Source organism: Dreissena polymorpha, chromosome 4 (assembly GCF_020536995.1).
Source record: "Dreissena polymorpha isolate Duluth1 chromosome 4, UMN_Dpol_1.0, whole genome shotgun sequence".
Taxonomy (NCBI): domain Eukaryota; kingdom Metazoa; phylum Mollusca; class Bivalvia; order Myida; family Dreissenidae; genus Dreissena; species Dreissena polymorpha.
The window spans coordinates 125,550,448-125,778,692 of record NC_068358.1 but is presented as its reverse complement, the minus strand read 5'-3'; the positions used below and the strand labels follow the sequence as shown (position 1 = coordinate 125,778,692).

Sequence of the window (228,245 nt, the reverse complement as noted above, 5' to 3'; positions counted from 1 at the left end):
ACCTCAGCCGACAACGACCAACTGAAACATAGTAAACATAAGGGTTCATTGTGTCACACCGGTATTTACTGACAATAACGTAGTGACGTCACCATCTATGTATAGAATGCATAAGGATTAGCATCATGCAGACTTGTAACGAATGTACTTCCTTACGTAGTTACATTTCAATATATTTATAGTTTGCTGCCATCGTATTGAATGCAGAATGATAGGGTCAAATTGTGTATTACGTCATGAACATTGCTATGTGCTTACTTTGCGGCTCAATTTCGATTGAGTTGTGGATGTTATGAAGCCCTATTAGTCTATGTTAAGATTTTTTCCATAAGTTTTTTTGTTGCTGCTGTTGTATTACAAAAGTAATCAACACTTTTTATTCTTCATAGTGACTTAAACGTTAATATTTTCAGTGTATATGTAATTGATCTATACTCATCTGAGTACCGAAAATCTCTACATTGGTGTAAGTGAACTTATGGAAACCTATCAATCTGCGCCGAGTCAACACATTGATGTTATTTATGCTCTCTTGTTGCATCAAATAACAAGTAAACCTCGCTTCATATGCGTTCAGACAACGTCAGCATCTTTCTTACCGGTATACGGTTAGATTTGGTTTTTATAAATGATGTACTTCTATTTATCTTATACTGTCTTAATTTATTTGCAGAATAAAATGATATTTGCCTGTGTCCGCACAATCTCCTCGGATTCTTATACGGGTTTAAAAAACGTTGAAGAGTTATGGGGCCCATACACATTTATGTCCGGAAATAGGTCACATATCGCACATTCGGATAAATTCGAAATTTTTTAGTAATGGACATGTATTTATCTGCGCCTAATTAACAGTCTTATGTGCTTGTTCGATCTTAATTGCATTCTATACGTAAATGAACCTTTTCACTCTGCGTCCAGTCAACACATAGAAGGTGCTTACATGGTCTATATTGACTTATTCGTAAGCGTGCGTACACTTTTCGAAGGTTCTTATACTGCTTTAATTGCGAAGGAGAACTAATGAATATTAATTACCTATTAATATGTGTCAAAACAACCATCGAATGTAGCTTTATGGTTAGATTGAGGTCTTATAGGTTCAGCTTTTTACATTGATTTCGTCGTATATGTTCTTGTCATTAACCATAGAGACCAAGCAACCAGGAGCCAATCCTATCAAAGTGTGGGTGTCAAAAGAATTGGCTTATAACAAGCAACATCACCAGACCCCGTAGAAAGTAAGGTGGCGATGGCATTTTGTTTTTAATTGAAACATGGATATCGAATTGCGTGGATTTATGAGCTATGGTTTTCTTATAAAACTTCTCTTAGAGAACGGATTACTTTTGTTCTTGAGCATATAAAATGAATATACGTTTTCTGACGATAACGATGTTTATATATTTCATGCCTATAAGCCACCGAAAGCGAGAAAGTCTTTTAAACCCGAGTCTGATGATTTTATTTTTTAAACGTCTACAATCAAAGATTATACAATTTTATAATTTAGCCTACGAATTCATTACAAGTGACATAAACAGTCATTCTTACAATGAATACGATCTTGTTTTGTATGTTATTTACCTTTATGAACACCAGCCACATGTATATACTATTTAAAAGAGATCACGTTGCATAAGTAAGGATCAAGGATTATTGTAGTAAATATCTACTACAAATTTGTCAGGTAACACATCTTTATGAAAAGGGAGATTAGGAAATGATAAATTGTGAGAATGTAATTTGTGTAGAAATATAGATTAAGCTTTATATCCAGGCATCAATTATTAAACTGTTATATAAATAAAAATGTTTATATTTTTGCTTGTTAAAAATAATCGTGTATCTACAATTGTTTAAGCAAATAATTCTGGGCCAAGTGTGATGCATTGAACTCCTAAAAACCGGTTTACTTCCCCATACTTTGCATTGACCATTCATATATGCGGTGATCCCATTATCCCATTCCATTCATTATTTATTAGTGTCTCGTCTGGAACATTTTTTAGTCTCACTGTTTGGTAATGTTGTTCTCTGCCGCGTGATGTAATGACGCTTATTTCCTGCTGGTACCGCTGAAGTTAAACTGTGTCCTTATTTGAAATACGCTTAATATGTTTCAGCTGTATATAGTAATTTAGTATTTACGAGAAATACAACACGCACAAGAAAATAATCGACGCAATCAATTTTATCAACACATAATTTATAACTTAAATCGTTCAAAGGGTTCATATGAATACTGTAATGGAGCAGATTAATAGGTTAGCATTACTTCGCTACAAAATACAACTCTATCCTCACTCAGTACGGTTGAATGTTGGAAGGTATATATGGACTAACTGCTGCCATTACAAACTAAAAGGACCAAATGTAATTGTCTGGGCACAGACTGGTAGGGGTACATTAGATCTTCATCGCAAGTACCTTATTTCACGTTCACTTGACGCAAACAGATAGCGATCAATTATTTCTTATTTTCTTAAATGCAGTGAAGACCAGATAAGCAGATGTTTATGTTAACCGAGCGCGATGGGAAGATTGTCGGGACATACTAGTACATCTGCTAGTATGCAGACGAATAATTCTTCATTAGTTTTCTGTCGCAATTTAACCCAAAAGAACATTAGAAATGCTCTATCAGAGACGTAGATAACATGTTAACATCTCGGATAGCTGCCCATAAACCATCCTCGAAATCAACGACGAATTAAGTCATCAACAACTACTTCACCGCCAACCATACGACCGACAGCCTGAATGACACGGACGTAATCCTGCGGACATGCAGACAAACGCCAGGAGTAGCTGCTTTGCATGGTCAGCACGTCGTACAATCGCATGGATGGATAGAAGACTTGTGAAGGGCGCTTTCACAACCTGTAAACAAATACATGGATAAATACTACGATCAGAAGTGTTAAAGATGTGTTGCTTATAATTTCGAAATTATCAATCAACAACCAGTTTTAATGTGGTAAACTAATGTTGTATTTAGCAAATTACCACATCACGCTCTTTTGGTTGACTATACAGGTTGTGTATTCCTTTATCTGCCGATACCGGTATTTAATATTGTTTAATATTTAATATTATATTATATTACAGTTTACATGTTGTACCTTTAAAGTACTGTATAAATACCATCGTCTCGACCTCTTCAGGAAATTTATTTGCTCGTCAGTGGCGAAGATGAGATGGCGCCTACCACCGACCTTGACTTCTTTTCGGTACAACCCCTCGGGTAGATTGTCTGTCTTCAGCCCAAACTCCATGTCCGCAGATCTTTTGGCATAGTCTTCTCCCGGTTCCGGTTGACGACACGGGCCATGTAGTCTGGTCATATATACCCACTGTTCTTAATATCGTTATATCGCGATGTATAAATTAGTGACACAATTTAACTATTGGCTATCTTGCTTGATGCTCGGCACAAAGTGATGGCCTCGAGGTGGTAGGATAATAAAGATAAATTAGCAGGGTACGTTTGTTGCATAACAGGTGTAGTTATAATGTTATTTTTTTATTACAATGTGACCTTAAATGAGGCTGTTTTCATACACTGAATGGTTGAAATTATTTCAATTTGCCAAAAGACTTACTGTTCAAGATCGTCTTTTGGCTCCTCGAACTGAGCTTCTGCACGGAAATAGGGCACCTCGGTCACGTGCACAGAAGTGTTCATAGGAACAGCGGACACAGGCACCTCGGTCACGAGCACATACGTGTCGCTCATTAGGGTCATTGCCGACCTGAAATGGATTCAAGTCACCTGGGGATGACTAGAAGCCGATTCTTGTCACTCTAGGGTGACTTCAAACCGATTCATGTCACCCTGGGGTGACTTCAAGCCGACCGGGTGACTAGAATCGGCTTGAAGTCACCCCAGGGTGAAATGAATCGGCTTCTAGTCACCCCATTGTGACTTCAAGCCATTTCAGGTCGACAATGACCCAATTAGCATAAGTGTCCATATCAGACTCGGGCTCGGACTCTTGACCACATTTGGGCTCGGACTCTTGGCCAGACTCGGGCTCGGACTCTTGGTCGGACTCGGGCTTGGACTCTTGGTAGGACTCAGACTCGGTCTCTTGGCCAGGCTCGGGCTTGGACTCATGATCGGACTCGGGCACGGACTCATTATCGGACTCGGGATCCGTGATACTGTCGTCAGGGAAAGACACTTCCATGACCTCAATCGGTGGCCGTTCTCGACATGGCACACAAACAAACGGGAGTTCGATTACGCCGTTCACCATTCTGTTGTACTGAGCAAGTGTTACAGCTAAAAAGTAAACAAATAGTCTTTGATTTTTTTTTAAAGATTCAAACGTGTCTTTTTTTATATTTTATGCATGTCTTTAATGCGCCTTATTTATATAAGACTACATGCTATACTGCCAGTATGATGCGAAAATGGATCTTGTTTTATTTATATCCACCTTCACTCTGTATTACCACCGTCTTTAATTAGGCTATCTCTATTTAAAGAACAGATAACTGTAAACTTAATAAAAATGTGCAACGGTTATGTTGATCCATTCTCGTTGTCTATTATAAATGTAAACAACAATTAAGCAATAATCAGTTATTTTGGCAGTAAATCCATTTTTTTCAGTACAGTAGCCAGTTGCCTGTGTATTGAACTGATAAGATAGGGATCACCACAGCAGGTTGCTGATACACAGTGTAGACTTCCCCTGTTTTATTATTAGATGGGCGCTTTAGCGCCCGTCTAAAGTGCTTAGTGTGAAATTCAGATCGATACGGCCTAGGTATGATTAACCCAATACCAACTTGCGTATCCGCGCAAGAAAGAGTTGTATAATTTATGCAAGAGGTTTGAGTTCTCCAATTATGTGTATTCACAAATGGAAACATTATATTAATATTGTGTTACATTCAATATTTTCGAACGGTGTTTTATAGAAAAGAATCAATAAACAATGATCGTATTGTACGTGTCGCGGAGGAGATTGTTTATGAATGATTAAAATAGTTCACTGTCTGCTGCGTGTGCGTGACGTAGTATTTTCGCTCAGCTCATTCATAAATCTGAGGCTGGCGATAAACAAAGGGGAGTCCGTGTGAGAATAACGCAGTAGTATAAGGTTACGCTTGATTATATTCACAGGTCTCAATTAATAATACGATGACCACGAGTTCAACAATTATTACAGGGATACGATAGACAACATACAAAAATGTTTCATTATCGATGAAACTGTTAAAAAACATTTAAATATAACAATAATATTCTCTAAAAAATGTAGTCTTGCTGTTTTGAAATAAGGTTTGGAATTTTGTTTTCTAAATAACTTAATTCAAAACAAAAGTTTAATTATAGTGTTTTTTACTTGTTAGTCGCATATTTACTTATTATAATGTGTGTTATAATAGGCAAACCATACATTAGAAAAATTCAATCTCCTTCGCACATAGAAGGAATGGGTCAATTAGGTGCTGCGTTTCCTTTGCTTACTTCAGTTAGAGGTCAATTATTTACGTAATAGCAATCACAAGGCTCCGACTTCAAAGGATTTGCGGAGCGTTCTTACATAATAAAAGTCGTAGTCGCATGGTATTTGCGTTTTGCGTCCTATTTGGTCACGTGGTTCTTTTTCCCGGTTGTTTTGGCATTCATGATATGAGGCTATTAATAGATGCGCCTGTCGATAAACAAAGGAAAGTTTACGGGTTATAACAACGCAATAGGTTACGCTCTCGCATACAACTCAATGACGTAGTACAGGTAGTAAATTGAGAGATTCGGGAAAAAGTTGACGCTTATTTATATTCTCAATTTATATACGATAGACAAAAAAAAGTTTCATAATTGCTAAACCCGAATATAACAAACAATTTATAATAATAATACGAATGCAATAGTAGAAGGTTAGTAGAAGGTTAAGATTGTTTATATTCACAGTTTTCAATACATAGACAGTTGGATATGAGTTCATCAATTACTACAGGCATACTATAGGCAACCTCGAAAATGCTTTTTAATCGCTAAAACCGAAAACAACTTAATATATTATATTAAATATATTTATAACAATAAATGTCTTTTAAAAATGTAGTCGGCGTATACGCTGACTTTGAAATAAAGTTAGCAATTTACTTTTCTAAATAATTAAATACAATTAAACAAAAGTTAAACTATTGTGTTGTGTTTTTCACTTGTAAGCTGCATATTCACCGCATGAAATGTGTGTTAGCATTGTCAAACCACACATTAGTGTGAGTAAATAAAAATATACTACGGGAGAGCACTTCATATGTGTCCTGATATGCCTTTTTATGAGTATCTTTCTTCACTATCGAAATATACCGTATGTTTATATTTTATTTAAACGCAGTTTTCTTTCGACACATTTAAATCACACGTCAATAGCGCCGTCATGCGAAAATGGGTCTAATGCGTTTCGGCAAGCGTTTGTTAAACCCAACATGTGCTTTTGCGCAGTCAGGCCATAGGGGATGCTGTTCGCTTTAAAATTACTCAATATGTTATGTTTCTCCTTACCAGAAGGAGGGATAGCTGAGTGGGCTATTTATATGATGGGCGCATATGGAATAAGACCCATTTTCGCATGACGAGGGTCATTACAAATCTCATTGCGAATTGAAAATGCCACATTTAAGAACAATGCTTTTTGATACAAAATTGAATTGAAAATAGCAAACTTGTTAATAATGGCAGCCTATCCACACATTAAGGAATGATTTCCAGACGTGCTGACCAAGTACGGCAAACATTGTGGTATGATAATTAAACGATTTTCTCTTATCGTGACACTATACTATTTCGCTAATGATTGTTTACTCATCTTGGAGGCGAAAGTGAAATTCTGCGAGATGGATTGTAACGCGTAATTGTAACAGGGCCACAATTTGTGTCGTTTGAGCATACAGAGAGTAGTCCGGAATTCCTTACACTGAACAGTGCTACATCCTTTGAATTGAGCACATACGCAGTGATGTAGCAAAAATTCAGAGGTTGTATCTCGAATCAGCTTATTAAATATTCGAAAAATTCATGCGTGTCTGTTGGCGTTATGTAAAAGTCACTAAGATGAAAACTGAAACAGCTACGCCTAAAAGCGCATTAGTGCTCTATACCTATGTTTATGTTAGCGTTGTTGACACCGTGTGAACTGCTCGGGTAATAAGTTAAGCATAAACAGCAATGTTTATATACTTTTATTCCTCCATATACAAGATACGAAGATTGTTGTATATTTTGAATTTGTATATGGTGTCAAAAATCAAAAGTTTTGTACACGGAACTTTCATTATGAATTTATATTCTGGGTGGGATAGTCATTTGATATTAGAAAAAAATATTCATTTAATATGATGGTGACTGCACATTTTCTTTATATTAAGTTATCATTACCATTTTCATCATACTTTCTATGCTTTCAGAACTTCCAAAAAGCATGTTGTTTTTATTTTGTCTTCGTTATTTCTATGAAATAATAAGGATGATAAAAAGTGCACACAAAACTCGGCCCGTGCGCTACGACACACACTTTATAAAGTTGAATGGCGTGTGTTCATTTCAAACTTGCGATTGATTTTCAAAAATGAATTGCGTGCTAAATTATGCAATAGCGAACATCTTCAGTGCCTTCAGCGCTTTGATTGTATTTGTTATTTACCTGATTGGAATAAATAAAGAGTATTCATTCGGGTCTGCTGGCGTTATGTTTAAGGTCATTTAAAGTGAAAAGCTGGGTTTCTGACATAATTTTAATAGTTTTGCTTGTATACACAATTTCATGAAACAATGAACATATTGGCGCGATGGAACATGATTTATAAATCAAGCTGACAGAATATTATCAGTTTTTAATGATGTGGAAATAAATTCGCAAACCTCTGGCCCTATGTACTAGTATGCTGTCGGAACGCATGTATATTGATCTGGCTTTATTAGTTTTCTGTTGATATTAAACGCACATAAGAACCTGATAATAGTGATTACGCAGATGAGAAGAGGTTCATTGAAACTTCACAACTATTCCGGTGAGTACACCTGCCAATAATACCCAATACCTGATGATGTAGTCCTCATAAAATTATAGTCTGCGCTTAACTATTAATAGTTAAGTCTGCACCTATTGCTAACGAAACACATGGTCCTACGGAAACAACACACTTTGACAATAAACGCGCGAATGATAACTCTTATAAAGGGGTGACCCTTATAAAGTATTAGATAGACTTAGAGATTTCTATAACGTAAGTATGTTGTTGATTTTCATATTAAATTGGACTAATTTCTATTTGTTTAGTTAAAGATCAATATTAAAATTAATATTTATTTACTATACCCGTTGATATTGTAAACCAATGTCCAACAAGTTTTATTTCACAAGTTCAGGTTTGTTTAATATCACAATGAAAATATGCCTTATGTTTATTATGTGATACCCCATCACATCAGACTGTCATCCTAACTACAACAAAACAGTCAGTTTTTGGAAACGGCTGATACACTAAGATAGAGTGGCATTGTTGTTTTTTTCTTACCAAGAAATTCAAATGCAGTTAAGTATTGCGCCTGGGTCCTGCCAGTAGTTTTTTCAGCCTTTACGCTGCGTTACGGTTACCACGAGCTCATGACCTCTTGTGGATTTGCCTTGAACCCACAATGGGGTAGTGGTCCTTTTTAAATTTTATTTTCAGTTACCAGTACAATAAATGTCTCTCACTAAGCCTGAGCTTTTAACTAGGCATCATTAAGGCTTGGTATTAAAAGAAATAGTTTTAACTTGTGTTCGTACAATATTTTGTCACTGTGTTTATTCTGGGCAATTCATGTAAAATCAATCATTTCAAGTGACCTTTGCATAAAGCCCAAGTCTCGCTATTGCCAGTAGAGTCCCGGTCAATTCCGGTTTGCTACTGCTGGTCGACCAGCGATAACCGGGATGATTCGTAAATTGTTTTAAACGTGGTCACACTATTACCCGGTGCCGCCCCGGTTGAAGCCGTTCAAAAACCCGGCAGAGTCCCAATCAACCCCAGACTAGCTACTGTTTATCCCAGTGAAGCCCCGGCAGAGCCCCGGTTTTCGCCGGTAATGCCCAGGTTGAGCCCCGGTGAAAGCTGGTACAGCCCCGGTATATCATAACTCCACCAGTACTCAAAAGGGCTATACCAGCATCAGACGCCGGCAGAGCTACGGCAACGCCCCGGTTTAACCTGGGTCGTACCAGTAACACCCAGGCTTCACTGGGGCAACACCGGTGACAACCGGGGCGTTGGCTTAGCTCTGCTGGGGTCTGTATGGGCCCCGGTGGAGCTACGGTGCCATCCCGGTTGTTCCCGGTGCAGTAGTGGTTGTTGCCGGTGCTGCACGGGTCGTTGCCGGTACTTCCTGTGACTCCGGGTTCATCCTGGAGGTATTAAACCAGGGCCATAACACCATCTTTGGGGAAAGGGCTACAGCCTTTTTTTCGGGGAAAAAAATACACAATTTTCTGGCGTATGGGGAATGAAAAATACTCCGGTAGATTGGAAATTAAGAGAAAAATGCATGGTTTTAAAGAAATTTCTGTAGGAGAAAGGGCCTTTTTGGTTAAGGGAAAGAAAAAGAGGCCCCTTGCGAAGAAGGGTTTTTTGGCCCTGTAAACATTTTAATACTTTCCCAATGGAGCCCAGGTTGTTCCCGGTCATTCCCAGTTATTCTCTGTGGAGCCCAGGTAGAGATCACGAACCGGGACTCCACCGACATCAAAGTAAGACTGGGCCTTAAGACAGTTAAGAAAGTTCATACTTTATACATTGCACTCCAAATATTATGTTTAGATTATGAATGAAACCAATACTAGTGCCATTTGATGTACAATTACATTTTTAAGCATGGTCTAAAAGTTAGTAAGCGCCTGTTTTGTAAGCAAATGTTTTTAAATATATGATTCTTCAAAAAGGTGGATTGTACTAATATTTTATTATTAGTGTCATATTTGTTTCATTAAGTAGACCTACGTTGCAAACTGCATGTCATTCATTAAAATCTGTTTCAGGGTGCAAGATCAACAGGGTTCTCTGGGATTATTGGAATATGTTTGCAAAAATCTTAAGTGCATAAAAGACAGTTATTCTACACAGTTTTTCTTGCAGTTTGTGTCCATATCTTAAGATTTAAGAATACATTATTTAATACGTCTGAAATCTGTGCCAAAATTTCATGTTGCATGCAGCATAAACATGTAGATAAATGTTCTACACGCTGAATGTTTTAACAAGAACACGGGCTTATTAAATAAAGTAATTCTGATGTTTTTTTATTACCATAAGCCACATAAGAGACTGTCTCATGCACTAGTTGAAATTCTTCAGAAAAAATAGTTTTAAAAAGTTATTTGAAAAAAAAAGCACCACTTACAGACTGGTGTGAATACATCGATTAATATCCATTTGTACACCCCATAAAGTCATGTGATCCTGCACCCTGGTTTAAGTTTTCTGGTCTGTAAACTTTGCAAAAATTGCTCAACAGTTTTTTCCTTCAATGAGATGGTGTTCATTGTTTAGATTACTTAGCTCTCTGTTTCATAAAATTCATTAAATGTCAGTGCTTTGCAGAAAGTTAAGTAGATAAATTGTATATAAAACATAGTTTCTCATGAGTTATTGGACTGAAACTTTGTGTGAGGTTTTGGCTGAAACTTTGTGTGAGGTATTGGGCTGAAACTTTGTGTGAGTTATTGGGCTGAAACTTTGTGTGAGTATCCTACAGAAAAACTTTGTGTGAGGTATTTGGCTGAACCTTTGTGTGAGTTATTGGGCTGAAACTTTGTGTGAGTATCCTTCAGAAAAAAACTTAGTGTGATTTATTGGGCTGAAACTTAGTGTGAGGTATTGGGCCGAAACTTTGTGTGAGGTATTGGGCTGAAACTTTGTGTGAGGTATTGGACTGAAACTTTGTGTGAGGTATTGGGCTGAAAATGTGTGTGAGGAATTGGGCTGAAACTTTGTGTGAGGTATTGGGCTGAAATTTTGTGTGGCGTATTGGGCTGAAATTTTGTGTGAGTATCCTACAGAAATTCTTTGTGTCATTGCTGTTAATTGGTTATGAATTTGATTGTCCTAAGTGAACATATACTTTATTTCAGAGTGCTCAACAATGGGATTGTGTAAGAGAAAAGACAGCCAGCCAGAAATCAAAGATCCTGCAGCAATGGGGGATGGCAAAGTTGTTCTGAAAAAGCAGATTAACCTATTCCAGGGTGTCGCAATTATTGTAGGTATCATAGTGGGCTCAGGAATCTTTGTCTCACCTGTGGGAATTCTCCAAAATGTTCGTTCCGTCGGTATGTCGTTTGTGCTATGGGTCATCTGCGGTATATACAACGCACTGGGAGCCGTGTGCTATGCGGAACTAGGTACGATGATTCCACAAGGGGGAGGTGAATACATATACATCAGGAGAGCGTTCGGGGATATCGCCTCGTTTGTCTGCCTGTGGATAGACTTCGTGCTGATATGCCCAGTAGGCATTGCTGCGATGGGTCTCATGTTCTCCGTGTATCTGTTAAAGCCAATATATCCAGACTGTGATGTACCAGAACTGCCACAGAGATTACTTGGAGGTCTTATAACATGTAAGTACTTTTTCGTATTGGGGTATTTTGAACTGCACACTTTATGAAGCTGCTGAGAGGAAATTAAAAGCTTATGAACCATAGCTGTTCAGGCTATAGATTTGTAGTTACTTCCTTTTACAAAAATACTTTTATATAAATATCAATTATTCATTATTTATGCCTCCTTGAAGTTGGAGACATTCAGCAATTTCTTTCCTTCTGTGTAAAGTACAGGAAGAAGGCACTTTCCCAATAAGCAATTGAGTAAGAAAATACTACAAATTGTCCAACTGCTGTCGATAAATTCCCAATTCAAGGTTGTTGTTGTTAGCTCACCTGTCACGAAGTGACATGGTGAGCTTATGTGACCGTGTAATGTCCGGCGTCCGTATGTGTGTGCGTGCGTCCGTCCGTCAACAATTTGTTTGTGTAGACAGTAGAGGTCACAGTTTTCATCCAATCTTTATGAAATTTGGTTAGAATGTTCATTTTGATTAAATCTGGGTTGGAATTATATTTGGGTCATCTGGGTTCAAAAACTAGGTCACTAGGTCAAAAACTAGGTCACATAATAGGTCAAATACTAGAAAAACCTTGTGTATACAATAGAGGTCGCAGTTTTCATCCAATCTTTATGAAATTTGGTCAGAATGCTTATCTTGATAAAATCTGGGTTGGGATTGTATTTGGATCATCTGGGATAAAAAAATAGGTAAAAAAATAGGTCAAAATAATAGAAAACCTTGTGTATACAGTAGAGGTCACAGTTTTCATCCAATCTTTATGAAATTTGGTCAGAATGTTTATCTTGATGAAATCTGGGTTGGCATTGTATTTGGTTCATCTGGGGTCAAAAACCAGGTCACTAGGTCAAAAACTAGGTCAAGTAGTAGAAAAACCTTGTGTAGACAGTAGAGGTCACAGTTTTCATCCAATATTTATGAAATTTGCTCAGAATGTTTATCTTGATAAAATCTGGGTTGGGATTATATTTTGGTCAACTGGGGTCAAAAACTAGGTCACTAGGTCAAAAACTATGTCAAATAATAGAAAAACCTTGTGTAGACAGGGTTCGACACTAAGGCACGTCCGACAGACATTGTCTAGTAAGATCGGTGGTCGGGCTAGTAAAACTGCGAGCTAGCTTGTCCGACCGGTCGTACATAACAAATCTATACTGATTCATATAACTATACCTAACCGAAAACCTTTTTCTCTTAATGTGTAAAATAACTCTCGTATCCGTTATTTACATCAGAACAAAACTAGCGTATATAAATAAACGCGGAGAATTCACATGATTCATAGCTATTTTTAGACGCGAAGGAGAGCTTCCCGCAGAAATTGCTTGTTTCCATTGGTCAAGTTGTCATGAATATTAATGATTTTCTGAAGTGTCTTAGAACTTTACATCATGTTTTTACGACTTCTATTGACAATCGGTATCATCAATGTAAACATTTTGGCGTAGCAGACGAGAGAATGTTATTTAAAGAATGGCTTTGTTCAAGATTGGATTTTCATCCGACAAATAAGTTAATAAAGAAGAATCCGACGGTAAAACTGACACAGATTATGCTGCCTGGAAAAAGGGCCTTGGAGCTGTGGTTGCATGGAGCACAGCGGTCAAGGAGGCCAGAATTTGATGACCTTGAATAAATGTCACCTGCTGTACAGACATCATTTATTTAACTGGTGATAAACAGTGAAATTATAACAAACAATTTATGTTGTTAAATAGTTTTATTTTATTTTTTACTCTTTGCATCAAAATGACTTTCTTGTGTTCACTAATTATTTACTGATAAATAATTGATTAAACAGTTACACGACACAATTGTGTTTATTTGTTATGTCATTTATGGTCTAGTAGACATCATATTCGGGCTAGTACATTTTAAGAGGAGCTGGTCCGATGGTCTGGCTGTAAAAAAAGTTAATGTCGAACCCTGGTAGACAATAGAGGTTGCAGTTTTCATACAATCTTTATGAAATTTGGTCAGAATGTTTATCTTGATGAAATCTGGGTTGGGATTGTATTTGGGTCATCTGAGGTCAAAAACTAGGTCACTAGGTCAAATTATAGTAAAACCATCAACAATTTGTTTGAGTCACAGTTTTCATCCAATCTTTATGAAATTTTGTCAGAATGTTTATCTTGATGAAATCTGGGTTGGGATTGTATTTGGGTCATCTGGGGTCAAAAACTAGGTCACTAGGTCAAATAATAGAAAAACCTTGTATAGACAATAGAGGTCGCAGTTTTCATCCAATCTTTATTAAATTTGGTCAGAATGTTTATCTTGATGAAATCTGGGTTGGGAATGTACTTTGGTCACCTGGGGTCAAAAACTAGGTCACTAGGTCAAATAATAGAAACACCTTGTGCAGACAATAGAGGTCACAGTTTTCATCTAATCTTTATGAAATTTGGTCAGAATGTTTATCTTGATGAAATCTGGGTTGGGATTGTATTTGGGTCATCTGGGGTCAAAAACTAGGTCACTAGGTCAAATAATAGAAAAACCTTGTATAGACAATAGAGGTCGCAGTTTTCATCCAATCTTTATTAAATTTGGTCAGAATGTTTATCTTGATGAAATCTGGGTTGGGATTGAACTTTGGTCACCTGGGGTCAAAAACTAGGTCACTAGGTCAAATAATAGAAAAACCTTGTGCAGACAATAGAGGTCACAGTTTTCATCTAATCTTTATGAAATTTGGTCAGAATGTTTATCTTGATGAAATCTGGGTTGGGATTGTATTTGGTTAGTCAGGTGAGCGATTCAGGGCCATCTTGGCCCTCTTGTTTATGCTCCCCATTTATATATATATATATATATATATATATATATATATATATATATATATATATATATATAATCAGTGTCCGACAAATCTCTTATTTTTCAGGTAGCCCACTGATAAAAAAAATATTTGGTAGCCTATAAAATTTTCCTACAAAATGATAAGAGGCAGGTTTTCATTTTTATTTTATTTCTTCATTTACATATACATAATATGTATAAATACATATACATAAAACAGCAAGTAGTCTGATGTACACAGTCAATATCGTAAATTAATGTTACAGTACAGGCACCGTGTACTTAAATGTAAATGTACCAAAGAAAATCATATATTACATGTAGATATTACATGTATGTGCACATGTATGTTTACTTAAATTCGGACAGCACGTTAAGTTGTAAACGTAAATAAAGCGTTTAGATGATCAATACGATTGACTCGTATGGTGTTAATTAATGCAATTGCCCGTTTTAACAACAAATACTGAGTTTCAAGAAATCAAGAGTATTAAATCATTTATTTACTTGTGTCCGACTTTAAGTACTGTCCGAATTTACGTATTGCATCCGTATGTTATGACACTTGTGTGCAGTCAGTATACAATACAATAATTGATTCAATAATGAAGGAACTGATACAGCGTAACGGTAAGGATACAGCGTGTTTACATGATATTTTATTAAGAGAAAATGACAATGCCAAATAATTCCCGAGATACCCCGGTACTTCAGTTGAAATTCACAACGAAACTTTTAATGGAAATTAAATGATCTCAATGTTGTACCCGCTACAAAATTTTTATTTATAAATAAATACACCCACGCCAATTTTCGCGCGCTTTTTATCAGGACAAAGAAATTCATTTCTTAAATGTAGAATTTTGTAACCTAAAATAGCTGTACACAACGCGTGCAAACCGTGGCAGGTTATTTACGCATGTTGCAATACAAAGGTCCTGATTGGGAGCTTATTTCATCATATCTTTAAATAGAACCATATGTCGAAATTCATTTGACACTTTAGAAAATTTCAAACGTTTGTGTTTATGACTCTTATCGTCTATATTACCCACCCATAATTTGGTTTAAAAAATATAAATCGGGCATATATAATATGGGATTACTGATTAACAGTCTATTAATCCAACTATTAATTGACAATGCAAACTAATTAGCAGGTGTTAACCGCGTTCACAAAGTTGTCATTAATATTCATTTTCGGTTTCGTTACCGTTTTGAAGAATCCGCTATTGTTTTGATTTATTTAATGTTTGGCGTCCTTGGATATTTAGCGACATCAAAAACGTTGTCGCTATTACTCATTGTTGCGGTTAACAAAGAATTCCAAACTGCGAAATGATGTTGCATCATGTGCGCCAACTTTCCAACCGGCTCTCATTATATTATTAGCAGACGAAAAATGTTGATTCTGATTGGATGATTAAAATACACTGTTACTGTTTAAGACATTACCGCAAGTGATCGGTAACTGATTAGATAATTGATTGCACTTTGTTATCGGATTATAAGCAATACACAGTGTACAAACACATGGTCAGCGTGTTTATTCTACGTATGTCTGTCAATAAACCAGGCTACCGCTCTTATAGATTTATAGTAGCCCGGCGGGTGTCAGCTGGAAAATTTTAGTAGCCCGATGAAAAATTTCAGTAGCCCCCGGGCAATGGATTTGTCGGACACTGAATATATATATATATATATATATATATATATATATATATATATATGTATGTATATATATATATATATGGGGAGCATATAGTTGCCAGTTTGTCCTTCCGCACTTCCGTACTTCCGTACGGTCACACTTTTGTTACAGTTTCTCATAGCACCTTCAATACTTTACCGATCTCTTTCACATTTGGCATGTAGATACCTTGCATGGACCTCTACCTTTTGATGACGTTTGAGGTCACTGGGGTCAAGGTCACCAAGGCTTATAATAGACTTGTTACAGTTTCTCATAGCACCATCAATACTTTACCAATCTCTTTCATATTTGGCATGTAGATACCTTGCATGGACCTCTACCTTTTGATGACGTTTGAGGTCACTGGGGTCAAGGTCACCAAGGCTAATAATAGACTTTTGTTACAGTTTCTCATAGCACCTTCAATACTTTACCGATCTCTTTCATATTTGGCATGTAGATACCTTGCATGGACCTCTACCTTTTAATGACGTTTGTCGTTTAAGGTCAAGGTCACAGAGGCTAATAAAAGATTTTTCCGTCATACTTTTGTTACAGTTTCTCATAGCACCTTCAATTATTTACCGATCTCTTTCATATTTGGCATGTAGGTACCTTGCATGGACCTCTACCTTTTGATGAGGTTTGATGTCACTGTGGTCAAGGTCACTGAGGCTAATAATAAATTTTTCCTTCACACTTTTGTTACAGTTTCTCATAGCACCTTCAATTCTTTACTGATCTCTTTCATATTTGGCATGTAGGCATCTTGCATGGACCTCTACCTTTTGATGAGGTTTGAGGTCACTGGGGTCAAGGTCACCGAGGCTAATAATATAGGTGGTTATTAACACATTCATGTAGATTGACAAAGCGCATCATCGGGGAGCATCCATCAGTTTCACTGATATTCTTGTTTGTTAATCAAAACCTGCTTTATAATAAAATCGTCAGATACATTTAGACAAAATAATGCCACTTTATAATGCAACTTAAGATAACAGACTCTTCAGGGATTATATTTATTTCTGTCTGAAGTAAAATTTTATATGATGATGCAATCCATTTTGAAAATGACTGTACAGTTTGTGTACTCTTGAATCTATTGTTCATGTATTTTTTTTTGTAAATGCTTCTAAATAGCCTTGAGACAAAAGTTTTATTCAAGGGTTTAAAAGCCTTTTTGAATGCAGCCAAAGAACATAGTGTTTTATAAGTCCATAATATGTAAGATCTTCTGATTATCAATGATTGACTTAAAATGATATATACACATTTTGATATTGTGCTTGGGGAGGGGTACACAAGCAGCTGTTTTGTGCTCCAATTATGGGTCAGATAATGTATTATTGTATTGGAAGTCATTTACAATGACTGCTGTTTAAGACTTGAAAGCTAGATCTTATGGCGTAATTCCAGTTGGCATGCAACCAAGATATATTTGGTTTGATCTGTCAGTTGTATTTTGTTTACAATCTTTATTTTCAAGGTTGAACACTAAGGTTGAATAAAAATACATGTTTGATTGTTGAAAATAAACCTTGACATTAATATATTGAATTACCAAAGTTTGTAGGTTTTTTAATTGTAATTATTTTTTTGTTAACTAAATACTGTAACTTTTAGTATTGAATATAAAGTGTACTAACAGTCATAGTTCAGTAGCAAACATTATGAAATTATGAAAAAAACACTTATTTCATTTATTTGTAATAGTGACATTGTTCAGTCTATACATTTCCATTGCAGTTACATGTATGGGAAAAATGCATGTGAGAAACTGCACATCTACTTCCAGTTCTTGTTGCATGTTTAAAATATCATTCCATGTTGACATATATAGCATAATGTTATCTGCCCTGTTCCCACACTTTCCATTGTAAGTCTGCAAATTCAGGACAGCTGTGACAAGCAAAGGCCAGGCGCTGTGCATGATGCCTTTAAAGGGCTTCATGTTGTGCACCACTGTGATCTGTGTGTTGCCTTGTGATTTCAGTTTAAGAAGATCCCTTTTTATATCAGCAAAATAACATGATAAATAGCAGATTGCAGTTCACACACATGTTGACTCATGCAATCCATTTTATCTCTGACATGATGACATCTAAAGTAAAAAACATGTGAATCATTTCATCATAAACATAATTTTTTTATTTCAAGATTTTAAAAATATGTTTAATAGTAATAATTTGACATCACAACATAATTGTACCTGTTTGCAGAAACTTAATTCCCTTAACAGTTAACTTAAGCTTTTTGACCACTCATATTTTTCGTATTGAAGTTTAAGAATAATGATCTACTATCTAGTTGCGGTTGTACTCCTGGTTTAAAAAAATGGACTTAAATCTTAGAATTCGATACGTTCGAGTATTTTCCCAAAAGTAATTACGAGTGATGTCCCAAGTACACTTAAGGCGACTTTAATTAATTGTTAGGCATATACATGTATATTTACTGACAATCTGACATGCCAATTATGTACAAAAATATATTTTAGCAAGCACACAATCCATATGATAACAATAATTGGTAAATGTTAAACGAAAAAAACACTGGTTTGTAACTAAAAGATACATTGAAAGTTCTGTTTTATCAATAAAATGCAACATTGAGCAGTGCTCCAGCTAGGATTTAAAAAGGGCAGGGTGGCTTTTTTGCCAAAAGGGCACTTTTGAGGCGCAAAATTTTGTCAAAAGGGCACTTTCGAGTGCGCGTGCTTTTCTGGAATGTTTCCGCATGCATGTTAATTTATATGTTATTAATAATTGTTAGAATATATTATTCCCATTATTATTAAAGTTTAAACCATTTAAATATATAATGTCTACTATGAGAAATAAATTAGTTACTTGTAATGTAATAAGAGATTTATCTATTATCATATGTATTTTTTTTAAATATATTTTTTAATTTATTTTATTTTTTGGGGGGAGGGGGCAGGGCGGAGGTTCAGGAGGGAAGGGCGGAGGTTCGGTAGGGCAGGGCTGGGCGCCCTCAAATTTAGGCCTAGCTGGAGCACTGATTTAGTTAGTAAGTTTCCCTATGCAGCTCTATGGTACATGTAGATAGAATATTGACAACTTGACAACACTAAGTTATGAATTTTAAAGTATTTGGGATGAAAAATCAAATACACTAATGTCCAAACATGAAGACTTCACAATGCGAATTTTCCCAATTTCAGGGTTTTTCGAGCTAATTTTTCCCAATTGGGCCGGTACCGGTAAGTTCCCCAATTGGGCTAAAAAAATCGCTGGTGTAAAGTCACCAGATTTTGGTTGTGGACAGTTTGTAGTGACATATTCACAACAAAGAGAGGTAAAACTAATTTGTGCAAGAGTGGCCCACAAGGTAGAAAATGATAGCTCACACACGCTGTAATGGCTATATCTCTTGAATCTTCCCCCCCCCCCCTCCCCCCCCCCCCCCCCCCAAACAAAAAAATAGGTTGCCAATGATAGCAACAGATGCTTTTAATGGAGATGGTAATCTTACATCATGAGGTGACTGAGGTTAGCTCATGGTCGAAGGCCTACTGAACAGTAATCGATATATCACAGCTGAATAAATTTCCATTATCTTTGCAAGAGATTTACTTGTTGAACAAAGGCAAATAATTCTCTGGTACATCATGAGTACATGGCTGACATGAGAAATGGCACACTGTAAAGTGGATAAATCTTCTCTATCTGATGACCTTCTTAAGTCATGTAACCCAGACCTGTTGTTTTCTTTCATAAATGATTGTAAAATTTAGAGTACTAGTATCTTTCATATTCTCTTCACAATAAAAATCAAGGTAAGACCATGTTATATGTAACTTCTCTTTTTCTTGACAAACTTGTTGCCCCATGTTTAAGCATCAAGATCGGTATATGATCATCTAGTAGTCTAGTACACCATTGAGAACTTGGTATACAGGTCCTTTACATTTGATCATTGTTTTGCAGGAAATAATTCATTGTGCAACAGCGCACTAGGGCATTTAATCTGGCTTAGTCTGCAATTACTTGATCCGTTAAATCATGATGGCTATTTGAACTTTTAGAACACATCAAGCAAATCATCATAAATATGCTCTTTGAACTTACACTTTAATGTCATTAAGCAAATCACCATAGATACAGTGTTGAAAATAGCAGTGAAGAACTTGTTGGATATGTCAGTATTTACTTGAAAATTGACGAATGAAAAGGGACACAAAAGAGTGGGACATCAAAATGGCAGGGGGCCTCACGTTTTTAAAGATGAGGCATATAAATGGAAGGGGGGCCCCACTGCCACTCTTCTTTAGCTAAGTTGCTAAAATGGGTATTGTTGTTATAAGGCCCGATTAAGGGATTAACTATTCTTACTACCTCTGTATCCACTTTAAAGTCATGGAAGGTTTTCAAGGTTTTATTAGCGGAAAACAATGACTCCTCATCAGAGTATGCAGTTGCAGAGGCCTGTCTGGAGCAACATTGTAAGGATGTGTTCTAAATTCTATTTACGCCTTGACTTGTCTAATATTGCATTTGGTTTGGTTTCAGGTCTCCTGATAGCTGTAAACTGTGTGAATGTGAAGTGGGCAACCAAGGTCCAGGTTGTGATCACCATCAGTAAACTAGTGGCATTGGCAACCATCATCATTATAGGCTTCTACTTCATTGCCAAAGGTATGCTCATAGAACCAGTTTCACAACAGCAGGGATTTTTTTTTTTACCTGTATACACTATGCAATTTTGTGCAGTTGATTCATTAATAAAAAGGCAGTGAATCCTCAGTAGGCATAAGATGAACATACAATTTGTTTTTCATGAGCCCCAAATAATCTGAGATGAAAACATGTTTAAAAATATTCTTTTTAAAACATTGTTTTCTTTCTAAAATTCACACGGTGTCTCTTGTAAACATATGTTTTTTTCACACACACCAGTCTAACAATTGCTCTGGTAATTGGCAGCAGATTGTGCATCAAAGCATAATTTTTAGCTCAACTTTTATATATGAAATATATATAGTGGAGCTATCCTACTCACCCCGGCGTCGGCGTCTGTCTCTGCGTTAGCGTGCAAATGTTAAAGTTTTCGTTCTACCCCAATTATTTTCATTGTCCCTTGACATATTGCTTTCATATTTTGCATACTTGTTTACCAACATGACCCCAACCTATAAACAAGAGCAGACAACTCTATCAAGCATTTTTTTATAATTATGGCCCCTTTTCCACTTAGAATATGCAGCAAATGTTAAAGTTTGCGTACTACCCCGAATATTTTCAATGTCCCTTGACATATTGCTTTCATATTTTGCATACTTGTTTACCATCATGACCCCAACCTACAAACAAGAGCAGACAACTGTATCAAGCATTTTGACAAATTTATTGCCCCTTTTATACTTAGAATATGCATATTATTGATATATCTATGTTATAGTTTGTGTACTACCCCAAATATCTCCTATATCCTTTGACATATTGCTTTTATATTTTGCATACTTGTTTACCAACATGACCCCAACCTATAAACAAGAGCAGACAACTGTATCAAGCATTTTGACAGAATTATGGCCCCTTTTCAACTTATATAATTTAACATTTTGCTTAAATTGACATAACTTCTTTATTTGTGATCACATTTTATTAGTACTTTCACAAAACAACACTTACCAGAATACCACAATGGATTCCACCCAAACAAAACTCTACGCCCCAACCCAGAATCCCTGCCCCCCCCCCACCCCCCCCCCCAAAAAATATATTTTTTTCCTTTTTTTTTTATTTTTGAAAGATCATCTTATAAATGACCACACCCCACATTATCTCTCACCCCCCCCCCCCCTACCCCCCCCCCCATTATTATTATTTTTTTTAGCTCACCTGAGCGATAGCTCGAGGTGAGCTATTGTGATCACTCAGCGTCCGTCCGTCCGTCTGTCTGTAAACAATTTATAAACATCTTCTTCTACTAAACCATTGAGCCAATTTCAACTAAATTTCATGTGGAGCATCCCTAGGTCATGGGACAAAAGAATTGTTAAAAAAAATTTGATCGCATAACCAAGATGGCCGCCATGACCATATATGGTAAAAACCTTAAAAAAAAACCTTGTTAGAAACCGCTCATCAGATTTAAAAAAAATTTCACAGGGATGACCTTTGAAGGCTCCCCTGAAAAAGTTGTTCAAAGAAATTTGATTCGTCAAAAAACATGGCCGCAGGAGCTCGTTGAACTTTGCATGTTTATTCGTTTTTGCCTATTTTGTGAAAACTTTAAAAAATCTTCCATATTTTTTGTCCGATCCTTTCCAAATTTGCACAGTGTCTTTATATCAATGAGGACACAAACCCTACAAAAAATGAGCATTATTGGTCCATGAAGTACAGAATTACCTCCCCTTGAATTGAGAAAATGGTGTTTATGCAATAAAGTCCAAATTTTTCATCCAATTCTTTCCAAACTTGTTAGGATTTAGCATGGTTCAAACAAGGGAAACAACTACGGTTTATGCATGTTCTTTTTATTACAGAATTGCCTCCCTTTAATTCATTCAAAATCTCATTTTACAGCAGAGATTCCAAATCTGACCTGTTAATGAGCCCCATATTTACTGCCAGTGCTAGGTTACCTTTTCCCATTTGATCATTCTTAAGTATTGGTCTTGTAATGCTGCTACTGCTTCTGCTACTGCTACTGCTACTATTACTACTATTACTACTACTACTACTACTACTACTACTACTACTACTACTACTACTTCTTCTACTACTACTACTACTACTACTACTTCTACTTCTACTACTACTACCACTACTACTACTACTACTACTACTACTACTACTACTACTACTACTACTACTACTACTACTACTACTACTACTACTAGTACTACTACTACTACTGCCACCACCACCACCACCACCATTACCACCACCACCACAACCACCACCACCACCACCACCACCACCACCTTCTACTACTACTGCCACTACTACTACTACTTTTACCACTGCTACTACTACTACTACTACTACTACTACCACTACTACTACTACTACTACTACTACTACTACTACTACTACTACTACTTCTACTACTACTACTACTACTACTACTACTTCTACTACTACTACTACTACTACTACTAACTACTACTACTACTACTACTACTTCTACTACAACTACTATTACTACTACTACTACTACTACTACTACTACTACTACTACTACTACTACTATTACTACTACTACTACGCCACCACCACCACCACAACCACCACCACCAAACACAGTGACAACAAACGTATTCACACAATGGCTGCTACTACAACTTAAAGCCCATATAGGGGGGCATGCATGTTTACAAACAGCCCTTGTTTCTATGGGATTTTAAACCACAACTGTTCATGTTTATCTCCGACACATATTTTTAGGTCACCTGTCATGAAGTGACACGGTGAGCTTATGTGATCGTGTGATGTCCGGCGTCCGTTGTGCGTGCCTGCGTGTGTACGTGCGTCCGTCCGTCAACAATTTGTTTGTGTAGACAGTAGAGGTCACAGTTTGCATCCAATCTTGATGAAATTTGGTCAGAATGTTTATCTTGATGAAATCCGGTTTGGGATTGTATTTGGGTCATCTGGGGTCAAAAACAAGGTCACTAGGTCAAATAATAGAACAACCTTCTGTAGACAATAGAGGTCACAGTTTTCATCCAATCTTTATGAAATTTGGTCAGAATGTTTATCTTGATGAAATCTGGGTTGGGATTTTATTTGGGTCATCTGGGGTCAAAAACTAGGTCACTAGGTCAAATAATAGAAAAACCTTGTGTAGACATTAGAGATCACAGTTTTCATCCAACCTTTATGAAATTTGGTCAGAATTCTTGATGAAATCTGGGTGGGATTGTATTTGGGTCATCTGGGGTAAAAATCTAGGTCAAATAAATAGAAAAACCTTGTGTTGACAATAGAGGTCACAGTTTTCATCCAATATTTATGAACTGTTGTCAAAATGTTTATCTTGATGAAATCTGGATTGGGATTGAATTTGGGTCATCTAGAGTCAGGAACTAGGTCACTAGGTCAAATCATAGAAAAACATTGTGTAGACAATAGAGGTCATAGTTTTCATCTGATCTTAATGAGTCAGGTGAGCGATTCAGGGCCATCATGGCCCTCTTGTTTTTTCCTTTTTTTATTTTTGAAAGATTGTCTAATAAATTATTGAATATGAACAATTTCCCCATGATGGCTTACGGTATACTGTCAAGCACTCGAATAGTCGAGCGCGCTGTCCTCAGACAGCTCTTGTTTTTATCTACATTCACTTTCTCATGCAAAATAGAACAATACCTGTAGATAATTATAACAAAAATTCCGTAAAAAAACCCACTATTCCACACATAATTTATGACCTTGGTCTTGACCTTATGTATCAGTTCTCATGAAGATATCTTGCTGTTGCAGGTGAGACGGAGAGCTTCCAAGACAGCTTTGCAGACAGTGACACCAGTGCGGGGGCCATCGCTCTGTCCTTCTACTCTGGGTTCTGGGCTTACAGTGGATGGTGGGTCGTCTCAAACACTTCACGTTATATACCCTTTACACCTCTTGCCTTTATTTCGTCTTTTTTTTAAGTTTAATGTTTCAATGTTCTAACATGATGACACAAAATCTTACATACATTTCTTTCTTGCAAATGGAGTTAAATCAAGTAAAAGAAGCCTGTGCACAATTTCTTTCCATTCCGCTCTTTTTGTGGAACTGTGCACTATTTCCTTGTTAACATATGTGAGAATCAAAATTTGATGAGAGCAAACATTTTGATCTTTTAGTTGGCTTTCTTTGAGGTTATTGCTCATCAAACGAATTGTGTTATTGGAAACAGATAATGTTCAATTGTTTATTTGTTAACTGATACGGCAACCATACAAATTCTGTCACATAGGTAGGATATTGGGAAAATATTTATTCGTAAATACAGACCATTGAACTCAAATTTATCTAAGAGAGCTGATCATATTATATGATTGTTTTTAACCTGGTTTTTCCGAAGGAAAAAACTGGTTTTTAGATTGGCGAATGCGGGCGGGCTGGCGGGCGGGCGGAACAAGCTTGTCCGGGCCATAACTTTGTCGTTCATTGTGAGATTTTAATATCATTTGGCACATTTGTTAACCATCATTAGACGGTGTGTCGCGCGAAAAAATTACGTCAATATCTCCAAGGTCAAGGTCACACTTTGAGTTCAAAGGTAAAAAATAGCCATAAATGAGCTTGTCTGGGCTATAACTATGTCATTCATTATGAGATTTTAAAATCATTTGGCACATTTGTTCACCATCATGGTACGGTGTGTCGCACGAAAGAATCACGTCAATATCTCCAATGTCAAGGTCGCCACGACTAAAAATAGATTTATTTTAAAACAAACTTACAAAGGGGGTTAATTTTGTTTGTTCCTTTCAAAAGTTCAGTTTGAGTTGTCTCCCTTTATCAGATTTTTTTTCACAATGAAAACCTGGTTTTGTGACAATTTTGTCCCTTGTTTATAACTTGTGCAAGTGTTTTTATCCCATGTACCTGCATACTGTTACATGTATCTATTGAGTAACTTTGGTGTTGCCAGTTGCCTATATATCATAGTTTATAGGAAATGGTCTGATACACTTATAAATTGCTTTTTTGCACAGACACATTGTTTTTCTCGTCAGACACCATGTATTTCAATGTGAAGCCAGCAGGGTTGATACCTTTTACTATAAAATGATGTGTTAGGTGAAAACAAATTATTATATTGACTATCATACTGGTGGTATTTCCATGCACTTTATTCAACATTTGATGCTTGGTTAACACTGATAATGTATTCCCATGATTCACTCCTGAAGTATCACCAGCAATGATATGGACAGAAGATGCTTTATGGTTGATACTAACAAAATAGTAATACTTTGCCAATTTCAAAGAGATTGTTTATATTTTATTTTTTATATTTGTTTATATTTTTGTTGGTAATATGTAAATTAAAATTGTGTTATGAATTAAAAAAATTGGATAGTGGCCAAAGTCATTTATATAAAAAGATTCTTTTAGATCTCATATAAGTCTGTCATGTTACACAGGTCTTGCATGTAAAATTGGGTTGTATTATTTATCCCAAGCCATAAACATGCATTCTGTAATTAAATCAATAGCATTAATTTATCAGTTGATTGTTATCGAAAATAATGGATTGCTTTTCCAGATATCATTCAAATCTATCTTTTAAAGCAGGTCTTGCATGTAATTGTTATCTTTCATTCAAGGCCAAAACATTCACCGGTATTGTGTCATTCTATCAGTAGCATGCATTCAACATGTGATTTACATGCATTTCTCAATACTATTATCAGGCTTCTTGCTGCCTATCGCAATAACCGCCAAATGAGACGATGTTTTAAAAGTGGTGTTTAAATATTGAATTCGGCAAAGTAAATTGTGAAAACTATTTAGATTCTTCGTTACAAAATCCCCAATGTTTAAAACCTTTATGGGGATTTTCCAAGTGTGAAGATATATAATTATGAAAACACTGTCAACAAGTATGGCTTGAATAGTTGTGTCAGCATCTGTCCTCATACATGGTGTGATGCTGTAAGAATTAAATTTGCTTTAAATAACTGGCTGCAGTGGCTCATTGTCATTAAAAAAGGTGTTGGTTTATAAAAATGGGCAAGAATGATTCCAAAAGCCACATATTTTTCAGTGAGAGCCCTGATAATGCATTTATTATGCCCCCCTTCGAAGAAGAGGGGGTATATTGTTTTGCTCATGTTGGTTCGTCCACCAGATGGTTTCCGGATGATAACTCAAGAACGCTCAGGCCTAGGATCATGACACTTCATAGGAACATTGATCATGACTGGCAGATGACCCCTATTGATTTTCAGGTCACTAGGTCAAAGGTTAAGGTCACAGTGACTCGAAATGGTAAAATGGTTTCCGGATGATAACTCAAAAATGCTTACACCTAGGATCATGAAACTTCATAGGTTCATTGATCATGACTGGCAGATGACCCCTATTAATTTTCAGGTCACTAGGTCAAAGGTCAAGATCACAATGACTCGAAACAGTAAAATGGTTTCCTGATTATGACTCAAGAATAATAAGGCCTAGGATCATGAAACTTCATAGGTACATTGATCATGACTGGCAGATGACCCCTATTGATTTTCAGGTCACTAGGTCAATGGTCAATGTCACAGTGACAAAAAACATATTCACACAATGGCTGCCACTACAACTGACAGCCTATATGGGGGGCATGCATGTTTTACAAACAGCCCTTGTTTGTATTCAAAACCAATTGTATCATATTGGTTAATTATTACAGATTTACAACATGTTCATGTAGCGTACATGATTTACAAATTAGCAGATTCCAGCTAGTTACTTTGTCTCTGCAACTAGTTCAAGATGTACATTCAAATAATTATAACATTTAAAAAATGTATTAACAATTTCCCTAATTTGATTCAAACAGGAGACTTTTTACATTTAAACAATATTTGAAAACCATTTGACCATTCAAGCTTATGTGTTTGGTTGTGTATTTGAAACACATTGTAAGTGACAAAAGTTTTTGCTGAAAATCTGTTATTAATTTTTTTCTAAATTAAAGTAATTTGCTTATCTTTGTGAACAGGACATATAACTTTTATTAATGTTAATGTCTCCTCCAGATGTCTGATATTAAGTACATTTCAGGAGTTACCTGAATTTCCTTGTGGATGAAATGGTCAACCCTGTAAGGTGAGACAAACTGTACTTCAGTGCTTTATTCTTTGAAGAATCATATGATGCTGATGTGTTCAGGGCTTTTTTGCCTGTTTTTGTGAAGTGGCCTTGGCCCCCCATTTTGTGAAAAAATGAGTCAAGAACTGTTCATAATTGTGATAAAATTAGTTGCGAACTTTCTAAAATTGTGAACAAAATCCTTAAACAAATTGTATGTGGCGGGGATATCAATTTAACATATTTACTTGTTTATTAATGCTTTGGAATTTCTTTAGCATTACAAAATTCATCCAACAAATTGAGTTGTATGTATTTTGCTAACAATGAAAGTGATTTCCTTTTAGATGATTTCTTCCTTTGATATTTCTACACAAATAATTCTTAACATAAAGGATCTGTTCAATAACGAAGAGTTTTGGTGAACCCAGTAAATGGGGATGGGGGATATCCTGCCCTAAGGTGATAGCAAAATCAAGCCTACTATCTGACTGATAATTATTTTATAAACTCCATTTCAGTACTAAGACTACAATTTCTTTATAGACTACATTTCAGTAATAATACTAACATAAATCATTCTGATCGTCTAGATTTATAGACTATATTTTAGTACTAAGAATAACATAAATCTGGTGTTGATTATGCAGAAACCTGCCGCTGGCCATCTTCATCTCCATGACACTGGTGATCTGCGTGTACCTGCTGGCCAACGTCGCCTACCTCGGAGTGCTTTCCCCTCTCCAGATGCTTTCCTCACCTGCTGTCGCTGTGGTAACACATCACTCAGTTTGGACATTAAAAGATTGAGTCTCCCTCTGTGAAAAAGGGGTTAAATGAATGTTTTATGGTATAGCGAAATTCCATCTAGGACTGCACAGGCTAATCTGGGACGACACTTTTCGCACATGCATTAAGACTTTCTTTCTCAGAACGAGGCTCAAATATTGACAGTTTATATATAAAGCTGGGCAAGGCTGTAAACTTTGATGTTGTTGTTTGTCGCACAACTCAAGTTTTGTCATAGGACTCTTTCGCCACTCATTTGATGTTGAATGCTGGCGCGATTATCTCTGTGAAACTGGATTTGTTTATGAAAGTTGTAAAAAAGGGGGAAAAAGTATTGATTTACATGAACAAAAGTAGGGTTTGTTATATTTGATATATTGGATATCACAAAATACCAGATAAAAAAAATATTGTAGTCAAAATTGGTATTTTAGAGAGGTAAAAGGATCCAGTAAATGAACTTTTGGCCCATGGAGGATGTGATATGTCCTTAGTGGAATTAATACCTGTTTAATTCGTACACTACTGTGGTTGTTGCTAGATGTATTATATTTACAGCCAATATTGTGATATTATCGTGTTGAATTGTTTGTTACATGTCTAATAGCAAGAATACTAAATTTTTTGCTAGCCTACTAACCCAAGTTTAGCAGATAAGCAGTAAAATTCTTTACCAGATGTTTTATCACTAGAAGCATTTAAAAATTTCAAAGTGTTGATCCCTATCAACAAAACTTGCCAAACAACACAAGTGTATGTACTTACCTGAATAAAGTTGGTGAATGTATGTGCAAATGTACGTGATCCTTTCTGCAGACATTTGCTGATCAGACACTTGGACCCCTGAAGTGGGTCATGCCAATCCTGATTGCCATATCTGTAAGCGGCACAATGAATGGAACAGCCCTTTCCATGTCAAGGTACTAGCAGTGGTGTGAATACTGTCACCATTCAGGCATTGAAGAATTTTTCCAGAGCCACTCGCCCTGCAGGGCGAGTAGGCCTGACAATCCACTCGCCCTTCACTTTAATCTACTCGCCCTGCATTAAAAAAAAAAAATATCTATATTTATAGTTATGATCAACCAGAACCTTTTTAACCGACGAAACATAGTGACACTAAACAAATACATTCTAGGTCTTTGTTAATAATTATTGTTTCTGTTTATTTTTACTTAAATATAAGAAGACTTAAAATTAACCAGTCATGTATTCTTTTTTATTGATATTTACATTAAAATGAAATTTTATTCTTCACGGAATGACCAATATATTTAACTGTTTTTTTTAAATACTTTTTATCGATTAGCTCAGAGCACTGACATCTACGAAAAGAGCGCAGCAGATTTCGAGAATTATTTTTACTGTGCCTGAGACGTCATTTTTCATTGTCAAAACGAAAGTGCAGTTTCTTTGTGTACTAAACCTATTTTTTGTTCATTCGAAAAATTGTTCGCAATTTGTATCGATGTGGCAGGAGTTCTTGAACTGAATTTATATTTCTCAACTTCAAAAAAACAGCACTCCCCCGGTTGGTCGAGTATTTAACAAACTTAGCTCGCCCGACTGTCAACTTCACTCGCATATGCAAGCGGTCTAGTGGATTCTTCAATGTCTGCCATTTGCCACTCAGAAGTAAAGTGACTATTGCTATGTGAAAACCAGCCTAAAACTAGAATAGCTTGCAAATAACTCGCACTCTTTTCAGGTTTTATGCTGTCTGCTGCTTATCAGTATCTAAGGGTTGGAAATTAAGTCTTTAAAAAAATCAAAGAAGAAAGGTCCCAAATTTAATTTGATTTCCTATGGGACTACAAACATGTCAAAGTGGGTATCAGAATGTAAAGGGTTTACTGGGAGAGTTTTAGGCTTGCTAATAAACAGTGTGGTTATTTAGTAATGGCAAAGTTTGGCCCAAAAGTTTACATAAAAAAGGCCTGTAAACTAGTATTGATGAAAGGAGCAACTTACTATAGGAATATGACTTATGAGATTTGTCTGTGCTGGTCCCATGATGTAAGATATTTTTGTCCCCTACTGGTTTCACCAGAGGGGACTTATGGTTTGCGCTCTGTAAGTCTGTCTGTCACACTTTTCTGGATCCTGCGATAACTTAAAAAGTTCTTTATATTTTTTCATGAAACTTAACTTGAAACATGGATAGATGGCAATATGGACATTTTGCATGTCATATCATTTTGTTCCTTCACGCGAAATTCTGGTTGCTATGGCAACAAATTAAAAAACAAAAATTCTGTCAATGGTGGAGCTGGTAGGGGACATATATTGCTTGGCAGTAGTCTTGTTATACATGAAATTAGCCTTTCAGTAATCTTCAGTATATGCCTATTGAATAGGAATAAGTCGTAATCTTCAATACCAGCAAATTGAATGAAAAATGAGTACAAATAGGTTAGAATGTTGATTCTGTCATTGAACAATCTGTTTATCTTGGCAATTTTGGAAGTGTTGACGAAGAACAACTGTATTGTTCTTTTGGTGTTTTAAAGAATACCAAGAATCATTGAACAAAGAGTCAAACAATAAAACATATGTTTAGGCACTAAAATACTTTCTTACTTTTCAGACTTTTCTTCATTGGTGCTGGCAACGGACATCTGCCTCAGTTTGTCTCCATGATCAACTACAAGCGACTCACACCCATGCCCTCTCTCCTTACAATTGTACGTAGTCCTTCCTGTCTAGAGATAGCAGATATCAAACCCATGTCCTCTCTCCTTACAAGTGTATGTAGTCCTTCCTGTCTTGAGAAAGCTGATATCAAACCCATGTCCTCTCTCCTTACAATTGTATGTAGTCCTTCCTGTCTAGAGATAGCTAAGATTAAACCCATGTCCTCTCTCCTTACAATTGTTAGTTCTTCCTGTCTAGAGATAGCTGAGATCAAACCCATGCCCTCTCTCCTTACAATTGTATGTAGTCTATCCTGTCTAGAGATAGCTGAGATCAAACCCATGTCCTCTCTCCTTACAATTGTATGTAGTCCTTCCTGTCTAGAGATAGCTGAGATCAAACCCATGTCCTCTCCCCTTACAAGTGTATGTAGTCCTTCCTGTCTTGAGAAAGCTGAGATCAAACCCATGTCCTCTCTCCTTACAATTGTATGTAGTTCTTCCTGTCTAGAGATAGCTGATATCAAACCCATGTCCTCTCTCCTTACAAGTGTATGTAGTCCTTCCTGTCTAGAGATAGCTGAGATCAAACTCATGCCCTCTCTCCTTACAATTGTATGTAGGCCTTCCTGTCTAGAGATAGCTGAGATCAAACCCATGCCCTCTCCTTACAATTGTATGTAGTCCTTCCTGTCTAGAGATAGCTGAGATCAAACCCATGCCCTCTCTCCTTACAATTGTATGTAGTCCTTCCTGTCTAGAGATAGCTGAGATCAAACCCATGCCCTCTCCTTACATATGTATGTAGTCCTTCCTGTCTAGAGATAGCTGAGATCAAACCCATGTCCTCTCCTTACAAGTGTATGTAGGCCTTCCTGTCTAGAGATAGCTGAGATCCCACCCATGCCTTCTCTCCTTACACTGTATGTAGTCCTTCCTGTCTAGAGATAGCCAAGATCGAACCCATGCCCTCTCTCCTTACAATTGTATGTAGTCCTTTCTGTCTAGAGATAGCTGAGATCTCACCCATGACCTCTCTCCTTACAATTCTATGTAGTCCTTCCTGTCTAGAGATAGCTGAGATCAAAACCATGCCCTCTCTCCTTACAATTGTATGTAGTCCTTCCTGTCTAGAGATAGCTGAGATCAAACCCATGCCCTCTCTCCTTACAATTGTATGTAGTCCTTCCTGTCTCGAGATAGCTGAGATCAAACCCATGCCCTCTCCTTACAAATGTATGTAGTCCTTCCTGTCTAGAGATAGCTGAGATCAAACCAATGTCCTCTCTCCTTACAAGTGTATGTAGTCCTTCCTTTCTTGAGAAAGCTGAGATCAAACCCATGTCCTCTCTCCTTACAATTGTATGTAGTCCATCCTGTCTAGAGATAGCTGAGATCAAACCCATGTCCTCTCTCCTTACAAGTGTATGTAGTCCTTCCTGGTTTGAAAAAGCTGAGATCAAATCCATGTCCTCTCTCCTTGCAATTGTATGTAGTCCTTCCTGTCTAGAGATAGCTGAAATCAAGCCCATATCCTCTCTCCTTACAATTGTATGTAGTCCTTCCTGTCTAGAGATAGCTGAGATCAAACCCATGCCCTCTCCTTACAAATGTATGTAGTCCTTCCTGTCTAGAGATAGCTGAGATCAAACCCATGCCCTCTCTCCATACACTTGTATGTAGTCCTACCTGTCTAGAGATAGCTGAGATCCCACCCATGCCTTCTCTCCTTACAATTGTATGTAGTCCTTCCTGTCTCGAGATAGCTGAGATCAAACCCATGCCCTCTCTTCTTACAATTGTATGTAGTCCATCCTGTCTAGAGATAGCTTAGATCGAACCCATGCCCTCTCTCCTTACAATTGTATGTAGTCCTTTCTGTCTAGAGATAGCTTAGATCAAACCCATGCCCTCTCTCCTTACAATTATATGTAGTCCTTCCTGTATAGAGATAGCTGAGATCAAACCCATGCCCTCTCTCCTTACAATTGTTTGTAGTAGTTCTGTCTAGAGATAGCTGATATCAAACCCATACCCTCTCTCCTTTCAATTGTATGTAGTCCTTCCTGTCTAGAGATTGCTGAGATCAAACCCATGCCCTCATTCCTTACAATTGTATGTTGTCCTTCCTGTCTAGAGATAGCTAAGATTAAACCCATGCCCTCTCTCCTTACAATTGTATGTAGTCCTTCCTGTCTAGAGATTGCTGAGATCAAACCCATGCCCTCATTCCTTACAATTGTATGTAGTCCTTCCTGTCTAGAGATAGCTGAGATCATACCCATGCCCTCTCATGTCAGAGGGGTGGGAGTTCATTCCCTTCATTTTTGATGCTAGAATTATGTAAGAAATGCTGGTATTTGTTTATTTTGGATGATCTTTTTACCAGTAAAGAGTTTTTATCACCCAGAGAGAGACTATGGTATTTTGAAAAATCTCACCCTTTAGAAATATATCAACAAGGAACTTGTTTATGTACAACAATTTATATCATTTGCAGCTGGTGTTGACATTGATATTCCAAAACAGCGGTGATATCTTTTACCTGATTGAGATGGAAGGCTTCGGGTTTGCGTCCATCCTAGTAATGACATTTGCCAGTCATGTCTATCTGCGTTACAAGGAACCTGATCTTCCAAGGCCCATCAAGGTGATTAACAGGGCTTTAATGTACCCTTATTACTCTTAGGAAATTAGAAACACAAAATATTCCTAAAAAAATGTCAGAAAAAAGTAGAATTTACATTGAGAATCAATTAACCAGCTTACCCACCAAAGTATGAGAAGGTTGAGTGACCACTTTGATATGAATGAAATACTGTTAAACTAATCGTGCCTCTACTTTTTTAGGTTCCAGTGGCCTTACCGGCAGTGCTGTGTGTAGTTAGTGTAGCCATAGTAGTACTCACATTCTACCAGAAGCCCAAAGAGAGCTTTCTGGCTCTTGGCCTGGTTGCCCTGGGTATTGTGCTCTACCTGGTCTGTGGCAAGTGGAAGACCAAGCCAAAGTCTATACAGGAGAAAATAGGTAAGTGTCCTTTTGGTAGGTTGGCATATAACTGTTGAACTGTCCGTCAGTGCGACAAACGTCCGTCCGTCCGAAACTTTAACATTGGCCATTATTTTTGCAATATTGAAGATAGCAATTTGATGTTTGGCATGCATGTGTATCACATAAAGCTGCACATTTTGATTGGTGAAAGGTCAAGGTCATCCTTCAGGGTCAAAAGTAAAAATATGCAATCCAAGGGAAGTAGTAAGCTTTAAAAGGGAAATAATTTCTAAACCTGCCAAATGATATATTGAAATTTTAATTTAAAAGCGGGCTATAGGGGGCATTGTGTTTCTGACAAACCCATCTCTTGTTTGGTTATTTGTATAGAGGTATTTATTGTCCTCTACCGGTGAAACCAGAGGGGACTTATGGTTTGCGCTCTGTCAGTCTGTCCGTCAGTCTGTCTGTCACACTTTTTTGGATCCTGCGATAACTTTAAAAGTTCTTCATATTTTTTCATGAAACTTAAAATTTGGATAGATGGCAATATGGGGATTATGCATGTAATTTCAATTTGTTCCTACGTCAATAATTATGGTTCCTTTGGCAACAAATAATTAAAAAAATAATTCCAACAATGGTGGAGTTTCACCGGTGGCAATCTCTTGTTTTATTTCTTTTGCATCTTCAGACTAGATTTAATCAAAACACTCATTTATTTGGGACCACCAGAACTTTCGGGGAGTTCTAAAGAATGCTCCCACAGTAGGGATCAAACCCATGACCTTCCTGTTGTGAGACGGACCCCATAACCACTATATTACAGTGATCTATAATAAACTATGATTATTATTAATGATGCAGCTTAGATAAATACAGCAGATATTTTGGAGAGGACGGGAATAAAAAGTTTTACTGTTCTTCTGTACAAGTGTCTTGGTGTCAGTCTGAAAATTCCTTTCTCAGCCATTACTTTGTCATGCATTCAGAGCTTAAGATAAGGATTCAGTCTAAATGGTATTTTACCGTCTGATATTATTGTACCCTACCAGTTTCACCGGAGGGGACTTATGATTTTCGCTCTGTGTGTCTGTCTGTCTGTGAGTCTGTCCATCACACTTTTCTGGATCCTGCGATAACTTTAAATGTTCTTCATATTTTTTAATGAAACTTGAAACATGGATAGATGGCAAAATGGACATTTTGCACGTCATTTAATTTTGTTCGTACGTCAAAAATTCTGGTTGCTGTGGCAAGAAATGTATAGTGGGTATATAAGCCATAATGGGTATTTAAGAATATTGAGGGGTATTTTCCATTTCCACAGAAAACTGACATAGAACATGGCATTTTAATGTAGAAATATTATTATTTGGTATTAATAAATGCAAAAGGAAGAAATGATGATACAAAATGCAAACACTAATATATGCATCTGCTGTTCTTAAAGGAAACCCAACAAAAATCTTAAGCTGCTCAACTTGCAGAATTTGACAAAATATTTGGCAAATAACAAATAATAACAAAAAGAAAAGAAAACAAAAAATACCTACTTGATTGTATTTAAACATAATGGGCTTCAATGGAATGTTAGGTTGGTACTTAGTGTAAATATTGGTTTATCGTTAAATATACTATTTTCTGTTTCAGATCATGTGACCATGTTTATACAACGTCTGCTGCTAGTTATACCGCCATCTAAACCAGAAGATTTGCAGTTTGAATGAACAGTCACCTAGTTATACCGCCAGCTAAACCAGAAGATTTACAGTTTGAATGAACAGTCACCTAGTTATAACACCAGTTAACCCAGAAGACTTGCAGTTTGAATGAACCATCACCTAGTTATACCGCCAGCTAAACTAGAAGATTTGCAGTTTGAATTAACAGTCATCTAGTTATACCGCCAGCTAAAGAAGATTTACAGTTTAAATGAACAGTCTACTAGTTATACCACCAGTTAACCCAGAAGACTTGCAGTTTGAATGAACCGTCACCTAGTTATACCGCCAGCTAAACTAGAAGATTTGCAGTTTGAATTAACAGTCACCTAGTTATGCCGCCAGCTAAACCAGAAGATTTACAGTTTGAATGAACAGTCACCTAGTTATAACACCAGTTAACCCAGAAGACTTGCAGTTTGAGTGAACAGTTACCTAGTTATACTGCCAGCTAAACACCAGATGATTTACTGTTTGAATGAACAGTCTACTTTTTATACCACCAGTTAACCCAGAAGACTTGCAGTTTGAATGAACTGTAACCTAGTTATACCGCCAGCTAAACTAGAAGATTTGCAGTTTGAATGAACAGTCACCTAGTTATACCGCCAGCTTAACCAGAAGATTTACAGTTTGAATGAACAGTCACCTAGTTATTACACCAGTTAACCCAGAAGACTTGCAGTTTGAATGAACAGTTACCTAGGTATACTGCCAGCTAAACCAGAAGATTTACAGTTTATATGAACAGTCTACTTTTATACCACCAGTTAACCCAGAAGACTTGCAGTTTGAATGAACAGTCACCTAGTTTTACCGCCAGCTCAACCAGAAGATTTGCAGTTTAAATGAACACTAGTTTTAACGCCAGTTAAACCAGAAGATTTACAGTTTGAATGAACAGTCACCTAGTTATACAACCAGCTAAACCAGAAGATTTGCAGTTTGAATGAACAGTCACCTAGTTATACCGCCAGCTAAACCAGAAGATTTTCAGGTTGAATGAACAGTCACCTAGTTATACCACCAGTTAACCCAGAAGACTTGCAGTTTGAATGAACAGTCACCTAGTTATACAACCAGCTAAACCAGAAGATTTGCAGTTTGAATGAACAGTCACCTAGTTATACCGCCAGCTAAACCAGAAGATTTTCAGGTTGAATGAACAGACACCTAGTTATACCGCCAGCTAAACCAGAAGATTTACAGGTTGAATGACCAGTCACCTAGTTATACAGCCAGCTAAACCAGAAGATTTGCAGTTTGAATGAACTGTCACCTAGTTATACCACCAGCTAAACCAGAAGACTTGCAGTTTGAATGAACAGTCAACACCCAACCGTGTAGACTTACTTCTGCCTACTGTTGGCAGCATAGGTTGAACATGTGACACATTTAGGTTTTCAAAAGCATACATGTATTAATAACCATAATTTAAGTTGGTTTACAAGATGTCACTGTTAGACATATCAAACCTACTGTGTAATTATTCGATATAATTAACCAGGTTTTTAACCAGGTTTTCCGAAGGAAAAACTGGTTATTAGATTGGCGAATGCGGGCGGGCTGGCTGGCTGGCTGGCGGGCTGGCGGGCAGGCGGAACAAGCTTGTCCGGGCCATAACTATGTCGTTCATTGTCAGATTTTAAAATCATTTGGCACATTTGTTCACCATCATTGGACGGTGTGTCGCGCGAAATAATTACGTCGATATCTCCAAGGTCAAGGTCACACTTTGAGTTCAAAGGTAAAAAATGGCCATAAATGAGCTTGTCCTAGCCATAACTATGTCATTCATTGTGAGATTTTAAAATCATTTGGCACATTTGTTCACCATCATGGGACGGTGTGTCGCACGAAAGAATCACGTCAATATCTCCAATGTCAAGGTCGCCACAACTAAAAATAGATTTTTTTTTAAAACAAACTTACAAAGGGGGTTAATTTTGTTTGTTCATTTCAAAAGTTCAGTTTGAGTTTTCTCCCTTTTTTTCACAATGAAAACCTGGTTTTGTGACAATTTTGTCCCTTGTTAAGAAGTGTTTTGAATGTAAACAAGGTTTACCCTGAAATCACTTTATTTGAGCGCTTGTGTAGGAATTAGGAACATCAAATTCGTCTCGTGAACATGTGACTTGTTTGGTTTTCAAAAGAATATTAATAGCAATAAGTGTTTAATTACAAAAGACATTATTGTGATAGTGCTTTTAAGGCTGACAATTAGAGTTTAATCAATTGAAACAGGGTATGCATATTCTTTTTTAAAAACTCGTATTCAAAATATGTTTTTCTTTTTTGTCTCAAAGGCTAGAATTCCTTTTATTTTTATGTTATTTGCAAATTCATTTCTATTTAATCTCATGGATTGATGTTATGCTTAATACTTATATCAATAGTATTAACATTTGAATAAAGATTTTCGTTTTTGTTTGGCCTGCATAAAGTCCTGCATAAAGTTTTGTATTGTCACATTTGTTGATAGTAATTATTTCACATATCATTTGCTGCAAACGTGGTTTGCTCCTTTGCAACATTTGGGCCTAGTTTTGAAGGAGTGAAAGCTTGTATTGGAAAGTTTTTGTTTTTTTCTGGTTCATTCAGTGTATAAAAAGTCATTTTATAGCAATACTAATGAAACTTTTCTGTGCTGAAAAGTAGTACTGCTCGTATTTTAATCAAATTTACCAATTGCATGTGGAAATTTGAGAATAAACAGAGGTAAAACAATTTCAACCAACAACAAAATACACGTATTGTGGTCCAGTTAATTTCATTCACATGAACCTTTGTGGATTTGTAACATCCTACATATTCATTGGATCTTATAAGTGTTTTTTTTAGATGTTAATTTTTGTTGAACATTTGATTGCGGTGTCCTGCATTATAATGGTTTTCACAGTATTATTTTGTTAAATGCGCTGTAAATATCATTTTATGTTTCTTACATGTTGTATCAAATTTCATCATCTTGCATCAATTCATACAACCATGGTCCTAAATGTATTATAGTGGCATCTATGATATGCATCAAATCACATTATTTTGGATGAAGTCATTATGGTGATTGAAATGATATTTGAGGTGGTATGTGATGCTTTGCATTGTTTGTTTAATCAGCTGTTCTGTTGTTTTAAAGTGTTTATATTGTTACATCAAATGCATTACTAGTTTATCAACTATAACTATTGGTTTTATTTAATGCTACTTTTAAACTAGTTACAGTTTGGATTTTGCTGTTACAAGTACAATCATGACTTATTAATTTTATTATGTAAGACTATTGTTGTATTGAAAGAACAGCCCATTTAATAAGGATACATTATTTTCTTTAACTATATATGTAATTAAGGAAATGTGTTTAGTGTATGGAACATACTGTACATATATTCTGTCAAATCTGGAAAATTATATTTTTAAGTAGTTAATAATGCACTCTGCCAATCACTTTCTGTGAATGTGCTTTTAAAGGTCCTGTTTTAAAATTCTTATTTCTATTTCGCTTGCCTGTTCTTAAGTTGAGAAAATACTGTATGTACATGTTTATTTCTTTGAACTAAAATTTTAGCTGTTATTATGCCCCCACAAACAAAGTTTTGGGGGGTATATAGGAGTGAGCTTGTCTGTTAGTTGGTCGGTCGGTTGGTCGGTCTGTTGGTCCATATTAAGTGTCCACTCTCTTATTCAAGTTGTTTTCATCCGATCTTCACCAAACTTGGTCAGATGTTGTTTCTAGATGATGTGTAGGTCAAGTTCGAACATGGGCCATGCCAGGTCAAAAACTAGGTCACGAGGTCACTTTATGCGTTTTAAACATTGAGCATGGTGTCCGCAGTTTTTTGTGAAGAAAACATGCAAAATATTCTGTGTCAATGCGGCATGTGGGGGGTGTTCGTCACGTCTGTGACAAAGCTCTTGTTTTTATTTGTGGTAATATCTTTGATAAGTCAGTGAAAGACATTTTTAATAGCAAATACATAAAATTTCTGTGAACAGACTCTGAGAAACCTCCGAAGGCCCTCTTACTAGGTTTTAATATTGCCAGCATTTCTGTAGATCTGTCAGACACGTTTGACTTATTACCAGTGAACCATTTTTTTCAAATATACATCAGACATCATGATTTTTTTGGTTCTACTGGCTTCATGAAGCTGTATAAATTGTGCATAATATAAGCAACGTCATGCAAAAATGGGCCTTAGTAATATGTGACCATCATATCTTCAGACCAGCCTGCTCAGTCATGTAGTCGGTTAAGTAGCTACCCTGTCCGCTAATTAGACCAAGAAATTTAATATGTCATTATTTTGAATTGTGTATGACGCAGCTCAAATTGTATTTTACCAGTATGTTTTTAGACATAGATGTTTTCTAGTTACTTAGTTTAACAATAAGAATGTTCAAATGGCAGCTGTTGTTTGTGTTTTTAACTCACCTGAGCAATAAGTAAGAATGTATGTGATCACTTATAGCATTCATTTGTCTTTAATTGAAAGTCAACAATTTCTTTAATTAATATCTTTCCATTCACCACCTAGCCAATTTTGATGAAAAAGACGTAAGGGCATATAACCTGCGCAATATCGCTGTTTCCTTCAATTTCAATTTGGCCTTTCACAATCACACAGTATTTGCCAAATATTTATATTCATATAAAACTTAAATATTATTTACATTTGCATTGTAATAGAACTTGTTAAACAAGATGCATATACTATGAAATACTTGTATAAAGAGAAGGCCAATCTGAGGAAAGCGAAGATTTAATGGATACCTTTTTTAAGTCTGTAATTTTCAATAGCCTGAATTTTCAGTGCTTGTGTCATCATATAGACCTTGACAATCAGGATATATATCTCTGAACTGAATATAGACCTTGACAATCAGGATATATATCTCTGAACTGAATTTATGACAAATTGTCGAAGTGTTTTTAATCAAAGTGTTTATAATCAAAATGAAAATATTTGAGTAGTGTAAATTTTTTGAAAGTGTATTTATTTCTTCAAACGTGCCCTAGAGTTGTGTTGCATATCTTGTCAAGATTCTATTTGATTACCAGGCATTAATAATAAACAGTACAGCAGCTTTATCAAGTTGAATCAAGTGAGCAATTTAGGGACTTCATGGCCCTCAAGTTTGTCAAGGCATCATGTTTAAGGTGTGTGTGTACCCTTCAGCATTGACCCATAGTAAGCATCGACCTTAACGGCAATACGCTTGTAAAGTCTTTTACGTCTGTGCCTTTTGTGTTGTTGTTGTTGTTGTTAGTGTGATGTTTTAACTTAGATTTCATATTTTTAAGAGTTCTGTGTCATGAAGCTTCATTATTCCACATCAATTGTGCCAACACTGTACTTGATGCTTCCTTGATTTTGTTATTGTGTGTGCGTGTGGTTTTTTGAACATCCTGATTTTTGTGAATGTGTGTATAGTTCTTCATTGATCTAATTAGATTTTCAATGAATTGCCATTTAGATGAGATTGATATTATCAAGCTTGTTTTCATGAAGCTGTTTGGAAATGTTTGTCGGATTTTGATCTCCATCAGGCTTGATACCCAGCTAAAACGTATTAACTGGTTTATAAATCGTTTATTATTTTACACATTGATTTCCATGAATGACTTACAGGAGTTCATGCACTAATGACCTTTTATCAATGTATTGCTTTCATTTGGGCCATGCTTTGTGAAAAGAGGTTTTAATGCATTAGCTTGTCCCAGTCTGCACAGGCTAATCAGGGACAACACTTTCTTCTTTAATGATATTTTTCGTTTCAAGAAAGTCTCTTCTTAGCAAAAATTCAGTTTAGGTGGAAAGTGTTGTCCCTTATTAGCCTGTGCGGACTGCACAGGCTAACTTTACACACATGCATTGAACCCTCTTTTCATGGAGCACTGCTCATTTAATGTAAGCAGCTCTAAAACAAGGGCCTACTTATTGTTATTTTGGAGGTTACTTAAATCTGAACTTCAAATTGTTAATCAAATGTCTTTATTATTTTTTTATATTTCTTTATTTTGTGCCATTTAAGACTCACTGTTTATGTTTATTGTCGTACCTTGTTGTGGATTTTAAGGTTAATATCAGAAAACAGAGAACCTCTTGGAAAATTAGGTTTAATTTATGTGCATTCCGCTTATTTTGCATTTCTTCTTTCAAGGAAGTCTCTTCATAGCGAAAATTTAGTTTTTCCAGAGAGAGGCTAAAATGTTACAAAGTTTAGTTTAGTCGCGTTCCGAGATAAATGGGCATAATGCATGTGCGTAAAGTGTCGTTCCAGATTAGCCTGTGCAGTACGCACATGCCAATCAGAAACGAGACTTTCCTCTTTTATGATATTTTCATCTCTTTTTAGCTCATCTATTTTTTGAAGAAAAAAAATGAGCTATTGTCATCACCTTGGCGTCGGCGTTGGCGTCCGGTTAAGTTTTGCGTTTAGGTCCACTTTTCTCAGAAAGTATCAATGCTATTGCATTCAAACTTGGTACACTCACTAACTATCATAAAGGGACTGTGCAGGCAAAGTAATGTAACTCTGATGGGCATTTTGACAGAATTATGTGCCGTTTTTATACTTAGAAAATTGAAAATTTGGTTAAGTTTTATGTTTAGGTCCACTTTATTCCTACCGTATCAAAGCTATTGCTTTCATACTTGCAACACTTATTAACTATCATAAAGGGACTGTGCAGGCAAAGTTATGTAATTCTGACTGGCATTTGGTTGGAATTATGGGCCCTTTATACTTAAGTTTTGTGTTTTGGTCCACTTTACCCCTAAAGTATCATAGATATTGCTTTCATACTTGGAACACTCGCAAACTATCATGAGGGTACAGTAAAAGGACAAGTTGCATAACTCTGGTTGTCATTTTTACGGAATTATGGCCCTTTTTTTACTTAGTAACTTTGAATATATGGTTAAATTTTGTGTTTCGATCCACTTTACTTCTAAAGTATCAAGGCTATTGCTTTCAAACTTCAAATACTTTCATGCTATCATGAGGTTACTGTACCTGGCAAGTTGAATTTTACCTTGACCTTTGAATGACCTTGACTCTCAAGGTAAAATTATTAAATTTTGCTAAAATTGCCATAACTTCTTTATTTATGATTAGATTTGAATGATACTTTGACAAAACTACTCTTACCTGACATACCACAATAGACTCAACCCAAACAATCCCCCGTGCCCTCCCCCCCGAATCCCCCCCCTATTTTTTTTTTTTTGTTGTTTTATTTTTAAGATCATCTCACCAATGACCACCACAACCTCACACTATACCCCCCCACCCCCCACCCAATTTTTTTTTTTAAACGGTTAAAATAATAAAAATATTTTTATTATTTTATTTTTGAAATACCATCCAACCATCGCACCCAAGAATCCCCCTCCTGCACCCGCAAGGCGGTGCTCTTGTTATGATAAGTCTCTTCTTAACAAAAAATCCAATTTAGGCAGAAAGTGTCGTCCCTGATAAGCCTGTGCGGACTGCACAGGCTTATCTGGGACGACACTTTACGCACATGCATTATGCCCAGTTTTCTCAGAATGCAACTCAGGTTTATTTGGTGTTAGTCCTCAGCTGAGGTTCAGTCTAGATTACACACTAGCCTCTTTATAGCTGGAACATCTTTTTAGCTCTGCTGTTTTCGGAGAAAACCCAAGGTATTGTCATAGCCAGCTTGTCGTCTGGTGTCTGCCGTCCGCGTCGTGCTAAAACCATGACATTTGTCTCTAAAATCAAAGTGCTTCCACCTACAACTTTGAAACTTCATATGTAGATGCACCTGAATGAGTTCTACATGCCATACCCATTTTTGGGTCACTAGGTCAAAGGTCAAGGTCACTGTGACCTCTTAAAAAAAATAATTCTGACAAGCTTTCATTTATTCAAAACTGCACCTGCAGCCGAGTGTTGGCACCCTTTATGCGGTGCTCTTGTTTAAGTATCATTATGCAGTGACTTTTGTTCTTTGACATGCAATTATTTGTTTACATTTGTTAAGGTGTTAGACAATGAAATACTTGTACATATTTTGTGTTATGGATTTACATCCCCTGTGCTAATTGTTGATTTGAACATTTGTGTGTTTTCTAACAATGTTATTCGTTGTGTGAATGTTTTTGTTTTGTGTTTTGTTAAAATTCATCTCGTTTTATCCTTTTAAAAAGCAAATTCCTTATTATTCCTTCATCAAAATGCAATGTAGAAAATTTGTGCATATTGTGTGCCGGTTTTTATCAATCTGGTCTGTAACACCTTGGATGCTAGTAACGTTAGATTATTTTTGTAAAACGTTGTTTCGAGGGATTAGTGTGAAACCATTGTGTCGGCTGCAAGAGGAATATGACACCAAATGTAATGAACATTTCATCTCTTGTAGGTCTCCATGACGTGCTCATGCAATGCAAAATAGCGTTTGTTGTAAAAAAGCTCCAAACTTCCACACCACATACTTTTTGCTCAAAACATGACTGATATGTGAAGCTTGTTAATTTTTAGCACACCTGAGCACAATGTGCTCATGGTGAGCTTTTGTGACCGCCTTATGTCCGTCGTGTGTCGTCGGTTGTGCTTCGTGCAGCGTCAACATTTGCCTTGTTAACATTATGGAGGCCACATTTATTGTCTGATCTTCATAAAATGTGGTCAGAAGATTTATGCCAATTATATCTAGGACTAGTTTGAAAATGGTTACGGTTGATTGAAAAACATGGCAACCAGGGGGTTGGGCATTTTTCCTTAAATGGCTATAGTAAAACCTTGTTAACACTCTAGAGGCCACATTTTATGTCTGATCATCATGTAACTTTGTCAGAAGATTTGTCTTAATGATATCTTGGACAAGTTTGAAAATATTTCCGGTTGCTTGAAAAACAGGGCCGCCAGGGGCTGGGACATTTTTCCTTATATGGCTATAGTAAAACCTTGTTAAAACTATAGAGGCCACATTTATTTCTGATCTTCATGAAACTAGGTCAGAAAAGGATATCTTTCAAGAGTTTGAAAATGGTTCTGGTCTGTTGAAAAACATCAGCCAGTGGCCGGGAATTTATCCTTATACCATTATGGCTTTAGTAAAACCTTGTTAACACTCTAGAAGCCATATTTATTGTCCGATCATCATGAAACTTGGTCAGAAGATTTGTCCCAATGATATCTTAGACGAGTTTGAACATGGTTCTGGTTTGTTGAAAAGCATGGCCACCAGGGGGCTGGGCATTTTTCCTTATATGGCATTAGTAAAAACTTGTTAATTATCTAAAAGTCACATTAATTGTCCAATCTTAATGAAACTTGGTCAGAACATTTGTTTTAATGATACCTTGGATGAGTTTGAAAATGGCCACCAAGGAGTGGGGAATTTATCTGTATATGGCTATAATATCAGGGTTCCCAGCCAACCTAGAAATCAGGGAAAGCCTGGAAAAAGACTTTCACTTTTTCCAGTCAGGGAAAAGTCAGGGAATTTTGGGGAAAGTTCCTGAAATCATAAAAAATCAGGGAATTTTGTTTGGTCAGACTTTCCAGACTTATGTCGAGAAGTCCATATAATTAAAACAGCAAATCAATTCCTCTGCATGGCTATGGTGGCTTTGTAGTATACATGTAGCTTAGTTATGTCTGCAACTGCTATTTATTGAGGGTGTCTAAAACAAGAAATAGGTCGAAACTATGATCCTGGAATTGTTATTTTTCATGAGGGAAAAATTAGGGATTCTTGTTCATACAAAAAGCAGGGAACCCTGAATATAGTAAAACCTTGTTAGCACTCTAAAAGTTACATTTATACTTCAGTCTTCATGAAACTTGGTCAGGGTCAGAGCATTTGTTCTAATGATACCAGTATCTCGGGCTGCACAGAACTGGTCAGGTCCTTTGTATTTGAGGTGAGCGACTGTGGACCTTTCAGGCCCTCTTGTTTAGAGATTGAGCTTTGACAATACATGTTTAGAGGTTGATCAGTTACCTTTATATTTTGTTGTTTTAGCAAATGTTCCAATATGTTTAGTTTTTTAATTACATTAAAAGATTCGGACGCTAAGCAATGTTGTGTTTGTTTTTAGCTCACCTGAGCACAACGTGCTCATGGTGAGCTTTTATGATCGCCTTTTGTCCATCGTGCGTTGTCCGTTGTGCGACGTCAACATTTGCCTTGTTCACTCTGTAGAGGCCACATTTATTGACCAATCTTCATAAAATTTGGTCAGAGTATTGGTTTCAATGATATCTTGGATGAGTTTGAAAATGGTTACGTTTGCTTGAAAAACATGGCTGCCAAGGGGCGGGTCATTTTTCCTTATATGGCTTTAGTAAAATCTTGTTAACACTCTAAAGGCCACATTTATTGTCTGATCTTCATGAAACTTGGTCAGAAGATTCATCCCAATAATATCTTGGAAGAGTTCGAAAATGATGCCCGTTGATTGAAAAACATGGCCGCCAGGGGACGGGGCATTTTTCCTTATATGGCTATAGTAAAACCTTGTTAACACTCTAGAGGCCACATTTATTGTCCAATCTTGATGAAAAATGGTCAGAAGATTTGTCTTAATGATATCTTGGATGAGTTCGAAAATGGTTACGTTTGCTTAAATAACATGGCCCCCAAGTGGCGGGGCATTTTTCCTTATATGGCTATACAAGGCTATAGTAAAATCTTGTTAACACTCTAGAGGCCACATTTATAGTCCGATCTTCATGAAACTTGGTCAGAAGATTCATCCCAACAATATCTTGGACGAGTTCAAAAATGATGCCGGTTGGTTGAAAAACATGGCCACCACAGGGGATTTTTTCCTTATATGCCTATTGTAAAACCTTGTTAACATTCTAGAGGTCACATTTATTTTCCGATCATCATGAAACTTGGTCAGATTTGTCCCAATGATATCTTGGATGAGTTCGAAAATGGTTTTGGTTGCTTTAAAAACATGGTCACCAGGGGCGGGGCATTTTTCCTTATATGGCTATAGTAAAACCTTGTTAAACTCTAGAGGCCACATTTATTGTCCAATCTTCATGAAATTTGGTCAGAAGATTGGTCTCAATGATATCTTGGATGAGTTCGAAAATAATTATGTTTGCTTGAAAAAAATGGCTTCCAAGGGGCGGGGCATTTTTCCTTATATGCCTATAGTAAAATCTTGTTAACACTCTAGAGGCCACATTTACTGTCCGATCTTCATGAAACTTGGTCAGAAGATTCATCCCGATAATATCTTGGATGAGTTCAAAAATGATGCCGGTTGGTTGAAAAACATGGCTGCCAGGGGGCGGGGCATTTTTCCTTATATGGCTATAGCAAAACCTTGTTAACACTCTAGAGGCCACATTTATTTTTCGATCTTCGTGAAACTTGGTCAGAAAATTTGTCCCAATAATATCTTGTTATCTCAGGTGAGCGACTTTGGGACTTTTAGGCCCTCTTGTTTGAAACTATTGTTTACTAGTTTTATATGGCATAAGACCCATTTTCGTGTGAGCAAATCGTACGCTTAAATCATCCACATCTTTCAATTAAGGCCACCACTTTCAAATTGTGACGGAGACAACGGAATATTTCTGGAACAACAAAAAACAGTCGGATAAAGCCAATTTAATTTCTTTGATGTCTTTCACAAAGAGACCGGACAAAATCACCAATTACCATACAGAATGTGTCTCCGCCTTAGCGAGAGATTGAGTTGAATTGCTGAAGCTGCAATCGATGTAACATTTTCATTCCGAATATGTGGTCTTCTATTTCTGCTGGAAGACTTGGAAAATTACACCGCGGTGGAGTCGGTGGAGTTTAAACTTTTCGTGTCGTTTGATGTTATTAAGGAATCAGGTGGGTCCGAAATAAAATGGAAGTACACATATTTTACTTGAATGGTGTGATTTTTGTATGAAACAAACGCCATATCTTCGGTAGATGACAATCAATGTCGATACAGCATATACGTTAGTTGTGGCGAATACGTGCTATTATAAGTGTTTAAGGTTTAATTAGGATCTCAAATTGATATCAAATTAATTTGAATTGACATTGGCGCAGTGTATTCAGAAAATCATTCTTTAATTGTAACTGTTTGTGTTCCGGCATTGCACAAGGATTTGGTGTAAATTAAGCAACAATGGAGTGTACAATTATTTGAAAAAGAAATTAGCTAATACACACGCATTCACCAGTAAAATGGATCTGAATTTGTGAAATATATATACCCATGCGGAAATTCGGTATTGTTACTGCCGAACAAGTACATTTAAAAAATGATAAATTGCTGTTATGAAAATTAATATATATTTTAAACTACGTAACACCCATATAAACTGAAATAACGTATTTGGTTTAATTCAAAATGTAATGGTAAATATATAGGGATTACCAAAAATTTACAATCATAACCTTTGGACAAACGATTATTTGTTGTATCCACAAAAGACTTGTAAGGTACTCTTCTAATTACAAATACGAAATAAATATGATAATTTTGAAACTTATATAACACTTAAATATTTATATGGCGATGACAAACTTACATTTTATGAACTTGTATACATTTCAATGTGCCTTTCGATTGTTTGTCATATAAATATGTCAGTATGATACCGATGTTATCATGATCATGTTTACTATTTCTTTAAAATGAGGAGACGATGTGAATGAACAAACGGACTTTGATTCGGCAGCATTAATCTCGTTGAAGGATGTCGTCTGAGGAAGGTTACTAGGCCCTGTCACGTCACTATCAAATCACGACATACACCAACACGTCTGGGTTACGTTGAGGTTCACACTGTGTACACTAGTTGACCTCGTGCAGGGGGGCGGTCTCTCTGTGGACTCCGTGAGATTCAAATTCATGGATTATTAACATCAGTTCAATATCAATCGACGCGTTGTCATAATCTGTCGTAGGTTGTCGCGGTAGTTGTCGCGTAAAGTAACATAAATACTCAACATTAACGATTATTTCGCAAAACTGTAAAAGTCGTTTATATTTTTGTGGCACAATATTTCCCATTTTAATTTCGTGCAACGATATCTATTCATACGACGCACGAACACGTACTAACATTGTGCATGAACATGTGTTAAAATATTGTCCCACACAAAAAAGCATTTGTATCGTGTTACTTTTATGTTACCAGACTAAATCAAGCGTTGAAATTTTGGTTATTGCGATAAGGAACATTGATTTGTATGTTAATGTATTAAAGTGATATTATGCGCATCTAACAATATATGCTATGTTTATAGGTGCATATCGCAACAGTTGTTAGTTTGTGGCGTTTTCACTTCATATACACTTATATTTGTTAATGCAGCATCAAAATACTTAGACAATATCCCGGAGAAAAAGAGAAAAATAATGCATTTGAATATCAACCGTACTTTCGTTTTGACAACTGACGACAGAAATGATTCGATTTACGATGTGAATATTAATTTAGTTTTAGTGCAGATTCGTTCATACGACACGCGAACACTTACTCCGATCCTAAAAAAAGACAGTTCCGCTCGGCTTAGAGGACTGTACAGTCATGTAAAATATCGAATATAATATATATTTTTTATAAACAACTGGTAGCAAGATAAGTTGCAGAAAATTGGTCAGTTACCATATGATTTTAACTAACTCTTTTGATATGTTAATTCTTTTCAGCTCAATTCAACCGTGAAAAATGCGCATAATATCACTTTCACTTTAATTTTCGAAAAATTGTTCGAAATAATCGTTGATTTCGAGTTTTTACGGGCTGTTAATTCCCACTGGAATCGTAACTGAACCGTTGGACAAGCAGAGTAATTTGCACATTGTACGTAGCAAAACGTACACTAAAAATAATATTATATCGCGAAATATCTTTCATAACATCAGTCCCGATTTATTACGATTAAATAGACAGGTCATGATTGCCGCATAGCTTGTTGCAATAATAATCCAGAAAGAAAAGATTGCCCTTTTATTTTTCGACGATTTCGAAAAAATCACGAATGCTGGGAACATGTGGCTTTTGACGGTCGATAGGGGTAAGAACCAGTACTATTATTGAGCCAGAAATACAGATGCTAGCACAGACATTTTAACGCTTTACCAAAGACTTCATAAATCGTTGACGATCGTAGACAAAGTCTTAAATGCGAACAAGGCTTATCATGCTGATACATAAAGATGATCAGATGCTTTTTCTCTGACTTACACTTTTAAATTAAATAGTAACACAGTTAGTGCAACAATCTCCAGCACCTGATTCAAGTCTCTTTTATCTCACAAATAATCGTTATTGGTTATCTTGAATATTGTTTCATTGACGCAAATCGTGAATCTCTAGTTATGATCTACTTGAATGACGTAAAGAACGCTGAACATCGAACCTGGTTGATGGTAGAAAACGGGAGCAAAAATTATGCCATAAAGAAACATCGAACTACTTGAGGTATAACGGGGGCCATTGGGACTTCGATAGATATTTTCTCTCCCCAATGTTGCTTTATAACTTGCAACTAATAAGTAATTTTGTTTACAGGAAGGACAATTTTGATATTATCTATTTTAAGATTGATTGTTCTATTTTTTATTATAAGGGAAAATGTATACTTACTTTTTACTCTAAATAAAAGTTTTCTTGTCTGTGATCATCCATACGTTAGTTGAATCTGCCGTTACCATTTTACAATATTTTACATGAACTAATCCTTTTTTCCGTCATTACAAGATCATTTGTAATAGAAGCACGCCGGAATAGCCCGTTTATGATTGTTACATTATTTTTCATGCATTTTACTCTGTTACCAGCGCCTTTATATATATTAATGCATATTTTAAAAACATTTTTAACTATCATTGTATTACTATATGAAATGTATTATTTAGCCATGTTCCTGTATAGAACAACGCTTTTAACTGGAATGCCTTTTGAAGTTGTTCTACAATACATAGTCGTTGGGTATTGGAATGAACACCCTTGTAACACGTGTCTTCACAAACCTGACTTCTTATCTGATGCAACGTACTGCAAATTTATTTCGGTTGTAAAATAGTTTATCGGTTATCTTGTTTGATCAATACCATACGATATCGGCGGTTTAAAAATATTTCGTCATTTATAGCGCAACCGTCCAGAGGCAGCTTAAGCAACATTTTCAAGCTGATTAAATCACATACTAAAGCCCGGTACACAGCTGTTTTCTGCAAAGTTCCTGCTCGAGCTGAAGTTTAAGTTTCGACCCCTTTGGTGCGCCATAGTTTTCTGTGTGTGACAATATTAGATTATATCATTATCAATACATAATGACTTCAACATTCGATAGTGCTACCCACGAATAAGATGACACATGGGATAAAATAAGTTATACTGGATTTGGCTTACTTTATGTCAGTTTGCAATGCATCAAGAAGTAGGACAACCGACGTGCCGACGGAACGGGACGACGTCGTCAGACAGCGGGTGCGTAAACACTAACAATACAAATGGCTGTCGCGCGGTCACAAATGACTTGAAGGCGCTAAAATCAAATGGAGAAGACAAAGTGGAAACTGTTGTGAAATTGAAGAAACAGATTAGCCTGTTGCAATCTGTGGCAATTATAGTCGGAATAATAATTGGATCTGGGATTTTTGTGTCTCCCGTCGGTATACTGACTAATGTAAAATCCGTCGGCATGTCGTGTGTAATGTGGGCTGTGTGCGGACTGTTTTCCGGCCTGTGCGCGCTCTGTTACGCCGAGCTGGGAGCTAGCATACCGCAATCAGGCGGCGAATACATTTACATAAAACGCGCCTTCGGGGACTTCCCAGGGTTTTTGTGTCTATGGATAAATTTCATTATTATCTGCCCCGTCGGCATCGCCGCGTCTTCGTTGATTTTTGCGACATATGTCCTCAAGCCGCTGTTTCCGGACTGCGAGCCGCCGGCGTCGGCACTTAGACTTCTTGCGGCTTTGATAGTCAGTGAGTATTCTCCTTTGTTTTAATTCTGTTTATTGATATTTAGATTGTCGTTGATCCTATTTGAATTACAAATGCGTCAAGAGACGTCAGTAGCGCTTAATTGGTCGTTGTCGGCCCAGGTACTACCGGTACTCAAAAGTACCTCGGGTACCATAAGTATATTACATGATACACCGGGTACGGGAAACAGGCTTAAAGGAAAATACGCATAAAGACACCCGGCTTTACTACGAGGTTCTGTGTAGTATATTTTCCGTACCCGGGTACTTAATAGTTTACCGGTACTTAAGAGTTCCCCAGATACTGATATTTTTTGTGATATTCAACCAAATGTGTTCTTAAGTCTATAACATGAGCTTAGCCTTACTATAAAGTTGTATGTTCACAAGTTTATCGTCTTATCAAAGTGGCTGAAATATACAAGTTCACCGTGAAAATTTGCTAAAATATTTTTTTTAACCAGAAAAACTTCTAATCTATCAAAACAATCGTATGTTGTGCCTTTCGCGTATTTAGATTTCTTTTGTAAAAATACTCAATTATGATAAGGTTATGTCAAGTACTAAGTTAGAATTTTTTCTCGAATATAACAGATATCCACCGATGTGTCAGACGCGATTCCTTGACTTCCTTGATTTCATTTTGACTCCTTTACTTGCCAACCAAAGACGGTTTTATAGTTATTATTCTGTGTAATTGTGTATTGCCCAGCTTTATTTATTAATTTTTGAATTGCGTCGCGTTTTTATCAATCAGAGACATTCTCTTTTCTAATGACGTGCTGCGCCGTGTTTCAGCCCTCCTGGTCAGTTTAAACTGTGTCAACGTGAACTGGTCAGCCAAGTTCCAAGTGGTGATCACCTCCTGTAAACTGTGCGCGCTCTTCATGATCATTATCATCGGCTTTATATGGATCGGTAAAGGTAAGACAGCAGGGATCTCAGTGTGTCCGTACATTGTTTTGCAACTAAACCAACCCACTTAGTTCAATTTAAAATTTAATTTGAAAACAGCGAAATTTGGAAGTTAACTAACATTTATTGCGCAATTTAAAAAAAACAAGTAATGTGTATAACGGAAGTATGGTCTGGCAAAACTGATATTGCAGAGAATGCGTACAAATGGTAATGCATAGATAAAGTGTAAACGAGCCCTATACACATAGCTCTCGTTAAAATGTAATAAATATATGGTCATATAGTAGGGAATGCATGAATATGGTAAATGATAACATAGTTGGACCCTAAGTAGATAATGCAAACACTTGGTCGATGATAACTTACTAGTACAATAGTAACACATAAAATACATATTTCAAAGGTATGCATACATACGGTTAATGATCGCATACTAGTACTATAGGCAGATAATGCAAATAAATGGTCAATGATAATAATCATAAATACACTATGAAGAGACTTGCACACATATGGTTGGGTGTACATACATGCTGGTCAGTGATACCATAGTAGTATACTAAGATGAGAATGCATAAATATGGTCAGTGATACCATAGTAGTATACTAAGATGAGAATGCATAAATATGGTCAGTGATAACATAGTAGTATACTAAGATGAGAATGCATAAATATGGTCAGTGATAACATAGTAGTATACTAAGATGAGAATGCATAAATATTGTCAGTGATAACATAGTAGTATACTAAGATGAGAATGCATAAATATGGTCAGTGATAACATAGTAGTATACTAAGATGAGAATGCATAAATTTTGTAAGTGATAACATAGAAGTATACAAAGACGAGAATGCATAAATGTTGTCAGTGATAACATAGTATACTACGACGAGAATGCATAAATATTGTCAGTGATAACATAGTAGTATACAAAGACGAGAATGCATAAATATTGTCAGTGATAACATAGTAGTAAACTAAGACGAGAATGCATAAATATTGTCAGTGATAACATAGTAGTAAACTAAGACGAGAATGCATACATATTGTCAGTGATAACATAGTAGTATACAAATTAGAGATACGATAAAGTGATACAAACATTATATTATGGTCAATGATGACTTATACGTGCACTACGTAGAGAATGAATACACATGGTCACGGCATGTACCCATATTACCGTGGAATGGATAACTATTGCCATGTCCAAATAAATTTGGCCATTTACTACATAGGACATACATTCAGTAAGGTAACAGACAAAAGTTTCAAACTTATGTATTCATTACCTTGCAATAAATGAGCAATATACGGAGAGCTGTATAGTCTTCGTATCTATTTGTGTCGCGGAATTTCAGTGAAATTTTTATCGCCTTTGAACGCCAGAGCCATTAATGGAAATCCGCTCCGCTATTGATTTGGCATTAAAAGAAATTAGAAACTGTCACAAAAGAAAGCACACATCGTGATTTATGCATATCTTATAGGCACGATGTCGCATGGCAAACTATTAATTCTTGCAGCAACTCACTGTTGCAGAAACTGGAAGTCTCCATTAGTTTGGTGTGTTGGTTTGCTATCTGCATATTTATTAAAGACGACTACTTCGAAATATTTCGTCGTTGCTGTCCAACGCACTCTGTAACCTTTGTAAATGTTCAGTGAAATATCAAACATGGAATTTCTTGTGCGTGAACTGTCTAATAAATGCGTAAACTGAGGAAAATAGAAGTTCCGTATTGTCTCCATTTTGTGCAGATGTATTCCTATGACACATATGCATAGACATAAGGGTCTGTAACAAATAAGAGTAAACGCATCTGTATTTTATAATTGTGTACAAAATGTATTGTAAGTACTGGTCGATTTTTGCGCCAGTAAGAAAATAACATATTCTTAAAATATTGCCAGAAAAAGTCGAACAAATACGTACGAATCAATCAGCTTACAAAAATCTAAAAGCCGATTGTCGTTTTACAAGACATTTCTGTTTTATGTTGATAAACGTGTACCATTAGGCATTCGATCGAACTACTGCTGTATAAATTATTTACCAGTTCGTATTCGAAACTCACCAGTCTTGTTAGCGCATTAGTTTTAAGACAAAACTTACATTGATGAGAATTTTTTTATATATAAAAGTGATAATCAGCGTATTTGTGAAAACAAAAAAGTGAAGCTGTAACTGTTGAGGTAAATAAATATGAATCTTACAAATCTCTTCTGGGATTTGAACCTGTTCTGTTCACCAAAGCGTAAATTAAATTTGTTCATTCTGTCATTCACCCCAAACAAGAGAGGAAGCGTCTGTTAAGGTTGATTTCTCTTAAATAAACCTATGGAACGTATGGATTTGCTTTAAGGGTGATGTTAGTTTTTGATTTCGAAAACAATATTGCCACCGGATGCTGAAAAAATGTCACGGCCTGGGTAAAACATCATCTCCGAAATAATATTAACAGTGTTTAAAAAACAATTATTGTAATACCGACGCGCAATTTTTGTGAAGTAATTCTGTTTGGTCTTCTGCAGGTGACGTGGACAATTTCAAAGACTCGTTCACGGACAGCGACTTCAGCGCCGGCTCCATCGCCATAGCGTTCTATTCTGGCTTCTGGGCGTTCGGAGGATGGTAGGCTTCATCATCATCATCATCATCATCATCATCATCATCATCATCATCATCATCATCATCATCATCATCATCATCGTCGTCATCGTCATCATCGTCGTCATCATCGTCATCATCGTCATCATCGTCACCAACGTCACCATCGTCACCATCGTCATCATCGTCATCATCGTCATCGTCATCATCATCGTCATCATCATTATCATCATCATAGCACACTGATTTCGATGATTTTGTTACAGGAGCTACCTGAATTTCCTGACGGAGGAGCTTATAGAGCCACACAAGTAAGTGTCACATTGGCATTGACATCCAACGTGCTTACTTGACTGTCAAAGAGCTCACCACTATGTTAGATCTATGTAGGACCTTTGTTTTAATTGCCCTTGTTTTAGCACTAGCAAAGTTTTGAATTAGCACTTTATACACGAATTCACCAATGGACTATACTAAATCACATATTGATCGTGTGTTATATATACGATAACATATACGTCATTGGACATGCCTTTTCAGGAATCTCCCACGTGCTATAGTGATTTCGATCACCATAGTGACGGTCGTGTATCTGGTTGCCAATATCGCTTACTTCGCCGTCCTCACGCCGTCGGAAATGCTGGCGTCGTCGGCGGTCGCGGTGGTGCGTGCACTTGTACTTGTAGACGTATACTAGTTTAACTGTGAAGAATTGTTGTCGGCGTCTGAACATGCACGTGTTACATTAGAGATTATGAAAAAAAACTGTATGCGATATATTGTAGTCGGGAAATGTAGCACTTCTTTTGATAAAAATAATCTTTTTATATAATCAACTTTTATGAAATAAAGACTGATATTGGATTCATCAGGAAATGGAAACCAACCAATACTTATCACAGATGGAAGTGTATTGCATGTATGACGCTTCGAAATTTATATCGTTATGGTGATATTTATTACGAATTAATCGATATTTATTACGACGGACCCATGGTTGGTTTCAGACGTTCTCGGACCAGACTTTCCCGCTTTTGTCCTCGGTAACACCCGTCCTGATAGCGGTGTCGGTGATGGGGTCGATCAACGGCAACTCCCTCTCCATGTCCAGGTTCGAGCATTCGGTGTGCACTGGCTGTGCCGGTGGTTTATTTTTGACGATTTTACGTTTGAATTTTATTTAGCGTTGTTTATCGGTCAATAAACGACGTGATTTTAATTTTAGTTTAGATTGTCTTATGAAATAAACCACGAGGATATTAACACGATAGGTTCACTAGTGATAGCCTGGCATCTCAACAATACAGTGTTGTTGGTAATTTGCCGATGAAAAAAATATATTCGGGCAGTTTTTCGATTCGTATTAGATTTGGTGACTGTTTTTTTTTTCTTGGCAATATAAAAGAGAATACTAATTTTCTAGTTCGATGATTAATTCGTTGCTGTAAGTCAGAATGCACAGGTACGTCCACCTAAAGGCTATAGACGATACTATGAGTCTATGACGTCACGAAACATAATCGGGTGATTTCTATAACTGAAATTTTTAATACAAACTCGAATAAGCTGCATTTTAATCCCGTCCCATAAAATTTAAGGGTGGGGTGTAGGGGGGTGGGGTAGCTTTCAAAGCGCATTTTAAAACGAACAATTTATTCCTACTTTCAGACTGTTCATGACCGGAGCTGAACAGAATCATCTTCCCGGAATCATCTCCATGATCCACGTCAAGCAACTCACACCAGCACCATCGCTCGTAGTCATTGTAAGAAACAGACTTTTAAAGGGACCTGTTCAGATATAATAGTCTTATGTTATAATATGTTGCTCATAATACATACGTACTGGTATATGACAATTTTTATCGACATACCTATTATAATAGCTGTATTCTATTGAATATGTCAGCTGCTCCCTAAAGAACGCAGTTTTCGTTTGGTAAAATACGAATCTGCCAACATCATCTCCTGGTCAGAGATCTGTATTTTAAATGATGCGTGATATTTTCAAACAGGTACACCTGGGTACAATTGAAACATTGTCGCCGTTATACTATTCGAAAAATTTCTACCGCTTATCACATTCAACATTTCTATACGTAAACAATAAAATATGTTCATCAGCTTAAAATTCGAATATTTCTGCCTGTTAATGGTGAAATTGCTGTCTGATAAAATTCAAACTTTTCCGCCTGGGTTTTATTCTCACACACCTCTTTCGTCTCAGATGGCGCTGACCCTACTGATGCAGAGTTTCGAGGAGATCTTCTACCTGATAGAGCTCATGGGCTTCGGCTTCTCCGTCGTGCTCACGTGCGTGTTCGCGGGTCAGATCTACCTGAGGTACCGGGAACCAGAGCTTGCCAGGCCGATAAAGGTGAGACTGAGACATGCTATAAAAATTGTTTATACAAAATATTTTATTGTCTTTTGTCCCCCGTACGTCGTCAAATTGACACTATTACCGCTGTCCCGCATTTAGAGCAAAATCTTCATGAAACTTAATTTGAACATTTGTCAAACACATTAGAGACTAGTCACCAGGCTTAATTAATTACGAGCGCTTGTAAAAGTCCATTTTGCGTATTTGTTGTGAAACTTAAATGTTTATTTTTTTAGTACCTCAGATAATCTACAAGGATTATTCGAATTTTTATATCTTGATCATGACATTACAAATACGACAATAATCTTCATGTTTGAGCATAACGTATAGTCTTTTTATGTGAAAAAAAACAGATTTGTGGAAAATACCTTTATACAATTGCTTGATGGCAGTTTTATTTATTATGACGTAAATGATGCTGATTTAAGCTACCGATCGCCTTACCCGTGTGTCTACTCGGCGCCAGTCTAGTTATCCTCACACTCACCGTGTATCAGAAGCCAAACGAGAGTCTGCTGGGAATTCTCTTCATTGCCACCGGGGCTCCAGTCTATGTGGTGTTCGTTTACTGGGAGAACAAACCACAGCTCGTGCAGCGAAAAATCAGTAAGAACTCTTCTTTTATAAGCGACAATTTAATTTAATAAAAATGCGACGTTCGATCGGCTATTTACAATGTAGCGATTGGAAGCACTTTATTTATTTATTATTATCGTTTCATTGGTCTAGTGGTAAGGGCATTCGCCTATGGAGAGAGAGATCGTAGGTTCCTACCCCACACGGGTTTACATGGTGGGTTGCCTACCAAGAAACTTGTTTAATAGAATGGTACCGATTGTTTACTTGCCAAGCGCCCTAACTAAAAGGATGAAAATCGGAGTAAAAATGTTCTCAGTAAAAGTGTGCCAGAAGTTAAAACTGGCTGGCCTTCAATCGAGAGGGGTAACACTGTAATGAATAAGTACTACACTTCTACTTTACTTAACTTTTGGAGAAGTGCTTTCATTTTCCCCTTTTTTCCAATGCTCAATGACGACTGTTATTCATATTCTGTTTCAACCTGTCTGTTTTTGATGTTTTTGTGTTCTATGCCATCATTTGGAAATACAGACTCATTTGAAAAATGCAGACATGTTCAATTTTTGAAAATCACTGCAAGTGTTTTGTCTTCTTTCAGGAAGCTTCATGGTGCTGTTGCAGAAGATGCTGTTCGTCTGTCCGTCCGATGCGAAATCTGTTCAACTATAGACTAAGAATTCCTGTAGTTTCTTGCTGTGCTGATATGTTATCTTTTAATTAAATTATTTGAAGATTATGCAGAAAGTATGTGTTACCATTGTACATTGTTATTGCTTCGCCCCATGTCTTAAACATTGCTAAGAATTTTAATCAAAATTCAAAAAAGTTTGTTTCAAAATCGTATTTTTAGTACAATTACTGAAGGAATCACTTTCAATTTTAAGTTTATCCCTTCCCACTCAGAAGCAAAGTGAATATGGCTATCTGAAAAAAACGCATAAAACCTGAACAGCCTGCGAGTAACTCGCAGTCTGTTAATGTTTTATGCTGTTTGCTGCTTATCATAATGTAGGGGTTGGAAATGAGGCCTTTAAAATTTGAAGTAAGAAAAGTCTTTCATTTTATTTAACTTTCTAAAGGACCATACATGCGTCAAAATACGTATTTAAGGGGTAGAGGGTTAACCACCTTTGCAGTACAAAGTTACACGTAACCAAGCATCTAACAATAAATAAAATGTGCAGAGCTGTTTGACAAGTTTTAACAGGTGCTTGACGACAAAACATAATGTTTTAAACGAAATACTTGTGAATTGCTATTTTTTGTGTATACCAATAGCCCCACAGACAAATATGGACAAGTTAAGGGTTCATCTTGCAAGTCAATCATAGTACATGATCGACTTTAAAAAGGACATAGTATATGTTCACATTAAAATAACCTAATTTCAATAAAAAGGTATACTGGAGAAACAGGAAAATGTATAACAATACACTAATTCGCCATGACAATTAATCAATGCATCAAAGCATATGTAATTATCATTGCGATGAGCACCAAAATAACCCAAAAGTGCTGATAATCTAAAATAATCTAAAAACATGGACATCGTGGATGTTTCTAGGCAATTTGACATTTATGCTGGTGAAAACACCTGACATATGATGACATAAAATATCTTGTAATATTACTCAAGACGTACCGGTATACAAATCATTACAATTAAATTATAAATCACATTATTTCAATGAAGCAGGAAATAATACTTGTTAGTGATAACTCTCGATTTCGTGTTTTTTTCACTCAATCATACTATGTTTAAACCATGAAACAGACTTTATTTAGAATCGTCACGTCATCCGAAATGAATACATGTGTGCTTTGGAGCGCAACATATGCAAAACACATTGTAAGTTTTGACTAGAAAGACGTGTTGTGCTAGACAAATCGTAGAATTAATGAATCGTACAGCATCATTAGAAAGTGTTACGGAATATTTGATCTGGTGTGGAAAACAGTAGGACATAGATGTAAATAAATGGTTTGATAGAGTGAAGGTATACTCAACCTGGCTGAAGGTAAGATTATGTTTTTGTGAAAAAATCACACGTGGCCTGTACATTTACACTGTTGCAGTGTTCCCGATATACCTATTACTTATCTTGTTCATGTTGAGCAAGGATGCAAACATTGGTCCCATCGTTTACGCAATTATTGATGGATTTTAAAGAAATGCTGTTTGATGATTGATTTCTGTCTGTCGGTCGTCGGGAATTTAATTATTCTGCCTTTTTGGTTCAAACCGTTTTTCAGTTCTTTTGGTCACGACCCTTGCCACCGTAACAATGTTAACTCCAAAACGTAAATCCTATTGATCCCCCAAAATTACAGGAATAAAAAAATCTCAATCAGAGTTATTAATTTTTGTTGCGTCGGTGTTAACGGTTGATTCCGTCAAGTCTCTCAAGTCTATGTCCGATCAGTCTTTCTATACGGTCGATAGCGGTCAATATTGTCCAGTGTAAATCTATCGTCGGCGTATTTCTTCAGGTTCGTCCGTGCCCGTAAATAAGTTAATTTGTCGAAATTATATTGTCGTCAAGCGTTCGGTGTAATCGAGTGAGTTATTTTTTCGGAGAAAAAATAAATGCCAAATACATTACCTACATTTGATCCAAACTTATACAAAACTTGCAACTGTTCGGATACTGTATATATTTTCATACTATCGCTAACCAAAAAGGTATCCTTAAAAGAAGATAGCCTAACAATTTCCGCTGGATAAGAAGTGTCCAGATTTATACAAATAGCTACGGATGTCTGAGGCTAAGCAATAAAGTAATTGTAAGTGTGCAGTTCTTTAAAAATAATAAAAAATATAGTTTGAATCCGCAGTTTAAGTGAGATTTAACAGTTCGACTGGTCATAGATTAGCCCCTCTCAGTCTCTAGTTGAATTAAATTTTACCGTTGTTCCCCAAACTCCTACATAAGTTGTTCCTCTTGGCAACGGGATATATTCGTCTTAGCAGGCCAAAGTCGACATTCACCTTCCAGAAGAGCTCGATACACTTAACCTGTATTGCTTCCAAAGTTTGGCAAGCCCTGTCGGTGTTTGAACGAATCAAAAAAATAAGTGTATCCTAAAAAAATAAGTTGTATAAATTGTAAATGAAGGTGTTCTTTTACTGAATAAGGCTTTTATTTCCAACGTTTTAAATGCTGTATAATGACAAAACAATCTCTTTGAAATATATTTTTTTCAAAATGTAAAAGTTCAATTTGCTTAGATGACCCTATTAACGAATTTCAGGGTGGGCACCACAACAGGGTCGGTCGAATGAGTAGAAACAAACAAGGTTTATGCCTTACACAAACTTGTAATTCGACTTGAACGTTTCAGTGTTCCCATTTTTAACATTCAAAGCGCATATTCAAAGGTAACTCAAATGGCTTTTAGATTGCGCAGTGATACTATACTCACTTCTTACCTAAGCGGTATTGTTTCATTGAGGCTAATCGAAATATTCACCTTTTATTTAAAAGTAAGAGTTTTGGTCAAAAGGAAATGCAATGCCAATTACTTTATCATTTAAGAAGACCTTGATTAAATAAATGCAATACCTGATCATAGCATTAAACAATCGATTTGTGGTTCGCTTCATAGTTATTGTCCCCTACCGGTTTCACCGGAGGGGACTTATGGTTTGCGCTCTGTGCGTCTGTGAGTCTGTCTGTGAGTCTGTCTGTCACACTTTTCTGGATCCTGCGATAACTTTAAAAGTTCTACATATTTTTCATGAAACTTGAAACATGGTCAGATGACAATATGGAGATTATGCATGTCTTTTCATTTTGTTCCTACGTCAAGAATTCTGGTTGCTATGGCAACAACTATTTAAAAAAAATCTGACAATGGTGGAGCCGGTGGAGGACATATATTGCTTGGCAATAGTCTTGTTCATGGTTACTCACATATTGGTTGTTTTTTAAACGCAGTTTTCGGAAGACCAAGTCTTCAACAGATCGTGTCAATAGTTTGTTCTTCAAACAATGTTGAAGTAAACTAATTCGCACAATAGACGGGATTAAAAAAAATATCAGGCAATTGTTATTGTTTATCTCATTAAAAAAATGAATTTAAATCCAAATTAGAAACTTAAAAATCAACGAATCTAATAAACATATTCTATGCTCGGGCCATTTAGGACGGAGCGAGTATCACGGGGCTACACAGCAGTTGGCAATGAAGGGGGCAATTTCATTTTTTTTCCTTTGAAGATGAGATGGTTAAAACAAAAGGCTTCTGCTTGCCAGATAACTGCATTTGTCAAAATTTATCAGAAATATTCGATATAACTAAGTTGTTAGGCGGATGGGTTAAATGTGCCACCATAGTGACACGATTTCTTTTTCGAAAACATATTTTGTTACGGTAAATTTTAATCGCATAGTAATTGACCTCCCCCCCGAAGAACAAAATACAAACAAAACAACCAACAGTGGTAGTCCAAACAGTGTATTGGCAACTTGCTGTAATGATCCATATCTTATCAGCTCAATGTGCACGGGCTACTGGTTACTGTGCTGGGAACATAAGATTTCTGCCAACATGACTGATTGCAGGTATTAAAAATTGTTCAGTAAGAATTCACAACATCGTTTATCACACAAATATTTTATAATAATACATAGAATAATAATAAAAATAATTTGTAATTTTTGTATAATCTTATGAAATAAAAGACTAATCACAAAACAATGAATGTATGCATTAAAAAACTATCAGCAATATTATTAACATAAACATGTGTATACAGACTCGTAGAACCTCTTGAAATATGCTGATTTATTAGCGATCTTTGAAATGGTCATATCTTCAATAGGTCGTATTTCATTTTACCGGTACTCGTATTTATAAAGCTTGCTAAATTTTGGCGAAAGAAAATGTCTTAGTTCGGAAAACTCAGGCGTGGTTTTCATACGACTTTGTCTGTTCGACATCAGCGGCCTCATGCTCATCTGTTTTCGAATCAGAGCCCCTGACACCTTCAGCGGTGACGTCAAAAGAAGATTTCGTGACGTCATCGACAGGTTTCACGTTTACGTTTCTTCTGATGGTGGGATTGCACGTCTGTGTGCATTGGCGACTGTAATCAGACGTGCTACAAAACGTGGCGTCGCACATCACGTGGATTCCCTGATGGTCGCTCGTGTATTCGAAGTCTTTGAACAAAAATCTCGTCTCGTGCGTAGACTGCGAGATCAGGTGAGTGTTGGTGTCAACTTCACAACTAAACATACAAACACGTCAAATGAAGATCAATTTTTTGAAACAAAGTTATTTTCAAAATTAAAATCACACACAGGCAAAGTCCTGACAAACCGTGTTTTTTTCACCAAGCAAAATAATATTAAAGTAGAAAAAATACTCATATAGTTGTACCAAATTGCCTTACCCGTTCTGGATGAGGTTGTATCGCAGATGGTCCGGTGACGTAGGCGAGGGCTTTGTGTAGCACGTGTGCACGCGCATCTTCACCGTCCAGTCAGTGGCCTGGGTAAACACCTTCACATACACGTCCGTGCCCACTGGCACGCGCAGAGGATTGCTGGGGACCGGCTGCTGGAAGTTCGGGTCCAGGTAGAACGTCAAGTTCACCGTATAGTGGCTCGCGCCAGATACCAGCGGGCCACCTTGATGGTTGTTGTTTTCGTGCTCTATGTGACCTGAATTACATATCGATTTATTGATGATGATTTTACATGTGTCAGTACCAAAACCGGGCAAGCAAGGTCAAATAGCTGGAAGATATTTGCTTGAATATGTACCATTTGTCTACTTTAAAAGCATACTACGTTTGGCTGGAACTGTGCACTGGTTCTTGTACCAAACCGATTCATAGAAGCATTAAGTTGTGTGTCCCCATTTAATTATTATGATGATGCGTTCCATTGAAGCAAACTTATTCTAGACTAATACAGTATTGCCAGATTGTATTTTAACAGTACTCTGATATTGATACTTCGCATCCCAAGTAACTTCTACGCTAAGCGCACTCATACCGGAAGAGCTCTCGTTTCTCTGTACGTCACACTCTACACCGACCGTCCAGTTGTAATGGCGAATGATAAACGAGTGAACGGGGTCTCTCTCCGCGTACACGAGTTGGTTCGAGTAGACGAGAACGTCGTGCCTCACCTGAGCATCGAAATCCAATCTCGTTTGTAGCGTAACAAGTAGTCCAAGTAGACTATATATTTTTGACATAAAGTGATCTCATTGCAGAAGCTTAACGCAGCTGTTTGTTATACACACTGTCTTATTAAGTTATAAAGATCAAATAGAAAAATATTATTTCAATTTACAGTATAAAGGGATCACAATTATTGGTCACTACGAAATCGTAATTTGATTAAATTGTCTTTTTTATAAGCGCCAAGACAGAAAGTAATATTCAATGAAACAAACTATAGATTATAAGAGGTTTTCGATGAATTATGCCACGTCAAGAAACAACGCAGAAGAACATGTAATTCTTTTTTATTAATGTAGACCATACCATGGCTAACAACAAAAGAAATATAAGCTGCAAATATTGATCACAAGCATAGATAATTAAATATATAACGTGTTTAATCTAAACGGATAGTTGACAAGTCATACTGCTTGTTACCGTTTCACTCGTGAGGCATTCTCTGAGACCCTGCTGAAACATCACGTAATACCATGTATCCACGCCCAGGCACGTGTTCTCCCCTAGGTAGATGTCGGATGCACGTGCGCTCGGGTACACGCGGCGCAGCATGCCCATGTCCACTTGGATATTCCAGCCCCTCTCACTGCATCCAACCCGAATGGCGTCTTGCACGGTGTAACCTGTTCAAATATTAAATAGAAACAACACCCATCTAGCTATATCCCATCACAAAGAAGCTTTGCACTGTGCAATCCACTCAATTATAATACTAGTTATACTAGATCATCTCCTTGGTTTCGTGTCACATTCTGAAAGACATCACAACCCATGTTTAAATAAATGGAATTCTATGGAGTTCAACCTCGCTTGAGCTTGATTTAAAAATGCACTATACCTTTATACGTAAAAAAATGCATTATAGATTAAACAAGGCTATTGTCAAGCAATATGGTCCCCTACCGGCTCCACCATTGTAAGAAATTTCACAATTTTTAGAATTTACTTTTTTGGTTGCCATAGCAACCACAATTTTTGACGTAGGAACACAATGGAATGACGTGCATAATGTCCATATTGCCATCTATCCATGTTGCAAGTTTCATGAATAATATTATGAACTTTTAAAGTTATCGCAGGATCCAGAAAACCAACATTTTCAGCAGTATTTGTAGTCTATTTGTTGCCATAGCAACCATAATTTTTGACGTAGGAACATAATGAAATGACGTGCATAATATCCATATTGCAATCTATGCATGTTTGAAGTTTCATGAAAAAATATGAAGAACTTTTAAAGTTATTGCAGGATCAAGACAAGTGTGACCGACCGACCGACCGACCGACCGACCGACAGAAAGACAGACAGACAGACAGACAGACAGACAGACAGACAGACAGACAGACAGACAGACAGACAGACAGACAGACAGACAGACAGACAGACAGACAGACAGACTGACAGACAGACTGACAGACTGACAGACTGACAGACTGACAGACAGACAGACAGACAGACAGACAGACAGACAGACAGACAGGCAGGCAGGCAGGCAGGCAGGCAGGCAGGGGACAATCGGTAGGGGACAATAACAATAATGAAATACTGGTCAAACAGACCGAATGTTTTATTGTGAATTTAGAGCACATGGTCAATATCTACTCGAAAGTACCCGACGGAAACCTATCACGTGATTAACGACGTGGGGCTAATTGTACATTGACAAGAGACACCTGAAAAAAATCTATACCGAAGTAATCTTATATAAGCTTTGAATTCTTAAATAAAATTGGTGATTTATTACATACTTTGTAATGTCAATCAAACATGACTCTGGACTTTCGAGAGGGGATTTGTTTTCAGCAAACAGGACTAATAACAACTATAAAACATGCTATCTTAATTAAGTTTCATTTTCGTGTGTAATTACTAGTATTCATAGCACCCGTCTCGAAAATAGTTGCAATGGGTTAAATTCAAACATATTTTAGTCTCCAAGGATAACGAATTATTTTAGGTTGTAAGCATGGCCTAAACTGAAAAGAATATACCAGCAGTTGATAAAGATGTGCACTCGTCTGAGAACTGGTATGAAGTATAACATTTTAGCATATTGTTTGTTTTTTTATCAAGAAAAAGTTATCTACATGTGCACGTATTCTTCAAAATAATAGAATTGTATTGATCGGTTCTGCACTGTTATACTCATGAACCATGTTTGATAAAAGTTGTCTTTTAAATATTCAACGTTATCTAAACCATATTGACCTGCCGTAGTCTGCCACCAAGGGTTGTATGTCGTCTGCCACCACGGAAAGCCAGTGGTGTGGTACACCATCGTCGTCTCAGACATGTATGCTTCAATTAAAACTCAAATATAAACGACAAAGTATACGTTTATGCTTTAATTACAGTGTATGTAAACGAAATGGTGTACACAAAAGTAGTTCAATTATAGCAAAAAAACCTCAAATGGATAACATTTGTTTTTAAATTAAAACAAATATCACACTATAAAAATCGTAATCATGTTAAGTTCAATGATAGTAATCCAAGACCAAATGGTAAACATGTATGCTTCAAATTATAACACTAACAACAACCAAATGGTAAGAATGTGTGATTTAATTATAGGTTACGAAAACTAAATTAATGCGTGCCTTAATTTTAGTTATATATAATAAACGTTAAATGTGTATTCCTAAATTCACGTTTTGGAGACCCAAATGGGGAACATGTATGCCTCAATTCTAGTAAATCAAAACAAGACGGTTCACATGTAAGCGTGAATTATATGGAAAAAATAAACCAATTGGTACACATGTATCTCTTATTGTAAACGAAAACAAAATGTTAAAAACGTATTATTATATGTTTTAATCAAACTATACGAAAACGAATACCTTAGTATTGAGAACACGAGCACAAAAGCAAACATGTTTGACTCCAAATACATCAACTAATCTCTAGCTGCAAACCATGATTATTGCTAGATTGTATGCGAACTTCTGTCTCGTTAATTTTCACATACACATGCAAAATGTTAAGTCAATTTAGTTTTAAGCACATTACATTTCCACACGGACGTAGGTAATGTATACTTGTATATATTGTTAATAAGCGGACACAGTCCGTCTCAACTGAGTAACGAATAAAAAATATTTCGTGAAACAACTTCCGAGCAATAAACACAACGAGAAAGTCAACACAATTTTGGAACCTGACGAATACAATCGATATAATCTTCAAATTATTTAATCTAAGCGTGATAGCAGATGTTTGTTCAAAAGTAAGTTTAACAAACTTGCCAATAATGGGAAACTTACAAAGTTATAATGGCTTTGAAAAATCGTTGACATATTTTACACAAAAAAAACGTTCAACTAAGAATGACCGTTTGTACCGTAACAGTCGAGCCCTGCATCCTCCGAATGTCCACAATCGTGAGAGCCCCATGACTGATGACTGCACTGGCTGAGGCTTGATTCATACCCATTACATTCGAGGCTGTCCAACCAGATCTGACTGGAGCCTTGACCAAAATACGCGCTGCTGTAGGCCTGTCCGTAACTAGGGCACAGAAAAGCATCCGTAAATTGTTGTGGACGAATCTCTGACACAAAACACAGTATGATAGACAGTGTATTAATAGATACAAAACGTGTGTGTCAAGTGAAAAACAGGTCTAGGTCGTCGTGTGGCGCGGACGAACATTTTCTCTGATCCGAAAAAAAGTATTTATTTCAGCTCGAAAATCAATACCTACGATATCAAATTTATAATATTGTTGGTTTGTTTTGGTATCCTTTTGTGTCCATACCATGCTTTTTGACTTTTGACAGTTGTCGCTAATAGAGACAGAAAATATACCATATGTAATTGACAGATGTCAACAATGTAAACTTCCGGTTGAAGTGCAACAGTACCTGGACATCTTAAATTCGTATACCAAGGCACTTGGAACATAAAAATATTCGAAATGAATTCTACTAAGATCTCTCTATATTATGTCTCTCTGACATTATCATTGCTACACCTACAATCCATCATTGCCTCCAAATCAAACGTATATGCACAAACTCTTAAACTCGCCAGATCTGGTGATTGTCATCCCCACCGAGGCCCGACCTAAATTTTCCCGTGCGGCGTATTTGAAAAGCCATCGACTCCATCGCTACTTCAATAACCACAGAAAACTTGTGCAACGCATTTTCCCAAAGCAACGGTCACCCATAAAGCCCAGACATCACACAAATAAGCTCTTATGTTTTAACCACCCTATTAACTCTTCTATAGAAACATTCTCTCACGAAAAACACTATAACAATTACTATACACTTCAAAGCCGGGTTAAGTGCAAAATGATCCGTGTAGGACAGAACACCTTAGACACCCTTCTTTCCAGGCAGCAACAAGAATGTGGAATAAACTTCCAAACTACCTTGTGACTACGGTGGCAAAGAAGGACAATCACTCCTTCTTTTAAATTGTACTCCTCTTTTTTCTATCTCGTGGCCTCGACTTAGCAGCTCGAGGCCACGACTTACTAACTCGTGGCTACGAGTTAACTATGTCGTGGCCACGAGATAGAAAAAAATGGAGTGCAAAACTAAATAAAAGAGGAGTGCGAGTAAAAAAAGAGCGGTGCAGTAAATAAAGGAAGGTTGCATAAAACAAAAGAGGAGAGAATTTTAGCTATCTCAAGATAACGACCAATCAAATTGTTCCATAAAGTCGTTTATGGTGATCTTTATACAAAGGGAAGTAATCATCACAGTAAAAGCCCGCTTTGGCCATATATAAATATGCATAAAGAATATTTGCACATGTTACGCAAAATTTGATTGGCTGACTTTCTCGTGGCCACGAGATAGCTAAAATTCTCTCCTCTTTTGTTTAATGCACCCTTCTTTTATTTAATGCACCGCTCTTTTTTTAATTGAACTCCTCTTTTATTTAGTTGTGCACTACTCTTTTTTGTATTTCGTGGCCTCGACTTAGTAATTCGAGGCCACGACATAGCTAACACGTGGCCATGAGATAGAAAAAAGATGAGGGCAATTTTAAAAAAGAGGAGTGAATGTCAACTCTATGCCAACGTATGTGACGGCTCTAAGCCTTGACGCTTTCAAGGAAGAGATGGTACCAAAGTAATCAATCAATCGTTTTAAAACCTTAAAAATGCGCCACATCATTACTCTTGACATGTTTTTCTTGTATGGCGATTCCCCAGATAGGGATCTTGTACAATAAATTAAAAAGAAAAAGAAGACGTTTTTCCTAGCTATGAAATTGATAATACAATATATATAACTGTTTCACTGAACTTATTATCAAACACTCATCAATATATTGAATCATGAATACAAAAATACGTGTTTCTACTAACTTAATATGAATGACGTACACAGTCATACATATTATATGAATACTTTTCGAGTACCCGTTAAATTTAACATTAAACAAGGCGTAGTTTCGTTTGCCTTACCTAGATCCCTGGTACAGACCAAGCATTCTGCAGATCACCATTACATCCAGGTGGTCAAAGTTGTCATCGCAAATTGTACCCCATTGACCGTTATGGTAGACTTCCACCCGGCCGCTGTGATAGTTGGAACCATTTACCAGCCGTACTTGCTCTGTGATAATGTATGTCAACACGCATGCGCTTGTTTGATGCATATCACATATAACATATAATGAAAACTATATTATGTGAATCAGTAATACATTATTTATTGGACCATCTCATAAGAGCGAAATCCCATATTTGGTCACGCGTTGTTTTATTATTTTATTGCAACGAACATATTACAACTCAAGTATAAGTATTAAGATACCATGATAAAAACTTCCGACCTTATTGCGACTCGTGTCCCATATATGACGTTTAAACGTTCTAGTTTAAACTATTTTATACGATCTAACATGAACAGTTAACTAAGTAGTGAAAAACAAAAACAAACACATTTGTGTATTTATACTAATGTAAGTATGAGCCAATGCAAAGTACAATAACGACATTTTAAGTTATACTACCATTTGTGTCAGTCGTCATGCTGTGTTGGTAACTGGCTGTTTCTATTCGGTTATATTGGGTTGTGTATTCAGAAACGTAGTTACCAGAATAATCTACAAGGTAATAACACGTGTACGTTTGTTGCGATCTGATAACCGATTAAGTATATTAACCAATTTTAATATACGAGTTCCCTCTTCATAAATCCGTAATACCGGTAATACATTTTGATTATGATTTTCGTAAAAGTATCCAGGTTGATTACACATCTGCGCTCCTTATCTACAGTACTTAAACATGCAAACAACTACATGATTCTTTGAGGTTCATCGGCCTTATGTGCAAGTACTTCTAAATTAAACCTCTTATTTGCTCTGAAGATGATTAAAGTGCTGCACATATTAATCGATGCGAAGAAATAACATTAATGTTATAAATACACTAAGAAAAAGGTCTTAATATATCCATAAATAAATGCTCCCAATTTCCATGTAATAATCACATGAGGAAAAAGGTCTTAATATCTTCGCTGCTACTTTAATAGTGTTTAATACTGTATTCCAAAAATTGAACACTCGTCGATGAAGCAAGCAGCCACAATGGCATGTGAATTATGAGACATCGTGAAAACCCCATCTATGATGATACTGATTAATGAGGATTGTATAGTCGTTTATACGTATCGTTTGGGCATATCAGTGCAAAATGAATTCCTTTGATATTCAATGCACAAACATGAACACTCACAATTTATCGGAAGATAAACTTTCGAACATAATGTCCAAACATAAATGCCCATTATAATATAATTAATGTTAGGCTCTGAATCATCTTGATGCTTATTTCCTATAAATGATAACACTTATTAAAAGGGACTTCTTTATAAATCGGCAAAATAATAACTGTCCAAAACTATTATTTAAAAAAGAATGATCTTTGTAGTCATAATAAATATAAAATATTTAACATTCCAAAAATATATGGATCCATGTTATTATATGTCCGTATTACAATCATCACAAAGCTTTTAACGATATGCCATTGACGTTTCTACATATGCACATTAATATTTTTGTACATATTGCAAATATTATGTTATAATGCTTACCGATGCAATTAACTCCAACATCTTCCTCGTGGTTACAATTGTGGGAACCCCATCCTCTTGAACTACACTGGTCGAGAGAATACTCATGTCCGTGGCATCCTAGGTCATCCAGCCATATTGGACCTGTTCCTTTTACACTTGGTGTATAAACACGCCCGTATCTTGAAAAGAAATAAAACCCATAAACTCAGAAACTATATAAATGTACATGCATTTTAATAACTAATCATGTTATAGCATATACACTGGGCATTACACTTACTATTAGTTGATTATTGACCTAAAATTAAACTATACATATTTCAATACAAATATCCCAACTGCGGGTATTTAAAGGGATCTTTTCACGTTTTGGTAAATTGACAAAATTGAAAAAAGTTGTTTCAGATTCGCAAATTTTCGTTTTAGTTATGGTATTTGTGAGAAAACAGTAATACTGAACATTACCATGATATAATAAAGCCATTATATGCATCTTTTGACGATTTAAAAACCTAAAAATTATAAAGCGTTGCAACGCGAAACGAATGAATAATTTGGAGAGTTCTGTGGTTGTGGTTTAATTTTTTGAAACTACGAAGATTGCTTATGTATAAAATACGTTTTTCATACATACTTGGCTGGATGGCCGAGCGGTCTAATTGGTTTTACTCCAGGACCCTGGGGGTCACTGGTTCGAGCCCTGATGCGGTCTACTTTTTTTCCTTTTTTTAATTTTATTCTTGATTTTTTACTGGAGCTTTTTAGATCCAATGTTTACATTTATCAATATAAAGCATTTAATGACAAACTTCAAAACATACCAAAATCTGTGAAAAGGCCCCTTTAAAACGCTGATTCCAAGTATTCTGTTTGTAATTGTGTAATATTCTTGCTGGGCGAGACTGCAAACGCAACTCAGATACTTATACTAGGTAAATACTCAGTTACCTTACCTAAAATGTTCATTGAAAAATATGCCGATCCTCGTTTGATTCTGTTTTATTATTGTGAAATCATAATCGTTGTTAAAATTAAATAAGTTCTGAGGCGTAATATATGTTTTATTGGTTGGAATAGTGCATGGTAGATGGAGTTTTGATGCCCTAATGTTTAAACCACAATTTTTTATGAACATAAAATAAATTGGGTATAGGGATGCCTACACAGAACCTTTTACCGATAACCACGATGTTATTGGATAATTTCATATTTTTGGTAATTTGTCATGTATTGTAAGCGATGATACGTTCATAGACTTAAGAATGTCAACAAAGACACAATTGGCCATATATATTATTTAATTTAGTAATGTGCACAACAAATAAAGTTTTCGTACAAAAAACCCCCGTTAAATCCATCTATATCTTTTGTACAAAAAAACCCATTTTCAACACATACAACGGTCCTCTGCGATGTAAGTGATAAGTACTCAATACAGTATCATGCAATACCCCGTACAAGAGCTTATGATGATAAGTAATTGCAAGTGTACCCGTTACATTAAGATATACGTCCATAGCACACCTGTCATAAACTTAATTCACTAGAACGTGGAATATTTGCTTTGTATGCAATTAGCAACCGATACTTTATTCATTTTTGTCCGATACTGATTTAAACTGTACCGGCAAAATGTCCGCAAGCTACTTCTTTGAAAGGTGATTTTTACATTATTCGCTTATAAATAATATATTGCGAGGAGAATAAAAAACACTAATTACATATATTGTAATATTACATACTCAATAACTGTACAAGAAACAATTTGAAGAATGTTCATTTTTGTAGTTTCTCTTTTACTGTTCATAAAGCAACACAAAATCAAACAAGTGCAAATGTTTTAAAGTGAACTTTGTATTGTGTACCCCTGTCCTTGGAACACTCCTAGCATTCGACACACCACCACGACTTCCTCGTAACCAAACTCGTCATTACACACTGTGCCCCAATGACCGTTGTGAAAAATCTCAACACGTCCAGTGTACTTGTTTTGACCGTCAACAAGTCTGATGTCGTCTCCTGTTTTACAATAAATATACCATCATATAAAAAATGATCTTCATGCATTCATCTCTTCGCAAGCACTTATGAAAATATTTATTTTCGCTCATTAAATAATTCACAGTATTACACCGGGAGCAAAAAACAACCTCTATATGTAAGAAATACAGCAGCGAAAAGGAGAAAACATTTTCGTTATATATCAAGACGTGGTCATGATCTTACTAGCATTCAGTCGCACGGCTGTGTAGTTAGCCTCGAATCCCATTCTTATTCCAGAACCATCTGTACGGAAATGGGCAGTAAGATAATTTCCTGACGAACACTGATTTCCAGTGTATTGCTGAATACTTCCGGATAAACTGCAAAAAAGTAAGATGTCTTTATTTGCCTTCAAGAATATGGGATTTAAAAAAAATTAAAATTCATTATTTTTCAACTTTGTAATAAGAACAGCAATACCTTTCAAGTTCCTGATTTCCCGTAGAAGGTCCATCATAGATATGTAAAACATCATAATTTTGTTCTGTCACAAAAGTACCGAACTGCAAGCATATCGAAAAACCGCTTGGGACATTTATATAGTATGTGCAATCCTCGTAGTTTCCATAATTATTTGGGTAGTTTGGTGATTTGATAAGTCCACTTGTTCCGTAGAAATGTCCTCCACATTGGCTGTATTGTGCTTAATTAAACAAAATAAGGTTGACACATTAACACTAAAAAATAATAATAAGGAATATTCATAAATCCGGTGGATGAGCATTACGAAATTCACTGAAATGATGGACATAATGAACGAAGTTACTCTCTACCGACGTAACGGTAACTTTTGCTTATATTTAATGGAAGAGTCTCGTGCACATATTTGAGGAAAATACAGATAGTACAAGGCTTATGAGAATATAGGTAAGTAAAGAAGTTAGACATGTTATATCGCTACACCTATTGTGAAAGCTCGGCCTTTTCAAAGCCAATTCAAAAAATATCATCGAAATTGTGTACAACTCTGATAGTAAGTGCACTATTTTATCTGCAATACTAGTAACAAATTTGAGCAGAAATACGAATTTTGAAATAGCTGTTCTTTCGGACATAGACATTTATTATTACTAGTTTATAGTGCAAATAATAAAGTAGCACGCAACTAACAACACATACAATATCTTAATGGTGTGTTACATAACTAAACAAAAGCGCATAGCACTAAGGCGCATATAGACACGTCTTGAACGTTTTATACGAAGGCACTCGAGAGTCAACAAAAGGCAAAATTGCGACGTCATTGAGTTCTGATCTTGTTAAAGTAACATATACCCAACTGTAAAAGACTAAAACAAACACAAACATATTCACTGATACCTAGGACATTTAGCTACTGGAATAGACAATCCACAGACGTACTGACAGACGATCGAAAGTAATACTCCGGAGAACAACAATGAACAATTAATGTCGTTGTTAGCATTGACTCATATCGGCAATTGCTCAGTATGCGATTGCTGTCGGTATGGACAAAGCGATAATACTACTCATCTTTGATATCTATATTCTATGGTAAGTAAAGTACTAATAATCGGTGTTAATCCATCAGACATGAATTCATTTAACATGCTGATACTTTGAACATAATGTGTTGTTTCTTACGTTCCTGGTGTAGAATGACGTTGACGTGTGCCGGTTCACTACTGTTTCTTACTTTGCACTGGTATTATTGAAAATATTGTGTTGGCAGTTTGCGCACAATCTTAATAATAGCCCACCATTAAATCATCAAAAATTTAAGACAAAATATCAAAATACATAATCTGTAGCTTTTGTCTACTGTATTCTGTGTTCATTCGTTTTCTTGTATCTTTCTACTTTTCGGCTGTGGAACTAAATGAAGCATGTGTTAAATATGAGTGTAATGCAAAGTTTAAGTGTAACATTTGTTCGTCAACATGCACGTTGACTAACGAGATGTGTACTTACCGTCTCCGTATACCATACATGGCTCTCTTAGCCGGCGATAAATCTTGTTTCTTTGAAATAAATCATATTTAAGTCATTTCGTTTTCAAATAAATAGAAACAGTACACAATCTTATTTAAATGTATAAAATCTGTATTTGCGTTTCGTAAGCGAAATTGTACTTACAACTCATGGCTGATCCTGACGTAGATGTCGCGTAATAGTTTCCTGAAATGCAGGTCTTAAATTAGCACAATAAATCAGAATAATCATAGGTACATTTGGAAACAAGACTAAACCAAATCTTGTTACAGGACATTGCCCGAAGCAGGTGTTTGTCAGAGGGAGGCACTGTCAGATACGGAATGCACTAAAGTATATGTCATAGACAAACATATAGGTGTCTTAGTGTAAAATTGAACCTTTAAGGTAAGCGTGGACACCTTACGAAAATCATAATTATACATATTAGGAAATCGATCCATGAACACCCGTAAAACTTATGGATTATATTTAAATATTTTACAATTGCAATTGATCCGTTTACTTATTTGTTTTCCGGCGATAAGAGGTATATGTGAATGTCTCTGACACAATGTCTTTTAGAAACCCCCTCCCTCATTAAATAGACGTTGCACTACTGCCTCAAATTCTATTAAAAATTAACTTATAAAACAATCTCTTTAAGCGATAATTGAAACATCAAATATATACAAGCCATAACGAATACATTGGCTTATCAACCGCTTTCAGTGTTTACAAAACATATATTCCCTAAACTTAGTTTCAACTAAATAATAAAATTAATAAACTTAATCGTGTTGTAAAACAATTCATCAAGCACGATTTTATGTATTAAAACACGCACGCACGTTCGCACGCCAACATAATTAAACCAATAACACATTTACCTCGACAACTCACACCAACATCTGAGTAATGATCACACGTGGTGTTTGTCCACGGCCTTCCCGAGTCACACTGTGCCAGGCTCCACTCGTCTCCTTGGCAACGGAGGTCCTCCACCAGAATATTTGTATACGCAAAACCATAAGCGTTAATGGCATTGTAGAACGACAGGTAGCTGTTGTAAATTATAAAGCTATATTTTGTAAAAAATATTGATATACATGCACTGACCAATCGCAAAAATCTTGATATTGGTCGATGATATTTTCAATACAAACACGGGTTGTAATAAGTAATGTTGTATCCCAACTGATATTCATGGAACTCAAAAGTGACGAACAATTTAAAAAAGGTTTAAACCAAATAAAAGGTATTTTTTATTTCTGTAAGTAAAATCTGATAAATCATGTTGTGTACCTGTCACCTTGGTAGAGCCCTAATATTCTGCAAACGGTTCTTGCATCGTTATAGTCGAAGCCGCGCATACACACAGTACCCCATTGCTTATTGTAGTAGACCTCCAGTCTACCATGGTCGTTGCCGCCATTCGCAAGTCGGATATCACCATCTAAAATGTCCATATGCATCAACTGTTATTTGAAATATTTGATTTGAGGTATACATTTTACAAAACCATCTTGTAATGTGAAATATATCTGAAACACGTTTTACTAAATGATGTGTCGTGCGAGTCTTATTTATCAGGATATTTTGGATTTCATGACAAAACAATAATCTTTATTGAAAACATTTTTTTGCCCGTTGCATATATTATTAATATCAAGAACATGTTTTAATATAAGTTTTCATAGAACACACACAAAGACCGTTTGAACATCAGGAAGACTACTACAAAAATGCCAATCTATTTATGAATAGTATTTCGTATTTTCTAACTTTTTCTTAATGTTTTATCATTCTAGCATACGCAGGGCAAGTAAGTTTTAGGCCCATCTTTCAAATGTATTGTGCGATATTTGAATAAACGTGAATGCATAATACATATAACATTTGTACGGAATAAAATACCATGGAGCATTTTCTTGTATCTTATAAAAGAAATTTGCATAAAATCTAAAATCATGATCCTTTGTTTCAAATTATTTATGTCTTTCTACGTGTGTGCTTTAATGCCTTCGCTCAAACTCGAAATTCAAGCACGTCACACAATAATATACGAATCTTCAGCATAAAATGATACATGTTGGATCACCACTAATACGATATAATATATATTGAAGTATGTTTACCAGTCGCCTGTCCATTGTTAGATTGTGGCATGTGCTGAGTGGATGTGTAATCGTAATCTGAATAATAAATGTTGACAGGAAAGGTTTTATTTTAAATAAAAATATGCTAAGATGTTATTGGAACGTTTGCAATATCGGTCCTGTTTGTATAATGGCTTTTTCATGAAAAAAATAAAATTAATCCAAAAAAATGCAAATATTTTTTATTGAATAAAATAGTGTTTTAGTTTGCTATTTTTTGTTAAAAATGATTTAACAGCAACACGCTGATTTATAAGTGTTAACTGCTAATTGCATAAACAAAAGATGACGCAGCGAATAAAAGTTTGTTTGACATTTTTTTTTAAGCGACAGGAGTCTTGACAGGACACGTACTGCCAACGGAAATATATATTGTTCAATTATGCATCCTTCAAAACATAACTGAAAGTAATATTGCTTTTGTGGATTGTTTGACCTTACATCCACAATCGACGCTGATGTCTTCGCTGTGATCACACGTGTTTGAGAGCCACGTCTTGGAAGGGCATTGGTCCAAGTGGGATTCATTGCCATGACAATCAAGGTGTTCTATCATCACGTTGCCTCCAATGCCAGCGTTTCCTGTGTAATATCTACCACCCCTACAATTTTGTGAATATATTTATCATTGATTGAATGCAATGTGAAGTAAAGTCAACAAATCTACCAAATGTCTATATAGTTTGGAATACATTGCAACATCTGCAATTCACACAAGGTAGTTTAATTTCCGGTTAAATATCTAACATTCCTAAAAGCAAGCTTAGTAATTATTGTAATATATACCATTCCTAAACAAAAAGATGGATTTACATCGTTGTAAGATGCACAAAAGGGATTACGAGTGATGCGAAAACAATGTTACATTCCGTGTATTTGTCACTCCTTAACTTTTCCGTAGAAATTATACCTTACTAGTGTATGATCTTTGCAGATAACAGGACGATTTGGATATTAAAGGGGCCTTTTCACAGATTTTGGCATTTTTTAACTTATTCATTAAATGCTTTATATTGATAAATGTAAATATTGGATCGTAAAAGCTCCAGGAAAAAAATCAAGAATAAAATTTTAAAAAAGGAAAAGAACATTGCCCGGAGCAGGTTTCGAACCAGTGACCCCTGGAGTCCTGCCAGAGTCCTGAAGTAAAAACGCTTTAGCCTACTGAGCCATTACTACACATACTTGACGTATTTTATACCCTATATAAGCAATCTTCGTAGTTTCACAAAATTTAACGACAAAAACAGAACTCTCCAAATTATTCAATCGTTTCGCGTTGCAACGCTTTATAATTTTTAGGTTTTATAATCGTCAAAAGATGCATATAATGGCTATATTAGAACATGGTAAATGTTCAGTATTACTGTTTCCTCACAAATATCATAACTAAAACGAAAATTTGCGAATCTGAAACAACTTTTTTTTCAATTTTGTCAATTTACCAAAGCGTGAAAAGATCCCTTTAACAAACTTTTAAACTTTAATTATGTTTTGTCGTATTGACATGATGTGTTAAAAAACTGTCGAAACATGTATGTGTCAATATATTGAGAATCACCATTTTAAATATGTTGTCATGGAATAAAATATTGATGTGAAGGACAAAGCAAAATACAAATTAGAGACGCCAGCTGTAGTCAAGAGATCATCAATAGACTTAAAATATTGGATATTTCATGAGAACATCGATTGATTTTCTATTTAGCCATATCTGTGTTAAAATAAAAGTAGTTATAAATGGAGCACGCGCAACAGCCTTAACAATAACGACGTTATATTTCGACACCATCGCAGTTGAAGTTTTCAAGATTCAATTATCATTGATAATATATTCAGACAATAACATGTTTCGGTATTTGAATGTACTTTTGTCAAGATATAACATTACCATGCCAACAACGTGAAACATTTGAGGTAAAACGTAATTATGATAACAACGTGTAACAGATCCATACCCTGAGTAGTAACCTAGCGTCCTACAGATGACCTCCATGTCTCGGTAGTCAAAGTTTCTGGCACACACTGTGCCCCACTGGCCCTCATAATATACCTCCACTCTCCCAGAATTGTACCCGCCACCAACAAGACGAACCTGCGTAGCTAAATACAAATACAGCACTGAGGAATATGTTGCCTTCATACATACAATCTTAAAATTAGAGAGGCAAATATGATAATAATAACATAATTATAAAACCCATTCAATCATTTTTAATCAACATGAGTTCCTGTTCGATCATGTGATCGTGCATATGTTGAACAATATATAGTATTAAGGCAAATAAATGCTTCGGTGAATTATAAAAATGAGATGATCTGCCTTATGTGAACATTATAGTATCACAAATAATGTAATGTTATGGCAATATAATATAATACCTTAAATTCACGCTTGCGCTTGCTTGAATGATTACAAACTTTAAGGATAAAACATTAAAGACACATACGTGAAGCGGTCGCAGTCTGTGTGGTGTAATGGTCTGAAACAAAAGGTGAACAGAAAACAATTCACATCTCATTGTTTTTTTTTTAGGGAACTTGATAAACATTTTAATGATTACTCTCTTATTTCGTGTCTGGTCAGCTATCATCTTATTGTTTTTGGTTTGTACTTATGACCTCAATTTAAAATCGCATTTTAATTAATGTCGATGTCTATGACATGTAATTGCATGTCCATGTATTTCAATTGTCAGTAGTTCTATTAAACATTAATTATATTCGATTCATTGAATACAAATAGAAGTTTCAGAATCGTAATAAGATTGTCTCTATTCCGAAAGTTTGATTTTTCAAACTCAAGAATAGAGTCTTGCTTAGTAAACATGCATTCTTTTTTCACTTTTGTCACAAAACAATGCATATGTCGACAAAAATGCATAAAATGCCCAAGTGCATTTTCTTATGCTTATCAGGATGTATATTTAACATAAGCACTCTAGAAGAGAAATTTACCCGCGAAACTAATAAAAATAAAGAGTAAGGACCAAAACTCATCTAATATCGGAAGAAACTGCATCGCAATAACAATCTGAACAAGTTCACATGGTGATAAATTTGTGAAAATGTTTGATAACTTTCAGATGAAACGCCTACAATCGACACATTGTCATAATGTGCGTTGTTGTTTTTTGTTATGCGGGTTTGGTGAGAACTCTTATCAAGTTGCATGAAGCTAGCCTAAGAATCGGAAGGTCTCTGGTTCGGAAACCGTTTGGACCACAGGATTTTTTTAGCAAACCATAATCATACGCATACTCGTTTCCATGAAATTGTATAAATTGGTACCTCGAGGAATACAAGCCCATGTGATGTGGGTGCATACTGCACAGAGTGTAAACCGTCGGCCTATATCCCAGTCGAGTGTGTGCGGGGGGGGGGGGGCGGTTAAATGTGAAAACGGTTACAGATTTACCATCAATATAAGACTTTAAACCTTAACCTTTAACCTTACGTTTGCTATTAGGACCACTTTAGCGGCATTACTCTTCAAAATATGATTGATCAATGTTAAAATGGCTAATTTCGCTCCAATAAAATCGATGTAGAAAATAATATGCACGTAACTAATCAGGTGTGCAATTGCATTAAGAGATTTCGATATCTTATAACACTAACAGAAATACATTCTGAATTACGTGCGATAAACGTGCGTTTACTTGAAATGGAGCGTATTACCGAGTGAATTAAATACAGTTTTTAAGTCCACAAGCTGTTTAATATGTATGTAAAGTTTCACCACACGAGCATTTCGATCGCCTCATCTTTCATACTATTTGAGCAATAGACCGTTCCATAATTTAGTCATTACATAATTATCTCCCCTGAATTATCTCCGCGTCCGCCATTACACTGCTGCTTAACAATCGGTAACATATATAAGAGAGCACCGATTATTCAACGGATGAATTTCTTTCTAAATTCTAAGGCCGTCATTACATGGTCTTGGTTGTCTTGGAAAACTAACACATTGACTCATTAAAAAAAGCATTTAATTAAATTAAATGCAATATTTTTCATTTTGATTATTTGCATCAATCTTTAAATCGTGTATGCCTTTGCATTCCAGTGTTTAATTGCCCCTTTGTTCTGCATAATCCAATTATCTCGTTTTGATCAAATATTGTCCAGACTTAACTAACCACATGGTGTCATAAACCACACTGGGTGGCAGATGACAGTCTGGTCATTAAACACAATTGATGATGCCACCATGTCTCATCTTCCTGGTAGTATTAAGCAGTCATTTGGTAAGATAATTTACCTCCGACATACTTAACAGTTGCGTAAATAAGATATGTTACATATTTTACAAATTAAAAGTTATGTCCAATATAGAATATCAGAAAGTGTACACCGTAAAGATACTAGCCCGTTTAAATTATGAAAAAATAAAGTATTAAAAAAAATATAAAAATAAAACATTTAACGTATTTAGCGGGTATCGGTTAATTAAAACTACGTCATTCCGTATGAAGATTTGATGTTACGGCAATGCACGAACGATATCATAAAACAATAAATTACATTTGACACCAAACAGAGGTAAAAAATATTAAAAAAATATATATATGTATATAAATATATGCGTGTTTAAATGTTAGATATGTGTCACTCATACTCACTAGTAACGAGTTTTCAATATACATGAGTACACAGTTCAATTTGCATCATATGAAGTTGTGTTTTTTCAGTTGTATGTTAATATTCCTCAATAGCGTCATTCTTTGTACAAAATCCATCAAATTAAAATTACTTGTAAATACTGTCATGTCCTTTGCTTTTAATATGGCTTTGTAGTATGGTTATTTTCAAAGCACTCCTTACACTTTCTAACACTCATTTATTTATCACACTAGCGTCCTCATGCCATTGATAATTATATTTTTATAATTAGATGTATTACTATTGTAATTTGTTGAAGCTTTTCTGCAAAAAAAATATTACCGCTTATGCATAGAACTCTTTATTGTGTCAAATTGTCGGCCTTTCAGTCATCTTTAATTTGATGCTTATGCCGCGTTTTTAAAGTTGCAAATAAATGTATTAATAAATTCGTTTGGCGCTTAATAATATATTTTTGAAATATTATTTAGGTGTTTTTTTATCGGAGTTTTTTGTGTGGATTAATTGACTAAACATTTGGTGTCGTTATCCATATGTTTTGCGTTACTTCAAAGACCTATAAAATACAATTTTTAGTATTTTTAGCTTTATGGCTGTTAAATGATTCAAAGATGAAAATATAGATATATCACATAGATCGCATTTTCTTCATCTTCCGAATAATCACATAAAAGGTCGTCAAGATCAATATCACTCTCTCATGATAAAAAGCTCGTTTTTTAACGTGACAAAATTCCATCTAAAAAAATAAATATAAATCCAAACCACAATTTTTTATCTCTGATATCAGTTAGAACAAGAAAAATAATGGAAGGCGTATCAAAAATATCATACTTAATATAATATGTAATGATTTTGGAATGCAGATTTTTACCAAATGAGATCAATTACAAACAATTAGCGGTAATTAATTGCGCGAGAATCTTTTATAAGTATTAATTAAAATAAGTATTAATTAAAATATAATCCGCTTGATGTTGCGGCTATTAAAATCAACACAACAATACATGTGTGAATTGTTTGTGAAACGTTAAAAGTAACAAGTCTAATCAAAGACATAGTATGAGCGACTGAACCGGCAAATTTTCGCCGATGATTACCACTTGATTACATATATAAAAAAAACAAATACACGAAAGCATTTTAAACTTTTTATTTGTAACAATCAATCTCAACTTCAAACAGTCATTTAAACAACAAAAATGTGATAATCGCCTCACATTAATTCATTAAGTAATTTATTTATCCGACAACGGTGAAGCGGGTATTCTCTACGTCTTTGGCTTTTGGAATCGCAGACTCGCACAAGTTAGCAGCAGTGTAATGGCGGACAGTCACGTGACTGACAATATGGCGGCGGTCAATTTATCGATTATGGAACGGTCTATACTAGAGGTACGCGCTTCACAAATATCAAAAGGATGGAAAAGGCAGGGCAAATTAATGATGCGAACTATGTTAAAATGTTTAACATCAAAACCTACTGCTGTTTTAATCACTTACTTCCACAATTCAAATATATATCTTCCTGATGGCTGCAGTGGACACTCCGGTGGTGGTCAACAATGCAGTCGTTGAGATCCGACTCGTCACCATGGCAATTAAACACGGATGTAAATATGTCTCCTTTCCCACCACTCCCTCTTGTGTTGTATCCACTACAAACACAAAGCAGGTTATTATGTTGCCAAAGTCCATGCTTCTATTCTATTAATTTAAAAACGAACACAGTTTTTAATCACTGTCGAATTACTGCTATATCCAATTAACCAATTTCACTTGTTTTAAAAATAGAAGTAAGCAAATGCATAATCAATAACGTAGAACAAAATACTATATATTGATAGAAAGTGAAATGTGTATAACCGATCTTTGTTATAAAATTTACATTTTTTTCATTTACTAATCATACTGTCACCCTCCCCTGGATGGGTATCAGGTTTGCTCAAACTGGAATATGCATATGAGAGAGGCTTATCAGCAGCGTATAATTAACAAGTAATAAAACTGACCCCAGAGTGTGCCACTTGGCTAATTTATAGCATTCTGCTCTGGGAGCTTAGGAAACAGAACTCCTATGTTCTGATAACAGTTGCAGATAAAATATCATAATTAAGTTCATACAACACTGGACAAGACAAATGTGAATGCTCAGTCTCTAACAATAAATATGTGATTTTCATTTTGTGTACATGATGAGAATGCTACATTTGAAGATCCAGCAGCTAAGTGCTTATTCAATATTTCTTTTGCAAACTTAAATAGTAATCAAGTTGTTGATGTTGAGAATTTAACAGACTGGGGTTCAATTACTGAATATTTAGCCAGATCGGACTTTTTTCTCATTAAAATGAACAAGATTTGTTAGTTTTAATGATTTCTCTTTAAAACTATTTTACCATATAAGTAAACACCACCAAGTAACATATTTTAACGGATATTCCTTTATACAGGTGGTTTCTATGTACATTTATAGAAGGAATGCCATGTGTCGTATTCGAATATGAAATATGATAAAATAGTTGTAAAGTGAAATTATTAAAACTTACAAAACTTGTACATTTTTATCCCCACGCTTTTTGAAAAGCGTGGGGATATTGTGGTTATCTCCGCCGTCCGTCTGTTCGTCCGTCAGTCTGTCCGTCCTGGCCACTATCTCCTCCTACACTATAAGCACTAAAACCTTGAAACTTACACAAATGGTAGCTATGAGCATATGTGCGACTCTGCACTATTTGGAATTTTGATCTGACCCCTGGGTCAAAAGTTATGGGGGTTGGGGCGGGACCGGGTCAGAGATCTTCACTCATTTGTTATGTTATTTTACATTAACTTCTTCATTTTTGCACCGATTTACTTCAAATTGATACTGAACCTCTCTTATGATAATATGGTCAATCTCAACTATGCATGGTCCCATTACCAACCCTGGGGCGCCCCGCACACATATACCACACCCACCCAAAATTGCCTTTTACTATAATTTCTTCATTTCTACACCGATTCACTTCAAATTGATACTGAACTTCTCTTATGACAATACGGTCAATCTCAAATTTGCATTACAATACGGTCAATCTCAACTATGCATGGCCCCATTACCAACCCTGAGGCGCCCCGCCCAAATAGGCCACACCCACACAAAATTGCCTTTACTATAATTTCTTCATTTCTACACCGATTCACTTATTATTGATACTGAACTATTCTTATGACAATACGGTCAATCTCAACTATGCATACCAACCCTGGGGCGCCCCGCCCACATAGGCCACACCCGTCCAAAATTGCATTTTACTTAACTTCTTCATTTCTACACAGATTCACTTCTAATTGATACTGAACTTCTCTTACAATACGGTCAATCTCAACTATGCATTGCCCCATTACCAACCCTTGGGCGCCCCTGGGTCAAACATGCGGCGTAGGGATACGCGTCGGCATCTGCCGCGCTATTTCTAGTTTATGAAATATATCTTGATTGGGCTGCATTCAGTAATTGAACCCCAAGCAGCCTGTGTTCAAGTACAACTTTATTTCAAATACAATATGACAGCCAGTATTAAGCCTGCATTAAGATGCGTTTAAATATGTTTGTAAATTTTAAGTTTATTATCAGTAAAAACAAATCGGCCATTATCATAACTATATCTTTTCCGAAGTAAATAAATCACATTTTATTAACCAGTATGCAAAATTATTGATTATCATTGTTTATGTTTAAATATTTCAGATTTGCTGCAGATATCATAAGAATGAAATTCGCAAGGACTTTTGAAGTGTTTAAGTGTTGAAAACTGTGATCAAAAATACATATATTGTGAAGATTTTTTTTACTTTTTAAAACAGAAAGATGATAGTGTGAGGAAATTTAATGTAAAGAGAACACTAAGAGGATATAAAGGGGAAGCCATCCCAGTAATGAAATCAATTGTGTGTTTGGTTACCGCGTTTTTTTATGAGATTGTGCCGAATTGTTTTTACATGTTAGTTTTTAACTGAAGTAGTGTTACTTTTACTGCCGTTGACAAACGGGTATTCAATATTTTGTATTTTACTTAAAAATGATTTTATATTATGGCACAGTGCAGAGATAATATTGTGTTGTCTTCACTAAGTTCAGTTTCTCTTACAACTAAACATATTTTTTTTTAACTGAAATTATATTTCACATTTTTCACTTCTTTTGAACTAAATACAAGTAATCAAAACTTTTAAAATAATACGTTAAATATTAGTATTGCTTGATTCTTCATTGTCGGCTCGGGTACTACTTACATGTACCCGGGTACACTTGAGTATACTTACATGTACCCTGGTAGCGGTAAATATTCTTAATCATACCCGGTCGATATTAGACAGTACCCGCGAGTTGTATTCCCGCAAAAATTCCGTTGCCGTAAAACGCGCTACCGATTATCTTAAACAAAGTTCTCTTTTTTTAAAAACTGCAGCAACATGCTTTTTTAGTATGAGTTTCGTTAATATAGAGGCCATTTTTACAGAAAATTGACATAAATGTGAATAAAATTGATTAAAAAAAACAACCGACAACGACCGATTTAGCGTTAAATTTCCCGGGTACGTTTTAGTATATTTACCATACCGGGGCACATGTAAGTATATTTTATAGTACCCCGGGTACATGTAAGTAGGACCCGAGCCGACAATGACCAATCGAGCATTAGTAGTATCTATTTATTGTTTTGTTTTTAAAGTACAACCTACTAGAAGTACACTGTGGCAAAGTTACATACTTTACCTAAAAACTTTATATAACTACTGTTTAACATTGAATGTTCATTATGACATTATTGTCATTGCTTTCACTGTATATACGTGTAACATCATCTTTTAATTTAAATTGGATATTAAATTGTTCTAAAACAATTTCTTTGGTTTCAAATTCCTGCACATTTCATGTAAAATATACTCTGAGATCTGCAGAAACGCAATTTTCAAGAAAATGTCTGCTTGATAAGAGCATGTCGTAATTGGATATGGCCCTAAGTAAGAGATATGCCAGCATGCTAACTGTCTTTATGGCCTGTTAATTATACACTAATAGGACCCTGCTGATAAGCCTCCCTCATGAGCATTTTCAAGATTAACAACCTCAGTGCCCATCCAAGTAGGAGTGCTGTGTGACAGCGCACTACATGATTCTAGATGATACTAAATGAATACGTCCTGTAATAATACGAACTTGTAACCATTGTTGGAAAACCCTAATTGACTGCAAACGACGTTCAACACTGCATAAGAAAAACCTGCACTCAGACAGACTGTGCTCCATGAGTCGGAGGATGTGTTGTAGATCTCCAATCGGCCACTGCTGTCTTCATGGCCATCCATTAGCCGGACTTGATCTAATATGTGTTTTAACTGAGCATAAACAACTGAGCCGTATAGCACATACATATTACCAGGCATTCACCTTTATGCATGATTATATTAAAGGGGCCTTTTCACAGATTTTGGCCTTTTTTAACTTATTCATTAAATGCTTTATATCGATAAATGTAAACATTGGATCGTAAAAGCTCCAGTAAAAAATCAAGAATAAAATTAAAAAAAGGAAAAGAACATTGTCCGGACCAGGTTTCGAACCAGTGACCCCTGGAGTCCTGCCAGAGTCCTGAAGTAAAAACGCTTCAGCCTACTGAGCTATTCCGCCGAGTACACATGGTGAACGTATTTTATACATGATATAAGCAATCTTCGTAGTTTCACAAAATTTAACGACAAAAACAGAACTCTCCAAATTATTCAATCGTTTCGCGTTGCAACGCTTTATAATTTTTAGGTTTTAAAATCGTCAAAAGATGCATATAATGGCTCTATTAGACCGTGGTAAATGTTCAGTATTACTGTTTCCTCACAAATATCATAACAAAACGAAAATTTGCGAATCTGAAACAACTTTTTTCAATTTTCTCAATTTACCAAAGCGTGAAAAGATCCCTTTAAAGGGATCTTTTCACGCTTTGGTAAATTGACAAAATTGATAAAAGTTGTTTCAGATTCGTAAGTTTTCGTTTTAGTTATGATATTTGTGAGGAAACAGTAATACTGAACATTAACCATGCTCTAATACAGCCATTATATGCATCTTTTGACGATTTTAAAACCTAAAAATTATAAAGCGTTGCAACGCGAAACGATTGAATAATTTGGAGAGTTCTGTTTTTGTCGTTAAATTTTGTGAAACTACGAAGATTGCTTATATAAGGTATAAAATACGTCAAGAATGTGTACCCGGCGGAATAGCTCAGTAGGCTAAAGCGTTTTTACTTTAGGACTCTGGCAGGACTCCAGGGGTCACTGGTTCGAAACCTGCTCCGGGCAATGTTCTTTTCCTTTTTTTAATTTTTTACTGGATTTTTTACTGGAGCTTTTACGATCCAATGTTTACATTTATCAATATAAAGCATTTAATGAATAAGTTAAAAAAATGCCAAAATCTGTGAAAAGGCCCCTTTAAAATACGTTTACGATGAATAAATTAGTATCCATACTGGAAGCGATTAAAATCAATTTGAAACGCATCTCGCTAAAATTATTCTTTTATGACCTCATTAAACTCGTGCAAAACGTGCTCGCCATTAACAGAATGTAAATAGAGACACTGTCCAAGCCTAAATTGTATGCTAATGTATTTCAAAAATGCTGTCCAGCTATATATAATATTAGTACAAAGTGAGAACATTGATGCGAACTACTAAGTCGTTTGAGTTATTTGGCGTTGGGTCAAACAAATTGTGATTTATATATTCAAAAAGGCCGACAGATGAATACATAAAGTAATAATTTGAAATGATGTACATTACATCCGGGCTTTAACAAGCACACTGGCATAAGGTAGAAAATGTGTCTTGGGCATGTCGATATCAATTTCATGAGAGCATAAGCGTTTTTTGTATGAGCATGCATTATTTCACCGAACCAGTCTGAGCGAATTGAGCAATTATAGCACTGTCAAAACGTTAAAGCTGTAATGCATATTATGCAATACAAAATTATATATAATATATATTTATCGCGTTCTGATTATAAACATTCCGTCACCACTCAATCACAGAATCCTTATGTGTCGTTAAAGGGACCTTTTTCACGTTTTGATAATTTGTCTTAATTAAAAAAAAATATATTTCAGATCTGCAAATTTTCGTTCAGCAATACTGAACATTTACCATGCTCAAAAATAGCTATTTTATAAATGTTTTGATGAAAATAATAAAGCGTTTCAAAAGCAAAATGATAGTATTATTTGGGGAATTATGTTGTTATCTTTATATTTTGTGACATTACGAGACCATTATATAAAGTAGTAATAAATATCAAGGATGGCCGATGGGTTTAAGCTGTAGGCTTTTACTCCAAGGGTCAGTGGTTCGATCCTAGGTGTGGACTATACATTCATCAATTTAAAGCATTTAATGACAAACTTCAAAACAATGCAACAATCAGTGAAAATGTCCCTTAAATACCGATGTTACGCTAAAATATCGATATATAGAAATTCCTGGAAATCGGGAAATACAGAAAATGTACTTTCGAACAATGATTGAGCCTTTGACGGGGAACTGGGCTATTATTGCAAGCAGTAAAGCAATGTCGGTTTAATTATTCTTGTAGTGCACCTACGCTGTATGCCAAATGGTCTCCCTTGGTAACAATTGTTCCATCTGATCGATGTCTGTTTAAATAGTGTCGTTCAATTATTTTAATAAGGACTTTTATAACATTATTTTCATAACACATTGTGACTGCTATATTCATATCAACAATATGCTTTGAGTTTAAGGACATTTCCTTGATAGTGCACTTACTGCAGTCAACAGCTGCAGCGTACCCACTGCTGCAGTATCCATTCCATGTAGATGTGCACATGGAAATGTCGTCCTCCGTTCCATGACATCGAAGGTTGGTTATAAAGTCGTTGTTACTCCCAACATATGAACGAGTGATTTTGCCTGGCCTGATTGTAAAACATCAATTAATCTGGTTTTTAATTTACAGATAGTGACACACATTTTAAAATGTTTGCATTCAACCTAGGCTATGAAGCGACATTAAATACGTGTATGTGAAAGAGCGTTGCGATACTCTTCTGCTGTCCAACGGTGTCTTAGAATTTCAAGGAATTGTTCACAGATGTGTGTATTTAAGAAAATGTAATTGAATGTTTTTATACAAAATATAACTTTTGGGATAGTCTCAACAGATTATAATAGGAAGAAACAAGACCTGGGTGTTTGAAATACAATGTCACCTATTGCGCTTTGAAGCAGCACAAAAGCTATTTTGAAAAAAAAAGTTAAGTCCAAGGCCCATAACTTCACAAAAAATCAATGGTCCGGAACGAAAATCACACCTCATCTGTAAGTCATATAGACAGACTAACATACCAAAAATCTGCTCAATATCTGAAAAACGTCCGGAAAAGGTTATTATATAGAATATTTGTCAAAGTCCAAGTACTATTACTTCGCCAAAAATCAATGGGCCGGATAGAAACTCACATTTCATCTGTAGGTCATGTAGGTAGACCCACATACCAAAAATCAGCTCAATATCTGAAAGTTTTCAGTTAAAATCCTCCCCAAAACGGTTATTATAGAGAAAATGTCTAACACCCAGGGCCATAACTTCTTGAAAAATCAATGTACTGGAGCGAAACTCACACCTAATCTGTAGGTCATGTAGGTACACTCACATACCATAAATCAGCTCAATACCTGAAAGCGTTGCATAAAAAACTCCGAAAAAACGGAATTCCGGACAGACAGACGAACGGACAGTTCGTTTGCTACATGCAATCCAACCGGGGACGTAACAAATTGAATGCAATGTATGCATACACCGCGAATCGAAGTCTTGACCTTAAGTAGCAAAGACCAAAGCGCTTCCACTTGATCAATTATCATTTAAACGTCATTTTATTGAAATACAATTATAAAAAAATATGTAAATATTTACAAACGTTATATAATTTCCCTATTTATAGTAAAGGTTATCCGAAAACGCATCGATATTTTTCAAAATGTTGAAACTCAGATGTATTACTTTGCTTGCTCTAATACGATTTGAAACTTTTGAAAGTTCGCACTTGTCAAACATTAAGCAAGTTCTTTTAATAAATTAAAAAACATATAACAGCATCATATAAAACATATAACCTACACCGCCGTGCCATTGATAGTTAAACACAATACGCGTGCTTCGTTCGGCCCAAACCCGTCTGAGCAGATGTATCTCATGGAGCCATTTTCGTATACGCTAAACGTTCCGTGCAACTTGTTACGGCCGTTTCTGAATATGATTTCAGTTTCTGTAGTATCAAGAATTAAGCGGTATTAAATTTTTATTTAACAAAACAACTTGTAACACATATATTTCGGTTAGCATGTGTTGTATTATTTTTTTAGCAATATAAACTGGTCAGAAAAACAAAGCTAATTTACATTGTGAATTATTGAATGTCTGCTTTAAAAATACACGTTTTATAGAAAGCATTCACAGTAAAGCGCTTTGTAATTGTTTGATCTGGCAAGTGTCATCTGCCCATTACTACTAACCTTTACAATAAATTATCACTCCGTTATACGGGTTTCCATTGCAGTAAGTCTCATAAACGTTACACTCAGAAACATCTTCTTCCTTTCCTTGGCAACCCAATCGCAGCTTGTAAGATGAATAGTCTGTATACGCACCCGTCGTATAATTAACGTTCCTTCCAATAACAACAACAAAAACAGCGACTTGACATTTGTTTGTAATTTGCATATGTAAATATAAGCTCGGAGTCTATACATAGAATCAGAAAATTAACAAGTTTGTCGACAGCTTAAAAATAGTAGATAAACGATGAAAACCTTAATACAGTTAACTATAAAATAACTGGAGGTCGTGTGAAGTGAACAGGAAAGGCATTTTTTAAAATTTAATGTTGTGTTAACAATAAATTTTCGGATATCATAAGAATCTGTAAGCAGTATCGTACTCATAAATCGTTTTTTTTGACGATTTATTGTGATGAATGTAAGCAATAAATGTACAATAAAATCTAATTAAACTTTGGAAGTAATCTCTTCTTAAGACACATTTGAAATAATATTGTACTTATTTTGAATATTTAATCACTACAATTAATAAGTTATAAATAGTGATTCATACCTTTACTCAATGTCAAAATACAGGTGAGAACTTAAGCTAGCTTTAATGTTCTTTACGGCTATTTAATTATCATTGTATAAACACATGAAAAGAGAACAATAGATACGTTATCAATGGTGTATTGCCAGTGACATTGTCAAGCTAAGGTAGCCTAATCTTCAATCGAGTCCATAACATAAGGAAATCTTATTTTATTGGCGTATTATTAGTTATAAAACAGTTGTTGCACTAACCATGATGGTCGATACGCAGTCCGACAATACACAGTGGCATCAGCATGTGAAAAATAGTCCTGACAGATATGAAACATGGTATAAGGGTTCCCAACCACTCCGCCATTGACCATATTTTGTAACCAGGTCACCTGTGTGTCTGAAAGACAGACACGGGTGCAATAAAGTGAAATATATGAACTCTGTAACATATTTTCATTTAATGAATAGGAACTGACGTGAGTCATCATTTCATAATATATTTTTATATTTTTCCAAGTTCATTACATAATTTCGGGGGGGGGGGAGCTAAATAAAATAAGGTATAATAAAAAAATGTATGTCCGTGTTTATTATTTCAAACTGAAAAAGTCAATCCTTGATTATGTTTAACTGGCATTACGTCAATTCATGTTGACTTCTTCATTTCATTTTTAACGGTATATGGTTTGTCAAAGAAAATGTCGCCAAAGAAACAAAGCAAACTGCTGTTTTACTGAGGCAAAGTTATTTGTGAGGCAATTACACATACATCAATAATAAATTGTTATATATATGCCTGTATAATTTAAATGACGCGTAGCATGTAGAAAACTGTATTTTATACGTCGGATTTGTTTCAATAGTAACAAAACTGCGTTTAAAACTGATCTTGAACATACTGCAAGATACGTGAACCACTTCATTAGGGCAAATGCCTTGCACCGACCATCGGTCTGACTTGCAGAACAGAATGTCCATTTCATCTCCACCACATCGAAGATTTGGCAATGAAATACCGCTCGTCATATACGGATTGTAAAAGGACGACAATGTTGCATTTCTAGAAAAAAAAAACAAAGCAGATAACATGCTGATAAAATATTGAGCCTTGTTAGCTTTTGTTTATTTTAGTTTTGTTCAACTATAGAACTGAAAAGCACATTACATATTTTTAATTCGTATCTTGGGGTCCTTTATCTTATAATACATCTAGAAAGCCAGAAATCAAAGTGGTAAGTGTTTATATATTCACAAACAATCCGTACACATAGTGAAAACACAACATATATGTTAAGAAATGTATTTAAAAAATCATTTGTTGTGATGAACAGGTATTAGCACAAAAAAAATCAATAGTGAAGTATTTGCATATTACAATCGCATATGGCAAAATAAGTAAAAACAAAGTCTGTTTACGGATGGGTGATAAATGGTATAGATATCAAAAATACTTAAATGTAGCGTATTTCATCATTCAAAAACAACAAAGGGCAATAACTATATGTTAAAAAGTGCATGGTCATGGTTCTTGTGCATGGCACTTAATTTCATTGATTTCTACACACCAATAAAGTTTCATGTTGCATTGTATTTGAAATATAGCCGTAAAAAGTTCCATCATACAAAAACAAAAAAGGACAATAACTCTTATTTCAAAAAGTGAAGGTTAATGGTTCTTACGCATGGTATTTCTCCGCATTAATATCCTGATCTATCTAATAGCCCTGAAAAATACAGCATTCAAAGGGCAATAACTCTTATATAACCAAGTGTAGGGTAATGGTTCGTGTGCATGTCACTTTTCTTCATCGATATCTATACACCTATAAAGTTTCATGTTGATATCTTATATAGTTTTTTAGTTAAAGCCCTAAACAGTTTTGTGACCGACTTACGGACGGACTGACAGACGGACGGACAACGCTAATTCTATTTTCTTCTGATAAAAACAATTTACACAATGTATAATAAAGTATTGGTAATTGCAAATTAAATATTATCAAGAGAAAGGAAATAATTACACGGTGTATTGTGTTGTGTTTCGCAGCATCCCACATATAACATTGGCTGTTTCAGTTGCTGTTGGATTGTATTGGCTACACAGAGCCCTCCATTGTCCGTCGTGTAAGATCTCAACATAGCCTTGATAGGCACTGCCGTCTTGTACTAATCTAACTTGGGTTTCTGAACAAAAAAACAAATGAAAACCATGATCCGACATTTTGCGACAAGACGAAGAAATCATAGTATAACCTTCCTTTATCCAAATGCTTAATTGTTTATAAAAAAAGAATCTTTTAAAATGTATTAATATACTTTTGTCTAGCATAATTGACATTTGGATATGGTTTTCTGTGTTCGCCAATGAGTCATATTTTATGGCATTATATTATGAAATATTACACCTTAGAGATATTGGTCCTTCTATATCTATATGACCGTTTTCAGTCTGTAAAATGCGATAGAGGAACCTAAAAGTATATGGACCGGTCACTATTTTTTGTATATGGACCGTTCGGGGTTACATACCACTAAATTTGCTGTGTTTTACTGTAAAATGACGTCATTTTTTTAACGAAATGACGTCATTATTCCTGCGAAATTCTTCAGTTTATCTCTTTTAAACCATAAACATTCGTACAACACTGTACACTGGTAAAGGGAAACTCTTCGGTGTAATATAAGAAATAGTAAACTCCACTTCGGTCCCAATGGCATTATAGTGACCAGCCAGGCAGCAACAAACTGTATATGGACCTCAGCTTACGGCCAAAAGGGACCTTAGTGGAGTTTACTATTTCTTAATTATAGAATTATATTTTGCTTTTAATAGGTTAATAATTTTGATTATTTACATCGCTTTTATCACAGATTATTACAAAGTGTTAGTTCTAATATACAAGAATAGTTTTGCCCCAAAACATGTAGCTTCACGTGTATGGTATGTTCTTATGTCATTGATATTGTGCATTTGTTACTATAGTAGAATAAAAAAAACTAAAACACATACACACAGGTAAAAATGCAAACAAATAAAAATATTTTTATACTGTGCTTTTTTGTTGTCTGTCAATACGCTGACATTTTAACTTTAGAGTACACCTATGTGCATTTTGTAACTAAATGCATTTTTTCGCACTGTATTTTACTTTTTATTCAGCAAGATTAAAACATATTTTTGTACATGAATATTGTAAAACAAAAGGAATACCTGTACACGCCAAGGGCAGCAGAAAAAGACCAAACACAAGTAAGCTAAAATAATCCATCATCTCCTGATGCGGTAAAAGGTCTGATTCAACAACTGACGCACAAGGCGAATCGCTTGTATATGAGATAATCAATCTCTTTATCGTAAAATTAGAACACAGTATTGCAAACAACGAAACCCTTCCAGTTACAGGCACAAATACATTGATATAATTTGGGGGTTAACAATTATTATCTGTGTGATATCTCTGTGTTTTTCCCCTTGATTTCGAGGTTTACAATTAATTAGGAAATCCATTGTTTGTTACGACAAGTGGGTCATTAAAAAGCAATTTGTATGCAATAATAATCACATATACTCATATAATTTGAAAGACATATAATATAGCGCAATATAATGCATATTTGAAACACCAATTACAATTATATATGATGGATGTAATGATTGCGGGTATTTCGCATCATTAACGTGTTTTGTTTCAAAATTATGTTTATACTAATACTATCGTAATTAGTTGTCGAACGACACCACCTTCACATCTTTGAACCGGTAAACACAGACATAATTAATATTCTTAGGCAGATAGATTTACACACTTTCTTTGACTTTATGCACGGTACATGATAAGAGGAGCACACAGAGCTCAATACCGTGTATACGCCTTTTCTTTTTTCAACGTTGCAAATACTGTAAATATAACTTTTTACTTTATTGGCATGTTTATAGGTAGCAAAAAAGAATCATTGGAATTCGTAAATCGTGCTTTTGACGATGCTGCGAAGCAGCTCGTCTAAGTTATCATACCATGAAAAAATTCTTCACAATGGCGACTTATGTAAAAGACCGAGCCAGTACGATTGAGATAACTCGATTTTTCTAATCGGCATACCTCGCTGATTATCATTGATAAAGGTATAGGAAGCTCAGCTAAAAATAGGACAGCATATTCTGGGGAAAAGATTTAATAATAGTTTGAAAACGTTAATTTTAAATCAGTTATATTCAATCCATTATATGTTTATAGATCAATGAAACAACTATGCATTTTCTGTATTGTATTTGACATTTGTCGTGATTCAGTAAATAAATTGCGAATTAAAACGTGTATAATTAACTTTCAACGCGATCATGAGTGTAAAGAAAACGAATTATTTCGAACCTATGTAAACGTTGTAGCGACTATGGTATATAAACAGCATAAAAGCCGTATGACATCTGCGAAACTCGCTCTTATACGTGCTTTATCATTTTGCATATTTAATAAACTTTTCAAACAGAAATTACAGAGCCACATCAGTGCACATACTATGTTTGATTATTCATTCTTTTGTTGGATATTGTTTGCTGTTTTAAACACATATTAGGCCATATCGCGGAGATTTAGTTAACCTTACCACGTGTTCATGGGCGAACTCACGTATTGAAGTGCTCTTACGACTATGTGCTCATACCTACTTTCGGGAATCATCATGAAATTATTTTGCCGTACTTAACGAACAAAATGCCTCAGCTTATTGAATTAGAGAAAAAAAACAATAATCAACAGAGAAAAATTATATGTTCATGCACATGGGCATGTGAAATCACGTCCGTACACATAGCATCATTTACTTAGGAAAGGAAACAATGAAATATAAAGTTTGGTATGATATCCATGTGAAATTAAAGAGCATGGTGTAATTAAAGAGCATGTCAAGTTTTGAATTTATATGCTGAAACGTAATGTTATAACCCACAAACGTTTTACTGTAACAGAACGTTTTTTTTAAGATAAGTATTACATAATATACTCGTCGAATATATTTTTAAAGATATTTCTTGTTATATTTGATCGAGAATGTAACCCGCCTCCCAGTTTTGCTGAATGGATCAAGTTCCCCACGGGTACTACTTCCCCGTACCCCCAATTTTTTTTTCGTACCCTACATTTTTCGTACCCATTTTTTTTTCGTACCCAATTTTTTTCGTACCCAAATTTTTGCTTGTATCCAAAATTTTTTTCGTACCCAGATTTTTTTCCTCCCCAATTTTTTTTTCGTAACCAAATCTTTTTTCGTACCCAATTTTTTTTTTGTTGGCATAATTTGTGTACCCAAAATTTCCGTACCCATTTTTTTCCTACCAAAAATGTTCGTACCCACATACACAATTGTGGTGATGTAGATAAACTTAAATACTAGTAGATGCTTTTTATCAATCCTCTTCAAAAGCATCGTCACACCAGCACTGTCAGTACTTTGATTTTTCTCGGGCAGTGGTAAGCATTCGATACAATGGTTTTACAAAAATGTGCTCAAAAATCAATATAGATAAACGGATGGAATAACAGAAAACGGAATAACACATGGTTGTTAATCTTTTATTATGAGCATCGAATTAAAGTTGTCAACGAGGTAAGTGTGTTTTTTTACTAAACATTTTGCTGTTTGATGAATCCTGTTAAAGCTCAAATAGAGGCATGAATTAAATGTACAGAAGAGTTTCTATTTCAATCGATATTTGTATTAGCAGAATTCGTGTCTTTATATTCGATTCTTTCGTTGAGTTGTGGCCCTGACATGTGGCTTAATTTTATTGATCATCGTTAGATGAGAGTGAATGTGGACGCCATTTTGTTCAGTATAAGCCGCGCGATTTCATTCTTTTCTATTAAAAATCGGCCCGGCTCAGCGGGCTGATATAATTTATATTTGCCCGCCAGATACGAATATCGGCCCGCTCGCGACGGCATTTTTTACTATTGATAGTAACGATATGTGATATATTAATATTTTAATATATATACTATGTACTTTATACTACGGCGAATATTGTAATGTCTAGTAACACACATGTGTGTTTGTGCGTTCCTGGTCACTTTCAGAATGATCATGATTGTTTACTTATAAGTTTACATATTGGTACATTATCGGGTTGCGTCTGATTTAGTTAAGATTTGATGTTCAAATTTTGAATTATAAATAATATGCATAGCTTTTCAAACGTATGCCATTGTAAAGGCTTTGATACAGTTGATGCTTTATGTCGTTTAATTTTGCTATCTGGAAAGTAGTTTCAATTAATTTGTATATTATCCATGTTTTTAATATAAATCTTACGATAAGAGTATTTGTAATGTTATATGAGACACTCCGTTTGTCTTTTGAAATAAATTATACTTCTGTTGCTTTATAAACCCCCAACAACGGAATATTCTGATTTGTTTAGTCAGTTGATAAAATATCGTGTGCATCAATTAGAATACATGTTTAAATATACGATGAAATGTTATCAATTGGAATGAACATAGGATTGTCGTGCTGATAACGGCTGATAAAAATATTGAAATAAACTATTTGCTGATTCATCCGGTTTAGTGACATTATGTATACCTTAGTGATAAACATATTATAATTCATGCTTATCAGGTAAAATAATGATGACACATCCATTAAATTTTAAACAAAGCAGATAGCTGTTTTCTGAGACAGAAACAGGATAAACTTTCTTTCTACTACACCCGTAGTTTGTGTTAGAAACATCCCAATCGAGAAACAATATGTTCGATTAATCCAATAGCCAACGATCAATTCTTTCTTGAAAATATATTTGCAAAGCTTGAAACACTAAGACAATTTAATTCATTAGCTCCGTTGATTTACAGTAAAGTTAAAACTTGCTGGCCTTCAATCGAAAGGGTTGACACTATATTAAATAAAAGCTTCACTGTTACTTTATTTAACTTTACAGTTTTGTTTTCTTAGACAATAAATAGAATGTTCAGAGCTATTCAACCATGTTGAGCAGTGGTGCTTGAAGACAAAACCACAACAGGGTCGGTCGAATTAGAGGAAACAAACAAGGTCTAACACAAACTTTTACTTTGACATGACCGTGTTCCTTATATTAACATTCAACGCGCACCTTTAAGGTAGCAGTACACGGTAGGAAGCAGAAATATGCGAATTGGCCCCGGTCAAAAAGTGAAATATTGGGAAAGGGTTGGTTTCAATGTCAAATTTGAGGTTAATAGGTCTTATTGTACCCCCAAATTGCATTAAATCCTAAGAATATGACCATTTTCAAATGCGAAACTGTGGGGTCATGACCTCTTGTTGTTGTTGTGTTCTTTGTTACTCAGGAAGGGCAACTGCGGTAGGCATATTGTATTTTGGGTTCTTTTTAAGCTGGAATCGCCAGTAGGGTCACGCTGTGAATTATTGCGCGAAAACCACTTGGATACCTGGTATTTATTCATGGTTTGATGGGTTGTGCTATGTTTTGCGTGTACAAATATCATTCCAAAAGCAGGCTATCATTACGTTTCATTCGTCCCCAGCCACTTTCGTACATGGTAAAAAGTTGATTTTGAAGCCCCTTTTTGCGGCCTTGTCATTCTTTCATTTTTGTCATTAGTATCACCTGTACAGGTTCCATATGCTCTTTTTTTTATCTTAAATGTAAGTTTCAGACTACGTGTGTGCAGTGAATGTGTTTTTATGATTGCAGGTTCGTGGTTTTCTGAATTGAGCGTGGTGGAGATCAAGAAGGCGTCCGCGGCTCCGAGAGAGTGTGTGTCTACTGTGGTCTGCTACCTTAAGTGGTAAATGACAAAACAAAATTTACACAGCCTACCTGTGAATTGTATTTTTTTAAGCTTTTACACTAACGTGCAGTGTGGAAATGGGCTTTGATGAGCTTAGATTTCATAATTTGGATGTAAATAACTGATCTGAAAAAGGGAGGTAATTCAAATATTAAAAAATGGCTATTTTCAGCTGGAATCCGCAGAAAGCTCTTACAGTGTTTTGGCTGTCGGACATCCAGTTTGTTATTATTTTATCACGTTACTCTTACCGTTACATGTTATTTGAGTGTTTCTCATGTTCTTAGTGTCTTATGTATGCTTAAACAGTTGTATTTATGTAAGAAAAGGAGGAAAATAGACAAAAATCAAGGACATTGGCACTCCGCAGGCTGAAAAATCAACTATTTTTCTCAAAAATTAGGTCCAGACATGTTAGGAAAGGTATCGGCTGTGCAAATAAGATGCATATAAGCATGAGCAGAGTGTTTACAGGGTTTCAAAAAGGTTTCAGGAGACATTTTAAGTGTGTCTTTCTTAGAACTCTGAAATCATGAATTATCAGTGTAATAGGAGGAAAGTGTCACTTCGGGTTAAGTGTTTGGTGTGAAGAAAGACAGTCTTTTTTGCAAAACAGTCGATTGAAAACAGTCTGTTTTTTTAGGAATTGTCTAAAATACTAGAAAATGATGCTTTAACAGTTATGAAAAAGAGTAATTGGTGTCCTTAATTGGTAAATGACAATTTTTTTTTTACACAGCCGGCCTGTGAAATGTATTTTTTTTAGATTTTACACCAACGTCCAGTCAAGAAATGGGATTGGATGAGCTTAGTTTTCATAATTTGGATGTAAATAACTGATCTAAATAAGGGAAATGATTCAAATATTGAAAAATGGCTATTTATGTTCCCCAGTCTATTCTGGGGGACATATTGTTTTTGCCCTGTCTGTTCGTTTGTTCGTTGGTTTGTTTGTTTGCGTCACACTTTTACATTTACCATAACTTATGCAATATTAAAGATAGCAACTTGATATTTGGCATGCATGTGTATCTCATGGAGCTGCACATTTTGAGTGGTGAAAGGTCAAGGTCAAAGTCATCCTTCAAGGTTAAAGGTCAAGGTCAAAGGTCAAATTTGGCAATATTGAAGATAGCAACTTGATATCTGGCATGCATATGTACCTCATGGAACTGCACATTTTGAGTGGTGAAAGGTCAAGGTCATCCGTCAATGTCAAAGGTCAAGTTCAAAGGTCATATATATGAGGGGGGGTGTACAAAGTGTTTCACAAACACATCTTGTTTCAGCTGGAATCAGAAAAAAGCTCTTAACAGTGAAATGGCTGTCCGACATCGTGTTTGTTATTATTTTATCAGGTTATTCTTACTGTTTCATGTTATTTGAGTGTTTCTCATGTTCTTAGTGTCTTATGTATGCTAAAACAGTTGTATTCATGTAGGAGAAGGAGCAAAATAGACAAAAGTCAAGGAAATTGGCACCCCAGGGGCTGAAAAATCAACTATTTTTCTCAAAAATTAGGTCCAGACATGTTGGAAAAGGTATCTGCTGTGCAAGTAAGATGTATATAAGCATGAGTAGAGTGTTTATAAAAAGGAAAAAGGTTTGAAAGGTGTCTAAAAGGTTCCAGGAGACATTTAAAGAGTCTCTCACTCAGAACTCTGAATGCATGAATTCTCTGTGAAATAGAAGTAAAGTGTGCACTTTGGGTTAAGTGTTTGATATGAAGAAAGACAGTCTTTTTTGCAGTACAGTTGAGTGAAAACAGTGTGTTTTTGTCAGGAATAGTCTAAAATACTAGAAAAAGATGCTTTTGCAGAAATGAAAAAGAATAATTGATGTCCTTAAGGTAGCAGTACACGGTAGGAAGCAGAAATATGCGAATTGGCCCCGGTCAAAAAGTGAAATATTGGGAAAGGGTTGGTTTCAATGTCAAATTTGAGGGTAATAGGTCTTATTGTACCCCCAAATTGCATTAAATCATAAGAATATGACCATTTTCAAATGCGAAACTGTGGGGTCATGACCTCTTGTTGTTGTTGTGTTCTTTGTTACTCAGGAAGGGCAACTGCGGTAGGCATATTGTATTTTGGGTTCTTTTTAAGCTGGAATCGCTAGTAGGGTCACGCTGTGAATTATTGCGCGAAAACCACTTGGATACCTGGTATTTATTCATGGTTTGATGGGTTGTGCTATGTTTTGCGTGTACAAATATCATTCCAAAAGCAGGCTATCATTACGTTTCATTCGTCCCCAGCCACTTTCGTACATGGTAAAAAGTTGATTTTGAAGCCCCTTTTTGCGGCCTTGTCATTCTTTCATTTTTGTCATTAGTATCACCTGTACAGGTTCCATATGCTCTTTTTTTTTATCTTAAATGTAAGTTTCAGACTACGTGTGTGCAGTGAATGTGTTTTTATGATTGCAGGTTCGTGGTTTTCTGAATTGAGCGTGGTGGAGATCAAGAAGGCGTCCGCGGCTCCGAGAGAGTGTGTGTCTACTGTGGTCTGCTACCTTAAGTGGTAAATGACAAAACAAAATTTACACAGCCTACCTGTGAATTGTATTTTTTTAAGCTTTTACACTAACGTGCAGTGTGGAAATGGGCTTTGATGAGCTTAGATTTCATAATTTGGATGTAAATAACTGATCTGAAAAAGGGAGGTAATTCAAATATTAAAAAATGGCTATTTTCAGCTGGAATCCGCAGAAAGCTCTTACAGTGATTTGGCTGTCGGACATCCAGTTTGTTATTATTTTATCACGTTACTCTTACCGTTACATGTTATTTGAGTGTTTCTCATGTTCTTAGTGTCTTATGTATGCTTAAACAGTTGTATTTATGTAAGAAAAGGAGGAAAATAGACAAAAATCAAGGACATTGGCACTCCGCAGGCTGAAAAAATCAACTATTTTTCTCAAAAATTAGGTCCAGACATGTTGGGAAAGGTATCGGCTGTGCAAATAAGATGCATATAAGCATGAGCAGAGTGTTTACAGGGTTTCAAAAAGGTTTCAGGAGACATTTTAAGTGTGTCTTTCTTAGAACTCTGAAATCATGAATTATCAGTGTAATAGGAGGAAAGTGTCACTTCGGGTTAAGTGTTTGGTGTGAAGAAAGACAGTCTTTTTTGCAAAACAGTCGATTGAAAACAGTCTGTTTTTTTAGGAATTGTCTAAAATACTAGAAAATGATGCTTTAACAGTTATGAAAAAGAGTAATTGGTGTCCTTAATTGGTAAATGACAATTTTTTTTTTACACAGCCGGCCTGTGAAATGTATTTTTTTTAGATTTTACACCAACGTCCAGTCAAGAAATGAGATTGGATGAGCTCAGTTTTCATAATTTGGATGTAAATAACTGATCTAAATAAGGGAAATGATTCAAATATTGAAAAATGGCTATTTATGTTCCCCAGTCTATTCTGGGGGACATATTGTTTTTGCCCTGTCTGTTCGTTTGTTCGTTGGTTTGTTTGTTTGCGTCACACTTTTACATTTACCATAACTTATGCAATATTAAAGATAGCAACTTGATATTTGGCATGCATGTGTATCTCATGGAGCTGCACATTTTGAGTGGTGAAAGGTCAAGGTCAAAGTCATCCTTCAAGGTTAAAGGTCAAGGTCAAAGGTCAAATTTGGCAATATTGAAGATAGCAACTTGATATCTGGCATGCATGTGTACCTCATGGAACTGCACATTTTGAGTGGTGAAAGGTCAAGGTCATCCGTCAATGTCAAAGGTCAAGTTCAAAGGTCATATATATGAGGGGGGTGTACAAAGTGTTTCACAAACACATCTTGTTTCAGCTGGAATCAGAAAAAAGCTCTTAACAGTGAAATGGCTGTCCGACATCGCGTTTGTTATTATTTTATCAGGTTATTCTTACTGTTTCATGTTATTTGAGTGTTTCTCATGTTCTTAGTGTCTTATGTATGCTAAAACAGTTGTATTCATGTAGGAGAAGGAGCAAAATAGACAAAAGTCAAGGAAATTGGCACCCCAGGGGCTGAAAAATCAACTATTTTTCTCAAAAATTAGGTCCAGACATGTTGGAAAAGGTTTCTGCTGTGCAAGTAAGATGTATATAAGCATGAGTAGAGTGTTTATAAAAAGGAAAAAGGTTTGAAAGGTGTCTAAAAGGTTCCAGGAGACATTTAAAGAGTCTCTCACTCAGAACTCTGAATGCATGAATTCTCTGTGAAATAGAAGTAAAGTGTGCACTTTGGGTTAAGTGTTTGATATGAAGAAAGACAGTCTTTTTTGCAGTACAGTTGAGTGAAAACAGTGTGTTTTTGTCAGGAATAGTCTAAAATACTAGAAAAAGATGCTTTTGCAGAAATGAAAAAGAATAATTGATGTCCTTAAGTGGTAAATGACAAAACAAAATTTACACAGCCTACCTGTGAATTGTATTTTTTTAAGCTTTTACACTAACGTGCAGTGTGGAAATGGGCTTTGATGAGCTTAGATTTCATAATTTGGATGTAAATAACTGATCTGAAAAAGGGAGGTAATTCAAATATTAAAAAATGGCTATTTTCAGCTGGAATCCGCAGAAAGCTTTACAGTGATTTGGCTGTCGGACATCCAGTTTGTTATTATTTTATCACGTTACTCTTACCGTTACATGTTATTTGAGTGTTTCTCATGTTCTTAGTGTCTTATGTATGCTTAAACAGTTGTATTTATGTAAGAAAAGGAGGAAAATAGACAAAAATCAAGGACATTGGCACTCCGCAGGCTGAAAAATCAACTATTTTTCTCAAAAATTAGGTCCAGACATGTTGGGAAAGGTATCGGCTGTGCAAATAAGATGCATATAAGCATGAGCAGAGTGTTTACAGGGTTTCAAAAAGGTTTCAGGAGACATTTTAAGTGTGTCTTTCTTAGAACTCTGAAATCATGAATTATCAGTGTAATAGGAGGAAAGTGTCACTTCGGGTTAAGTGTTTGGTGTGAAGAAAGACAGTCTTTTTTGCAAAACAGTCGATTGAAAACAGTCTGTTTTTTTAGGAATTGTCTAAAATACTAGAAAATGATGCTTTAACAGTTATGAAAAAGAGTAATTGGTGTCCTTAATTGGTAAATGACAATTTTTTTTTTACACAGCCGGCCTGTGAAATGTATTTTTTTTAGATTTTACACCAACGTCCAGTCAAGAAATGGGATTGGATGAGCTCAGTTTTCATAATTTGGATGTAAATAACTGATCTAAATAAGGGAAATGATTCAAATATTGAAAAATGGCTATTTATGTTCCCCAGTCTATTCTGGGGGACATATTGTTTTTGCCCTGTCTGTTCGTTTGTTCGTTGGTTTGTTTGTTTGCGTCACACTTTTACATTTACCATAACTTATGCAATATTAAAGATAGCAACTTGATATTTGGCATGCATGTGTATCTCATGGAGCTGCACATTTTGAGTGGTGAAAGGTCAAGGTCAAAGTCATCCTTCAAGGTTAAAGGTCAAGGTCAAAGGTCAAATTTGGCAATATTGAAGATAGCAACTTGATATCTGGCATGCATGTGTACCTCATGGAACTGCACATTTTGAGTGGTGAAAGGTCAAGGTCATCCGTCAATGTCAAAGGTCAAGTTCAAAGGTCATATATATGAGGGGGGTGTACAAAGTGTTTCACAAACACATCTTGTTTCAGCTGGAATCAGAAAAAAGCTCTTAACAGTGAAATGGCTGTCCGACATCGCGTTTGTTATTATTTTATCAGGTTATTCTTACTGTTTCATGTTATTTGAGTGTTTCTCATGTTCTTAGTGTCTTATGTATGCTATAACAGTTGTATTCATGTAGGAGAAGGAGCAAAATAGACAAAAGTCAAGGAAATTGGCACCCCAGGGGCTGAAAAATCAACTATTTTTCTCAAAAATTAGGTCCAGACATGTTGGAAAAGGTATCTGCTGTGCAAGTAAGATGTATATAAGCATGAGTAGAGTGTTTATAAAAAGGAAAAAGGTTTGAAAGGTGTCATAAAGGTTCCAGGAGACATTTAAAGAGTCTCTCACTCAGAACTCTGAATGCATGAATTCTCTGTGAAATAAAGTAAGTGTGCACTTTGGGTTAAGTGTTTGATATGAAGAAAGACAGTCTTTTTTGCAGTACAGTTGAGTGAAAACAGTGTGTTTTTGTCAGGAATAGTCTAAAATACTAGAAAAAGATGCTTTTGCAGAAATGAAAAAGAATAATTGATGTCCTTAAGGTAGCAGTACACGGTAGGAAGCAGAAATATGCGAATTGGCCCCGGTCAAAGAGTGAAATATTGGGAAAGGGTTGGTTTCAATGTCAAATTTGAGGGTAATAGGTCTTATTGTACCCCCAAATTGCATTAAATCCTAAGAATATGACCATTTTCAAATGCGAAACTGTGGGGTCATGACCTCTTGTTGTTGTTGTGTTCTTTGTTACTCAGGAAGGGCAACTGCGGTAGGCATATTGTATTTTGGGTTCTTTTTAAGCTGGAATCGCTAGTAGGGTCACGCTGTGAATTATTGCGCGAAAACCACTTGGATACCTGGTATTTATTCATGGTTTGATGGGTTGTGCTATGTTTTGCGTGTACAAATATCATTCCAAAAGCAGGCTATCATTACGTTTCATTCGTCCCCAGCCACTTTCGTACATGGTAAAAAGTTGATTTTGAAGCCCCTTTTTGCGGCCTTGTCATTCTTTCATTTTTGTCATTAGTATCACCTGTACAGGTTCCATATGCTCTTTTTTTATCTTAAATGTAAGTTTCAGACTACGTGTGTGCAGTGAATGTGTTTTTATGATTGCAGGTTCGTGGTTTTCTGAATTGAGCGTGGTGGAGATCAAGAAGGCGTCCGCGGCTCCGAGAGAGTGTGTGTCTACTGTGGTCTGCTACCTTAAGTGGTAAATGACAAAACAAAATTTACACAGCCTACCTGTGAATTGTATTTTTTAAGCTTTTACACTAACGTGCAGTGTGGAAATGGGCTTTGATGAGCTTAGATTTCATAATTTGGATGTAAATAACTGATCTGAAAAAGGGAGGTAATTCAAATATTAAAAAATGGCTATTTTCAGCTGGAATCCGCAGAAAGCTCTTACAGTGATTTGGCTGTCGGACATCCAGTTTGTTATTATTTTATCACGTTACTCTTACCGTTACATGTTATTTGAGTGTTTCTCATGTTCTTAGTGTCTTATGTATGCTTAAACAGTTGTATTTATGTAAGAAAAGGAGGAAAATAGACAAAAATCAAGGACATTGGCACTCCGCAGGCTGAAAAATCAACTATTTTTCTCAAAAATTAGGTCCAGACATGTTGGGAAAGGTATTGGCTGTGCAAATAAGATGCATATAAGCATGAGCAGAGTGTTTACAGGGTTTCAAAAAGGTTTCAGGAGACATTTTAAGTGTGTCTTTCTTAGAACTCTGAAATCATGAATTATCAGTGTAATAGGAGGAAAGTGTCACTTCGGGTTAAGTGTTTGGTGTGAAGAAAGACAGTCTTTTTTGCAAAACAGTCGATTGAAAACAGTCTGTTTTTTTAGGAATTGTCTAAAATACTAGAAAATGATGCTTTAACAGTTATGAAAAAGAGTAATTGGTGTCCTTAATTGGTAAATGACAATTTTTTTTTTACACAGCCGGCCTGTGAAATGTATTTTTTTTAGATTTTACACCAACGTCCAGTCAAGAAATAGGATTGGATGAGCTCAGTTTTCATAATTTGGATGTAAATAACTGATCTAAATAAGGGAAATGATTCAAATATTGAAAAATGGCTATTTATGTTCCCCAGTCTATTCTGGGGGACATATTGTTTTTGCCCTGTCTGTTCGTTTGTTCGTTGGTTTGTTTGTTTGCGTCACACTTTTACATTTACCATAACTTATGCAATATTAAAGATAGCAACTTGATATTTGGCATGCATGTGTATCTCATGGAGCTGCACATTTTGAGTGGTGAAAGGTCAAGGTCAAAGTCATCCTTCAAGGTTAAAGGTCAAGGTCAAAGGTCAAATTTGGCAATATTGAAGATAGCAACTTGATATCTGGCATGCATGTGTACCTCATGGAACTGCACATTTTGAGTGGTGAAAGGTCAAGGTCATCCGTCAATGTCAAAGGTCAAGTTCAAAGGTCATATATATGAGGGGGGTGTACAAAGTGTTTCACAAACACATCTTGTTTCAGCTGGAATCAGAAAAAAGCTCTTAACAGTGAAATGGCTGTCCGACATCGCGTTTGTTATTATTTTATCAGGTTATTCTTACTGTTTCATGTTATTTGAGTGTTTCTCATGTTCTTAGTGTCTTATGTATGCTAAAACAGTTGTATTCATGTAGGAGAAGGAGCAAAATAGACAAAAGTCAAGGAAATTGGCACCCCAGGGGCTGAAAAATCAACTATTTTTCTCAAAAATTAGGTCCAGACATGTTGGAAAAGGTATCTGCTGTGCAAGTAAGATGTATATAAGCATGAGTAGAGTGTTTATAAAAAGGAAAAAGGTTTGAAAGGTGTCTAAAAGGTTTCAGGAGACATTTAAAGAGTCTCTCACTCAGAACTCTGAATGCATGAATTCTCTGTGAAATAGAAGTAAAGTGTGCACTTTGGGTTAAGTGTTTGATATGAAGAAAGACAGTCTTTTTTGCAGTACAGTTGAGTGAAAACAGTGTGTTTTTGTCAGGAATAGTCTAAAATACTAGAAAAAGATGCTTTTGCAGAAATGAAAAAGAATAATTGATGTCCTTAAGGTAGCAGTACACGGTAGGAAGCAGAAATATGCGAATTGGCCCCGGTCAAAAAGTGAAATATTGGGAAAGGGTTGGTTTCAATGTCAAATTTGAGGGTAATAGGTCTTATTGTACCCCCAAATTGCATTAAATCCTAAGAATATGACCATTTTCAAATGCGAAACTGTGGGGTCATGACCTCTTGTTGTTGTTGTGTTCTTTGTTACTCAGGAAGGGCAACTGCGGTAGGCATATTGTATTTTGGGTTCTTTTTAAGCTGGAATCGCTAGTAGGGTCACGCTGTGAATTATTGCGCGAAAACCACTTGGATACCTGGTATTTATTCATGGTTTGATGGGTTGTGCTATGTTTTGCGTGTACAAATATCATTCCAAAAGCAGGCTATCATTACGTTTCATTCGTCCCCAGCCACTTTCGTACATGGTAAAAAGTTGATTTTGAAGCCCCTTTTTGCGGCCTTGTCATTCTTTCATTTTTGTCATTAGTATCACCTGTACAGGTTCCATATGCTCTTTTTTTATCTTAAATGTAAGTTTCAGACTACGTGTGTGCAGTGAATGTGTTTTTATGATTGCAGGTTCGTGGTTTTCTGAATTGAGCGTGGTGGAGATCAAGAAGGCGTCCGCGGCTCCGAGAGAGTGTGTGTCTACTGTGGTCTGCTACCTTAAGTGGTAAATGACAAAAAATTTTTTACACAGCCTACCTGTGAATTGTATTTTTTTAAGCTTTTACACTAACGTGCAGTGTGGAAATGGGCTTTGATGAGCTTAGATTTCATAATTTGGATGTAAATAACTGATCTGAAAAAGGGAGGTAATTCAAATATTAAAAAATGGCTATTTTCAGCTGGAATCCGCAGAAAGCTCTTACAGTGATTTGGCTGTCGGACATCCAGTTTGTTATTATTTTATCACGTTACTCTTACCGTTACATGTTATTTGAGTGTTTCTCATGTTCTTAGTGTCTTATGTATGCTTAAACAGTTGTATTTATGTAAGAAAAGGAGGAAAATAGACAAAAATCAAGGACATTGGCACTCCGCAGGCTGAAAAATCAACTATTTTTCTCAAAAATTAGGTCCAGACATGTTGGGAAAGGTATCGGCTGTGCAAATAAGATGCATATAAGCATGAGCAGAGTGTTTACAGGGTTTCAAAAAGGTTTCAGGAGACATTTTAAGTGTGTCTTTCTTAGAACTCTGAAATCATGAATTATCAGTGTAATAGGAGGAAAGTGTCACTTCGGGTTAAGTGTTTGGTGTGAAGAAAGACAGTCTTTTTTGCAAAACAGTCGATTGAAAACAGTCTGTTTTTTTAGGAATTGTCTAAAATACTAGAAAATGATGCTTTAACAGTTATGAAAAAGAGTAATTGGTGTCCTTAATTGGTAAATGACAATTTTTTTTTTACACAGCCGGCCTGTGAAATGTATTTTTTTTAGATTTTACACCAACGTCCAGTCAAGAAATGGGATTGGATGAGCTCAGTTTTCATAATTTGGATGTAAATAACTGATCTAAATAAGGGAAATGATTCAAATATTGAAAAATGGCTATTTATGTTCCCCAGTCTATTCTGGGGGACATATTGTTTTTGCCCTGTCTGTTCGTTTGTTCGTTGGTTTGTTTGTTTGCGTCACACTTTTACATTTACCATAACTTATGCAATATTAAAGATAGCAACTTGATATTTGGCATGCATGTGTATCTCATGGAGCTGCACATTTTGAGTGGTGAAAGGTCAAGGTCAAAGTCATCCTTCAAGGTTAAAGGTCAAGGTCAAAGGTCAAATTTGGCAATATTGAAGATAGCAACTTGATATCTGGCATGCATGTGTACCTCATGGAACTGCACATTTTGAGTGGTGAAAGGTCAAGGTCATCCGTCAATGTCAAAGGTCAAGTTCAAAGGTCATATATATGAGGGGGGTGTACAAAGTGTTTCACAAACACATCTTGTTTCAGCTGGAATCAGAAAAAAGCTCTTAACAGTGAAATGGCTGTCCGACATCGCGTTTGTTATTATTTTATCAGGTTATTCTTACTGTTTCATGTTATTTGAGTGTTTCTCATGTTTTTAGTGTCTTATGTATGCTAAAACAGTTGTATTCATGTAGGAGAAGGAGCAAAATAGACAAAAGTCAAGGAAATTGGCTCCCCAGGTGCTGAAAAATCAAATATTTTTCTCAAAAATTAGGTCCAGACATGTTGGAAAAGGTATCTGCTGTGCAAGTAAGATGTATATAAGCATGAGTAGAGTGTTTATAAAAAGGAAAAAGGTTTGAAAGGTGTCTAAAAGGTTCCAGGAGACATTTAAAGAGTCTCTCACTCAGAACTCTGAATGCATGAATTCTCTGTGAAATAGAAGTAAAGTGTGCACTTTGGGTTAAGTGTTTGATATGAAGAAAGACAGTCTTTTTTGCAGTACAGTTGAGTGAAAACAGTGTGTTTTTGTCAGGAATAGTCTAAAATACTAGAAAAAGATGCTTTTGCAGAAATGAAAAAGAATAATTGATGTCCTTAAGTGGTAAATGACAAAAAAAAAATTACACAGCCTACCTGTGAATTGTATTTTTTTAAGCTTTTACACTAACGTGCAGTGTGGAAATGGGCTTTGATGATGAGCTTAGATTTCATAATTTGGATGTAAATAACTGATCTGAAAAAGGGAGGTAATTCAAATATTAAACAATGGCTATTTTCAGCTGGAATCCGCAGAAAGCTCTTACAGTGATTTGGCTGTCGGACATCCAGTTTGTTATTATTTTATCACGTTACTCTTACCGTTACATGTTATTTGAGTGTTTCTCATGTTCTTAGTGTCTTATGTATGCTTAAACAGTTGTATTTATGTAAGAAAAGGAGGAAAATAGACAAAAATCAAGGACATTGGCACTCCGCAGGCTGAAAAATCAACTATTTTTCTCAAAAATTAGGTCCAGACATGTTGGGAAAGGTATCGGCTGTGCAAATAAGATGCATATAAGCATGAGCAGAGTGTTTACATGGTTTCAAAAAGGTTTCAGGAGACATTTTAAGTGTGTCTTTCTTAGAACTCTGAAATCATGAATTATCAGTGTAATAGGAGGAAAGTGTCACTTCGGGTTAAGTGTTTGGTGTGAAGAAAGACAGTCTTTTTTGCAAAACAGTCGATTGAAAACAGTCTGTTTTTTTAGGAATTGTCTAAAATACTAGAAAATGATGCTTTAACAGTTATGAAAAAGAGTAATTGGTGTCCTTAATTGGTAAATGACAATTTTTTTTTTTACACAGCCGGCCTGTGAAATGTATTTTTTTTAGATTTTACACCAACGTCCAGTCAAGAAATGGGATTGGATGAGCTCAGTTTTCATAATTTGGATGTAAATAACTGATCTAAATAAGGGAAATGATTCAAATATTGAAAAATGGCTATTTATGTTCCCCAGTCTATTCTGGGGGACATATTGTTTTTTGCCCTGTCTGTTCGTTTGTTCGTTGGTTTGTTTGTTTGCGTCACACTTTTACATTTACCATAACTTATGCAATATTAAAGATAGCAACTTGATATTTGGCATGCATGTGTATCTCATGGAGCTGCACATTTTGAGTGGTAAAAGGTCAAGGTCAAAGTCATCCTTCAAGGTTAAAGGTCAAGGTCAAAGGTCAAATTTGGCAATATTGAGATAGCAACTTGATATCTGGCATGCATGTGTACCTCATGGAACTGCACATTTTGAGTGGTGAAAGGTCAAGGTCATCCGTCAATGTCAAAGGTCAAGTTCAAAGGTCATATATATGAGGGGGGGTGTACAAAGTGTTTCACAAACACATCTTGTTTCAGCTGGAATCAGAAAAAAGCTCTTAACAGTGAAATGGCTGTCCGACATCGCGTTTGTTATTATTTTATCAGGTTATTCTTACTGTTTCATGTTATTTGAGTGTTTCTCATGTTCTTAGCGTGTCTTATGTATGCTAAAACAGTTGTATTCATGTAGGAGAAGGAGCAAAATAGACAAAAGTCAAGGAAATTGGCACCCCAGGGGCTGAAAAATCAACTATTTTTCTCAAAAATTAGGTCCAGACATGTTGGAAAAGGTATCTGCTGTGCAAGTAAGATGTATATAAGCATGAGTAGAGTGTTTATAAAAAGGAAAAAGGTTTGAAAGGTGTCTAAAAGGTTCCAGGAGACATTTAAAGAGTCTCTCACTCAGAACTCTGAATGCATGAATTCTCTGTGAAATAGAAGTAAAGTGTGCACTTTGGGTTAAGTGTTTGATATGAAGAAAGACAGTCTTTTTTGCAGTACAGTTGAGTGAAAACAGTGTGTTTTTGTCAGGAATAGTCTAAAATACTAGAAAAAGATGCTTTTGCAGAAATGAAAAAGAATAATTGATGTCCTTAAGTGGTAAATGACAAAAAAAAATTTACACAGCCTACCTGTGAATTGTATTTTTTTAAGCTTTTACACTAACGTGCAGTGTGGAAATGGGCTTTGATGATGAGCTTAGATTTCATAATTTGGATGTATATAACTGATCTGAAAAAGGGAGGTAATTCAAATATTAAAAAATGGCTATTTTCAGCTGGAATCCGCAGAAAGCTCTTACAGTGATTTGGCTGTCGGACATCCAGTTTGTTATTATTTTATCACGTTACTCTTACCGTTACATGTTATTTGAGTGTTTCTCATGTTCTTAGTGTCTTATGTATGCTTAAACAGTTGTATTTATGTAAGAAAAGGAGGAAAATAGACAAAAATCAAGGACATTGGCACTCCGCAGGCTGAAAAATCAACTATTTTTCTCAAAAATTAGGTCCAGACATGTTGGGAAAGGTATCGGCTGTGCAAATAAGATGCATATAAGCATGAGCAGAGTGTTTACAGGGTTTCAAAAAGGTTTCAGGAGACATTTTAAGTGTGTCTTTCTTAGAACTCTGAAATCATGAATTATCAGTGTAATAGGAGGAAAGTGTCACTTCGGGTTAAGTGTTTGGTGTGAAGAAAGACAGTCTTTTTTGCAAAACAGTCGATTGAAAACAGTCTGTTTTTTTAGGAATTGTCTAAAATACTAGAAAATGATGCTTTAACAGTTATGAAAAAGAGTAATTGGTGTCCTTAATTGGTAAATGACAATTTTTTTTTACACAGCCGGCCTGTGAAATGTATTTTTTTTAGATTTTACACCAACGTCCAGTCAAGAAATGGGATTGGATGAGCTCAGTTTTCATAATTTGGATGTAAATAACTGATCTAAATAAGGGAAATGATTCAAATATTGAAAAATGGCTATTTATGTTCCCCAGTCTATTCTGGGGGACATATTGTTTTTGCCCTGTCTGTTCGTTTGTTCGTTGGTTTGTTTGTTTGCGTCACACTTTTACATTTACCATAACTTATGCAATATTAAAGATAGCAACTTGATATTTGGCATGCATGTGTATCTCATGGAGCTGCACATTTTGAGTGGTGAAAGGTCAAGGTCAAAGTCATCCTTCAAGGTTAAAGGTCAAGGTCAAAGGTCAAATTTGGCAATATTGAAGATAGCAACTTGATATCTGGCATGCATGTGTACCTCATGGAACTGCACATTTTGAGTGGTGAAAGGTCAAGGTCATCCGTCAATGTCAAAGGTCAAGTTCAAAGGTCATATATATGAGGGGGGTGTACAAAGTGTTTCACAAACACATCTTGTTTCAGCTGGAATCAGAAAAAAGCTCTTAACAGTGAAATGGCTGTCCGACATCGCGTTTGTTATTATTTTATCAGGTTATTCTTACTGTTTCATGTTATTTGAGTGTTTCTCATGTTCTTAGTGTCTTATGTATGCTAAAACAGTTGTATTCATGTAGGAGAAGGAGCAAAATAGACAAAAGTCAAGGAAATTGGCACCCCAGGGGCTGAAAAATCAACTATTTTTCTCAAAAATTAGGTCCAGACATGTTGGAAAAGGTATCTGCTGTGCAAGTAAGATGTATATAAGCATGAGTAGAGTGTTTATAAAAAGGAAAAAGGTTTGAAAGGTGTCTAAAGGTTCCAGGAGACATTTAAAGAGTCTCTCACTCAGAACTCTGAATGCATGAATTCTCTGTGAAATAGAAGTAAAGTGTGCACTTTGGGTTAAGTGTTTGATATGAAGAAAGACAGTCTTTTTTGCAGTACAGTTGAGTGAAAACAGTGTGTTTTTGTCAGGAATAGTCTAAAATACTAGAAAAAGATGCTTTTGCAGAAATGAAAAGAATAATTGATGTCCTTAAGGTAGCAGTACACGGTAGGAAGCAGAAATATGCGAATTGGCCCCGGTCAAAAAGTGAAATATTGGGAAAGGGTTGGTTTCAATGTCAAATTTGAGGGTAATAGGTCTTATTGTACCCCCAAATTGCATTAAATCCTAAGAATATGACCATTTTCAAATGCGAAACTGTGGGGTCATGACCTCTTGTGTTGTTGTGTTCTTTGTTACTCAGGAAGGGCAACTGCGGTAGGCATATTGTATTTTGGGTTCTTTTTAAGCTGGAATCGCTAGTAGGGTCACGCTGTGAATTATTGCGCGAAAACCACTTGGATACCTGGTATTTATTCATGGTTTGATGGGTTGTGCTATGTTTTGCGTGTACAAATATCATTCCAAAAGCAGGCTATCATTACGTTTCATTCGTCCCCAGCCACTTTCGTACATGGTAAAAAGTTTGATTTTGAAGCCCCTTTTTGCGGCCTTGTCATTCTTTCATTTTTGTCATTAGTATCACCTGTACAGGTTCCATATGCTCTTTTTTTTATCTTAAATGTAAGTTTCAGACTACGTGTGTGCAGTGAATGTGTTTTTATGATTGCAGGTTCGTGGATTTTCTGAATTGAGCGTGGTGGAGATCAAGAAGGCGTCCGCGGCTCCGAGAGAGTGTGTGTCTACTGTGGTCTGCTACCTTAAGTGGTAAATGACAAAAAAAAATTACACAGCCTACCTGTGAATTGTATTTTTTTAAGCTTTTACACTAACGTGCAGTGTGGAAATGGGCTTTGATGAGCTTAGATTTCATAATTTGGATGTAAATAACTGATCTGAAAAAGGGAGGTAATTCAAATATTAAAAAATGGCTATTTTCAGCTGGAATCCGCAGAAAGCTCTTACAGTGATTTGGCTGTCGGACATCCAGTTTGTTATTATTTTATCACGTTACTCTTACCGTTACATGTTATTTGAGTGTTTCTCATGTTCTTAGTGTCTTATGTATGCTTAAACAGTTGTATTTATGTAAGAAAAGGAGGAAAATAGACAAAAATCAAGGACATTGGCACTCCGCAGGCTGAAAAATCTAACTATTTTTCTCAAAAATTAGGTCCAGACATGTTGGGAAAGGTATCGGCTGTGCAAATAAGATGCATATAAGCATGAGCAGAGTGTTTACATGGTTTCAAAAAGGTTTCAGGAGACATTTTTAAGTGTGTCTTTCTTAGAACTCTGAAATCATGAATTATCAGTGTAATAGGAGGAAAGTGTCACTTCGGGTTAAGTGTTTGGTGTGAAGAAAGACAGTCTTTTTTGCAAAACAGTCGATTGAAAACAGTCTGTTTTTTTAGGAATTGTCTAAAATACTAGAAAATGATGCTTTAACAGTTATGAAAAAGAGTAATTGGTGTCCTTAATTGGTAAATGACAATTTTTTTTTTTACACAGCCGGCCTGTGAAATGTATTTTTTTTAGATTTTACACCAACGTCCAGTCAAGAAATGGGATTGGATGAGCTCAGTTTTCATAATTTGGATGTAAATAACTGATCTAAATAAGGGAAATGATTCAAATATTGAAAAATGGCTATTTATGTTCCCCAGTCTATTCTGGGGGACATATTGTTTTTGCCCTGTCTGTTCGTTTGTTCGTTGGTTTGTTTGTTTGCGTCACACTTTTACATTTACCATAACTTATGCAATATTAAAGATAGCAACTTGATATTTGGCATGCATGTGTATCTCATGGAGCTGCACATTTTGAGTGGTAAAAGGTCAAGGTCAAAGTCATCCTTCAAGGTTAAAGGTCAAGGTCAAAGGTCAAATTTGGCAATATTGAAGATAGCAACTTGATATCTGGCATGCATGTGTACCTCATGGAACTGCACATTTTGAGTGGTGAAAGGTCAAGGTCATCCGTCAATGTCAAAGGTCAAGTTCAAAGGTCATATATATGAGGGGGGTGTACAAAGTGTTTCACAAACACATCTTGTTTCAGCTGGAATCAGAAAAAAGCTCTTAACAGTGAAATGGCTGTCCGACATCGCGTTTGTTATTATTTTATCAGGTTATTCTTACTGTTTCATGTTATTTGAGTGTTTCTCATGTTCTTAGCGTCTTATGTATGCTAAAACAGTTGTATTCATGTAGGAGAAGGAGCAAAATAGACAAAAGTCAAGGAAATTGGCACCCCAGGGGCTGAAAAATCAACTATTTTTCTCAAAAATTAGGTCCAGACATGTTGGAAAAGGTATCTGCTGTGCAAGTAAGATGTATATAAGCATGACGTAGAGTGTTTATAAAAAGGCAAGGTTTTGAAAGGTGTCTAAAAGGTTCCAGGAGAACATTAAGAGTCTCTCACTCAGAACTATGAATTGCATGAATTCTTGTGAAATAGAAGTAAAGTGTGCACTTTGGGTTTAAGTGTTTGATATGAAGACAGACAAGTCTTTTTTGCAGTACAGTTGAGTGAATGAACACGTTGTGTTTTTGTCAGGAATAGTTCTAAAATTACTAGACAAAGATTGCTTTTGGCAGAATGATGAAAACGAATAATTGATGTCCTTATCGGTAGCAGTACACGGTAGGAAGCGAAATATGCGAATTGGCCCACTGGTCAAAAAGTGGAAATATTGGAAAGGGTTGGTTTTCAATATACAATTTGAGGGTAATAGTCTTAATTGTACCCCCAAATTGCACTTAAATCCTAAGAATATGACCATTTTCAAATGCGAAACTGTGGGTCATGAACCTCTTGTGTTTGTTGTGTTCTTTGTTACTCAAGGAAGGGCAAACTGGCGGTAGGACATTATTGTATTTTGGGTTCTTTTTAAGCTGGAATCGCTAGTAGGGTCACGCTGTGAATTATTGCGCGAAAACCACTTGGATACCTGGTATTAATTCATGGTTTGATGGGTTGTGCTATGTTTTGCGTGTACAAATATCATTCCAAAAGCAGGCTATCATTACGTTTCATTCGTCCCCAGCCACTTTCGTACATGGTAAAAGTTGATTTTGAAGCCCCTTTTTGCGGCCTTGTCATTCTTTCATTTTTGTCATTAGTATCACCTGTACAGGTTCCATATGCTCTTTTTTTATCTTAAATGTAAGTTTCAGACTACGTGTGTGCAGTGAATGTGTTTTTATGATTGCAGGTTCGTGGTTTTCTGAATTGAGCGTGGTGGAGATCAAGAAGGCGTCCGCGGCTTCGAGAGAGTGTGTGTCTACTGTGGTCTGCTACCTTAAGTGGTAAATGACAAAAAAAAATTTACACAGCCTACCTGTGAATTGTATTTTTTTAAGCTTTTACACTAACGTGCAGTGTGGAAATGGGCTTTGATGAGCTTAGATTTCATAATTTGGATGTAATAACTGATCTGAAAAAGGGAGGTAATTCAAATATTAAAAAATGGCTATTTTCAGCTGGAATCCGCAGAAAGCTCTTACAGTGATTTGGCTGTCGGACATCCAGTTTGTTATTATTTTATCACGTTACTCTTACCGTTACATGTTATTTGAGTGTTTCTCATGTTCTTAGTGTCTTATGTATGCTTAAACAGTTGTATTTATGTAAGAAAAGGAGGAAAATAGACAAAAATCAAGGACATTGGCACTCCGCAGGCTGAAAAATCAACTATTTTTCTCAAAAATTAGGTCCAGACATGTTGGGAAAGGTATCGGCTGTGCAAATAAGATGCATGTAAGCATGAGCAGAGTGTTTACAGGGTTTCAAAAAGGTTTCAGGAGACATTTTAAGTGTGTCTTTCTTAGAACTCTGAAATCATGAATTATCAGTGTAATAGGAGGAAAGTGTCACTTCGGGTTAAGTGTTTGGTGTGAAGAAAGACAGTCTTTTTTGCAAAACAGTCGATTGAAAACAGTCTGTTTTTTTAGGAATTGTCTAAAATACTAGAAAATGATGCTTTAACAGTTATGAAAAAGAGTAATTGGTGTCCTTAATTGGTAAATGACAATTTTTTTTTTACACAGCCGGCCTGTGAAATGTATTTTTTTTTAGATTTTACACCAACGTCCAGTTAAGAAATGGGATTGGATGAGCTCAGTTTTCATAATTTGGATGTAAATAACTGATCTAAATAAGGGAAATGATTCAAATATTGAAAAATGGCTATTTATGTTCCCCAGTCTATTCTGGGGGACATATTGTTTTTGCCCTGTCTGTTCGTTTGTTCGTTGGTTTGTTTGTTTGCGTCACACTTTTACATTTACCATAACTTATGCAATATTAAAGATAGCAACTTGATATTTGGCATGCATGTGTATCTCATGGAGCTGCACATTTTGAGTGGTGAAATGTCAAGGTCAAAGTCATCCTTCAAGGTTAAAGGTCAAGGTCAAAGGTCAAATTTGGCAATATTGAAGATAGCAACTTGATATCTGGCATGCATGTGTACCTCATGGAACTGCACATTTTGAGTGGTGAAAGGTCAAGGTCATCCGTCAATGTCAAAGGTCAAGTTCAAAGGTCATATATATGAGGGGGGTGTACAAAGTGTTTCACAAACACATCTTGTTTCAGCTGGAATCAGAAAAAAGCTCTTAACAGTGAAATGGCTGTCCGACATCGCGTTTGTTATTATTTTATCAGGTTATTCTTACTGTTTCATGTTATTTGAGTGTTTCTCATGTTCTTAGTGTCTTATGTATGCTAAAACAGTTGTATTCATGTAGGAGAAGGAGCAAAATAGACAAAAGGCAAGGAAATTGGCACCCCAGGGGCTGAAAAATCAACTATTTTTCTCAAAAATTAGGTCCAGACATGTTGGAAAAGGTATCTGCTGTGCAAGTAAGATGTATATAAGCATGAGTAGAGTGTTTATAAAAAGGAAAAAGTTTGAAAGGTGTCTAAAAGGTTCCAGGAGACATTTAAAGAGTCTCTCACTCAGAACTCTGAATGCATGAATTCTCTGTGAAATAGAAGTAAAGTGTGCACTTTGGGTTAAGTGTTTGATATGAAGAAAGACAGTCTTTTTTGCAGTACAGTTGAGTGAAAACAGTGTGTTTTTGTCAGGAATAGTCTAAAATACTAGAAAAAGATGCTTTTGCAGAAATGAAAAAGAATAATTGATGTCCTTAAGGTAGCAGTACACGGTAGGAAGCAGAAATATGCGAATTGGCCCCGGTCAAAAAGTGAAATATTGGGAAAGGGTTGGTTTCAATGTCAAATTTGAGGGTAATAGGTCTTATTGTACCCCCAAATTGCATTAAATCCTAAGAATATGACCATTTTCAAATGCGAAACTGTGGGGTCATGACCTCTTGTTGTTGTTGTGTTCTTTGTTACTCAGGAAGGGCAACTGCGGTAGGCATATTGTATTTTGGGTTCTTTTTAAGCTGGAATCGCTAGTAGGGTCACGCTGTGAATTATTGCGCGAAAACCACTTGGATACCTGGTATTAATTCATGGTTTGATGGGTTGTGCTATGTTTTGCGTGTACAAATATCATTCCAAAAGCAGGCTATCATTACGTTTCATTCGTCCCCAGCCACTTTCGTACATGGTAAAAAGTTGATTTTGAAGCCCCTTTTTGCGGCCTTGTCATTCTTTCATTTTTGTCATTAGTATCACCTGTACAAGTTCCATATGCTCTTTTTTTTATCTTAAATGTAAGTTTCAGACTACGTGTGTGCAGTGAATGTGTTTTTATGATTGCAGGTTCGTGGTTTTCTGAATTGAGCGTGGTGGAGATCAAGAAGGCGTCCGCGGCTCCGAGAGAGTGTGTGTCTACTGTGGTCTGCTACCTTAAGTGGTAAATGACAAAAAAAAATGTACACAGCCTACCTGTGAATTGTATTTTTTTAAGCTTTTACACTAACGTGCAGTGTGGAAATGGGCTTTGATGAGCTTAGATTTCATAATTTGGATGTAAATAACTGATCTGAAAAAGGGAGGTAATTCAAATATTAAAAAATGGCTATTTTCAGCTGGAATCCGCAGAAAGCTCTTACAGTGATTTGGCTGTCGGACATCCAGTTTGTTATTATTTTATCACGTTACTCTTACCGTTACATGTTATTTGAGTGTTTCTCATGTTCTTAGTGTCTTATGTATGCTTAAACAGTTGTATTTATGTAAGAAAAGGAGGAAAATAGACAATAATCAAGGACATTGGCACTCCGCAGGCTGAAAAATCAACTATTTTTCTCAAAAATTAGGTCCAGACATGTTGGGAAAGGTATCGGCTGTGCAAATAAGATGCATATAAGCATGAGCAGAGTGTTTACAGGGTTTCAAAAAGGTTTCAGGAGACATTTTAAGTGTGTCTTTCTTAGAACTCTGAAATCATGAATTATCAGTGTAATAGGAGGAAAGTGTCACTTCGGGTTAAGTGTTTGGTGTGAAGAAAGACAGTCTTTTTTGCAAAACAGTCGATTGAAAACAGTCTGTTTTTTTAGGAATTGTCTAAAATACTAGAAAATGATGCTTTAACAGTTATGAAAAAGAGTAATTGGTGTCCTTAATTGGTAAATGACAATTTTTTTTTTACACAGCCGGCCTGTGAAATGTATTTTTTTTAGATTTTACACCAACGTCCAGTCAAGAAATAGGATTGGATGAGCTCAGTTTTCATAATTTGGATGTAAATAACTGATCTAAATAAGGGAAATGATTCAAATATTGAAAAATGGCTATTTATGTTCCCCAGTCTATTCTGGGGGACATATTGTTTTTGCCCTGTCTGTTCGTTTGTTCGTTGGTTTGTTTGTTTGCGTCACACTTTTACATTTACCATAACTTATGCAATATTAAAGATAGCAACTTGATATTTGGCATGCATGTGTATCTCATGGAGCTGCACATTTTGAGTGGTGAAAGGTCAAGGTCAAAGTCATCCTTCAAGGTTAAAGGTCAAGGTCAAAGGTCAAATTTGGCAATATTGAAGATAGCAACTTGATATCTGGCATGCATGTGTACCTCATGGAACTGCACATTTTGAGTGGTGAAAGGTCAAGGTCATCCGTCAATGTCAAAGGTCAAGTTCAAAGGTCATATATATGAGGGGGGTGTACAAAGTGTTTCACAAACACATCTTGTTTCAGCTGGAATCAGAAAAAAGCTCTTAACAGTGAAATGGCTGTCCGACATCGCGTTTGTTATTATTTTATCAGGTTATTCTTACTGTTTCATGTTATTTGAGTGTTTCTCATGTTCTTAGTGTCTTATGTATGCTAAAACAGTTGTATTCATGTAGGAGAAGGAGCAAAATAGACAAAAGGCAAGGAAATTGGCACCCCAGGGGCTGAAAAATCAACTATTTTTCTCAAAAATTAGGTCCAGACATGTTGGAAAAGGTATCTGCTGTGCAAGTAAGATGTATATAAGCATGAGTAGAGTGTTTATAAAAAGGAAAAAGGTTTGAAAGGTGTCTAAAAGGTTCCAGGAGACATTTAAAGAGTCTCTCACTCAGAACTCTGAATGCATGAATTCTCTGTGAAATAGAAGTAAAGTGTGCACTTTGGGTTAAGTGTTTGATATGAAGAAAGACAGTCTTTTTTGCAGTACAGTTGAGTGAAAACAGTGTGTTTTTGTCAGGAATAGTCTAAAATACTAGAAAAAGATGCTTTTGCAGAAATGAAAAAGAATAATTGATGTCCTTAAGGTAGCAGTACACGGTAGGAAGCAGAAATATGCGAATTGGCCCCGGTCAAAAAGTGAAATATTGGGAAAGGGTTGGTTTCAATGTCAAATTTGAGGGTAATAGGTCTTATTGTACCCCCAAATTGCATTAAATCCTAAGAATATGACCATTTTCAAATGCGAAACTGTGGGGTCATGACCTCTTGTTGTTGTTGTGTTCTTTGTTACTCAGGAAGGGCAACTGCGGTAGGCATATTGTATTTTGGGTTCTTTTTAAGCTGGAATCGCTAGTAGGGTCACGCTGTGAATTATTGCGCGAAAACCACTTGGATACCTGGTATTTATTCATGGTTTGATGGGTTGTGCTATGTTTTGCGTGTACAAATATCATTCCAAAAGCAGGCTATCATTACGTTTCATTCGTCCCCAGCCACTTTCGTACATGGTAAAAAGTTGATTTTGAAGCCCCTTTTTGCGGCCTTGTCATTCTTTCATTTTTGTCATTAGTATCACCTGTACAGGTTCCATATGCTCTTTTTTTTATCTTAAATGTAAGTTTCAGACTACGTGTGTGCAGTGAATGTGTTTTTATGATTGCAGGTTCGTGGTTTTCTGAATTGAGCGTGGTGGAGATCAAGAAGGCGTCCGCGGCTCCGAGAGAGTGTGTGTCTACTGTGGTCTGCTACCTTAAGTGGTAAATGACAAAAAAAAATTTACACAGCCTACCTGTGAATTGTATTTTTTTAAGCTTTTACACTAACGTGCAGTGTGGAAATGGGCTTTGATGAGCTTAGATTTCATAATTTGGATGTAAATAACTGATCTGAAAAAGGGAGGTAATTCAAATATTAAAAAATGGCTATTTTCAGCTGGAATCCGCAGAAAGCTCTTACAGTGATTTGGCTGTCGGACATCCAGTTTGTTATTATTTTATCACGTTACTCTTACCGTTACATGTTATTTGAGTGTTTCTCATGTTCTTAGTGTCTTATGTATGCTTAAACAGTTGTATTTATGTAAGAAAAGGAGGAAAATAGACAAAAATCAAGGACATTGGCACTCCGCAGGCTGAAAAATCAACTATTTTTCTCAAAAATTAGGTCCAGACATGTTGGGAAAGGTATCGGCTGTGCAAATAAAATGCATATAAGCATGAGCAGAGTGTTTACAGGGTTTCAAAAAGGTTTCAGGAGACATTTTAAGTGTGTCTTTCTTAGAACTCTGAAATCATGAATTATCAGTGTAATAGGAGGAAAGTGTCACTTCGGGTTAAGTGTTTGGTGTGAAGAAAGACAGTCTTTTTTGCAAAACAGTCGATTGAAAACAGTCTGTTTTTTTAGGAATTGTCTAAAATACTAGAAAATGATGCTTTAACAGTTATGAAAAAGAGTAATTGGTGTCCTTAATTGGTAAATGACAATTTTTTTTTTTACACAGCCGGCCTGTGAAATGTATTTTTTTTAGATTTTACACCAACGTCCAGTCAAGAAATGGGATTGGATGAGCTCAGTTTTCATAATTTGGATGTAAATAACTGATCTAAATAAGGGAAATGATTCAAATATTGAAAAATGGCTATTTATGTTCCCCAGTCTATTCTGGGGGACATATTGTTTTTGCCCTGTCTGTTCGTTTGTTCGTTGGTTTGTTTGTTTGCGTCACACTTTTACATTTAACATAACTTATGCAATATTAAAGATAGCAACTTGATATTTGGCATGCATGTGTATCTCATGGAGCTGCACATTTTGAGTGGTGAAAGGTCAAGGTCAAAGTCATCATTCAAGGTTAAAGGTCAAGGTCAAAGGTCAAATTTGGCAATATTGAAGATAGCAACTTGATATCTGGCATGCATGTGTACCTCATGGAACTGCACATTTTGAGTGGTGAAAGGTCAAGGTCATCCGTCAATGTCAAAGGTCAAGTTCAAAGGTCATATATATGAGGGGGGTGTACAAAGTGTTTCACAAACACATCTTGTTTCAGCTGGAATCAGAAAAAAGCTCTTAACAGTGAAATGGCTGTCCGACATCGCGTTTGTTATTATTTTATCAGGTTATTCTTACTGTTTCATGTTATTTGAGTGTTTCTCATGTTCTTAGTGTCTTATGTATGCTAAAACAGTTGTATTCATGTAGGAGAAGGAGCAAAATAGACAAAAGTCAAGGAAATTGGCACCCCAGGGGCTGAAAAATCAACTATTTTTCTCAAAAATTAGGTCCAGACATGTTGGAAAAGGTATCTGCTGTGCAAGTAAGATGTATATAAGCATGAGTAGAGTGTTTATAAAAAGGAAAAAGGTTTGAAAGGTGTCTAAAAGGTTCCAGGAGACATTTAAAGAGTCTCTCACTCAGAACTCTGAATGCATGAATTCTCTGTGAAATAGAAGTAAAGTGTGCACTTTGGGTTAAGTGTTTGATATGAAGAAAGACAGTCTTTTTTGCAGTACAGTTGAGTGAAAACAGTGTGTTTTTGTCAGGAATAGTCTAAAATACTAGAAAAAGATGCTTTTGCTGATATGAAAAAGAATAATTGATGTCCTTAAGGTAGCAGTACACGGTAGGAAGCAGAAATATGCGAATTGGCCCCGGTCAAAAAGTGAAATATTGGGAAAGGGTTGGTTTCAATGTCAAATTTGAGGGTAATAGGTCTTATTGTACCCCCAAATTGCATTAAATCCTAAGAATATGACCATTTTCAAATGCGAAACTGTGGGGTCATGACCTCTTGTTGTTGTTGTGTTCTTTGTTACTCAGGAAGGGCAACTGCGGTAGGCATATTGTATTTTGGGTTCTTTTTAAGCTGGAATCGCTAGTAGGGTCACGCTGTGAATTATTGCGCGAAAACCACTTGGATACCTGGTATTTATTCATGGTTTGATGGGTTGTGCTATGTTTTGCGTGTACAAATATCATTCCAAAAGCAGGCTATCATTACGTTTCATTCGTCCCCAGCCACTTTCGTACATGGTAAAAAGTTGATTTTGAAGCCCCTTTTTGCGGCCTTGTCATTCTTTCATTTTTGTCATTAGTATCACCTGTACAGGTTCCATATGCTCTTTTTTTATCTTAAATGTAAGTTTCAGACTACGTGTGTGCAGTGAATGTGTTTTTATGATTGCAGGTTCGTGGTTTTCTGAATTGAGCGTGGTGGAGATCAAGAAGGCGTCCGCGGCTCCGAGAGAGTGTGTGTCTACTGTGGTCTGCTACCTAAAGGTAACTCAAATGGCTTTTAGGTTGCGCAGCGGTTAATATGCTCACTTCTGACCTAAGCGGTAATGTTTCATTGAGACTAATCGAAATATTCACCTTTTATTTAAAAGTAAGAGTTTTGGTCAAAGAGAAATGGAATGCCAATTACTTTGTCATATTCGAAGACCTTAATTAAATAGCCTTAAACAATCGTTGTGTGGTTTGCTTCATGGTAATCCATGGCAAGTCACATGCTGGTTGTTATTTAACTCCGTTATTTGAAGACCAAGGGTGTTGAATAGACACGTCTATTTTTTAGCGAATTTTAATTGAGTTATTTATTAATTGAGTCTGTTATTTTCCGATTATTTTTTAAAACGTTACGTTTCCCAGATCTTGTCAACAGTTATTTCTTTAAACAATTTTGAATTTAACTTATGCGCACACAATACGAGTATTTGTTTACTTTATCAGCGATTACAAAAATAATTCAGTTAAATACTACATTTCAACCATAATTGGAAACATTAAAATCTATGAACCTAATTAAAGTATTCTATGGTCGGGCCATTAATCATGGAGTTACATAAGTGCAGTAGTTGGCACTAGTGGGACAATTTGATTTGTTTTCATTTGTTGGTGGGTAACACGAAAGGTTTCTGCTCGCCAGATAATAACTGACTTTGTCAAAATTTATCAGAAATATTCGATATTACTATGTTATTACGCGGATGGGTTAAATGTGAGACCATAGTGACACGATTTTTTTCTCCGAAAACATATGTGGTTAACGGTCAAGTTTAAGGTCCTAGTAATTGACCCCTCCCCCCACCCCCGAAGAAAACAAAACAAAAACAAAACAACCAACAGTGGTAGTCAAAACTGTGACAAAGCAGCCTGCTGTATTGATCCCAATCATATCAGCTCAATGCACGGGCTACTGGTTACTGTGCCGGGAACATTAGATTTCTGCCAACATGACTGATTGCGAGTATTAAAATTTGTTCTGTTAGAATTAACAACATCGTTTATTACACTTATATTTTATAATAATACATATAATCATAATAATAAAAGAAATAAATAATAATGTGTAACTTTTGTATTATTTAATGAACGAAGAGATTAATCACCAACAAACTAAATCAGAATGTATGCATTTGAAAAAAACTATCAGCAAGATTAAAAAAAATAAACTTGTGCATACAGACTCATAGAACTTCTCGAAATATGCCAATTTATAACCGATCTTTGAAATGGTCGTATCTCCAATAGATCTTTTTCAAATTACTGGTACTCGTATTTATAACACTTGCTTAATTTTGGCGAAAGAAATGTCTTTTTTTCGGAAACTCAGGCGTGGTTTCCATACGACTTTGTCTGTTCGACATCAGAAGCCCCATTCTCATCTGTTTTCGAATCAGAGCCCCTGACACCCTCATAGGTTACGTCAAAAGATGACTTCGTGACGTCATCGACAGGTTGCACGTGAACGTTTCTTCTTATGATGGGATTGCAGGTCTGTGTGCATGGGCGACTGTAATCAGACGTGCTACAAAACGTGGCGTGGCAAATCACGTGGATTCCCTGATGATCGTTCGTATACTCAAAGTCTTTGAACACAAATCTCGTCTCGTGCGTGGACTGCGAGATCAGGTGAGTGTTGGTGTCTACTTCACAACTAAAAATACAAACACGTGAATTATGCATCGGCTATTTAAAAACATTTATCAAACACTCCAGCAAATCCCAGGCAAAACGCTTTTTTCAGCAAAATCATGTAAGCGAACAAAATAAATCACTCATATATTTCAACCACATTGCCTTACCCGTTTTGGATAAGATTATATCGCAGGTGGTCCGGCGACGTAGGCGTAGGTTTCGTGTAGCACGTGTGCACGCGCATCTTCACCGTCCAGTCCGTGGCCTGGGTGAACACCTTCACATACACGTCCGTTCCCACGGGCACGCGCAGAGGATTGCTGGGAACCGGCTGCTGAAAGTTCGGGTCCAGGTAGAACGTCATGTTCACCGTATAGTGGCTCACGCCAGAAACTAACGGGCCGAATTGATTGTTGTTTTCGTGCTCAATGTGACCTGAATCACACAAATATTGATTATGGTTTGGTTGTTGTTTTTGGGCAGGGGACGGGAACGTCGGCGATGTCAAAAGCCACAGAAAACATGCAAGATCAAATAGTTGTGCAATATTTGCTTAGACCTGTACGATTTCTCTTCTCTTCTGTACAAACGTCTTTTGTTAGGTAGTACAACGACGCTTATACCATACGAAATCATGGATGAAATGAGTTGCGTGTCTCATTTATTTATCCCGATTATGCACGCCATCGAATCAACCAGCATCTTTTACTTCTATAGTATTGACAGAATCATGTATTAAACTGTACTCTGATAATGATACTCCGTATACCCAGTTATTTCTATGCAACTCCTACTCATACCGGAAGAGCTCTCGTTCCTCTGTACGTCACACTCTACACCGACCGTCCAGTTGTAATGGCGGATGATGAACGAGTGAACGGGGTCTCTCTCCGCGTACACGAGCTGGTTCGAGTAGACGAGAACGTCGTGCCTTACCTGCAAATCAAAATCAAATCTCTTTTGTTTGAGTAAAAAGTAGTCAAAAAAGACTAGACTAGATTTAAAACATTGAAATAAGAAATAAAAACAAACAATTTATCAGATCTCAGCATAGATGCTTAACGCAGCTTTTGGTTTTACATATTGACATATTAAGATGAAAAAAATACAATATTTACATTATAAATGAGCGGTCGCGATGAAATCGACTTTTGGTTAAATTGTGTTTCTTTTATAAGCGCCCAAAAACAAACAGTGATATAAATTTAAACAAGTTTAAAGCCACACACATTGAAATGAAATGCATGGCATAGTAAATTTAATTATAAATTAGAAACAGATTTTATCTATGCAAATTAGAATATATCTGGTGGTTACAAGGTAGAAATCCTTCTTTTTTTGCGCTTTACAACTTAAAAATAATCGCGTTTGTCGAAATGGACGTAAACGTATAAAATTCCTACTTTCGGTTTTAAAATTAAAAATAAATAAATATAAATAACTTGCTAACTAGGCTATAGATTTACTGACAATTTTGCCCACTTTCAAACTGCATCTATATGTATTGATTATCATGTATTTCATTTCAAGGTGTGTATGTTTAAAGCAAGAGGTTTATTTCATTTCAAGGTGTGTATGTTTAAAGCAAGAGGTTTTCAATCTATTTTGCTAAGACAAAAACTGGACAGTTACCGTTTCACTCGTGATGCATTCTCTGAGACCCTGCTGAAACACCACGTGATACCAAGAATCCACGCCCATGCACGTGTTCTCTCCCAGGTAGATGTCGGATGCACGTGCGCTCGGGTACACGCGGCGCAGCATGCCCACTTGGATGTCCCAGCCAGTTTAGCTGCACCCAACCCGAATGGCGTCTTGCAAAGTGTAACCTGATACGTATTTAATTTTAAATGACGCCCGTCTAGATACATCTCGCCAGAAATAAGTACATTGTATTGACAATTTAACCTGCCCATATATATATTACTAGAAATGACATCGATCTAGATGTACATTACTTAAATGAAGTTTTGCATCGGGAAACTCTGTTAAATATATTACTAGGAATGGAGCTCACCCTTGATTGACCACAGGCGAACAATTACCTGTTCTTTGAAAAATCCGAAAATCTATTTCAAGAAAAACGCAGATCAAATATACCAGTTGAAATCAAGCACATTAAGCTTAATCCACCCAAATGAAGTATGCAATAGGAAACCCTATCAAATATATCACTACAATGTCGTCTCTTTCGCTGTACTCCACCCAAATGAAGTCTTTAAGTGTGTAACGTCATCAAACTTTATTAAAAATGATGCACATTTAGCTGCGCTTGACCCGAAATGAAGTCTTCCAACATGAAATCCTGTCAAATACATAACTTGAATGTCGTCCATCTAGCTGTAGTCCTGCCAAATGAAGTCTTGCAGATGGTAAACTCATAAAATATTTTATTAGAAAAGATGTACCTATGTCTGTACTCCATCCAAATGAAGTTTTACACTGCAAAACCCACTCAAATCTTTTAACTGAAACGAAGCCCATCTAGCAGTTCCCAGGCCACATGAAGTATTGCATTGTGTAGCCTGCTCAAATACATTACAGGAAAGGACGCCCGTTTTACTGTAACCCTTTCGAATGGCGTCGTGCAATGTGAAACCCCCTCTAATATATATTACTAGAAATTACTAAATCACCCAAATGAAGTATTGCAATGGGAAATCTGCGCAAATATAACACTAAAATGACGCTACTATAGTGGTACTCCACCCATATGAAGACTGGCATCGTGTAACCTGCTTAAATATCAATCGTAACATTTCTTCCATCTCCGGAGTCTCCGTAAAGAGGGGACTCGTATCTTTAATCGGGAACCCTCGGACAATTCCGCCATAACGGCGATCGTGTGGTGTAGCCCACTGTCCGAAGCGTTCAGATTGTCGTACCTAATCTTGGCTTTGATACACCCAATGTGTGATCCGCCTGCGTTATAATGCTATTCACGATGCAGACTGAAGTACCTCAATACTTTATCCGAAATAATTGTTAAAATAGGGTTATAAATTTTATTTGAATTATTATATTGAACAGTCATAGAACATCACTGTCTTTGAAAGCAACAAATGTTAGAATTATTCTTATAAATGAAAAATTACTATGCTTTGTTTACAAATAGGCGAATATGAAAGTGAAACAAGATTTTTTGTTCAGTGCTGTAATACTCGTGATATAACATCGATTAAATGAAGTTTATTATAATTATTAGATATGATAGTATTATATAAATAAATGATATCTTATCAATCTTTGCAATGGTAAATAACAGTCTTTAAATAATAATTATAATTCCTATAGTTAGATCACATGTACATCTATTTGGTTGAGTATATTATAATTATTAAAAAGAAAAATGAACTTAATTACAATAGTAGTTATTATGGAAGCAGAAAAAGTTTAGAATTTATAACCCTTCATTGACAATAACAACTTATTTTTTCTTTGATCTAGGCCAAAATCTGGTGTTTTGAACGATTCTAGTTGCTGTAGTCTTGTGAATAAAATATACTTTCGCCAAACATTATAGAAATGTAAAACCATATGCAAACACTTAATCTATTCATCAAAGATCCCCATACATGCCTTTATTTACTTTATTACAATAACATGTATATGGTTTGCCACTTAACAACAGCGTATTGTACTGTATACATGTACACATGTAAAAACAATAATGAATTTCATAAATACTTTTCTCTTGCAATTAATTTTACATATGATGTTGATGTACTCAAATGAGAAATGGCTATACATTGTCCATACATGTACATACAGTGTGTACAGGCTTGATTAGCATTATAATTCAAATAAATTATGTTTGTTATATTTTAAATTTAAGTTTAATATATGAACTTTTCTATAGAGCATATTGCACTACCGGTATTCCGTAAGTTCATGAAAAATAAAATAACAGGAGACCGAATGTTATGTTGATAACTTGGATAATACCGTTAGTGCCATCGTGGTTACACATTAAAATCCAGAGGGCGACAATGCGATAGTACGATTGCGACAATGCGATAGTACGACGGCGACACTGCGATAGTACGATGGCGACAATTCGATAATACGATGGCGACAATGCGACAACGCGATAGTACGATGACGACAATGCGACAGTGCGACAATACGATGGCGATAGTGCGATAGTCATATCGTACTGTCGCAATCGTATCATCGAATTGTCGCCATCGTACTATCGCGTTATCGTACTGTCGTCATCGTATTATCGCATTGTCGCCATCTTACTATGGCACTGTCGTCATCGTATTGACGCACTGTCGCCATCGTGTTGTCGCACTGTCGTCATCGTATTATCGCACTATCGCATTGTCGCCATCGTACTATCGCACTGTCGCCATCGTATTGTCGCACAGTCGTCATCTTATTATCGCATTGTCGCCATCGAACTATCGCGTTATCGTACTGTCGTCATCTTATTATCGCATTGTCGCCATCGTACTATCGTCATCGTATTGTCGCACTGTCGTCATCGTATTATCGCATTGTCGCCATCGTGCTATCGCACTATCGCATTGTCGCCCTCTGGATTTTAATGTGTAACCACGAATGCCCTAACGGTGTTCCGTACTTGCAGCATGCGGTCATGGTCGATTTTAAAATATCCGAATGAAACTCTCGTCACTTGATCAAGCAACAATGTATGCCCTGAAGTGACATTTTCTGGTACATTTTATGTTGTTCGATTCGCAAACCCGTCACATCTCAAGTTATATGTCTACCTGTATGAGTCATGATTTCCTTCATAAATTTGAACATGATTGAGCACTAGTGTGACATTAATATTTTAATATTAATATTAATAAAGTAATGATGCGAGGACAATTTTAGCGAACAGGTTTTGTCAGTACTATGAAACATGTTCGCTGAAGTTTCTTTTGCTAGTGTTATTACTAACATTCATAGCACCCCACTCGCTATTATCTTCAGCTGCTAACCTTCAAACTTATGATGTATGTTGCACGGATGGCGAATAATGTTGAGTTTAAATGTATATAATATACTGAACACAGTAAACAAGCAATTTACAAACATAACAACTCGTTTAAAAACTGGTATGCATTTGTATAGATTTATATCTTGAACGTTTTTCTCAAGAGGAAATAATCTAAATGTATAATATGTTACTTCAAAATACTGCAGCAAAATCAAACGGCTCCGCGCTGCCATAATTTGCAGCCAAGTATGATAATATATTTAATATTCCCAGGATGATCTCTTTATATAAATTATATTGACCTGCAGTAGTCTGCCACCAAGGGTTGAATGTCGTCTGCCACCACGGAAATGTAGTGCTTTCATATTCTATAACGGACACCGTCGTCTCGTATATGTTTGCTTCAATCATAGTAAAAATAATCATGTAAACAAAAATGGAATACGTCCATGTTTCAATTAAAGTAAACATGCTGACGTAAACGAATGTGTTCTTTTACTGCACAGGTGGTTAGCGTGTGGCTATGATATTAATTAGTGAAAACATCATTTTGAATGATAAATAATCATATTATAACGAAAAATTAACTTTTATAAAAAAAATTTTTTCACTATCAAATATATATATAACAAGGTATGCAACTCAAAATCACCCCAAAACGGGGTACATTGCTTTGAACAGCCATATCTTCATCAATTGTGCAGCGATTTTCACGATCTCGGTCTTATTCAACGCAGAAATGAATTTCCTTTCTGGAAATGTAGATGTATTGCAGTATTTTTACAAACGCTGTGTCAACGTTTAAGAAATAACACGATACACAACTCGCATGACCCAGTTGACAGTGATCATGCTGTCTTTAAGACTGAAATTTTCACGGAGTAAAGGGCATCTTCCCTGCCAAGTTAATGTACCTCGATACCATAATTCAATAAAACGTATGAAAAAACATTACTACCGTGCTTGTCGTTTCATTATGCATCAAAACTAACTGTCCAGCGCCGTTTGAAACCTTTGTTTACATATATTTCAAGTGACCCATATTTTCAAAAACAAACGGTGTGCGTGCGGAGTTTTGTTACGGGTGATTTCATTGGTCCAAAGCGAAGGTGTGTCTTGGTTCCCAGCTTCTACACGATCTCATTAGTAAACGTGGGAACCGAAGTTTCCCGCGGTATGTCAAATTTGTACACTACGCAGTTTGTGTATACTGATTTTAATTACATAATGGATTTAAATGGTGAACAAATCGATGCGTTAAACAAGGTAACAAACGGTCACAATGTTTTAATACTTGGCTCAGCAGGCACTGGTAAAACGCACTTAATTAAACAGATAGAAAAATCATTAAAAAAGAATAACAAAAATGTAGCAATAACAGCCACCACTGGAATAGCATCTGCTCTCTATGCAAATGCGATGACCATTCACAAATGGTCGGGAATAGGCGACGGTCGCTACAACACGGGTGAAGTCAAGAGCGTAGTCGAACATTATGCTGAATTCGCAATTGTAAGAGACAGACTGAAAACAACAGATGTCCTTATAATTGACGAATGCTCAATGTTGAGCAAGAAGTTCTTCGAGTCATTAGACCAAGTTTGCCAAATTAGAAACCCGGATAAGTTGTTTGGTGGAATTCAACTAGTATTAAGTGGGGATTTTAAACAACTCCCCCCTGTTCCAAATCCCTTGTATGCTGAAGAAGGTGAATTTTGTTTTCAATCAGAATTATTTACAAAAGTGATACCCCACAGGATAATCCTTAGAGAAGTAGTAAGACAAAGCGAACCACATCTTATTAAGGCTATTAAAGAAGCTGCTGATGGTGAAATGTCAATTGATAGTATCAATTTTATTAAAACCCTAGAGAGACCATTGACAGACGCAAGTGACTGTGTAAAGCTGTTTTCTCGTAATGAAAAGGTTGATCAACACAATCGTGATTGTATACTTGAATACCCTGGAGAACTGTACGAGTTCAAGTCACACGATGACGGGGACAGACATTTTTTAGAAAAAATGATTGCACCAAAAATACTGTGGCTTAAAATTGGCTCACCAGTCATGCTGTTGAAAAATATATCAGATAAACTTGTAAATGGACTTCAAGGACATGTGCATAGCATCACAGACATGGGACCAGTGATAGAATTTACATCTCTGCAAACCAAATTACAGTTAGAAAAACACAGATTTGCAGGTAATTTATTTTTTGTTTGCTTATATATAAACATTATATAATACATGACTATTGTGTACATTGCTTATCAATCTAGAATACATGGTTGATTATGTCTTAAACAGTTTAATTTAAAGTTATGAAAGAAGAAAGTTTAGATCAAAGATAAGATACAATACGATTTTTCACCTTGTAGATAGCTAAACAACTAAGTTACTTAATATTTAGTTTTCAGTCCATCGAAAAATGCAGAAGTTGCTGTACGCACTCAGTATCCAGTTAATCTGAGCTTTTCGATGACCATTCATAAATCTCAAGGATTAACTCTAAATAGGTGAGTAAATTTGTACATTTGCATGCAATCAAATACAATATTTGTTATTATTTAATATTACTGTGTAACTGGTCAAAATTTTACCTAAACATCAGTTACATAGTTACATTACATTGTTTATTGGTCACATGCTTAAAGTTTTATTGCATAATATGAGCATACCTATTAACATATGCCACTGGAAAAGTACCATTTATTACATTCCATAACAAACCCAAAATTAATTCCATCCATTAATACAACAAACATGTGACATGTCTGTCACTGTCAAAGTATCACATACATTTACATATGATATATTCTTCAAAATTTGCTCAAAAATTCCCAATCTTAAGAATAAGCATAAATAATACCGGTATGTCATAAACAAAAGTTTACTTCTTTCTTTCAGTTAAAAATGCATACATTCTAAGATGTTATGTCCACAGTATTTTAATACATACTATACGTTATCCTTGTTTACAAATAAAAAGAATACCAAAATTCCCAATTGTGCATGTACTTTTTCCTGAAGAGATCAGAAAAAGACCCGTCCTTACATAACAGCTATTGATACACTACAGTGATAACAGACTTGGGTCCTATATTAGAACTTCTAAGAGAAAATTCAGTAAATTCTTAAATTTGTTTAAGTCATAGCCAGATGCATTAGTTTACTGGTAACTGTGCCTTACATAACATAATATATAAACAATAATATACATAATATTCGGAACAGTTTATTTTGTTTTGTCTTGTCAGAGAAAATATATCTGAGTGTTTTATCAAATTTATTAAATGAAAAAATAAAATAAAATTATGCACATATTTATTAACATTACACTAGTATCAAATAAGAACTTAAATATTTCTCCAGTTGTTCACATGGGGAAACGTCCAACATATCAGAATAGACGAAATCAACTAAATAATCAAATTAGTTTGAATATGAAGTATTAACAAAATATTTTATAGAGTAATTGCTTAATATAATAAATATCATTCATTTCAATCCATAATTTAAAGCATTTCATAAGGTGTATATTTCAAATAAGACAGTAATTCTGATAATGTGTGTAATAAAGTACAAAGCAAACCGTTTCAAAATATTAAAATGAACAAAAAGGGTAACATAAATTTAGTTTAAATCACTGACTTACAATGTATATCACTGAGCACTTAATAAAATAAATTACAATTTGGTTATTAACCAACTCTTAAAGGGGCCTTTTCACAGATGTTTGCATGTATTGAATTTTGTCATAAAAGCTTAATTTTGATACATGCAAACATGGGATCAAGTAAAAAATCAAGAATACAATTTACAAAAGAAGAAAAAAAGTAAACTTCAACAGGGCTCGAACCACTGACCCCTGGAGTCCTGGAGTAAAAGCCTACACACTTAGATCACTCAGCCAACCGTGCTCTTACCATGATGGATGTATTGAATTCTTTATATAAGCAATCCTCGTAGTTTCACTAAATGTAACAACAACAACAGAACTCTACAAATTATTCAATAGTTTCATGCTGCAACACTTTATTATTTTCAGGTTTTAATGTCCCCCACTATAGTAGTAGGGAACATATTGTTTTTGCCCTGTCTGTTGGTTGGTCTGTTGGTTGGTTGGTTGGTCTGTTGGTTGGTTTGCGCCAACTTTAACATTTTGCAATAACTTTTGCTATATTGAAGATAGCAACTTCATATTTGGCATGCATGTGTATCTTATGAAGCTGCACATTTTGAGTGGTGAAAGGTCAAAGTCAAGGTCATCCTTCAAGGTCAGACGTCAAATATATGTGGCCCAAATCGCTTATTTTATGAATAATTTTGCAATATTGAAGATAGCAACTTGATATTTGGCATGAATGTGTATCTCATGGAGCTGCACATTTTGAGTGGTGAAAGGTCAAGGTCAAGGTCACCCTTCAAGGTCAGAGGTCAAATATATGTGTCCCAAATCCCTTATTTTATGATAACTTTTGCAATATTGAAGATAGCAACTTGGTATTTGGCATGCATGTGTATCTCATGGAGATGCACATTTTGAGTGGTGAAAGGTCAAGGTCATCCTTCAAGGTCAAAGGTCATATATAAGGGGACATAGTGTTTCACAAACACATCTCTTGTTTTAATTTTGTTAATTTACCAAAATGTGAAAAGGCCCCTTTAAAAGTGTAATGTGTTACTTTTGGGGTTATACTAAGTTGCCTCATTTCAGAAACACACAAGAGCCAAACCCACCAGGGATATATACATTGCAAGACATGCAGCTGATACAAGAGAGCATAGACAATGTGGAGATGAATGAAAATGTAACTAGCCAGGAAGAATTTGATAGTGAATTTGATGAACTGATCCTAAAAATAAGTAGTGTTAAAGATGATTTGAATCTTCCAGATGATTTAAATCTGGATCAAATTCTAGATCAGATATATTTCAAGAATCCAGTCACTGCAATGCAAGATCATGTAAATAGGATCATAAATGATATGAACAAAATAAAATACATTCAGTTCTGCAAAAAGGAGTATGCATTTTATTCAGCACTGATTGAGTCTTCAAACACTGAACCAATTCGGCCTTTTACAGCTAAACAGCAAACAGAGTTTTACTCTAATGTGCATGCTCATCAAACTAGTGCTGAATTCCGAATGAACTGTTTAACTTTATTCGAGGACTCGCGATTCACAGATTATCATGTCCACATTTGTTTTAATGTGTCTAATCAAATACGAAAATATGTGTTGCAGAGCAATGTTGAACGATTGCCAGTTGTTCAGCGACACATATCAAATAGATCTGTGACAAATGAATCACATGCAAGAGTAAGATACATTGGCAGTTACTGCATAGCTAAAATCCTGCACAAGAATAAACAAAAGAAAAAAAAAACAATATGTACAAATTAGACAGTGACTCAATTAGTAAATACAATGATTCATTGAAGTTGGTTAATGTGTTAGAAAGTCTGAAGGTAGAAGAACAGTACATTCAGTCCATCACCAAAGAACCAGAGTCACTCATAGACATTGCATGCAAGCAATACGGACAAAGATTACTTACCAACATATCAGATGAATTGTACCATTTTTTCCTGGAACTTACTCGAAGAACCTTAGAATTGTTGATTGATGAAAATTTAAACAAGTATGGGAGTGAAATGTTTGAAAAGATCAAAGAAAAAATTCTGTCAAATAATACACTTTTCAAATCCTTTGCCAATACTATAGAACACAGTGTAAAGGACAAGCAGCTAGAACATGGTGTAAAAAAGCAAGTTTATAATCTGATAATTGAACTTTTCCTGATGGTTATGGTTAATCAGTTTCGCAAAGACCTTCTTGAGAGTTTTAATATTAAGAAGAAAATGGCCCACAGGAAGCAAGTACGAGTTTCAGAGACAGGCATTCATGACAAAAAAACTTCAAGAAAAGGTAAGGCCCCAGCCGTTAAGAAGGCACAACTCAAAAAAGATGAACAACATGTGGAAGAAATTTCATCAGAGGAAGAATATGTAAGTGTTTCATATGATGAACCTAGTACATCTAGTGGTATATATGCTAAAAAGGGAGCGAGAAAGAAGAACATATCTTCACCAGTTTTTGAAGGTGAAATTTCTGAAGAAGTAAGTATTGCTGTTAAGTCCCAAATGGCTACTAAAGTCAAAAAGTCACACAAAAAAGGGAAAACAAGTAGCACAGGTAAAGGCCCAGCACCGAAGAAATTACAACACAAAGCAGGTCAACAAGGTGCACCAGGAATGTGCTCAAAGGAATTAACTTCTGGTGATTTGCCTGATGAGTCAATCACTTCAAGTGGTGTAGTAACAAGAAAAAGTGAAAGAAAAAGAAAGAAAATCCATATACCAGATTTTGAATGTGACTTCTCTGAAAACGAGTATACTGAAACATCCTCTCCAACTGACAAGACTGTTATGTCTTCTGGAGGAGATGAGGTTAAGTGTAAGATTTGTAAAAAGACTGACAATTATTTTCAAGGTCAGAATCAGTGGATACAGTGTGGTGGTTGTAAGTATTCGATACATCGACAGTGTGCTGGACTTCAACACCATATGAAGTGGAAGAAAGTGTTAAAAACAGGGAATCTATTTTTATGTTCATCATGTGAATAACAGTGGGTGTTTGTTAAATTTAGGAAACTTAGGTCAGTAATATTCGAGGTGATTAGCTGTACATTTCAGTTATTTTAAATTAAAGAAATTTAAACTTCAGATTTTGAAGTTTTAAGAGTGTACACAACAGAAGTATATTTTGTGTAATGTCTTTTTTTCTGTTTACTATGTGTTAACATGACCATTTCTTCAGTTTGCCAGTTAAACAGTAATAAAATGTAATGTTTTTTAATCACATAAACTGATCAACTGGGTTGGGATATTTGTGTAATACCTCACTTCAAAAACACATTTTTCTCATTATTTTATTTAAGAGTGATAAATTAATTAAATAGTCCATGCATGCTGCATTTACAAACCATAAGTTAATCTAAAAAGTGTTATATGGAAACAAGTACTCAATGAATTCATCGAGTACTTGAAATTATATCCATCTTTTTTATGTTATAAAATAATAATAAAAAATATTTGGGTAATACCCTTTTCTGGGCGAATCCTTATCTGTTGCTAAAATGAAACATTGTTGTTTAACAAAAACAATTAAAAACTTAATTATTTTTTCAAATGCAACTTCTGATTTCTTACAAAAATAAGTAATAAAGTAATGTCAGATGTGCTATTACTCTTGCTATTAAATAGTTTTCCTTCATTATTTTAGATACTATTATTGTGTTTTGGTAAGTCATATGTCACTTTTAATGTACCATGTTTTTTTAGTTTCATATTCTATTGCACATTTACAATATTTCCACAAATTGAAATTTTTTAATCTTAACATATACAGATCATAACTGAACCATGTTTACTTCTATACAAGCTGTATTTATAGGAATACATACCAGTCAAAATTTAATGTCCAAACCAAATACTTGTTTAGTTAAAGAAGTTTTAATTGTTCTACTTTTTTTTCTATTTGACAAGCAGTATAGCTATTATTTGGCATTATCAGTTAAATGTACATGTATAACCCATCATGTCATTAATGGGTTTTATGATAAACATGTATGGAAAGTTACTTTAATAATCAGGTCAAGTAAAATGGGTTACAATTTACAGCGTTGTTTTGTTGTATGTATGCAAATATTGATTGTATTTGTTTGGGGATGAAAAGAGAAGTGATTGTTTCAGTTTATTGAAATCAGTACAATCTGGTAGTTCAAAAATTAAAGTCTTTAATTAAAAAAAAATCGTTTTTAAGTTTAAAACATATAACAATTTCATTGTATGTATGTTTCACCAAAAATGTCTACAGCCGTTACTTGGTGTCTACCAGGGATGTATAATAGATCTTTTATACATCCCTGGTGTCTACTTTGCGTTGTTCAATCTATCTAGATGTATTCAAATGTAAACTGAAACAAACACTAATTAGCACCTCCCCTTTTTATTGTATTCCTAACAAAATCGATGTCGCGGCAATTACCAAGTTACTGCAGCCATAACTGGGCGTGTGCTGTTGTAAGGTGATCCACCAAACTTTTTTTCTGTTTAATAACCACACTGAAAACTACTAAAAGCAGATGACACAATCGAAGTGAATGTCTGATGATAATTCCGCCAATACGGTTCCCACGTTTACTAATGAGATCGTGTAGAAGCTGGGAACCAAGACACACCTTCGCTTTGGACCAATGAAATCACCCGTAACAAAACTCCGCACGCACACCGTTTGTTTTTGAAAATATGGGTCACTTGAAATATATGTAAACAAAGGTTTCAAACGGCGCTGGACAGTTAGTTTTGATGCATAATGAAACGACAAGCACGGTAGTAATGTTTTTTCATACGTTTTATTGAATTATGGTATCGAGGTACATTAACTTGGCAGGGAAGATGCCCTTTACTCCGTGAAAATTTCAGTCTTAAAGACAGCATGATCACTGTCAACTGGGTCATGCGAGTTGTGTATCGTGTTATTTCTTAAACGTTGACACAGCGTTTGTAAAAATACTGCAATACATATACATTTCCAGAAAGGAAATTCATTTCTGCGTTGAATAAGACCGAGATCGTGAAAATCGCTGCACAATTGATGAAGATATGGCTGTTCAAAGCAATGTACCCCGTTTTGGGGTGATTTTGAGTTGCATACCTTGTTATATATATATTTGAAAGTGAAAAATTTTTTTTTCATAAAAGTTAATTTTTCGTTATAATATGATTATTTATCATTCAAAATGATGTTTTCACTAATTAATATCATAGCCACACGCTAACCACCTGTGTTTTACTGTATATGTTTTTTTCCAAAGTTTTAATGATGGTTATATTTCTTCAAAATTTTAAAGTTGCTAGTATAACCGTATTAACGAATTTTAGGGTGGGCACCACAACAGGGTCGGTCGAATTAGTATAAACAAACACGGTTAAGGCCTAACACAAACTTGTTATTCGACTTGACCGTTGCAGTGTTCCCTTTATTAACATTTAAAGCGCATCATCAATGGTAACTCAAATGGCTTTTTAGATTGCCCAGTGGTTTTAATACTCACTTCTTACAGTAATGTTTCATTGAGACTAATCGAAATATTCACCTTTTATTTAAAAGTAAGAGTTTTGGTCAAAGGGAAATACAATGCCAATTACTTTGTCATATTCGAGGACCTTAATTAAATAAATGCAATGCCTGATTATAGCCTTTAACACTCGTTGTGTGGTTTGCTTCATGGTATTTCATGGTAAGTCACATGTTGGTTGTTTTTTAATCGCCGTTATTTGAAGACCAAGGGTATTATACAGACACGTGTATTTTTTCGCGAATTTTATTTGAGATATTTATTAATTGATTATGTTATTTTCCAATTATTTGTTGAAACGTTACTTTTCCAAGATCGTGTCAACAGTTTGTTTTTCAAGCACTTTTGAATTTAACTAATGCGCACACTATACGAATATTTGTTCACTTTATCAGCGATTACAAAAATAATTCATTTAAATAATAAATTTCAGCCATAATTGGAAACACAAAAATCGACCAATCTAATAAACGTATTCTATGGTCGGGTCATTTAGTACAGATCGAATTTCATGGAGCTACTTATGTGTAGTAGTTAGCAATGGTGGGGACATTTTTTTTCATTTGAAGATGAGTTGGTGGTTAACATGAAAGGTATCTGCTCTTCAAATAATACCTGACTTTGTCAAAATTTATCAGAAATATTCAATAAAACTAAGTTGTTACGCGGATGGGTTAAATGTTCCACCATAGTGACACGATTATTTTTCGAAAACATATGTGGTTAACGCTCAATTTTCAGGACCTAGTTCAACTCACCACTAATTGCTACCCCCCCCCCCCACCCGCCCCCCCCCGCCCCCCCCCCCCCCGACCCAAAGAAAAACTCACAAACTAAAAACAAAACAAATCAACCATCAGTGGTAGTTTAAACTGTGTATTAGAAACCTGTAGTGATCCCCATCTTATCAGCTCATTGCACGGGCTACTGATTACTGTGCTTGGAACATTATATTTCTGCCAACATTTCAGTTATTAAAAATTGTCCAGTTTGAATTAATAACATTGTTTATTGCACCAATACATTTATTATAATCATAAAAATAACACTTTTGGCGAAAGAAAATGTCTTATTTCCGAAACTTAGGCGTGGTTTCCATACGACTTTGTCTGTTCGACATGAGCGGCCTCATCTGTTTTTGAATCAGAATCCCTGACACCCTCATCGGTGACGTCAAAAGAAGATTTCGTGACGTCATCGACAGGTTTCACGTTGACGTTTCTTCTGATAATGGGATTGCAGGTCTGTGTGCATTGGCGACTGTAATCAAACGTGCTACAAAACGTGGCGTCGCACATCACGTGGATTCCCTGATGATTGCTCGTGTACTCGAAGTCTTGGAACACAAATCTCGTCTCGTGCGTAGACTGCGAGATCAGGTGAGTGTTGGTGTCTACTTCACAACTAAAAATACAAACATATGAAATGCATATCGAATATGTAAAACAAATTTTTATGAAGTTTAAATAACGCATAGGAAAATCCTTGTTTTAGCAAACTTGCCTAAAAGTAGAACAGAAATTGCCCATACATTGAAACCAAACTGCCCTACCCGTTCTGGATAAGGTTGTATCGCAGATGGTCCGGTGACGTAGGCGAAGGCTTTGTATAGCAGGTGTGCACGCGCATCTTCACCGTCCAGTCAGTGGCCTGGGTGAACACCTTCACATACACGTCCGTGCCCACAGGCAAGCGCAGAGGATTGCTGGAAATCGGTTGCTGGAAGTTTGGGTCAAGGTAGAACGTCATGTTCACCGTATAGCCAGACAACAGCGGGCCACCTTGATGGTTATTGTTTTCGTGCACTATGTGACCTGAATAACATACCGATTTATTGATGATGATTTCATAGATGTCAAAACCAATACCAAACATGCAAGGTCAAATAACTGTACGGTATTTGCTTGAATTTGTACGATTTGTCTACTTAAAAAGCATACTACGTTTAACTGGTTCTGTACACTGATGTTTGTACCGAACCGATTCGTAGAAGCAACAAGTTGTGTGTCTCCATTTAATAAGTATGATTATGCGTTCTATGGAAGAAACATTATTGAGACTAATACAGTATTGACAGATTCCTGTATTTTAACAGTACTCTGGTATTGATACCCCCAAATTACTTCTACGCTTAGCGCACTCATACCGGACGAGCTATCGTTCCTCTGTACGTCACACTCTACGCCGACCGTCCATATGTAATGGCGGATGATAAACGAGTGAACGGGGTCTCTCTCTGCGTACACGAGTTGGTTCGAGTAGACGAGAACGTTGTGCCTTACCTGGAAATCAAAATCAAATCTTTTTTAGAGTAACAAGTTGTCAAAATAGACTAGGACTTTAATACATTAAGTGATTATTCGAATTAAGAAATTAATATATATATATTATTGCATCCAGCAGAGATCCTTAACGCAGCTGTTTGTTATACAAACTGACTTTTTAAGATGAAAACATATATTTCACCTTTTCAGTATAAAGGGATAACGATTAGCGGGCTCACTGAAGTCAATTTTCTTTTTAAAGTGCCTGTCTTTTACAGCGCCAAAACAGTGATTAAACAGTTATACACTAAATCAAGAAGTTGCCAATGTATTATGCCACGACAAGAAACGACAATCTGACGATTGGCAACCTCAAAAGACAAAATTACGTTTTATTTAACGTATTTACCATCTTATAGACTAAAAAGAATATTAACAATCACTTTAACAGAAAAATTAACGGCAAATTGATTTGACAAGCATATATTCAATATATATAGTGTTTAATCTGAAATTATGTTGACAGGTCATCCTGTTTATTACCGTTTCACTCGTGATGCATTCTCTGAGACCCTGCTGGAAGACCACGTGGTTCCAGGACTCCACGCCCATGCAAGTGTTCTCTCCCAGGTAGATGTCGGATGCACGTGCGTTCGGGTACACGCGACGCAGCATGTCCATGTCCACCTGGATGTCCCAGCCAGTCTCGCTGCATCCCACCCGAATGGCGTCTTGAACGGTGTTACCTGGGCATATATATAACAAGCAATGATGCTGCAATCTACCATCATGGAGTCTTGCACGGTGTAATCTGGTCAATATTTTATCATAACATGACGACCGTCTCGCTGGATACCACTTGAAAAGCATCTTGCAATGTGTTACTTGCACAGATATGTTATTATGTTATTATAAATAACCAATGAACCCTACCTGGAAAATGCTTTAAACATGTTCTGATTATCAAATACCGTTTAAATCACACTAATATATTCGGTTCGTAACATTCACACGTCAAATATATGACAATGATGACAATTGCATACCGATTTAAAAATATTATAGAAGGGAACATAAACATTTTTTTTATTTTATTCAATAAAAGACATACAATGTACACATGGGAACATAAACATATTGAATTGTTTACAACCTTAAAGCCAGTTTAAAAAGATACACATGCTGTCACGCAGTTTGTATTAAAGGGAATCATGTTTATGTTTCCATTGCTATGAAAACAGAATCAGTTAGCTCCACTGAAAGTGAAGCTTACGAATAAGTGATTGGTCTTCAATTGACATTTAAAAAAAGTTATCTTTATATATATTTTATTGACCTGCAGTAGTCTGCCACCAAGGGCTGAATGTCGTCTGCCACCACGGACGTACAGTTGTGTAATAATCCATTTTTGTCGTGTCGTACATGTATGCTGTAATTACGAAAACAAGTAAAAGTAAACGAAATGGTAAACATTTACGCTCCAGTTTCAGTCCTTAAGTACCAAACGGTATACGTGTATGATTTTAGTAAATGCACTAGGGCACTAGTACTGATAATTGATGTTCCAATCCTATAATTAATAAACGAAAACAAAATAGAAAACATGTTTTCATTATGGAAAACGAAAACCAGCAGTAAATACCGATATGTTACATAAAAATTATCGTTAACATGATAGTAACAACGAAATGGATATCACGTTTTCTTCTAATTATTGTTAACGAAAACCAAATGGTAAACATTAATGATTTAATAATAGTAAACGTGCAAACATGATAACAAAATGTTCAACACGAATGTTTTTATTATAGTTGTTTAGTAATAAATGTATAACACTTGCTGACAACGTCAATCGGAAAAGGAAAATGATTTTTGATAAGTATATGTAATAATGATATCTTCGATTCGATATACAGCATTATTGGCATTATTGAGTAGCAATTATCATAGAAATAATCAACAGGAGATAGTATGTTACCATAACAGTCCATCCCTGCATCCTCCGTATGTGTACAATCGTGAGAGCCCCATGCCTGATGACTGCACTGGCTGAGGCTTGATTCATACCCATTACATTCAAGGTTGTCCAACCAAATCTGACCGGAGCCTTGGCCAAAATGCGAATTGCTGTAAGCCTGTCCGTAACTAGAGTAACATAAATAATCGTTTGGAAAATAATGTTAAACTCCGTATACCGAAAACAGTAAATGCATACGAAAAATGTTTTCCTCTTGAGTCTTTTCGTATGTAAATTTTAAAACTATAATGCACATAATTCACATATATTATATCATACATAAAATATTAATTACTGCACATAAGCTTGTTTGATGTTAATGCAATACGTCATGTTGATAGTAACACGTTAAATTTCACCGTAACAGGCATACAGAGCTGATATATTAACTGATATAAATTGCATGTTTGTAAAACATGTCGGTGTCTCTTGAAAAAAAATTAAAAGCGTTTTCACAACAAAACAAGGAGTACACTAATATGCATTTTACTTCACCTTGATCCCTGGTAAAAACCAAGCTGTCTGCAAATCACCTTGACATCGTTATGGTCAAAGTGGTCATCACAAATGGTTCCCCATTGACCATTGTGGTAGACTTCCACACGTCCACTGTAATAGTTGGGGCCGTTCACCAGCCGGACTGGATCTGTGATAATGTTAAAATAATAGGGTACGTGTTGAAACTTCAAAAAGCAAGTTATAGTTTGGAACCGTATAAAATTCGTTGAGATGAAGTGGAAAATGAGAAGAAGTACATACTTTTCTTAAGTCGTTTTGACAAGAACATACCAGGAAAATAAATGTTTGTTTCACTTACATCTAAAAATTAACAGGGTAGCTCGGTCGGATAAGCCCCTTTTCTCATTAGCTTTGTTTGTGTCTCATAAACAATATGCAATGACGTGCCGAAAGCTCCTATAAACATTCTTTTTTTTAGTTGATTTAAATTTAACACTAAGGGAATGTTGCAAAAAATGATCGCAAACTCGGCAGTTATTTAAGCGAATAAGATGGAATTAAGCAAAAAATGATCGAAAACTTAATCTGAAATACTTATCGGATTACACAAACAAATAGAGTCGGAGAAGTTAGCGGAAACAAGCAACATTTTGCTTAACGTGTAATTGTTTACCTAAATGCAAGACTCGATTATTTTATTTATTGATTGTACATTACCATCTATGTAAGACGTCATGCTGTGTCGATGAGTAGCTGTTTCTGTGTAGTATTGGCCTGTGTATTCAGCAGTGTAGTAACCCGATTGAACTACAAATGAAAATAGCACTATTACATGCGTTGTAAAGTTTATCTAATTTGTTGTTTCGTTTTCTAAACGCCATGTTTACAAAAAAGATAATTGTTTCAAAATTCAACTTATTTTTAACCGTTTTGCTCATCAGACAGAAAGACAGACAAACAGACAGACAGACAGATTGACAGACAGACAGACATACAGACGAGAGACAGACAGACAGACAGACAGACAGACAGACAGACAGACAGACAGACAGACAGACAGACAGACAGACAGACAGACAGACAGACAGACAGACAGACAGAAAGACAGACAGACAGACAGACAGACAGACAGACAGACAGACAGACAGACAGACAGACAGACAGACAGACAGGCAGGCAGGCAGGCAGGTAGACAGGCATGCAGGCACGCAGGCAGGCACGCAGGTAGGCACGCAGGCAGGCACGTAGGCAGGCAGGCACGCAGGCAGAGACACAGAGAGTGACACAGAGAGAGACACAGAGATAGAAACAGAGATGGACACACAGAGAGACACAGAGAGACAGCGAGAGAAACACATAGAGAGAGACACAGAAAGAGACACAGATAGAGACAGATAGAGACAGATAGAGAGAGACAGAGAGAGACACAGAGAGAGACAGAGAGAGACACACAAAGAGAGAAAGAGAGAGACACACAGAGAGAGACACAGACGGAGAGAGAGAGAGAGAGAGAGAGAGAGAGAGAGAGAGAGAGAGAGAGAGAGAGAGGAGAGAGAGAGAGAGGAGAGAGAGGAGAGAGAGAGAGGGACACACACACACACACACACACACGCAGAGAGAGACACACAGAGAGAGACACAGACAGAGACAGAGAGACAGACAAAGAGAGACACACAGAGAGACACAGAGAGAGACACAGAGAGACACAGAGAGAGACACACAGATAGAGACACACAGAGAGACACAGAGGGAGACACAGGCAGAGACACAGACAGAGAGAGAGACAGAGAGAGACAAAGAGAGAGACACAGAGAGAGAAAGACCCACAGAGAGAGAGACACAGAGATACAAAGACAGACAGACAGAGAGCTCAGTCCCTTTTATTCACGGATATCATCATTTTTTTAAATTCTAGTTTATCGACATTACTACATTTTGGATAACCTCGTTCCTCCAAATTAATATTACTTTACTTGCATCTTGACAGCTTGTTCGAGTATCAATTTTTAACACCTATATATTCACATATATATTGTTTGTATGTTTTTAGTTTCACCCAAAATGTTTAATGTACAATAAATATAAGTGCACCTGATGCCTACCGTTGCAAATAACGCCCACATCTTCAGTGTGTCCACAGTTGTGGGACCCCCACCCGTTAGAACCACAGTCGTTGAGAGAATACTCGTTCCCGACACATCGTAAATCATCCAGCCATATTTGACCCGTTCCTGAACCCGGTGTGTAATACCGACCATATCTTGAAAAGAAATTTAAAAAAAAGACACACGCTAGGAAATGTACACATTGAATTGCTTGATACAAATCGTTAAAGGCGTTCAGTAATTTTGTGACCAAATTTATACACTTCGTTAATTAAGTAACTTAAGCAGTTCCATATTTCTGACGCATATAATACTATAACGTACTCCATTATTTATTTCTTAACATTTAACATTTGTTTTCATAAATTTTATTGGATAAGATGCTGCATTACTTTGTCTTTACGAAGTACACATGTATTATTTGATGTGCTGAATAAACAGTTACCACGAAACTTACTCCAGAGAACATTTTCAGGAAACAAGTCTCCAGTCTTTCATTTAGATAAATGGTGAATCGAATGACCAATACATAAAACACTATCGTAATGTTATTTAATTTTCGGTTTATTGGATCGGAACGATTTAATCGTGTTTAAGAAATAGCATTATCCGATCGATTGAAAACGATACCAAAAGTATTAATATTAGATCATAGCTGTACACGACACAGTTACAACGATGCCAAATATTTGAAATTCAAATTAGTTTTTTGTACCCCTGTCCTTGGAACAGCCCCAGCATTCGACACACTACAACGACTTCTTCGTAACCAAAATCATCATCACACACTGTGCCCCATTGACCGTTGTGAAAAACCTCCACCCGACCAGTATAATTGTCCGGACCGTCCACCAGTCTGACGTTGTTGGCTAAAAAAGATTCAACGACATCATTACATCGTGTAATATAATGATTAATGTTTTCAAAACTTTATCAACACGCACTAATATTTAAATACCGATATGTAATTATTTAAAATAACATCTTCAATCATTTTAAAGTTACGAACATTTACTACACTCATAAACATTTATTGAAACATAATCATTAACTTTCAATCGGCGTGTTTGAGAAGAATATAAATCTTTATAAATATGCCGTAAGAGATGTTAAGCGTAGATAACATGCCGTATAAATATAACATAATTGTCTTATAAAAACCTCAAAATCACTATAAAGAACAAAATTGATGGGACATTTTTTTAGAATAACATTGAAGATGCACAAACACCTTATACAGGTATTGTTAAAATGTTGTTGTATAGTAAATGAACAAGAGTTTGATCAAATTAAAAACAGCATTTGACTACCGGGTTAATTTTGTCATCATCCTAGAATAAGTACTTTTTTATTGTTCAAATATCTACGTAACCATAACAACCAACATTTTGGTCGGACGAAAATACTGAAATAATATGGTCGTCTATCTGCATTCCGAGTTTTATTAACCTAGCTTAATTACTATATAAGTTGTCGCAGGTTTAAGATTTTAGTTTTCACTATTTCACTACTTCTATAACGATAGCAACAACAATTTTGGGAGGGGGGGGGCAAACAAAAATAAAAAGTATGCTTAAAACACATGTTGCTCTCTATCCGTATATATAGGATTACCAACCTAGCTTAAGTATTTGCTAAGTTATAGTAGGGTCCAGAATTTTTTCGACAATATTCACTTATTCTGTAACACCAGCAACGCATTTTTACCGGACGTTAAACTGGATAACGTGCATTTTCCTGATCTGACATTCTATTAACATACCGATTTTTATCAACCTGGCAAACGAAATTTACGAGTTATTATGCGATCCATAATTGTCAGACACTTTTCACGTATTTATGTAATAAAACCAGCCACAATCTTTGTCTGACGATATTTTACTGTCATTGATATTATAAACAGACAAAATCCGCCTCAAAACTGACCGCCGCCCATATAGATTGCGTCATTGATAGAAAATCGTGTGTTCGTTGACTTCATAATATGGGTGTGTATATACAATGTATCAATTATTGTCCCCTACCGGTTTCACCGGAGGGGACCTATGGCTTGCGCTCCGTGCGTCTGTGAGTCTGTCTGTCTGTCTGTCACACTTTTCTGGATCCTTCGATAACTTTAAAAGTTCTTTATATTTTTTCATGAAACTTGAAACATGGATAGATGGCAATATGGACATTATGCATGTCATTTCATTTTGTTACTACGTCAAAAAGTCTGGTTGCTATGGCAACAAATAGACTAGAAATACTGTTGAAAATGGTGGTTTACTGGATCCTGCGATAACTTTAAAAGTTCATACTTTTTTCATGAAACTTGCAACATGGATAGATGGCAATATGGACATTATGCACGTCATTTCATTTTGTTCCTACGTCAAAAATTGTGGTTGCTATGTCAACCAAACAAATATAATTCTGAAAATGATGGAATTTCTGACAGTTGTGGAGCCGGTAGGGGACCATATTGCTTGACAATAGCCTTGTTTTATATGTCATTTAAAATAAATGCCATATTTCAATCACAAGAAATGTGATCTTTTTCTTTTTATGACACACAAGTTCGACAGATCGCAAGACATTTCCCGAGGACAATACGTTAATACAATAACTGACAAATCGTTTTTTAAGAAGAATCATCGATGCTCTTACCGTTTTGTCGAACTACCGTATAGTTTGCTTCAAAACCGCCAAAAGTGTCAGATCCGTCAGTGTGAAAATGGGCACTCAGGCTATTACCCGTCGAGCAAAGATAGGTATCATTGTTTCCCATCAACCTTCAAACATGAAAGTCAGTCGACAACCAATACATCGATCAGTCAATTAGCAATTATATAAATAATTTAAAAATAAGCAAGTTAACTTGTTACAATAATGAAACGTCAAACAAAGAATGAAACATGGTAAGAGGGTTGCATACAGAGCTCTAGATAAGAGGCGTATCTGCGTATTTACGTATTGAAAAAATAAAAAAACGCATTAAAAATCGGTCCAGTACGTAACAAAACGCTTTACAAATCTTGGTACGTATTTTAAATCGATTAAAGTGCGTAACCGGTTTAACAATAATCCAGTTAAGTTTTTAGTGTAAGGTAACCTTTGAATCAAAAGTAAGTCAATCAAAATAAGTTTGTAATAAAAATGGCGGCCCATCATGTTTGTGGAACGAAAAGGGACGTTTTAAGCAACTTGCGGGAAGATTTTTTAAAGAAAGTCTGTTCATATCGTCTTTTTAAATATATTCTGTTTGCATTTGAAAATATAAATAACAAATAATAATACTATTTCTAGATTAAACACGCCTTTTACTTTTTCCGTTTTCTATGGAAATGGAAAATACCCCTAAATATTCCTAACCCTTTATGGCTGAAACAAAGGAGTAAAATACGCATTGCCAATAATATCAGGGGGTGAAATACCCTTTAGACTAAATCCTTATCTGGGGCTCTGGTTGCATATTTTAGTTTTACCCCAACGTCTCAGGCACAAAACCGTTTTTAAATGTCATAGAATTCAACACTGATTTCCATTTACTCAAACACACGATATTATATAAATAAGTATTGTAGAAGTGTTTGTTTTATTCAAGTCAACGAAAAACCACCGTATGCTTTTTCGATTACGTGGATAATTGAATGTTTTTAGCACATATTCGTTAGTTTTTGTCTGTGAAGATTCATTTATTATCAAACCATGTTCCATAAGGTACAGGATTATCTGCTTGAATACAATCATGGAATCACGCTGGTAATGCGGATACTTTGATAACCGATGGCACTTCGATAACAGAGAAAAACAAAAGCCACGCGCGAGAGGTAAGTTCCTCAGTTAAAAAAAAAACATAAGTGTTTTAGACAAGGCACATGTTCGAGTTGATAAATGGTGTATCCTTTTCTATTGGGAAGGAGAAAATCACGGAAGAATGGTAGATTTTTGCCCCCAAAAATAGAAAATTCGGTCAGAATACAGCATGAACTGGATGAACAGTAAACATTTCAACAAATAAAACTACCTAGAAACATTGCAAGAAATTGTTTGATATACCAGCATTTAGAGTAACACCGTGCTTCAAATACTGAAATTTTGATAGTATTCAATGAAATATAAACGAAGATAAAGCATGTTTTAAAGGGGCCTTTTCACAGATTTTGGCATTTTTTAACTTATTCATTAAATGCTTTATATCGATAAATGTAAACATTGGATCGTAAAAGCTCCAGTAAAAAATCAAGAATAAAATTAAAAAAAGGAAAAGAACATTGCCCGGACCAGGTTTCGAACCAGTGACCCCTGGAGTCCTGCCAGAGTCCTGAAGTAAAAACGCTTTAGCCTACTGAGCTATTCCGCCAAGTACACATAGTTGACGTATTTTATACCTTATATAAGCAATCTTCGTAGTTTCACAAAATTTAACGACAAAAACAGAACTCTCCAAATTATTCAATCGTTTCGCGTTGCAACGCTTTATAATTTTTAGGTTTTAAAATCGTCAAAAGATGCATATAATGGCTATATTAGACCATGGTAAATGTTCAGTATTACTGTTTCCTCACAAATATCATAACTAAAACGAAAATTTGCGAATCTGAAACAACTTTTTTCAATTTTGTCAATTTACCAAAGCGTGAAAAGATCCCTTTAATAGGTGGTATTCATGAAGTTGCAGACACTTTGATTTCCGATAAAGGAAACTTCGGATAACAGAGACTTTCAACAAATTGGCCACTCTGATAAATGAGTTTTATCTTCTACCTCAAATGCCTTTATGTATATAATGGCTTTTCTTACCAAACATTTTGAAGAACGAATCAATGTGCATAGTCCAGCGACACATTAGGAATCTATGCATAACTACTTAATTACAAACACAAGTGAAATATAAACAATAGCGTTGATCGTTTTTAAATAATATGAAAATGCTTATTTCTGAAAAAATATATTTCAAGTGACGACTGGAAATAACTGTCTACATAATGAACTTGTTTTGAGTGGTAACTTGATATTCAGAGAGATCAAAATACAACGGATCATGTTGATCAACACGATCGTGTTTAATTCTACTTATAGCAGGGCTCTAGATAACGGGAGCGAAGGGTTTTTTAAGGGGCAATGCGTAGCCACAAAATTAATCAGAGAATGGAGTGATGTTTCATTACATGCTATCTTAAATAAAAGCAAATTGCCTTAGTACCTTCATTAGGACATAATTGCACATGCTTTAGATAGACCGTTTCGCTACAAAGACCGTTAGTTAAACATGTTTAAGCTAGTGTACAATGCGAAGATCCGGCGGTTGGATGACTCGAAAACTGGAAAATATATGGTCATATAGACTGTACTCATCAGACATATCGAATGTGTTTCACATTTATCTTTCACATTTATACAAAATCATATTCCAAAGGGATAAGAACATATTTCAGTAATTCGTTTATAATTTATGTCAGTACATACATTTTTATTCCAAAGCGAATTCTGAATTTCTGATGCACTAAACGAGTGTGTTATATGTGGTAAAAAGTGTCGAGTAATCGGGAATAGAAGTGCCATTGTCACTGAGATGATCGGTAAAAGAAGTGTCAATGAAAATTTGGCATCCGACTCTTTAAACATTTGAATTTCCTCAAATACGTTACGAAACTAAAATGTAACATGGTGTAACATAAATGGACATATTGATTTTTTATTTTGAATAGTAAGCACGTTTTTGATTTATTTCTAAGTATTTTGATTTTGTAGTAATATGTTTAGATCATCCGATTCATGCTGATTATCGATGGAATTTTATCTTTTTCATACATTCCACCGTTTTTCTTTGAGTTTCTCTCTTCGCAATACGAAGTGCTATACCATTAATCGACCAAACAATGTTCCATGTCAGAAAACCAAATGAACAGAACATAAATGCAAATAAGCTGAAGAACTATTCTCTTGCGCGTGGCTTTTGTTGTACTCTGTTATCAAAGTGCCATCTGTTATCAAAGTGTCCGCATACCCGGCATGTGTGCAAATACCAAATAACAACAACAACCAATTGATCTTACTACTTTTATAAAATTTACATTTTACTTATATTATGTATTTTTGGTCATGTATGCGTTTTATACAAATGTATTGTTTACTTTTCGCTTATATAAGACTAAACGTTTGCTATTGTAATCTTATATTGGTAATTTCAAATAGTTTTATAACATGAGAAAATTAACAGGTTTAATGCAAAGTAAGTGTTTGTACGTATACGTTCAAATATACATGTGTAGTAGTGTAAATACAAATTAAAACATGCATGTGAACTTATGCTTTTATTTCATTTAATTAAGCAATGTATTTGTTAATATTGTTCCACACGAAATTTTGCCCTCCTGTGCCTAAATGACCAGTTTAGGTCCGAAAGACGCGATAAATGGCATCAAGAATTTGTGGAACGGTCACTATTTACTTACATGGACAGAATATGGACAGAACTTGCTTAATATTCACTAACAACGTCACCACCCGAATGTCACAACGAAAATTTAAAATTTACGGCAGCGCTTTATTGTTATTCGATGTTTTCGCTGGCAACTGTTTGAAACTAAAAAAAAGTATCTTTTATGAATTTTAATTTATAATTATTTGATATTTTTAAGCATTTGAATTCAGTCCATTTAGAATGAGGCTCTGCTTCTACTCGTATTTTTTAATTGGCACTGTTTGTAATTACAAACAATTTTTTTATTAAACTCGTCAAAGCAATTTGTGAGTAAGCTTTCTAACAGCTTGTTTATAAACACAATCCCTGATCTCTCACAATAACCTGTATTACTAGTAGTACAACGAATACCTTAAAAGTCGATCGCTTTTTGTTGTGTTTTCTCCATCGTGAATATCTAAATAATCACAGCATGCTTCGGTCTTAAAGTTTGAAAATTCTAGGCAAATTATATGACCGACCGGAGCTCTGACATAATAATAGCAGTCCTCGTTATTTCCATAGTTAGACGGGTAGTTTGGACTTCCGAAGTGACCACTTGTTTCGTAGAAATACCCTCCACACTGGGAAGAGGACGCTTACGTGAAAGAAAGAATGTTTGGCGTTTAATATTTAAGTACTTCATTTACGTATCTAATGAATTTCTTGATATCTGGAAATGTGTTTAAAATCGTTTCGTTAAAATTTAACCTCAGAGTCCTTACATATCTTAAAAATAAATATCAACGTTAGCTATATAAATGTGTTGAGTAGTTTTTTTCGAATGCAAGATATTTTATGAATGAAGTAAAAGTGGTTTGTATGTTTGTTTTGCGATTGCAACTTATGGTTGGTATAGACGTAATAGTATAGCCTCCTGAAATACAGAAAAAACTAAGAATATTTGTATTAGACGTTTACAGACGTTTTAATTAAATCAATATGCCTAACCAGTATAGTTTTATATCTCAGTTAAAAACGGTTACGAATAAAAACTCAACACAACTAAGCATACAGAAAAGTATATATATATATATATATGTATCTACCTGTAGAAGTCTGCCATAAAGGCATGCGTGTCGTCAACCAAGGAAACCAAGTGGTGTAATACGTCACTGTCGTCGTCTCGTAACTGTATGCTTTAATTACGGTAAACAAGCCAAACGTAACTAGAATTGGCGCGGCAGAGGCCGACGCGTATCCCCACGCCTCAAGCTACCATGTGTTTAAGTTACAAGGTTCTAGTGATAATAGTGAAGGAGGAGATAGTGGCCAGGACGGACGAAAAGGCAATTTGGGTGGGTGTGGCCTATGTGGGCGGGGCCCTGGGGTGGGTAATGTGAATTGGATTTTTATTACGCTGAGATAGATAGGGATCTTTGCTGGCTTAGATTTTATTTAGGCTGAAATAGCTCAGGATCTTGACCACCAAACTGGCTTGGATTTTAAAAAGGCTGACTCGCTTGGGCGTTGACCACACAACTGGCTTAGATTTAATTATGCTGAAAAAGCTCGGTATCTTGACCACCATTCTGGCTTGGATTTTAATGATGATGAAATAGCTTGGGATCTTGATCACCAAACTGGCCTGTATTTTGAAAATGCTGAAATAGCCCGGGGTCTTCGCCGCCAAAATGGCATGGGTTTTAATAATACTGAAATAGCTTGGGATGTTGACCACCAAACTGGCTTGGATTTAAAGAATGCTGAAATAGTCTGGGGTCTAGGCCGCCAATCTGGCTTGGATTTTAATTATGCTGAAATAGCTCGGGGTCTTGACCACCAAACTGGCTTTGATTTAAATTATTCTGAAACAGCTTGGGGTCTTGGCCGCCAATCTGGCTTGGATTTTAATTATGCTGAAATAGCTCGGGGTCTTGACCACCAATCTGGCTTGGATTTTAATTATGCCGGAATAGCTCAGGGTTTTGAGATTCAATATGGCTTGGGTTTTAATTATGCTAAAATATCTTGGGATCTTGACCACCAAATTGGCTTGGATTTTAATTATGCTGAAATAGCTTGTGGTATTGACAGTCAATCTGGCTTGGATTTTCATTATGCTGAAAAAGCTCGGGGTGTTGACCGCCAATCTGGCTTGGATTTTTATATGTGCCGAAATTGCTCAGGATCTTGACCACCAAACTGGCTTGGATTTAAATTATGCTAAAATCGCTAGGGGTCTTAACCGCCAATCTGGTTTGATTTGCTGAAATAGCTCTGAATCTTGACCACTGAACTGACATGGATTTTAATTATGCTGAAACAGCTCTGGATCTTGCCCGCCAATCTGGCTTGGATTTAATTATGCTTAAATAGCTCAGGATCTTGACCACCAAACTGGCTTGGATTTTAATAATACTGAAATAGCTTGGAGACTTGACCACAAAATGACTTAGATTTAAATGATGCTGAAATAGACTGGGGTCTTGACCGCCAACATGGCTTGGGTTTTAATAATTCTGAAACAGCTTGGGATCTTGACCACCAAACTGGCTTGGATTTAAATTATGCTGAAATAGCTTTGGGTCTTGGCCCTCAATCTGGCTTGGATTTTAATTATGCTGAAATAGCTTGGGGTCTTGACCACCAATATGGCTTGGATTTTAATTATGCCGAAAAAGCTCGGGGTCTTGACATCCAAAATGGCTTGGGTTTCAATAATGCTGAAATAGATTGGGATCTTGACCACCTAACTGGCTTGGATTTTAATTATGCTGAAATAGCTTGGGGTCTTGACTGCCAATCTGGATTGGATTTTAATTATGAATTAACTCGGGGTCTTGACCGCCAATCTGGCTTTGATTTTAATTATGTTGAAATAGCTAGGGATCGTTACCATGAGATATTCAGTATTAATTTGGGGAATAAATGAAGAAGTTATGTTAAAACACAATTTTGGGTGGGCGTGGTCTATGTGGGCGGGGCGCCCCAGGGTTGGTGATGCATTTGGGCCATGTATGGTTGAGATTGACCGTATTGTCATAAGAGATGTTCAGTATCATTTGAAGTAAATCGGTGTAGAAATGAAGAAGTTAATGTAAAATAACATAAAAAATTAGTGACAATCTCTGACCCGGCCCCACCCCAGTCCCCCATAACTTTTGACCCAGGGGTCAGATCAAAATTCCAAATAGTACAGGGTCGCACATATGTTCATAGATACCATGTGTGTTAGTTTTAAAGTTCAAGTGCTTATAGTGGAGGAGGATATAGTGGCCAGGACGGACCGACAGACGGACGGAACAGACAGACGGCGGAGATAACCACAATATCCCCACGCTTTTCAAAAAGCGTGGGGATAATGAAACGGTAAAAATTTTCGCTCCATTAATAGTCGACTAGACCAAACGGTTTATGATGTTGGTATAGTTAACGCCATGGTATTGATTAATGATGTTTCAATGATATGAAACGAACATAAAATAGTTAAAAGTCATGCTTTAATAAGAGTGAAAGAAAACGAAATAAAACATATGACATAAACTCATAGTTAACATGATAAATGTATACAAGAAACCGTCGGAGACGGGTGATGCTCCCAAAAGGTGTTTTTTGTCACAATATTGCACTATATATTCAGATAAAAGGAAACGTCTTGAGGGCACAGTATTTGGGGGCACAATAATTTTTTATAGAAAATTTCAAAGGGCCATAACTCTGTGAAAAATCATCCGACCAGAACCTTCTGATAATATGCACATCTCCTCTTGGTAGTGAAGCTTCCCATAAAGTTTCATTGAATTCCGGTCATTAGTTGCTGAGAAATAGCCCGGACAAGAATTGCAATATATGTACATATAATGGAAAATTTCAAAGGGCCATAACTATGTGAAAAATCATCCGACCAGAACCCGCTGATAATATGCACATCTCCTCTTGGTAGTGAAGCTTCCCATAAAGTTTCATTGAATTCCGGTCATTAGTTGCTGAGAAATAGCCCGGACAAAAATTGTGCACGGACGGACGGACGGACGGAAGGACGGACGGACACACGGACACACAGACGGACAGACGAAGCGGCGACTATATGCTCTCCCAAAAAATTTTTGGGGGAGCATAAAAATGTTTATCATGCTTCCTTTAATGTTTGTAAACGAGAGAAGTAAAAATCGAAAACAAAACCCAAATAAGTATGCCTCAATAATAGTAAACGAAAACCAGAATTTATCCTGAAAATAATCTTCAGGAGATAGTATGTTACCATAACAGTCCACCCCTGCATCCTCCGAGTGATCACACTTGTGCAAGCCCCATTGCCAATGACTGCACTGGCTGATACTGGATTCATACCCAGCACAATCGAGAAGGCTCAACCAGATCTGACCGGTTCCTTGCCCATAATGCGCTCTGCCGTAAGCCTGCCCGTAACTTTAGCAACAGATTATTGGCTTTAAACGTACGTTACAACTCAGAATAGTAGACAGTAAATAAATACACAGAACGTGTGCCTCGAATACTTGCTGTTCATGTGTAAGCTAGATAGCAATAAGTTAAATTTCCTTTTACTTTCCTTTTAATAGCATATGAAGCTGATATATTTCACCTTAACTGTCTGTTTCTAAAACATGTCGGTTTCCTCTTATCACTTACTGTTCTACAAACAAACAAGAAGTAAACTATTCTAACGAATTTTACTTTACCTAGATCCCCGGTAAAGACCGAGCTGTCTGCAAATCACGTTGGCATCGTTATGGTCAAAGTTGTCATCACAAATGGTTCCCCATTGCCCGTTATGGTAGACCTCCACACGTCCACTGTAATGGTTGGGACCGTTCACAAGCCGCACTGGATCTGTGGTAATGATTAATTATAACAACATACGTCATAAAGCAAACTTTAGTTTGGTTCATGTAACATCATTTGAGCAAAGGTACATACCTGTATTTTTCTTTTGAACATTTCTCATTATTAACAGACATAAAAATCTTAAAAATTTCATTTGGCGAATTCCTTTGATCTCATTTCTCCTGTTTTTTGGTTGTAAAATATCTAAATAATAATGCAAAGCGTAGTACCATTATGAGATATATTCGATATTGGCATTAATAACTACACATACTGAAAATAATAGGTTAGTGCAAAATACAGATAAGGTTATTCAGCGAGACTTCGAAAACCTGAACCTTGGCGAGTGGCTCATGTTTGCGTTCCGAGTGTTGTTTATCCTTAAACTTACGGTATATTATTTTGAAAGCAATCGAATAAAAATTGAATAATTCTACAGAAAAACACACACGATCTCAACATAGTGCAAAGGCATGCACATAAACAACAGTTTATTCGCTTATTACAGATAAATATCATAAAATATTTACGGTATAATTAAATAATCAATTTTAGTTAAACGTATATTAATGACTATGTAAGACCAACAATACGATGTAATTTGTATCCACTTTTATCTAAAAAAAACATAGGGTATGGAGGTCAGCTTAAACTTGTTATCTTGTTTTTGGTGCTTTCAAACGCAGTATGAAATGGCGTGCAGAATTCTCTTTTTTGCATTCTTTGTTTACTTAATTTTATTAAATGCAACGTTAATGTATTGAATATTTTTATTCGAATATTTTACAAATTAGCGCAGGCTTAGCTGTTCTTTAAGCGTACATGATGGAAAAAAGCAAAAATAGTCGTAAATTCGACTTTGAATACCGACAAAAAAAGTTTACGGTTGACACAAACAAATTGTTGTACGAGTAAGCGGAAATAAACAAGTTTTTTTTTGACATCGCATTGTTTAAACAAATGCACAACTCGATAATGTCATGTTTTTTTTAAGTATTGTATTACCATGTATGTAAGACGTTCCGGTGTGCTGATGAGTGGTTAATTCTGCTCTGTATGATTTGGTCGTGGTTCCAGAAACGGTGTAGCCCGAATAACCTACGAAGGCAATAACAATACTAAGTAGGTTGTAGTTTAAACATGTTTTAAAGATCCGTTTTTTTAAACAATGAGAACCTCTAACACGTTTAAAACATGTATCTATTTTCAACCTTTTTGCTCATCTGACTCTCGAATAGAGCACTATTACAGCAACATTAAATACAGTTTACTTTGCGGTTGCCAGATCGACTTTGCAAATGTTTCTACGAAAATTTAAATGCTTGCTCTGGAAAAATATGTACGTTGCTGTTCATAGGTGTATGATTTTTATCATTTTCGTCAATTTGTCAAATAATTTCTAATGGACAATAATTGTTTCTCAATAACTCAGAGCTTTGAATATTGCAGAGTTGTAATATTTGAAAAAATGTATATGTTCTTATCTCATTGATATTGTACATTTTTTTAAATTGTAAAACAACATACAGAAATAAAAACGCCAACGAATAAATTAGTGTTATATAATATGCCTGTTTTTGTCTGTCAATACGCTAACTTTTGATCATCAGAATATGCCTAATTTCATATTGTAAATAAACGCAATATTTTCACACTGTATTTGTTTTGTATTACCTCAAATAAACATTGTTTTAGCAAAAACATTGTACAACAAAATAAATACCTGTCAAGGACAGCACGAAAAGATCCGACACAAGTAAGTAAACACGACCCATCATCACCAAATACGGTTTGATTACAGTTTGATTAAACAACTGACGCACAGGGTGTATCGCTTGTCCATGGTTTGATTAAAGCGAGATTATACGATTTTTTTTATGTGTTAAATTGTAATATATTGATAAAATATCTTACAATAACACAAAATAGGCAAGAAAAAATATATATTGAAGACGAATTTCTAAAAATGCAGCAAAGACAAATTAGCGCCCCGAGCCGATTGTGACCAAGATATTTGGTACATATTTTCCTACAATAACCGAAACATTCGTCTTTTCAGTGTTCGTGTGTCGTATGAGAAGATATCGTTGCAGGAATTTAAAATGAACCGTTAAACTAAATTTAAATTCACATCGTACATGCATGATTTACATGCTGGCGAATTCGACTGTACATTCATTTTCGATTTCAGAATAAATATCTGGCTTATTTCGCATTTTTCGACACATGTATTTCTTAACTTTTATTTTAATTTATATTGATATATATGTTTAATAAGTTTTTTACACATTTTATATCAATAAATAAATATTTGACAAAATCGTATAATCTCGCTTTAAACAACTGACGCACAGGGTGTATCGCTTGTCCATGAGATACACAATCTCTTTATCATAAAATTCAAACAGCGTATTGCAACATACGAAATGCTTTACTGGTAACAAGCGGAAACCCATCCACAACATTCTGTTGCTTGTAACACGTGTTATGTATTTGCTATATAATATATGCAATTGGATGGCTCTTTTAAGAAAAGAGGCTAAATTTTTAAACATATTTTGTATGCAATAAAAATCACATAAACTCAAATAATATTAAGACGTGTATTATAGCAAGATATGCACAATTGAAACATTAATTACAAGTTTATATCGTGCAAGTGATTATTTCGGGGATTACGTATCAAAAGCGTGTTTTGTTTCAAAACGATTTTTGTAGTTATTATAACCGTAATTAGTTGTCAAACGACACCACCTTAACCTTTCGGAAAGGGGCATCAAATAAATAACTTTATAGTTTGTGGCAGAAAGATTTCTTTTATTTCATGCACGTTATGTGATTAGAAGAAATTCTATATTTCACACATAAACATTCCCGTTTATATGCTGAAGTGTTTTTAACGTTCTCAATTCTCTTAACTAGTAATAATCCTATATGGGTATGTTAAAGGGAAGCAATAAATAGATAATCATTATATATTATATGTGCTGTATACTTGCAAATCTGGTATGCAAGAGTTACACGTGTATTTGTCCCTGGTCACTTTCAGAATAGTCATCAATGTTTATTTATTATTTCACATATATTGATACATTATAGGCTTGCATCTAATTTTAGTAAGGTTTGATGTTAATTCTGTCTCTGATAATTAAAATAAAAAGCTTTCCAATGGGGTTGCATTGTCAATATTTTGATACACTGAATGTTTTATGTTGTTCACTATTGCAATCGGGAAGGTATGTTCAATTAATCTTTACAGCATTACTATATTTTAATATAAATGCTACGAGTATAGGTTATATGAGACAATTTGTTTTTCCTTTTGACATAAATTATACTTCTGTTGCTTTAAAAAGTTTCCAAAAATGCTTTTCCTGATTTATTTTTACAGATGGTCAAGATAAAATCGTGTGTTTAACATAAGGATAAAATGTTATCAAGTAAATTGAACATTGTATTGTCACGCAGTTGATAATGGCTGATTTCAACCGGGTGAGTTATACCCATTGAAATAATAAATACATGAGTGATAAACATAATATAATACAAGTGAACTAATGACGACATATCCATTTAAAATTGAAATTTAAACGCAACCGATAGCTGTTTTCAGACAAATATTATTTTCTGACTACTACACCAGTTGTTAGGTTAGTGTAAATGAAACAAACCAATACATAACGAAATGTTTATTTTATTTGGCGATAAAAGCTGAAAACAAGTATTATAAATACGATAATATTTATCGCACTCAAATATAAGTTAACCGTAACCAAACATTAGTAAATGTCAATGGAACATGTAATCATGGTATATGTAGGTAAAAAAATACTTATTGCAACACATTTCGACCTAGTTTTATTTAATGGTAACCCAGTTCCTTATTCGACTTGAATAAGACATGAGGAGTTGGTTAATTATTTCTTATTCAAATATTAATACGGAACTGTTATCTTTCAGGTGCCAGTTGCTTATTCGATATAAATAAGGAATAAGTAACCAGATCCGTATTCCTTATTCAAACCGAATTATTGACTGGGTTATCATTAAATAAAACTATGTAAAAATATATTGCAATCAATATTTTTAATTATGAACTTACATATACCATGATTTTCATTGACATTTAGTTCTCTTTGGTTAATTTTTATATTTATGTTTGAGTAAGACAATACAATATCCTTATTATCGTCTCCATAATACTTATTTTCAGCGTTTACTGTTAAATAGATTATTCCATAAAAATGTGAAAGAATACGTCCATATAACATAATCAAGCTTCAATAATATACACAACATCTGACAAATAACACATCCGAAAGTAAGCGTCCGAAAAATTTGCTTCTGAATAAGGAACTACTTACGTATAACAATTCCTTATTAATTGGCCATAATTTCGGATACTCAAATTCGGATCATTCTCCAATGCTTGAAATTTGGTATTATTGGCCAGGTTAAATGTAAGATGTGTTATTTATTTCTTTGACACAATTCTTGAAGTCTTATCTGACCCTTACCTCTCGCCTAGGCCTTATGATAGCTGAATACTAAGCATCTTTTAGATGTCTAATTCCGTTATAATACGAAAACAGTTACGAAGGGATATGTCTAAGGATCCAAAGTGATTTCAACACGTTTCCATAAAAGCAAGACTACACTTGAGGCAGCGGTCCAGGTGCCTTAGTAGACTGGAAAGTTTCATCGAGATGCCTCGATAGTTTGTTTTATTTTATTAATGAAACACCTGCGCGCATACTAGCCGTGTTCTCGCTCATGCAGATCAACCTTACATCCGGCGACTTTCAACCTCGGCACACGATTATTGACCGTGGGATCTTCAAAACGGCGATGGTCTTGATGGTAAACAGTACTTTGCCGTTCGTAGCGTAACAGTTGCGCTCTGTATTCGTACTGAATGCCACAATTTCGGACAGCGTTGTCATCAATGCGACGTCACTGACGTCACCATAAAGGCGAGACTGCACTTGAAGCAGCGGCAAATGTGTCTCTAGAAGACTGTAAAGTTCTGTATTTCGTTTCTTTTTAAATTAAAAACAAAACTTACACTGCTGTTATTGAGTGGTTGAATTTCAGTATACATGTATTTTCTACATCCGTTTCCTCGCTCTAGGATGCCTACGTTACAGGCGCACGGTTGAAGTCGTTAGCATCGACAAATTAGGGCTGTTTTCTGATGGTCGATTGAGTATTGTGTGTTTTTAATAATAAAACATGTAATCAGCTCAATATTAGTTTTTTTTTCAGTAAAATGAAACCGCGATGTTGCACTTCACTGAAAAAATACTTATTTATTAAAAAAAGATCATGAGACATATAGAAAACTCTTACAAATGAGCGGGCTGTCCACTTTATCCCATTAAAAATGGTGATATATTTAAAAAGAGATCCTTTAAAATGTTGACTGGGTCGCGCTTCATTCTCCCAACACAGATCCGAAAAAGTCACGTGGTATAGGCACCGTGGATTGAGTATTGTGTGTTTAAATAATAAAACATGTAATGAGCTAAATATAAGGGTAAAATATTATCGAATGATTTGATTATAATCATAGTCTCCCGCAGTTTAAAATGGCTTATACAAATGCTGAAATAACTAAATTATGATTTCATCCGTTTAGTAATATCCGTGATAAACATTGTGTAATACATGCTTATCAAGTGAACTCATGATGGCAAATCCATTGAGTGGGACATTTTATGTGAAGAAAGTAAGCGTTTTTCAGAGATAGCAACAGGGCATATATTATTTTACTAATACACCCGTGGTTAGGTTTGAGTTAGAAACAGGACATTGTTGTTTTGATAAAATCGTTAACAAGAAAAAATGTTGCCTAAGCCTTGTTTTCAATTCACATTTCCAATTAAACTCGAACGTACGCCTACAGTAAAGCCTGCTTTCAATGAAATGTATTACGCTGAAACCTGTTATAGAGAGTGCGCCTTCGTACACTGGTTCCTCATGAACATTTAATTTTAAAGATTTTTCTACTAATACTGGTTTTCCCTCGCCTATTCTCAAGACTTCTTTTTTTTTAGTTTTATGAAAATAAATAATCCAATAAGCGCATATAAATTCAAAATATATGTGGTGAGCAACATATGTTTGATAAAGTATTATCTTACTATTTAAAATAAAGTGTATCATTCTTGAAAGATCGCTGTAAGGTACAAATAGATTTTGAGGATGGTCAAACGTATACAAGTGTAAATATGACTAACACTGAATAACGGCGCTAAACCAAACCAACAATAGCCTGTAAGACGTCGTCATAGCGCCACTTAAACCAACAAGAAAAAATAGATCCTGGTTTCATTGTCTATCTTTTTTGTCCATAAGCTTCCCAGTTTTCACTTCAACATTGACACAAAGCATAACAAACCTACTTCGTCCTGGCAACAAATTCCAATGCAGTGCCATAAAGTACTAGTTTCACTAAGGGTCGAAACTGGCCCTATGGAATTCATTAACAAAAAATATCTAAAAATAATTATTTAATGTGTGTAGTTTTAAAAAACATGTATTAAAACCGTCACAATATATATGGTATGGTTGCCATGGCAACACATTCACACATACCCATTTTTACATAATAACATAATAATGCTACATGTATCAATTATTTAAGTATTTTAAATAGCAATATTAAGAACTATACGCATAATTGTCAATACAATATAGCCTTAAAGTAATATTATGGGCATCTAACAGTTTATAGGTGTCTATCGCAACCGTTGTTTTCTTTTGGTGTTTCCGCTTCATATACACTTATATTTGTTTATGCAGAATCAACATACTAAAACAATATCCCAGAAAGAGAAAAGTAATGCATTCGAATATCAACCGTACTTTCGTTTGACAACTGATCATACATGTACGATGTGAACCTAAATTTAGTTTTAGTGCAGATTCGTTCTTACGACACAAAGACACAATTTTGTTTTACGGATCATTTCGGCTTAGAGGACTGGGTGGGTCACGTAAGAATATCGAATATAAAATATATTTTTATAAACAACTGGTAGCAAGATGAGTTGCAGATAATTTGTCAGTAACCACATTTTAAATAACTCTTTTGACCTGTTAATTCTTTTCAGCTCAATTCAACAGTGAAAAATGCCCATACTATCACTCTAAAGCGAGATTATACGATTTTGTCAAATATTAATGAATTTATAAAAAAAACGTATTATAAATATATTTCAATGTCAATTACAATAAAAGTTGAGAAGAACATGTGTCGAAAATTGCGAAATAAGCCAGATATTTAATTCTGAAATCGAAAAAGGCTGTACAGTCGAATTCGCCAGCATGTATATCATGCATGTACGATGTGAATCTAAACTTAGCTTAACGGTTCATTTTAAATTCCTGCAACGATATATATTCATACGACACACGAACACTAACTCTGGTCCTAATAAAAAGACGAATGCTTCGGTTATTGTAGGAAAATATGTATGTCACAATCGGCTCGGCGCGCTTATTTGTCTTTGCTGCATTTTATGAAATTCGTCTTCAATGTATATTTTTTCTTGCCTATTTTGTGTTATTGTAACATATTTTATCAATTTATTACACATTAACACATAAACAAAATCATATAATCTCGCTTTAACATGAAGCTTTGGCATACTGCCAAAAATCAATCGTGTTCCTATTGGTCAAAAGACGACGAACACAAAAAGTTCGTGTATTTATTGTATAAACGAATGTTAAACAACATAACAAAAGTATCAAATAATGCATTTCATTGCTTTTGATTTTTCCGAAAATATAGGGCCAAATAGGCACTATCGTGAACCTAGTCCTTTGTCACAAATTGAAAACTGATATCAAATTTAACACATAACTTGATAATAACAAATAGATGTTATCAACCATTCTTTACACACAACAAGTTATTGTCCTATTATGGCTGATTGATACTGTGGTGAATAATTATTTTCTTGTGAATATCGGTCATCATTTATCACTGGGAATCTTCTCCCTATTCATTCAGCTGAATTTTGTTTTCTTAAATGGCATGGTTTTCATCGTCAGGTGACACTTCAAATGCTGTGACGCTGGGAAAACCCCAAATATAGTTAGTTTTAGATTTGATCGAGAATGTAATCCGCCTCCCAGTTTCACTGAATGGGTCAAGTTTCCCACGGGTACTTCTTCCCCGCACCCCCAATTTTGTTTCGTACCCAGGATTTTTTGTACCAAATTTTTTTTTCGTACCTATATTTTTTTGGCATAATTTTTCCGTACCCAAAATTTTCGTACCCAAATTTATTTTCATACCCAAATTTTCGTACCCACATACACAATTGTGGTGATGTAAATAAATAAATCGTCACTCCAATACTGTCAGTACTTTTATTTCCCTTAATTTCGAGGTTTATAATTAATTATGAAATTTATGGCCTGTTCAGATAAAATTCAGATTAAATAACAATCATTTGCATATTTGAAACAAATATTACAACAAAATATGATGTTTGTAATGATAGCGGGTATTTCGTATCATAAAAGTGTTATGTTTCAAAATTATGTTTCAAGTAATACTATCGTAATTAGTTGTCGAACGACACCACCTTCACATCTATGAACCGGTAAACAAAGACAGTATTACTATTTTAGGGCAGATAGATTTACGAACGTTCTTTTACTTTATGCATGATACATAATAAGAAGAATATACAGAGCTCATTACCGTGTTTATGCCAAATTATTTTTATCTTACGTTGCCAATACTGTAAATATAACTTTTCACTATACAGACATGTTTATAGGTCGAAAAAAATTAACTTATTATTTAAATATATATTGTAATGTATACCGAGGCGAATCTGGAATGTCTACTAACACACATATGTGTTTGTGCGTTCCTGGTCTATTTCAGAATGATCATGATTGTTTATTTATTAGTTTACATATATTTGAATATTATTGGTTTGCGTCTTATTTAATTAAGATTTGATGTTAAAATTATTAATTATAAATAATATGCATAGCTTTTAAATTGTATGACATATTAATATAACGATTAGATTAAAGGATACGTTATATGAGACAATCCGTTTGTATTTTCAAATAAATTACACTTCTATTGCTTTAGACACTCTCCAAAAAATTTCCGATTTGTTCAGACAGTGGATAAAACATCGGGTGCATCAATTAGAATACATGTTATTTGCTTTAATATACGGATGAAATGTTATCAACTGAATTAAATATTGGATTGCCATTCAGTTGATAATGGCTGATAAAAATACTGAAATAAACTGATTGCTGATTTCAGCCTGGTTAGTGACCTTATGTATATGTTAGTGATAAACATATTATAATTCATGCTGATCAAGTGAACTAATGAAGACATTTGCATTGAATGTGACATTTTTAACGTAGCCGATAGCTGTTTTCAGAGACAGCAACAGGGCAAATATGATTTATTTAATAGTACACCCGTTGTTAGGTTTGAGTAAGAAACAGACCAATCGAGTAACGAAACGTTCAATAAAGCAATTAGCTAACGATCCATTCTTTCTTGAAAATATGATTGTACAGCTTGAAACACTAAGACAATTGTATTTATAAGCTCCACAATCGCATTGATTTAATACGTGATTGATTGCTATCTGTACCTGTGCATTTTTTATTTTACTTTTTTGTTGCTTGACGTGTTATGTTTGCCCGACATTTAAGATTGCAGGAAGTCGATTTTACCAGTACATGAACTTTAGGTCAATATTTGCTGTATCTATTTTTTTATTGATACCAATCAGTTTTAGGCTGCAGTTAGTCTTCCACTTTTTCAACAGTACCTGTACCTAAGGCCAATATTATTTGTACATATGAATTAATAAATAAATGGTTGCCTGATCCCTTCATTTTAATTTTACCTTACAGTTTAAGGCTGCAGCTAGTCTTTTTGACCAATGCCTAAATTGAATGCCTATATTTGTTTTATATATCTATTTGGTTGTCGTACGGTTGAAGGCCGCAGTGCAATAGTTTTACTACTAGTCAGTTTTTGTCACTCTAGTTGCAAATTTACGTTATGCAGTTGTTATTTAGCACGAAATGTTTCACCCGGGCTGACTTCATTTTTTCCTATGGTATCATTCATAGCAGAGTTAAACACTTTTATTCATTTTAACTGCCATATCAGATTATTAGGTCAGGGACTTTTCTGATCACCATCCTTTTTATCATTCACACACGCACATACAAGTTATGACAATCATTTTCAATTGTACTATTGTTTACTTTGCGTAATTTTTTTATGTTTTGATGGTTAAGACCTTAGTCATGCAATTGGTTTAATTGATTTTATATTACACCAACCCGTATTGTGAATATCTGGGAATCAGTTTATCTCTGGGAATCTTATCCGTTTCATTCAGCTGAATTGTGTTTTCTGATATAGCATGGTCATCATCGTCTATCAATGCTGTTGCCAGCCCCGGGCACAATTGTCTTTTGATACCATTGTTCTCGATTTTCAGATTACTTTCTTGCTCCTGGGTTACCTTAGTAATACGAACCAATCTCCTATTGGGAATAATTGTTGTTGAAGATGCCTTAGTCGGTTGATGAACGTTCTTTATATTCGAGGAAGCAATTGAAAATTATGCTCAAATTTGCATCTCATTTCTACATTTTAGACGGTACAGAAAATATATTACTGTTTTGTTTTGTTTATTTGAAATTCTGCAACGATATCTATTCATACGACACACGAACATTATCTCCGATCCTAATACAAAGACGAATGCTTCGGTTATTGTAGGAAAATATGTACGTCACTATCGGCTAGGGGCGCTAATTTGTCTTTGCTGCATTTTATGAAATTCGGCTTTAATGTATAATTTTTCTGGCCTATTTTGTGTTATTGTTACATATTTTATCAATATATTACAATTCAACACATATAAAAAATCGTATATACCCGCTTTAAATAAAGAGATGCGTTTGAAAATCATGCTCATTTTATTGGCTATCAACATTGTGTTTGGTAAATCTAGCGATAAATAATTAGAACCTTCCTCGTCATATAGGCAAGGTAAATATATTCACAGCAGATTGTAATGTGACAAAACGGTATCAACATTAATCGATCAAATAACGTAGATTTGTGCATACAAGTACATATTTGCATAAAGGAATCTGTACACTTTAGATGAGCCGAGAAAAATAACTTTAGAAATAGGCGCGCAGAGTGGCATGTAACCATATCATTATATTCAATATCACTCCTTACTGAGGTTACACGTGTTTCCGTTGGCTCGGTACCCGGTCCTGCACACGCAGACGCTGTTCCGACACTCAGAGTTGGTTGGCGTACACTGAACGTTTGGACTGCAGGTCTCCCCTAGATTAGCCGTAGCTACAACAAGGAATGAGGCATATTATTTAAAAAATAGCCAAATTCAATAATATAACTATTATATTAGTGTTATAACCTCTGTTTATTTTTATTGCAAGTCTAAAGTCGCGCGTGTGCATTCATCTCTACATTCAAACCAATGTGTATTGAATTGTACATGTATATGAAAATAGTAACCAGATGATAACATGTTTCAACAAATGAGGGAACGGAAAAAATAAGATAACTTTCATTAAAAAATAATTTAAATTTAAGAAATGAAGAAAGTTCTTATAGCAATATATACAAAAATGAAATAACAGACAGAAAGTTATTTTTGTAATGTACATGAAAAATAAAAAAAGGCAATAACAATTGTGTTCAGTTATTAATTATTATGTGTTTGTTTTAAACCACTGTTTGTAGCTATCTAGTCTTGTGTAAAAAAATGAAAATATGTTCATATTTCCGATTAATGAAGTAATAAGATAACTTTCATTAAAAAATAATTTAAATTTAAGAAATGAAGAAAGTTCTTATAGCAATATATACAAAAATGAAATAATAGACAGAAGGTTATTTTTGTAATGTACATGAAAAATAAAAAAGGCAATAACAATTGTGTTCAGTTATTAATTATTATGTGTTTGTTTTAAACCACTGTTTTTAGCTATCTAGTCGTGTGTTAAAAAAAATGAAAATATGTTTATATTCCCGATTAATGAAGTCATTTATTTTTAGAAAGAGGTTCAGTTTCATTTTCTAATAAATCAGTTTAACATTGTCTTATATTTGCTGTCAAAAAAACATAAAATATTTTACTTTTAGTAGATCGATGCTAATTGTAAAATTAAATTTTATGTGACAAATGCTTGACCATTGCAAATAGGAACACGAGGATCTCTGACATGTGGAGTTACTAGAATGTGTGTGATTACTAACTTGCGCTAGTCTCCGTAATGTGCGTAAAGATCTGGTAGCTGGCGGAAGCCGACCCGATGTCGGTTACGGAGCACCACAGCCGCTGGTTGATGTGCGACGACTGTACTAGAAAAGTGTTGGAGCTTAGGAGCGATCCGTCGCTGGTAATGTCAGTTCCGGTGTTCCGGACGGTGAAGGAGACGGCGATAGTGTTACCACTGGTGTCGGTCATTTTCCAGGCAACAGAGGGGTCGGGGCCGGTACCGGATATGCTGCAGTTGTACGTTGCCTGCTGACCCACAGCCACGTTAATGGAGTTGTAGATCACCACGGAGGTAGCTGTAATTAACAGAGGTTTCAAACGGTATTATAAACGATTAATCATAATCACCATTCGCCATATAGTGATTCGCTATATAACGATTCACCATAGAAAGATTAACAATTTGGCGATTCGTCATACATCGCCTTACCATATACCGATCGCCATAGCATAATTCAACACAATAACGATTCGCATCATGACAATTCTTTACGTTCTATATTTAAACTGTTCGCCATATATCGATTCTCAATATTATTATTCTCCCGGAATGGCGATTCATAATACAATTACTAACCACATAACGATTCGCCGTTTCACAATTCGCCACATTACCGTTCGCCACAATAAAGATTCGCTGCATCATTATTCGCCAAATTAGGATTCGCCATATAACGATTCGCCACTTTAACTATTCGATATAAAACGATTCGTCATTATTATGACTCGCCATATAACATTTAGTCATGTGACCATTCGCCAAGATAATATGCTTGTGCATGTTCCGATTTGCTGCACAACGAATCGCCTAATAATGATTCGCCATACAACGATTCGCCATACAACGATTTGCTTCATAACGATTCACCATTTGACGATTTGCTGTATAACGATTCGTCATTTGACGATTTGCTGCTTTACGATTCGCCATATTACGATTCTTCTATGAGAAATGATATAAAAATGTATTTGCTTCTGTTTAATGTATCATTTTTGTGCCTATGACAAGGTTAAGAATATATGCGTCTTGTTCTGAGAAAACTGGGCATAATGCATGTGCGTAAAGTGTCGTCCCAGATTAGCCTGCGCAGTCTGGCTAATCAGGAACAACACTTTCCGCTAAAACCAGATATTCGGTAAAAAGGGACGGCCTTTAAACGAAAAATACCATTAAAGCGGAAAGTGTCGTCCCTGATTAGCCTGTGCGGACTACACAGGCTAATGTGGGACGACACTTTACGCACATGTATTATGCCCAATTTTTACAGAACAAGACAATATTTGCATGAGACTATGGATACGAGCAACTCCACTATTCGAATCTTCTAATCCCACACATGATTGTCTGACAGTAACGACACGTTTTTGTGCATCTTAAGTTGGATGCAATTATTATAGGCAATATATAAATACAAACATTTTTTATAGCAACAGTGAACGTAAAGTTCAAAAAGTGAGCGAGTACTGCGAAAATTACGGCCACATGTTGGGGGCTACAAGTGATCTCATATGCATATTCTCCTTGCAATGGTTTCCAAACTTTGGAATATGTCTCAATCGATTGATGCAACAGAAAATGACCGATTCGATTAAGTATTTTGTACTGTGTTGTGGAAATGCCGTTTTTAAAAATCATAATAAATACAAAACAAATGTTATGCAATATTACGGCCCGTTGGTCACTGTTTACTGATTTCGTGAAAATACAAACAGTTGTCTTATTAGTCTAGTAAAATCAATGATTACTGATCAACTATTTGAATGATTGTGTCCATTTAATTTTGTAATTAAATGTAGTTCTTGAAATTGTATGACAAGTATATTAGTGGGCATATAAAATACACAAATAAAGGTACTTACGGTCTCTTAAAGCCATGATACAAACAATTAAACTAATAAGCGTTGATACTCGTGCAAGAATCATAATTGAAAGCTACACATAGCACATACACAAATACACAAAAACACAGCACCACAACTGTTCGAGCCAATGAAGGTTATCTACAGATTTTTAAAATAAATTTGTCTGACTTACTAGTTGCATTAATGTGCGAAAAACTTAGCACCAGTATAATCCCCGCAAACAATACATGGAGACAGCAACAGAGCGGCCTGGGTTTGGAATCCATTGTTGCGAAGTTTGTGGTTTGATGTTCACACGTTTGCGATGCGAATCTTGTTCACACGTTAAAAATGCGAACAACGGACGGCCGGACGGATTTCCTTCTAACCGGAATTAAGGGGGTCGGGCGTTCACTGGCAGTAAGACTCTAAACGCTGCCTTGATCTCTGAAAAAAAGCAAACAACACGATTTGAATTAAAATAGATCTATGCGATTTCAGGCATGCCCATACTTTTTATGATACGAAACAAAATTCAATGTGAATAACTTCAATACAAATTTTCATTTTCCACACACTTATTTTTCCCAACGAAATAAAACCAACATAACACAAACGAACGTCGCAAACCTCGAAATTCACTGATCTAAATTAAAGCCTTTTTTATATTATATATTTAGAATATGTTTTATAAAATTAGTGTACAATGTATAAACCCACGTGTTTAAATAATAAAAACAACTAAATTCCTTGACAACTAATGGTCAATACACAAATATAAGACACATTCTAATCGAAATTAAAATCAAGTTCAAACACCCAACAGTAAGCATATATGTACATAGGACAACGTTTTAATCCGTTTGCCGATATTTCAAGTCCTTGTCGTTCTTTTAATAATCGATCAAATCTAAGGATAAAATGTTATCAAGCAAATTGAACCTTGTATTGTCACGCACTTGATAATGGTTGATAGAAATACTGAAATAAACAAACAAACAGCTGATTTCAACGGGGTGAGTTATACCCATTGAAATAATAAATACATGAGTGATAAACATAGTATAATACATGCTTATCAAGTGAACTAATGACGACATATCCATTTAAAATTGACATTTTAAACGCAACCAAGAGCTGTTTTCAGACAAATATCACTTTCTGGCTACTACACCAGTGGTAAGGTATAATGTATATTTTATTTGGCGATAAACGCTGGAAACAAGTATTATGAATACGATAATATTTTTCTCACTCAAACATAAATTTACAATAACCAAACAGCAATTGTCAATGGTAATCATGGTATATGCTAAAAAAAAATACTTATTGCAATACATTTCGACCTAGTTTTTTATGGTTACCCAGTTCCTTATTCGACTTGAATAAGGAATTAGGAGCTGGTTAAATTATTCTTTATTCAAATCGGAATAAGGAACAGTTATCTTTCAAATGCAAGTTGCTTATTCGATTTAAATAAGGAATAAGGAATAAGGAACCAGTTATTGCCTTAGTAGACTGGAAAGTTTCATCGAGATTCCTCAACATTTCATTTTATTTTATAATTGAAACACCTGCGCGCATACTAGCCGTTTTCTCGCTCATGCAGATCAACCTTACATCCGGCGACTTTCAAACTCGGCACACGATTATTGACAGTGGAATCTGCAAAACGGCATTGGTCTTGATGGTAAACAGTCCTTCGCCGTTCGTAGCGTAACAGTTGCGCTCTGTATTCGTACTGAATGCCACGATTCCGGGCAGTGTTGTCATCAATGCGAAGTCTCTGACGTCACCCTAATGGCGAGACTGCACCTGAAGCAACGGCAAATGTGTCTCTAGAAGACTGTAAAGTTCTGCATTTCGTTGCTTTTTAAATTAAAAAACAAAACATACACTGCTGTAATTGAGTGGTTTAATTCAATAGATTTTCTATCTCCGAAAGCGCGTTTTCTCGCTCTAGGATGCCTACGTTACATCCGGCGACTTTCAACATTGGCGCACGGTTGAAGTCGTGTGAACCGACAAAATGGCGCTGTTCTCTTATTTTTTTCAGATGGTTGATTGAGTATTGCGTGTTTTAATAATTAAACACGAATTAAGCTAAATATTAGGGTATAATGTTATCGAATGAATTGAAAATCAGATTATTACGCAGTTGATAATAGCTTATATAAATGCTGAAATAAACTAAATTATGATTTCATCCGTTTAGTAATACCCGTGATAAACATTATGTAATACATGCTTATCAAGTGAACTCATGATGGCAAATCCATTGAGTGTGACATTTTAAATGTAGCAGGTAGCTGTTTTCAGAGATAGCAATAGGGCAAATATTTATTTGTACTAATACACCCGTGGTTATGTTTGAGTTAGAAACAGAACATTGTTGTTTTGTTAAAATCGTTGACAAGAAAAAAATGTTGCCTAATCCTTTTTTCAATTCACATTTCCAATTAAACTCGAACGCATGCCTACAGTAAAGCCTGCTTTCAATGAAAAGTGTTACACTTAAAGGGACCGTCAACCGTCTGATTTAATTAAGATTTGATGTTCAAATTATGAATTATAAATAATATGCATAGCTTTTCAATGTTATGACATCGTAATGGTTTTAATACATTTAATGTTTTTACGTCGTTTAATTTTGCTATCTGGAAAGTATTTTCAATTCATCAGTATACTATCCATGTTTTTTTTTTTTAAATATAATGCTTCGAGTAAATTATATGTTATATGAGACAATCCGTTTGTATTTTGAAATAAATTACACTTATATTGCTTTAAACACTCTCAAAAAAGGCATTTTCCGATTTGTTCAGACAGTGGATAAAACATCGGGTGCATCAATTAGAATACATGTTATTTGCTTTAATATACGGGTGAAATGTTATCAACTGAATTAAACATTGGATTGCCATTCAGTTGATAATGGCTGATAAAATATACTGACATAAACTGATTCTGATTTCATCCTGGTTAGTGACCTTATGTATATGTAAGTGATAAACATATTATAATGTATGCTTATCAAGTGAACTAATGGCGACATATTCATTGAATTTGACATTTTTAACGTAGCCGATAGCTGTTTTCAGAGACAGCAACAGGGCAAATATGATTTCTTACTACTACACCCGTTGTTAGGTTTGAGTAAGAAACAGACCAATCGAGTAACGAAACGTTCAATAAAGCAATTAGCCAATGATCCATGCTTTCTTGAAAATATGATTGTACAGCTTGAAACACTAAGACAATTGTATTAATAAGCTCCACAATCGCATTGATTTAATACGTGATTGATTGCTATCTGTAACTGTGCATTTTTTATTTTACTTTTTTGTTGCTTGACGTGTTATGTTTGCCCGACATTTAAGATTGCAGGAAATCGATTTTACCAGTACATGTACCTTAGGTCAATATTTGCTGTATCTATCTTTTTATTGATACCAATCAGTTTTAGGCTGCAGTTAGTCTTCCACTTTTTCAACAGTACCTGTACCTAAGGCCAATATTTTTTGTACATATGAACTAATAAATAAATGGTTGCCTGATCCTTTCATTTTAATTTTACCTTACAGTTTAAGGCTGCAGCTAGTCTTTTTTACCAATGCCTGAACTGAATGCCTATATTTGTTTTATATATCTATTTGGTTGTTGTACGGTTGAAGACCGCAGTGCAATAGTTTTACTACTTGTCAGTTTGTGTCACTCTAGTTGCAAATTTACGTTATGCAGTTCTTATTTAGCACGGAATGTTTCACCCGGGCTATAGAGAGTTATACACTTTTATTCATTTTAACTACCATATCAGATTATTAGGTCAGGGACATTTCTGATCCCCATACTTTTTTATCATTCACACACGCACATACAAGTTATGACAATCATTTTCAATTGTACTATTGTTTACTTTGCGTAATTTTTTTATTTTATGTTTTGATGGTTAAGACCTCAGTCATGCAATTGGTTTAATTGACTTTATATTACACCAACCCGTATTGTGAATAACTGGGAATCAGTTCATCTCTGGGAATCTAATCCGTTTCATTCAGCTGAATTGTGTTTTCTGATATAGCATGGTCTTCATCGTCTATCAATGCTGTTGCCAGCCCCGGGCGCAATTGTTTTTTGATACCTTTGTTCTCGATTTTCAGATTACTTTCTTGCTCCTGGGTTACCTTAGTAATACTAACCAATCTCCTATTGGGAATAATTGTTGTTGAAGATGCCTTAGTCGGTTGATGAACGTTCTTTATATTCGAGGAAGCAATTGAAAATTAAGCTCAAATTTGCATTTCATTCCTACATTTTAGACGGTACAGAAAATATATTACTGTTTTGTTTTGTAATGAAATGATGTTGCTTACAGACTCAGAGGAGCTAGACTTCTGTTTGCAAGTGATTGGTTCGAGAAAGACTGCTTTGCCCAACCTTTATATAGACAGAGTCGCATTGAGTAAGGTTGTTCGGAGGTCATGTTGTTGTTGTACACTTAGGAGAACAGAAAATTCACTACGCACAAAAGCAGCATAAAATCACGTTTACTACCAAAGCATATGACAATCAAACTGCCATTTCTGAGCTTATGAGAAAGATGGTAGATTGACGCCGAAATAGTCACTTAAATCATTTTGTCAAATAAAAATGTTTGAGTAATTAAATAATAACATTATTTAATTTAGTTATTTAAATTGCATCTACATATTTGGATAAGCATGCACAATTGGAATATAAAATTTAAATAAAAAGTTGTATAAAAGTGACTGATGGGTTCAACTTGACTTTTTTTAATTGTACATTTTTAGTTTTTATAATCACCAGAATTTAACTGATAAAAACCAAGTTTTCTCATCTGGCACCTTAAACATTTATACTTAAAAAGGTAACAACCGTGAAAATTAAATTCATATTATGAACATGCACAACCGTTATGTGTCAAGTGTGACATTGACTCTTTAAAGTTAGCAAGATGGTTGTTGCGCGCAACACAACATCAAGATATGAAAAACGTGTATGGCAATTCATTCCTACAAACCATCTTGCACTATCAAAGTATAGACCGTACATACATATCAAGTTTCTCTATATCGATATAAGGAATATGCACACACTCTTGAACCCAATGTAACTTGCATCTTCAAGCGAATGCCACGGTGTTTGTATGACGCACTACGGATCGTTTGCGCTTTTTTAAATCGAAATCCAAGTATGCCCCACACACTTGTAAACCACTGTATACACGGAAAGGGTAACTCGCAAATTGAAATCGATTAACGTCAGTTGAAAAGTCTAAGGTAAACGTCAAAGAGTCGTTAGGTCGTTCTTTCCGTTTAGTCTAGTTCCAATCCCGCTTGCTACAACTCTTCAACAGCTGTTGCTTTCTTCTATTAACTATCAAACAACATCATATAATAAAATTTTGACATTGACATGAAAATTGCTTCAAATCTTTGATACTTCTATACAATGTCACCAAAACTTCACGTTGACATAGATCAGGACCTACTTTGGGCTATGAATATTTTTTTAAATTTTCTTGGTAAAGAAGAGTGTACCCTTTTGTCTGACACAAACACTTCCAGCGAAACCACAATGGCACTTACGTGCATACTACTTATGATTTTCCTTTATCCACCTATATCATCAATGAGAAGACTTTGGTATATGTGTTTATCAAACATAACGCACAAGTGATCGATTAAATGCAAAATGGCTTGATTTGGTTGTATACCTTGAATTTTGCATAAGTGTTCAGTTCGTTTGTTCAGTATGATTTGTCGCCTTTTTTATCAGTGACGCACACTTGTTAACGTAAGTGCAATTATCAGTTTTGCGCCTTGAAATAATTAATGGCTACTAAGTTTAAAGTCATACATGTAGATCTAATGTCAAAATACTGCACTAGTAGGCCCAATCTAAGTCACAACGGTATGTAGAGATATAACTCGAATTCACTGATAGCTCTCGTTTATATTTATTTTACGCGTTGAATGTGAAATTAATTCTATCATATAACACCTTGCGTGAGTTTAAGTACCTGAATGACCTCTTCGACTGGTGCCACCACATCCACAACCGCCGCAATAGAGAAACAGAACCACTGCAACACGTGTGTCCACACCGTGAACTGGGTCTCGGTCAGCACGTGCAAGCTGATCATTACGCCGGGAACTACTCCCGCGCAAAGCACGACGGTGGCGAGACCACCGACGTACGCTGCGATGCGGGCCTTGCCGAACGCTTGCTCAAGGCGCTTTACGCTCGGCCTTTCTCCTACCGCCAGGTCGGGAATGTCCTCCGTGTACAGCTCGGACCATGGATGCAGAGGGTTGTCAATATCACGGAGCTTACGCCATTCGTTTTCAACATCTGAATCGGTCCGTATTTTGTGCGTAAGCAGTGACAGACAAAACACACTACGAAACTCACACCTGGAACAAAAGGAAATACTACGATAATTGTTCAAGTGTAAGCTGGTTGTCACAACATTGCGCGTTTTAACTGGAAAATGACTAGAGTATAACATTGTTATTTTAAAGTGAGACCAATCTGTGGTGTCTCTACATACCAATGCTATTGCCGGCGCCTGCCATGACGGACACGTTCTCGGAGGTGTTTTTAAGAAGGGCTGCAGGCCTCCCGGGTACGTGGATGCCGCCCCGAGCAGCGCCCCCACCCCGCCCAGCATGCCACACACGGCCCCTGAAACACACAACACAGCCAGATTTCCTGAACATTTTGTGCATTGGTTGTGATACACTTATTTAAGGGCGACAACCGTTGACAATATACGACATTTATGTGGTGAGACATATGTTGGTTTGAATTTAATAAAATATATGATTAGTTCTCAGGACAGCTTAATGAAGACAGACCCGGTATTTAGCATGTTTAACTCCAACACACCAAACCCTACCAAGCTATTCTGATATTATTGATGAGTAGTTCTTATGTTCTTATATAAAAATAAACATTATCTCTTCTGAATGTATAACAAATTTTCAATCGGCTTGTTCGTATATACATTTGTAACCGCTTAAAATAATGATATTTACAAGAGTCACAACCAGATGGGATGATTGAAAAAAAAAATCACATTAATGTTGATATGATTTGCTTTTGAGAGAGCTTCTTTATCATAGGCACAACTGCTCCGTTCGAAAATTTAACATACTAATTGTAGGTTTTTAAATCCTAAAGAGGGTGATTTTTAAATTATTCATATGACTCTAACTGTTCTACCGGCAATGACGCCGTGTCTGGTTGCTTTGCTCCAGAATATAGAGAGGACGACGACGGGAAAACAGGGCAGCGTGAGGATAAAGCCGTTTAGCATCACCCAGTTCAGGTCAAAACCGCTCATCTGTACGACCACACCTGCCACGAATACACAGAGTTGATACGAATTCATATGAGTGTGTATTATGTACAACTAAATGTTCAGAGCGCTCTGTATGGCAAAATCTACCGGAGACAAACAACCATAGTCAAGAAAATTAATCCAGTTAACATGACATGTACACATGATGTACGTACCTAGCGGCACGATCGCAACAGTGACCCAGAGGATGTGCAAACCTAGCGGCACAATCGCTGCAGTTACCCAGGGGATGAACATAACCAGAGGCACGCTTGCTACAGTTACCTAGAGGATGTACATACCTATACCTAATGGCACGCTCGCTACAAGGACCCACATGATGTAGATACCCGAAGACACGATCGCTACAGTGACCCAAAGGATGTACATACCTAGCGGCACGATCGCTAAATTGATCAAGAGGATGTACATACCCAGAGACACGATCGCTACAGTGATCCAGAGGATGTACATACCTAGCGGCACGATCGCTACATTGATCAAGAGGATGTACATACCCAGAGACACGATCGCTACAGTGATTCAGAGGATGTACATACCTAGCGGCAAGATCGCTACAGTGACCCAGAGGATGTATATGCCTAGCCGCACGATCGCTACATTGATCAATAGGATGTACATAACCAGAGACACGATCGTTACAGTGATCCAGAGGATGTACATACCTAGCGGCAAGATCGCTACAGTGACCCAGAGGATGTACATACCCAGACACACGATCGCAGAAGTGACCCAGAGGATGTACATACCTAGCGGCACGATCGCTACAGTGGCCTAGAGGCTGCATATTCACAGATAATATGAAAATCAATTAATAATTAATACAACATAACATGTACAAATGATGGACATACCTAGAGGCACGATCGCAACAGTGACCCATAGGATGCACAAGCTCTTTTAGGACAGCATGGACTGCTAGTACTGCCGGTACAACCCGTGGTGCGGACACGTATAATGCCTGAAAATACAGTCTACATTTAGTATTAGCAAACGCTTTGGAACACAATATACTATTCTGACGATTATTTGTTGTTTTTCTTGATATGTAATACTTAAGATTTATTTTAAACGCGAATATTGTCAGGCTTGCAGCCTACCACTTTTTCATTGCGCGAACATAAACCACGCCAAACATGAGCGTTTTTCTGTCATGGTTTCTTAGAGATAATAATGATTAAATATGACTAAATATTATGCATGCGTGATAAAGTGGTATGTGCAATTACAATAAATCCAATAAGTTGTCAATTGAACATTACAACAACAAAATAAGCAGATACATCAAGCCACAAAAGTCAGAAATTGCACCAAGTTTGTAAGACAGACAACATCGGTTTCCTCGGAGACACCCATATTTAACATATATTTATATATACGTAGCATTGAATGAAATATTACGGTCATGGAGAACACCGAATATGTCAGTCAAACATCACAACAAATGTGCAAGTCTTGAATTATACCATATACATGTATTCAAGTCAGATATCAAAACATATGTCAGTCAGATATAACAACACATGGTAGTCAAATATCTCACAATATACGTATACAAGTCAGAAAAATGATATGTCAGTCAGAAATCACGTCAGATAGACCACTCTTCAGATATGCCAGTCAGATAATCAGTAGGTATACATGTCGAGCACCACGCCTCGAATGTGTGGCTGGCTGTATGAATGGATACATTACTAAAGAAACGAAATATTAATTTCTGATAGGCTCATGTACTCACTATCCTTTCCAATCAGTATTTTTCCATTGGACACAACCAAATTCACGTATGAATTAAGGTAATCAGATATTCCAGTAACGTATAACATAATATATGTCGTTTCATTGTATACCCAGTACTTGCTTGTGTTCATAGTTGCTGCCTTCCTGTCGCTCGGTGGATGACTCGAGGTCGCACCGACAGGGGTCACAGGTCAGCACGCCCGGGCAAGGAGCATGTGCTGGTGTCTGCGGCAGGGCCATCAACAGGTCGGGTCTTCTCACACAGGATGCACGAAAGGGTGTCCTGAACTTTCCTGAATTTAAGGTGTTCATCAAAATTAAATTCTAAAATACATTTGAACAGACAAGAATATGAAACATTGAATTTTGTAAATATGTACCTCTTAAACACTGTTAATGTAACATTTATTGCCCAATCGTTTTGAAAATTGGTCAAAACATTTCTCATAATGATATCACGGCCGATTTCGAAACTCTGTCAAGTTTGATTAAAAACTGAATTGTTGTGACATTGAAGTAAAAAAGTGTTCACGCTCAAGCGTTCACATTTTTAACACGTAGAATGATGCATAAATCACGGTACCCTTACATCACACTTAATTATGTGCGGTCCCCGTAAAAATTTCATTTATATTCAACTATCGTTGCAGTCTAGCGGCCTCTATCGAATCACAATAAATAATAAGATTGAGCATTGAATTTAAAAGAAGTATGAAGTACTGTGTAATTCAAACAGTCTTTCTTATTTTAAATACTTAAAATATCAACATTATACACGCGGAATATTAATCTATAATATCTCATTCAAGCAATGATATTTTTTTCGGTTTGAAATATTAACGTTTAGAGCGTCACTTCTGAAGTTTTTTCGATTTAGTACAGTCCCTGGGCACCTACCATGTGCAAAAAAGAGTGAAAGCTGATTCATATATCATTGTTTATGTAAATGTCTGAAGTGTCAGAAAATTTTGAGTGGACGTGCCGCGTGATGGTACGTTTTTTGTAATCCAAGATGGCGTCCATGATAAAATGATAAAAAATCTAATTACCTGTTTTTCAGTCTGTATTTTCTGAAATTGAAGAAGATTCATTTTTCTTGAATAAACAATGAAAAACATTGTTTTTTTACGCAAAATATGTCACTTTTTGCCATACTGTTTGACAAATATTTACAAAAAGACAAAAAAAGTATCAAAAAAAATGCGAAAAAAGGCATAAAAATTGAAAGTGAGTGCAAACTTTCATTTCTGTTGATTGTAATTTTGTAAATTATTTCAACTCTATAGCTGTTTTGTGTTCCGCCATCAATATTATTTACATTGATGCTATTTTCATCTAAAACGGACACGGCGTTATTGTTTTATTCCCATTAAAATGTGGGTCGGGTAAATCAGAATTCAACAAAAAATTACATAACTGTAGTAGGGTCAATATATGAAAAAAATACATTCAACCACCAAAAAGTTGCTACAAAAGGTATTATAACAGATCCTGGTAGGGTAGAAGGTCCTTAAAAACATATCAAAAGTTTACCACAATCGGACTTCCAGAAAGATGTTTTTTACAAGATGGCCGCAAAGATGGTCGCCAAGACCTATTAATGATCATAACTATGTAACTATACGATCAATTTTGATGAATTTGGTGTCTATACATAGGTTTCAATTGGCAAAGAACACATAACGATCATCAGATATTGTTTAAGTTTAGAATAGTACACGCAAATCCAACACGGCGTCCAAAATGGCCGCCAAGATGGCCGCCAAAACCTAAATGATAAAAACTATGTAAATATCCACTCAAATTTAATTATTTTGGTAGCTATACATAGGTTTCAAGGGGCAAAGAACACATAAAGATCATCAGACATTGTATAAGTTTATTATATTACACCCAAATCCAAAATGGCCGCCGAGATGGCCGCCAAAACCTATAAATGATCATAACTATGAAACTATCCACTCAAATTTGTTATCATTTTTGGCGGCCATCTTGGACGCATTCTTGGATTACAAAAAAAAACGAACCATCACGCGGCACGTCCACCCAAACTTTTCTTACACTTCAGACATTTTCCTAAAAAATGATATATAATCAGCTTTCACTCTTTTTTTGCACACGAGAGGTGCCCAGGGACTGTACTAAATTTTAATTATCGGGGTCGTACCTAGTCCTAATCAGGAAACGAACCTGAAAGCGCATCAAGAAGAAATTGACTGTCGATGCAATGGTGTTAAAAGTAGTACCTGAATGGGTATACGTAGATCTGGTAGATGTCGTACACGATGATGGAGGAGACCGCCATCACCTCGCCAGAGCCCGTGCTCATGAGGGTCATGGCGATCATGGTGAGTAATGAGAACGCTGCCCAGGTCTCCTAGCAACCGCTCGGACCATGAACGGCGTCACGAGGCCTGCATCCGGGACAAAATCGGTTTCATTTGGTCCATGCATTTGGTTGTCGTTTTAAAGGATTAGCGGATTGTCTTATAAAAAAACATTTGAATTATTTACTCACAGAATTATGATATTTAGAAAAATCGTATATAATGATATTATTGATTGCAAAAGTTGATCAAAATTGGTGCCTTCACATGATTTCGATTTCGAACTCGGGGCATTTATCAGCAAAATGAAACAACGTACAACTGTGGCATTCATAAATAACAACTGTACAGTGTATTTTAAATAATATGTTTGTTATTAAGCTTCTTTCGAAATGTTAGATAAGTAGTTTTACAAACACTTTGATTTTATCAATTTTATCAATGAAATATTTTTATTTCTTAGTTTGTGTTTACTTGAGTTTTGATTGATCGTTTCTACACGGTGATAGTTTTTTTCTATTAATTACCGACATATGATAATTTGAAGTCCGAGCGAGCTATAAATACCCAATATCGTACCTTTTACTCCTAGGTGTGACCTTGACCTTTCAGGTGGAAAAAATATAACGTAACAGTCCGAAAAATATGCACTTTATTATGGTTATATTTGACATCTTAGTGGGACAATGACCCTTTGAACAAGAGACGTAAATATCGCTCGCAACAAGGCGGCGATAAAAGGCAATGATTTCTAGCAAAGATATTTCCAAAACTGCCCGATAAATAAAAAAGTTACAGTGCAAACAAATGTTTCGGGACGTACAAACGGACAAGCGTATAGCTTAATGCCGATTACTTTGTTTGAAGGCATTTACATGCTATAGAATCTGCGTTGATGTCAGACAGCCATAGAACGCTTGTCGTGTTGGTGGATGCCATGGCGATTTAGGCGAGTCCGGCGGAAGTGGAGATGGAGATGGGAATGGCGAACCAGATGAAGGCGGCGATGAAGAAGCCGAGGACGCCCTGTAGCGGCTTGGCGGCGATGCGGCTCTGCCAGGCGGCTTCATAGAGAGGCGGGAATTGGTAGACATCAATATAAGGAGCGCTAGATAACCAGAGGTAGGCCGATGCTAACATCAAACTATGTACATAATTGACAGATTCGAAGTAAATCACTATCGTCAAAGCAAAGCAGGTGATGTTGTTCGATCTTAATGTTTTTTCGTTAAAATAAGGTTTGTTCATTCTTGACTGCAACCGTTATATTAGGTAATATATGTAGGAAATTACCTTGAGTTGCATTCAATGAGGAAACAAACACTTACTTCTTCGATATCTTATAGGAAGTGAAAGAAGTAACTGTACACTGATATAGGTTACATCTAAGTCGAGTTAACTGTGTGTGCGTTTAACATGTTCAACAACCGTGCATTTTGATATAATTTCAAATAACTGTATAATTTCGAACGCATTTCTAACTTAAATTGCCTACATCATTTTAGTGCACATACCTTGGTCGCAGTATGTGAGAGATGCGGTCACGCACAGCCCCATGAAGGCGTACACAAAACCGTTCTCTGACCTGAAGTTGACAGATAGACGGTGTTTGTAGTCCACGTGCATGCATCACAGGTTTATAATAAGTGTGTCCATTAACATTAAAATAGCATGCTTAAAAATACTGAAATATAATCATACATTATTGTGGGTACAAAATACCGGAATGTCAAATAGTTCTTATTCTCGTTTCCTGTCGGCCCTTCAAACACTGAATCTGTGCATACAGGTTCTTAATGTTACCGCCACCCGTTTAGGAGACTGACGAGTACAATATCTTCACGTTGAGCGCAATCAGAATGGAAATTATCAGGACGGCGTTGAAATAGGGCACGTAGAATGTTGTCCCGAGTCCACCTAAACAACATACAACATTTCTATCAATTGTATTATATGGCTTCAGTATGACGCCGTCTTCAACTATATGTACGCCTATATGAATATAATGAGTATAACTATAAACATAAGTTCGAGCGGATAGCCGAGCAAATGCACCAGCATGGATATCAGTCGACTTTACATAAGTCTGTTTAAGCTATCAGCGGTATGATTTATATAAATTAACACATGCTCATCTTCGAATGTGTGACTTTGCGTATGAAAGAGTAGGATCCAAACAGGACGGCGATGATGAAGACGCAGAACTCGTCAAAAGCGTCTATGGTGGCGGCCTTTATTGTTGCCACGCCGGCGACGACTAGGGTGGAAATGACGCAAAGATTCACCATCAGAGCTATCGCTATGAATAGAATGTGCGCCGCACGTCCAAACTACGCGTACATGATCTGAAATTGTGTTTACATACAAGTTACGCCAGCACCACGACGCCTGATCATGACGCGCGAACCCAATCTGCAACCTTTGATGAACGTATAGTTTACTGTATGTAAATATGCTAGTAATATATAATAGTGTGTGCTTGGTTACGAAATATTGGAAACAATATCGTTGAGATAAATCCTACAGTTATTTGTTTGGTTTGACTACTTTTAATGTCATAAGTAAGGTATACTTTGTTTTCGGATAACCGTAATATCATCACAGGAAATAGAGAGGGGGGGGGGACAATTTACATATTTCCATAAGGTTATGTGTCCCTCTTTCAAGTGATGAAACATAAACGCATCGTAACACTAAATAGTGCAATGCATAATTCAACGAAAACCGATTTTCACACTTGTATTAAAGGACACTCGAGGCAAGACAATTTATTTACCTGGAGGAAGGTTTTGGCGCCCGGGGCTCTTGTTTTCAGGTATACAGACACGATGGGAAATAGGGCAATATTTATGACGGCCCCGACCGTGTACCACAGCGTAACGGATATGCCACTCTGAAATGTCAGACCTCTAACTATAAAACATTTACCACTTACATGAACATGATGCAGTAATAAAAACATATTTGTCAATAATACGCTAGTGTTAATGCGTATTTTATTTAAATCTTGGTCATGGCATTTATGTTGTCTGCCCGTCTTTCTTACTGACCTTAATAACAATACTAGTATTGCATAATATACATGAGTCTATAGCACTCAACCAGTATACACTGGCTAAATACAGCATCTACCCGTATTTACAAAATCCTGAAATAGATATTTCGAAATCGGGATACACAACTTCTCTTACCTTGACGGTGATTGTTGAGCTCTGGAGGATGTCGCCGGGCAAAAGGAATTGCGATGCAACGGTGTCGGCGGTCAGGCTGGTGCTCACACGGCCGCCGGCGTCGAACGCCGTGTCCACGTTGTTGTCGTCATGGAAGACGCGCTTCCGTACCTGCCCATGCAGCATTGCAAGAACAACAGACACGCCGCCAAAGCCCAGGATCAGCAGCAGCGCCGCCTCGTGCCGCTCAAACATGGGGCGGGATGGTCCTGCAACAAAAAAGTTTACGTCGAAAGAATGAATTGATAAATTTTGTAGTCGAAAGACACTTTGCCTATAATGAGCTCTTCTTCCTGACTGATTTAAAGAAAACGCACGTTGATTTAAATCGAAAGCCATGTCCCTAAAATTAGCTACGCTTCTTGATTGGTTTAATGGTAGGAATACGCTTAAAATACGCTCTGCTTCTTGATTGCTTAAATGGAAACGCAGGTTCAGTTAAAAACTCTATTTGACATTATTTATTTAATGGAAACGGAAGTTCCTTTAACATTGTATGCTTCTTAAACGGTTTAATTGAAACGCAACATAGTTAGAGAATTGTTACGATCAAGAAAATGGCGTTGTGTGTGTTTATAAATTATAAATATTCTAAGATTTCAACAAAATAAGTATGTCTGTCTGTCTGTCTGTCTGTCCGTCTGTCTGTCCGTCTGTCTGTCTGTCTGTCTGTCTGTCTGTCTGTCTGTCTGTCTGTCTGTCTGTCTGTCTGTCTGTCTGTCTGTCTGTCTGTCTGTCTGTCTGTCTGTCTGTCTGTCTGTCTGTCTGTCTGTCTGTCTGTCTGTCTGTCTGTCTGTCTGTCTGTCTGTCTGTCTGTCTGTCTGTCTGTCTGTCTGTCTGTCTGTCTGTCTGTCTGTCTGCCTGTCTGTCTGTCTGTCTGTCTGTCTGTCTGTCTGTTTGTCTGTCTTTCTGTCCGCCAGTCCGCGGGTCGATTTGTCAGTTTGACTGTCTGTAATGGGGCAATAAAGCCGTATAACCTTATGGAAAAGAGTTATAGACAATATCAATACTTGTGATGTATATTTAAATTAAAAAAAAAAGTTATCGTCAGAACATTTGCTGATCAAAATCACAATATAAAAATGATTTTAAACTTGGCAGTGTTGACACTATTTTTAAATAGGTCAGTCGATTGCCAATGATTTTAGGCATGACACACATGCCGTGCGAATATTGTAGAGATAAATTCAACACATATTTTCATTAAGGTAACGAATGCATGTACGTTTGCCAATGTGTAGTTTTTATTGTCACTTATGGCTGACAACTAAATTGCATAGTATTCCGTCTTGAACAATTGCTGTCATTCTATTAGTCTGTACTGGCATAAGGTTCGATTGTTTTAATCTATTTATTTCTTGCAGAATTTGACAAAACACGATGTTAAAGGTCATTACGAAAGCGAATTGTTTAAATGTGACATTAAAAAAAACGTGCAGCGAAGCGTAATTGATCCCATCCGGGTTTATTGGCAACTGAAATTTAAAAGTTCATTTGACACATATCAAGCGACCTCAATGGGTAACTGAATAATGAAGTGTTATGAATAGTATGATACAAATGTTGTAGAAGTTGTTTTCACATTAAGCCGAATACTAGTAACCCGGGATGCGAGGAAATTTGCTGCATGTAAAATAATGTATTCATAGGAGAACGCAAATTGGTAGTTGCACAACGACAACCGGTAAAAAAAGTTCATGGTCGTTTTATTGACCAGGCGTTGCTATATGTTAGCATACATGTATCGTGAACTGCATTTCAAACATGATAATTTCGGATTGTTCTTTATTAAAACAAAAACAACGACAGTAGAACCATCCGCCGTGGTTTTACGACCCAATTAATAATATATTAATACATTTTAGTAAAAATAAATCCTGATATACTTTGATGTTGAAAAAATTAGATGGAATAACATCAGAAAAAGGTAATTTGTTGATTATTCGATGTTTTCTTCCAAAGGAAGTGAACCTATACACTATTTTAAAGTGCATATTTAAAAAAAAAATCGATATGGGTATTCATAGTTGTAACACATTAAAACTAAATTTTGTTTCAATGTGCGATTTGAATAATCCACACGTGTCACTGAAAGTGGTTCCGTTATGATAATTTTTTACAAAAAGACTAGTAAATCAATAATTACTGAAAACAAAAATTTCCGATGTAGTACGAAATACAGTTGTTGACAAAAAAAACAACACAATGATCAGTTTGAACAACTATGGGCATAAAACGGGTACATCGATGATAATTCAAATGCTAAGAACATTAGTAATTGGGTCATTCCGCATATAACAAGTCAGTTTTGTTCTATGAATAATAAAAATACAAACAAAGTAAGAAGAAAAAATCACGTGGCATTAACAATATTAACCAAAACAACTCCGTACCCATACGTTCCATGTCCGGAAAGGTTGGTAGTTGGTGGACACTCATTAGTAAGCGACACGAGGGGCGAAATCGTTGCCATGGAAATCAGTATAAATATCCGCGACGTCTTCTTATCTGCCTTTTTGCTGACCAGCCCCAATGAGAACACGCTCATAGAGTACGATTACTGACACTGTTACGTTGGTATGTCGTGATTTATACAAAAAAATCTACTCCTTTAATCGTAAATGCCATAAACGCGTATGCAATTTACTCGCTATGTAAGTTTTCGCTCAGGTTAACTTAAGGTGCAAATAACAGATGTAGCGACATATTGAAGACAGATTGGTAACCTCTGTTGGTAATATGAATGACTTTTCTAATTCGGTGTCAAATAATTGGGACAACTGCAGTCAAGCGCGTCCCGTCAATCTAGCTATTTAGCCGAATCGTGTAGAGCTCATTCTTTACAATGTGCAAAACTAAGACGCTAATCCCTTGGCTACCTTTATTAAATAATCATGGCAATTTTGCATCGAAAGCATAATACACGAAATCTCTTTACACCACACAAGACAGAGTCTAGTTTATATATTGCGGAGGGTTGGGCTTAACGTTTCGTACGTAAATCTACCACAATGATGAATGTCTTATTTCCTTAAATTTTCTTTAAAAAGAATTTCTATAAAAGATTGTTACGATGTGTTTAAATCGCCTTTGCATTTGTTTTTTTTTTATTTCGTATATGGGGCTTTATAACTATTTTGTTATTTGCAAACATATAATTTATGTTTTCATTTTTATGAATGTTACTAACCTTTCATCAAACTAGCTTAGACGCCAAATTTAGCATTTTAGAATCATCGATTTTAATGCTTCCGTGCTTTACTGACTTTTAAATGGCATTTGGTTCAAGTAAAAATACTGTTCTTTTCATCCTAAACAAGATAAATCTTGTTAATTTGTATCAGATGGATTAGGTTATCCTCCATCCCCGATATATGGCACACCGAACATCCCCGATTTCGGACTCAGATTTTCAGACCCTACATTTTAAGTCCCCGTAATAGGCAGCTTTTCAAGGCAACTGTATTTAGAATAAATTGCTTAACTTAAGCCTTGTCTAACATTTCTTTAAATCAATTTAAGCAAATTTGGTGACGCCCTAAGCCATGTTATTTTGGTTCTCTTTTTTTGTTCAAGCATTTTGTGATTTTTTTTTTACAGTTCGAGGTACAGTGATTCCGGATATAACTCAGATTACTATCATGGATTTGAAAACGGGTTCGAAGTTCACCAAATATGTGAAGCCAACAGTGCCGAATTATGCCGAAGCCCGAAAAGTATATGACATCTCTGTTAATGCTAATGGCATCCAGTCTGTAAATGATTGCAATGTGGATAGTGTTGCCATAATAACACTCAACTTATTTGCTATGTAAGATTGGACATACCTTGATATTTTGTAGTGAAGCGCGGCTGTATTCATGAGTTGCATTTGGACTTAGCGTGGCCTTAAGATTGCATTATTAATGTATTTTAATTTAAATACTGAGCCAAATTGAATACAATTTTATCATAGATCAGAGTGTATAACTGTCTTTTGAAATTAGCATTTAGAAAACCCCAAATTAAATGTGATATACAAATATTGACAAAAACCCTTAGCGTTATAATCAATATATTGAGATAGAAATGGTAAAACTTCCTGAAATTCAGTAAGTATGTAGAAAATGTCTGGTGTTAAATAAATATGTACAATATATGCATTTCATCCTACTATCAGTGACATAAAACGTAAATAAAGATTCTTGTCACTGAACGATTTGTTATCGTTTTTGCCATTCATCTAGATGATTGCATACAATACACTTGATAATGTTTATTTAGTTTAATGTCAACATTTATGTAAATCCCATTTTAAAAAACTAAACATTTTGGATATAGGGTCAATCAATATAGAAAACGCCCAACCGAGTCGATGGTAGGTGTTTCTAACCAAGTGTAAAAAGTTTACTTGCTTGTTAAATGTTTTTTTAAATTTTGCATTAAGGGATGATATACAATTTACAATATGAAAATAATAACAAATTCTGTTTCTGAAAAAGTACTCATTAGGCTCCCACTACCTTAAAATGAGTAAATCGTCGCACAGACAATGAATATTACATGCAAGTCAACTTTTTTTCCAAAATAAACACATGTCTGGTCATTCTACATTTAATCGGATAATTGAATTTGAAATAATAATAATAATAATAATTAAATAATAATAATAATAATACATTAAATAGTAATAGTAATAATAATAATAATAATAATAATAATAATTATAATAATAATAATTATTATTATATTATTATTATTAGTATTATTATTATAATAATTATTAGTATTAGTAGTAGCAGAAGTAGTAGTATTATAATTATTATTATTATTATTATTAGTTAACTATAGTGTCATATTAACAGGGCACACCATATATATTAACCATAAACAAAATTAAGATGAATGCAAATTTGATAAATCCATAAGCCAGCTGAATAACATAACATTGTGAATACAAACTCTTATTTTTTTCGACGATTGCCGATTAATAAGATTAATAACTGATCTGTGGAATATTGGTGTCTACAGTCGATTGCATTTCATATCTTTTTTTTACATAACGCTAGCGTTATTGATGACAAAATAACTTGTCAAAGTTATCAAACACTGGCGTCACAAAATCAGGCGAGGTTTTCATGCGCTGTCTACTGGATATCACCGACCTTATCCTCCGTGGTTATCTTATCAGATCCAGTTACACCCTCTGTGGTGAAGTCATAAGAAGACGTCGTCACATCATCGCCTCTTTTAACGTTGACGTTTCTTCTGATCGTGGGATTGCAGGTCTGTGTGCATTGGCGACTGTAATCAGAAGTGCTACAAAACGTGGCGTCGCACATCACGTGGATTCCCTGATGATCGCTCGTATACTCGAAGTCTTTGAACACAAATCTCGTCTCGTGCGTGGACTGCGAGATCAGGTGAGTGTTGGTGTCCTTTTCACAACTACACATACAAACACATGATATGCATACGATTATCGAATATGTTAAACACATTTTTTTTCAAAATTAAAATAACACATATAAAAATCCTTGTTTAAGCAAACTAGTGCAAAAGTAGAAAGAAATTACCCATACATTGAAACCAAACTGCCTTACCCGTTCTGGATGAGGTTGTATCGCAGATGATCCGGTGACGTAGGAGAGGGCTTTGTATAGCACGTGTGCACGCGCATCTTCACCGTCCAGTCCGTGGCCTGGGTAAACACCTTCACATACACGTCCGTGCCCACTGGCACGCGCAGAGGATTGCTGGGAAGAGGCTGTTGAAAGTTCGGGTCCAGGTAGAACGTCATGTTCACCGTATAGTGGCTCGCGCCAGACACCAGCGGGCCACCTTGATGGTTGTTGTTTTCGTGCTCTATGTGACCTGAATTGCATACCGATTTATTGATGATGATTTCAGAGATGTCAAAACGAATACCGGACGAGCAAGGTCTAATAGCTGGACGATATTCGCTTGAATTTATACGAGTGTCTACTTTAAAAGCATACTACGTTTTGTTTTGGTACTGTACACTGTTACTTGTACCAAACCGATTCGTAGAAGCAACAAGTTGTGTGTCTCCCTTTTAATAAGTATGATTATGCGCTCCGTAGAAGCAAACTTATTGTAGACTAATCCAGTATTGACAGATTCGTGTATTTTAACAGTACTCTGGTATTAATATCTGCATCCAAAGTTACTTCTACGCTAAGCGCACTCATACCGGAAGAGCTCTCGTTCCTCTGTATGTCACATTCTACACCGACCGTCCAGTTGTAATGGCGGATGATAAACGAGTGAACGGGGTCTCTCTCCGCGTACACGAGTTGGTTCGAGTAGACGAGAACGTCGTGCCTTACCTTAAAATCAAAATCAATTCCCTTTTGTTTGAGTAAAAAGTAGTCAAATTGACTAGACAAGACTAAAAACAGTGAAATAAGAAATAAAAAACCCACATCATCAGATCTCAGCATAGATGCTTAACGCAGCTTTCAATTTTAAATATTGGCATATAAAGATATATAAAAAAATAATAAAAAAACAACATCTACATTCTAAATGAGCGGTCGCGATGAAATAGACTTTTGGTTAAATGGCCTTTCTTTAATAAGCGCCAAAAACAAACAGTGATATACATTAAAACAAGTGTACATTGAAGCAAGAGGTTATAAATTTATTAAGCCACGACAAAAACTGTAAAAGGATTTGACAAGCAAAAATAATGAAAAATATATATAAGTGTTTAAAATAAGCAGATAGTTGACAAGTAATACTGATTGTTACCGTTTTACTCTTGATGCATAATATGAGTGAATAGTTGACAGGTCATACTGAATGTTACCGTTTCACTCGTGATACATTCTTTGAGACCCTGCTGGAAGACCACGCGGTACCAGGACTCCACGCCCGTGCAAGTGTTCTCTCCCAGATAGATGTCGGATGCACGAGCGTTCGGGTACACTCGGCGCAGCATGCCCATGTCCACCTGGATGTCCCAGCCCGTCTCGCTGCACCCCACCCGAATGGCGTCTTGGATGGTGTAACCTGATACATATTTAATTCAAAATGACGCCCATCTAGATACAACTCGCAAGAAATGATTATTGACAATGTAATCTGCCCAGATATATTACTAGAGATGACATCGATATAGATGTACCTTACTTAAATGAAGTTTTGTACCGTGTAACTCTGTTAAATATATTACTAGAACTGGAGGCCACCCTAGCTTGACAACAGGCGAACAATGTATTGTACTATGAAACATCCCAAAACTTATTTATAAAAAAACGCTACTCTGTAAAACCGGATCGAATATACCAGTTGAAATTAAGCCCCTTAAGCTGTACCCCACCCAAATGAAGTATTGTAATATGAAATCCAAATATATCAAATATATCACTAAAAATGTCGTCTATTTAGCTTGACCCCACCCAAATGAAATCTTAAAGTGTGACGCTAATATAGTGGTACTCCACCCATATGAAGTATTGCACCGTGTAATCTGCTTTAATGTATCGCTATAAACTGACGCCAATATAGTTTTACCTCGCCTAAATAAAGTATTGCACTGTTAAACCTACTTCAATCTTAAACATGAAATGACACTTATCCAGCTGCATCCCGCCCCAAATCAATCATATAGGATTTTACCTACTGTAATATGTTCATAGAAAAGTCGCAAATCTAGCTGTATCAACCAAAATGAAGTCTTGCACTGTGAGACCTTCTCAAATATATTACAATAAATGGCGCATAAATAGTTGTAAACCACCCAATTGACGATTTGCACTGTTGAACCTACTTAAGACTACCGGGTATTACCAAAAAATGGCACTGAATTACCTGTACCCAAAATCAATCTTTCATGACGTTACGTACTTACTTATTTTTATAGATATGATGCCCATCTGGATGTATTCACCCAACGAAGTTTTACAATGTGTAATCTGCTTAGTTATATTACTAGAAAAAACATCCATCAAACTGCAACGCACCCGAATCAAGCATTCGATAAAATACCCGAATACAGCAGTTAATATTCATTACAATTGTGTTATACATTTTGTATGTGTAATTATGGCTTACGTACTTTAAAATGTCGCTTACAAATATTTCGGATTTCGCGCGAAATAAAAATCATAGGGTACTTAACAAAAATTCGACAGTTCATCGACAGTCAGAGAAAAATCTTCCCAACAAGCAGCAATATTAAACTGTTTCGTTGCGGTGCTTGTCTAAAAACACGTTCACTTTCTGTTTAAATTAATATTTTTATAATTTAAATTAATAGAATTCTTAAGAGTTTGAAATCGCATTTGACACTTTAATTAACACACTTAACCTTTTACACATATACAAGGATTTACATGTCAACATAATGTATACGCTGGTCAGACATGAGTTCATGAAAAATAAAATAACATACGGAGACCGAATGTTTTGTTGATAACTTGGAGCATGCGGTCAAGGTCGAATAAAAATATCCGAATGAAACTCTCGTCACGTGATCAAGCAACAATGTATGCCATAAAGAGACATTTTCTGGTATATTTTATGCTGTTCGATTCGCAAACACGTAACATGTCAACAATTTATACCGCAGTATACCTGTATGAGTTATAATTTCTTTCATAAATGTGGACATGATTGGGCAATAGTATGACATTAATATGTCACGGCTCTGATAAACTAATGATGCGAGGACCTCTTCAGCGAACAGGTTTTGTTACTACTATGAACCATGCTCTCTGAAGTTTCTTTTGCTAGTGTTATTTCTAACATTCATAGCACCTCACTCGCTATTAGATTCAGCTGCTAACCTTCAAACTTATGAGGTATTTTACACGGATGGCGAATATTGTTGAGTTTTACTGTATATAATATACTGAACACAGTAAAAATGTAATTAACAAACATGACAACTCGTTTAAAAACTGGTATGCATTGGAATAGATTCATATCTTGAACGTTTTTCTCAACAGGAAATTATATGAATGTATATGTTTCTTCAAAATACTTCAGCCAAATCAAACGGCCCCGCGCTGCCATGATTTTCAGCCATGTATGATAATATTTATATTTTTAATATTCCCTGGATGTTCTCTTCATATAAATTAAATTGACCTGCAGTAGTCTGCCACCAAGGATTGAATGTCGTCTGCCACCTCGGAAATGTAGTGCTTGCATATTCTATCGCCGTCGTCTCGTATATGTTTGCTTCAATCATAGTAAAAATAATAATGTAAACGAAAATGAAATACGTCCATGCTTCAATTAGAGTAAACATGCTAACGTAAACGAAATGGTATTAAACATTTGTGCTTCAATTATGGAAGCAGAAAACCGAACGATAAACATTTAATATTCAGTAATTGGAAAAATACTCGTAATCATGTACATGTATACTTCAATTATAACTAAGGAGATCTTAATGGTAAGCTTTTATGCGTAAATTTATAACACTAACGAAAACCAAATGGAGATCATGTATGATTTAATATTAGTGAACGAAAACCAGATGGTGATCATGTATTATTTAATAAAAGTGAACGAAAACCAAATGATTATTAAGTATAATTAAATAATAATGAAAAAGTGAATGAAAACCAAATGGTCAAAAGCTGAGCCCAAATTCTAGAAAACAAAAACCATGTTATGAAAACGTCAAACATGAACGCTTAACTTTAAGTAATGGAATACCAATCGATAAAAATGTATGCATCAGTGATAGTAAACTAAAACCAAACTGTGGATTTAAAGGCTTCAAATATACACAACAAAAACAAAAGGTAGACACGCATGCCTGAATTTAAACGAATACTAAGGTCAAAATGTATTGTTAATGTTTTAATTTTATACCAAAACCAAACAGTAATCATTAATACCTAATAAAGTTATTATTGAGAAAATCATATAAATAAAATATATACTAGTATGCGCTTCTATCACATGGAAATGAACGCAAAAAAACACAAGGTGTTTTGGGTAAATAATAAAGATAGAATACTTTAAGATTCAGGTTATTATTATTAACATCCCATGTAAATTATTGGAAAAAAAACTGTTGTTATTAGTTGTGAACAACAATCTAACGAACACCTGAACATAAAAGCCGACAATAATGTCAAAAATAATTCCGGATTCTTAAACGGATTTAGTCTCTACGGTATTCTAAATTATTTATGCGTGATTACAAACTACTGGGCATTACTTAATCCATGAAACTTGCCGAGAATGTAAATATCAATACAATGTAGATATAACGGCGGTTCATTAATAAAAAAGAATTATATATATTACAAGAATAAGTGAATAAAACAAATGTTTGAAAATATGACTAAAACAACATTTAACTTCAAATGAGCATCTGTAGATAGCATGTTACCATAACAGTCGACCCCTGCATCTTCCGAGTGCGAGCAATCGTGCGAGCCCCACGACTGATGACTGCACTGGCTGATACTTGATTCATACCCGTTACATTCCAGTGTGTCCAACCATATCTGACCGGACCCTTGTCCAAAATGCGCACCGCTGTAAGCCTGTCCATAACTAGAGCAAAAGGAAAGCAGCAACTTATCGTTTGGAACCATTCTATTTAAAACGCGTTATATAAGTTAGTCACCTAATAAATAAAATACGTGTGCCGACAGTTTTTCTTATTTATAAATGAAATAGAAAAATACAAAATATAAATATTAAACTAAACTGATTATCATTTTACGGAAATAAATGTCGAAATGGATAAACAAAGGTAAATAGAAACACTAATTTATCAAATTGAATATGTTGTATCATGAATATACATATACATGTTTCCATATCTTAATATAAAATAATGACGGTACAAAATAATAAGAATAACATTTCAAGCATTCCTGAAATTGTGCATGAAACAATTTAAAGTCTCGTTTGCTTTACCTAGACCCCTGGTAAAGACCGAGCATTCTGCAGATCACAATAACATCCAGGTGGTCAAAGTTGTCGTCGCAAATCGTACCCCATTGACCGTTATGGTAGACTTCCACCCGGCCGCTGTGATAGTTAGGACCGTTTACCAGCCGGACTTGCTCTGTGATAATTGATGTCAACACGCATGCGCTTGTGATGTTTATAACATATTATGAAAACTATATTATGTGGGGAAGTTATGCATTATTTATTGAACGTGCTCATATGAGCAAAATCCCATAATTGGTCACGCGTTGTTTTTATAACGAACGGACGGTGTTATTCCAACGAACATATTATAACTTAGTTATACGTATTAAGATACCATCATAAAAACTTCCGACCTAATTGCGACTCGTGTGTCATATATAACGCGCAAAACGTTCTAGTTGAAACTATTTATTCGATCTATTTGAAATACATTGAAGTCACGTAAGTAGTGAAAACAAAAGCAAACAAAATTGTGTATTCATACTTATGTAAGTGTGAGCCAATGTAAAGTACAAGAACGACATTTTAAGTTATATTACCACTTGTGCCAGTCGTCATGCTGTGACGGTAAGTTGTTGTTTCTGTTCGGTATAATTGGGTTGTGTATTCGGAAGTGTAGTAATTACCAGAATAATCTACAAGGTAATATCAGTTGTACTTTTGTTGCAATCTGTTAACCGATTTAGTATAAAAACACAATTTTAATAAGGATCTTTGTAATATGTAGTAATAGTAAATATCACCCTATTGGTGCAAAAAGGTACCGTGTGCCTTCTTATTTCAATGTCACATGTTACCTGTTTGCACCAATGGGACAATATACAGTATATAACATTCTAAAATATATGGATTCCTCCTTTTATTATTCGTCCTTATTACAATCATCACGAAGCTTTAAACGATGTGTCAATGCCGTTTTACATATGCACATTTATATTTTTGTACATATTGCATATATTATGTCATAATGCCTACCGTTGCAATTAACTCCAACATCTTCACCGTGACCACAATTGTGGGAACCCCATCCGCTTGACCTACACTGGTCGAGAGAATACTCGTGTCCGTGACAACCTAGATCATCCAGCCATATTTGACCTGTTCCTGTTACACTTGATGTGTAAAAACGCCCGTATCTTGAAACGAAATAAACCCCATAAACTCAGAAACTGTACAAATGTACATGCATTTTAATTACTTATTATTTATCGCCTATACACTGGGCTTGACACTGACTTTTAGTCCATTATTGACTTAAAAATAAATTATCAATATTTTAATAAAAAAATATCCCAACTGCGGGCATGTAAAACGCTGATTCCAAGTATTCTGTTTGTAATTGTGTACATATTCTTGCTGGCCGAGACTGCCAACTCAATTCAGAAAATTATACTAGGTAAAACAGTAAATAATCAGTTACCTTACCTGAAATGTTCATTAAAAAATATGCCTCTCCTCGTTTGATTCTGTTTTATTATTGTGAAATCATAATCGTTGTTAAAATCAAAAAAGTTCTGAGGCGTCATATATTTTTTATTGGTTGGAATAGTGCATGCTTGTGTAAGAAGTAATTGTGTTTCAGACAAAACAAATTTATAATTTTATGTTTAGCGTTCTTGGGTATGATAGATGGAGTTTTTGATGCCTAATGCTAAAACGACAAGTATTCATGAACATAAAATAAAACGGGTGTAGAGATGTCTACACACACCCTTTTACCGATAACCACGATGTTGTTGGATAATTTCGTATTATTTTGGGTACTTTGCCGTTTATTATTCGCGATGATACGTTTATCAATTAAAGGAAGTCAACAAAGACACAATTGACCAAATATATTATTTAATTTAGTAATGTGCACAACAAATAAAGTTTTTTGTACAAACAAAACCGTTTAATTCATCTAAATCTTTTGTACAAAAAACAACCCACATTTACAACCCATACAACGGTTCACTGCGATGTAAGTGATAAGTACTCAATACGGTAGAATGCAATACCCCGTACACGATCTAATGATTATAAGCAATCGCAAGAGTACCAGTTACAATAAGATATACGTCCATAGCACACCTTTTAATAAACTAAATTCACTAGAACGTGAAATATAAGCTTTGTATGTAATTTGCAACCGATCGCTTGATTCATTTTTTCCGATACTGATATAAACTGTACCGGCAAAATGTCTTTGAAAGGTGATTGTAACATTATTCATTTAAAAATAATAAATTGAATTGCGAGGACAATACAAATCAATTAATTACAACATATGTTGTAAAATTACAAACTCAATGTACAAGACAAAATTCTAACAATGTTCATAAATGTAATTTTTACTCTTATGTTTTATAATTCGTAAAGCAACACAAAATTATAGAAGTGCAAATGTTTCAAAGTGAAATTTGTATTGTGTACCCCTGTCCTTGGAACAGTCCCAGCATCCGACACACCACCACGACTTCCTCGTAACCAAAGTCGTCATCACACACTGTGCCCCACTGACCGTCGTGAAAAATCTCAACACGTCCAGTGTAATTGTTAAGACCGTCAACAAGTCTGATATTGTCTCCTGTTTAACAACAGATATACCATAATATACAATTATTAGTACATTACCAGATGAAATACGTATCCAAGACGATCTCCATTCATTCATCTACTTTGCAAGTAATAATGAAAATATTTATTTCAGCTCTTTAAATAGTTCAGAGTATTATCCCGGTAGCAAAAAAACAAAGTAGCAATTAGAGGAGAAACATTTTCGCTTATAATCAAGACATGGTCATGATCTTACTGTAGGCATTCAATCGAACGGCTGTATAGTTTGCCTCGAATCCTTGGAGTGTCACAGATCCATCTGTACGGAATTGGGCGGTAAGATAATTTCCTGACGTACACATATGCGTTTCATTGCTTTGTCCAGATAAACTGCAAAAAGAAAAACAAATCAATTTAATAACTTTAATGATTTGTAAAAACAACGTTGAAGCAATGCGTTAGTTTTTAAACAACTTTTTTAAATAATGACAACAATACCTTACAAGTTGCCGGTAACCCGTAGAAGGTCCATCATAAAATATTAAATGATCACAACAAGTTTCTGTCGTAAAGTTATCAAATTGCAAGCACACTGAAAAACCACTTGGGACATTAATATTATAGATGCAATTCTCGTTGTCTCCATAGTTATTTGGGTAGTTTGGTGATGTGATAAGTCCACTTGTTCCGTAGAAATGTCCTCCACATTGGCTGTGACTCGCTTTAATAAACAAAATAAGGCTGACACATTAACAATGACACATATTAATAAGGTATATTCATCAAATCCGTAGGAGAAATATACAAAATCTTTTTTTAATTATGCACTCAACCAAGAAAGTAACTCTATGGACATTATGGTGACCTTTGAAAATGATTACGACAGATTCCCATGCAAATATTTAGGACAATGCGTGTAGTACAACGCTAATAAGCACACGGGTTAGTTGAGAAGTGACACATGTGGATGTAATTGTCATAGCTGGAACAAATCTTTTATGTCCGCCCAGCCTTCTTAAACCCAATTGAGAAAAAGCTCACCGACATTGTATTAACCATTTTGGAATTTGAAGCAAAAATATATCTTCTTTGAAATAGGTCTTTATACTCGTTCGGAAATTGACATTTATTTTTATTAGGTAATAGTGCAAATAATAATGAGGGCACAACTGACATCACAGTAATATTATGTTATGTTAATTTTACAAAGGCACTTTAACTACATCGCATTTAGACTCGTCTTGAACTTTGTATGCGGAAGCTGCGGAACGTACGGCGCGGATTCACGTCATTGAGGTCTGGTCGAGGTAAAAGTAACGTATACACATATGTCGAATAGAGTAAAAGAAACATACAAAATATACATCGATGTCAATCCAATTTGACCTAGTAGAATAATCGATTCACAATTTACATACGTGCTCACTGAGAAACTGATGTTATACTCCGGGAAGCCATAAACAATTAATGTCGCCGTTCTTAGCATTGACTAATTTTGTTCAGAAGAAGACTGCTGCCGGTCTGGACAACTAAATGATACTACCCATCTTTAAATTAAACAGTTTAATGAGTGCAGTACGAATAATTGGTGTCAAGCCACCAAACATGCATTCATTAACCTGCTGGTTACTTAAATGTTTCTGACGTTCCGAGCGAAGAATTACGTGGGTCTGCGCCGGTACATTGTGGAGATTCCGTTTATTACTTTGTACTGGTATTATTGGAAATATTGTTTTGACAGTTTGCTTACAACCTTTATATTGTCCTATATGTAAATATCCAAATCGTAAGAATTAAAAACATATAACGATTTATTATAAAGTGTATGTATACGTTATTCTGGGATCAGTTAATTTCATGTTCATTTATACCATTTTACAGTTGTGGAACTAAATGAATCATATGTATTAAATATGAGTGCAATACAAGGATATTGTCACGATTTGTTCGTCACCATGTACGTTGGATAAAGGGGTTTATTTTGTACCGCGTCCGTATACTTTACGTGGCTCTTAAACGGGCGATCCAACTTATTACGTTTTAATGTAGACAATAGTTAAGTCATTTCGTTTTCAAATAACACAGAAACTGTACAACATCTTAAATTGAAATATATGTCTGCGTATGGTAAGCGATATTGTACTTACAACTCATGACTGGGACTGGCGTAGATGTCGAGTAATAGTTTCCTGAAATGCATGTCTTTATTAGTACAGGACATAAGAATAATCATAGGAACTATGACACAAAAAAGTCGAAACAAAGATGTTGGTCAGAGGAAGGCACTGGCAGATAAGGAATACATCAAAGTATATGTCATAGGCAAACATATTGGTGTCTTATTGTAGTATTGATCATTTAAGTTAAGCGTGGACACCTCACGTCAATTATAATAAGAAATATACGGAAATCGATCCATTGCAGACGAACACTCGTACTATTAAAGTCATATATTTGCTGTAGTTTGGATTTGAATTCCCACCTTGACATTTCTCATGCATGACTGTGCGATGTACACAAATCACCACATATCACGTATCAGTACGAAAGACAATTCGAAATGCAATTGTAAATTTCATTGAACGTTTAAAGTAACATTACAACTCACAATCAACGAAAACTTCGTACAATATTTCGTAAAATAAAGCTAAACAATTAAAAATCATTGTTCCTCATGGTCATTGTCGAAATTTCAACTCCAGATGTGGTCTGGTAAAATAGATGTTTGTGGATACAAAATTCTCGTTTTTTTATTATGGGTTTAACATGGTACCATTTTAGTGTTCGCGTGTCGTATCAATATATATATTCGCAGGAAATTAACATGATTTATTGTGGTCACAAATAAATAAAAACGGGCATTTTGTATCTACAAAAATCTATGTAATCATACCACATCTAGCGTTGAAATTGTGGCTATTGCTATAAGGAACACTGATTGCTTAGGTGTTAACTTTATTTTACGAAACACTTTACGAAATTTTCGTTGATTTTGAGCGTTATAGAGACTTTAATTGGAACGTAGTCAGGGGGAAATTTTGAAAATAATTTGAAAGAAAATTGAATAGGAAGAGGAAAAAGGAACAATTCACAAACAAGCAGTAACACGTTCATGGGCGGAATCTCGACTAGTTGTTTTGAATTGCAAAAAAGATATACTTTTGACTTTTCATTTTTACACTTATCTTTGACATATGCACAACAAATATGTTAGCGAGACATACTGCATGATGTTAGGGGAAATTATCTGAAGTTTGGTATAAATCCCGCAAAGCGTTTAAATAAAATCGAGCCGTGAATCTGTGATTGATCGCACATATCATACAATTAAATATCCCCATATTTAAAAACAAAGGTGATCCAAAAGACCCAAACAACTATCGCCCTATTACTATTATCAGCTCCTTAGGAAAACTCTTTACTTCTATACTAAATGACAGGGTTACTCTATTCTTAAATGAAAATAACAGCTTAGACAAAAATCAAGCCGGTTTCAGGAAAGGCTATACATGCTCTGACCATATCTTCCCTTTATATTCATTAATAAAAATTCTGAAAAAGAGAAAACAAAAACGTTTCTGTGCATTCATAGATTTTTCACAAATGTTCGACAAAGTATGGCGTGCTGGCTTATAGCATAAACTACTCAAACATAATATTAATGGAAGATTTCTGCAATTGATTCAAAATATGTACAACAATATAAAAGCAAGCATTTCTGCAAACGGTAATATATCCGAGCCCTTCATCTCAGAAATAGGCGTTAGGCAAGGCAAAAATTTATCACCTTTACTCTTTCACTCACTCTGTTATGCAAGCAACATAGCATCACTCATTTGCGAAAACAATTGGATGCATTTATTTACACGTAACGGAATTAACCAAGCCAACCATTTGATATTTGCGATTGAACTGTGTGAATTTTGTCGGCGATAAGGTGTATGGGTCAATGTTTGTGACACATTGTCTTTTAGAAAAAAACACTATTGAATAATGATTTTAGTGCGGACGAATGTATGCACAAACACACGCACGCACACTCGCACGCCAACACAAGTAAACGAACAACATATTTACCTCGACAACTCACACCAACATCTGAGTAATAGTAATGATCACATGTGGTGTTTGTCCATGGCCGTCCTGAGTCGCATTGTGCAAGACTCCACTCGTCTCCTTGGCAACGGAGATCCTCCACCAGAATATTTGTATACGCCAAACCATAAGCGTTAATGGCATCGTAGTACGATAGGTAGCTGTTGTAAATTATAAAGCTACATTTTGTAAATTTTCTTTATATACATGCACTGACCAATCGCCAAATCCACGGTATTTGTCGATATTTTCAATACAAACACGGGTTGGAATAAGAAATGTTTTATCCCAACTGAAATTCGAGGAACTCAAAAGTGACGAGCATTTATGAAAAAAATGTTCAAACAAAATAAAAGGTACGCTTTTATTTCTAAAAATAAAATCTGAGTAGTCATGTTGTGTGTGTACCTGTCACCTTGGTAGAGCCCTAATATTCTGCAAACGGTTCTTGCATCGTTATAGTCGAAGCCACGCATACACACAGTACCCCATCGGTTATTGTAGAAGACCTCCAGTCTACCATGGTCGTAGCCGCCATTCGAAAGTCGGATATCACCATCTAAAATGTACATTTCCATCAACTGTTGTTATGAATATTTGATTTGAGGTATACATTTTACAACATCAGCTTGTAGTGTGAAATATATCTGAAACATGTTGTACTAAATGATGTGTCGTGCGAGTCTTATTAATCAGGATATTTTGGATTTCATGACAAAACAGTTTTTGAAAACTTGTTTTTTTCGTCCGGTCAATATATTATTATTATTAAGAACGTGTTTCAAAATAAGTTTTCATATAACACACACCGTTTGAACATCAGGAAGACTGCTACAAAAATGCCCATCTATTCATGAATAGTATTTCATATTTTCTTAATGTTTTTTTCATTCCCGCATACGCAGGGCAAGAAAGGTTTAGGCCCATCTTTTAAATGTATTGTGCGATATTTAAATAAATGTGAATGCAAAAAACATATACAATTTGTACGGACTAAAATACCATGGAACATTTTCTTGCATTTAATAAAAGGAATTTGCATAAAATCAAAAAGCATGATGCTTTGTATCAAATTAGTTATGTCTTTCTACGTGTGTGTTTTAATGCCTTCGCTCAAACTCGACATTCAAGCACGTCACTCAAAATATACGAACATTCAGCATAAAATGATACATGTTGGGTCACCACTAATATGATATTAAATATATTTAAGTATGTTTACCAGTCGCCTGTCCATTGTGAGATTGTGGCATGTGCTGAGTGGATGTGTAATCGTAATCTGCAGAATAAATATTGACAGTAAAAGTTTAATTTTAAATGAAAATATGCGAAGATGTTATTGGAACGTTTGCAATATCGGTCCTGTTTGTATAATGGCTTTTTCAGGAAAATCCAAAAAAATTGCAAATATTTTTTATTGAATAAAATAGTGTTTTAGTTTGCTATTTCTTGTTAAAAGTGATTTAACAGCAACACGCTGATGTATAAGTGTTAATTGCTCATTGCATATGCAAAAGATGACGCAGCGAATAATAGTTTTTTTTGTCAAAATTCAGAAAAAAGCGACAGGAGTCTTGACCGGAAACGTACTGCCAACGGAAAATATATTGTTCAATTGTGCATCCTTCAAAACATAACTGAGAGTAACATTGCTTTTGTGGATTTGTTGACCTTACATCCGCAATCGATGCTGATGTCTTCGCTGTGATCACACGTGTTTGAGAGCCACGCCTTGGAAGGGCATTGGTCCAAGTGGTATTCATTGCCATGACAATCAAGATGTTCTATCATCACGTTCCCTTCCATGCCGGCGTTTCCAGTGTAAAATCTACCACCCCTACAATTATATTTATCATTGATATAATGTAATGTGAAGTAAAGTAAACAAATCTACCAACTGTCAATTAAGTTTGGTTTCTATCGCGATATCTGCAATTCACACAAGGTAGTTTAGTTTCCGGTTAAATATCTACCATTCCTAAAAGCAAGTGAAGTAATTATTGTAATATATACCATTCCTAAACAAAAAGTTAGATTTACATCGTTGTAAGATTGTCTTTTATTGTAATGGCTGTCATTCACAAAAGGGAATACGAGTGATGCGAAAACAATGTTACATTCCGTGTGTTTATTACTCATTACCTTTTCCGTAGAAAATATACCTCACTATTGTATGATCTTTGCAGATAACAGGATGAAATGAATATTAACATACTTTAAAAGATTAATAATGTTCTGTAGTATTGACTTTAAGTGTTAAAAAACTGTCGAAACATGTATGTGTCAATATATTGAGAATCACTGTTTTGAATATGTTTTCATGGTATCAAATATTGATGTGAAGGACAAAGCAACATAGAAATGTGAGACGCCGGCTGTAGTCAAGAAAGCATCAATAGACTTAAAATATTGGATATTTCATGAAAACATCGATTGAGTTTATATATCTGTATTTAAATAAAAGTAGTTATAAATGAAGCACGCGCAACAGCCTTTATAATAACGACGTTATATTTCGAAAGCATCGCAGTTGAAGTTATCAAGATTCAATTAGCATTGAAAATATATTTAGACAATAAAATATTTCGGTATTTGAATGTACTTTTGTCAAGATATAACATTACCATGCCAACAACGTGAAACATTTGAGGTAAACGTAATTATGATAACTAAGTGTTACAGATCCATACCCTGAGTAGTAACCTAGCGTCCTACAGATGACCTCCATGTCTCGGTAGTCAAAGTTTCTGGCACACACTGTGCCCCACTGGCCCTCGTAATATACCTCCACTCTCCCAGAATTGTACCCGCCACCAACAAGACGAACCTGCGTAGCTAAATACAAATAAAATAATCAGGAATATGTTGCCTTCACACATACAATCTTAAAACTAGAGAGGCAAATATGATAATAATAACATAATTATAAAACCCATTCAATCATTTTAAATCAACATAAGTTCCTGTTCGATCATGTGATCGTGCATATGTTGAACAATATATAATATTGAGGCAAATAAATGCTTCGGTGAATCAGAAAAATGAGATGATCTGTCTTGTGTGAACATTATAGTATCACAAATGATGTAATGTTATGGCAATATAATATAATACCTTAAATTCACGTATAAAACATTAAAGACACCTACGTGACAGGGTCGTAGTCTGTGTGGTGTAATAGTCTGAAACAAACAGTTAACAGAAAACAATTAATGTTTCATAGGTTGTTTTTTTAGGGAACTTGAGAAACATGTTAATGATTACTCTCTTATTTCGTGTCTGGTCACCTATTATCTTATTGTTTTCGGTTTGTAACTATGACCTCAATTTAACATCGCATTTTTATTAATGCCGATGTCTATGACATGTTATTCCATGTCCACGTATTTCAATTGTCAGTAGTTCTATTAAACATTAATTATATTCGATTCATTGAATACTAATAGAATTTTAAGAATCGTAATAAGATTGCCTCTATTCCGACATTTTGATTTTTCAAACTTAAGAATGGAGTCTTGCCCAGTAAACATGCGTTCTTTTTTCACTTTTGTCACAAAACAATGCTTATGTCGACAAAAAATGCATAAAATGCCCAAGTGCATTTTCTTATACTTCTCAGGATATATAAAACATAACCAATCTTATATCGGAAGAAACTGCATCGCAATAACAATCTGAACGAGTTCACATGGTGATAACTTTGTGAAAATGTTTGATAACTTTCAAATAAAACGTCTACAATCGACACATTGTCATAATGTGCGTTGTTGTTTTTTGTTATGCGGGTTTGGTGATAAGACTTATCTAGTTGCATGAAGCTAGCCTAAGAATCGAAAGGTCTCTGGTTCGGAATCCGTTTGGACCACAGGATTTTTTTAAGCAAACCATTATCATACGCTTACTCGTTTCCATCAAATTGTATAAATTGGTACCTCGAGGGAAACAAGCCCATGTGATGTGGGTTCATACTTTACCGAGTGTAAACCGTCGGCTTATATCCAAGTCGAGTGTGTGCGTTGGGGGGGGGGGGGCGGGTAAATGTGAAAACGGTTACAGATTTACCATCAATATCATACTTTAAACCTTAAGCATTAACGTTTGCTAATAGGACCACTTTAGCGGCATTACTCTTCAAAATATGATTGATCAATGTTAAAATGGCTAATTTCGCTCCAATAAAATCGATGTAGAAAATAATATGCACGTAACTAATCAGGTGTGCAATTGCATTAAGAGATTTCGATGTCTTATAACGCTAACAGAAATACCATTTGAATTACTTGCGATAAAACTGCGGTTACTTGAAATGGAGCGTATTTCCGAGTGAATTAAATACATTTTTTAAGTCCACATGCTGATTAATATGCATGTAAAGTTTCACCACACTAGCATTTCGATCGCCTTATCTTTCGTACTATTTGAGCAATACAAGAGGTACGCGCCTCACAAAGATCATAAGGATGGAAAAAGCAGGGCAAATAAATGATGCGAACTATGTTAAATTTTTACCATCAAAACCTATGCTGTTTTAATCACTTACTTCCACAATTTAAATATATATCGTCCTGGTGGCTACAGTGCACACTCCGGTGGTGGTCAACAATGCAGTCGTTGAGGTCCCACTCATAACCACGGCAATGGAACACGGATGTAAATATGTCTCCTTTCCCACCATTCCCACTTGTGCTGTATCCACTACAAACACAAAGGAGATCATTATATGTTGTCAAAGTACATGCTCCTATTCTATGACTTTCAAAAAATAAAGTTTTTTTCATTGTAGACTTACTTCTATAACCCATTAACCATATTCACTTGTTTTAAAAATCGAAATTAGCAATTGCATAAACAATAACGTTGTATAATCGATCCTTATATTAAAATTTACTAGTTTTTCAGTTACTAACTTTTCGGTGTGACAGCGCACGATATCATTCTAGATGATACCAAATAAATACTTTCTGTAATAACACTCACTTCAAACCATTGGAAAACCCTAATTGACGGCAAACGACGTTCGCCTCTGCATAAGAAAAACCTGCTCTCTGACAGACTGTGCTCCATGAGTTGGAGGATGTGTTGTAGATCTCCAATCGGCCACTGCTATCATCAGTGCCATCCATTAGCCGGACTTCATCTAGTGGGTGTTTTAACTGAGCATAAACATCTGAGCCGTATAGCTCCTAATATTAACCAGGCACTCACCATTATGCATGATTATATTAAATACGGTTACGATGAATGAATTAGTGTCCATACTCGAAGCGATTTAAATCAATTTGAAACGTACCTCGCTAAAATTATTCTTTTATGACCTCATTTAACTCGTGAAAAACGTGCTCGCCCTAAACAGAATGTAAATAGAGACACTGTACAAGCCTAAAAATATATGCTTATCGATTTCACAAATGCTCTCCGCCTTTATATAATATTTGTACAGTGTGTGAACATAAGTGCAGAACATTAAGTCGTTAGAGCTATTTGGCGTTGGTTCAAACACATAGTGCTTCATATATATTCAAAACAGCCGATAAATAATTAAATAAAGTGATATTTTAAAATGTATATTCCATCCTGGCTTTAGAGAACACACTGGCATAAGGTAGATAATTTGTCTTGGGCGTGTCGATATTAATATCATTAGAATATAAGCGTTTTTAATGAGCACACATTATATCACCGAACCAGTCTGAGCGAATTGAGTAGAACTGTCGAAACGTTAAAGAAGCTGTAATTCATATTATGCAATAAAATTTTATATATATATATATATTTGATTATATGCTTTCCGGCACCACACAATCACAGAATCGTTATGTTTCGTTTAAAGGGACCTTTTTCACGTCTTGATCATTTGACGAAAATTTAAAAAAAAATGTTTCAGATCTGCACATTTTCGCTGCATTTTTTTACGAGAAAACATTTACCATGCTCTTAAATATCCATTTTATACATATTTTGACGATTAAAAAAAATGAAGATTATAAAGCGTTTCGAAAGAGAAGCGATAGTATAATTTGGGAAATTCTGATGTTATCTTTATATTTTGTGACATTACGATGATTGCTGTATAAAGTAAAAAATACTATATCATCACGGATGGCCGATTTGTTTAAGGGGTAGGCTTTTACTTCAAGGGTCAGTGGTTCGATCCTAGGTGTGGATTTGGAAAATCTGTCTTTAATGTTATTTTTGTTTTCAACTGGAACTCTTTAGTTCCGATGTTTACATTTATCAATGTAAAGCATTTATTGACAAACTTAAAAATATTCAAATCAACAATATGGTTTGAATTTAAGGGCATTTCCTTGATAGTGAACTTACTACAGTCAACAGCTGCAGCGTATCCACTGCTGCAGTATCCATTCCTTGTAGATGTGCACATGGAAATATCGGACTCCATTCCATGACATCGTAGGTTGGTTATCAAGCCGTAGTTACTTCCAACATATGAACGAGTTATTTTGCCTGTCCTGATGGTAAAAAATTAAAAATGTTTGCATTCAACCAATGAAACGTCTTTGAATACGTGTAGGTGGAATGCGCGTTGCGATACTATTCTCCGGTCCAATGGTGTCTTAGAATTTCAAGGAATTGTTCACAGATTTTTGTATTTTGAAAATAAAATGTAAGTGAATATTTTATGAAAATATTATAAAAATTAGGATAACCTAAACAGATTATAATAGGAAGAAACAAGACCTGGGTTTGTGAAACACAATGCCCCCTATTGCGCTTTGAAGCAGAACAGAAGCTATTTTTGAAAAACAATGTTCCCATGTCTATTACTTAACGAAAGATCAATGGTCCGAAACGTAACTCACAAATCATCTGTTAGTTAGGTAGGTAGACTCGCACACCAAAATTCAGCTCAATATCTGAAAGCGTTGCCTAAGAAACGTCCGGAAAACGGTTATTACAGAGAAACTTTCCAAGTCTAAGAACCATTACCTCGCCAAAAATCAATGGACCGGAACAAAACTCACACTTAATCTGTAGGTAATGTAGGTTGACTCATATACCAAAAATCAGCTCAATATCTGAAAGCTTTGTGTTTAAAAAAGCACATCGGACAATGGTAATTATAGAGAAAATGTCTAACATCAAAGCCCATAACTTTGCGAAAAATCAATTGACTGGAACGAAACTCACACCTAATCTGTAGTTCATGTAGGTACACTCACATACCATAAATCAGCTCAATAGATGAAAGCGTTGGATAAAAACTCCGGAAAACGGAATGCCGGGCGGACAGACGGATTGACGAACGGACAGTTCGTATGCTACATGTCATCCAACCGGGGACATAAACAGTTGAATGTCATGTGTACATACACCGCGAATCAAAGTTTGGACCTTAAGTAGCAAATGCCAACGCGCTTCCACTGGTATACATCATTTAAACGTAATTTTATTAATACAAGTTTATAAAAAAAATAGTTTGTAAATATGTTCAAACGTTATATAATTTCCCTATTTATAGTATAGGTTATCTGAAAACGGATCGATATTTTTCAGAATGTTCAAACTCAGAAATATTATTTTGCTTGTTCTAATACAATTTTAATCTTTTGAAAAATCGCATTTGCCAAACATTAGGTCCCGTTAAGAAATGAGAAAACATAAAATAGCATGAAAATTAAACGTATAACCTACACCGCTGTGCCATTGAGATTTGCACACACTGCGCGTGCTTCGTTCGGCCCAAACCCGTCTGAGCAGATGTATCTCATGTAACCATTTTCATATACGCTTATCGTTCCGTGCAAATTGTTAGGCCCGCCTCTGAGTATGATTTCAGTTTCTGTAGTATCGAGAAATAAGCGGTATTACATTTTTTATTTAACGAAACAACTTGTTACACATATATTTCGGTTAGTATGTGTTATTATTTTAGTTAAAAATATAAACTGGTCAAATATAAAATAAACAAAGCGATTTTACATTGTGAATTAATGAATGTCTGCTTAAAAAATACACGTTTTATAGAAAGCATTCACAGTAAAGCGCTATGTTATTGTTTCACCAGGCAAGTGTCATGGGCCAATAACTACTAACCGTTACAAAAAATATTCACTCCGTTATACGGGTTTCCATTGCAGTAAGTCTCATAGACGTTACACTCAGAAACATCTTCTTCGTTTCCTTGGCAACCCAATCGCAGCTTGTAAGATGAATAGTCTGTATTCGCACCCGTCGTATAACTAACGTTCCTTCCAATAACAACCACAAAAAAACAGCGACTTGACATAAGTTTGTAATTTGCATATGTAAATATTAGCTTGGAATCCACATAGAAACAGAACGTCGACACGTTAGTCGACCGCTTAAAAATAGAAGATGAACGATCAAGACCTTAATTTAGTTAAGTATAAAATAACTCGAAGTCGTGTCAAGTGATCAGGAAAGGCATTTTAAAATTATATATTTTTATTTCAATTAATTATCGGATATCATAAGCATTTTAAGAAGTTACGGTATCATAAACATTAATCGCTCAATTTTTGTGATGATATATTGTTATGAATGTTTACAATACATGAATATACAATAAAATCAAATTAACGTTTGGAAGTAATCTCTACTTAAGACATATTTGGAATAATGTTGTACTTATTTTCATTCAATATTTAATCACTAACATTAATAAGTTTTTAATAGTGAATCATACCTTTACTCAATGTCAAAATACAGGTGAGAACTTAAGCTAGCTTGAATGTACTTTGACGGCTATTTAATTATCAATGGATAACCACATAACAATAGAATTCTAGATAAGTTATCAATAGTGTATAGACAATCCCAGAATCGATAAATTGACCGCCGCCATATTGGCTATCACGTGACCCGCTGCCATTATGGTACTACAGAATCTTGTAGACTACAGCGTTCAAAGATCTATCAATAAACTAAAATTGGAAACATGAATAAATTATATTTTACATCATTTTAAAAAATTAAAATTAATTTAAGGTAATACACGCCAGATTTCTAACATATGTGTCTCTGCAACAATATTCGGTGACAACATGTAATGTTTAAGGCCGAAATTGCTGTTATTTTTTCAAAAAAATCTTTTCAGTTATGCATTTTCTTAAGACACAAGTATTTCTTTAATGAATTTTAGTATTCGAAGATAATTATAAAGGTCATTTTCGCATATAAAGTCTGAAGTAATCTTTGTGATTTTTAGCGTTAATCATTCCGGAGATGCTAATTAGCGAAATATTTTAAGATTTATGACCGAGATATACAATTAATTTGAAAATCAGATATCTGCCTTTGATTTAATCATTATGATTTCTTTATAACAAACTCTAAAGTTCCAGATATATTCATTAAGAAAATGTATATGATTCAATACCGAGACAGACTTGGCATGTTTTTAAATGAAAAGTGAATATCTGCTTTTGCTTATAACTTTATTTTTATTTTATCATTTAAATACCATTCTAATGTTATAATCAAAGTCTGTAGCCTGAACATACTGTGTTTGTCTTGTTCTCAATATTTACTTAATTGTTTGCTTGCTTTACTTTATTTTCTCAATTAAATCTAAATTCACGATAAAAAATACTCAACATGACACATATGTAGCCATACGTAAACTTAAATAGTCCAAATAATGTCCGCTACATTCCGTCAACGTATTAATTTCTTTCTTAAATTGTCACTGTACAGTTAAGATTTAAAATAAACAATTAAAACATGAACGAAATTAGTGAGGTTTTTCTTCGGTAATTACGGATTATCCATTCAATTAATTTAATAAATTAAATTAAATTAATTAATGGTAAAATCTGCGATTGAGGAACGAAAGCATTCCCTCAGTGGGAAACGATGTCCCAATGGTGGATTAAAAGTGTTAATTGGTATGTCTTTGACACCATATATATCCACATGTGTTGATGCTGTTATTAAGATAAGATACCATGCGTCACCTTTTCATAACATGTCAAATTACAATAAAGGGCTTATTCATGCTGAGTTTTATCGGACACGTAGATCTTCGTTTCAGGTTTTATGACTCGTAAACAATGCAGATGGACCTGATAAAAATATTTATTTAAATAATACTGTTATATGATTATTGTATCGATAACAGACACCATCTTAATCTTCAAATATATTTAATAAAATCGCGTCACTTCGTTTTATTGCTCAGAGACCTTTACAAACATATAGGCTCCTGCATTGTTCTTCAGTACCGTCATGGCGGCGCATGCGAGAAGTCAGGGGCGGTAATCAGGAAGTTATCGATTTCTGGGATTGTTTATAGTGTATTGTCAGTGACCTTGTTAAGCGTAGGTAACATAATCTTCAATCGAGTCTATAACATCAAGAAATCTTATTTTAATTGTTTATTATAAGTTATAAATCACTTGTTGCACTAACCATGATGGTAGATACGCAGTCCGACAATACACAGTGGCATCAGCATGTGAAAAATAGTCCTGACAGATATGAAATATGGTATAAGGGTTCCCAACCACTCCGCCATTGACCATATTGCTGTACACCTGGGTGTCTGAAAGAGAGAGACAGGTGCAAGAAAATGAAATATATGAACTATGTAAACTATTATCATAGAAACTGACGTGAGTCATCATTTCATAATATATTTTTTTATAATTTTCCAAATTCGTTACATAATTTCGGGAGGAGCTAAATACAATAATGTATGATAAAAAAGTGTATGTCCGTGTTTATGAGTTCAGACTGAAAAAGTCAATCCTCGATTATGTTTAACTGACATTACGTCAATTCATGTTCACTTCTTCATTTCATTTTTAACGGTATGTGGTTTGTCAAAGAAGATGTCGCCAATGAAACAAACCAAACTGCTGTTTTACTGAGGCAAAGTAATTTGTGAAACTTTCACACATATCAATAATAATTTTATATATATTTTCCTGTATTATTTCAATAACGTGTAGCATGTAAAATTGTATTTTATACGTCAGATCTGTTTCAATAATACAAAAAACTGCGTTGAAGTACGATCTAGAACATACTGCAAGATACGTGAACCACTCCATAAGGGCATATGCCTTGCACAGACCATCGGTTTGACTTGCAGAACAGAATGTCCATTTCATCTCCATCACATCGAAGATTTGGCAATGAAATACCGCTCGTCATGTCCGGTTGGTAAGACGCCGACAATGTTGCATTTCTATACAAAAATAAGCAGATAAAATTGTTTTGTACATGTTAATAAAATATAGTGCATTGTTAACTTTTGTTAATTTGGGTTTTGTACAACTATAGACCCGATATGCACATCACATATTTTTAATTCTTCTATTGGGAGAGTTTATAGTATAGTGCTTGCAATTTGCAGCAAAACAGCCGAAAACACGTGTTTATTGTAACAGTTACACTATCTTTTTGTTTAATTTAACATAATGTAAACGTGTTCTCGATATCGAAATACATTCAGAAAGCCAGTGTTCAAGATAGAAAATATATATATATTCACATACAACGAGTACCAATAGTTAAAAGACTAAATATATTTTAAGATATGCATAAATATAATATGTTTTGATAAAAAACGAAGAAGCTAAACAAAAAATACAAAAAATCAATCAAATGTGAAGTATTTGCATATTATAATTTCATATGGAAAAAATAAGTATAACAAACAACGTTCACTTTTTATAATAATGTATTGGTAATTGCAAATAAAATATTATCAAGATACAAGAACTTATTACACTGTGTATTGTGTTGTGTTTCGCAGCATCCCACAGATAACATTGGCTGTTTCTGTTGATGGTTGAATGTTATCGTAACAAAGGGCCCTCCATTGTCCGTCGTATAAGATCTCAACATAGCCTCGATAGGCACTGCCGTCTTGTACTAATCTTACTTGGGTTTCTGAACAATTAAACAAATGGAAACCATTGTCCGACAGTTTACGACTGAACGAATAAATCGTATTACAACCTTTCTTTATCCAAATGCTTAATAGTTAATAAAATTGTATCTTGAAATGTATTACTGCATCAAGCATAATTGACATATTTGATAAGGTTTTCTGGGTTCGCTAATTAGTTATATTTTTATGTCATTATATTGTGAATTATAGAGTTATATTTTAATTTCAATAGGTATATAATTTTGATCGCTTTGAATTTACATCGCTTTTATCACATATTATTACAAAGTGTTAGTTCTAATATACAAGAATAGTTTTACCCCATAGCTTGTAGCTTCACGTGTATGGTATGTTCTTATGTTATTGATATTGTGCATTTGTTACTATAGTAAAATCGCAAACAAAATCACATACACATTGGTAACAATGCACAAAATTAAAACGTTTTATATATTGTGCTTGTGTGTTGTCCGTCAACACGCTAACACTTCAACTGTAGAATATACTTGTTTGCATTTTGTAAATACATGCGATTTTTCACGTTTTGTTTACTTTTTATTCAGCAAGATTAAAATATTGTTTTTGCATAAACATTATAAAACAAAATGAATACCTGTAAACGCCAAGGGCAGCAGAAAAAGACCAAACACAAGTAAGCTAAAATGATCCATCCTCTCCAGATCCGGAAAAAGGTCTGTTTGATAAACTGACGCACAGGGTGTATCGCCTGTATATGAGATATACAATCTCTTTATCGTAAAATTATAACACGTATTGCAAAATACGAGACTCTTCCTGGTTAAAGGTACAAAAACCTACTAATAATTGTTTGGATACTATGTACTTTATATTACGGCGAATATGGTATGTCTAGTAACACAAATGTGTGTATGTGCGTTCATGGTCACTGTTAGAATGATCATGATTTTTTATTTCTTAGTTTACATATATTGGTATAGTATAGGTTTGCGTCTGATTTATTTAAGATTTTTTATGTAATATGGAATTTTTACACCCATTATTGCTGCTTCTTCCTGTATTTGCGCGATGATTATCTGAGATATTAACTCTATGATTCTACATTCTCAAATCTTTTCTATAAAGAAGGAATGTAGTTGACAATTGTAAATAGTTTTATTTGATCGTTCGTCAAAAAGTTGTAATTCTGTTACTCTTGTATCTTCAATGCAATTGAGTAATTAAATAGTAATTAAATTGAATGCGTTTTAATTCCCTTTTATTATTGTTTAATTTGAGTTACAATGCTATGACGTTAAATTTTATTTACACTTGAATGTATTATGAATATTGCTGGGCCAAGTGTGAGGTTGAGCGCTCTATAACCAGGTTTAAACCCCCAATGCTTTGCATTGACCGTTCCAAGGCGGTGACCCCAGCTTTATTCATATTTTGTGTTTATGTTGGTTTGTATTGTGCTGTATTGTGCTGTTTTGTACTGTTTGGGCAATCGGTCACTTGCCTTAAATAAAGGACCAACTAATTGTTTTTAATGAAAATTCAATACTGCTCCAGCAGCTGGAGTTTCACTTCTTTATATTGATGTTCAAATTATTAATTATAAATAACATGCATAGCTTTTCAAAAGTATGTCATCGTAAAGGTTTTGGTACACTTGATGTTTTACGTCGTTTAATATTGCTATATGAAAGTATTTCCAATTTATCTGTATATTATCTGTTTAAAAAATATATATAACGATTAGAGTTAAGTTTATGTTATATGAGACAATCCGTTTGTATTGTGAAATAGATTATACTTCTTTCTCTTTAGAAACTCTCCAAAAATGCCTTTTCTGATGTTACATCCAGTTGATAAAGTATGTAAATTGCTTTATATACGGATGAAATGTTATCAACTGAATTGAACCTTGGATTGCCATCCAGTTGATAATGGCTGATAAAAATACTGATTGCTGATTTCATCCGGGTTAGTAACCTTATGTATATTTAAGTGATCAACATATTATAATTCATGCTTATCAAGTGAACTAATGACGACATATGCATTGAATGTGACATTTTTAACGTAGCCGATAGCTGTTTTCAGAGACAGCAACAGGGAAAAAATGATTTTTTTACTACTACATCCGTTGTTAGGTTTGAGTTAGAAAACAGACCAATCAAAGAACGAAATGTTCAATTAAGCAATTAGCTAACAATCCATTCTTTCTTGAAAAGGTGATTGTTAAGCTTGAGACACTAAGACAATTTTATTTATAAGCTCCATTGATTTAAAACGTGATTGCTTGCTATGTTTACCTATTCATTGTTTATTTAACTTTTTTGTTGCTTGGAGTGTTACTTTTGCCCGACATTCAAGATTGCAGCAAGTCGCTTTTACCAGTACATGTACTTTAGGTCAATATTTGCTGTTTATCTCTTTTAATTGTTACCAGTGTAAGGCTGCAGTTAGTCTTCCACTTGTTCAACAGTATCTGTACTTAAGGCCAAATATATATATATATATATATATATATATATATATATATATATATATATATATATATATATATATATATATATATAATAAAACGCTTTTATTAAATTTGCCGTAGCTTTCGACCTCTCGGTCTTCTTCAGCGGCATTTATTTGTGAAGCATATCATGTTTAGCGGAAGTGACGTTATATTATTGAACGTTGCATTGCGCGCCATTTTTATTAGTCTTTTGTGTTTAGTCCATATGGTTTGAACGTTCTAAATTTACGCTTTCACGATCCATTTAATTTTTCGAGTCCCATGACCCGGAAGTCCGCGACGCTGTGGCCGTTCGTTTAAAATGGCTCGGCAACCGGGTCATTGTGTCGAGTCCGTATCCGGGACAGGTTAAGGAGATGTCGCTGGTTGATTGTATAAATTCAGAACTAATTCCTACGGGATTCGACATTAAATGGAAAATGGATCTTGAAACCAATAGTTATGAGGCCGCCAGCGTATCAGACATTTTACACAAAGTATCGCTTTCTCTGATGTCCGAAAGTGTCGCCGTCTGTGACCGTGTTCTGAAAGAAGCTCAACAACTGAAAATGGACTATGAAACTAAGCTTTCATCGCTTATCAGTAAACCGCAATTACACAAGAAACTTTGTGAACTTACAGACTTTTCATTAAAAATGAAAATTGATCTCCTCAGAACTAAAAAACGAAAACTTAAATTACTTCGAACTCAGAAGATAAGTGAAGACGATCAGTGTCTTTTTTGATTGAAAAAGATGGAAACTGCTTTTTCCGGTGTATTGCGGCAGGAATATTCGATGATCCCGAGAAACATGAACTTGTAAGAACTTCTGTAACTAATCACATGCTGGACAACGAATCCACTTACAAGAACTATATTGATAGTGATTACGGTGTACACCTAAGCTGCATGAAACAAAGCGATGGCAACTCTCGCTCTTGGGCTACAGAGGCGGAAATATTAGCGGCTTCAACATTATACGACGTAGACATATACGTGAAACAATACAAGAATGGATGCTTTAGTTGGCTTCGATTTCCTGTCGAAAGAGAATCACCAAACCGGAAGTTCATTTGTATGCGGCTTGAAAACCAGCACTTTGACTTTATTCGGCAGCATAAAAGACCTACGTGCGTGATTACAAAAGAAACAACTCTCTCCTCGGAGGAAATGCAGACCACACGGTACATGGCAAAAACAAAGACGAAACATGACGAAAACAAAATGAGTGTTGTTACCAACCTGTCAAAGAAGACGTTAACTGATGCTCAGATATCCCTGCTGTCGAAAGGACTGAAGTTCATACCGACAAGAAAAACAATAGACAAAGGAAAATTACTTACAGCCTTGTCAGCGTGGGAACGCCGTATGCGCTTAAAAGAATATTTCTATGCAGAAGACGCTGAACATAGAACCAGGGAAGATGAGCATCAATACAAAAAGAGGACCTCGACGTGGACTCCAAAGGCTGGCCGCGACAAATGGCTGGACACATATATACAAGCGGTCAAAGACGACATCATTTGCGGATTAAAACGAAAATTTAAGTATAATCCAAGCAAATCGGAAGAACAGGCAATCAAAGAATTACTCCACGACGACAACATCGTTATTCGCCCTGCCGACAAGGGGTCGGGGATAGTGATAATGGACAGGGAAGACTATGTCAAAAAGCTGAAGTGTGAAATGTCGGACAGTGACACATACGTCGACGTGACGGATGATAGAACAAGAATTGTGGAAAACAAAGTGAAAAAAGTGACCGACACTCTTTACAAGAAGGGGTCGATCGACAGTGACCTTAGAAGGTATCTCACCAGCAGCGGTGGAACTTCCGGTAAGCTTCAGGGCAACCCGAAGCTTCATAAACCTGGGATGCCTCTCCGTACTATTGTAAACGGCCGTAATCACCCGACAGAGAAGATGGCGGAAATAGTGGAGAATGAACTGCGCGATCATGTGACGTCACTTCCGTCGTATGTAAGAGACACAACCGACTTTCTAAACAAAATAGCACAGATACAGCAGCCGTTACCAGACGGTACAATCATATTTTGTTTGACAATCAAACTGCCATTTCTGAGCTAATGAGACAGATGTTAGATTGACGCCGAAATAGTCTCTTAAATCATTTTGTCAAATGAAACTGTTTGAGTAATTTAATAATAACATTATTTATTTTAGTTATTAAAATTGCATCTACATATTTGGATAAGCATGCACAGTTGGAATATACAATTTAAATAAAATTTTGCATAAAAGTGACTGATGGGTTCAACTTGGATTTTTTTAATTGTACATTTTTAGTTTTTATAATCACCAGAATTTAACAGATAAAAACCAAGTTTTCTCATCTGGCACCTTAAACATTAAGTCGTGAAATGATAACAACCGTGAAAACTACATATTATGAACATGCACAAACGTTATGTGTCAAGTGTGACATTGGCTCTTTAAAGAGAGCAAGATGGTTGTTGCGCGCAACACAACATCAAGGTATAAAAAACTTATATGGCAATTCATTCCTACAAACCATCATGCGCTATCAAAGTATAGACCGTATACATACATATCAAGATTCTCTAAATCCATATAAGGAATATGCACAAACTCTTGAACCCAATGTAACTTGCATCTTCAAGCGAATACCACGGTGTTTGTATGAAGCACTACGGATCGTTTGCGCTATTTTTATTCGAAATCACATCATGCTCCACAAACCACCGTATACACGGAAAGGGTAAATCGCAAATTGTATTCGATTACAGTCAGTTGCAAGGTCATAGGTAAACGTCAAAAAGTCGTTAGGTCGTTCTTTCCGTTTAGTCTAGTTCCAATCCCGCTTGCTACAACTCTTCGACAGCTGTTGCTTTCTTCTATTAACTATCAAACGATATCATATAATCAAATTTTGACCTTGACATGAAAATTTCTTCAAATCTTTGATACTTCTATACAATGCCACCAAAACTTCACGTTGACGTAGATCAGGACCTACTTTGGGCTATGAATATTTTTTTAATTTGCTTATTTGAGAGGTGTCTACCCTTTTGTCTAACACAAACACTTCCAGGAAAACCACAATGGTACTTACGTACATGCTACTTATGATTTTCCTTTATCCACCTTTATCATCATAAGAAGCCTTTGGGATATGTGTTTATCAATCATAACGCACAATTGTTCGGTTAAATGCAAAATCGTTTGATTTGGTTGTATACCATGAATTTTACACAGTTGTTAAGTTCGTTTGTTCAGTACGATTTGTCGCCTTTTTTATCAGTGACGCACACTTGTTAACGCAAGTGCAATAATCAGTTGTGCGCCTATACAATAATATTGCTACTAAGTTCATAGTCATACATGTACATCTAATGTCGAAATACTACACTTGTAGGCCCTATCTATGTCACAACGGTATGTGAAGGTATACATCGCCTTCACTGATAGCTCTCGCTTGTATTATTTTACGCGTTGAATATATAATGAATTGTTTCATATAACACCTTGCGTAAGTTTAAGTATTTATCCACATTGTTTATGGTCCGTAGACTGTATGCGTATTTTTCAGTTTCCTCACGACGACGCGCGCGATTATTTGCTCTCACTCGTCGCACCACCTGAAAGACCTCTTCGACTGGTGCCACCACGACCACAACCGCCGCCATAGAGAAACGTGTGTCTACACCGTGAACTGGGTCTCGGTCAGCACGTGCAAGCTGATCATTAAGCCGGGAACCACTCCTGCGCACAGCACGACGTTGGCGAGACCGCCGACGTACGCAGCGATGCGGGCCAGGCCGAACGCTTTTTCAAGGCGCTTTACGCTCGGCCTTTCTCCTACCGCCAGGTCGGGAATGTCCTCCGTATATAGCTCGGACCAGGGGTGCAGAGGCTTGTCAATATCACGGATCTTACGTCATTCGTTTTCAACGTCTGCATCGGTGCGTATTTTGTGCGTTAGCAGTGATACGACAATACACACCACGAATCTTACACCTGGAACACCAGACAATAATACGATACTTGTTCAAGTGTAAGGTGGTTGTCACATCATTGCGCGTTTAACTGTAGTATAATATTGTTATTTTAAAGTGTGACCAATCTTGTGGTGTCTCTACATACCAATGCTAGTGCCGGCGCCTGCCATGACGGACACGTTCTCGGAGGTGTTTTTCAAGAAGGACTGCAGGCCACCTGGGTACGTGGATGCCGCACCAAGCAGCGCCCCTACCCCGCCTAGCATGCCACACACGGCCCCTGAAACACACAATACAGCCAGATTTCCTGAACATGTGTGCATGGGGTGTGATGCACTCATTTCAGGACGACAACCGTTTATAATTTACGACTTTTCGGTGGTGAGACATATGTTGGTTCAAGTGTAATAAAATATAGGATTAGTTTTCAGGATAGCTTACTGATGACAGACCCGGTATTTAGCACTGAAAGTTTAAATCCTACACACCAAAACCTACCAAGATATTCTGAAATTATTGGTGAATATTTCTTATCTACAAATAAACATTATCTCTTCTGAATGTATTACAAATTGTCAATCGGCGTGTTTGTTTATAAATGTGTAACCGCTTAAAATAATGATATTTACAAGAGTCACAAAATTGATTGCAAAATACTGCACATTAATTTGGATATGATTTGCTTTTGTGAGCGTTTCTTTGACATGGGCACAACAGGTTCGTTCGAAAACGTAACATACTAATTGTAGGTCTTTAAATTCTAAAGATAGTGATTTGTAAAATTAATCATATGACTCGAACTGTTCTACCGGCAATGACGCCGGGCCTGGTAGATTTGCTCCAGAATATAGAGAGGACGACGACGGGAAAACAGGGCAGCGTGAGGATGAAGCCGTTTAGCATCACCCAGTTCAGGTCTAAACCGTTCACCTGTACGACCACACCTACCACGAATTCACAGACAGAGCTGATACGAACTCATATGAGTGTGTATTATGTACAACTAAATGTCCAGAGCGCTCTGTACGGCAAAATCAACAGGAGAAAAACAACTATAGTCAAGAAGATAAATAAATTTAACATTAAATGTACAAACGCTGGACAAACCTAGCGGCACGATCGCAACAGTGACCCAGAGGATGAACATACCTAGCCCACGATGGCTACAGTGACCAGAGGATGTACATACCCAGAGTCACGATTGCTACAGCGTCCCAGAGGATGTACATACCTAGTGTCACGATGGCTACAGTGACCCAGAGGATGTACATACCCAGAGGCACGATTGCAACAGTGATCAAGAGGATGTACATACCCAGAGGCACGATTGCAACATTATCCCAGAGGATGTACATACCCAGAGACACGATTGCAACAGTGGCATGGGAGGTACAATGTACATATATAGCGGCACGATCGCTACAGTGACCTTCAGGAGGTACATACCCAGGGTAACGATCGCTACAGTGACACAGAGGATGCACACACACAAAGAGACGATTGCTACACCCAGATGATGTATATACCTAGCAGCACGATCACTACAGTGACCCAGAGGATGTACATACCTAGAGACACGATCACTATAGTGACCCAGATGATGTACATACCTAGCGTCATGATCGCTACAGTGATCCAGAGGATGTACACACCTAGCGACACGATCGCTACAGCAATCCATACGATGTAGATACCTAGCGGCACGATGGCTACAGTGACCCAGAGGATGTACATACCTAGCGTTACGATCGCTACAGTGACCCAGATGATGTACATACATAGAGGCACGATCGCTAAAGTGACCCAGAGGATGTACATACCTATCGTCATGATCGCTACAGTGCCCCAGATGATGCTAATACATAGCGGCACGATAGCTGCAGTGACCCAGTGGATGCACATACCCAGAGACACGATTGCTACAGTGACCCAGAGGATGTACATATCTAGCGGCACGATTGCTACAGTGACCTAGGGGATGTACATACCCAGAGACACGATTGCTACAGTGACCCTGAAGATGAATGTACATACCCAGAGACACGATCGCTACAGTGACCCAGAGGATGTACATACCTAGCGGCACGATGGCTACAGTGACCAGAGGATATATGTACAATCCCAGAGACACTATTGCTACAGTGACCCAGAGGATGTACATACCTACAGTACGATGGCTACAGTGACCCAGAGGATGTACATACCTAGCGGAACGATGGCTACAGTGACCAAAAGGATGTACATACCCAGAGACACGATTGCTATGAATTTTACACAGTTGTTAAGTTCGTTTGTTCAGTACGATTTGTCGCCTTTTTTATCAGTGACGCACACTTGTTAACGCAAGTGCAATAATCAGTTGTGCGCCTATACAATAATATTGCTACTAAGTTCATAGTCATACATGTACATCTAATGTCAAAATACTACACTTGTAGGCCCTATCTATGTCACAACGGTATGTGAAGGTATACATCGCCTTCACTGATAGCTCTCGCTTGTATTATTTTACGCGTTGAATATATAATGAATTGTTTCATATAACACCTTGCGTAAGTTTAAGTATTTATCCACATTGTTTATGGTCCGTAGACTGTATGCGTATTTTTCAGTTTCCTCACGACGACGCGCGCGATTATTTGCTCTCACTCGTCGCACCACCTGAAAGACCTCTTCGACTGGTGCCACCACGACCACAACCGCCGCCATAGAGAAACGTGTGTCCACACCGTGAACTGGGTCTCGGTCAGCACGTGCAAGCTGATCATTAAGCCGGGAACCACTCCTGCGCACAGCACGACGTTGGCGAGACCGCCGACGTACGCAGCGATGCGGGCCAGGCCGAACGCTTTTTCAAGGCGCTTTACGCTCGGCCTTTCTCCTACCGCCAGGTCGGGAATGTCCTCCGTATATAGCTCGGACCAGGGGTGCAGAGGCTTATCAATATCACGGATCTTACGTCATTCGTTTTCAACGTCTGCATCGGTGCGTATTTTGTGCGTTAGCAGTGATACGACAATACACACCACGAATCTTACACCTGGAACACCAGACAATAATACGATACTTGTTCAAGTGTAAGGTGGTTGTCACATCATTGCGCGTTTAACTGTAGTATAATATTGTTATTTTAAAGTGTGACCAATCTTGTCGTGTCTCTACATACCAATGCTAGTGCCGGCGCCTGCCATGACGGACACGTTCTCGGAGGTGTTTTTCAAGAAGGACTGCAGGCCACCTGGGTACGTGGATGCCGCACCAAGCAGCGCCCCTACCCCGCCTAGCATGCCACACACGGCCCCTGAAACACACAATACAGCCAGATTTCCTGAACATGTGTGCATGGGGTGTGATGCACTCATTTCAGGACGACAACCGTTTATAATTTACGACTTTTCGGTGGTGAGACATATGTTGGTTCAAGTGTAATAAAATATAGGATTAGTTTTCAGGATAGCTTACTGATGACAGACCC

At 35.7% G+C, this 228,245-nt stretch overlaps 6 protein-coding genes and 3 long non-coding RNA genes across 15 annotated transcripts; 4 read left to right on the top strand and 5 right to left on the bottom strand.

The window, feature by feature from the left end:
* The first annotated feature begins 8,108 nt into the window (after positions 1 to 8,108).
* On the top strand, positions 8,109 to 38,462 carry LOC127876056 (large neutral amino acids transporter small subunit 1-like). 3 transcript variants are annotated; one of them, XR_008047626.1, is made up of 12 exons: positions 8,109 to 8,253; positions 11,136 to 11,624; positions 20,663 to 20,788; positions 24,587 to 24,686; positions 27,872 to 27,916; positions 28,549 to 28,672; positions 29,504 to 29,607; positions 31,275 to 31,371; positions 33,821 to 33,970; positions 34,171 to 34,348; positions 35,966 to 37,033; positions 37,140 to 38,462. XR_008047626.1 is itself a non-coding variant. In XM_052420914.1 (11 exons), the coding sequence occupies exons 2-11, from the start codon at positions 11,147 to 11,149 to the stop codon at positions 36,040 to 36,042; spliced, it is 1,479 nt and encodes a 492-aa protein (XP_052276874.1). In that variant the 5' UTR covers positions 8,109 to 8,253; positions 11,136 to 11,146; the 3' UTR covers positions 36,043 to 38,462. The 3 variants fall into 3 exon arrangements, 1 of the variants encoding a protein (XP_052276874.1); XR_008047627.1 differs by having other exon boundaries at positions 35,966 to 37,543; positions 38,077 to 38,462; XM_052420914.1 differs by having other exon boundaries at positions 35,966 to 38,462.
* On the top strand, positions 11,937 to 14,413 carry LOC127876060 (uncharacterized). The gene is made up of 3 exons (XR_008047629.1): positions 11,937 to 12,048; positions 14,007 to 14,151; positions 14,297 to 14,413. It is a non-coding gene; the product is annotated as an uncharacterized LOC127876060 (long non-coding RNA).
* Positions 28,478 to 29,603, bottom strand: LOC127876059 (uncharacterized). Its single transcript, XR_008047628.1, has 2 exons — positions 29,453 to 29,603; positions 28,478 to 28,716 (listed from the first exon to the last, which is right to left on the bottom strand). It is a non-coding gene; the product is annotated as an uncharacterized LOC127876059 (long non-coding RNA).
* A 12,680-nt stretch (positions 38,463 to 51,142) lies between the features above and the next one.
* On the top strand, positions 51,143 to 59,213 carry LOC127879770 (large neutral amino acids transporter small subunit 1-like). The gene is made up of 10 exons (XM_052426819.1): positions 51,143 to 51,983; positions 52,781 to 52,906; positions 55,438 to 55,537; positions 55,780 to 55,824; positions 56,054 to 56,177; positions 56,521 to 56,624; positions 57,182 to 57,278; positions 57,740 to 57,889; positions 58,327 to 58,504; positions 59,076 to 59,213. The coding sequence occupies exons 1-10, from the start codon at positions 51,419 to 51,421 to the stop codon at positions 59,144 to 59,146; spliced, it is 1,560 nt and encodes a 519-aa protein (XP_052282779.1). The 5' UTR covers positions 51,143 to 51,418; the 3' UTR covers positions 59,147 to 59,213.
* A 3,706-nt stretch (positions 59,214 to 62,919) lies between these two features.
* On the bottom strand, positions 62,920 to 95,956 carry LOC127876011 (deleted in malignant brain tumors 1 protein-like). Of its 2 annotated transcripts, none has more exons than XM_052420835.1 (28): positions 95,852 to 95,956; positions 94,662 to 94,824; positions 93,540 to 93,700; positions 92,899 to 93,037; positions 92,068 to 92,222; positions 91,673 to 91,820; positions 90,319 to 90,467; positions 87,693 to 87,855; positions 83,990 to 84,144; positions 80,308 to 80,340; positions 79,816 to 79,960; positions 78,299 to 78,459; positions 77,837 to 77,893; positions 77,004 to 77,154; positions 76,589 to 76,761; positions 75,864 to 75,905; positions 74,187 to 74,409; positions 73,950 to 74,086; positions 73,589 to 73,742; positions 71,742 to 71,902; positions 70,654 to 70,746; positions 70,103 to 70,253; positions 68,009 to 68,184; positions 66,883 to 66,972; positions 65,094 to 65,296; positions 64,483 to 64,618; positions 63,876 to 64,146; positions 62,920 to 63,710 (listed from the first exon to the last, which is right to left on the bottom strand). In XM_052420835.1, the coding sequence occupies exons 1-28, from the start codon at positions 95,910 to 95,912 to the stop codon at positions 63,383 to 63,385; spliced, it is 4,179 nt and encodes a 1,392-aa protein (XP_052276795.1). In that variant the 5' UTR covers positions 95,913 to 95,956; the 3' UTR covers positions 62,920 to 63,382. The 2 variants fall into 2 exon arrangements, with proteins under 2 accessions (XP_052276795.1, XP_052276796.1); XM_052420836.1 differs by having other exon boundaries at positions 68,018 to 68,184.
* A 4,382-nt stretch (positions 95,957 to 100,338) lies between these two features.
* LOC127876020 (uncharacterized) lies at positions 100,339 to 126,199 on the top strand. 2 transcript variants are annotated; one of them, XR_008047600.1, is made up of 8 exons: positions 100,339 to 100,433; positions 102,865 to 102,958; positions 107,238 to 107,331; positions 109,759 to 109,852; positions 118,539 to 118,632; positions 121,061 to 121,154; positions 123,584 to 123,677; positions 126,107 to 126,199. It is a non-coding gene; the product is annotated as an uncharacterized LOC127876020 (long non-coding RNA). The 2 variants fall into 2 exon arrangements; XR_008047599.1 differs by lacking the exon at positions 118,539 to 118,632.
* Positions 126,200 to 127,044: 845 nt separating this feature from the next.
* On the bottom strand, positions 127,045 to 175,157 carry LOC127876015 (deleted in malignant brain tumors 1 protein-like). The gene is made up of 21 exons (XM_052420841.1): positions 175,040 to 175,157; positions 174,392 to 174,645; positions 172,335 to 172,652; positions 171,288 to 171,413; positions 161,024 to 161,116; positions 159,874 to 160,024; positions 159,435 to 159,601; positions 156,280 to 156,369; positions 155,603 to 155,828; positions 151,432 to 151,556; positions 149,498 to 149,651; positions 148,780 to 148,937; positions 147,395 to 147,484; positions 146,714 to 146,864; positions 146,180 to 146,346; positions 145,538 to 145,630; positions 144,745 to 144,947; positions 144,084 to 144,219; positions 143,600 to 143,751; positions 128,004 to 128,113; positions 127,045 to 127,855 (listed from the first exon to the last, which is right to left on the bottom strand). Exons 2-21 carry the CDS (start codon positions 174,483 to 174,485, stop codon positions 127,528 to 127,530), a joined length of 3,132 nt encoding a protein of 1,043 aa, XP_052276801.1. The 5' UTR covers positions 174,486 to 174,645; positions 175,040 to 175,157; the 3' UTR covers positions 127,045 to 127,527.
* LOC127876013 (deleted in malignant brain tumors 1 protein-like) lies at positions 142,927 to 219,040 on the bottom strand. 3 transcript variants are annotated; one of them, XM_052420837.1, is made up of 29 exons: positions 218,927 to 219,040; positions 218,150 to 218,312; positions 217,445 to 217,605; positions 216,825 to 216,957; positions 214,488 to 214,642; positions 214,086 to 214,233; positions 212,754 to 212,902; positions 211,407 to 211,566; positions 210,970 to 211,124; positions 209,579 to 209,611; positions 209,120 to 209,264; positions 208,106 to 208,266; positions 207,652 to 207,708; positions 206,838 to 206,988; positions 206,412 to 206,590; positions 204,482 to 204,523; positions 202,833 to 203,055; positions 202,591 to 202,724; positions 202,212 to 202,365; positions 200,772 to 200,932; positions 200,336 to 200,431; positions 199,776 to 199,926; positions 199,240 to 199,406; positions 197,979 to 198,071; positions 195,694 to 195,896; positions 195,076 to 195,211; positions 194,575 to 194,735; positions 143,490 to 143,599; positions 142,927 to 143,341 (listed from the first exon to the last, which is right to left on the bottom strand). In XM_052420837.1, exons 1-29 carry the CDS (start codon positions 218,982 to 218,984, stop codon positions 143,020 to 143,022), a joined length of 4,161 nt encoding a protein of 1,386 aa, XP_052276797.1. In that variant the 5' UTR covers positions 218,985 to 219,040; the 3' UTR covers positions 142,927 to 143,019. The 3 variants fall into 3 exon arrangements, with proteins under 3 accessions (XP_052276797.1, XP_052276798.1, XP_052276799.1); XM_052420838.1 differs by lacking the exon at positions 143,490 to 143,599 and having other exon boundaries at positions 194,465 to 194,735; XM_052420839.1 differs by lacking the exons at positions 142,927 to 143,341; positions 143,490 to 143,599 and adding an exon at positions 193,132 to 194,309 and having other exon boundaries at positions 194,465 to 194,735.
* Positions 186,331 to 187,616, bottom strand: LOC127876018 (uncharacterized). The gene is made up of 2 exons (XM_052420846.1): positions 187,167 to 187,616; positions 186,331 to 186,716 (listed from the first exon to the last, which is right to left on the bottom strand). The coding sequence occupies exons 1-2, from the start codon at positions 187,276 to 187,278 to the stop codon at positions 186,598 to 186,600; spliced, it is 231 nt and encodes a 76-aa protein (XP_052276806.1). The 5' UTR covers positions 187,279 to 187,616; the 3' UTR covers positions 186,331 to 186,597.
* Positions 219,041 to 228,245: the final 9,205 nt, after the last annotated feature.

Excerpts from the sequence above, each read along its gene's own strand:
- LOC127876011 (XM_052420835.1), bottom strand. The coding sequence starts at position 95,912 with ATGATGGATTATTTTAGCTTACTTGTGTTTGGTCTTTTTCTGCTGCCC. Across the intron at positions 87,856-90,318 it reads CGCTGCAGCTGTTGACTGCA|ATCAAGTCCGGCTAATGGAT; the intron begins GTAAGTGCACTA and ends AACACATATTAG. Across the intron at positions 68,185-70,102 it reads GGTCTGTACCAGGGATCTAG|TTACGGACAGGCCTACAGCA; the intron begins GTAAGGCAAACG and ends TCTGTGCCCTAG.
- LOC127876018 (XM_052420846.1), bottom strand. The coding sequence starts at position 187,278 with ATGCACGTGGACTACAAACACCGTCTATCTGTCAACTTCAGGTCAGAG. Across the intron at positions 186,717-187,166 it reads TCTCACATACTGCGACCAAG|CCGCCTGGCAGAGCCGCATC; the intron begins GTATGTGCACTA and ends CTCTCTATGAAG.
- LOC127876015 (XM_052420841.1), bottom strand. The coding sequence starts at position 174,485 with ATGGATTCCAAACCCAGGCCGCTCTGTTGCTGTCTCCATGTATTGTTT. Across the intron at positions 145,631-146,179 it reads TGCAGGGATGGACTGTTATG|CATACATGTACGACACGACA; the intron begins GTAACATACTAT and ends TCGTAATTACAG. Across the intron at positions 144,220-144,744 it reads AATGCATCACGAGTGAAACG|GTAAGGCACAACGTTCTCGT; the intron begins GTAATAAACAGG and ends TTTGATTTCCAG.
- LOC127876013 (XM_052420838.1), bottom strand. The coding sequence starts at position 218,984 with ATGGATCATTTTAGCTTACTTGTGTTTGGTCTTTTTCTGCTGCCCTTG. Across the intron at positions 211,125-211,406 it reads GGGTTTTCCAATGGTTTGAA|TGGATACAGCACAAGTGGGA; the intron begins GTGAGTGTTATT and ends TTGTGTTTGTAG. Across the intron at positions 208,267-209,119 it reads ACGCTAGGTTACTACTCAGG|GGGTGGTAGATTTTACACTG; the intron begins GTATGGATCTGT and ends ATATAATTGTAG.
- LOC127879770 (XM_052426819.1), top strand. The coding sequence starts at position 51,419 with ATGCATCAAGAAGTAGGACAACCGACGTGCCGACGGAACGGGACGACG. Across the intron at positions 57,890-58,326 it reads AGCTTGCCAGGCCGATAAAG|CTACCGATCGCCTTACCCGT; the intron begins GTGAGACTGAGA and ends TGCTGATTTAAG. Across the intron at positions 58,505-59,075 it reads GCTCGTGCAGCGAAAAATCA|GAAGCTTCATGGTGCTGTTG; the intron begins GTAAGAACTCTT and ends GTCTTCTTTCAG.
- LOC127876056 (XM_052420914.1), top strand. The coding sequence starts at position 11,147 with ATGGGATTGTGTAAGAGAAAAGACAGCCAGCCAGAAATCAAAGATCCT. Across the intron at positions 24,687-27,871 it reads TTCTGGGCTTACAGTGGATG|GAGTTACCTGAATTTCCTTG; the intron begins GTGGGTCGTCTC and ends AGTACATTTCAG. Across the intron at positions 31,372-33,820 it reads TGCCCTCTCTCCTTACAATT|CTGGTGTTGACATTGATATT; the intron begins GTACGTAGTCCT and ends TATCATTTGCAG.